This window comes from Asterias amurensis, chromosome 5, assembly GCF_032118995.1.
Source record: "Asterias amurensis chromosome 5, ASM3211899v1".
NCBI lineage: Eukaryota > Metazoa > Echinodermata > Asteroidea > Forcipulatida > Asteriidae > Asterias > Asterias amurensis.
Genome location: NC_092652.1, coordinates 16,267,351 through 16,555,708, shown reverse-complemented (window position 1 = coordinate 16,555,708; position 288,358 = coordinate 16,267,351). Strand labels below are relative to the sequence as shown.

General features: G+C 39.6%; 7 protein-coding genes across 13 annotated transcripts; 4 read left to right on the top strand and 3 right to left on the bottom strand.

Annotated features, from left to right (window-relative positions):
* Positions 1-76,889: 76,889 nt before the first annotated feature.
* On the bottom strand, positions 76,890-119,140 carry LOC139937609 (ATP-dependent RNA helicase DHX29-like). 2 transcript variants are annotated; one of them, XM_071932830.1, is made up of 30 exons: positions 118,939-119,140; positions 116,953-117,149; positions 115,019-115,148; positions 113,341-113,486; positions 111,725-111,850; positions 111,186-111,312; positions 109,797-110,006; positions 108,737-108,911; positions 107,935-108,058; positions 106,525-106,626; positions 105,193-105,330; positions 104,444-104,554; positions 100,314-100,475; positions 99,952-100,077; positions 98,780-98,923; positions 97,607-97,783; positions 97,029-97,175; positions 96,456-96,494; positions 95,924-96,013; positions 94,389-94,525; positions 92,731-92,904; positions 91,166-91,294; positions 88,614-88,689; positions 86,866-87,090; positions 86,056-86,192; positions 83,692-83,782; positions 82,363-82,725; positions 81,736-81,867; positions 80,172-80,268; positions 76,890-78,808 (listed from the first exon to the last, which is right to left on the bottom strand). In XM_071932830.1, exons 1-30 carry the CDS (start codon positions 119,030-119,032, stop codon positions 78,759-78,761), a joined length of 4,176 nt encoding a protein of 1,391 aa, XP_071788931.1. In that variant the 5' UTR covers positions 119,033-119,140; the 3' UTR covers positions 76,890-78,758. The 2 variants fall into 2 exon arrangements, with proteins under 2 accessions (XP_071788931.1, XP_071788932.1); XM_071932831.1 differs by having other exon boundaries at positions 108,737-108,908.
* Positions 119,141-122,881: 3,741 nt separating this feature from the next.
* Positions 122,882-133,997, top strand: LOC139937377 (solute carrier family 49 member 4 homolog). Its single transcript, XM_071932499.1, has 11 exons — positions 122,882-123,225; positions 124,445-124,555; positions 125,560-125,650; positions 126,297-126,497; positions 127,261-127,328; positions 127,995-128,124; positions 129,278-129,389; positions 129,994-130,061; positions 131,242-131,360; positions 131,813-131,998; positions 132,729-133,997. The coding sequence occupies exons 1-11, from the start codon at positions 122,976-122,978 to the stop codon at positions 132,863-132,865; spliced, it is 1,473 nt and encodes a 490-aa protein (XP_071788600.1). The 5' UTR covers positions 122,882-122,975; the 3' UTR covers positions 132,866-133,997.
* A 1,220-nt stretch (positions 133,998-135,217) lies between these two features.
* On the top strand, positions 135,218-148,550 carry LOC139937686 (solute carrier family 49 member 4-like). The gene is made up of 11 exons (XM_071932954.1): positions 135,218-135,637; positions 137,517-137,627; positions 138,969-139,059; positions 140,884-141,084; positions 141,679-141,746; positions 142,299-142,428; positions 143,395-143,506; positions 144,223-144,290; positions 145,683-145,801; positions 146,568-146,750; positions 147,316-148,550. Exons 1-11 carry the CDS (start codon positions 135,382-135,384, stop codon positions 147,444-147,446), a joined length of 1,470 nt encoding a protein of 489 aa, XP_071789055.1. The 5' UTR covers positions 135,218-135,381; the 3' UTR covers positions 147,447-148,550.
* A 128-nt stretch (positions 148,551-148,678) lies between these two features.
* On the bottom strand, positions 148,679-154,632 carry LOC139937687 (large ribosomal subunit protein uL14). The gene is made up of 5 exons (XM_071932955.1): positions 154,578-154,632; positions 152,754-152,837; positions 151,633-151,761; positions 150,482-150,595; positions 148,679-148,859 (listed from the first exon to the last, which is right to left on the bottom strand). Exons 1-5 carry the CDS (start codon positions 154,588-154,590, stop codon positions 148,777-148,779), a joined length of 423 nt encoding a protein of 140 aa, XP_071789056.1. The 5' UTR covers positions 154,591-154,632; the 3' UTR covers positions 148,679-148,776.
* Positions 154,633-158,722: 4,090 nt separating this feature from the next.
* Positions 158,723-170,982, top strand: LOC139937592 (deoxyribonuclease-1-like). Its single transcript, XM_071932800.1, has 10 exons — positions 158,723-158,890; positions 161,894-162,181; positions 162,429-162,517; positions 162,776-162,859; positions 164,342-164,445; positions 165,784-165,896; positions 166,459-166,616; positions 167,390-167,486; positions 168,823-168,878; positions 170,327-170,982. The coding sequence occupies exons 2-10, from the start codon at positions 161,960-161,962 to the stop codon at positions 170,538-170,540; spliced, it is 1,137 nt and encodes a 378-aa protein (XP_071788901.1). The 5' UTR covers positions 158,723-158,890; positions 161,894-161,959; the 3' UTR covers positions 170,541-170,982.
* A 1,033-nt stretch (positions 170,983-172,015) lies between these two features.
* On the bottom strand, positions 172,016-176,468 carry LOC139937593 (GLIPR1-like protein 1). Of its 2 annotated transcripts, none has more exons than XM_071932801.1 (7): positions 176,448-176,468; positions 175,995-176,092; positions 175,626-175,789; positions 174,652-174,894; positions 173,941-174,047; positions 173,684-173,766; positions 172,016-172,155 (listed from the first exon to the last, which is right to left on the bottom strand). In XM_071932801.1, exons 2-7 carry the CDS (start codon positions 176,035-176,037, stop codon positions 172,151-172,153), a joined length of 645 nt encoding a protein of 214 aa, XP_071788902.1. In that variant the 5' UTR covers positions 176,038-176,092; positions 176,448-176,468; the 3' UTR covers positions 172,016-172,150. The 2 variants fall into 2 exon arrangements, with proteins under 2 accessions (XP_071788902.1, XP_071788903.1); XM_071932802.1 differs by lacking the exon at positions 176,448-176,468 and adding an exon at positions 176,426-176,446.
* A 6,677-nt stretch (positions 176,469-183,145) lies between these two features.
* LOC139937620 (neuromedin-U receptor 2-like) lies at positions 183,146-284,061 on the top strand. Of its 5 annotated transcripts, none has more exons than XM_071932851.1 (4): positions 183,146-183,256; positions 225,208-225,316; positions 233,882-234,039; positions 278,454-284,061. In XM_071932851.1, exon 4 carries the CDS (start codon positions 278,458-278,460, stop codon positions 279,676-279,678), a length of 1,221 nt encoding a protein of 406 aa, XP_071788952.1. In that variant the 5' UTR covers positions 183,146-183,256; positions 225,208-225,316; positions 233,882-234,039; positions 278,454-278,457; the 3' UTR covers positions 279,679-284,061. The 5 variants fall into 5 exon arrangements, with proteins under 5 accessions (XP_071788952.1, XP_071788954.1, XP_071788953.1 ...); XM_071932852.1 differs by lacking the exons at positions 183,146-183,256; positions 225,208-225,316 and adding exons at positions 198,622-199,284; positions 244,484-244,893; XM_071932853.1 differs by lacking the exon at positions 225,208-225,316 and having other exon boundaries at positions 183,153-183,256.
* Positions 284,062-288,358: the final 4,297 nt, after the last annotated feature.

Sequence of the window (288,358 nt, the reverse complement as noted above, 5' to 3'; positions counted from 1 at the left end):
GCTGATTTCGGTCAGACTTTGAGTCCCCTGAAAGCCTGGTCTTCACTCCGACTAACTTTCTGCACAAATTTGCTTCATTTTAATTCATTTTAATTAATTTTAACATATTATAGTAGCCTTTAACATAATTGCAAGCGTTTGTATTCACTTGAGCGGGCTTGCAATGGTGGTTGATACAAAAAAGAAAACAACAATTAAAACAGCCTAATTTACCTCTTGTGAATTATTTATATTTCTGTCGGCCGCGGTTATCCTTATTTCTTACACATGTGGAGCGGGGGAGGAATGCTATGGGCAGCTTTGAAGTTGTTATTTTTGTATTTATTTGCAACTACAGATTAAATATTAAAAAAACCCATAAACTTACCCCGTGTCTTTTTTTTCTTTTTTTTTTTTGGGGGGGGGGGTGGTATGAAAATTTAATGCAAATGCAGGATTTTACCTGAAAAAAATGTACAAGTCGTAAGCCTTGTGTGCTTAAGAGATTTTTTCAAAAGAGTGTTTAAGGCTTAAGCCTCAGCAGAATTTGCCTGAAAGGTTGCAAGGCTATAGCCTTGTGTGCTTAGCAGAATTTGCCTATAAAAGTTGCAAAATAGCCTTGTGTGCTTAGCAGAATTTGCCTATAAAAGTTGCAAGGCTATAGCTTTGTGTGCTTAGCAGAATTTGCCTATAAAAGTTGCAAGGCTACAGCCTTGTGTGCTTAACAGAATTTGCCTATAGAAGTTGCAAGGCTATAGCCTTGTGTGCTTAGCAGTATTTGCCTGAAAATGCTGCAAGGCTATAGCCTTGTGTGCTTAGCAGAATTTGGCTATAAAAGTTGCAAGGCTATAGCCTTGTGTGCTTAGCAGAATTTGCCTATAAAAGTTGCAAGGCTATATAGCCTTGTGTGCTCTTAGCAGAATTTGCCTGAAAAGGTTGCAAGGCTATAGCCTTGTTTGCTTAGCATAAATTGCCTATAAAAGTTGCAAGGCTATAGCTTTGTATGCTTAACAGAGTTTGCCTGAAAATGTTGCAAGGCTATAGCCTTGTGTGCTTAGCAGAATTTGCCTATAACGGATACAAGGCTATAGCCTTGTGTGCTTAGCAGAATGTGCCTGAAAATGTTGCAAGGCTATAGCCTTGTGTGCTTAGCAGAATTTAGCTATAAAAGTTGCAAGTTGCCTTGCGTGCTTAGCAGAATTTGCCTGAAAAGGTTGCAAGCAGAATTTGCCTATAAAAGTTGCAAGGCTATAGCCTTGTGTGCTTAGCAGAATTTGCCTATAAAAGTTGACAGGCTATAGCATTGTGTGCTTAGCAGAATTCGCCTATAACGGATGCAAGGCTATAGCCTTATGTGCTTAGCAGAATTTGCCAATAAATGTTGCAAGGCTATAGCCTTGTGTGCTTAGCAGAATTTAGCTATAAAAGTTGCAAGGCTGTAGCCTTGTGTGCTTAGCAGAATTTGCCTATAAAAGTTGCAAGGCTGTAGCCTTGTGTGCTTAGCAGAATTTGCCTATAAAAGTTGCAAGGCTATAGCCTTGTGTGCTTAGCAGAATTTGCCTGTAAAAGATGCAAGGCTATAGCCATGTGTGCTTAGCAGAATTCGCCTGAAAAAGTGTACAATTGGCTTAAGCCTTGTGTGCTTAGCAGAATTTGCCTATAAAAGGTTGTAAAACTATAACCTTTTGTGCTTAGCAGAATTTGCCTATAAAAGTTGCAAGGCTATAGCCTTGTGTGCTTACCAGAAATTGACTATAAATTTTGCAAGGCTATAGCCTTGTGTGCTTAACAGAATTTGCCTATAGAAGTTGCAAGGCTATAGCCTTGTGTGCTTAGCAGAATTTGCCTGAAAATGTTGCAAGGCTATAGCCTTGTGTGCTTAGCAGAATTTGCCTGAAAATGTTGCAAGGCTATAGCCTTGTGTGCTTAGCAGAATTTGCCTATAAAAGTTGCAAGGCTATAGCCCTGTGTGCTTAGCAGAATTTGCCTATAAAAGTTGCAAGGCTATATAGCCTTGTGTGCTCTTAGCAGAATTTGCCTGAAAAGGTTGCAAGGCTATAGCCTTGTTTGCTTAGCATAAATTGCCTATAAAAGTTGCAAGGCTATAGCTTTGTATGCTTAACAGAATTTGCCTATAAAAGTTGCAAGGCCATAGCCTTGTGTGCATAGCAGAATTTGCCTATAAAAGTTGCAAGGCTATAGCCTTTTGTGCTTAGCAGAATTTGCCTGAAAATGTTGCAAGGCTATAGCCTTGTGTGCTTGGCAGAATTTGCCTATAAAAGTTGCAAGGCTATAGCCTTGTGTGCATAGCAGAACTTGCCTATAAAAGTTGCAAGGCTATAGCCTTTTGTGCTGAGCAGAATTTGCCTATAAAAGTTGCAAGGCTATAGCCTTGTGTGCTTAGCAGAATTTACCTATAAAAGTTGCAAGGCTAGAGCCTTGTGTGCTTGGCAGAATTTGCCTATAAAAGTTGCAAGGCTATAGCCTTGTGTGCTTAGCAGAATTTGCCTATAAAAGTTGCAAGGCTATAGGTTTGTGTGCTTAGCAGAATTTGCCTATAAAAGTTGCAAGGCTATAAATTGCCTGAAAATGTTGCAAGGCTATAGCCTTGTGTGCTTAGCAGAATTTGCCTATAAAAGTTGCAAGGCTATATAGCCTTGTGTGCTCTTAGCAGAATTTGCCTGAAAAGGTTGCAAGGCTATAGCCTTGTTTGCTTAGCATAAATTGCCTATAAAAGTTGCAAGGCTATAGCTTTGTATGCTTAACAGAATTTGCCTATAAAAGTTGCAAGGCTATAGCCTTGTGTGCATAGCAGAACTTGCCTATAAAAGTTGCAAGGCTATAGCCTTTTGTGCTGAGCAGAATTTGCCTGAAAATGTTGCAAGGCTATAGCCTTGTGTGCTTGGCAGAATTTGCCTATAAAAGCTGCAAGGCTATAGCCTTGTGTGCTTAGCAGAATTTGCCTATAAAAGTTGCAAGGCTATAGCCTTGTGTGCTTAGCAGAATTTGCCTGTAAAAGATGCAAGGCTATAGCCATGTGTGCTTAGCAGAATTCGCCTGAAAAAGTGTACAATTGGCTTAAGCCTTGTGTGCATAGCAGAATTCGCCTGAAAAGGTTGTAAGGCTATAGCCTTAGCAGAATTTGCCTATAAAAGGTGGTAAAACTATAGCCTTGTGTGCTTAGCAGAGTTTGCCTATAAAAGTTGCAAGGCTATAAAGCCTTGTGTGCTTAGCAGAATTTGCCTATAAAAGTTGCAAGGCTATAGCCTTGTGTGCTTACGAGAAATTGACTATAAATGTTGCAAGGCTACAGCCTTGTGTGCTTAACAGAATTTGCCTACAGAAGTTGCAAGGCTATAGCCTTGTGTGCTTAGCAGAATTTGCCTGAAAATGTTGCAAGGCTATAGCCTTGTGTGCTTAGCAGAATTTGCCTATAAAAGTTGCAAGGCTATATAGCCTTGTGTGCTCTTAGCAGAATTTGCCTGAAAAGGTTGCAAGGCTATAGCCTTGTTTGCTTAGCATAAATTGCCTATAAAAGTTGCAAGGCTATAGCTTTGTATGCTTAACAGAATTTGCCTATAAAAGTTGCAAGGCTATAGCCTTGTGTGCATAGCAGAATTTGCCTATAAAAGTTGGAATGCTATAGCCTTGTGTGCTTGGCAGAATTTGCCTATAAAAGTTGCAAGGCTATAGCCTTGTGTGCTTAACAGAATTTGCCTATAAAAGTTGCAAGGCTATAGCCTTGTGTGCATAGCAGAATTTGCCTATAAAAGTTGCAAGGCTATAGCCTTTTGTGCTGAGCAGAATTTGCCTGAAAAGGTTGCAAGGCTATAGCCTTGTGTGCTTGGCAGAATTTGCCTATAAAAGTTGCAAGGCTAGAGCCTTGTGTGCTTGGCAGAATTTGCGTATAAAAGCTGCAAGGCTATAGGTTTGTGTGCTAAGCAGAATTTGCCTGAAAAGGTTGCAAGGCTATAGCCTTGTATGCTTGGCAGAATTTGCCTATAAAAGTTGCAAGGCTAGAGCCTTTTGTGCTTGGCAGAATTTGCCTATAAAAGTTGCATGGCTTTATAGCCTTGTGTGCTTAGCAGAATTTGCCTATAAAAGTTGCAAGGCTATAGCCTTGTGTGCTTGGCAGAATTTGCCTATCAAAGTTGAAAGGCTATAGCCTTGTGTGCATAGCAGAATTTGCCTATAAAAGTTGCAAGGCTATAGCCTTTTGTGCTGAGCAGAATTTGCCTGAAAAGGTTGCAAGGCTATAGCCTTGTGTGCTTGGCAGAATTTGCCTATAAAAGTTGCAAGGCTATAGGTTTGTGTGCTAAGCAGAATTTGCCTATAAAAGTTGCAAGGCTATAGCCTTGTGTGCTTGGCAGAATTTGCCTATAAAAGTTGCAAGGCTATATAGCCTTGTGTGCTTAGCAGAATGTGCCTGAAAAGGTTGCAAGGCTATAGCTTTGTGTGCTTGGCAGAATTTGCCTATAAAAGTTGCAAGGCTATATAGCCTTGTGTGCTTAGCAGAATGTGCCTGAAAAGGTTGCAAGGCTATAGCTTTGTGTGCTTGGCAGAATTTGCCTATAAAAGTTGCAAGGCTATATAGCCTTGTGTGCTTAGCAGAATGTGCCTGAAAAGGTTGCAAGGCTATAGCTTTGTGTGCTTGGCAGAATTTGCCTATAAAAGTTGCAAGGCTATATAGCCTTGTGTGCTTAGCAGAATTTGCCTATAAAAGTTGCAAGGCTATAGCCTTGTGTGCTTGGCAGAATTTGCTTATAAAAGTTGCAAGGCTAGAGCCTTGTGTGCTTAGCAGAATTTGCCTGAAAAGGTTGCAAGGCCTTGTGTGCTTAGCAGAATTAGGCTATGAAAGTTGCATGGCTATAGCCTTGTGTGCTTAGCAGAATTTTCCTATAAAAGGTTGTAAGGCTAAAGCCTTGTGTGCTTAGCAGAATTTGGCCAGAAAAGTTGCAAGGCTATAGCCTTGTGTGCTTAGCAGAATTTGCCTATACAAGTTGCAAGGCTATAGTCTTGAGTGCTAAGTAGAATTTGCCTAAAAAAGTTGCAAGGCTATAGCCTTGTGTGCTTAGCAGAATTTGCCTATAAAAGTTGCAGGCTTATAGCCTTGTGTGCATAGCAGAATTTGCCTATACACAAGGCTATAATTTTAACATAACCAGGTACCCCGCCTTTAAACCGAAATATTGAAGAGATTTGAAATAAAATGACAGTAAGAACACAAAAACAAAAACAAAACATTCGTTCGTCTTTCCTTTGAAGTTCGTTTTTTTTTTCTGACGGATAAAGACAGTGCCAATCCGATGCATTAGATTGCATTACTTCTCAATAAATCATAAATGGAACCGTAGCCCATGGGGTTAGAGTTGGTCTTCAATGGTACTGACCCGGGTTCGAATCCAGCAGCTACCAATTGTTTTTTTTTCCTTTTCACGTCGTTGATGTTAATCGCAGTACATATAAGTAGTGTTTAAAATCACCTCCAAACACCAACGGGCACTGTGGCGACACGGTGCACTGGATCGTTCAATTGCGTGCGTTCCAGAGCTGGGAGACCCGGTTCGAATCCCGCCCCGTACCAAAGGGACATGACTTTTACTGCTAGCACCAGTAAGTGATTGGGGTCCGTCATGTCTCTCCCCAAATTAGGGTAGGATGATTATTCCGGGTCGGAAAGTAAAGGAGGGGCCGGGACTAGCCATCCCTGAAGGGTTCTAATGGGTGATCACCACGCTGATTTCGGTCAGACTTTGAGTCCCCTGAAAGCCTGGTCTTCACTCCGACTAACTTTCTGCACAAATTTGCTTCATTTTAATTCCTTTGAATTCATTTTAACATATTCTAGTAGCCTTTAACATAATTGCACGTGTTTGCATTCACTAGAGCGGGCTTGCAATGGTGGTTGATAAAAAAAAGAAAACAACAATTAAAACAGCCTAATTTACCTCTTGTGAATTATTTATATTTCTGTCGGCCGCGGTTAGCCTCATTTCTTACACATGTGGAGCGGGGGAGGAATGCTATGGGCAGCTTTGAAGTTGTTATTTTTGTATTTATTTGCAACTACAGATTAAATATTTAAAAAACCCATAAACTTACCCCGTGTCTTTTTTTTTTTTTTTTTTTTTTGGGGGGGGGGTATGAAAATTTAATGCAAATGCAGGATTTTGCCTGAAAAAATGTACAAGTCGTAAGCCTTGTGTGCTTAAGAGATTTTTTCAAACGAGTGTTTAAGGCTAAGGCCTCAGCAGAATTTGCCTAAAAAGTTGCAAGGCTATAGCCTTGTGTGCTAAGCAGAAAATGGCTATAAAAGTTGCAAGGCTATAGCCTTGTGTGCTGATCAGAATTTTCCTATAAAAGTTGCAAGGCTATATAGCCTTGTGTGCTCTTAGCAGAATTTGCCTGAAAAGGTTGCAAGGCTATAGCCTTGTTTGCTTAGCATAAATTGCCTATAAAAGTTGCAAGGCTATAGCTTTGTATGCTTAAAAGAATTTGCCTATAAAAGTTGCAAGGCTAGAGCCTTGTGTGCTTGGCAGAATTTGCCTATAAAAGTTGCAAGGCTATAGCCTTGTGTGCTTGGCAGAATTTGCCTATCAAAGTTGCAAGGCTATAGCCTTGTGTGCATAGCAGAATTTGCCTATAAAAGTTGCAAGGCTATAGCCTTGTGTGCTTAGCAGAATTTGCCTGAAAATGTTGCAAGGCTATAGCCTTGTGTGCTTGGCAGAATTTGCCTATAAAAGTTGCAAGACTAGAGCCTTGTGTGCTTGGCAGAATTTGCGTATAAAAGCTGCAAGGCTATAGGTTTGTGTGCTAAGCAGAATTTGCCTGAAAAGGTTGCAAGGCTATAGCCTTGTATGCTTGGCAGAATTTGCCTATAAAAGTTGCAAGGCTAGAGCCTTTTGTGCTTGGCAGAATTTGCCTATAAAAGTTGCAAGACTAGAGCCTTGTGTGCTTGGCAGAATTTGCGTATAAAAGCTGCAAGGCTATAGGTTTGTGTGCTAAGCAGAATTTGCCTGAAAAGGTTGCAAGGCTATAGCCTTGTATGCTTGGCAGAATTTGCCTATAAAAGTTGCAAGGCTATAGCCTTTTGTGCTTGGCAGAATTTGCCTATCAAAGTTGCAAGGCTATAGCCTTGTGTGCTTGGCAGAATTTGCCTATCAAAGTTGCAAGGCTATAGCCTTTTGTGCTGAGCAGAATTTGCCTGAAAAGGTTGCAAGGCTATAGCCTTGTGTGCTTGGCAGAATTTGCCTATAAAAGTTGCAAGGCTAGAGCCTTGTGTGCTTGGCAGAATTTGCCTATAAAAGCTGCAAGGCTATAGCCTTGTGTGCTTAGCAGAATTTGCCTATAAAAGTTGCAAGGCTTATAGCCTTGTGTGCTTGGCAGAATTTGCCTATAAAAGTTGCAAGGTTTATAGCCTTGTGTGCTTAGCAGAATTTGCCTATAAAAGTTGCAAGGCTATAGCCTTGTGTGCATAGCAGAATTTGCCTATAAAAGTTGCAAGGCTCTAGCCTTTTGTGCTTAGCAGAATTTGCCTGAAAATGTTGCAAGGCTATAGCCTTGTGTGCTTGGCAGAATTTGCCTATAAAAGTTGCAAGGCTAGAGCCTTGTGTGCTTGGCAGAATTTGCCTATAAAAGTTGCAAGGCTATAGCCTTGTGTGCTTAGCAGAATTTGCCTATAAAAGTTGCAAGGCTATAGGTTTGTGTGCTTAGCAGAATTTGCCTATAAAAGTTGCAAGGCTATAGCCTTGTGTGCTTGGCAGAATTTGCCTATCAAAGTTGCAAGGCTATAGCCTTGTGTGCTTAGCAGAATTTGCCTATAAAAGTTGCAAGGCTATAGGCTTGTGTGCTTAGCAGAATTTGCCTATAAAAGTTGCAAGGCTATAGGCTTGTGTGCTTAGCAGAATTTGCCTGAAAAGGTTGCAAGGCTATATAGCCTTGTGTGCTTAGCAGAATGTGCCTGAAAAGGTTGCAAGGCTATAGCTTTGTGTGCTTGGCAGAATTTGCCTATAAAAGTTGCAAGGCTATATAGCCTTGTGTGCTTAGCAGAATTTGCCTATAAAAGTTGCAAGGCTATAGCCTTGTGTGCTTGGCAGAATTTGCCTGAAAATGTTGCAAGGCTATAGCCTTGTGTGCTTGGCAGAATTTGCTTATAAAAGTTGCAAGGCTAGAGCCTTGTGTGCTTAGCAGAATTTGCCTATAAAAGTTGCAAGGCTATATAGCCTTGTGTGCTTAGCAGAATTTGCCTGAAAAGGTTGCAAGGCTATAGCCTTGTGTGCTTAGCAGAATTAGGCTATGAAAGTTGCATGGCTATAGCCTTGTGTGCTTAGCAGAATTTTCCTATAAAAGGTTGTAAGGCTAAAGCCTTGTGTGCTTAGCAGAATTTGGCCAGAAAAGTTGCAAGGCTATAGCCTTGTGTGCTTAGCAGAATTTGCCTGAAAAGGTTGCAAGGCTATAGCCTTGTGTGCTTAGCAGAATTTGACTATAAAAAGTGCAAGGCTATAGCCTTGTGTGCTTAGCAGAATTTGCCTATAAAAGTTGCAAGGCTATAGCCTTGTTTGCTTAGCATAAATTGCCTATAAAAGTTGCAAGGCTATAGCTTTGTATGCTTCACAGAATTTGCCTGAAAATGTTGCAAGGCTATAGCCTTGTGTGCTTAGCAGAATTTAGTTATAAAAGTTGCAAGTTGCCTTGTGTGCTTAGCAGAATTTGCCTGAAAAGGTTACAAGGCTATAACCTTGTGTGCTTAGCAGAATTTGCCTGTAAAAGTTGCAAGGCTATAGCCTTGTGTGCTTGGCAGAATTTGCCTATAAAAGTTGCAAGGCTAGAGCCTTGTATGCTTGGCAGAATTTGCCTATAAAAGTTGCAAGGCTATAGCCTTTTGTGCTTAGCAGAATTTGCCTGAAAAGGTGCCTTGTGTGCTTTGCAGAATTTGCCTATAAAAGTTGCAAGGCTTTATAGCCTAGTGTGCTTAGCAGAATTTGCCTATAAAAGTTGCAAGGCTATAGCCTTGTGTGCTTAGCAGAATTTGCCCATAAAAGTTGCAAGGCTATATAGCCTTGTGTGCTTAGCAGATTTTCCTTGAAAAGGTTGCAAGGCTATAGCCTTGTGTGCTTAGCAGAATTAGGCTATAAAAGTTGCATGGCTATATAGCCTTGTGTGCTTGGCAGAATTTGCCTTTAAAAGTTTCAAGGCTATAGCCTTGTGTGCTTAACAGAATTTGCCTATAAAAGTTGCAATGCTATAGCCTTGTGTGCATAGCAGAATTTGCATATAAAAGTTGCAAGGCTATAGCCTTTTGTGCTTAGCAGAATTTGCCTGAAAATGTTGCAAGGCTATAGCCTTGTGTGCTTAGCAGAATTTGCCTATAAAAGTTGCAAGTTGTGCTTAGCAGAATTTGCCTGAAAATGTTGCAAGGCTATAGCATTGTGTGCTTGGCAGAATTTGCCTATAAAAGTTGCAAGGCTAGAGCCTTGTGTGCTTAGCAGAATTTGCCTATAAAAGTTGCAAGGCTTTAGCTTTGTGTGCATAGCAGAATTTGCCTATAAAAGTTGCAAGGCTATAGCCTTTTGTGCTTAGCAGAATTTGCCTGAAAAGGTTGCAAGGCTATAGCCTTGTGTGCTTGGCAGAATTTGCCTGAAAATGTTGCAAGGCTATAGCCTTGTGTGCTTGGCAGAATTTGCTTATAAAAGTTGCAAGGCTAGAGCCTTGTGTGCTTAGCAGAATTTGCCTATAAAAGTTGCAAGGCTATATAGCCTTGTGTGCTTAGCAGAATTTGCCTGAAAAGGTTGCAAGGCTATAGCCTTGTGTGCTTAGCAGAATTAGGCTATGAAAGTTGCATGGCTATAGCCTTGTGTGCTTAGCAGAATTTTCCTATAAAAGGTTGTAAGGCTAAAGCCTTGTGTGCTTAGCAGAATTTGGCCAGAAAAGTTGCAAGGCTATAGCCTTGTGTGCTTAGCAGAATTTGCCTGAAAAGGTTGCAAGGCTATAGCCTTGTGTGCTTAGCAGAATTTGACTATAAAAAGTGCAAGGCTATAGCCTTGTGTGCTTAGCAGAATTTGCCTATAAAAGTTGCAAGGCTATAGCCTTGTTTGCTTAGCATAAATTGCCTATAAAAGTTGCAAGGCTATAGCTTTGTATGCTTCACAGAATTTGCCTGAAAATGTTGCAAGGCTATAGCCTTGTGTGCTTAGCAGAATTTAGTTATAAAAGTTGCAAGTTGCCTTGTGTGCTTAGCAGAATTTGCCTGAAAAGGTTACAAGGCTATAACCTTGTGTGCTTAGCAGAATTTGCCTGTAAAAGTTGCAAGGCTATAGCCTTGTGTGCTTGGCAGAATTTGCCTATAAAAGTTGCAAGGCTAGAGCCTTGTATGCTTGGCAGAATTTGCCTATAAAAGTTGCAAGGCTATAGCCTTTTGTGCTTAGCAGAATTTGCCTGAAAAGGTGCCTTGTGTGCTTTGCAGAATTTGCCTATAAAAGTTGCAAGGCTTTATAGCCTAGTGTGCTTAGCAGAATTTGCCTATAAAAGTTGCAAGGCTATAGCCTTGTGTGCTTAGCAGAATTTGCCCATAAAAGTTGCAAGGCTATATAGCCTTGTGTGCTTAGCAGATTTTCCTTGAAAAGGTTGCAAGGCTATAGCCTTGTGTGCTTAGCAGAATTAGGCTATAAAAGTTGCATGGCTATATAGCCTTGTGTGCTTGGCAGAATTTGCCTTTAAAAGTTTCAAGGCTATAGCCTTGTGTGCTTAACAGAATTTGCCTATAAAAGTTGCAATGCTATAGCCTTGTGTGCATAGCAGAATTTGCATATAAAAGTTGCAAGGCTATAGCCTTTTGTGCTTAGCAGAATTTGCCTGAAAATGTTGCAAGGCTATAGCCTTGTGTGCTTAGCAGAATTTGCCTATAAAAGTTGCAAGTTGTGCTTAGCAGAATTTGCCTGAAAATGTTGCAAGGCTATAGCATTGTGTGCTTGGCAGAATTTGCCTATAAAAGTTGCAAGGCTAGAGCCTTGTGTGCTTAGCAGAATTTGCCTATAAAAGTTGCAAGGCTTTAGCTTTGTGTGCATAGCAGAATTTGCCTATAAAAGTTGCAAGGCTATAGCCTTTTGTGCTTAGCAGAATTTGCCTGAAAAGGTTGCAAGGCTATAGCCTTGTGTGCTTAGCAGAATTTGCCTATAAAAGTTGCAAGTTGTGCTTAGCGGAATTTGCCTGAAAATGTTGCAAGGCTATAGCCTTGTGTGCTTGGCAGAATTTGCCTATAAAAGTTGCAAGGCTATAGCCTTGTGTGCATAGCAGAATTTGCCTATAAAAGTTGCAAGGCTATAGCCTTTTGTGCTTAGCAGAATTTGCCTGAAAATGTTGCAAGGCTATAGCCTTGTGTGCTTGGCAGATATTGCCTATAAAAGTTGCAAGGCTTTAGCCTTGTGTGCTTAGCAGAATTTGCCTATAAAAGTTGCAAGGCCTTGTGTGCTCTTAGCAGATTTTGCCTGAAAAGGTTGCAAGGCTATAGCCTTGTTTGCTTAGCATAAATTGCCTATAAAAGTTGCAAGGCTATAGCTTTGTATGCTTAACAGAATTTGTCTGAAAATGTTGCAAGGCTATAGCCTTGTGTGCTTAGCAGAATTTAGGTATAAAAGTTGCAAGTTGCCTTGTGTGCTTAGCAGAATTTGCCTGAAAAGGTTGCAAGGCTATAACCTTGTGTGCTTAGCAGAATTTGCCTATAAAAGTTGCAAGGCTATAGCCTTGTGTACTTAGCAGAATTTGCCTATAAAAGTTGCAAAGCAGAATTTGCCTATAAAAGTTGCAAGGCTATAGCCTTTTGTGCTTAGCAGAATTTGCCTGAAAGTGTTGCAAGGCTATAGCCTTGTGTGCTTGGCAGAATTTGCCTATAAAAGTTGCAAGGCTATATAGCCTTGTGTGCTTAGCAGAATTTGCCTATAAAAGTTGCAAGGCTATAGCCTTGTGTGCTTAGCAGAATGTGCCTATAAAAGTTGCAAGGCTATATAGCCTTGTGTGCTTAGCAGAATTAACCTGAAAAGGTTGCAAGGCTATAGCCTTGTGTGCTTAGCAGAATTAGGCTATAAAAGTTGCATGGCTATATAGCCTTGTGCGCTTAGGAGAATTTGCCTATAAAAGTTGCAAGGCTATATAGCCTTGTGTGCTTAGCAGAATTTGACTATAAAAGTTGCCTTGTGTGCTTAGCAGAATTTGCCTATAAAAGTTGCAAGGCTAGAGCCTTGTGTGCTTAGCAGAATTTGCCTGAAAATGTTGCAAGGCTATAGCCTTGTGTGCTTGGCAGAATTTGCCTATAAATGTTGCAAGGCTAGAGCCTTGTGTGCTTAGCAGAATGTGCCTATAAAAGTTGCAAGGCTATATAGCCTTGTGTGCTTAGCAGAATTAACCTGAAAAGGTTGCAAGGCTATAGCCTTGTGTGCTTAGCAGAATGTGCCTATAAAAGTTGCAAGGCTATATAGCCTTGTGTGCTTAGCAGAATTTGACTATAAAAGTTGCCTTGTGTGCTTAGCAGAATTTGCCTATAAAAGTTGCAAGGCTAGAGCCTTGTGTGCTTAGCAGAATTTGCCTGAAAATGTTGCAAGGCTATAGCCTTGTGTGCTTGGCAGAATTTGCCTATAAATGTTGCAAGGCTAGAGCCTTGTGTGCTTAGCAGAATTTGCCTGAAAAGGTTGCAAGGCTATAGTCTTGTGTGCATAGCAGAATTTGCCTATAAAAGTTGCAAGGCTATAGCCTTGTGTGCTTAGCAGAATTTGCCTATAAAAGTTGCAAGGCTATAGCCTTGTGTGCATGGCAGAATTTGCCTATAAAGGTTGCAAGGCTATAGCTTTTTGTGCTGAGCAGAATTTGCCTATAAAAGTTGCAAGGCTATAGCCTTGTGTGCTTAGCAGAATTTGCCTATAAAAGATGCAAGGCTATAGCCATGTGTGCTTAGCAGAATTCGCCTGAAAAAGTGTACAATTGGCTTAAGCCTTGTGTGCTTAGCAGAATTTGCCTATAAAAGATGCAAGGCTATAGCCTTGTGTGCATAGCAGAATTCGCCTGAAAAGGTTGTAAGGCTATAGCCTTGTGTGCTTAGCAGAATTTGCCTATAAAAGGTTGTAAGGCTATAGCCTTGTGTGCTTAGCAGAATTTGCCTATAAAAGGTTGTAAGGCTTTAGCCTTGTGTGCTTAGCAGAATTTGCCTATAAAAGTTGCAAGGCTATAGCCTTGTGTGCTTGGCAGAATTTGGCTGAAAGGGTTGCAAGCCTTGTGCGCTCAGCAAAATTTGCCTATAAAAGTTGCAAGGCTATAGCCTTGTGTGCTTAGCAGAATTTGCCTATAAAAGTTGCAAGGCTATAGCCTTGTGTGCTTAGCAGAATTTGCCTATAAAAGTTGCAATGCTATAGCCTTTTGTGCTTAGCAGAATTTGCCTTTAAAATGTGCATAGGAGAGTTCGCTTGAAATAGTTGCAAGGCTATAGCCTTGTGTGCTTAGCAGAATTTGCCTATAAAAGTTGCAAGGCTTTAGGCTTGTGTGCTTAGCAAAATTCGCTTGAAATAGTTGCAAGGCTAAAGCCTTGTGTGCTTAGCAGAATTCGCCAATAAAAGATGCAAGGCTATAGCCTTGTGTGCTTAGCAGAATTTGCCTGAAAATGTTGCAAGGCTGTAGCCTTGTGTGCTTAGCAGAATTTAGCTATAAAAGTTGCAAGGCTATAGCCTTGTGTGCTTAGCAGAATTTGCCTGAAAAGGTTGCAAGGCTATAGCCTTGAATGCTTAGCAGAACTTGGCTATAAAAGTTGCAAGGCTTGTGTGCTCAGCAGAATTTGCCTATAAATGTTGCAAGGCTATAGCCTTGTGTGCTTAGCAGAATTTAGCTATAAAAGGTGCAAGGCTATAGCCTTGTGTTCTCAGCAGAATTTGCCTATAAAAGTTGCAAGGCTATAGCCTTGAGTGGTTAGCAGAATTTGCTAAAAAGTTTGCAAGGTCATAGCCTTGTGTGCTTAGCAGAATTTGCCTATAAAAGTTGAAAGGCTAAAGGTGCAAGGCTATAGCCTTGTGTTCTCAGCAGAATTTGCCTATAAAAGTTGCAAGGCTATAGCCTTGAGTGGTTAGCAGAATTTGCTAAAAAATTTGCAAGGTCATAGCCTTGGGTGCTTAGCAGAATTTGCCTATTAAAGTTGAAAGGCTATAGCATTGTGTGCTCAGCAGAATTTGCCTATAAATGTTGCAAGGCTATAGCCTTGTGCGCTTAGCAGAATTTGCCTATAAAAGTTGCAAGGCTATATAGCCTTCGGTGCTCTTAGCAGAATTTGCCTGAAAAGATTGCAAGGCTATAGCCTTGTGTGCTTGGCAGAATTTGCCTATAAAAGTTGCAAGGCTAGAGCCTTGTGTGCTTGGAAGAATTTGCCTATAAAAGTTGCAAGGCTTTATAGCCTTCTGTGCTTAGCAGAATTTGCCTGAAAAGGTTGCAAGGCTAAAGCCTTGTGTGCTTAGCAGAATTTGCCTATAAAAGTTGCAAGGCTATAGCCTTTTGTGCTCAGCAGAATTTGCCTGAAAATGTTGCAAGGCTATAGCCTTGTGTGCTTGGCAGAATTTGCCTATAAAAGTTGCAAGGCTAGAGCCTTGTGTGCTTAGCAGAATTTGCCTGAAAAGGTTGCAAGGCTATAGCCTTGTGTGCTTAGCAGAATTTGCCTATAAAAGTTGCAAGGCTATATAGCCTTGTGTGCTTAGCAGAGTTTGCCTGAAAAGGTTGCAAGGCTATAGCCTTGTGTGCTTAGCAGAATTAGGCTATAAAAGTTGCATGGCTACAGCCTTGTGTGCTTAGCAGAATTTGCCTATAAAAGGTTGTAAGGCTAAAGCCTTGTGTGCTTAGCAGAATTTGGCCAGAAAAGTTGCAAGGCTATAGCCTTGTGTGCTTAGCAGAATTTGCCTATACAAGTTGCAAGGCTATAGTCTTGTGTGCTAAGTAGAATTTGCCTATAAAAGTTGCAAGGCTTTAGCCTTGTGTGCTTAGCAGAATTTGCCTATAAAAGTTGCAAGGCTATAGCCTTGTGTGCTTGGCAGAATTTGGCTGAAAGGGTTGCAAGCCTTGTGTGCTTAGCAAAATTTGCCTATAAAAGTTGCAAGGCTATAGCCTTGTGTGCTTAGCAGAATTTGCCTGAAAAGGTTGCAAGGCTATAGCCTTGTGTGCTTAGCAGAATTAGGCTATAAAAGTTGCATGGCTATAGCCTTGTGTGCTTAACAGAATTTGCCTATAAAAGGTTGTAAGGCTAAAGCCTTGTGTGCTTAGCAGAATTTGGCCAGAAAAGTTGCAAGGCTATAGCCTTGTGTGCTTAGCAAAATTTGCCTATACAAGTTGCAAGGCTATAGTCTTGTGTGCTAAGTAGAATTTGCCTATAAAAGTTGCAAGGCTTTAGCCTTGTGTGCTTAGCAGAATTTGCCTATAAAAGTTGCAAGGCTATAGCCTTGTGTACTTGGCAGAATTTGGCTGAAAGGGTTGCAAGCCTTGTGTGCTTAGCAAAATTTGCCTATAAAAGTTGCAAGGCTATAGCCTTGTGTGCTTAGCAGAATTTGCCTATAAAAGTTGCAAGGCTATAGCCTTGTGTGCTTAGCAGAATTTGCCTATAAAAGTTGCAATGCTATAGCCTTTTCTGCTTAGCAGAATTTGCCTTTAAAATGTGCATAGCAGAGTTCGCTTGAAATAGTTGCAAGGCTATAGCCTTGTGTGCTTAGCAGAATTTGCCTATAAAAGTTGCAAGGCTTTAGCCTTGTGTGCTTAGCAGAATTTGCCTATAAAAGTTGCAAGGCTATAGCCTTGTGTACTTGGCAGAATTTGGCTGAAAGGGTTGCAAGCCTTGTGTGCTTAGCAAAATTTGCCTATAAAAGTTGCAAGGCTATAGCCTTGTGTGCTTAGCAGAATTTGCCTGAAAATGTTGCAAGGCTATAGCCTTGTGTGCTTGGCAGAATTTGCCTATAAAAGCTGCAAGGCTATAGCCTTGTGTGCTTGGCAGAATTTGCCTGAAAATGTTGCAAGGCTAGAGCCTTGTGTGCTTAGCAGAATTTGCCTATAAAAGTTGCAAGGCTATATAGCCTTGTGTGCTTAGCAGAATTTGCCTGAAAAGGTTGCAAGGCTATAGCCTTGTGTGCTTAGCAGAATTTGCCTTTAAAAGTTGCAAGGCTATATAGCCTTGTGTGCTTAGCAGAATTTGCCTGAAAAGGTTGCAAGGCTATAGCCTTGTGTGCTTGGCAGAATTTGCCTATAAAAGTTGCAAGGCTATATAGCCTTTTGTGCTCAGCAGAATTAGCCTATAAAAGTTGCAAGGCTATAGCCTTGTGTGCTTAGCAGAATTTGCCTATAAAAGTTGCAAGGCTATAGCCTTTTGTGCTCAGCAAAATTTGCCTGAAAATGTTGCAAGGCTAGAGCCTTGTGTGCGTGGCAGAATTTGCCTATAAAAGTTGCAAGGTTATATAGCCTTGTGTGCTTAGCAGAATTTGCCTATAAAAGTTGCAAGTCTATAGCCTTGTTTGCTTAGCAGAATTTGCCTATAAAAGTTGCAAGGCTATAGCCTTTTGTGCTTAGCAGAATTAGGCTATAAAAGTTGCATGGCTATAGCCTTGTGTGCTTAGCAGAATTTGCCTATAAAAGTTGCAAGGCTATAGCCTTTTGTGCTCAGCAAAATTTGCCTGAAAATGTTGCAAGGCTAGAGCCTTGGGTGCGTGGCAGAATTTGCCTATAAAAGTTGCAAGGCTATAGCCTTTTGTGCTTAGCAGAATTTGCCTGAAAATGTTGCAAGGCTATAGCCTTGTGTGCTTGGCAGAATTTGCCTGAAAATGTTGCAAGGCTATATAGCCTTGTGTGCTTGGCAGAATTTGCCTATAAAAGTTGCAAGGCTAGAGCCTTGTGTGCTTAGCAGAATTTGCCTATAAAGTTGCAAGGCTATATAGCCTTGTGTGCTTAGCAGAATTTGCCTGAAAAGGTTGCAAGGCTATAGCCTTGTGTGCTAAGCAGAATTAGGCTATAAAAGTTGCATGGCTATAGCCTTGTGTCCTTGGCAGAATTTGCCTATAAAAGTTGCAAGGCTATAGCCTTGTGTGCATAGCAGAATTTGCCTATAAAAGTTGCAAGGTTATAGCTTTTTGTGCTTAGCAGAATTTGCCTGAAAATGTTGCAAGGCTATAGCCTTGTGTGCTTGGCAGAATTTGCCTATAAAAGTTGCCAGGCTAGAGCCTTGTTTGCTTGGCAGAATTTGCCTATAAAAGTTGCAAGGCTATAGCCTTGTGTGCTTAGCAGAATTTGCCTTTACAAGTTGCAAGGGTATAGCCTTGTGTGCTTAGCAGAAATTGCCTATAAAAGTTGAAAGGCTATAGCCTTGTGTGCTCAGCAGAATTTGCCTATAAATGTTGCAAGGCTTGTGTGCTTAGCAGAATTTAGCTATAAAAGGTGCAAGGCAATAGCCTTGTGTTCTCAGCAGAATTTGCCTATAAAAGTTGCAAGGCTATAGCCTTGTGTGCTTAGCAGAATTTGCCTATAAAAGTTGAAAGGCTATAGCCTTGTGTGCTCAGCAGAAATTGCCTGAAAAGGTTGCAAGGCTATAGCCTTGTGTGCTTGGCAGAATTTGCCTATAAAAGTTGCATGGCTATAGCCTTGTGTGCTTAGCAGAATTTGCCTATAAAAGTTGCAAGGCTATAGCCTTGTGTGCTTAGCAGAATTTGCCTATAAAAGTTCAAGGCTAGAGCCTTGTGTGCTTGGCAGAATTTGCCTGAAAAGGTTGCAAGGCTATAGCCTTGTGTGCTTGGCAGAATTTGCCTATAAAAGTTGCAAGGCTATAGCCTTGTGTGCTTAGCAGAATTTGCCTATAAAAGTTGCAAGGCTATAGCCTTGTGTGCTAAGCAGAATTTGCCTGAAAAGGTTGCAAGGCTATAGCCTTGTGTGCATAGCAGAATTTGCCTATAAAAGTTGCAAGGCTATAGCCTTGTGTGCTTAGCAGAATTTGCCTATAAAAGTTGCAAGGCTATAGCCTTGTGTGCTTGGCAGAATTTGCCTATAAAAGTTGCAAGGCTATAGCCTTGTGTGCTTAGCAGAATTTGCCTATAAAAGTTGCAAGGCTATAGCCTTGTGTGCATAGCAGAATTTGCCTATAAAAGTTGCAAGGCTATAGCCTTTTGTGCTTAGCAGAATTTGCCTGAAAATGTTGTAAGGCTTATAGCCTTGTGTGCTTGGCAAAATTTGCCTATAAAATTTGCAAGGCTATAGCCTTGTGTGCTTAGCAGAATTTGCCTATAAAAGTTACAAGGCTATAGCCTTGTGTGCATAGCAGAATTTGCCTATAAAAGTTGCAAGGCTATAGCCTTTTGTGCTTAGCAGAATTTGCCTCAAAATGTTGCAAGGCTATAGCCTTGTGTGCTTGGCAGAATTTGCCTATAAAAGTTGCAAGGCTAGAGCCTTGTTTGCTTGGCAGAATTTGCCTATAAAAGTTGCAAGGCTATAGCCTTTTGTGCTTAGCAGAATTTGCCTATAAAAGTTGCAAGGCTATAGCCTTTTGTGCTTAACAGAATTTGCCTATAAAAGTTGTTAGGCTATAGCCTTGTGTGCTTAGCAGAATTAGGCTATAAAAGTTGCATGGCTATAGCCTTGTGTGCTTAGCAGAATTTGCCTATAAAAGGTTGTAAGGCTAAAGCCTTGTGTGCTTAGCAGAATTTTGCCAGAAAAGTTGCAAGGCTATAGCCTTGTGTGCTTAGCATAAGTTGCCTATACAAGTTGCAAGGCTATAGTCTTGTGTGCTAAGTAGAATTTGCCTAAAAAAGTTGCAGGCTTATAGCCTTGTGTGCATAGCAGAATTTGCCTATACACAAGGCTATAATTTTAACGTAACCAGGTACCCCGCCTTTAAACCGAAATATTGAAGAGATTTGAAATAAAATGACAGTATGATTTCTGAACACAAAACATGCGTTCGTCTTTCCTTTGAAGTTCCTCTTTTTTTCTGACGTTTAAAGACAGTGCCAATCCGATGCATTAGACTGCATTACATCTCAATAAATCATAAATGGAACCGTAGCCCATGGGGTTAGAGTTGGTCTTCAATGGTACTGACCCGGGTTCGAATCCAGCAGCTACCAATTGTTTTTTTTTCTTTTTCACGTCGTTGCCGTTAATCGCAGTACATATAAGTAGTGTTTAAAATCACCTCCAAACACCAACGGGCACTGTGGCGACACGGTGCACTGGATCGTTCAATTGCGTGCGTTCCAGAGCTGGGAGACCCGGTTCGAATCCCGCCCCGTACCAAAGGGACATGACTTTTACTGCTAGCACCAGTAAGTGATTGGGGTCCGTCATGTCTCTCCCCAAATTAGGGTAGGATGATTATTCCGGGTCGGAAAGTAAAGGAGGGGCCGGGACTAGCCATCCCTGAAGGGTTCTAATGGGTGATCACCACGCTGATTTCGGTCAGACTTTGAGTCCCCTGAAAGCCTGGTCTTCACTCCGACTAACTTTCTGCACAAATTTGCTTCATTTTAATTCATTTGAATTCATTTTAACATATTATAGTAGCCTTTAACATAATTGCACGAGTTTGTATTCACTAGAGCGGGCTTGCAATGGTGGTTGATAAAAAAAAGAAAACAACAATTAAAACAGCCTAATTTACCTCTTGTGAATTATATATATTTCTGTCGGCCGCGGTTATCCTTATTTCTTACACATGTGGAGCGGGGGAGGAATGCTATGGGCAGCTCTGAAGTTGTTATTTTTGTATTTATTTGCAACTACAGATTAAATATTAAAAAAACCCATAAACTTACCCCGTGTCGTTTTTTTTTTTTTTTGGGGGGGGGGGGGGTGGTATGAAAATTTAATGCAAATGCAGGATTTTGCCTGAAAACATGTACAAGTCGTAAGCCTTGTGTGCTTAAATGATTTTTTCAAAAGAGTGTTTAAGGCTAAAGCCTCAGCAGAATTTGCCTAAAAAGTTGCAAGGCTATAGCCTTGTGTGCTGATCAGAATTTGCCTATAAATGTTGCAAGGCTGTAGCCTTGTGTGCTTAGCAGAATTTAGCTATAAAAGGTGCAAGGCTATAGCCTTGTGTTCTCAGCAGAATTTGCCTAAAAAAGTTGCAAGGCTATAGCCTTGTGTGCATAACAGAATTCGCCTGAAAATGTTGCAAGGCTATAGCCTTGTATGCTTAGCAGAATTTGCCTTTACAAGTTGCAAGGGTATAGCCTTGTGTGCTTAGCAGAAATTGCCTATAAAAGTTGAAAGGCTATAGCCTTGTGTGCTTAGCAGAATTTGCCTATAAATGTTGCAAGGCTATAGCCTTGTGTGCTTAGCAGAATTTAGCTATAAAAGGTGCAAGGCAATAGCCTTGTGTTCTCAGCAGAATTTGCCTATAAAAGTTGCAAGGCTATAGCCTTGTGTGCTTATCAGAATTTGCTTATAAAAGTTGAAAGGCTATAGCCTTGTGTGCTCAGCAGAATTTGCCTATAAATGTTGCAAGGCTATAGCCTTGTGTGCTTAGCAGAATTTAGCTATAAAAGGTGCAAGGCTATAGCCTTGTTTTCTCAGCAGAATTTGCCTATAAAAGTTGCAAGGCTATAGCCTTGTGTGCTCAGCAGAATTTGCCTATAAATGTTGCAAGGCTGTAGCCTTGTGTGCTTAGCAGAATTTAGCTATAAAAGGTGCAAGGCTATAGCCTTGTGTGCTTAGCAGAATTTGCCTATAAAATTTGAAAGGCTATAGCCTTGTGTGCTCAGCAGAATTTGCCTATAAATGTTGCAAGGCTGTAGCCTTGTGTGCTTAGCAGAATTTAGCTATAAAAGGTGCAAGGCTATAGCCTTGTGTTCTCAGCAGAATGTGCCTGTAAAAGCTGCAAGGCTATAGCCTTGTGTGCTTAGCAGAATTTGCCTATAAAAGTTGCAAGGCTATAGCCTTGTGTGCATAACAGAATTCGCCTGAAAATGTTGCAAGGCTATAGCCTTGTGTGCTTAGCAGAATTTGCCTTTACAAGTTGCAAGGGTATAGCCTTGTGTGCTCAGCAGAATTTGCCTTTAAAAGTTGCAAGGCTTATAGCCTTGTGTGCTAAGCAGAATTTGCCTATAAAAGTTGCAAGGCTATAGCCTTGTGAGCTAAGCAGTATTTGCCTATAAAAGTTGCAAGGCTTTAGCCTCGTGTGCTTAGCAGAATTTGCCTATAAAAGTTGCAAGGCTTTAGCCTTGTGTGCTTGGCAGAATTTGGCTGAAAGTGTTGCAAGCCTTGTGTGCTAAGCAGAATTTGCCTATAAAAGTTGCAAGGATATAGCCTTGTGAGCTAAGCAGTATTTGCCTATAAAAGTTGCAAGGCTTTAGCCTTGTGTGCTTAGCAGAATTTGCCTATAAAAGTTGCAAGGCTTTAGCTTTGTGTGCTTGGCAGAATTTGGCTGAAAGTGTTGCAAGCCTTGTGTGCTTAGCAGAATTTGCCTATAAAAGTTGCAAGGCTTCAGCCTTGTGTGCTTAGCAGAATTTGCCTATAAAAGTTGAACGGCTATAGCCTTGTGTGCTCAGCAGAATTTGCCTATAAATGTTGTAAGGCTGTAGCCTTGTGTGCTTAGCAGAATTTAGCTATAAAAGGTGCAAGGCTATAGCCTTGTGTTCTCAGCAGAATTTGCCTATAAAAGTTGCAAGGCTATAGCCTTGTGTGCTTAGCAGAATTTGCCTATAAAAGTTGCAAGGCTATAGCCTTGTGTGCATAACAGAATTCGCCTCAAAATGTTGCAAGGCTATAGCCTTGTGTGCTTAGCAGAATTTGCCTTTACAAGTTGCAAGGGTAAAGCCTTGTGTGCTTAGCAGAATTTGCCTTTAAAAGTTGCAAGGCTTAAAGCCTTGTGTGCTAAGCAGAATTTGCCTATAAAAGTTGCAAGGCTATAGCCTTGTGAGCTAAGCAGTATTTGCCTATAAAAGTTGCAAGGCTATAGCCTTGTGTGTATAGCAGAATTCGCCTGAAAATGTTGCAATGCTATAGCCTTGTGTGCTTGGCAGAATTTGGCTATAAAAGTTGCAAGGCTATATAGCCTTGTGTGCTTTTAGCAGAATTTGCCTGAAAAGGTTGCAAGGCTATAGCCTTGTGTGCTTAGCAGAAATTGCCTATAAAAGTTGCAAGGCTATAGCCTTGTGCGCTTAGCAGAATTTGCCTATAAAAGTTGCAAGGCTATATAGCCTTGTGTGCTTTTAGCAGAATTTGCCTGAAAAGGTTGCAAGGCTATAGCCTTGTGTGCTTAGCAGAAATTGCCTATAAAAGTTGCAAGGCTATAGCCTTGTGTGCTTAGCAGAATTTGCCTATTAAAGTTGCAAGGCTATAGCCTTATGTGCTTAGCAGAATTTGCCTAGAAAAGTTGCAAGGCTATAGCCTTGTGAGCTTAGCAGAATTTGCCTATAACGGATGCAAGGCTATAGCCTTGTGTGCTTAGCAGAATTTGCCTATAAAAGTTGCAAGGCTATAGCCTTGTGCGCTTAGCAGAATTTGCCTCTAAAAGTTGCAAGGCTATATAGCCTTGTGTTCCCTTAGCAGAATTTGCCTGAAAAGGTTGCAAGGCTATAGCCTTGTGTGCTTAGCAGAAATTGCCTATAAAAGTTGAAAGGCTATAGCCTTGTGTGCTCAGCAGAATTTGCCTATAAATGTTGCAAGGCTAAAGCTTTGTATGCTTAACAGAATTTGCCTGAAAATGTTGCAAGGCTATAGCCTTGTGAGCTAAGCAGTATTTGCCTATAAAAGTTGCAAGGCTTTAGCCTTGTGTGCTAAGCAGAATTTGCCTATAAAAGTTGCAAGGCTATAGCCTTGTGAGCTAAGCAGTATTTGCCTATAAAAGTTGCAAGGCTTTAGCCTTGTGTGCTTAGCAGCATTTGCCTAAAAAAGTTGCAAGGCTTTAGCCTTGTGTGCTTGGCAGAATTTGGCTGAAAGTGTTGCAAGCCTTGTGTGCTCAGCAGAATTTGCCTATAAAAGTTGCAAGGCTATAGCCTTGTGAGCTAAGCAGTATTTGCCTATAAAAGTTGCAAGGCTTTAGCCTTGTGTGCTTAGCAGAATTTGCCTATAAAAGTTGCAAGGCTTTAGCCTTGTGTGCTTGGCAGAATTTGGCTGAAAGTGTTGCAAGCCTTGTGTGCTTAGCAGAATTTGCCTATAAAAGTTGCAAGGCTTCAGCCTTGTGTGCTTAGCAGAATTTGCTTATAAAAGTTGAACGGCTATAGCCTTGTGTGCTCAGCAGAATTTGCCTATAAATGTTGCAAGGCTGTAGCCTTGTGTGCTTAGCAGAATTTGCCTATAAATGTTGCAAGGCTGTAGCCTTGTGTGCTTAGCAGAATTTAGCTATAAAAGGTGCAAGGCTATAGCCTTGTGTTCTCAGCAGAATGTGCCTGTAAAAGCTGCAAGGCTATAGCCTTGTGTGCTTAGCAGAATTTGCCTATAAAAGTTGCAAGGCTATAGCCTTATGTGCTTAGCAGAATTTGCCTATAAAAGTTGCAAGGCTATAGCCTTGTGAGCTTAGCAGAATTTGCCTATAACGGATGCAAGTCTATAGCCTTGTGTGCTGAGCAGAATTTGCCTGAAAATGTTGCAAGGCTATAGCCTTGTGTGCTTAGCAGAGTTTGCCTATAAAAGTTGCAAGGCTATAGCCTTGTGCGCTTAGCAGAATTTGGCTATAAAAGTTGCAAGGCTATATAGCCTTGTGTTCCCTTAGCAGAATTTGCCTGAAAAGGTTGCAAGGCTTTAGCCTTGTGTGCTTAGCAGAAATTGCCTATAAAAGTTGCAAGGCTAAAGCTTTGTATGCTTAAACGAATTTGCCTGAAAATGTTGCTAGGCTATAGCCTTGTGTGCTTAGCAGAATTTGCCTGTAAAAGTTGCAAGGCTATAGCCTCATGTGCTTAGCAGAATTTGCCTATAGAGGTTGCAAGGCTGTAGCCCTGTGTGCTTAGCAGAATATAGCTATAAAAGGTGCAAGGCTATAGCCTTGTGTTCTCAGCAGAATTTGACTATAAAAGTTGCAAGGCTATAGCCTTGAGTGCTTAGCAGAATTTGCCTTTACAAGTTGCAAGGGTATAGCCTTGTGTGCTTAGCAGAATTTGCCTTTAAAAGTTGCAAGGCTTATAGCCTTGTGTGCTAAGCAGAATTTGCCTATAAAAATTGCAAGGCTATAGCCTTGTGAGCTAAGCAGAATTTGCCTATAAAAGTTGCAAGGCTATAGCCTTGTGTGCATAGCAGAATTCGCCTGAAAATGTTGCAAGGCTATAGCCTTGTGTGCTTGGCAGATTTTGCCTATAAAAGTTGCAAGGCTATAGCCTTGTATGCTTAGCAGAATTTGCCTATAAAAGTTGCAAGGCTATAGCCTTGTGCGCTTAGCAGAATTTGCCTATAAAAGTTGCAAGGCTATATAGCCTTGTGTGCTTTTAGCAGAATTTGCCTGAAAAGGTTGCAAGGCTATAGCCTTGTGTGCTTAGCAGAAATTGCCTATAAAAGTTGCAAGGCTATAGCCTTGTGTGCTTAGCAGAATTTGCCTATTAAAGTTGCAAGGCTATAGCCTCATGTGCTTAGCAGAATTTGCCTGAAAAGGTTGCAAGGCTATAGCCTTGTGAGCTTAGCAGAAATTGCCTATAACGGATGCAAGGCTATAGCCTTGTGTGCTTAGCAGAATTTGCCTATTAAAGTTGCAAGGCTATAGCCTCATGTGCTTAGCAGAATTGGCTATAAAAGTTGCAAGGCTATAGCCTTGTGCGCTTAGCAGAATTTGCCTGAAAAGGTTGCAAGGCTATAGCCTTGTGTGCTTAGCAGAAATTGCCTATAAAAGTTGAAAGGCTATAGCCTTGTGTGCTCAGCAGAATTTGCCTATAAATGTTGCAAGGCTAAAGCTTTGTATGCTTAACAGAATTTGCCTGAAAATGTTGCAAGGCTATAGCCTTGTGTGCTTAGCAGAATTTGTCTATAAAAGTTGCAAGGCTATAGCCTCATGTGCTTAACAGAATTTGCCTATAAAAGTTGCAAGGCTATAGCCTTGTGAGCTCAGCAGAATTTGCCTATAAATGTTGCAAGGCTGTAGCCTTGTGTGCATAACAGAATTCGCCTGAAAATGTTGCAAGGCTATAGCCTTGTGTGCTTAGCAGAATTTGCCTTTACAAGTTGCAAGGGTATAGCCTTGTGTGCTTAGCAGAATTTGCCTTTAAAAGTTGCAAGGCTCATAGCCTTGTGTGCTAAGCAGAATTTGCCTATAAAAATTGCAAGGCTATAGCCTTGTGAGCTAAGCAGAATTTGCCTATAAAAGTTGCAAGGCTATAGCCTTGTGTGCATAGCAGAATTCGCCTGAAAATGTTGCAAGGCTATAGCCTTGTGTGCTTGGCAGATTTTGCCTATAAAAGTTGCAAGGCTATAGCCTTGTATGCTTAGCAGAATTTGCCTATAAAAGTTGCAAGGCTATAGCCTTGTGCGCTTAGCAGAATTTGCCTATAAAAGTTGCAAGGCTATATAGCCTTGTGTGCTTTTAGCAGAATTTGCCTGAAAAGGTTGCAAGGCTATAGCCTTGTGTGCTTAGCAGAAATTGCCTATAAAAGTTGCAAGGCTATAGCCTTGTGTGCTTAGCAGAATTTGCCTATTAAAGTTGCAAGGCTATAGCCTTATGTGCTTAGCAGAATTTGCCTAGAAAAGTTGCAAGGCTATAGCCTTGTGAGCTTAGCAGAATTTGCCTATAACGGATGCAAGGCTATAGCCTTGTGTGCTTAGCAGAATTTGCCTATAAAAGTTGCAAGGCTATAGCCTTGTGCGCTTAGCAGAATTTGCCTCTAAAAGTTGCAAGGCTATATAGCCTTGTGTTCCCTTAGCAGAATTTGCCTGAAAAGGTTGCAAGGCTATAGCCTTGTGTGCTTAGCAGAAATTGCCTATAAAAGTTGAAAGGCTATAGCCTTGTGTGCTCAGCAGAATTTGCCTATAAATGTTGCAAGGCTAAAGCTTTGTATGCTTAACAGAATTTGCCTGAAAATGTTGCAAGGCTATAGCCTTGTGAGCTAAGCAGTATTTGCCTATAAAAGTTGCAAGGCTTTAGCCTTGTGTGCTAAGCAGAATTTGCCTATAAAAGTTGCAAGGCTATAGCCTTGTGAGCTAAGCAGTATTTGCCTATAAAAGTTGCAAGGCTTTAGCCTTGTGTGCTTTGCAGCATTTGCCTAAAAAAGTTGCAAGGCTTTAGCCTTGTGTGCTTGGCAGAATTTGGCTGAAAGTGTTGCAAGCCTTGTGTGCTCAGCAGAATTTGCCTATAAAAGTTGCAAGGCTATAGCCTTGTGAGCTAAGCAGTATTTGCCTATAAAAGTTGCAAGGCTTTAGCCTTGTGTGCTTAGCAGAATTTGCCTATAAAAGTTGCAAGGCTTTAGCCTTGTGTGCTTGGCAGAATTTGGCTGAAAGTGTTGCAAGCCTTGTGTGCTTAGCAGAATTTGCCTATAAAAGTTGCAAGGCTTCAGCCTTGTGTGCTTAGCAGAATTTGCCTATAAAAGTTGAACGGCTATAGCCTTGTGTGCTCAGCAGAATTTGCCTATAAATGTTGCAAGGCTGTAGCCTTGTGTGCTTAGCAGAATTTAGCTATAAAAGGTGCAAGGCTATAGCCTTGTGTTCTCAGCAGAATTTGCCTATAAAAGTTGCAAGGCTATAGCCTTGAGTGCTTAGCAGAATTTGCCTATAAAAGTTGCAAGGCTATAGCCTTGTGTGCATAACAGAATTCGCCTGAAAATGTTGCAAGGCTATAGCCTTGTGTGCTTAGCAGAATTTGCCTTTACAAGTTGCAAGGGTAAAGCCTTGTGTGCTGAGCAGAATTTGCCTTTAAAAGTTGCAAGGCTTAAAGCCTTGTGTGCTAAGCAGAATTTGCCTATAAAAGTTGCAAGGCTATAGCCTTGTGAGCTAAGCAGTATTTGCCTATAAAAGTTGCAAGGCTATAGCCTTGTGTGCATAGCAGAATTCGCCTGAAAATGTTGCAATGCTATAGCCTTGTGTGCTTGGCAGAATTTGCCTATAAAAGTTGCAAGGCTATAGCCTTGTATGCTTAGCAGAATTTGCCTATAAAAGTTGCAAGGCTATAGCCTTGTGCGCTTAGCAGAATTTGCCTATAAAAGGTTGCTAGGCTATAGCCTTGTGTGCTTAGCAGAATTTGCCTATAAAAGTTGCAAGGCTATAGCCTTATGTGCTTAGCAGAATTTGCCTATAAAAGTTGCAAGGCTATAGCCTTGTGAGCTTAGCAGAATTTGCCTATAACGGATGCAAGTCTATAGCCTTGTGTGCTGAGCAGAATTTGCCTGAAAATGTTGCAAGGCTATAGCCTTGTGTGCTTAGCAGAGTTTGCCTATAAAAGTTGCAAGGCTATAGCCTTGTGCGCTTAGCAGAATTTGGCTATAAAAGTTGCAAGGCTATATAGCCTTGTGTTCCCTTAGCAGAATTTGCCTGAAAAGGTTGCAAGGCTTTAGCCTTGTGTGCTTAGCAGAAATTGCCTATAAAAGTTGCAAGGCTAAAGCTTTGTATGCTTAAACGAATTTGCCTGAAAATGTTGCAAGGCTATAGCCTTGTGTGCTTAGCAGAATTTGCCTGTAAAAGTTGCAAGGCTATAGCCTCATGTGCTTAGCAGAATTTGCCTATAAAGGTTGCAAGGCTGTAGCCCTGTGTGCTTAGCAGAATATAGCTATAAAAGGTGCAAGGCTATAGCCTTGTGTTCTCAGCAGAATTTGACTATAAAAGTTGCAAGGCTATAGCCTTGAGTGCTTAGCAGAATTTGCCTTTACAAGTTGCAAGGGTATAGCCTTGTGTGCTTAGCAGAATTTGCCTTTAAAAGTTGCAAGGCTTATAGCCTTGTGTGCTAAGCAGAATTTGCCTATAAAAATTGCAAGGCTATAGCCTTGTGAGCTAAGCAGAATTTGCCTATAAAAGTTGCAAGGCTATAGCCTTGTGTGCATAGCAAAATTCGCCTGAAAATGTTGCAAGGCTATAGCCTTGTGTGCTTGGCAGATTTTGCCTATAAAAGTTGCAAGGCTATAGCCTTGTATGCTTAGCAGAATTTGCCTATAAAAGTTGCAAGGCTATAGCCTTGTGCGCTTAGCAGAATTTGCCTATAAAAGTTGCAAGGCTATATAGCCTTGTGTGCTTTTAGCAGAATTTGCCTGAAAAGGTTGCAAGGCTATAGCCTTGTGTGCTTAGCAGAAATTGCCTATAAAAGTTGCAAGGCTATAGCCTTGTGTGCTTAGCAGAATTTGCCTATTAAAGTTGCAAGGCTATAGCCTCATGTGCTTAGCAGAATTTGCCTGAAAAGGTTGCAAGGCTATAGCCTTGTGAGCTTAGCAGAAATTGCCTATAACGGATGCAAGGCTATAGCCTTGTGTGCTTAGCAGAATTTGCCTATTAAAGTTGCAAGGCTATAGCCTCATGTGCTTAGCAGAATTGGCTATAAAAGTTGCAAGGCTATAGCCTTGTGCGCTTAGCAGAATTTGCCTCTAAAAGTTGCAAGGCTATATAGCCTTGTGTTCCCTTAGCAGAATTTGCCTAAAAAGGTTGCAAGGCTATAGCCTTGTGTGCTTAGCAGAAATTGCCTATAAAAGTTGAAAGGCTATAGCCTTGTGTGCTCAGCAGAATTTGCCTATAAATGTTGCAAGGCTAAAGCTTTGTATGCTTAACAGAATTTGCCTGAAAATGTTGCAAGGCTATAGCCTTGTGTGCTTAGCAGAATTTGTCTATAAAAGTTGCAAGGCTATAGCCTCATGTGCTTAACAGAATTTGCCTATAAAAGTTGCAAGGCTATAGCCTTGTGAGCTCAGCAGAATTTGCCTATAAATGTTGCAAGGCTGTAGCCTTGTGTGCATAACAGAATTCGCCTGAAAATGTTGCAAGGCTATAGCCTTGTGTGCTTAGCAGAATTTGCCTTTACAAGTTGCAAGGGTATAGCCTTGTGTGCTTAGCAGAATTGCCTTTAAAAGTTGCAAGGCTTATAGCCTTGTGTGCCAAGCAGAATTTGCCTATAAAAATTGCAAGGCTATAGCCTTGTGAGCTAAGCAGAATTTGCCTATAAAAGTTGCAAGGCTATAGCCTTGTGTGCATAGCAGAATTCGCCTGAAAATGTTGCAAGGCTATAGCCTTGTGTGCTTGGCAGAATTTGCCTATAAAAGTTGCAAGGCTATAGCCTTGTGCGCTTAGCAGAATTTGCCTATAAAAGTTGCAAGGCTATATAGCCTTGTGTGTTTTTAGCAGAATTTGCCTGAAAAGGTTGCAAGGCTATAGCCTTGTGTGCTTAGCAGAAATTGCCTATAAAAGTTGCAAGGCTATAGCCTTGTGTGCTTAGCAGAATTTGCCTATTAAAGTTGCAAGGCTATAGCCTGATGTGCTTAGCAGAATTTGCCTAGAAAAGTTGCAAGGCTATAGCCTTGTGAGCTTAGCAGAATTTGCCTATAACGGATGCAAGGCTATAGCCTTGTGTGCTTAGCAGAATTTGCCTATAAAAGTTGCAAGGCTATAGCCTTGTGCGCTTAGCAGAATTTGCCTCTAAAAGTTGCAAGGCTATATAGCCTTGTGTTCCCTTAGCAGAATTTGCCTGAAAAGGTTGCAAGGCTATAGCCTTGTGTGCTCAGCAGAATTTGCCTATAAATGTTGCAAGGCTAAAGCTTTGTATGCTTAACAGAATTTGCCTGAAAATGTTGCAAGGCTATAGCCTTGTGAGCTAAGCAGTATTTGCCTATAAAAGTTGCAAGGCTTTAGCCTTGTGTGCTAAGCAGAATTTGCCTATAAAAGTTGCAAGGCTATAGCCTTGTGAGCTAAGCAGTATTTGCCTATAAAAGTTGCAAGGCTTTAGCCTTGTGTGCTTAGCAGAATTTGCCTAAAAAAGTTGCAAGGCTTTAGCCTTGTGTGCTTGGCAGAATTTGGCTGAAAGTGTTGCAAGCCTTGTGTGCTCAGCAGAATTTGCCTATAAAAGTTGCAAGGCTATAGCCTTGTGAGCTAAGCAGTATTTGCCTATAAAAGTTGCAAGGCTTTAGCCTTGTGTGCTTAGCAGAATTTGCCTATAAAAGTTGCAAGGCTATAGCCTTGTGCGCTTAGCAGAATTTGCCTATAAAAGGTTGCTAGGCTATAGCCTTGTGTGCTTAGCAGAATTTGCCTATAAAAGTTGCAAGGCTATAGCCTTATGTGCTTAGCAGAATTTGCCTATAAAAGTTGCAAGGCTATAGCCTTGTGAGCTTAGCAGAATTTGCCTATAACGGATGCAAGTCTATAGCCTTGTGTGCTGAGCAGAATTTGCCTGAAAATGTTGCAAGGCTATAGCCTTGTGTGCTTAGCAGAGTTTGCCTATAAAAGTTGCAAGGCTATAGCCTTGTGCGCTTAGCAGAATTTGGCTATAAAAGTTGCAAGGCTATATAGCCTTGTGTTCCCTTAGCAGAATTTGCCTGAAAAGGTTGCAAGGCTTTAGCCTTGTGTGCTTAGCAGAAATTGCCTATAAAAGTTGCAAGGCTAAAGCTTTGTATGCTTAAACGAATTTGCCTGAAAATGTTGCAAGGCTATAGCCTTGTGTGCTTAGCAGAATTTGCCTGTAAAAGTTGCAAGGCTATAGCCTCATGTGCTTAGCAGAATTTGCCTATAGAGGTTGCAAGGCTGTAGCCCTGTGTGCTTAGCAGAATATAGCTATAAAAGGTGCAAGGCTATAGCCTTGTGTTCTCAGCAGAATTTGACTATAAAAGTTGCAAGGCTATAGCCTTGAGTGCTTAGCAGAATTTGCCTTTACAAGTTGCAAGGGTATAGCCTTGTGTGCTTAGCAGAATTTGCCTTTAAAAGTTGCAAGGCTTATAGCCTTGTGTGCTAAGCAGAATTTGCCTATAAAAATTGCAAGGCTATAGCCTTGTGAGCTAAGCAGAATTTGCCTATAAAAGTTGCAAGGCTATAGCCTTGTGTGCATAGCAGAATTCGCCTGAAAATGTTGCAAGGCTATAGCCTTGTGTGCTTGGCAGATTTTGCCTATAAAAGTTGCAAGGCTATAGCCTTGTATGCTTAGCAGAATTTGCCTATAAAAGTTGCAAGGCTATAGCCTTGTGCGCTTAGCAGAATTTGCCTATAAAAGTTGCAAGGCTATATAGCCTTGTGTGCTTTTAGCAGAATTTGCCTGAAAAGGTTGCAAGGCTATAGCCTTGTGTGCTTAGCAGAAATTGCCTATAAAAGTTGCAAGGCTATAGCCTTGTGTGCTTAGCAGAATTTGCCTATTAAAGTTGCAAGGCTATAGCCTCATGTGCTTAGCAGAATTTGCCTGAAAAGGTTGCAAGGCTATAGCCTTGTGAGCTTAGCAGAAATTGCCTATAACGGATGCAAGGCTTATGTGCTTAGCAGAATTTGCCTGAAAAGGTTGCAAGGCTATAGCCTTGTGTGCTTAGCAGAATTTGCCTATTAAAGTTGCAAGGCTATAGCCTCATGTGCTTAGCAGAATTGGCTATAAAAGTTGCAAGGCTATAGCCTTGTGCGCTTAGCAGAATTTGCCTGAAAAGGTTGCAAGGCTATAGCCTTGTGTGCTTAGCAGAAATTGCCTATAAAAGTTGAAAGGCTATAGCCTTGTGTGCTCAGCAGAATTTGCCTATAAATGTTGCAAGGCTAAAGCTTTGTATGCTTAACAGAATTTGCCTGAAAATGTTGCAAGGCTATAGCCTTGTGTGCTTAGCAGAATTTGTCTATAAAAGTTGCAAGGCTATAGCCTCATGTGCTTAACAGAATTTGCCTATAAAAGTTGCAAGGCTATAGCCTTGTGAGCTCAGCAGAATTTGCCTATAAATGTTGCAAGGCTGTAGCCTTGTGTGCATAACAGAATTCGCCTGAAAATGTTGCAAGGCTATAGCCTTGTGTGCTTAGCAGAATTTGCCTTTACAAGTTGCAAGGGTATAGCCTTGTGTGCTTAGCAGAATTTGCCTTTAAAAGTTGCAAGGCTTATAGCCTTGTGTGCTAAGCAGAATTTGCCTATAAAAATTGCAAGGCTAGAGCCTTGTGAGCTAAGCAGAATTTGCCTATAAAAGTTGCAAGGCTATAGCCTTGTGTGCATAGCAGAATTCGCCTGAAAATGTTGCAAGGCTATAGCTTTGTGTGCTTGGCAGAATTTGCCTATAAAAGTTGCAAGGCTATAGCCTTGTGCGCTTAGCAGAATTTGCCTATAAAAGTTGCAAGGCTATATAGCCTTGTGTGCTTTTAGCAGAATTTGCCTGAAAAGGTTGCAAGGCTATAGCCTTGTGTGCTTAGCAGAAATTGCCTATAAAAGTTGCAAGGCTATAGCCTTGTGTGCTTAGCAGAATTTGCCTATTAAAGTTGCAAGGCTATAGCCTTATGTGCTTAGCAGAATTTGCCTAGAAAAGTTGCAAGGCTATAGCCTTGTGAGCTTAGCAGAATTTGCCTATAACGGATGCAAGGCTATAGCCTTGTGTGCTTAGCAGAATTTGCCTATAAAGGTTGCAAGGCTATAGCCTTGTGCGCTTAGCAGAATTTGCCTCTAAAAGTTGCAAGGCTATATAGCCTTGTGTTCCCTTAGCAGAATTTGCCTGAAAAGGTTGCAAGGCTGTAGCCTTGTGTGCATAACAGAATTCGCCTGAAAATGTTGCAAGGCTATAGCCTTGTGTGCTTAGCAGAATTTGCCTTTACAAGTTGCAAGGGTATAGCCTTGTGTGCTTAGCAGAATTTGCCTTTAAAAGTTGCAAGGCTTATAGCCTTGTGTGCTAAGCAGAATTTGCCTATAAAAATTGCAAGGCTATAGCCTTGTGAGCTAAGCAGAATTTGCCTATAAAAGTTGCAAGGCTATAGCCTTGTGTGCATAGCAGAATTCGCCTGAAAATGTTGCAAGGCTATAGCTTTGTGTGCTTGGCAGAATTTGCCTATAAAAGTTGCAAGGCTATAGCCTTGTGCGCTTAGCAGAATTTGCCTATAAAAGTTGCAAGGCTATATAGCCTTGTGTGCTTTTAGCAGAATTTGCCTGAAAAGGTTGCAAGGCTATAGCCTTGTGTGCTTAGCAGAAATTGCCTATAAAAGTTGCAAGGCTATAGCCTTGTGTGCTTAGCAGAATTTGCCTATTAAAGTTGCAAGGCTATAGCCTTATGTGCTTAGCAGAATTTGCCTAGAAAAGTTGCAAGGCTATAGCCTTGTGAGCTTAGCAGAATTTGCCTATAACGGATGCAAGGCTATAGCCTTGTGTGCTTAGCAGAATTTGCCTATAAAAGTTGCAAGGCTATAGCCTTGTGCGCTTAGCAGAATTTGCCTCTAAAAGTTGCAAGGCTATATAGCCTTGTGTTCCCTTAGCAGAATTTGCCTGAAAAGGTTGCAAGGCTATAGCCTTGTGTGCTCAGCAGAATTTGCCTATAAATGTTGCAAGGCTAAAGCTTTGTATGCTTAACAGAATTTGCCTGAAAATGTTGCAAGGCTATAGCCTTGTGAGCTAAGCAGTATTTGCCTATAAAAGTTGCAAGGCTTTAGCCTTGTGTGCTAAGCAGAATTTGCCTATAAAAGTTGCAAGGCTATAGCCTTGTGAGCTAAGCAGTATTTGCCTATAAAAGTTGCAAGGCTTTAGCCTTGTGTGCTTAGCAGAATTTGCCTAAAAAAGTTGCAAGGCTTTAGCCTTGTGTGCTTGGCAGAATTTGGCTGAAAGTGTTGCAAGCCTTGTGTGCTCAGCAGAATTTGCCTATAAAAGTTGCAAGGCTATAGCCTTGTGAGCTAAGCAGTATTTGCCTATAAAAGTTGCAAGGCTTTAGCCTTGTGTGCTTAGCAGAATTTGCCTATAAAAGTTGCAAGGCTTTAGCCTTGTGTGCTTGGCAGAATTTGGCTGAAAGTGTTGCAAGCCTTGTGTGCTTAGCAGAATTTGCCTATAAAAGTTGCAAGGCTTCAGCCTTGTGTGCTTAGCAGAATTTGCCTATAAAAGTTGAACGGCTATAGCCTTGTGTGCTCAGCAGAATTTGCCTATAAATGTTGCAAGGCTGTAGCCTTGTGTGCTTAGCAGAATTTAGCTATAAAAGGTGCAAGGCTATAGCCTTGTGTTCTCAGCAGAATTTGCCTATAAAAGTTGCAAGGCTATAGCCTTGAGTGCTTAGCAGAATTTGCCTATAAAAGTTGCAAGGCTATAGCCTTGTGTGCATAACAGAATTCGCCTGAAAATGTTGCAAGGCTATAGCCTTGTGTGCTTAGCAGAATTTGCCTTTACAAGTTGCAAGGGTAAAGCCTTGTGTGCTTAGCAGAATTTGCCTTTAAAAGTTGCAAGGCTTAAAGCCTTGTGTGCTAAGCAGAATTTGCCTATAAAAGTTGCAAGGCTATAGCCTTGTGAGCTAAGCAGTATTTGCCTGAAAATGTTGCAATGCTATAGCCTTGTGTGCTTGGCAGAATTTGCCTATAAAAGTTGCAAGGCCATAGCCTTGTATGCTTAGCAGAATTTGCCTATAAAAGTTGCAAGGCTATAGCCTTGTGCGCTTAGCAGAATTTGCCTATAAAAGGTTGCTAGGCTATAGCCTTGTGTGCTTAGCAGAATTTGCCTATAAAAGTTGCAAGGCTATAGCCTTGTGTGCTTAGCAGAATTTGCCTATAAAAGTTGCAAGGCTAGAGCCTTGTTTGCTTGGCAGAATTTGCCTATAACGGATGCAAGGCTATAGCCTTTTGTGCTTAGCAGAATTTGCCTATAAAAGTTGCAAGGCTATAGCCTTTTGTGCTTAGCAGAATTTGCCTATAAAAGTTGCAAGGCTAAAGCCTTGTGTGCTTAGCAGAATTAGGCTATAAAAGTTGCATGGCTATAGCCTTGTGTGCTTAGCAGAATTTGCCTATAAAAGGTTGTAAGGCTAAAGCCTTGTGTGCTTAGCAGAATTTGGCCAGAAAAGTTGCAAGGCTATAGCCTTGTGTGCTTAGCATAAGTTGCCTATACACAAGGCTATAATTTTAACGTAACCAGGTACCCCGCCTTTAAACCGAAATATTGAAGAGATTTGAAACAAAATGACAGTATGATTTCTGAACACAAAACATGCGTTCGTCTTTCCTTTGAAGTTCCTTTTTTTCTGACGGATAAAGACAGTGCCAATCCGATTCATTAGACTGCATTACATCTCAATAAATCATAAATGGAACCGTAGCCCATGGGGTTAGAGTTGGTCTTCAATGGTACTGACCCGGGTTCGAATCCAGCAGCTACCAATTGGTTTTTTTTCTTTTACACGTCGTTGCCTTTAATCGCAGTACATATAAGTAGTGTTTAAAATCACCTCCAAACACCAACGGGCACTGTGGCGACACGGTGCACTGGATCGTTCAATTGCGTGCGTTCCAGAGCTGGGAGACCCGGTTCGAATCCCGCCCCGTACCAAAGGGACATGACTTTTACTGCTAGCACCAGTAAGTGATTGGGGTCCGTCATGTCTCTCCCCAAATTAGGGTAGGATGATTATTCCGGGTCGGAAAGTAAAGGAGGGGCCGGGACTAGCCATCCCTGAAGGGTTCTAATGGGTGATCACCACGCTGATTTCGGTCAGACTTTGAGTCCCCTGAAAGCCTGGTCTTCACTCCGACTAACTTTCTGCACAAATTTGCTTCATTTTAATTCATTTGAATTCATTTTAACATATTATAGTAGCCTTTAACATAATTGCACGAGTTTGTATTCACTAGAGCGGGCTTGCAATGGTGGTTGATAAAAAAAAGAAAACAACAATTAAAACAGCCTAATTTACCTCTTGTGAATTATATATATTTCTGTCGGCCGCGGTTATCCTTATTTCTTACACATGTGGAGCGGGGGAGGAATGCTATGGGCAGCTTTGAAGTTGTTATTTTTGTATTTATTTGCAACTACAGATTAAGTATTAAAAAACCCCATAAACTTACCCCGTGTCGTTTTTTTTTTTTTTTTTTTTTTTTTTTGGGGGGGGGGGGTGGTATGAAAATTTAATGCAAATGCAGGATTTTGCCTGAAAAAATGTACAAGTCGTAAGCCTTGTGTGCTTAAATGATTTTTTCAAAAGAGTGTTTAAGGCTAAAGCCTCAGCAGAATTTGCCTAAAAAGTTGCAAGGCTATAGCCTTGTGTGCTGATCAGAATTTGCCTATAAATGTTGCAAGGCTATAGCCTTGTGTGCTTAGCAGAATTTGCCTATAAAAGTTGAAAGGCTAAAGCCTTGTGTGCTCAGCAGAATGTGCCTATAAATGTTGCAAGGCTATAGCCTTGTGTGCTTAGCAGAATTAAGCTATAAAAGGTGCAAGGCTATAGCCTTGTGTTCTCAGCAGAATTTGCCTATAAAAGTTGCAAGGCTATAGCCTTGTGAGCTTAGCAGAATTTGCCTATAACGGATGCAAGTCTATAGCCTTGTGTGCTGAGCAGAATTTGCCTGAAAATGTTGCAAGGCTATAGCCTTGTGTGCTTCGCAGAGTTTGCCTATAAAAGTTGCAAGGCTATAGCCTTGTGCGCTTAGCAGAATTTGGCTATAAAAGTTGCAAGGCTATATAGCCTTGTGTTCCCTTAGCAGAATTTGCCTGAAAAGGTTGCAAGGCTTTAGCCTTGTGTGCTTAGCAGAAATTGCCTATAAAAGTTGCAAGGCTAAAGCTTTGTATGCTTAAACGAATTTGCCTGAAAATGTTGCAAGGCTATAGCCTTGTGTGCTTAGCAGAATTTGCCTGTAAAAGTTGCAAGGCTATAGCCTCATGTGCTTAGCAGAATTTGCCTATAAAGGTTGCAAGGCTGTAGCCTTGTGTGCTTAGCAGAATATAGCTATAAAAGGTGCAAGGCTATAGCCTTGTGTTCTCAGCAGAATTTGACTATAAAAGTTGCAAGGCTATAGCCTTGAGTGCTTAGCAGAATTTGCCTATAAAAGTTGCAAGGCTATAGCCTTGTGTGCATAACAGAATTCGCCTGAAAATGTTGCAAGGCTATAGAATTGTGTGCTTGGCAGATTTTGCCTATAAAAGTTGCAAGGCTATAGCCTTGTGTGCTTAGCAGAATTTGCCTCTAAAAGTTGCAAGTCTATAGCCTTGTGTGCTGAGCAGAATTTGCTACAAAAGTTGCAAGGCTGTAGCCTTGTATGCTTAGCAGAATTTGCCTGAAAATGTTGCAAGGCTATAGCCTTGTGTGCTTGGCAGAATTTGCCTATAAAAGTTGCAAGGCTATAGCCTTGTGTGCTTAGCAGAATTTGCCTGAAAATAAATGTTGCAAGGCCTTGTGTGCTTGGCAGAATTTGCCTAGAAAAGTTGCAAGGCTATAGCCTTTTGTGCTTAGCAGAATTTGCCTGAAAATGTTGCAAGGCTAGAGCCTTGTGTGCTTGGCAGAATTTGCCTATAAAAGTTGCAAGGCTATAGCCTTGTGTTGTTAGCAGAATTTGCCTATAAAAGTTACAAGGCTATAGCCTTGTGTGCATAGCAGAATTTGCCTATAAAAGTTGCAAGGCTATAGCCTTTTGTGGTGAGCAGAATTTGCCTCAAAATGTTGCAAGGCTATAGCCTTGTGTGCTTAGCAGAATTAGGCTATAAAAGTTGCATGGCTATAGCCTTGTGTGCTTAGCAGAATTTGCCTATAAAAGGTTGTAAGGCTAAAGCCTTGTGTGCTTAGCAGAATTTGGCCAGAAAAGTTGCAAGGCTATAGCCTTGTGTGCTTAGCATAAGTTGCCTATACACAAGGCTATAATTTTAACGTAACCAGGTACCCCGCCTTTAAACCGAAATATTGAAGAGATTTGAAACAAAATGACAGTATGATTTCTGAACACAAAACATGCGTTCGTCTTTCCTTTGAAGTTCCTTTTTTTCTGACGGATAAAGACAGTGCCAATCCGATGCATTAGACTGCATTACATCTCAATAAATCATAAATGGAACCGTAGCCCATGGGGTTAGAGTTGGTCTTCAATGGTACTGACCCGGGTTCGAATCCAGCAGCTACCAATTGGTTTTTTTTCTTTTACACGTCGTTGCCTTTAATCGCAGTACATATAAGTAGTGTTTAAAATCACCTCCAAACACCAACGGGCACTGTGGCGACACGGTGCACTGGATCGTTCAATTGCGTGCGTTCCAGAGCTGGGAGACCCGGTTCGAATCCCGCCCCGTACCAAAGGGACATGACTTTTACTGCTAGCACCAGTAAGTGATTGGGGTCCGTCATGTCTCTCCCCAAATTAGGGTAGGATGATTATTCCGGGTCGGAAAGTAAAGGAGGGGCCGGGACTAGCCATCCCTGAAGGGTTCTAATGGGTGATCACCACGCTGATTTCGGTCAGACTTTGAGTCCCCTGAAAGCCTGGTCTTCACTCCGACTAACTTTCTGCACAAATTTGCTTCATTTTAATTCATTTGAATTCATTTTAACATATTATAGTAGCCTTTAACATAATTGCACGAGTTTGTATTCACTAGAGCGGGCTTGCAATGGTGGTTGATAAAAAAAAGAAAACAACAATTAAAACAGCCTAATTTACCTCTTGTGAATTATATATATTTCTGTCGGCCGCGGTTATCCTTATTTCTTACACATGTGGAGCGGGGGAGGAATGCTATGGGCAGCTTTGAAGTTGTTATTTTTGTATTTATTTGCAACTACAGATTAAGTATTAAAAAACCCCATAAACTTACCCCGTGTCGTTTTTTTTTTTTTTTTTTTTTTTTTTGGGGGGGGGGTGGTATGAAAATTTAATGCAAATGCAGGATTTTGCCTGAAAAAATGTACAAGTCGTAAGCCTTGTGTGCTTAAATGATTTTTTCAAAAGAGTGTTTAAGGCTAAAGCCTCAGCAGAATTTGCCTAAAAAGTTGCAAGGCTATAGCCTTGTGTGCTGATCAGAATTTGCCTATAAATGTTGCAAGGCTATAGCCTTGTGTGCTTAGCAGAATTTGCCTATAAAAGTTGAAAGGCTAAAGCCTTGTGTGCTCAGCAGAATGTGCCTATAAATGTTGCAAGGCTATAGCCTTGTGTGCTTAGCAGAATTAAGCTATAAAAGGTGCAAGGCTATAGCCTTGTGTTCTCAGCAGAATTTGCCTATAAAAGTTGCAAGGCTATAGCCTTGTGTGCTTAGCAGAATTTGCCTATAAAAGTTGCAAGGCTATAGCCTCATGTGCTTAGCAGAATTTGCCCATAAAAGTTGCAAGGCTGTAGCCTTGTGTGCTTAACAGAATTTAGCTATAAAAGGTGCAAGGCTATAGCCTTGTGTTCTCAGCAGAATTTGCCTATAAAAGTTGCAAGGCCTTGAGTGCTTAGCAGAATTTGCCTATAAAAGTTGCAAGGCTATAGCCTTGTGTGCATAACAGAATTCGCCTGAAAATGTTGCAAGGCTATAGCCTTGTGTGCTTAGCAGAATTTGCCTTTACAAGTTGCAAGGGTATAGCCTTGTGTGCTTAGCAGAATTTGCCTTTAAAAGTTGCAAGGCTTATAGCCTTGTGTGCTAAGCAGAATTTGCCTATAAAAATTGCAAGGCTATAGCCTTGTGAGCTAAGCAGAATTTGCCTATAAAAGTTGCAAGGCTATAGCCTTGTGTGCATAGCAGAATTCGCCTGAAAATGTTGCAAGGCTATAGCCTTGTGTGCTTGGCAGATTTTGCCTATAAAAGTTGCAAGGCTATAGCCTTGTATGCTTAGCAGAATTTGCCTATAAAAGTTGCAAGGCTATATAGCCTTGTGTGCTTTTAGCAGAATTTGCCTATAAAAGTTGAAAGGCTAAAGCCTTGTGTGCTCAGCAGAATGTGCCTATAAATGTTGCAAGGCTATAGCCTTGTGTGCTTAGCAGAATTTAGCTATAAAAGGTGCAAGGCTATAGCCTTGTGTTCTCAGCAGAATTTGCCTATAAAAGTTGCAAGGCTATAGCCTTGTGTGCTTAGCAGAATTTGCCTATAAAAGTTGCAAGGCTATAGCCTCATGTGCTTAGCAGAATTTGCCTATAAAAGTTGCAAGGCTGTAGCCTTGTGTGCTTAACAGAATTTAGCTATAAAAGGTGCACGGCTATAGCCTTGTGTTCTCAGCAGAATTTGCCTATAAAAGTTGCAAGGCTATAGCCTTGAGTGCTTAGCAGAATTTGCCTATAAAAGTTGCAAGGCTATAGCCTTGTGTGCATAACAGAATTCGCCTGAAAATGTTGCAAGGCTATAGCCTTGTGTGCTTAGCAGAATTTGCCTTTACAAGTTGCAAGGGTATAGCCTTGTGTGCTTAGCAGAATTTGCCTTTAAAAGTTGCAAGGCTTATAGCCTTGTGTGCTAAGCAGAATTTGCCTATAAAAATTGCAAGGCTATAGCCTTGTGAGCTAAGCAGAATTTGCCTATAAAAGTTGCAAGGCTATATATAGCCTTGTGTGCATAGCAGAATTCGCCTGAAAATGTTGCAAGGCTATAGCCTTGTGTGCTTGGCAGATTTTGCCTATAAAAGTTGCAAGGCTATAGCCTTGTATGCTTAGCAGAATTTGCCTATAAAAGTTGCAAGGCTATAGCCTTGTGCGCTTAGCAGAATTTGCCTATAAAAGTTGCAAGGCTATATAGCCTTGTGTGCTTTTAGCAGAATTTGCCTGAAAAGGTTGCAAGGCTATAGCCTTGTGTGCTTAGCAGAAATTGCCTATAAAAGTTGCAAGGCTATAGCCTTGTGTGCTTAGCAGAATTTGCCTATAAAAGTTGAAAGGCTATAGCCTTGTGTGCTCAGCAGAATTTGCCTATAAATGTTGCAAGGCTAAAGCTTTGTATGCTTAACAGAATTTGCCTGAAAATGTTGCAAGGCTATAGCCTTGTGTGCTTAGCAGAATTTGCCTATAAAAGTTGCAAGGCTATAGCCTCATGTGCTTAACAGAATTTGCCTATAAAAGTTGCAAGGCTATAGCCTTGTGAGCTCAGCAGAATTTGCCTATAAATGTTGCAAGGCCTTGTGTGCTTGGAGAATTTAGCTATAAAAGGTGCAAGGCTATAGCCTTGTGTTCTCAGCAGAATTTGCCTATAAAAGTCGCAAGGCTATAGCCTTGAGTGCTTAGCAGAATTTGCTAAAAAAGTTGCAAGGCTATAGCCTTGTGTGCTTAGCAGAATTTGCCTCTAAAAGTTGCAAGGCTGTAGCCTTGTATGCTTAGCAGAATTTGCCTGAAAATGTTGCAAGGCTATAGCCTTGTGTGCTTGGCAGAATTTGCCTATAAAAGTTGCAAGGCTATAGCCTTGTGTGCTTAGCAGAATTTGCCTGAAAATGTTGCAAGGCCTTGTGTGCTTAGCAGAATTTGCCTATAAAAGTTGCAAGGCTATAGCCTTGTGTGCTTGGCAGAAATTGCCTATAAAAATTGCAAGGCTATAGCCTTGTGAGCTAAGCAGAATTTGCCTATAAAAGTTGCAAGGCTATAGCCTTGTGTGCATAGCAGAATTCGCCTGAAAATGTTGCAAGGCTATTATAACCTTGTGTGCTTGGCAGATTTTGCCTATAAAAGTTGCAAGGCTATAGCCTTGTATGCTTTGCAGAATTTGCCTATAAAAGTTGCAAGGCTATAGCCTTGTGCGCTTAGCAGAATTTGCCTATAAAAGTTGCAAGGCTATATGGCCTTGTGTGCTTTTAGCAGAATTTGCCTTTAAAAGGTTGCAAGGCTATAGCCTTGTGTGCTTAGCAGAAATTGCCTATAAAAGTTGCAAGGCTATAGCCTTGTGTGCTTAGCAGAATTTGCCTATTAAAGTTGCAAGGCTATAGCCTTGTGTGCATAGCAGAATTCGCCTGAAAATGTTGCAAGGCTATTATAGCCTTGTGTGCTTGGCAGATTTTGCCTATAAAAGTTGCAAGGCTATAGCCTTGTATGCTTTGCAGAATTTGCCTATAAAAGTTGCAAGGCTATAGCCTTGTGCGCTTAGCAGAATTTGCCTATAAAAGTTGCAAGGCTATATGGCCTTGTGTGCTTTTAGCAGAATTTGCCTTTAAAAGGTTGCAAGGCTATAGCCTTGTGTGCTTAGCAGAAATTGCCTATAAAAGTTGCAAGGCTATAGCCTTGTGTGCTTAGCAGAATTTGCCTATAAAAGTTGCAAGGCTATAGCCTTGTGTGCTTAGCAGAAATTGCCTATAAAAGTTGCAAGGCTATAGCCTTGTGTGCTTAGCAGAATTTGCCTATAAAAGTTGCAAGGCTATAGCCTTGTGTGCTTGGCAGAATTTGCCTATAAAAGTTGCAAGTCTATAGCCTTGTTTGCTTAGCAGAATTTGCCTATAAAAGTTGCAAGGCTATAGCCTTTTGTGCTTAGCAGAATTAGGCTATAAAAGTTGCATGGCTATAGCCTTGTGTGCTTAGCAGAATTTGCCTATAAAAGTTGCAAGGCTATAGCCTTTTGTGCTCAGCAAAATTTGCCTGAAAATGTTGCAAGGCTAGAGCCTTGGGTGCGTGGCAGAATTTGCCTATAAAAGTTGCAAGGCTATAGCCTTTTGTGCTTAGCAGAATTTGCCTGAAAATGTTGCAAGGCTATAGCCTTGTGTGCTTGGCAGAATTTGCCTGAAAATGTTGCAAGGCTATATAGCCTTGTGTGCTTGGCAGAATTTGCCTATAAAAGTTGCAAGGCTAGAGCCTTGTGTGCTTAGCAGAATTTGCCTATAAAGTTGCAAGGCTATATAGCCTTGTGTGCTTAGCAGAATTTGCCTGAAAAGGTTGCAAGGCTATAGCCTTGTGTGCTAAGCAGAATTAGGCTATAAAAGTTGCATGGCTATAGCCTTGTGTGCTTGGCAGAATTTGCCTATAAAAGTTGCAAGGCTATAGCCTTGTGTGCATAGCAGAATTTGCCTATAAAAGTTGCAAGGTTATAGCTTTTTGTGCTTAGCAGAATTTGCCTGAAAATGTTGCAAGGCTATAGCCTTGTGTGCTTGGCAGAATTTGCCTATAAAAGTTGCCAGGCTAGAGCCTTGTTTGCTTGGCAGAATTTGCCTATAAAAGTTGCAAGGCTATAGCCTTGTGTGCTTAGCAGAATTTGCCTTTACAAGTTGCAAGGGTATAGCCTTGTGTGCTTAGCAGAAATTGCCTATGAAAGTTGAAAGGCTATAGCCTTGTGTGCTCAGCAGAATTTGCCTATAAATGTTGCAAGGCTTGTGTGCTTAGCAGAATTTAGCTATAAAAGGTGCAAGGCAATAGCCTTGTGTTCTCAGCAGAATTTGCCTATAAAAGTTGCAAGGCTATAGCCTTGTGTGCTTAGCAGAATTTGCCTATAAAAGTTGAAAGGCTATAGCCTTGTGTGCTCAGCAGAAATTGCCTGAAAAGGTTGCAAGGCTATAGCCTTGTGTGCTTGGCAGAATTTGCCTATAAAAGTTGCATGGCTATAGCCTTGTGTGCTTAGCAGAATTTGCCTATAAAAGTTGCAAGGCTATAGCCTTGTGTGCTTAGCAGAATTTGCCTATAAAAGTTCAAGGCTAGAGCCTTGTGTGCTTGGCAGAATTTGCCTGAAAAGGTTGCAAGGCTATAGCCTTGTGTGCTTGGCAGAATTTGCCTATAAAAGTTGCAAGGCTATAGCCTTGTGTGCTTAGCAGAATTTGCCTATAAAAGTTGCAAGGCTATAGCCTTGTGTGCTAAGCAGAATTTGCCTGAAAAGGTTGCAAGGCTATAGCCTTGTGTGCATAGCAGAATTTGCCTATAAAAGTTGCAAGGCTATAGCCTTGTGTGCTTAGCAGAATTTGCCTATAAAAGTTGCAAGGCTATAGCCTTGTGTGCTTGGCAGAATTTGCCTATAAAAGTTGCAAGGCTATAGCCTTGTGTGCTTAGCAGAATTTGCCTATAAAAGTTGCAAGGCTATAGCCTTGTGTGCATAGCAGAATTTGCCTATAAAAGTTGCAAGGCTATAGCCTTTTGTGCTTAGCAGAATTTGCCTGAAAATGTTGTAAGGCTTATAGCCTTGTGTGCTTGGCAGAATTTGCCTATAAAATTTGCAAGGCTATAGCCTTGTGTGCTTAGCAGAATTTGCCTATAAAAGTTACAAGGCTATAGCCTTGTGTGCATAGCAGAATTTGCCTATAAAAGTTGCAAGGCTATAGCCTTTTGTGCTTAGCAGAATTTGCCTCAAAATGTTGCAAGGCTATAGCCTTGTGTGCTTGGCAGAATTTGCCTATAAAAGTTGCAAGGCTAGAGCCTTGTTTGCTTGGCAGAATTTGCCTATAAAAGTTGCAAGGCTATAGCCTTTTGTGCTTAGCAGAATTTGCCTATAAAAGTTGCAAGGCTATAGCCTTTTGTGCTTAACAGAATTTGCCTATAAAAGTTGTTAGGCTATAGCCTTGTGTGCTTAGCAGAATTAGGCTATAAAAGTTGCATGGCTATAGCCTTGTGTGCTTAGCAGAATTTGCCTATAAAAGGTTGTAAGGCTAAAGCCTTGTGTGCTTAGCAGAATTTTGCCAGAAAAGTTGCAAGGCTATAGCCTTGTGTGCTTAGCATAAGTTGCCTATACAAGTTGCAAGGCTATAGTCTTGTGTGCTAAGTAGAATTTGCCTAAAAAAGTTGCAGGCTTATAGCCTTGTGTGCATAGCAGAATTTGCCTATACACAAGGCTATAATTTTAACGTAACCAGGTACCCCGCCTTTAAACCGAAATATTGAAGAGATTTGAAATAAAATGACAGTATGATTTCTGAACACAAAACATGCGTTCGTCTTTCCTTTGAAGTTCCTCTTTTTTTCTGACGTTTAAAGACAGTGCCAATCCGATGCATTAGACTGCATTACATCTCAATAAATCATAAATGGAACCGTAGCCCATGGGGTTAGAGTTGGTCTTCAATGGTACTGACCCGGGTTCGAATCCAGCAGCTACCAATTGTTTTTTTTTCTTTTTCACGTCGTTGCCGTTAATCGCAGTACATATAAGTAGTGTTTAAAATCACCTCCAAACACCAACGGGCACTGTGGCGACACGGTGCACTGGATCGTTCAATTGCGTGCGTTCCAGAGCTGGGAGACCCGGTTCGAATCCCGCCCCGTACCAAAGGGACATGACTTTTACTGCTAGCACCAGTAAGTGATTGGGGTCCGTCATGTCTCTCCCCAAATTAGGGTAGGATGATTATTCCGGGTCGGAAAGTAAAGGAGGGGCCGGGACTAGCCATCCCTGAAGGGTTCTAATGGGTGATCACCACGCTGATTTCGGTCAGACTTTGAGTCCCCTGAAAGCCTGGTCTTCACTCCGACTAACTTTCTGCACAAATTTGCTTCATTTTAATTCATTTGAATTCATTTTAACATATTATAGTAGCCTTTAACATAATTGCACGAGTTTGTATTCACTAGAGCGGGCTTGCAATGGTGGTTGATAAAAAAAAGAAAACAACAATTAAAACAGCCTAATTTACCTCTTGTGAATTATATATATTTCTGTCGGCCGCGGTTATCCTTATTTCTTACACATGTGGAGCGGGGGAGGAATGCTATGGGCAGCTCTGAAGTTGTTATTTTTGTATTTATTTGCAACTACAGATTAAATATTAAAAAAACCCATAAACTTACCCCGTGTCGTTTTTTTTTTTTTTTTTTTGGGGGGGGGGTGGTATGAAAATTTAATGCAAATGCAGGATTTTGCCTGAAAACATGTACAAGTCGTAAGCCTTGTGTGCTTAAATGATTTTTTCAAAAGAGTGTTTAAGGCTAAAGCCTCAGCAGAATTTGCCTAAAAAGTTGCAAGGCTATAGCCTTGTGTGCTGATCAGAATTTGCCTATAAATGTTGCAAGGCTGTAGCCTTGTGTGCTTAGCAGAATTTAGCTATAAAAGGTGCAAGGCTATAGCCTTGTGTTCTCAGCAGAATTTGCCTAAAAAAGTTGCAAGGCTATAGCCTTGTGTGCATAACAGAATTCGCCTGAAAATGTTGCAAGGCTATAGCCTTGTATGCTTAGCAGAATTTGCCTTTACAAGTTGCAAGGGTATAGCCTTGTGTGCTTAGCAGAAATTGCCTATAAAAGTTGAAAGGCTATAGCCTTGTGTGCTTAGCAGAATTTGCCTATAAATGTTGCAAGGCTATAGCCTTGTGTGCTTAGCAGAATTTAGCTATAAAAGGTGCAAGGCAATAGCCTTGTGTTCTCAGCAGAATTTGCCTATAAAAGTTGCAAGGCTATAGCCTTGTGTGCTTATCAGAATTTGCTTATAAAAGTTGAAAGGCTATAGCCTTGTGTGCTCAGCAGAATTTGCCTATAAATGTTGCAAGGCTATAGCCTTGTGTGCTTAGCAGAATTTAGCTATAAAAGGTGCAAGGCTATAGCATTGTTTTCTCAGCAGAATTTGCCTATAAAAGTTGCAAGGCTATAGCCTTGTGTGCTCAGCAGAATTTGCCTATAAATGTTGCAAGGCTGTAGCCTTGTGTGCTTAGCAGAATTTAGCTATAAAAGGTGCAAGGCTATAGCCTTGTGTGCTTAGCAGAATTTGCCTATAAAATTTGAAAGGCTATAGCCTTGTGTGCTCAGCAGAATTTGCCTATAAATGTTGCAAGGCTGTAGCCTTGTGTGCTTAGCAGAATTTAGCTATAAAAGGTGCAAGGCTATAGCCTTGTGTTCTCAGCAGAATGTGCCTGTAAAAGCTGCAAGGCTATAGCCTTGTGTGCTTAGCAGAATTTGCCTATAAAAGTTGCAAGGCTATAGCCTTGTGTGCATAACAGAATTCGCCTGAAAATGTTGCAAGGCTATAGCCTTGTGTGCTTAGCAGAATTTGCCTTTACAAGTTGCAAGGGTATAGCCTTGTGTGCTCAGCAGAATTTGCCTTTAAAAGTTGCAAGGCTTATAGCCTTGTGTGCTAAGCAGAATTTGCCTATAAAAGTTGCAAGGCTATAGCCTTGTGAGCTAAGCAGTATTTGCCTATAAAAGTTGCAAGGCTTTAGCCTCGTGTGCTTAGCAGAATTTGCCTATAAAAGTTGCAAGGCTTTAGCCTTGAGTGCTTGGCAGAATTTGGCTGAAAGTGTTGCAAGCCTTGTGTGCTAAGCAGAATTTGCCTATAAAAGTTGCAAGGATATAGCCTTGTGAGCTAAGCAGTATTTGCCTATAAAAGTTGCAAGGCTTTAGCCTTGTGTGCTTAGCAGAATTTGCCTATAAAAGTTGCAAGGCTTTAGCCTTGTGTGCTTGGCAGAATTTGGCTGAAAGTGTTGCAAGCCTTGTGTGCTTAGCAGAATTTGCCTATAAAAGTTGCAAGGCTTCAGCCTTGTGTGCTTAGCAGAATTTGCCTATAAAAGTTGAACGGCTATAGCCTTGTGTGCTCAGCAGAATTTGCCTATAAATGTTGTAAGGCTGTAGCCTTGTGTGCTTAGCAGAATTTAGCTATAAAAGGTGCAAGGCTATAGCCTTGTGTTCTCAGCAGAATTTGCCTATAAAAGTTGCAAGGCTATAGCCTTGAGTGCTTAGCAGAATTTGCCTATAAAAGTTGCAAGGCTATAGCCTTGTGTGCATAACAGAATTCGCCTCAAAATGTTGCAAGGCTATAGCCTTGTGTGCTTAGCAGAATTTGCCTTTAAAAGTTGCAAGGCTTAAAGCCTTGTGTGCTAAGCAGAATTTGCCTATAAAAGTTGCAAGGCTATAGCCTTGTGAGCTAAGCAGTATTTGCCTATAAAAGTTGCAAGGCTATAGCCTTGTGTGCATAGCAGAATTCGCCTGAAAATGTTGCAATGCTATAGCCTTGTGTGCTTGGCAGAATTTGGCTATAAAAGTTGCAAGGCTATATAGCCTTGTGTTCCCTTAGCAGAATTTGCCTAAAAAGGTTGCAAGGCTTTAGCCTTGTGTGCTTAGCAGAAATTGCCTATAAAAGTTGCAAGGCTAAAGCTTTGTATGCTTAAACGAATTTGCCTGAAAATGTTGCAAGGCTATAGCCTTGTGTGCTTAGCAGAATTTGCCTGTAAAAGTTGCAAGGCTATAGCCTCATGTGCTTAGCAGAATTTGCCTATAAAGGTTGCAAGGCTGTAGCCTTGTGTGCTTAGCAGAATTTAGCTATAAAAGGTGCGAGGCTATAGCCTTGTGTTCTCAGCAGAATTTGCCTATAAAAGTTGCAAGGCTATAGCCTTGAGTGCTTAGCAGAATTTGCCTATAAAAGTTGCAAGGCTATAGCCTTGTGTGCATAACAGAATTCGCCTGAAAATGTTGCAGGCTATAGCCTTGTGTGCTTAGCAGAATTTGCCTTTACAAGTTGCAAGGGTATAGCCTTGTGTGCTTAGCAGAATTTGCCTTTAAAAGTTGCAAGGCTCATAGCCTTGTGTGCTAAGCAGAATTTGCCTATAAAAATTGCAAGGCTATAGCCTTGTGAGCTAAGCAGAATTTGCCTATAAAAGTTGCAAGGCTATAGCCTTGTGTGCATAGCAGAATTCGCCTGAAAATGTTGCAAGGCTATAGCCTTGTGTGCTTGGCAGATTTTGCCTATAAAAGTTGCAAGGCTATAGCCTTGTATGCTTAGCAGAATTTGCCTATAAAAGTTGCAAGGCTATATAGCCTTGTGTGCTTTTAGCAGAATTTGCCTGAAAAGGTTGCAAGGCTATAGCCTTGTGTGCTTAGCAGAAATTGCCTATAAAAGTTGCAAGGCTATAGCCTTGTGTGCTTAGCAGAATTTGCCTATTAAAGTTGCAAGGCTATAGCCTTATGTGCTTAGCAGAATTTGCCTAGAAAAGTTGCAAGGCTATAGCCTTGTGAGCTTAGCAGAATTTGCCTATAACGGATGCAAGGCTATAGCCTTGTGTGCTTAGCAGAATTTGCCTATAAAAGTTGCAAGGCTATAGCCTTGTGCGCTTAGCAGAATTTGCCTCTAAAAGTTGCAAGGCTATATAGCCTTGTGTTCCCTTAGCAGAATTTGCCTGAAAAGGTTGCAAGGCTATAGCCTTGTGTGCTTAGCAGAAATTGCCTATAAAAGTTGAAAGGCTATAGCCTTGTGTGCTCAGCAGAATTTGCCTATAAATGTTGCAAGGCTAAAGCTTTGTATGCTTAACAGAATTTGCCTGAAAATGTTGCAAGGCTATAGCCTTGTGAGCTAAGCAGTATTTGCCTATAAAAGTTGCAAGGCTTTAGCCTTGTGTGCTAAGCAGAATTTGCCTATAAAAGTTGCAAGGCTATAGCCTTGTGAGCTAAGCAGTATTTGCCTATAAAAGTTGCAAGGCTTTAGCCTTGTGTGCTTAGCAGCATTTGCCTAAAAAAGTTGCAAGGCTTTAGCCTTGTGTGCTTGGCAGAATTTGGCTGAAAGTGTTGCAAGCCTTGTGTGCTCAGCAGAATTTGCCTATAAAAGTTGCAAGGCTATAGCCTTGTGAGCTAAGCAGTATTTGCCTATAAAAGTTGCAAGGCTTTAGCCTTGTGTGCTTAGCAGAATTTGCCTATAAAAGTTGCAAGGCTTTAGCCTTGTGTGCTTGGCAGAATTTGGCTGAAAGTGTTGCAAGCCTTGTGTGCTTAGCAGAATTTGCCTATAAAAGTTGCAAGGCTTCAGCCTTGTGTGCTTAGCAGAATTTGCCTATAAAAGTTGAACGGCTATAGCCTTGTGTGCTCAGCAGAATTTGCCTATAAATGTTGCAAGGCTGTAGCCTTGTGTGCTTAGCAGAATTTGCCTATAAATGTTGCAAGGCTGTAGCCTTGTGTGCTTAGCAGAATTTAGCTATAAAAGGTGCAAGGCTATAGCCTTGTGTTCTCAGCAGAATGTGCCTGTAAAAGCTGCAAGGCTATAGACTTGTGTGCTTAGCAGAATTTGCCTATAAAAGTTGCAAGGCTATAGCCTTATGTGCTTAGCAGAATTTGCCTATAAAAGTTGCAAGGCTATAGCCTTGTGAGCTTAGCAGAATTTGCCTATAACGGATGCAAGTCTATAGCCTTGTGTGCTGAGCAGAATTTGCCTGAAAATGTTGCAAGGCTATAGCCTTGTGTGCTTAGCAGAGTTTGCCTATAAAAGTTGCAAGGCTATAGCCTTGTGCGCTTAGCAGAATTTGGCTATAAAAGTTGCAAGGCTATATAGCCTTGTGTTCCCTTAGCAGAATTTGCCTGAAAAGGTTGCAAGGCTTTAGCCTTGTGTGCTTAGCAGAAATTGCCTATAAAAGTTGCAAGGCTAAAGCTTTGTATGCTTAAACGAATTTGCCTGAAAATGTTGCAAGGCTATAGCCTTGTGTGCTTAGCAGAATTTGCCTGTAAAAGTTGCAAGGCTATAGCCTCATGTGCTTAGCAGAATTTGCCTATAGAGGTTGCAAGGCTGTAGCCCTGTGTGCTTAGCAGAATATAGCTATAAAAGGTGCAAGGCTATAGCCTTGTGTTCTCAGCAGAATTTGACTATAAAAGTTGCAAGGCTATAGCCTAGAGTGCTTAGCAGAATTTGCCTTTACAAGTTGCAAGGGTATAGCCTTGTGTGCTTAGCAGAATTTGCCTTTAAAAGTTGCAAGGCTTATAGCCTTGTGTGCTAAGCAGAATTTGCCTATAAAAATTGCAAGGCTATAGCCTTGTGAGCTAAGCAGAATTTGCCTATAAAAGTTGCAAGGCTATAGCCTTGTGTGCATAGCAGAATTCGCCTGAAAATGTTGCAAGGCTATAGCCTTGTGTGCTTGGCAGATTTTGCCTATAAAAGTTGCAAGGCTATAGCCTTGTATGCTTAGCAGAATTTGCCTATAAAAGTTGCAAGGCTATAGCCTTGTGCGCTTAGCAGAATTTGCCTATAAAAGTTGCAAGGCTATATAGCCTTGTGTGCTTTTAGCAGAATTTGCCTGAAAAGGTTGCAAGGCTATAGCCTTGTGTGCTTAGCAGAAATTGCCTATAAAAGTTGCAAGGCTATAGCCTTGTGTGCTTAGCAGAATTTGCCTATTAAAGTTGCAAGGCTATAGCCTCATGTGCTTAGCAGAATTTGCCTGAAAAGGTTGCAAGGCTATAGCCTTGTGAGCTTAGCAGAAATTGCCTATAACGGATGCAAGGCTATAGCCTTGTGTGCTTAGCAGAATTTGCCTATTAAAGTTGCAAGGCTATAGCCTCATGTGCTTAGCAGAATTGGCTATAAAAGTTGCAAGGCTATAGCCTTGTGCGCTTAGCAGAATTTGCCTGAAAAGGTTGCAAGGCTATAGCCTTGTGTGCTTAGCAGAAATTGCCTATAAAAGTTGAAAGGCTATAGCCTTGTGTGCTCAGCAGAATTTGCCTATAAATGTTGCAAGGCTAAAGCTTTGTATGCTTAACAGAATTTGCCTGAAAATGTTGCAAGGCTATAGCCTTGTGTGCTTAGCAGAATTTGTCTATAAAAGTTGCAAGGCTATAGCCTCATGTGCTTAACAGAATTTGCCTATAAAAGTTGCAAGGCTATAGCCTTGTGAGCTCAGCAGAATTTGCCTATAAATGTTGCAAGGCTGTAGCCTTGTGTGCATAACAGAATTCGCCTGAAAATGTTGCAAGGCTATAGCCTTGTGTGCTTAGCAGAATTTGCCTTTACAAGTTGCAAGGGTATAGCCTTGTGTGCTTAGCAGAATTTGCCTTTAAAAGTTGCAAGGCTCATAGCCTTGTGTGCTAAGCAGAATTTGCCTATAAAAATTGCAAGGCTATAGCCTTGTGAGCTAAGCAGAATTTGCCTATAAAAGTTGCAAGGCTATAGCCTTGTGTGCATAGCAGAATTCGCCTGAAAATGTTGCAAGGCTATAGCCTTGTGTGCTTGGCAGATTTTGCCTATAAATGTGGGAAGGCTATAGCCTTGTATGCTTAGCAGAATTTGCCTATAAAAGTTGCAAGGCTATAGCCTTGTGCGCTTAGCAGAATTTGCCTATAAAAGTTGCAAGGCTATATAGCCTTGTGTGCTTCTAGCAGAATTTGCCTGAAAAGGTTGCAAGGCTATAGCCTTGTGTGCTTAGCAGAAATTGCCTATAAAAGTTGCAAGGCTATAGCCTTGTGTGCTTAGCAGAATTTGCCTATTAAAGTTGCAAGGCTATAGCCTTATGTGCTTAGCAGAATTTGCCTAGAAAAGTTGCAAGGCTATAGCCTTGTGAGCTTAGCAGAATTTGCCTATAACGGATGCAAGGCTATAGCCTTGTGTGCTTAGCAGAATTTGCCTATAAAAGTTGCAAGGCTCATAGCCTTGTGTGCTAAGCAGAATTTGCCTATAAAAATTGCAAGGCTATAGCCTTGTGAGCTAAGCAGAATTTGCCTATAAAAGTTGCAAGGCTATAGCCTTGTGTGCATAGCAGAATTCGCCTGAAAATGTTGCAAGGCTATAGCCTTGTGTGCTTGGCAGATTTTGACTATAAAAGTTGCAAGGCTATAGCCTTGTATGCTTAGCAGAATTTGCCTATAAAAGTTGCAAGGCTATAGCCTTGTGCGCTTAGCAGAATTTGCCTATAAAAGTTGCAAGGCTATATAGCCTTGTGTGCTTTTAGCAGAATTTGCCTGAAAAGGTTGCAAGGCTATAGCCTTGTGTGCTTAGCAGAAATTGCCTATAAAAGTTGCAAGGCTATAGCCTTGTGTGCTTAGCAGAATTTGCCTATTAAAGTTGCAAGGCTATAGCCTTATGTGCTTAGCAGAATTTGCCTAGAAAAGTTGCAAGGCTATAGCCTTGTGAGCTTAGCAGAATTTGCCTATAACGGATGCAAGGCTATAGCCTTGTGTGCTTAGCAGAATTTGCCTATAAAAGTTGCAAGGCTATAGCCTTGTGCGCTTAGCAGAATTTGCCTCTAAAAGTTGCAAGGCTATATAGCCTTGTGTTCCCTTAGCAGAATTTGCCTGAAAAGGTTGCAAGGCTATAGCCTTGTGTGCTTAGCAGAAATTGCCTATAAAAGTTGAAAGGCTATAGCCTTGTGTGCTCAGCAGAATTTGCCTATAAATGTTGCAAGGCTAAAGCTTTGTATGCTTAACAGAATTTGCCTGAAAATGTTGCAAGGCTATAGCCTTGTGAGCTAAGCAGTATTTGCCTATAAAAGTTGCAAGGCTTTAGCCTTGTGTGCTAAGCAGAATTTGCCTATAAAAGTTGCAAGGCTATAGCCTTGTGAGCTAAGCAGTATTTGCCTATAAAAGTTGCAAGGCTTTAGCCTTGTGTGCTTAGCAGCATTTGCCTAAAAAAGTTGCAAGGCTTTAGCCTTGTGTGCTTGGCAGAATTTGGCTGAAAGTGTTGCAAGCCTTGTGTGCTCAGCAGAATTTGCCTATAAAAGTTGCAAGGCTATAGCCTTGTGAGCTAAGCAGTATTTGCCTATAAAAGTTGCAAGGCTTTAGCCTTGTGTGCTTAGCAGAATTTGCCTATAAAAGTTGCAAGGCTTTAGCCTTGTGTGCTTGGCAGAATTTGGCTGAAAGTGTTGCAAGCCTTGTGTGCTTAGCAGAATTTGCCTATAAAAGTTGCAAGGCTTCAGCCTTGTGTGCTTAGCAGAATTTGCCTATAAAAGTTGAACGGCTATAGCCTTGTGTGCTCAGCAGAATTTGCCTATAAATGTTGCAAGGCTGTAGCCTTGTGTGCGTAGCAGAATTTAGCTATAAAAGGTGCAAGGCTATAGCCTTGTGTTCTCAGCAGAATTTGCCTATAAAAGTTGCAAGGCTATAGCCTTGAGTGCTTAGCAGAATTTGCCTATAAAAGTTGCAAGGCTATAGCCTTGTGTGCATAACAGAATTCGCCTGAAAATGTTGCAAGGCTATAGCCTTGTGTGCTTAGCAGAATTTGCCTTTACAAGTTGCAAGGGTAAAGCCTTGTGTGCTGAGCAGAATTTGCCTTTAAAAGTTGCAAGGCTTAAAGCCTTGTGTGCTAAGCAGAATTTGCCTATAAAAGTTGCAAGGCTATAGCCTTGTGAGCTAAGCAGTATTTGCCTATAAAAGTTGCAAGGCTATAGCCTTGTGTGCATAGCAGAATTCGCCTGAAAATGTTGCAATGCTATAGCCTTGTGTGCTTGGCAGAATTTGCCTATAAAAGTTGCAAGGCTATAGCCTTGTATGCTTAGCAGAATTTGCCTATAAAAGTTGCAAGGCTATAGCCTTGTGCGCTTAGCAGAATTTGCCTATAAAAGGTTGCTAGGCTATAGCCTTGTGTGCTTAGCAGAATTTGCCTATAAAAGTTGCAAGGCTATAGCCTTATGTGCTTAGCAGAATTTGCCTATAAAAGTTGCAAGGCTATAGCCTTGTGAGCTTAGCAGAATTTGCCTATAACGGATGCAAGTCTATAGCCTTGTGTGCTGAGCAGAATTTGCCTGAAAATGTTGCAAGGCTATAGCCTTGTGTGCTTAGCAGAGTTTGCCTATAAAAGTTGCAAGGCTATAGCCTTGTGCGCTTAGCATAATTTGGCTATAAAAGTTGCAAGGCTATATAGCCTTGTGTTCCCTTAGCAGAATTTGCCTGAAAAGGTTGCAAGGCTTTAGCCTTGTGTGCTTAGCAGAAATTGCCTATAAAAGTTGCAAGGCTAAAGCTTTGTATGCTTAAACGAATTTGCCTGAAAATGTTGCAAGGCTATAGCCTTGTGTGCTTAGCAGAATTTGCCTGTAAAAGTTGCAAGGCTATAGCCTCATGTGCTTAGCAGAATTTGCCTATAAAGGTTGCAAGGCTGTAGCCCTGTGTGCTTAGCAGAATATAGCTATAAAAGGTGCAAGGCTATAGCCTTGTGTTCTCAGCAGAATTTGACTATAAAAGTTGCAAGGCTATAGCCTTGAGTGCTTAGCAGAATTTGCCTTTACAAGTTGCAAGGGTATAGCCTTGTGTGCTTAGCAGAATTTGCCTTTAAAAGTTGCAAGGCTTATAGCCTTGTGTGCTAAGCAGAATTTGCCTATAAAAATTGCAAGGCTATAGCCTTGTGAGCTAAGCAGAATTTGCCTAAAAAAGTTGCAAGGCTATAGCCTTGTGTGCATAGCAAAATTCGCCTGAAAATGTTGCAAGGCTATAGCCTTGTGTGCTTGGCAGATTTTGCCTATAAAAGTTGCAAGGCTATAGCCTTGTATGCTTAGCAGAATTTGCCTATAAAAGTTGCAAGGCTATAGCCTTGTGCGCTTAGCAGAATTTGCCTATAAAAGTTGCAAGGCTATATAGCCTTGTGTGCTTTTAGCAGAATTTGCCTGAAAAGGTTGCAAGGCTATAGCCTTGTGTGCTTAGCAGAAATTGCCTATAAAAGTTGCAAGGCTATAGCCTTGTGTGCTTAGCAGAATTTGCCTATTAAAGTTGCAAGGCTATAGCCTCATGTGCTTAGCAGAATTTGCCTGAAAAGGTTGCAAGGCTATAGCCTTGTGAGCTTAGCAGAAATTGCCTATAACGGATGCAAGGCTATAGCCTTGTGTGCTTAGCAGAATTTGCCTATTAAAGTTGCAAGGCTATAGCCTCATGTGCTTAGCAGAATTGGCTATAAAAGTTGCAAGGCTATAGCCTTGTGCGCTTAGCAGAATTTGCCTGAAAAGGTTGCAAGGCTATAGCCTTGTGTGCTTAGCAGAAATTGCCTATAAAAGTTGAAAGGCTATAGCCTTGTGTGCTCAGCAGAATTTGCCTATAAATGTTGCAAGGCTAAAGCTTTGTATGCTTAACAGAATTTGCCTGAAAATGTTGCAAGGCTATAGCCTTGTGTGCTTAGCAGAATTTGTCTATAAAAGTTGCAAGGCTATAGCCTCATGTGCTTAACAGAATTTGCCTATAAAAGTTGCAAGGCTATAGCCTTGTGAGCTCAGCAGAATTTGCCTATAAATGTTGCAAGGCTGTAGCCTTGTGTGCATAACAGAATTCGCCTGAAAATGTTGCAAGGCTAAAGCCTTGTGTGCTTAGCAGAATTTGCCTTTACAAGTTGCAAGGGTATAGCCTTGTGTGCTTAGCAGAATTTGCCTTTAAAAGTTGCAAGGCTCATAGCCTTGTGTGCTAAGCAGAATTTGCCTATAAAAATTGCAAGGCTATAGCCTTGTGAGCTAAGCAGAATTTGCCTATAAAAGTTGCAAGGCTATAGCCTTGTGTGCATAGCAGAATTCGCCTGAAAATGTTGCAAGGCTATAGCCTTGTGTGCTTGGCAGATTTTGCCTATAAAAGTTGCAAGGCTATAGCCTTGTATGCTTAGCAGAATTTGCCTATAAAAGTTGCAAGGCTATAGCCTTGTGCGCTTAGCAGAATTTGCCTATAAAAGTTGCAAGGCTATATAGCCTTGTGTGCTTTTAGCAGAATTTGCCTGAAAAGGTTGCAAGGCTATAGCCTTGTGTGCTTAGCAGAAATTGCCTATAAAAGTTGCAAGGCTATAGCCTTGTGTGCTTAGCAGAATTTGCCTATTAAAGTTGCAAGGCTATAGCCTTATGTGCTTAGCAGAATTTGCCTAGAAAAGTTGCAAGGCTATAGCCTTGTGAGCTTAGCAGAATTTGCCTATAACGGATGCAAGGCTATAGCCTTGTGTGCTTAGCAGAATTTGCCTATAAAAGTTGCAAGGCTCATAGCCTTGTGTGCTAAGCAGAATTTGCCTATAAAAGTTGCAAGGCTATAGCCTCATGTGCTTAACAGAATTTGCCTATAAAAGTTGCAAGGCTATAGCCTTGTGAGCTCAGCAGAATTTGCCTATAAATGTTGCAAGGCTGTAGCCTTGTGTGCATAACAGAATTCGCCTGAAAATGTTGCAAGGCTATAGCCTTGTGTGCTTAGCAGAATTTGCCTTTACAAGTTGCAAGGGTATAGCCTTGTGTGCTTAGCAGAATTTGCCTTTAAAAGTTGCAAGGCTCATAGCCTTGTGTGCTAAGCAGAATTTGCCTATAAAAATTGCAAGGCTATAGCCTTGTGAGCTAAGCAGAATTTGCCTATAAAAGTTGCAAGGCTATAGCCTTGTGTGCATAGCAGAATTCGCCTGAAAATGTTGCAAGGCTATAGCCTTGTGTGCTTGGCAGATTTTGCCTATAAATGTGGGAAGGCTATAGCCTTGTATGCTTAGCAGAATTTGCCTATAAAAGTTGCAAGGCTATAGCCTTGTGCGCTTAGCAGAATTTGCCTATAAAAGTTGCAAGGCTATATAGCCTTGTGTGCTTCTAGCAGAATTTGCCTGAAAAGGTTGCAAGGCTATAGCCTTGTGTGCTTAGCAGAAATTGCCTATAAAAGTTGCAAGGCTATAGCCTTGTGTGCTTAGCAGAATTTGCCTATTAAAGTTGCAAGGCTATAGCCTTATGTGCTTAGCAGAATTTGCCTAGAAAAGTTGCAAGGCTATAGCCTTGTGAGCTTAGCAGAATTTGCCTATAACGGATGCAAGGCTATAGCCTTGTGTGCTTAGCAGAATTTGCCTATAAAAGTTGCAAGGCTCATAGCCTTGTGTGCTAAGCAGAATTTGCCTATAAAAATTGCAAGGCTATAGCCTTGTGAGCTAAGCAGAATTTGCCTATAAAAGTTGCAAGGCTATAGCCTTGTGTGCATAGCAGAATTCGCCTGAAAATGTTGCAAGGCTATAGCCTTGTGTGCTTGGCAGATTTTGACTATAAAAGTTGCAAGGCTATAGCCTTGTATGCTTAGCAGAATTTGCCTATAAAAGTTGCAAGGCTATAGCCTTGTGCGCTTAGCAGAATTTGCCTATAAAAGTTGCAAGGCTATATAGCCTTGTGTGCTTTTAGCAGAATTTGCCTGAAAAGGTTGCAAGGCTATAGCCTTGTGTGCTTAGCAGAAATTGCCTATAAAAGTTGCAAGGCTATAGCCTTGTGTGCTTAGCAGAATTTGCCTATTAAAGTTGCAAGGCTATAGCCTTATGTGCTTAGCAGAATTTGCCTAGAAAAGTTGCAAGGCTATAGCCTTGTGAGCTTAGCAGAATTTGCCTATAACGGATGCAAGGCTATAGCCTTGTGTGCTTAGCAGAATTTGCCTATAAAAGTTGCAAGGCTATAGCCTTGTGCGCTTAGCAGAATTTGCCTCTAAAAGTTGCAAGGCTATATAGCCTTGTGTTCCCTTAGCAGAATTTGCCTGAAAAGGTTGCAAGGCTATAGCCTTGTGTGCTTAGCAGAAATTGCCTATAAAAGTTGAAAGGCTATAGCCTTGTGTGCTCAGCAGAATTTGCCTATAAATGTTGCAAGGCTAAAGCTTTGTATGCTTAACAGAATTTGCCTGAAAATGTTGCAAGGCTATAGCCTTGTGAGCTAAGCAGTATTTGCCTATAAAAGTTGCAAGGCTTTAGCCTTGTGTGCTAAGCAGAATTTGCCTATAAAAGTTGCAAGGCTATAGCCTTGTGAGCTAAGCAGTATTTGCCTATAAAAGTTGCAAGGCTTTAGCCTTGTGTGCTTAGCAGCATTTGCCTAAAAAAGTTGCAAGGCTTTAGCCTTGTGTGCTTGGCAGAATTTGGCTGAAAGTGTTGCAAGCCTTGTGTGCTCAGCAGAATTTGCCTATAAAAGTTGCAAGGCTATAGCCTTGTGAGCTAAGCAGTATTTGCCTATAAAAGTTGCAAGGCTTTAGCCTTGTGTGCTTAGCAGAATTTGCCTATAAAAGTTGCAAGGCTTTAGCCTTGTGTGCTTGGCAGAATTTGGCTGAAAGTGTTGCAAGCCTTGTGTGCTTAGCAGAATTTGCCTATAAAAGTTGCAAGGCTTCAGCCTTGTGTGCTTAGCAGAATTTGCCTATAAAAGTTGAACGGCTATAGCCTTGTGTGCTCAGCAGAATTTGCCTATAAATGTTGCAAGGCTGTAGCCTTGTGTGCGTAGCAGAATTTAGCTATAAAAGGTGCAAGGCTATAGCCTTGTGTTCTCAGCAGAATTTGCCTATAAAAGTTGCAAGGCTATAGCCTTGAGTGCTTAGCAGAATTTGCCTATAAAAGTTGCAAGGCTATAGCCTTGTGTGCATAACAGAATTCGCCTGAAAATGTTGCAAGGCTATAGCCTTGTGTGCTTAGCAGAATTTGCCTTTACAAGTTGCAAGGGTAAAGCCTTGTGTGCTGAGCAGAATTTGCCTTTAAAAGTTGCAAGGCTTAAAGCCTTGTGTGCTAAGCAGAATTTGCCTATAAAAGTTGCAAGGCTATAGCCTTGTGAGCTAAGCAGTATTTGCCTATAAAAGTTGCAAGGCTATAGCCTTGTGTGCATAGCAGAATTCGCCTGAAAATGTTGCAATGCTATAGCCTTGTGTGCTTGGCAGAATTTGCCTATAAAAGTTGCAAGGCTATAGCCTTGTATGCTTAGCAGAATTTGCCTATAAAAGTTGCAAGGCTATAGCCTTGTGCGCTTAGCAGAATTTGCCTATAAAAGGTTGCTAGGCTATAGCCTTGTGTGCTTAGCAGAATTTGCCTATAAAAGTTGCAAGGCTATAGCCTTATGTGCTTAGCAGAATTTGCCTATAAAAGTTGCAAGGCTATAGCCTTGTGAGCTTAGCAGAATTTGCCTATAACGGATGCAAGTCTATAGCCTTGTGTGCTGAGCAGAATTTGCCTGAAAATGTTGCAAGGCTATAGCCTTGTGTGCTTAGCAGAGTTTGCCTATAAAAGTTGCAAGGCTATAGCCTTGTGCGCTTAGCATAATTTGGCTATAAAAGTTGCAAGGCTATATAGCCTTGTGTTCCCTTAGCAGAATTTGCCTGAAAAGGTTGCAAGGCTTTAGCCTTGTGTGCTTAGCAGAAATTGCCTATAAAAGTTGCAAGGCTAAAGCTTTGTATGCTTAAACGAATTTGCCTGAAAATGTTGCAAGGCTATAGCCTTGTGTGCTTAGCAGAATTTGCCTGTAAAAGTTGCAAGGCTATAGCCTCATGTGCTTAGCAGAATTTGCCTATAAAGGTTGCAAGGCTGTAGCCCTGTGTGCTTAGCAGAATATAGCTATAAAAGGTGCAAGGCTATAGCCTTGTGTTCTCAGCAGAATTTGACTATAAAAGTTGCAAGGCTATAGCCTTGAGTGCTTAGCAGAATTTGCCTTTACAAGTTGCAAGGGTATAGCCTTGTGTGCTTAGCAGAATTTGCCTTTAAAAGTTGCAAGGCTTATAGCCTTGTGTGCTAAGCAGAATTTGCCTATAAAAATTGCAAGGCTATAGCCTTGTGAGCTAAGCAGAATTTGCCTAAAAAAGTTGCAAGGCTATAGCCTTGTGTGCATAGCAAAATTCGCCTGAAAATGTTGCAAGGCTATAGCCTTGTGTGCTTGGCAGATTTTGCCTATAAAAGTTGCAAGGCTATAGCCTTGTATGCTTAGCAGAATTTGCCTATAAAAGTTGCAAGGCTATAGCCTTGTGCGCTTAGCAGAATTTGCCTATAAAAGTTGCAAGGCTATATAGCCTTGTGTGCTTTTAGCAGAATTTGCCTGAAAAGGTTGCAAGGCTATAGCCTTGTGTGCTTAGCAGAAATTGCCTATAAAAGTTGCAAGGCTATAGCCTTGTGTGCTTAGCAGAATTTGCCTATTAAAGTTGCAAGGCTATAGCCTCATGTGCTGAGCAGAATTTGCCTGAAAAGGTTGCAAGGCTATAGCCTTGTGTGCTTAGCAGAAATTGCCTATAAAAGTTGCAAGGCTAAAGCTTTGTATGCTTAAACGAATTTGCCTGAAAATGTTGCAAGGCTATAGCCTTGTGTGCTTAGCAGAATTTGCCTGTAAAAGTTGCAAGGCTATAGCCTCATGTGCTTAGCAGAATTTGCCTATAGAGGTTGCAAGGCTGTAGCCCTGTGTGCTTAGCAGAATATAGCTATAAAAGGTGCAAGGCTATAGCCTTGTGTTCTCAGCAGAATTTGACTATAAAAGTTGCAAGGCTATAGCCTTGAGTGCTTAGCAGAATTTGCCTTTACAAGTTGCAAGGGTATAGCCTTGTGTGCTTAGCAGAATTTGCCTTTAAAAGTTGCAAGGCTTATAGCCTTGTGTGCTAAGCAGAATTTGCCTATAAAAATTGCAAGGCTATAGCCTTGTGAGCTAAGCAGAATTTGCCTATAAAAGTTGCAAGGCTATAGCCTTGTGTGCATAGCAGAATTCGCCTGAAAATGTTGCAAGGCTATAGCCTTGTGTGCTTGGCAGATTTTGCCTATAAAAGTTGCAAGGCTATAGCCTTGTATGCTTAGCAGAATTTGCCTATAAAAGTTGCAAGGCTATAGCCTTGTGCGCTTAGCAGAATTTGCCTATAAAAGTTGCAAGGCTATATAGCCTTGTGTGCTTTTAGCAGAATTTGCCTGAAAAGGTTGCAAGGCTATAGCCTTGTGTGCTTAGCAGAAATTGCCTATAAAAGTTGCAAGGCTATAGCCTTGTGTGCTTAGCAGAATTTGCCTATTAAAGTTGCAAGGCTATAGCCTCATGTGCTTAGCAGAATTTGCCTGAAAAGGTTGCAAGGCTATAGCCTTGTGAGCTTAGCAGAAATTGCCTATAACGGATGCAAGGCTATAGCCTTGTGTGCTTAGCAGAATTTGCCTATTAAAGTTGCAAGGCTATAGCCTCATGTGCTTAGCAGAATTGGCTATAAAAGTTGCAAGGCTATAGCCTTGTGCGCTTAGCAGAATTTGCCTGAAAAGGTTGCAAGGCTATAGCCTTGTGTGCTTAGCAGAAATTGCCTATAAAAGTTGAAAGGCTATAGCCTTGTGTGCTCAGCAGAATTTGCCTATAAATGTTGCAAGGCTAAAGCTTTGTATGCTTAACAGAATTTGCCTGAAAATGTTGCAAGGCTATAGCCTTGTGTGCTTAGCAGAATTTGTCTATAAAAGTTGCAAGGCTATAGCCTCATGTGCTTAACAGAATTTGCCTATAAAAGTTGCAAGGCTATAGCCTTGTGAGCTCAGCAGAATTTGCCTATAAATGTTGCAAGGCTGTAGCCTTGTGTGCATAACAGAATTCGCCTGAAAATGTTGCAAGGCTAAAGCCTTGTGTGCTTAGCAGAATTTGCCTTTACAAGTTGCAAGGGTATAGCCTTGTGTGCTTAGCAGAATTTGCCTTTAAAAGTTGCAAGGCTCATAGCCTTGTGTGCTAAGCAGAATTTGCCTATAAAAATTGCAAGGCTATAGCCTTGTGAGCTAAGCAGAATTTGCCTATAAAAGTTGCAAGGCTATAGCCTTGTGTGCATAGCAGAATTCGCCTGAAAATGTTGCAAGGCTATAGCCTTGTGTGCTTGGCAGATTTTGCCTATAAAAGTTGCAAGGCTATAGCCTTGTATGCTTAGCAGAATTTGCCTATAAAAGTTGCAAGGCTATAGCCTTGTGCGCTTAGCAGAATTTGCCTATAAAAGTTGCAAGGCTATATAGCCTTGTGTGCTTTTAGCAGAATTTGCCTGAAAAGGTTGCAAGGCTATAGCCTTGTGTGCTTAGCAGAAATTGCCTATAAAAGTTGCAAGGCTATAGCCTTGTGTGCTTAGCAGAATTTGCCTATTAAAGTTGCAAGGCTATAGCCTTATGTGCTTAGCAGAATTTGCCTAGAAAAGTTGCAAGGCTATAGCCTTGTGAGCTTAGCAGAATTTGCCTATAACGGATGCAAGGCTATAGCCTTGTGTGCTTAGCAGAATTTGCCTATAAAAGTTGCAAGGCTCATAGCCTTGTGTGCTAAGCAGAATTTGCCTATAAAAATTGCAAGGCTATAGCCTTGTGAGCTAAGCAGAATTTGCCTATAAAAGTTGCAAGGCTATAGCCTTGTGTGCATAGCAGAATTCGCCTGAAAATGTTGCAAGGCTATAGCCTTGTGTGCTTGGCAGATTTTGACTATAAAAGTTGCAAGGCTATAGCCTTGTATGCTTAGCAGAATTTGCCTATAAAAGTTGCAAGGCTATAGCCTTGTGCGCTTAGCAGAATTTGCCTATAAAAGTTGCAAGGCTATATAGCCTTGTGTGCTTTTAGCAGAATTTGCCTGAAAAGGTTGCAAGGCTATAGCCTTGTGTGCTTAGCAGAAATTGCCTATAAAAGTTGCAAGGCTATAGCCTTGTGTGCTTAGCAGAATTTGCCTATTAAAGTTGCAAGGCTATAGCCTTATGTGCTTAGCAGAATTTGCCTAGAAAAGTTGCAAGGCTATAGCCTTGTGAGCTTAGCAGAATTTGCCTATAACGGATGCAAGGCTATAGCCTTGTGTGCTTAGCAGAATTTGCCTATAAAAGTTGCAAGGCTATATAGCCTTGTGTTCCCTTAGCAGAATTTGCCTGAAAAGGTTGCAAGGCTATAGCCTTGTGTGCTTAGCAGAAATTGCCTATAAAAGTTGAAAGGCTATAGCCTTGTGTGCTCAGCAGAATTTGCCTATAAATGTTGCAAGGCTAAAGCTTTGTATGCTTAACAGAATTTGCCTGAAAATGTTGCAAGGCTATAGCCTTGTGAGCTAAGCAGTATTTGCCTATAAAAGTTGCAAGGCTTTAGCCTTGTGTGCTAAGCAGAATTTGCCTATAAAAGTTGCAAGGCTATAGCCTTGTGAGCTAAGCAGTATTTGCCTATAAAAGTTGCAAGGCTTTAGCCTTGTGTGCTTAGCAGCATTTGCCTAAAAAAGTTGCAAGGCTTTAGCCTTGTGTGCTTGGCAGAATTTGGCTGAAAGTGTTGCAAGCCTTGTGTGCTCAGCAGAATTTGCCTATAAAAGTTGCAAGGCTATAGCCTTGTGAGCTAAGCAGTATTTGCCTATAAAAGTTGCAAGGCTTTAGCCTTGTGTGCTTAGCAGAATTTGCCTATAAAAGTTGCAAGGCTTTAGCCTTGTGTGCTTGGCAGAATTTGGCTGAAAGTGTTGCAAGCCTTGTGTGCTTAGCAGAATTTGCCTATAAAAGTTGCAAGGCTTCAGCCTTGTGTGCTTAGCAGAATTTGCCTATAAAAGTTGAACGGCTATAGCCTTGTGTGCTCAGCAGAATTTGCCTATAAATGTTGCAAGGCTGTAGCCTTGTGTGCTTAGCAGAATTTAGCTATAAAAGGTGCAAGGCTATAGCCTTGTGTTCTCAGCAGAATTTGCCTATAAAAGTTGCAAGGCTATAGCCTTGAGTGCTTCGCAGAATTTGCCTATAAAAGTTGCAAGGCTATAGCCTTGTGTGCATAACAGAATTCGCCTGAAAATGTTGCAAGGCTATAGCCTTGTGTGCTTAGCAGAATTTGCCTTTACAAGTTGCAAGGGTAAAGCCTTGTGTGCTGAGCAGAATTTGCCTTTAAAAGTTGCAAGGCTTAAAGCCTTGTGTGCTAAGCAGAATTTGCCTATAAAAGTTGCAAGGCTATAGCCTTGTGAGCTAAGCAGTATTTGCCTATAAAAGTTGCAAGGCTATAGCCTTGTGTGCATAGCAGAATTCGCCTGAAAATGTTGCAATGCTATAGCCTTGTGTGCTTGGCAGAATTTGCCTATAAAAGTTGCAAGGCTATAGCCTTGTATGCTTAGCAGAATTTGCCTATAAAAGTTGCAAGGCTATAGCCTTGTGCGCTTAGCAGAATTTGCCTATAAAAGGTTGCTAGGCTATAGCCTTGTGTGCTTAGCAGAATTTGCCTATAAAAGTTGCAAGGCTATAGCCTTATGTGCTTAGCAGAATTTGCCTATAAAAGTTGCAAGGCTATAGCCTTGTGAGCTTAGCAGAATTTGCCTATAACGGATGCAAGTCTATAGCCTTGTGTTCCCTTAGCAGAATTTGCCTGAAAAGGTTGCAAGGCTATAGCCTTGTGTGCTCAGCAGAATTTGCCTATAAATGTTGCAAGGCTAAAGCTTTGTATGCTTAACAGAATTTGCCTGAAAATGTTGCAAGGCTATAGCCTTGTGAGCTAAGCAGTATTTGCCTATAAAAGTTGCAAGGCTTTAGCCTTGTGTGCTAAGCAGAATTTGCCTATAAAAGTTGCAAGGCTATAGCCTTGTGAGCTAAGCAGTATTTGCCTATAAAAGTTGCAAGGCTTTAGCCTTGTGTGCTTAGCAGAATTTGCCTAAAAAAGTTGCAAGGCTTTAGCCTTGTGTGCTTGGCAGAATTTGGCTGAAAGTGTTGCAAGCCTTGTGTGCTCAGCAGAATTTGCCTATAAAAGTTGCAAGGCTATAGCCTTGTGAGCTAAGCAGTATTTGCCTATAAAAGTTGCAAGGCTTTAGCCTTGTGTGCTTAGCAGAATTTGCCTATAAAAGTTGCAAGGCTATAGCCTTGTGCGCTTAGCAGAATTTGCCTATAAAAGGTTGCTAGGCTATAGCCTTGTGTGCTTAGCAGAATTTGCCTATAAAAGTTGCAAGGCTATAGCCTTATGTGCTTAGCAGAATTTGCCTATAAAAGTTGCAAGGCTATAGCCTTGTGAGCTTAGCAGAATTTGCCTATAACGGATGCAAGTCTATAGCCTTGTGTGCTGAGCAGAATTTGCCTGAAAATGTTGCAAGGCTATAGCCTTGTGTGCTTAGCAGAGTTTGCCTATAAAAGTTGCAAGGCTATAGCCTTGTGCGCTTAGCAGAATTTGGCTATAAAAGTTGCAAGGCTATATAGCCTTGTGTTCCCTTAGCAGAATTTGCCTGAAAAGGTTGCAAGGCTTTAGCCTTGTGTGCTTAGCAGAAATTGCCTATAAAAGTTGCAAGGCTAAAGCTTTGTATGCTTAAACGAATTTGCCTGAAAATGTTGCAAGGCTATAGCCTTGTGTGCTTAGCAGAATTTGCCTGTAAAAGTTGCAAGGCTATAGCCTCATGTGCTTAGCAGAATTTGCCTATAGAGGTTGCAAGGCTGTAGCCCTGTGTGCTTAGCAGAATATAGCTATAAAAGTTGCAAGGCTATAGCCTTGTGTTCTCAGCAGAATTTGACTATAAAAGTTGCAAGGCTATAGCCTTGAGTGCTTAGCAGAATTTGCCTTTACAAGTTGCAAGGGTATAGCCTTGTGTGCTTAGCAGAATTTGCCTTTAAAAGTTGCAAGGCTTATAGCCTTGTGTGCTAAGCAGAATTTGCCTATAAAAATTGCAAGGCTATAGCCTTGTGAGCTAAGCAGAATTTGCCTATAAAAGTTGCAAGGCTATAGCCTTGTGTGCATAGCAGAATTCGCCTGAAAATGTTGCAAGGCTATAGCCTTGTGTGCTTGGCAGATTTTGCCTATAAAAGTTGCAAGGCTATAGCCTTGTATGCTTAGCAGAATTTGCCTATAAAAGTTGCAAGGCTATAGCCTTGTGCGCTTAGCAGAATTTGCCTATAAAAGTTGCAAGGCTATATAGCCTTGTGTGCTTTTAGCAGAATTTGCCTGAAAAGGTTGCAAGGCTATAGCCTTGTGTGCTTAGCAGAAATTGCCTATAAAAGTTGCAAGGCTATAGCCTTGTGTGCTTAGCAGAATTTGCCTATTAAAGTTGCAAGGCTATAGCCTTATGTGCTTAGCAGAATTTGCCTAGAAAAGTTGCAAGGCTATAGCCTTGTGAGCTTAGCAGAATTTGCCTATAACGGATGCAAGGCTATAGCCTTGTGTGCTTAGCAGAATTTGCCTATAAAAGTTGCAAGGCTATAGCCTTGTGCGCTTAGCAGAATTTGCCTCTAAAAGTTGCAAGGCTATATAGCCTTGTGTTCCCTTAGCAGAATTTGCCTGAAAAGGTTGCAAGGCTATAGCCTTGTGTGCTCAGCAGAATTTGCCTATAAATGTTGCAAGGCTAAAGCTTTGTATGCTTAACAGAATTTGCCTGAAAATGTTGCAAGGCTATAGCCTTGTGAGCTAAGCAGTATTTGCCTATAAAAGTTGCAAGGCTTTAGCCTTGTGTGCTAAGCAGAATTTGCCTATAAAAGTTGCAAGGCTATAGCCTTGTGAGCTAAGCAGTATTTGCCTATAAAAGTTGCAAGGCTTTAGCCTTGTGTGCTTAGCAGAATTTGCCTAAAAAAGTTGCAAGGCTTTAGCCTTGTGTGCTTGGCAGAATTTGGCTGAAAGTGTTGCAAGCCTTGTGTGCTCAGCAGAATTTGCCTATAAAAGTTGCAAGGCTATAGCCTTGTGAGCTAAGCAGAATTTGCCTATAAAAGTTGCAAGGCTATAGCCTTGTGTGCATAGCAGAATTCGCCTGAAAATGTTGCAAGGCTATAGCCTTGTGTGCTTGGCAGATTTTGCCTATAAAAGTTGCAAGGCTATAGCCTTGTATGCTTAGCAGAATTTGCCTATAAAAGTTGCAAGGCTATAGCCTTGTGCGCTTAGCAGAATTTGCCTATAAAAGTTGCAAGGCTATATAGCCTTGTGTGCTTTTAGCAGAATTTGCCTGAAAAGGTTGCAAGGCTATAGCCTTGTGTGCTTAGCAGAAATTGCCTATAAAAGTTGCAAGGCTATAGCCTTGTGTGCTTAGCAGAATTTGCCTATTAAAGTTGCAAGGCTATAGCCTTATGTGCTTAGCAGAATTTGCCTAGAAAAGTTGCAAGGCTATAGCCTTGTGAGCTTAGCAGAATTTGCCTATAACGGATGCAAGGCTATAGCCTTGTGTGCTTAGCAGAATTTGCCTATAAAAGTTGCAAGGCTATAGCCTTGTGCGCTTAGCAGAATTTGCCTCTAAAAGTTGCAAGGCTATATAGCCTTGTGTTCCCTTAGCAGAATTTGCCTGAAAAGGTTGCAAGGCTATAGCCTTGTGTGCTCAGCAGAATTTGCCTATAAATGTTGCAAGGCTAAAGCTTTGTATGCTTAACAGAATTTGCCTGAAAATGTTGCAAGGCTATAGCCTTGTGAGCTAAGCAGTATTTGCCTATAAAAGTTGCAAGGCTTTAGCCTTGTGTGCTAAGCAGAATTTGCCTATAAAAGTTGCAAGGCTATAGCCTTGTGAGCTAAGCAGTATTTGCCTATAAAAGTTGCAAGGCTTTAGCCTTGTGTGCTTAGCAGAATTTGCCTAAAAAAGTTGCAAGGCTTTAGCCTTGTGAGCTAAGCAGTATTTGCCTATAAAAGTTGCAAGGCTTTAGCCTTGTGTGCTTAGCAGAATTTGCCTATAAAAGTTGCAAGGCTTTAGCCTTGTGTGCTTGGCAGAATTTGGCTGAAAGTGTTGCAAGCCTTGTGTGCTTAGCAGAATTTGCCTATAAAAGTTGCAAGGCTATAGCCTTGTGAGCTAAGCAGTATTTGCCTATAAAAGTTGCAAGGCTTTAGCCTTGTGTGCTTAGCAGAATTTGCCTATAAAAGTTGCAAGGCTTTAGCCTTGTGTGCTTGGCAGAATTTGGCTGAAAGTGTTGCAAGCCTTGTGTGCTTAGCAGAATTTGCCTATAAAAGTTGCAAGGCTTCAGCCTTGTGTGCTTAGCAGAATTTGCCTATAAAAGTTGAACGGCTATAGCCTTGTGTGCTCAGCAGAATTTGCCTATAAATGTTGCAAGGCTGTAGCCTTGTGTGCTTAGCAGAATTTAGCTATAAAAGGTGCAAGGCTATAGCCTTGTGTTCTCAGCAGAATTTGCCTATAAAAGTTGCAAGGCTATAGCCTTGAGTGCTTAGCAGAATTTGCCTATAAAAGTTGCAAGGCTATAGCCTTGTGTGCATAACAGAATTCGCCTGAAAATGTTGCAAGGCTATAGCCTTGTGTGCTTAGCAGAATTTGCCTTTACAAGTTGCAAGGGTAAAGCCTTGTGTGCTTAGCAGAATTTGCCTTTAAAAGTTGCAAGGCTTAAAGCCTTGTGTGCTAAGCAGAATTTGCCTATAAAAGTTGCAAGGCTATAGCCTTGTGAGCTAAGCAGTATTTGCCTGAAAATGTTGCAATGCTATAGCCTTGTGTGCTTGGCAGAATTTGCCTATAAAAGTTGCAAGGCCATAGCCTTGTATGCTTAGCAGAATTTGCCTATAAAAGTTGCAAGGCTATAGCCTTGTGCGCTTAGCAGAATTTGCCTATAAAAGGTTGCTAGGCTATAGCCTTGTGTGCTTAGCAGAATTTGCCTATAAAAGTTGCAAGGCTATAGCCTTATGTGCTTAGCAGAATTTGCCTATAAAAGTTGCAAGGCTATAGCCTTGTGAGCTTAGCAGAATTTGCCTATAACGGATGCAAGTCTATAGCCTTGTGTGCTGAGCAGAATTTGCCTGAAAATGTTGCAAGGCTATAGCCTTGTGTGCTTCGCAGAGTTTGCCTATAAAAGTTGCAAGGCTATAGCCTTGTGCGCTTAGCAGAATTTGGCTATAAAAGTTGCAAGGCTATATAGCCTTGTGTTCCCTTAGCAGAATTTGCCTGAAAAGGTTGCAAGGCTTTAGCCTTGTGTGCTTAGCAGAAATTGCCTATAAAAGTTGCAAGGCTAAAGCTTTGTATGCTTAAACGAATTTGCCTGAAAATGTTGCAAGGCTATAGCCTTGTGTGCTTAGCAGAATTTGCCTGTAAAAGTTGCAAGGCTATAGCCTCATGTGCTTAGCAGAATTTGCCTATAAAGGTTGCAAGGCTGTAGCCTTGTGTGCTTAGCAGAATATAGCTATAAAAGGTGCAAGGCTATAGCCTTGTGTTCTCAGCAGAATTTGACTATAAAAGTTGCAAGGCTATAGCCTTGAGTGCTTAGCAGAATTTGCCTATAAAAGTTGCAAGGCTATAGCCTTGTGTGCATAACAGAATTCGCCTGAAAATGTTGCAAGGCTATAGCCTTGTGTGCTTGGCAGATTTTGCCTATAAAAGTTGCAAGGCTATAGCCTTGTGTGCTTAGCAGAATTTGCCTCTTAAAGTTGCAAGTCTATAGCCTTGTGTGCTGAGCAGAATTTGCTACAAAAGTTGCAAGGCTGTAGCCTTGTATGCTTAGCAGAATTTGCCTGAAAATGTTGCAAGGCTATAGCCTTGTGTGCTTGGCAGAATTTGCCTATAAAAGTTGCAAGGCTATAGCCTTGTGTGCTTAGCAGAATTTGCCTGAAAATAAATGTTTCAAGGCCTTGTGTGCTTAGCAGAATTTGCCTATAAAAGTTGCAAGGCTATAGCCTTGTGTGCTTGGCAGAATTTGCCTAGAAAAGTTGCAAGGCTATAGCCTTTTGTGCTTAGCAGAATTTGCCTGAAAATGTTGCAAGGCTAGAGCCTTGTGTGCTTGGCAGAATTTGCCTATAAAAGTTGCAAGGCTATAGCCTTGTGTGCTTAGCAGAATTTGCCTATAAAAGTTACAAGGCTATAGCCTTGTGTGCATAGCAGAATTTGCCTATAAAAGTTGCAAGGCTATAGCCTTTTGTGGTGAGCAGAATTTGCCTCAAAATGTTGCAAGGCTATAGCCTTGTGTGCTTGGCAGAATTTGCCTATAAAAGTTGCAAGGCTAGAGCCTTGTTTGCTTGGCAGAATTTGCCTATAATATTTGCAAGGCTATAGCCTTTTGTGCTTAGCAGAATTTGCCTATAAAAGTTGCAAGGCTATAGCCTTTTGTGCTTAGCAGAATTTGCCTATAAAAGTTGCAAGGCTAAAGCCTTGTGTGCTTAGCAGAATTAGGCTATAAAAGTTGCATGGCTATAGCCTTGTGTGCTTAGCAGAATTTGCCTATAAAAGGTTGTAAGGCTAAAGCCTTGTGTGCTTAGCAGAATTTGGCCAGAAAAGTTGCAAGGCTATAGCCTTGTGTGCTTAGCATAAGTTGCCTATACACAAGGCTATAATTTTAACGTAACCAGGTACCCCGCCTTTAAACCGAAATATTGAAGAGATTTGAAACAAAATGACAGTATGATTTCTGAACACAAAACATGCGTTCGTCTTTCCTTTGAAGTTCCTTTTTTTCTGACGGATAAAGACAGTGCCAATCCGATGCATTAGACTGCATTACATCTCAATAAATCATAAATGGAACCGTAGCCCATGGGGTTAGAGTTGGTCTTCAATGGTACTGACCCGGGTTCGAATCCAGCAGCTACCAATTGGTTTTTTTTCTTTTACACGTCGTTGCCTTTAATCGCAGTACATATAAGTAGTGTTTAAAATCACCTCCAAACACCAACGGGCACTGTGGCGACACGGTGCACTGGATCGTTCAATTGCGTGCGTTCCAGAGCTGGGAGACCCGGTTCGAATCCCGCCCCGTACCAAAGGGACATGACTTTTACTGCTAGCACCAGTAAGTGATTGGGGTCCGTCATGTCTCTCCCCAAATTAGGGTAGGATGATTATTCCGGGTCGGAAAGTAAAGGAGGGGCCGGGACTAGCCATCCCTGAAGGGTTCTAATGGGTGATCACCACGCTGATTTCGGTCAGACTTTGAGTCCCCTGAAAGCCTGGTCTTCACTCCGACTAACTTTCTGCACAAATTTGCTTCATTTTAATTCATTTGAATTCATTTTAACATATTATAGTAGCCTTTAACATAATTGCACGAGTTTGTATTCACTAGAGCGGGCTTGCAATGGTGGTTGATAAAAAAAAGAAAACAACAATTAAAACAGCCTAATTTACCTCTTGTGAATTATATATATTTCTGTCGGCCGCGGTTATCCTTATTTCTTACACATGTGGAGCGGGGGAGGAATGCTATGGGCAGCTTTGAAGTTGTTATTTTTGTATTTATTTGCAACTACAGATTAAGTATTAAAAAACCCCATAAACTTACCCCGTGTCGTTTTTTTTTTTTTTTTTTTTTTTTTTTTGGGGGGGGGGGGGTGGTATGAAAATTTAATGCAAATGCAGGATTTTGCCTGAAAAAATGTACAAGTCGTAAGCCTTGTGTGCTTAAATGATTTTTTCAAAAGAGTGTTTAAGGCTAAAGCCTCAGCAGAATTTGCCTAAAAAGTTGCAAGGCTATAGCCTTGTGTGCTGATCAGAATTTGCCTATAAATGTTGCAAGGCTATAGCCTTGTGTGCTTAGCAGAATTTGCCTATAAAAGTTGAAAGGCTAAAGCCTTGTGTGCTCAGCAGAATGTGCCTATAAATGTTGCAAGGCTATAGCCTTGTGTGCTTAGCAGAATTAAGCTATAAAAGGTGCAAGGCTATAGCCTTGTGTTCTCAGCAGAATTTGCCTATAAAAGTTGCAAGGCTATAGCCTTGTGTGCTTAGCAGAATTTGCCTATAAAAGTTGCAAGGCTATAGCCTCATGTGCTTAGCAGAATTTGCCTATAAAAGTTGCAAGGCTGTAGCCTTGTGTGCTTAACAGAATTTAGCTATAAAAGGTGCAAGGCTATAGCCTTGTGTTCTCAGCAGAATTTGCCTATAAAAGTTGCAAGGCCTTGAGTGCTTAGCAGAATTTGCCTATAAAAGTTGCAAGGCTATAGCCTTGTGTGCATAACAGAATTCGCCTGAAAATGTTGCAAGGCTATAGCCTTGTGTGCTTAGCAGAATTTGCCTTTACAAGTTGCAAGGGTATAGCCTTGTGTGCTTAGCAGAATTTGCCTTTAAAAGTTGCAAGGCTTATAGCCTTGTGTGCTAAGCAGAATTTGCCTATAAAAATTGCAAGGCTATAGCCTTGTGAGCTAAGCAGAATTTGCCTATAAAAGTTGCAAGGCTATAGCCTTGTGTGCATAGCAGAATTCGCCTGAAAATGTTGCAAGGCTATAGCCTTGTGTGCTTGGCAGATTTTGCCTATAAAAGTTGCAAGGCTATAGCCTTGTATGCTTAGCAGAATTTGCCTATAAAAGTTGCAAGGCTATATAGCCTTGTGTGCTTTTAGCAGAATTTGCCTATAAAAGTTGAAAGGCTAAAGCCTTGTGTGCTCAGCAGAATGTGCCTATAAATGTTGCAAGGCTATAGCCTTGTGTGCTTAGCAGAATTTAGCTATAAAAGGTGCAAGGCTATAGCCTTGTGTTCTCAGCAGAATTTGCCTATAAAAGTTGCAAGGCTATAGCCTTGTGTGCTTAGCAGAATTTGCCTATAAAAGTTGCAAGGCTATAGCCTCATGTGCTTAGCAGAATTTGCCTATAAAAGTTGCAAGGCTGTAGCCTTGTGTGCTTAACAGAATTTAGCTATAAAAGGTGCAAGGCTATAGCCTTGTGTTCTCAGCAGAATTTGCCTATAAAAGTTGCAAGGCTATAGCCTTGAGTGCTTAGCAGAATTTGCCTATAAAAGTTGCAAGGCTATAGCCTTGTGTGCATAACAGAATTCGCCTGAAAATGTTGCAAGGCTATAGCCTTGTGTGCTTAGCAGAATTTGCCTTTACAAGTTGCAAGGGTATAGCCTTGTGTGCTTAGCAGAATTTGCCTTTAAAAGTTGCAAGGCTTATAGCCTTGTGTGCTAAGCAGAATTTGCCTATAAAAATTGCAAGGCTATAGCCTTGTGAGCTAAGCAGAATTTGCCTATAAAAGTTGCAAGGCTATATATAGCCTTGTGTGCATAGCAGAATTCGCCTGAAAATGTTGCAAGGCTATAGCCTTGTGTGCTTGGCAGATTTTGCCTATACAAGTTGCAAGGCTATAGCCTTGTATGCTTAGCAGAATTTGCCTATAAAAGTTGCAAGGCTATAGCCTTGTGCGCTTAGCAGAATTTGCCTATAAAAGTTGCAAGGCTATATAGCCTTGTGTGCTTTTAGCAGAATTTGCCTGAAAAGGTTGCAAGGCTATAGCCTTGTGTGCTTAGCAGAAATTGCCTATAAAAGTTGCAAGGCTATAGCCTTGTGTGCTTAGCAGAATTTGCCTATAAAAGTTGAAAGGCTATAGCCTTGTGTGCTCAGCAGAATTTGCCTATAAATGTTGCAAGGCTAAAGCTTTGTATGCTTAACAGAATTTGCCTGAAAATGTTGCAAGGCTATAGCCTTGTGTGCTTAGCAGAATTTGCCTATAAAAGTTGCAAGGCTATAGCCTCATGTGCTTAACAGAATTTGCCTATAAAAGTTGCAAGGCTATAGCCTTGTGAGCTCAGCAGAATTTGCCTATAAATGTTGCAAGGCCTTGTGTGCTTGGAGAATTTAGCTATAAAAGGTGCAAGGCTATAGCCTTGTGTTCTCAGCAGAATTTGCCTATAAAAGTCGCAAGGCTATAGCCTTGAGTGCTTAGCAGAATTTGCTAAAAAAGTTGCAAGGCTATAGCCTTGTGTGCTTAGCAGAATTTGCCTCTAAAAGTTGCAAGGCTGTAGCCTTGTATGCTTAGCAGAATTTGCCTGAAAATGTTGCAAGGCTATAGCCTTGTGTGCTTGGCAGAATTTGCCTATAAAAGTTGCAAGGCTATAGCCTTGTGTGCTTAGCAGAATTTGCCTGAAAATGTTGCAAGGCCTTGTGTGCTTAGCAGAATTTGCCTATAAAAGTTGCAAGGCTATAGCCTTGTGTGCTTGGCAGAAATTGCCTATAAAAATTGCAAGGCTATAGCCTTGTGAGCTAAGCAGAATTTGCCTATAAAAGTTGCAAGGCTATAGCCTTGTGTGCATAGCAGAATTCGCCTGAAAATGTTGCAAGGCTATTATAGCCTTGTGTGCTTGGCAGATTTTGCCTATAAAAGTTGCAAGGCTATAGCCTTGTATGCTTTGCAGAATTTGCCTATAAAAGTTGCAAGGCTATAGCCTTGTGCGCTTAGCAGAATTTGCCTATAAAAGTTGCAAGGCTATATGGCCTTGTGTGCTTTTAGCAGAATTTGCCTTTAAAAGGTTGCAAGGCTATAGCCTTGTGTGCTTAGCAGAAATTGCCTATAAAAGTTGCAAGGCTATAGCCTTGTGTGCTTAGCAGAATTTGCCTATTAAAGTTGCAAGGCTATAGCCTTGTGTGCATAGCAGAATTCGCCTGAAAATGTTGCAAGGCTATTATAGCCTTGTGTGCTTGGCAGATTTTGCCTATAAAAGTTGCAAGGCTATAGCCTTGTATGCTTTGCAGAATTTGCCTATAAAAGTTGCAAGGCTATAGCCTTGTGCGCTTAGCAGAATTTGCCTATAAAAGTTGCAAGGCTATATGGCCTTGTGTGCTTTTAGCAGAATTTGCCTTTAAAAGGTTGCAAGGCTATAGCCTTGTGTGCTTAGCAGAAATTGCCTATAAAAGTTGCAAGGCTATAGCCTTGTGTGCTTAGCAGAATTTGCCTATAAAAGTTGCAAGGCTATAGCCTTGTGTGCTTAGCAGAAATTGCCTATAAAAGTTGCAAGGCTATAGCCTTGTGTGCTTAGCAGAATTTGCCTATAAAAGTTGCAAGGCTATAGCCTTGTGTGCTTGGCAGAATTTGCCTATAAAAGTTGCAAGGCTATAGCCTTGTGTGCGTAGCAGAATTCGCCTGAAAATGTTGCAAGGCTATAGCCTTGTGTGCTTGGCAGAATTTGCGTATAAAAGTTGCAAGGCTAGAGCCTTGTGTGCTTAGCAGAATTTGCCTAAAAAAGTTGCAAGGCTATAGCCTTGTGTGCTTAGCAGAATTTGTCTTTAAAAGTTGCAAGGCTATAGCCTTGTGTGCTTAGCAGAATTTGCCTGAAAAGGTTGCAAGGCTATAGCCTTGTGTGCTTAGCAGAATTTGTCTTTAAAAGTTGCAAGGCTATAGCCTTGTGTGCTTAGCAGAGTTTGCCTATAAAACTTGCAGGCTTATAGCCTCGTGCCCTTAGCAGAATTTGCCTATAAAAGTTGCAAGGCTATAGCCTTTTGTGCTGAGCAGAATTTGTCTTTAAAAGTTGCAAGGCTATAGCCTTGTGTGCTTAGCAGAATTTGCCTGAAAAGGTTGCAAGGCTATAGCCTTGTGTGCTTAGCAGAATTTGTCTTTAAAAGTTGCAAGGCTATAGCCTTGTGTGCTTAGCAGAGTTTGCCTATAAAAGTTGCAGGCTTATAGCCTTGTGCCCTTAGCAGAATTTGCCTATAAAAGTTGCAAGGCTATAGCCTTGTGTGTTTAGCAGAATTCGCCTGAAAATGTTGCAAGGCTATAGCCTTGTGTGCTTCGCAGATTTAAAACTGAAAAGTGTACATGGCTATAATCTTGTGTTCTAAGCAGATTTTGCCTGAAGTAGTGTACAAGGCTTACAGCCTTGTGTGCTAAGCACATTTGGCGAGGAATGTGTACAAGGCTTAGGCTTGTGTGCTTAGCTGATTTTACCTCAAAAAGTGTACAAGGATATAATCTTGTGTGCTCAGCAGATTTTGCCTCAAAGTGTACAAGGATATAGCCTTGTGTGCGTAACAGATTTTGCCTGAAAAGGTGTACAAGGCTAAAGCCTCCTGTTCTTAGGGATATATTGCCTGACAAACATGACAGAGTTCCTGTCTGACATTTGAGAGCCCTTTATTTATAATTGACAAGTCCAATAAAGCAAACCCATGCAACAAGCTAGGCATATTATTGTATCCTCCCCCGAAAAGAAAAAAAAAAAAAGAAAAGAAAACGAACATTCATTGAATATTTTAGTATGTTTACGTGAAATTGAATGGTTAATGCTGACCTCTTTTGATGTTTAAAGACACTGGACACTATTGGTAATTGTCAAAAACTAGTCTTCTCACTTGGTGTATCTCAACATAACTAACAAACCTGTGAAAATTTGAGCTCAATCGGTCGTCCAAGTTGCAAGATAACAATGAACGAAAAAACATCCTTGTCACACATGCTTATAGATGCTTCCTTTCAGGACCTTAATTTTTAAATTCTCTTTCTCGAAAACTGCTTTATTTCAGAGGGAGGTTTCTCACAATGTTTACTATATCAACAAATCTCCAATGCTAGTTAGCAAGTAAGGTTTTATGCAAATAATTGTTTTGAGTCATTACCAGTAGTGTCCAGTGGCTTTTAACACAACAGACACATCTAAAATAACCAATAAGTATACAGTTACATATTTGGTTTGCGGTAACGTCATGTGTCTCCTGACGATGACTAGAGCAAGCTAGCTGAAACGTTGAGACCAAATCTGTGGTAGTACAGTTAATTACGATCCTATAAGCTAAAGTAATAGTTAATAAGCAGGACAATTCTTTTCAGAACTGAGAAGTCTCCCGAACACCCGAACAATCTACTCCGCAGTCATAGAATTAGGCAAGACACTTCTCTTAGAACAAACTCCACCTGGTAAGTAGATACACACATGGTGTTACCGCAAACCAAATATATATTGATACCTCACCATGCAATGCCTCAAATCCTACTGTATATTATATGTTTAAGTATATAATTGACAAACTTTGACAAGATACTTTTGAGATATGCTGTTGAAAAGGCTGATGCTAGATAGGCTTTTTGACAAGTAATTGGATAGATGTTGATGTAAATGTCTCAAGTTTTGCTAATTAAAGGAACACGTTGCCTTGGATCAGACGAGTTGGTCTATTAAAAGCGTTTGAAACCGTTTGTTATGAAATGCATATGGTTAGAAAGATGTTTTAAAAGTAGAATATAATGATCCACACAAGTATCACTCGAAATTGCACGGTTTTCCTTTTACGTCGCGAACTATCACGGTCGGCCATTTATGGGAGTCAAAATTTTGACTCCCATAAATGGACGACTGTGTTAGTCGACAGGGTAAAAAGAAAACCGTGCAATTTCGAGGCATATTTGTGTAGATCATTGTATTCTACTTTTACAATATCTTTCTAACCATATACATTTTACAACAAACGGTTGCAGAACGATTTTCAAAGACCAACTCGACAGATCCAAAGCAACGTGTTCCTTTAAATATATTCAAGTCACTATAACAGGTCAATATATTAACTATGTTTAGCTTTTTATGTTTTTTTATGTTTTAGGATGTAAGACCTAAAACCCTTGTTAAACAAATAAGTATGCTTTCAGATGCCTGCAAACATCTTCAGGCCCAAAGTCTTTCTCGGTTCAACTAAGTGTTTTTAGATTACCTCTTTCTCAAAATCTACATGTATATTACTTCAGAGGGACTCGTTTCTCAAAATGTTTTGTACTATCAACTGCTCTCCGTCGCTTGTGATCAAGTAATTATTAATATATGCTGATATGTATTTTGAGTAACCACAAATAGTGTCCAGTGTATGTAATATTGATTTAAGTTATAAATCTAAACAAACAATTTACAAGATTTTTCTCCACTTTCATGGCACAAATACAATGTCCATACATAACTCTTTATACGATTTGTTGTAAAGTATGGATGCAAAATGCAAAAATTACTTCAAGAATAACTTTTGTGTATTTTTAAATACACAAAAACAATACTTGAAATAAAACTGCCTTTTCCAATGAATAACATAGTACACCATTATCATATTCTGTGTTTTTGACTACATCCATGACCAAGTTGGATTTCTGTTTGAATTAGGTTTTTAAACAAAAGAAATTTCTTTAACAAAAATAGATTGTAGATTAAATTAGTTTTAGTGTCTATGCTGTTTGCACACAATCAATGGACACTGGTTGCTTTTCTATTTGTCAAAAGTACATGATTAAAAAATCATTTTATTTGGGAGTAACTTGGAAGTTGAAGGACCAGTTTTAATGCCAAGCCCGAAAGAACCAGTTCTGTGTCTTGCTTAAGGACACAAGTGTCACAACTGGGACTTTAAAGACACTGGACAACTTTGGAAATTGTCAAAGACCAGTAAATCTCAACATATGCATAAAATAACAAACCTGTGAAAACTTGAGCTCAATTGGTCTTCAAAGTTGCAAGAGTAAACGGAAAAAAAACCCACCCTTGTTGCACAAAGTTGTGTGGTTTCAGACGCTTCAAAGCTGGCTGTTTCTCACAATGTATATACTACAAACAGCTCCCCATTAATCATTACCAAATAAGTTTTTATGCTAGCAAGTATTTTGCGTAATTGCAAATAGTGTCCATTGCCTTTAACCCACTCTGATCAGAAATACCAGAGCTTGAGTCCGGTGTTCGGCGACGACTTGCCATAATGATGATTACAAGAGAAACTTCATCCCTTGGTGGATTCCGGATAAAATAAATTTCTGTTTACTCAAGTCTCAATTTCATTGACGGTTCCTCCAAGGGTGGCCAGACTTGCAAAGTGGAAGAAGAGGTGCGTTGATGGTAACCGTCACGAGAAGCTGCTCCTTTAAGGACGGGAGAACATGAAAGTCCCTCAAAAGACAATGTAAGGAGGTTGCATGATGCAAGACAAACATGAAGAAATGGGATATATCGACGATGATGACACCAAATGCGACTGTGGCATATCACCCCAATCTATGCCACACCTTCTCAATGCCCAGCCTTTGAGGAGCAGTGCTGTCTTGAAGACCTGATGGCAGTATAAAATGAGAAGGCTGTGAGATGCGCCCAATTCTGGCCAAACATTCGGCAGCACACGAGCATACATCACCTCAATCTATGCCACACCTTCTACAATGCCCAGCCCTTGAGGAGCAGTGCTGTCTTGAAGACCTGATGGCAGTAAACGAGAAGGCTGTGAGATGCACCCAATTCTGGCCAAACAGTTGAAGAGTAGACGATGAATTGGAAGTCTCCAAGCTTTTACTGTTGATCACTCATTGTCCGTCGATGCCTCAATCACCTCTCTGATTGGATCAGCTCCATTAGAATCTGGATGATCTTTTCATCTAAACGTTAAGACAAAATTAAGGACATGTCATGGTTGCATTTCGTTGTGGTATTTTGACATGGAAGATACGTGCCTTCAAGAAAGACTGTGCTTGTCCCCTGCACTTTGCACCTACTTGAGGTACGGGCAAAGAGCAATCACAGTCAGTGCACAGACATTGTGGAACAGTTAACCTCTTCATATTGGCCAGGCATCATCACCAAGTGATACTCTTTACCCCCCTCCCCACAGAAATTTGCAAGTTGAAAGGTTAATGTTGCCTTAGATCGGTCGAGTTGGTCTTTGAAAAGCGTTTGTAACCGTTTGTTATAAAATGCATATGATATAGAAAGGTTTGCGGTAACACCATGTAATGACTATCTCTAATGAATTGGGGTGGTTCTGAAAAGAACCGTCGATTTAAACTCAACGTTTCGATCAGTATGCTCTGATCGTCTTCTGGAGAAAAATGCATATGGACAGTTGTTGTGAAAGTAGAATACAATGATCCACACAAACATGCCTTGAAATTCCACGGTTTTCTTTTTACTTCGTCGACTATAGACACGTTCGGCCGTCGCCATCCGTGTTAGTTCGCAAAGTGAAAGGAAAACATCGCCATTTCGAGGCAAATTTGTGTGGATCATTCTTTTCTACTTTTAAAACATCTTTCCAATCATATGCATTTTATTATAACAAATGGTTACAGAACGCTTTTTATAGACCAACTCCTCTGATCCAAGGCAACGTGTTCCTTTAAAGCCATTATACACTTTCGGTAAACAGTATTGTCCAAGTCCCACACTTCGTGTATCACAACTTATATATAAAATAACAAACCTGTGAAAATTTAAGCTCAATCGGTCATCGGAGTCGGGAGAAAATAACAGGAAAACCCACTCTTGTTTCTGCGCGTTGCGCCGTGTCATGGCATGTGTTTAAAATAAATCTGTAATTCTCACTATCGAGAATTGATATTGTTTTAATGTTTTCTCAAAAAGTAAAGCATTTCATGGAACAATATTTCAAGAGAAGTCTTTCACCATTACCTTCTGTAAATCCTGTAAATTATTTGTAAATCTGTGAACTTTTTTCTGTACCGAAAGTGTATAATGGCTTTAACACGTTATTACATTGTTGTGGTACCTGCTTCTAACATATGATTCAAACTGCCTCTAGCTACTGGTTAACCTTGGTGGTCTATTGGTTTGACATCTGCTCTAGAACGGCAAACTGATGGGTTCAAATCCCACTCAAGTAATACGAGTGTGGACTTTCTTTTCACAGGACCCGGGAAAGTAATGAACATAAAATGCTGTACACACATTGGTGTTAGTGTAAAACCAAACAATACTTTGATTGTTCTCTTAATCAATTCTTACCTTGAATATGTAAACTAGGTTGAGACAGCTTCTTTATTAACATCAAATTGAGTAGATTGCGTAATTCTTTAAATATTACAGCCGTCTTGGCCGGTGCCTGTAAATGAGCACGAAAAGGCAATGTTATATTAGTCATCAATTTTTAAAAATACATACATGTAATCAGTATGAATCTAATCTTTTTTAAGGGGAATATATACCTTTGGACTTTTGAATCATTTGGTCAAGTTTTTGAGATATTGCCAAAACCCAGAGCTATTATGCCCACCAAGGAAGAATAATCCGTAATTATGTTTTAAAGCAAGCATAAGCAGGATTTCTAGCACATAACCACTGCGTATCATAAGCAAAGCAAGAACCTCGCTAACTCACTTGGGTCAAGGCAATAGACCGATCCATTAAGCTCCGCCCCATTGCGTATTGACCAATCACAACGCAACGAAGGTCCGACAAATAAGGTTCGACATGCATGCGCGTATCTTGGCGCGCGCAGCAGAGTTGTGCAGAAAAGCATTGGAGAGCCCCACGTGTTCTTGCTCACACGTGCGCCGTGGGCGGAGCCTACTGGATCGGTCTGATAACCATAATGCTGCGTAAAAGTTGGGAAGGTACACGTAGTGCATTCTCTTCAGCTTTACCCACTCTGCTCCTAGTGGATGACACCCATGCCAACATCCTTGTAGACTGTGAAGGGGGTAACCCTGTTTCAGGCCCAGGAGTAGGTGGCATTGTGTCCCAGGTGGCAGTTTTTTTGGACGGACAGCCCAAATCAGTTGAGCTGTAGCCCTCACCTTGTAGTGGTCGGCAGGCCTTATGAGTGTTAGGCCAGTTCTAATTAAACAAATTCAAAGGCAGTGGACACTATCGGTAATTACTCAAAAAAATTATTGCCACAAAACCTTTCTTGGCGACGAGTAATGGGGAGAGGTTGATGGTATAAAACATTGTCAGAAACGGCTCCCTTTGAAGTGCCATAGTTTTCAAGAAAGAGGTCTCGAAATCAACCGTCTAAACGCACACAACTTTGTGTGACAAGGGTTATTATTCTTGCATTATTATCTTGCAACTTCGAGGACCGATTGAGCTCAAATTTTCACAGGTTTGTTGTTTTATGCATATGTTGAGATACACCATCTGTGAAGGCTAGTCTTTGACAGTTACCAATAGTGTCCACTGCCTTTAAAATGTTGGCTAAATGGGTAGTATAATAATAATAATAATAATAGTAAGCATTTATATAGCACCATCTATCTAGAAAACTAATCCGAGGCGCTGGAGAGGAAAATAAACCGAAACAAAGAAGTTTATACAAAGAAAAGGATCAAAAGAGTTCCTCTCTAGCAGTTGATTTTGGAATTGAAAAAGCCTTTATAGCACCCTGGCAGGTCAGGGTTGTACATGTATACTCCACAGGGAGCGGACAAAGATATAAAGGACTGTTATTGGCCCAATGACCAAGGTGCTGATGTATAAGGCGCATGGATACAGTTATTGTACAATGCGCTTTACAAGAACTTGCTATTATTATCAAATGCCTGTACTTTACTGCCCATAACAATTGTACCTGAAATTTGATCCAGTCGTCTACACTGATGACTTTCTCCCTGTGTTGTACAGCCAGAGCGCCACCAAATAACAAGAGTGGATATGGTGAGACTAAAGAACTATCTCGTATGAATACACGAGACAACTTCACCTGCAAGGAGAAACAGTATGATTAAAGGCTTTGGGAACTTTTGGTATGGACAGAAAAACACAAACATTCACAGATTTACACTAAACTTACACGGTTTGAAGATAATGATGGTAGAAACCTTCCCTGGAAATACTAATTGCCAGTGTGCTGTTGTTTTGAGAACCGAGTAAAACAATTTCATGAAATTTATTTTTAGCATGTACGTTTTAAGCCACTCTCCTGAAAACATTGCTCTGTGATTTTAATCTGAGTGTTTTCAAACAGAAGATTCTGAGTCCATTATGAATCAAAGACCATGTCAGTTGGACCTTTCTGTATACATGATTAGAACCCAAGTATTTCGCGCAAATGTTACACCTGGTCTTTTATTGATTACCTACTCTTTTATGGCTGCCTACCTCATGCTTTAATATGAATAAACCAGAGTAATAATTCTTTTCTTCTTAACTTTTTGTCTCCACTTTTAAAACAAGGACAAGAAAGCCCCACACTTGCCTTCTCAAGGAACAGTAGCCAACCATTAGTAAGTAGACCTTTGTTAACAGAAGCTGGATGCACAGCCACCGGACCCTTGGTCGTCTCAGCCACGCAGAGTTTCTTAGTCTCCCGTGCACCCTCCAGTGGCTTCTCGTAAGACGTCTTGGCAACATTTGGGTACAGGCCAGCAGTGAGTACAGCCTTGAGGAGTGCAAGGTTTCCCTGGGTGAGAGGGAATTTGGGTCCCTTGACTCGAGCCTTACTTATTTCTAGGACGCCGTCCGAGGTGACTGGGGACTTGATCCCTGCTTCGTCAGGGCGCCTTAAGCCGTCTTCAAATCCTATGGATTGGATTAATCGGATCAGATCATTCTTCACATCCTGGAATTGAAAAAAAATGTACAATTCTGACAGAAAACTTGGTACAAATCCCACCTTTTCCTGGTGTACATGCACATCTGATGGTGGCATTCCAAAGGCCTGGAATTTCATCTTTTAAAGACAGTGGACACTATTGGTAATTGTCAAAGACCAGTCTTCTCACTTGGTGTATGTCAACATATGCCTGGAATATCAAACCTGTGAAAATTTGAGCTTGATTGGTTGTCTGAGTTGCGAGATAACTATGAACGAAAATACACCCTTGTCACACGAAGTTGTGTGCTTTTCTATGCTTGATTTCAAGACCTCAAATTTGAAACTTGAGGTCTTGAAATCAAATTCGTTGAAAATCACCTCTTTCTCGAAAACTACGTCACTTCAGAGGGAACCGTTTCTCACAATGTTTTATACTATCAACCTCTCCCCATTACTCGTTACCAATTGAGGTTTTATGCTGGTAATTATTTTGAGTAATTACCAATAGTGTCCACTGCCTTTAAAGAGCAGGCCCATTTTCATTTTGCAAAGGGCACTTCCGTTAGAAAATCTTGAAAAGGTAATGAGAAAGATTTGAACGGGCACCAAGACAAAAACCAGGGGCAACAGAGTCCGTGGCCTTCGTGTGATCCAGGGTACAACTTTCAAATGGAATCATCAGGCTTCCATTGTGCGTCTGTCAGCGTTAACAACCAGCTAAAGAACCAGAGTCAGTTAGAGTTCCTATGAAGAACCGATGTGATAAATCACACAGAAAGATTGTGAGATTTTTTTAAGGAAGTAGGGTAAAAAGCAAGACCTATAATAGATATACACGTAGTGTTACCGCAAACCGAATATACTTTGAAACCTCACCATTCAATACCTCAAAAAACTATATTCATGCATGGTGTATTACAATTTGTAACCCATGTCAATCCAACACCACGCAACGCCTCAAATCTTACAAGCGGCTGAATCAAAACTCACCTTGATTGAGAGAAGTGTAGTTCTACTCAAGAAATTCTGATGACAGTAAGACATCTCTGAGACCTTCCCCCTGGCAATAGCCTCTTCCCAACTACAACGTAAAAAAAAGTTGAGGTTGAATCCTCATCAAATATTACAAACAATTCCAATTGCGAATTTTATGGTGAAGAGCTGAAGTGCACGATAAATATTCTGGGTAAATTTTCAAACAGATTGAATGAATTTGTAATGAAACTTTACTGGAATTGAACTTGAACCTAGGACGTCTAGATTAACCTTCATCAGAATCTGTACAATGTAAACAAAAACTTTGGATCTCTGGTATACAAACAACTGTTTTATCACTAAAACTCAATCTTGGGCCTAAAGAACATCCATTTTGTTACTAAGACATTTCATTTGTTTATGTATTTGTTTTATCAGTTGTAAAAGTCCTTGAAAGTTCTCAATGCAAGCTTAGAATCCACACTGTGCTGATAAAAAACCCCACAAATTTCCTACTTTCATTGAACCCAAAACCATTGAGTCATTCCAGTTACTTTTTGGGGGCATTTTAAAGGCAGTGGACACTATTGGTAATTGTCCAAGACTAGCCTTCACAGTTGGTTTATCTCAACATATGCATAAGTTAACAAACCTGTGAAAATTTTAGCTCAATCACTCTTGTCACACAAAGTTGTGTGTGTTAAGATGGTTGATTTCGAAACCTCAACATGCTCAAGTTCTAAATCTGAGGTCTCGAAATCAAATTCGTGGAAAATGACTTCTTTCTCCAAAACTATGGCACTTCAGGGGGAGCTGTTTCTCACAATGTTTTGTACTATCGAGTCCTCCACATTACTCGTTACCAAGAAAGGTTTTATGCTAATAATTATTTTGATTAATTACCAATAGTGTCCACTGCCTTTAAGTGTGTGTTTTTTCTTGGTAAAGTTCCTGGAACCCAAACCTGACCAGGAACCTGACCTATGTGTACTTGCTTGAAACCTAACAGAACCATTAATTCTCACAATGGTCCTGAAGTGGTGGCAAGTAAATTTACTGTCTGGTGTTGCTTAAACAGTCATGTTACGAATCTCAAACACAACCAATCTGATCAACACCATGTTAAATTTGTTGTTAATAAGGAAACCCTGAAAAGTGCAACCTGCAGGCCAGTACATTACATTGGTACTTGTTTTGTAGTGTGGTGTATTATTATTATTATTACTCACGGTTTATTAAAATACTGCAATACAGTGGCTAAAAGCCGAAATGTACGGTTTACAAAAACAGTCCTTACAAATATTAAATATAATACATAAAAAGAATCAAATAGTTGTTATTAAAAACATATAAATACACAGGCAACAAACTTACCGTTCAACAGAATGAAAATAAATTGCCTTATAGAGTCTCTAAAGTCAGGTGTGTCGTGTCCAAGCTGCCCAATTCACTGAATCCAAGCTCTGGTGCTGTCAGCAGCAGAGTGTGGGTTCGAATCCTGGTCATGACACTTGTGCCCTTAAGCAAAGCACTTAACCAAAGGTGCTTCATACAAAGTTGGAACGGCAGTGCACTCTGCTCTACCAGCCAGGCACCTATAGTGGATGATACCCATGCCTACATCCTTATGGACTACGAAGTGGTAACCCTGTTTCAGCCCCAGGAGTAGGTGGCAGCGTGCCACTGGTAGCAGTTGATTTTATTTGATTGCCCAATTTAGTTTACGCGTAGCCCTCACCTTGACGTAAGGCGAACTCTCATAAAAAAAAAAAAAAAAAATTCCTGAGGCCTCTCACCCAAAATCTATTGGACTGCTGGAACATTTGTGTCAAGGTAAGATAATTATCCTACATGAGTACTGCTCGGCTTGGCCTGCACGTTCTTGTCATAGAGAGACCGGCTTCGGAGGTGCTTTCTTTGGCTCAATGCTGCAGGTCTGGTTGTGGTTTCCCTCCTCTGATTTCTTCCCATTGGTTTGGTTTTAAATGGTGTTATTATTATTGTTTGTTTAGCATTCACTGGATATGTACATGTATTGTTGTGTTTACATTGTCTCGGCTGCGCCTTGAACATCTGTAGAGATTGATTTGGCGCATTACAAATACCTACTATTATTATTATTATTATGAGTGAATATGCACATTAGTATTTTGAAGGATTTAAGCGATTGTTCTGGCAGTCCAATGGAACAGTAGGCCTGGAATTTTATCTTTAATAGGGCAAGGCATTTTAATTTTGCAAAGGGCACTTCCATTTGAAAATCTTAAAGTCAATGGGAAACAGTCCTTGAGGACACGCTGGGATACCTATCCGATCCAAATAGATCGTTCTCACCATTCCCACTTTGGAAACGTGTTCCCCAATTGTTATAAATCTTACCCAGCGAAGACCTTGTAGACTGTGATGTGATCTGAGTCAGCTATAGCCAAGGCCTTCTTCGCTAGATCAGCTTGTTGTCGTTTACCCATGGGAACAACAAAGGGTTGTTTATCAGTCATTGCAGCTGCCATCACAGCCTGTCGTCAACAAAAACGCCACAAATAAGAAATACAAAATTCTGTTAAAAGTGTTTGGATACTTTTTGCAGGACGCAAAACATAATGTCCACATATTTACATTAAACTTTACATGGTTTAAAGATAATGACAGTTGAAAGCTTCGCTTTAAATAGTATAATAGAATTTACATTTGCATCGGGGATAAAGAATATTAATTTTTGGTTTTTACCCATACACCCATGTGTGTTAGCACTGTATACTCAGTACTTTCCCCGAGTCTTGTGAAAAAAAACCCAGGCATGTTACTCGGGTGGGATTCGAACCCACGACCCTTGCAATTCTAGAGCAATGAGGGAATGCTGAGCGCGTCGCGCGTATCATGTGATGTGGCACAACTGTCTCGGCCGTTGCTCTCGACCATTAGGAATGAAGAAACTGTCTTATAAGCACAGGTGCAAACTCGCGTGTCTTGCCATGTTTTAACACTCTTTACTGGTCATAAACAAAGGTTTATACACACCCACGTGACGCGCTCTCCACCAATAGGAATAGCGAAACTGTCTGAGGTATTTATGAATTAAGGACAAGCATCTGCTCCAAAGAGATGCCAGTTTAGTTAAAAACAACAATCACCTCAGGTTCATGTCTTTGTTCAGGTTGTTCAAACCCAAATTAAATAAATAATACTCACAACTGGCTCCAAGCATCCAAACATGGCAGCAAAGAGCAGCATCTTACCGACGCGGACGTTGACAGGCAGGGCTGCTAGGTGCTGGCCGAGAGGGGTCAATGTGGGGTCATCGACCTTACATGCCCCAACCTCCCTCAGAAGGCTCATGGCAGCCCGGATTGTGTTGAGCTGAGGCGGGTCCAGGGATTGCTGCAAGAAAGCCTCGGGTGAACCAAGGTCACATTTCTGAAATATGAGATCAAATGGAGAATTTTTAAATGGTTGGTCCCAGCAGACAGGGTAGATATTAAAGGAACATTACAGAATTGGTAAGAAACAAAAATCATGAAGATCACAGATTAACATAAAACTTACACGGTCTAATGATGATGATATATGTAGAAGAAAACGTCCCTTCGAAATATTTCTGTCTGAAATGTCATATTTGATGAGAAACAAATAATCTAATTTCGCATTTGGAGTCTATCGCTCAGTGAGCGTTTTATTCATTTTTGCTTTGGCATCGATGCAATGCAAAAATTGTAATCGTTTTTTCACTATTCTCTAGTCACCCAGATCGCCGATCAATCTCAGTTTATGTATATGATGGATTTCATAAAGCGCTTACACTGCCAGCAACTGTTTTGTTAGCAAAAACCAATTCTGTAGTGTTCCTTTAACAACTGTCATGACCACCGTCTACACAATTCTGGACATGCAGCATATAGTAAGGGAGTAAAAAGGATGCATTTCACCCAGTAATGTCTGCCACCTACGATCCTGGCCATATCACGTTGGGCCCCTGTGCCCCCTTTCAATGTTGGCTCTCATTGTGCGGTCGTCTGCTTTCCAGTAAACATTGAGAGGGGTGGCGGGGGACGGGGGGAGAGAATGTTTATTTTCAGGGGGAAGTGGACAGGAAATGTTTATTGTAACATTGCGAATGGGTGGCCCCAGCACTTTTGTCGGGATAGTAGCATTTAAAAGAGCTCTCACTCAGACTGCGTAAAGAGTCAATTAGACACTGTGCCATCGTGCACTGCGTTGCACCACAGTTGCTTAGGTGCTGGCAGTGTGAGGTTTTCTTTATAAGTCACCGGAAATTATTCTTAATAACTTAGTTCTTATAATGCATTTTACGCTTTACACTAGCGCCATGGTCATCGAGCCAATAACATTCTTTTAATCTTCCTCAGCTCCCATGGGAATATACATGTACAGCCCAGAGCTGCCTTGGCACCCAGTTATTTTTTCATACACAATATCAACCTCTACCCTTGCAGGTACACATTCACCAAAGCCCGGTTCAAACACTTCCTGCGAATCCGAATGCGAATACGTCCACGGCTGTTTTTGCGAATTTTTTGTTGCGATTTAGGTACTATATCTAAACTTTTCCCGGATAACTTGCGGAAACATTTTTCCCGGAGCTAAATTTGTTATCCCTCAACAAAATATTGTGCATTCTGTATAAACTCCAGGAAAAGCTTTCAGGAAAGTTCTATGGGCCATTTGTTTAATGTTGGTAAAACCACACACACTTAGATTTGCTATCTACTGAGAGCCAGCAGTTGTTCGCAAATGGTTTCGGGGAAAACCCTTCTACAAGTTGTCTGGGGAAAGTTTTGATAAGGTGCCTAGTAACGTAACAATTTGTATCGCATTTGCATTCGCAGGAAGTTTGACCGGCTTCAGCACACAGTTTCTCTAAGAGGAAATCATGTATGATGTGTTTTCCTGTAAGTGACTCTAACATTGGTAGAACCTACCATGATGTGCAAGCAAAGATCTTCCAGTGGAACTCGTAGAATCTCAGGCGGAGAAAATGATTTGAAAGACTCGTACCTGGTCAAAAGTTAACAACATTTTATAACAAAGTTACCAAATTGATTTTTTCCTGTCACAGGTGTTTCGGTTTAACAACAAGTGTTTTATTGGCCCCAACAAACAGTTCCCTATGAAGGCCTCTGACTCTGCCATGCTCCGGGAAGACTGTCCTTGCACCAAGTCCAGGGCATATCCAAATCCCCAAACCCAGGCGGGCAGGGGCCCCACCCGCCCTCTCGGTCGTGCTGTAATAACGGAACATCGTCTTCAGTGCAGGCTCATGGGGGACGGAGCTCCACTGGCCCCATGTGCAGTCCCTACCAAGGCCTCCGGCTCAAAGAACATGCCTAGTGCATCAAACTAATCACCTAAACGTTAACTTTACCCTCAGGAGTTGCCCAAACTCTTCCTGACTCTGACCAATATCACTTTTCAGTAAATATCATTTTCTAATAAACCCATTCAGGAAACATGTCCCATAATTCTCTATTTATTCCGCGTATATATATGTACAGTGTATGCTCCTTTTCAGTCTATCTCATTTATTAATTAATTAGTTTTCCTCCCTCTTCCCACCTTTGTTTTTGTCCTTTGTGATTCCAACTTCTTGTGGTTAAAGTCTCTTCCCTCCAATGCCCCCCCCCCCAATTCCATAAACCATATCAGCTCCAGCTTGTGCTGCCAAATATGTAGCGCACTAAGCTAAATCAATCACAAGAACCATCTGTGCCGTTACAGGTACCCCTTTCTAAGGAATCGTAATCAAGAACAAAAATGCTATGACTAGGATTTGAACCTACAACCTGATGACTTAAACATGTTAAAGGCTCTGGCGGCCACTATTGGTAATTACTCAAAAAAGATGCTAGCAAAAAAACATACTTGGAAACAAGCAATAGGGAGCTGTTTACAGTATAAAACATTGTGAGAAAAAGCTCCCTCTGAAAGTAACATAGTTTTTGAGAAAGAGGCAATTTCTCACTCACATAATAAAATGCTTCATACATGTATGCATCTGAAAGTTGTGCAACAAGGGTGTTTTTTTCATTCATTATTTTCTTGCAACTTCGATGACCAGTTGAGCCAAAGTTTTCACAGGTTTGCTATATTATGCAAATTATGTTGGGATACACCAAGTCAGAAACTGGTCTTTGACAATTACCAAACGTGTCTAGTGTCTTTAAAGGAACACATTGCCTTGGAGGGGTCGAGTTGGTTTATTAAAAGCGTTCTGTAACCGTTTGTTATAAAATGGATATAGTTAGAAAGATATTGTAAAAGTAGAATACAATGATCTACATAAATATGCCTCAAAATTGCGTGGTTTTCTTTTTACCCTGTCAACTAACACGGTCTGCCATTTATGGGAGTAAAAATTTGGACTCCCATAAATGGCCGACCGTGATAGTTCGCGACGTAAAAGGAAAACCGTGCGATTTCGAGTGATACTTGTGTGGATCATTATATTCTACTTTTACAACATCTTTCTAACCATATGCATTTCATAACAAACTGTTTCAAACGCTTTTAATAGACCAACTCGTCCGATCCAAGGCAATGTCATTGGACACTTTCGGTACAGAAAAAAAAAAAAAGGTCACAGATTTACAAATAACTTACAGGGTTTACAGAAGGTAATGGTGAAAGACTTCTCTTGAAATATTGTTCCATGAAATGCTTTACTTTTTTGGAAAACATTAAATCAGTATAAATTCTCGTGTGAGAATTACGGACTTATTTTTAACACATGTCATGACACGGCGAAACGCGCGGAAACAAGAATGGGTTTTCCCGTTATTTTCTCCCGACTCCGATGTTCGATTGAGCCAAAATTTTCACAGGTTTGTTATTTTATATATAAACTGTGATACACGATGTGTGGGACTTGGACAATACTGTTTACTGAAAGTGTCCAATGGCTTTAATATAGCCACCAAACTGATGCATGAAGCCGCATGGCCACAAATTGAACACACATGAATAGTCTTGTAAGTAACATTTGTTGCCTCCTATCATTTCACGTATTTCAATTAGTACAAATAAAACAAACACCCTGTCAACATATAAGAAATGCAATAAACCATTAAGGCCGATTCACACTGCAGCGATAACGAAAACTTAAACGATAATGACGCAAAGAGAACGCATTCTATTGGTTGTATTGCTCCACGCACAATATGCCCACGCTAAGGGAGCGTCTCAAAAGTCGGGCACGTTCCTAGCGCAAAAGAACGTTCCTGCGGGCACATGCCCGCAGGATCGCAACATCATGACAAAGTATACGCGGAGCATTCCAAAAGACCGGTCCTGTGGAACGGACAAAAGCGGCGGGGATACTCTTGCGATCCAAAAAGAACGTTCCTACCGTTCCGACTTTTGAGACGCTCCCTAATTCAAACAATCGAGGGCGTGCATTTTAAAAATTATCGTTTTCGTTCTCATTATCGAGGCCTGTATGACTGGCCCCCAAAACTAAGAAAGAGTTTTTACTGACTGCTGTTTGGTGTAGAGCCTGAAGCAGAAGCCTTCTCTAACCCTACCAGCTCGGCCTTGTCTTTGCTTAGCACTGGCCTTGCTGATGTAAGTCTCGACCAGGGCACTCAGTTGACTCATCTCATTGTACCTAAACACAGTCCAAAACAACATTCTTAAAGATTACTTGTTCAAAGGAACACCGGGTTTCCTAGGGGCAGTCCCCTCTCTAACCCTACCAGCTCGGCCTTGTCTTTGCTTAGCACTGGCCTTGCTGATGTTAGTCTCGACCAAGGCACTCAGTTGACTCATCTCATTGTACCTAAACACAGTCCAAAACAACATTTTTAAAGATTACTTGTGCAAAGGAACACCGGGTTTCCTAAGGGCAGTTCACAGTTATCAACATTTTATCAAGCCTACAAACCGCACAATGTTTCAATATCCCTCCATCCCCCCTAAAACGGTACATTATTCTACAAAGGGTGCGCGCTTGATTACCTTCCCCAGGTCGACTCGGTATGCCCCCAGTACACTCGAATAGCTTTGACGTCAATCAAGAGGCTCACCCAGGTCAGTCCCAAGTGCCCTCCTTGTGGAGCATGACGTCACTACGAGAGGGTGAGTGATGGTTCGATTAGCTCTTGTCAGGGGCTCAACCAAATGAGCAACGCGTGGTCCACACGGGGAAGCTAACCGAACGCACCCATAGAGATACTTGAATGTGCATGACATGTAAGCCTTGTTTATTGTTAACCGAATTCTGATTAAAGAAAGATTGCATGTGTGTCAAACAGATATGCAATGCAAAGGTAAAGAAAATGGTCTTATTTTACATGTTTTATGGGCAAAAAGGGCCATGAACGTATGCTTTCAAAGATCCATATTATTTCAGAAAATGGATTTAATACAGCGGGCATTAACCCCCTCTCTCCCAGCATGTGGTTTGTATGATGTGAACAGCCCCTTATATTACCAACAAATTAAAGATCAACGTAACAAAAACATTTTTAGTACTGCTCTTTTATTATAGACAGGTAAACGGGTACGCAATGATTACATGTACAACCATCACCATTATTTAAAGCACTGGACACTATTGGTAATTGTCAAAGACCAGTCTTCTCACTTGGTGTATCTCAACATAGACATAAAATAACACACCTGTGAAAATTTGAGCTCAATAGGTGGTCGAAGTTGCGATATAATAATGAAAAAAAAAAAAACTTTGTCACATGAAGTGTGCTTTTAGACATGTTAGATGGTTGATTTCGAGACCTCAAATTCTAAACTTGAGGTCTCGAAATTAAATTCGTGGAAAAATACTTCTTTCTCGAAAACTAAGTCACTTCAGAGGGAGCTGTTTCTCACAATGTTTTATACCATCAACCTCTCCCCATTACTCATTATCCAAGTAAGGTTTTATGCTAATAATTATTTTGAGTAATTACCAATAGTGTCCACTGCCTTGAAACTAGCTCTAGTCATCATCAGGAGACTGTTCCATTCTTGTTGTACATTACTTTATCTTCTGAGCATGTTGTGTCTGCAGAAGAAAGCTTTAGTTTCCATTCAAACAATACTTACCTTGTTTCTTTGACTTTCCCGGCGTCGATCACAAACACAACATCAGGAATAGTGATCCCCGTCTCTGCTATGTTTGTTGCTATGACAACCTTACGCACCCCCGAGGGCGGTATTCCAAACGCTGAGCTCTGATCTTCAGAGGACAGCACAGAATGTAAGGCTAGAATTTGGTATCTGTGAGTACAAAGATAAAGAGATGTTTAAGAAGGCAGTTAAGCCCAGTCCATACTGTGAATGCGAAGGAAATGTTGACGTTACAAACTCGCAGCGAATAATTCGCGGCAGTTGAGCTGTGCTCAACTCTCTTGCGAATATCACTGCAAAAACAGAGTTGTGACGTCAAATTCTAGTCAAATTTGCTTCGCATTTGCATTTGCAGGAAGTATGAACCGGGCTTAAAGGCAGTGGACACTATTAGTAATTACTCAATTAATTGTTAGCATAAAACCTTACTTAGTAACGAGTAATGGGGAGAGGTTGATAGTATAAAACATTGTGAGAAACGGCTCCCTCTAAAGTGGAGTAGTTTTCGAGAAAGAAGTAATTTTCCACGAATTTGAATTCGAGACCTCAAGTTTAGAATTTGAGGTCCCGAAATCAACCATCTAAACGCACACAACTTCGTGTGACAAGGGTGTTTTTGTCTTTCATAGTTATCTCGGAACTCCGACGACCAATCAAGCTTAAATTTTCACAGGTTTGTTATTTTATGCATATGTTGAGATACAGCAGGTGAGAAGACTGGTTTTCGACAATAACCAAAAGTGTCCACTGGCTTTAAGACAGGAATGTTTGCAGGAATGCAAAAGGAAAGGGCCAAGTCTTTGTCTGTCTGTCTTAATGATCTTCCCGTTGAGAGAGCTCTGCAAACTCCCACAAGGGGATAGAAACACTAAGCTGGCAACAGCCAATCTCTCTCATACAATCATTGGTTTAACGTCTATGATTATGAATTGCACAAATCAAGAAACTGTGATTCAATTACTAGACGACAACACTTATTCTAGTCATTGTGAAATCAGCAATTAGCTTGGTAGGAATCAAACCCACAACCTTGTGATTTGCCAACTCGGGTGTAAAAAACACCATGGATCCCGTCACAGCATGCAACAATTGTATATGGTCTCTTAAAGGGTTAATACACATCAGTAAATACAAATAATCAAATAATGTTATATTCCCTTCTCATTTGAGAAGGGTAAACTACAACATTAAAGTGAGGTAGGAAAAATAAACCTGACTGATTGTTTATCCTCAAAGACACTGGACACCTTTGGTAATTGTCAAAGACCAGTCTTCTCACTTGGTGAATCTCATGCATAAAATAACAAACCTGTGAAAATTTGAGCTCAATTGGCCGTCAAAGTTGCAAGATAATATGTAATAATAAAAGAAAAAACACACTTGTCACACAAAGTTGTGTGCTTTCAGATGCTTGATTTCGAGACCTTGATCAAAATCTAATTTGTGGAAAATTAATTCTTTCTTGAAAACTACATCACTTCAGAGGGAGCCGTTTCTCACAATGTTTTAAACTATCAATCTCTCCCCATTACTCATTACCAAGTAAGTTTTTATGCTAATAATTACTTTGAGTAATTACAAATAGTGTCCACTGTCTTTAAGCTACAGTCTGATTATTTGAAGGGTCAGCTTACTTTTTCTCTGGGAATCTGGAATCAGTCTGAAGGAGTTCGTAAAGTTCTTGAATGTTAGCGAGTCCAGGCATGAATATAAGAATGGCACCGTCTATGCCTCCATACAGGGGGTCTTGATCTAAGAAGCTGATCAGTTCCTGTGGTGAGAAGCAGACAACAAAAGCTAGTACAAAGTGTTGTGGCCGAGCGGTTAAAAGCACCGAATTCAAACTCTGGTGTTTCTGATCAGCAGAGTGTGGGTTGGAATCCCCAACCATTACACTTGTGTACTTAAGCAAGACACTTAACTATTGCTTCGTCCTTCTGATGGGACGTAAAGCCGTTGGTCCCATGTGTTGTGTAATTCATGTAAAAGAACCCAGTGCACTTTAATATGGAAAAGAGAAGAGGTTTGCCCCGGTGTTGCTGGCAATGGCTGCTGAATGCACCAGAGCACCTTGTAAACCCTTATAAGGTGCTACATACATGTATTTGGGTCTCATTATTCATCACTGCAATTTTACCTATCTTTCTGAAAGTTTGTATACACTAAGCGCCTTGAGTACCTTGTTAGTTAGATACATGTACGTGCGCTAAATAAGACTTATTACAAACAGGGGATCAGGTTGGCTCAGTGGTTTCTTTCTCTGCCTTTCACTTCTACGGACCCTGGTTCAAAACCCTACACAAACCAGAACCGAGCATGTAGATTGGTTTTTCACACCCCACTTCTACTGACCCGGGTTCATAACCCATCACCATGGTGCATGGTGATTGGCTTTTCAGACCCATACCTGGGCCCAATTTCAAGGCTCTACTTACTGCTGAATTCTGTGCTTACAATCACCGTGGCGCCGACTTTCTGCGCTTGTTGTGTAACCTGGACTACGCACAAGCCAAAATTCCCTGCTAACTTTGAAATACGCTTGAAGTAAGCAAATAATTCCCTGCTTCCGCAAGCGCTGTTTCTTTGAATATGGTTTTAGCAGAGCCATAAAAAAGGGCCCAGATTGCAAGTGATGCTCAGAACTGTGAGAATGATGACAAAATGATATTAAATAAGCTGAAAATCTCCTGTTAAAGGCACTGTACATGTTTGGTAAAATGTCAAAGACCAGTGTTCTCAATTGGTGTATCTCAACCATATGCATAAAATAGCAAACCTGTGAAAACTTGGGCTCAATTGGTCTTCTAAGTTGCGAGATAATAATGACAGAAATAAAAACACCCTTGTCACACGAAGTTGTATGCTTTCAGACAGGAATAAAAGACTTCTAGCTAGAAGTCTTTTAATATTAGTGAGAAATTACCTCTTTCTCAAAAACTACGTTACTTCAGAGGGAGTCGTTTCCCACAATGTTTCATACTATCAACAGCTCTCCCAGGCTCGTTACCCAGTCAGTTTATAAGTTAATATTTGTTTTGAGTAATTACCAAACGTGTACCTTCCCTTTAAGAGCGGACAGGCATTTATCATTTCAGGCATGTTCTTTAAACACAAACTAAACACAACGAAGCTTGAATGTTTATATTCTATTCCCCTCAAGGCAACTTACCACAATTAAGTCCATGTTAATTCTGTCTTGGTTTAGTCTGGTAACAACCTGCCTTGTACGCTTACTGTAGAGGTCTGGGTCCAAACCACTCTGTTTAATGTGAAAGCGAAATATATCAAACATGAATGAGGAATAAATAGTGGCTTGGCAGACACTTGCCAGTCAAATATTTCATACAAATATTTGCTGAAAAGTTATCTTATTCAAAATACATCAAAAATAATAACAGTTTGTTAAAAGGGAACATATACCTTTGGTTTTTTGAACCATTTGACTGTTTTTACACTAAATAAATGTACATTTTCAAAAACTTGTAAACTGTTATGTTTTGTGTACGTTGAGTTGTGTGTGGTGCTAATACATGCAGCTAGAAATTGTGTTCCGCGTAAGTAAATTGGTTTGCATGAGGTTGTGCGCCCATAATGCGAAGACAGCTGATTTTAAAGAGCTCCAGCTATGTTCTTATCAGCCGTTAAAACACCCCCACGTGACATTTCTGGGGTAAATATTGAAATGGATTATACTTTCTTACCTCATCCATGACTGAGATGTCTTGTGTTTCCCAGCTTACCTGGAAAAAGAAAGAAAACAAAAATAAACCATATGACTTGTTAAATTCGCAGACAGTAACAAACTTTACGCGATACTTAATCACCACCCACAACTCCGAGAGATGTCTTTCTCATCAAGTCATAACGTTTTATTGGGTTTGGGTAATGATGGTAGACAGCTTGAATGCTTTTGATCTCTGGCTGTGGTCAGTGGTTTATTTGGGTTGGTGTGGCTGGCTGCCAAAGACGCCCTAGTATGCCTGCGGCTCAAATTGTTGTAGCCCAACCCTTCCCATTTCGGCTTCTCAGCTGTGAGTAAGGATGATTAGCCTCCTAAATTATTATCACTTTTAAATATAAATATCGCGCTTAGTACTCAATTTCATTCAGCAGCTATGCATACAACTTTGTTTAGCACAGTAGACTATTGTAAGCCAAAATAGTTACCAGCCAAAATACTATGCATTGAAACACTAGACAATAAAAGATCTGTTCTCGTATACTAGTTCTAAGAATTCAGTTTAGATCTTTGGGTAATCATGAACTACACTTACATGGACATCTCTAGACTGGCCAGCCTTGCCTGTTATAGACACAGTGGTGTGTTCTTCTTGTGTCAGGGACTCGTATCGTACTGCGTATGGAGAGTCACCATCCAACACGTAGTTGGTGTTCTCAATAACATCTTCTACATGAAACACCTGTTAGAAAAATCAAAGCAAACAGTCACAGGTATATAAAAATAATATAATAATAATATATCATTTGCAGTACCCGCTGCTAAATATAGGATTCAAACTGCCTCTAGCCACCGGGCAATCTCGGTGGTCAAGTTGGAATGACACTGCTCTAGAACTGCAAAGGTCATGGGTGCAAATCCCACCTGAATAATATGCCTGTGATTTTTTTTCACAGAAATTGGGTAAGTACTGAGTATACAGTGCTAACAGACATCAGTGTATATAGGTAAAAAACCAAAATGAGTTTCTTTATCCCGGATGCAAATTTTACATCTATTACAGTAACAATAAGAACTTTGGTTAAAAAAACAAAACAAACACAACGGCTTTGCAGGTCTGTTAGTTAAGTACCGACCGAATATGGGCCCATGTCTAGAACCCTGACTGCATACCTGTACTGGGAATGTCCTGCCCGGTATATTAACCACCGGGCAATGATGGAAGTAAGCAGATAGCTTAGCACTCTCTATGGTGGCACTCATCAGGATCACACGAAGGTCTCTCCGAACCTTGAGTAGGGTCTTCAGGATAATCAGTAAGAAGTCTGACTGCACACTGCGCTCATGTACCTAAAAAACAAAATCCACAGAAATCTAGTATTAAAAAGGTGTAACTTTTGCCTTGTGGTTCCAATATTCATTTCTCTGCTTCATGTGCATGGTTTGCCCTTATTTTCAACGACTAGCCAGCATGCGAATGTTGACGTCACAAATTCGCAACGAATTATTCGCAGCAGTTCAACTTTGCTCAACTCACTTGCGAATATCGCTGCGAAAGGAGGGTTGTGACGTCACATTCACGTCAAATTCGCTTCGCATTAGAATTCGCAGGAAGTATGAACCGGGCTTAACTCATTGTTTCCCTAAACCCCAGTTTTCTCAGTGGTCTATGTATAAGTTGAAGGTAGGGTCATACTATAAAAACACACTCGAGAACCACTGCAGCTGTTGATACATATATAGCTATAGCTAAGGCACTGTCCAACTGTCTGAATCCCTAAACCTGCATGTGAATAAGATGCGAACTTGACGTCACAACTCTGTTTTCCGCTGGGATATTGTCAAGAGAGTTGAGCAAAACTCAACTGCTGTGAATTATTTGTTGCGAACTTGTGACGTCAACATTCCTATTGCATTCGCATTTGCAGGAAGTATGAACCGAGCTTAAAGGCAGTGGACACTATTGGTAATTGTCAAAGACTAGCCTTCACAATTGGTGTATCTCAATATATGCATAAAATAACAAACCAGTGAAAATTTGAGCTCAATCGGTCATCGAACTGGCGAGATAATAATGAAAGAAAAAACACCCTAGTCACACGAAGTTATGTGCGTTAAAATGGTTGATTTCGAGACCTCAAGTTCTAAATCTGAGGTCTCGAAAAATATGGCACTTCAGAGGGAGCCGTTTCTCACAATGTTTTATACCGTCAACCTCTCCCCATAACTTGTCACCAAGAAAGGTTTTATGCTAATTATTATTTTGAGTAATTACCAATAGTGTCCACTGCCTTTTAAAAGATGCCATAATGGTTATGTTGTTATTACCGACTACAAATTGCTCACCTCATCCACTATGATGTGGCTGATATCCTGCAGTTTGGGATCCAGTTGTAATTTACGTAGGAGCACCCCCGTGGTACAGTAAAGTAAACGAGTTGTATGGCATTGCTGGGACTCCATACGTATCTGATAACCACACATGGAATCCTGGAAGGGAGACAAATGTATTAAGGTTAAAACAACACAATTTTTTATGATCTAAACTTTTTCTTATCATTTATTTTTATTTATTGTTTTCTTTGTTAGAGTATTGAATTGTCTGTTAATTGTTGTCTTTAATCAAATGGTTCTTATTGCAACTTGTTTGCAATTAGAAATCTGTGTCAATTTGGTTGATGGTGCTGCATACTCCAAAGGAGTTGCGATTGGTACAGGAATGCTTAAGGCCCAAAGAACACTTCAAAAGAACAAGGGATACTTGTTATTTGGGCCATGTTACCCGAACTGTATCAGGCAATCCCAAAGAAGCAGTTTTTACTATTTGCATTTCAAATTTTACATCACTTGTTTTCCAGGACAATAAGAAAGTGTAAGTAAAATGCCTCTTGGATGCAGTGGAGTTGGTTTCCCCCAAGTTGCCTGTAAAGATTGACTCATTGGGCTAGGCCCTTGTGTGGCAGCGCTTCACCATCCCAGCAAACGTATGTGTAAATTGCACAGCAAATGTCTTCCGAGAGATTGGATGGAAAAGCTTGCCTGGGCCAAATTTCATAAAGCTGTACTGCAGAAAATACTGCTTGGCAAATTTCTTTGCTAAGCAAAAACAGATTGTGACACCAGTCACTACAATGTAAAATTAATGTAATTGTGGCTGGTAACCTTTTGTTGTTGTTGAGCAATACTTTTCTATGCTCAGCAAGTTTGTTTGTGCTTACAGGGGGTGCATTCATTTAGCTTCCCTGGGTCTACCCCCGTCTATCCCGGTACGTTCGAATAGATTTGACGTCATTCCAAGGGCTCACCAGGGTCAGCCCCCAGTGCCCTGCTTGTGGAGTGGGTCTCTTTGGGGTGAGCCGATGTGGATGGCGTCACCAAGAGAGGGCAAGTGGTGTTTGATTAGCTCTTGTCAGGGGCTCACCTGAGTGAGCGCCGCGGGGTCGACCCAGGGAAGCTGATCAAACGCACCCAGGCTTTCTGAAATTGGGTCCCGGTGTAAATTGGCTGATAAAGCTTACCTTGGTGCCGGGACCTCTCTCAGCCATTTCTTGAGAGACCCTTCTAGCTAAGCTTGTTGCTGATATCCTCCTTGGCTCTGTGCATACAATACTACTATGACCTCCGGCTCCGGACATTATTAAATCCTGCACAATAAAAAAAAATATAAACATAATTCAAGTGTCTGCTGCTGACCACATGACCCATCCAGATGCATGTTCGATAAACAACTGAACTTTAAACTCTTTTTTTTAAAGTAATATTCCTTCATATATCTTAGTGTTTCTACTATGTTTTTATACTGACAATTATTTTTGAGTAATTACCAATAGTGACGAGTGCCTTTAATGAACTGGTCTATTCAAGGGTAATTTTACTTTACCTCAAGTAAAAACTGCGGAACCTGTGTGCTCTTCCCGCTTCCAGTTTCCCCTGCCACAATGACCACCGGACTGGTCTTGAGTTGATTGACGATGGCGTCACGATGCTGGTATACCGGTAGGGTTTGGCGAGATACCAACATCTTATGGTACGCTGCTGATTTCTGTCAGATGGATTCAAAGTGATTTAACACGTCTCTACAAATATAATTAACTCTGTCGGTTATCATGGACAGTTTGCATAGGACTTCTTAACTTGGTTTTTGGAACCATTTGATATATTAAATATGCGATCAAACTAACTTGTGCAAATTTCATTTCAAAAGGAAGGTGCTCTAAAATTTGTAGTAAGTAATGTGGAGCGATTATGTCCCTGCAGGAGGAGTAATCTGAAATTGGAATTACATCATCTGAGAAACCTCAGATTGATAATTTATTTATTTTTATTTTTATTTATTTTCTTTCTTGTTAATCCTGGGAAATCTATTCAGTAAGAAAAACTCACTGATCTCCAATGGATCCCAGCTAATATAGTCAGGCAGCTTAGCGAATGGATGTGGACGTTCCGGACAAAAGCACCAAATTTTGTCCACGTGGTCCTTATTACCTAAGCTTTGCATTTTTGATAGGAACCACCTCACCAAGACGTATTATGGCGGCCATCTTGGATTTCCAAGATGGCCGCCATTTAAAAACCTGTTTTTGCCAGTATCTCACCTCCTGAGTCACCTAGGATCACAATTATGGTGTCTAGATATACATTTCCATGGTCAAGGAATACATCTTCACCACTTAGAAAAGCAACAGTGCTTTATTTCCTTTGTATGGCGGCCATCTTGGATTTTTAAGATGGTAACCATATGAAAAACCCATATTTGCCGGTATCTCGCCTCCAAAGTCACATAGAATCACAAATAGTGTATCCAAATATATATTTCCATGGTCAATGGATCCAACTGTACCACTCAGAAGAGCAGCAGTGCCTTCTTTCTTTTATATAGCGGCCATCTTGGGTTTTCAAGATGGCCGCCATACGAAGAAAGCACATATTTTATCAATATCTCACCTTCTAAATCACCTATAACCACAATTATGGTGACCACATATACATTATCATGGTCAATGAATCTAATTGTACCACTCAGAAGAGCAGCAGTACCTTCTTTGTTATATATAGTGGCTATCTTGGGTTTTCAAGATCTACATGTAACCTATAAGTCACGTCAAATACATACATTTGTATGGCTAACGCATACAAATAGAACAGCAGCAATGTTTTCTTTTTTATGGTGGCCATCTGGGAGTTTTAAGGTTTAATGAAGGCCTTGAAAGCACCAGGTAAAAAAAGTCCACACAGGAACCAATAATTGGCTGTCATCATCGAGACTAACTCACTCACTCACTCACTCAGTCGACCCAAGTTGTCGCGTTGCAGCATGTTTGAGTCAGGCTCTATGTCTGACACGCCACACAACTCTATCCTGCATACAGCTGATTAGCTCCTCCTTGTTGATTACTTCTGCGTCTTCAAGCAGGGTCTTTAGCATAGTCTTGGTGGGTCTTCTAGGGCCGCACCTGCCGTGAGTGGGCTCCCACACGATGACTTTATTGGCTGGTAGCTCTGGGTGCCGTAGACAGTGACCAGCTCAAGGTTGGTGATGTGATCCCTCCAGGAGACATTCTGTGCCATCTGTAGCATCCTGGTGTAGCATCCTGGTGTAGCAACCACTGATAGATTTGGTCATCGCCTTGTTGAGAGTCCAAGACTCACACACATACAGCAGGATGGTTTCTATTACCGCATGAAAGAATCTCAGCTTTAAACCATTTGGGAGCTGAGATGTCCAGATCTTCTTCATGTCATGGAGGACTTTCCATGCAAGCGCCTTATGGACTTTGATGTCTTTCTCTGTTCTCTGCATCGTGGAGCCGAGGTACTTGAAGTCGTCCACCTCCTTTAGTGATGAACCTCCTAAGGTCTTTTAGCGGAGCATGATCCCCAATGTTGTATACCATACTCCGTCTTCTTGGCAATGAGATGGAGACCAACCTTCTCACACTCCGACTCAACTCTGCTGAGTAGCTCTTGCGCCTCTATGATGTTGTCAGACAGTAGGGCTATATCATCTGCGAAGTCTAGGTCGGAGAGGGTCACTAGGCCGATTCTTCTAAACTTTCTTGGGGTGATGGTGAAGCCTAGATCCTCGTGTTCTTTGAGGGCTCGTCTCAGGGCGTAGTCAAGTGCAATGAAATGGAGCCAGCGTGTCGCCTTGCAGAACTCCAGCCAATATTTCGAACGAGAGTCCATCCTCAGTCACTGGAATGTGTGGGTTTTTTCACTCTGCTGTCACTCCAATCTTTTAGGCAACTCGTGTTGCATGCTGCAACAACTTATAATCTGGGGATCTCCTTTGCCTCTCTTCTGGCTCAACCCCTCTTTTGTTTCATTTACATGTTTAAGGTCACTAGACGTATCATAGTTTAAGAGTAAGGAGAGTCTTGGCATGGAAGGCACTTCATGGCATGAGGCGAGTGAGGTCTCCACGGTGACATCAACAGTTGCCACAGTTGAGTCTGTACTTCTGTAAGGAGCCGAGACATGGACTCTCGACAGCCAATCAAGAATGTGCACTAGATGCTCACCTGGTGTAACCAGACCTGGCTCAGATCTAACAACATCTCACCTTGTGTTGCCAGACCTAGCTCAGATCTAACATCATACCTGGCCCATATCTACTATTATCTGGCCAAGACAATGCCATCAAATCACCTGCCACGTCTGGACCAGTGTGCTATGAAATTTAACCTTTTGCAGTTGTACTAGGTGGGGTATGACCCAAGTTGTCAAATATCAAATTTGTGATCCAGATCAACGAACGAAGGAGGTGAGATATTGAATGGGTTTATACTTGGCAGCAATATTGAAAGTGATCGATGGCCTGCTTTGCCAAGTGGTACAGTTGCACTCCTTGACCATAACAATATATATTAAGAAGCCATTGTTGTGACTCTAAGTGACTTAAAGGTGATATATTGGCAAATACGTTTTTGTCTTCTTATGACGGCCATCTTGAAAACCCAAGATGGCCACTACATAAAAGAAAGAAAGCACTGCTCTTCTAAATGGTACAGTTGGATTCCTTGACCATGAAAATGTATATTATTTGGTCACCATAATTATAATTGTAATTGTGATTATAAGTGATTTAGGTGTGATATGGATAAAAAATATGGGTTTTCTTCACATGACGTTAATCTTGAAAACCCAAGATGGCCGCCATCCAGAACAAAGAAGGCACTGCTGCTCTTCTGAGTGGTACAGTTAGATTCCTTGACCATGAAAATGTATATTTGGTCACCATAATTGTGATTATAAGTGATTTAAAAGGTGAGATATTGATAAAATATGTGTTTTCTTCATATGGCGGCCATCTTGAAAACCCAAGATGGCCGCTATATAAAAGAAAGAAGGCACTGCTGCTCTTCTGAGTGGTACAGTTGGATCCATTGACCATGGAAATATATATTTGGACACACTATTTGTGATTCTATGTGACTTTGGAGGCGAGATACCGGCAAATATGGGTTTTTCATATGGTTACCATCTTAAAATTCCAAGATGGCCGCCATACAAAGGAAATAAAGCACTGTTGCTTTGCTAAGTGGTGAAGATGTATTCCTTGACCATGGAAATGTATATCTAGACACCATAATTGTGATCCTAGGTGACTCAGGAGGTGAGATACTGGCAAAAACAGGTTTTTAAATGGCGGCCATCTTGGAAATCCAAGATGGCCGCCATAATACGTCTTGGTGAGGTGGTTCCTATCAAAAATGCAAAGCTTAGGTATTAAGGAACACATGGACAAAATTTGGTGCTTTTGTCCGGAACGTCCACATCCATCTCAAATATGGTCATAAGCTGCCTGACTAATAACAATCAACAGAAGTGCTAATATTTTGGGGATACATAAAACTGATGTAATTTTCCATAGCCAGTGAAATGACTCTAATTAAACAGCGTCATAACCAGTCACATAATGGACTCTAAATCCATATTGGATTGCTAGATCCCAAGATGAATTACATACATGTACATGTATATGAAAAGTTCTGACTTAACGGTACTTACTTGTCTTGTCTGCATAATGGTGCGCAGAGTGTCTCCACCAACCATGTGTTTCGTACCTAACATCGAGGGCCCTTTTGATCGTTTCTGTTGGTGAGTGTTTTCCTTTACAGTCTGTAAGGGCAAAGAAAAAAATTAATTTTAGAAAATCTTCTCCAAAATAAACACATCAGGGAAATATTTGATTTTTTTTCCCTGCCAGATTGACTTATTTTTAGCCAGGCAGCTTTCGAAAATATTTGAGCTTTTTGAACTCCGGACAAAAGCACAAAATGTTTCCCATATGCCAGTTGTTTCCATTTAAGCTTTGCACTTTTGACAGGAACCCACTTCCCTAAAGACATATCATGGCGGCCAACTTGCTCTGGGGCTCAAAACAGGGTAACCCTCTTCACAGTCCGTAAGTGCGTAGGCATGGGTATTGTAATATATTTGGGAGACACAAATAAGTCCTACACAAACATGGCTACCTGGAACCAACGACGCTCACACAAGGTCTTTTATTTATATAGAACACAATATGAACAGTAGAGGCCGCTATATAATGGCTATGGACTCACAGTTTAGAATACTACAGGTATCATCTGCAGGGAGCCTGGCTGGTTGGGCAGAATGCAATACCTTCCTAACTTGTTTACAAAGCAATTCTGGTTATGTGCCTTGCTCAATGGCACAAGTGTCATGACCAGGATTCCAACCCAGACTGCTGACAACACCAACAGCCACGGCCACCCCTTACAAACTTCACTTACCACATTCCCAGCATGATCTTCCCATGAGTCTTCAATGTCATCATCACTGTCGCCTTTACCCTGGTCAGTGAAGGCCCCCTCTGTCTGTGACTGCAACTTGAGTTTCTTAAGGAGCTGTGAGACAAACTGGTCTCTTGGCTTTGGGCATAAAAATAAGGGACATCATTTTACGGTGAAACAGATACAATTGACTGTGAAAGAACTAGTGACTGTGTGGGTTATAATGATTGCATCATACAGTTGTTGACTTCAAAACTGTACCCATAGCACATACATGTAGCAAGCACACTTGTTAATAGGTTTCTTTAGGCTTGGGAGATAATAATTTATAAAAATAATAATAAAGAGAAACTTATAAAGCGCAAAAAAAATAGCAGAAAAAATCCACCTCAAGGCGCTGGAAAGAACGACAATAAAAGTCTGGACCAGACACAATTTATACAAATCAAAGTAATACACAGTAAAATAATTTAAGGAATCTAGAAACATAAAGCTGACAAAAAGTTAAAAAGTTAAACAACCATTTTAAAAAGATGAAATTCACAAAACATACAATGATTAAGTTCCTTTATGATGCAGCCATTCTGTTACCAAAAATATTTCAAATAATAAAAATAATTGTTTTGACTACCATATCTTTCTAGGAATGAAACAAATCAAATGGCTTCTGATAAGTGCCTTGCATTGTTTATGGAAACTTATTGAGTTGAAACAAACTGAACTGATATGAACTGAACTTTGAAATTTGTATGCATGAAGATACCTGTGGAGAGAAGAAGATGATGAAGAACTTTCATTCTTAGGTGTGGAAAAAACCCCTAATGGGGGTAAAACCCAAACAAACAGGTAGGGACTAAAAACCCAATCCACATAAAAGCTCCAACCGGAAGCGGCATTCAGACTGGGGTCTGACAGAGGTCAAATAAGGCAGGGAAGAAACCGCTAGGCCAACCAGTGAGTCAAGAATGCCACAAAAGCTTTACAATGTCTTAAAAAAACAGGGATGTGATAGGCTGTCGAATAAAAACACGAACTGTGTCAGCGCAAAGTGTGAAAGCTTGCGAGCGTGAAAGCTTCAGAGCACGAAGCCTGCTCTACACACATTTATCTTTAAAAGCCCTACTTTGCAGTCTGGGGCATTTGATAATATGGTCTTCTCTTCATGTTCATGAAGTTGATCTTATAAAAAAGTAAAAATAATATTTAAAATGTTTTTTTTTTTTTTTTTTTTGGGGGGGGGGTTCTTGCTGGTTAAAAAAAAAGAAAATCCAGTTAGAAATGGAGAAATCACATTCCTGAAAATAATACCCGCCTTATACTCATTGTATGTACCTTATTTTCTTCAATCTTGACTTCCTCCTTGGCTTTGTTTTCTGCATCTCTCCACTCAAGCCACACATCCCTGTAAGGAGGAGGTAGTAGTTGATGGATGGACTGTGCAGAAAAACATAGAAAGATCAGTAAAGGTAAAGTATACCTTTGATATTCACAACAGTTCAATTGTTTGAAACCTATATACTGTAAATGTAGATGTATCTCGCAACTTTGATGACCGATTGAGCTCAAATTTTTACAGGTTTGTTATTTTATGCATATGTTGAGACACACCAAGTGAGAAAACTTGTCTTTGGTAATTACCAAAAGTGCCCAGTGTCTTTAAACTAACATCTGAAAATCGAATTTATAAAGGTGGTCGTGTCTTTGAGATATTGTCGAAAATTCCGAAGCATTTCATTATGCCCATGCAGGAGGAATAATCCCCAATAGGAATACACAATCTGAGAAACGTTTTGCATTGATGCTTCTCAGATTCAAATTTTGGGGCATAGAGACTGATATCTGTTAAGGTAACCACATTACATTGAAGTGAAATGTTTTTCAAAATCCTGTATCCTATCAAACAGCTTCAGGCTTCTCACCAATAGTTTTTAATGCCATTCATTTAACTGTTATCAAAACATACACCTGCCCTTTAATGCAATAGGACAACGCTACAAGCGTCGTCAAGTTGGGGGTTATTATCAGAAACCACTGCAATGGCAGCATCTCTTGGCTCTATGATCTTTTTGTTATGTGAAGTCCCTGTTGTGAAAGCACATAGGTCTAGTCCTCCTACACTTGGTAACAATTTCCTGTCATTTTAAAGAGTAGTTTAAAGGTAGTGGACACTATTGGTTATTACTCAAAATAATTATTATCGTAAAACCTTTCTTGATTACAAGTAATGGGGAGAGGCTGATAGTAAAAAACATTGTGATAAACAGCTCCCTCTGAAGTGACGTAGTTTTCGAGAAAGAAGTAATTTTCCATGAATTTGATTTCGAGACCTCATATTAAGAATTTGAGGTCTTGAAATCATGCATCTGAAAGCACACAACTTCGTGTGACCATGGTGCGACAAGGGTGTCTTTTTCTTTCATTAATATCTCGCAACTTCGGCGACCGATTGAGCTCAAAGTTTTACAGGTTTGTTATTTTATGCATAAAAATTATGTTGCGATACACCAACTGTGAAGACTAGTCTTTGACAGTTACCATTAGTGTCCAGTGTCTTTAAGAGTTGTGTGTTATCTTTATAGCTTTTGCACTTGTCCATAACTAAAAAATAGGAATGCTTTTCAATAAGGAACAAGCAAGGCAGATTAATCGGAGTGAACTTTGACTGGATCTCAAGTGTTTTAACTGGCATTTGGCCAGGGGACTAATGTAAAAGGAGAACACCCGAAAAACATGTAGTCTTACCGCTGTTTTAGCAAGGTTCCAGAGCGCTAAGACACTAGCTAGATGCTGAGCTTCCATTGAGTTCTCTGTTAAAATCTCTGGACATACAACCAATGGAGGATCCTTCTTACGGTCGACGGTTAACCTGAGGAGGGAATTAAAAAAACAATGAAATTTGAAGGATACGCACACTTATAGATATTTCTTGAATCGCCCATTGAAGCAAACCCTAGTTTGAGAAAAAAGGTGAACACCACAGAGCAATGTTTGCAGGAGATTCGCGTAATACATTGTACATGCAAAATTGGTTTTTGTTTCACCAAGACGAAAAATATTTTTGTGAAATTGAACACTTCATCATTAACTTCATCATTTTGTAAGTTTAAAGGCAGTGGACACTATTGGTAATTACTCAAAATAATTTTTAGCATAAAACCTTACTTGGTAACAAGTAATGGGGAGAGGTTGATAGTATAAAACATTATGAAAAACGGCTCCCTCTGAAGTAACGTAGTTTTTGAGAAAGAAGTAATTTTCCACGAATTTGATTTCGAGACCTCAAGTTTAAAATTTGAGGTCTCGAAATCAATCATTTGAAAGCACACAACTTCGTGTGACAATGGTGTTTTTTTCTTTTATTATTATCTCGCAACTTCGGCCGAATGAGCTCAAATTTTCACAGGTTTGTTATTTTATGCATATGTTGATATCCACCAAGTGAGAAGACTAGTCTTTGACAATTACCAATAGTGTCTACTATCTTTAACGTAAATCTGTGGCATTTGTGTCGTACAAAAAGTTCCCAAACCCCTTGAATCCTTACTTGCATTTCCAGTTTCCCCTGACCTCTTTCTTGTGATACTTTGGAGCAGCAGAGTTTGGAATATTTTTTCGGCACCAGTCGATCAGGAACTGCTTGGGTGACTTCGCTGTCCAGTTTTTCTGACTGTAGGCGAAGCTTCGTACGTCATCCTGAGGGACAGTGGTGTTTGATGCTGCTGAAAAATACACAGAGACAAATAATTAACATTTAGTATAGTGCCTGTGTTAGAATTAAACTAATAATACTAATAATAGTGGCTTCTTAAAGCACTCGGAGACTATCATGGAAAGAACACAAGACCAATGTTTTTGTTAGGAACCTGATAGGAGAAGATAGACCCACCTTGTCCTCAAAAATTAACAAAAACAAGCTTCAATACTTTTGTCACATATCCAGAAGAGAGGGGGACAACCTCGAGAATATCTTTATGCAATGATGTGTTGCAGGTAGTAGCCGACGTGGCCTTCAAAAACTTTATTGGACAGACGGAATCAAAGAACTCATGGACTTATCAATAAACGATGCATATCGTTCTGCACTGGATAGACAGAAGTGGAACTCCATCATAACCAGGGTCACAAAGGGTCAGCCATGACTCATAGGACCACGACGAACAAAGAAATATTGACTAGATATTATTGACTATTTGCACATGCAAATCATCCACAATTTTTTTTCTTTCTCCAAATTTTAATCAGAAAGACCGCACTTATTGACAAGCATCTAGTCTGGAACCCAGATTCTGCTGGAGCACTCTGCCTCGACACTTCACAATAAAACACAATGATACATTTTCTCTCTTTTTTTAGGAACATTACAGAATTGGTTTTTGTTAACACAACAGTTGCCGGCAGTGTAAGTACCAAATGTAATCCACCATTAGTTTTATTAATACTCATCAAATATGACATTTTATACATAATTATTTCAAGGGATGTTTTCTACTATCATCATCATTGACCGTATAAGTTTTATGTTAATCTGTGATGTTAGACAAGTTTTTTCTTATATATTCTGTAATTATCCTACAAGTGTTCAAAATCATATATTTCAGTCTCACCTGTCTTCTTGGAAGAATCCACTTCCTCGGCAAATAGATTAAACATCCCTTCATCTTCGAGCTCCTCCACCTTCTTCTTCCTTGGTTTCTTCTTCTTGACTGGAGCGAAGACAACTCCTCCATCTGCACCGTCTTGTGACTGGTCCCTCTCTAGACTTTCTATCTTGACTCTTGGGTCAAAGTCAGGGTGCTTCTCCACCTTTGTAAGGTCTGGAGAAATGTGAAATGATTAAATGTGTCAAGTTGGTTTTGTTAAGTAAAGTTTGTCTAAAAGTGGGACAAAAGATGGAGCTATTTAACCATGTTAAACATAGCAACTACATGTACCTTGTATCGGTGCTTTTGAATATGTGCATTAACCCCCTTTCCCATAGTCTTTAAGACTTTCCAATAGCAGTGCCCTTTACAAAAATTAAAATGGCCTTGCCCTCTTGAAGATGAAATTCCAAGTACGTAAGACTGTGGAATATCATTGTAGTTGTATGTCTTGAGGAACATCAGTGTCTTTATGGATCTCAACATCTTCTCTAAGGCGACCAGTTCAAGCTTATTAATTTTGGTTTTTACCCATACACCCATGTGTGTTAGCATTGTATACTCAGTACTTTCCAGAGTCCTGTGAAAAAATATCACAGGCATATTAATTGGGTGGGATTCGAACCCTTGACCCTTGAAATTCTAGAGCAGTGTCTTTCCAACTAGACTACCGAGATTGCTCTAGAAGACACTGCTCTAGAATTGCAAGGGTCGTGGGTTCGAATCCCACCCGAGTAACATGCCTGTGATATTTTTTCACATCGAATCCTGTGTTTTGGCGGCGGGTACTGCAACGGTATAAGAGATGTTAAATTATAATAACTTTGACTTTTACCCATACACCGATGTGTGTTAGCACTTAATACAATGTACTCAGTACTTTCCCTGAGTCTTGTGAACACTGCGTAAACTTGGGTTCAAGCTTGTTCCCAATCAATGACATGGTCTAGAGAGAGTGTTCGGCAAAGGCAGACTTGTCATATTCCTCTCCGCAGCCATAGGCTTTGTCTCAGGGTACTTGTCGTTATTAAATGGATAGGGCCATTAGGGAAGGGTGGGGGCGGTTGCTGATGATCGGTTAACATTCCAGGAACCAACGAAGCACAACTTACACCCATTTCAGACAGCACGCCAGAGTTGCGCCAAACCAAACGGGTAAGGAGGCTGTAGGCTTTGTATCAAGGTACCTTTCATATGAAACGGATAGGTCCGTTGGGGGAAAGAGGTGGGGGTGGAGGGGGTTACTGGTGACTAGCAGGAACCAACAAAGCAAAACCTTTCTTGATACTCAAACATTTTTGCATCATTTTAAGGACACCCAATGAGGCCGAAACAGCTTAGATTGAAACTAACCTCTTGCTAGTCTGGCAATCTCCTTGCCAGCCTGAGTCTGCATGACCTTGTTGCCTTCTTCCTTTGCTTGACCGGCTGCCATCTTAGCATCCATGAGTTTGGCCATCAGAGCCAGGTATCGCTCCGTCTAGACAAATAGGAGGAAAAGCTTACACAGTGTACACAAAATTACATAAAGTTTACATTGTTGCAAATGCAACTGGTGCCCCACTAATTTGTAGCTAATCAAAAATATTTGCTAAGCATTACTTTCAACTTAACAGCTTTATGAAATGGGAGACTTTTGGACGGTCCTTTTTCACAGGATTTGCCTGTAGTGCATGTGCTCAGACACAAGCAAGCTTTACCGAGCATGTGCACGCGCGCTTAGAGCAAAAAAAAGGACCATTATGTCTGCTGACGCCAGCGTCTCAAAAGTTTGCCATTGGTCCCAGGCTAGGGCTTGAGTCTGATGTTCTTATCCACTTGGCCACTACGAGCCATTGAGGATTAATACATAATGTATTTCTACCTCAGGGCAATGACCTCTATGAACTTACTGGGTCAACCTCCTCCTGTTGGATGGATTCTGGTGTCTTATCCTCTTCCTCATCCTCACTGTATGCCTCAGCGTATTGCAAGATCCAGTTCTTTACATTCACCTGCGGGTCTTTCTGGCTTTCCTCCTTCACAAATCAAAGTGAGAACAAGCATTTTATATAGCATAGATATGTCTTTACTGTTAAGCCCGCATAATGCTTGGAGGTGCCCTCCGTATTACTGCGCATACCGTCCGCACGCGCTTGCACTGTTTGTACTTTGAGTTATAAACATGCTATTATATAACGCAGCAAACAGCCATTAATAGAGCGAGATCTCAAGATGACAACAGTAAAATAGCATACGATTAGAATGATTACTTACAAAATTCTTCCTAATCTAGCACCTCAGTATTTAATTCAGCTTGTTCTGATCAAACCCCAGTCTCGCTTTGGCCTTGCAGTTCTGGTAATGGTATTTTTCTAAATCACCCTGTTGGTTGTAGTAAGGCTGATCTTGGGGACTGGGCCTTTGAAAATAGTGCACCGCACCTCTGGAATAAACTCCCCCTTAATATTAGGAGCGCTGGTAGCCTTGATGTTTTCAAATCTGTCCTTAAGACTTATCTTTTTAAAGAAGCTTTTTATTGATTGTGCATATATTATTGAATGATTTTTCTCTGAAATGGATTGCATATTGTTCCTTCCTGTGCATATATTGTTCCTTTACTAATTTATTTGGGTTTACTGTCTTAATGTTTTGCAATTTTTACTCTACGGATTGTTCTGTAAGGTCCTTGTATTTTCCTTTGTTTGGATTGCTGTATATTTTCCTGTTGTAAAACTTTTAATATTTTTATAAGTATTTTGTTATGCGCTTATGGAATGGGCGCAATATAAATGAATAAATTATTATTATTATAATATGGTCCACATAAGAAAAAATGACAAAAGAATGACAAAATATTTATCACACATACCACTTTCACAACTACCCACACAAAACTTCTGTAGAACAGTTTTGTTGACAATAATTTTTCCATGGCAATATTATATTTGAAAGAACAACAGTACGTCAGGCACTTCAACTGAAAAATCTTGAAGTCTATGAACATTTTTTAAGGGGCCAGCAGCAGCAGCAAGGCCAATACCAGGATAATACATGTATGTGAAAATGTTGTGGCCGAGCGGTTAAGAGCACCAAATTCAAACTCTGGTGTTTCTGATCAGCAAAGTGTGGGTTCCAATCCCCAGCCATGACACTTGTGTCCTTAAGCAAGACCTTTAACCATTGCTTCGTCCTTCGGATGGGACATAAAGCCGTTGGTACCATGTGTTGTGTAAACGCATGTAAAAGAACCCAGTGCACCTATCAAAAAGAGAAGGGGTTTGTCCCGATGTTCCTGGCTGGATTGGCAGCATATTGCGCCACAGCACCTTGTAAACCATTGCATGGTGCTAAGGATTAGGTCTAATATCTCAAACTTTGTCCCACTCCTTGTAGTAATAATACCTAGCGCTTTCCTTTGGCAAAAGGCGCATTATGAATACGGTTATTTTTCTTCTTATTATTATAACATGGCCTTCGTGCAACTCTAGGCCAAAAACAAGCTCTTTGCTCTAAAAACTCAACGTACCTGCACTGGTTTCTTTTCCTTTTTCCTTTGTTTTCCACCTTCCCTTTTTCCAGCCTGGTCTTCCATAAATGTTTTCCTGACCTTATCCTTCATTTCCTGTCTATCTTCCTCGAGGAAAGTACCGGCAAACCCCGCTGGGAGCTCGTCTGACAGGAGTGAAGAATGCACAGTGTTTTAGGCATTGTTTTAGAAAAGGGGTAACCCTTAAAGACAGTGGACACTATTGGTAATTGTCAAAGACCAGTCTTCTCACTCGGTATATTTCAACATGTGCATCAAGTAACAAACCTATGAAAATTTGAGCTCAATCAGTCGTCGAAGTAGCAAGATAATTATGGGAGAAAATAGACCTTAATCACACATTGTTGTCACCCTAGTCTCACAAAGTTGTGCGCTTTAAGACATGTACGTAATAATGCTTGATTTTGAGACTTCAAAATCTAATTCTGAGGTCTTGAAATCAAATTCAAATATTTTAGTGAGAAATTTCTTCTTTCTCGAAAACTACGTTACTTCAGAGGGAGCCGTTTCTCACAAAGTCTCATCAACAGCTCTGCATTGCTTGTTACCAAGTAACTTTTTATGCTAACACTTATTTTGAGTAATTTACCAATAGTGGTCCAGTGCCTTTAACCACAAGAGGCACAAGTGCACAATCTATACAAGGGAAGTTGACAGTTTTGCACTGACACACAATAAAATAACATAACATAACATAACAATTAAAATTTATAAGGCGCTATTCCATCAAGATCATAGCGCACTAGAAAGAAATTAACTTGGAAAAAGGCGAGTCTTAAGGACTTTACAAAAAGCAGATAGAGTATTAGATTCCCTAATGGCAGTTGGGAGATTGTTCCCAATCATGGGCCCAGCCACACTGAAAGCCTTCTGACCTAGAACTTTGTTTGCTCGGGGAACATTCAAGCAAGTGATGTCAAGTGTGGACCAAAGAAATCGTGGAGGAGTGTAATGTGACAGTAAAGTGGTAATATAATGAGGTGTAGTTTTGTTAAAGCATTTAAAAACGAGAAGAGCAATCTTTAAATGGATTCTTTCTCTAATTGGTAGCCAATGAATGTCCCTAAGCGATGGGGTAATAAACAAATATAACATGGTTTGAGGGTGACTAGTCGATATTAGCTCCCCGAGGTATTGAAAGTTGACAAACTAGTTCCCTCGACTTCGCCTCGGGAACTAGTTTGTCAACTTCCAATACCGAGTGGAGCTCATCGACTAGTCACCCGAAATAAACCATGTTGTATTTGTTTTACTATCCTTTATACATATTCAGTTACCGGAACATGAGTTTTGAGCAAGAGAAAATGATTACTGTGAAACAAAATGCACATGATAAGTTTGTTCATGTGTTGGATGTCGCTTAGAGAGCGCTGTTCGTGTGTGTATACGAAACGGTGCCACAATCAATAGCGCCCGGGGATGACGTCGCGCAATGGTAGTGCGCATGACAAGTAAAATAGCTCCCGGGAAACTACATGTATTACTTGTCGTGCACATTTACCACTTGCCTGAATACTCACGTGCGCGCTTGGCAAAATTAACACCTGGCACGTGATGATGAGTGGACCAATGAGAACTTGACTCTCTGTCATGAATATGTATGAGGTGTAGTAATATGTAATATAAATATACAACCAATAAATCAACCAATACATACTGTCTGGTAGGTTGAGGCACAACCAATCGAGAGCCGAGTGTAGGTCTCCTCCTTGGACGAGGTTATTACTCATCGCCGCAGTGATCTGGTCATGCGTGAAACCCACAACAGCCAAAGCCATGTAAAGATCCTACAGATGAAAAAAACAACTTATTGCATCATAATTAACTAGTTCTTATATAGGCCTAGAGGGCATTTTACAATAACCGTATCAATGCGCTTTGCGTTATTGCCCTGGTCATTGGGGCAATAACATCCCTGCAATCTTTCTCAGCTCCCTAGGGGTATACAGCCCGAGCTGCCGTCAGTCTGGGGCTCAGAGGGCTTTTTCAAACACAATATCAACCTCGACATTCTTAGCAGGTACCCATTGATTCTCATTGCTTCCTTTCTTTTCTTTTCATTGCTTCCCTTCTTTACACTAACCGCATCAATGCGCTTTGCATTATTGCCCTGGTCATTGGGCCAATAACATCCCTGCCATCTTTCTCAGCTCCCTAGGGGTATACAGCCCGAGCTGCCGTCAGTCAGGTGCTCAGAGGGCTTTTTCAAACACAATATCAACCTCGACATTCATAGCAGGTACCCATTGATTCTCATTGCTTCCTTTCTTTTCTTTTCATTGCTTCCCTTCTTTACACTAACCGCATCAATGCGCTTTGCATTATTGCCCTGGTCATTGGGCCAATAATATCCCTGCAATCTTTCTCAGCTCCCTAGGGGTATACAGCCCGAGCTGCCGTCAGTCTGGGGCTCAGAGGGCTTTTTCAAACACAATATCAACCTCCACATTCTTAGCAGGTACCCATTGATTCTCATTGGTTCCTTTCTTTTCTTTACATTCCTTGTCTTTCCCTTGGTGAAGAGAAGTGATTGTAGTAAAGCATCTTGATCATCAAGGACACATGTGTCACGACCAAGATTCAAACGGAAACCCACCCTCTGATGAATTAACCACCAGAACTTAAAATTGATGCTCTTAACTGCTTGGCCACTACACCCTAAACATCAAATGTATCAAGGTTACAAATGACTTAGTTCGGAAAAAAATTTATCACATCTTGTGCTGTTGAAAACACCAAATTGGTTTAATGCAAAAACAGAATGCGGCGTGTTGTGGCCGAGTGGTCAAGTTCACCGGACCCAAGTCTGGTGTTGTCAGCAGCAGAGTGTGGGTTGGGTTCCATACCTGGTAATGACACTTGTACTTTCCAGCAGTCGTGTGATTTTCAATTCCATGGGTTCTGACTGGGACCCCGTACAACGATATTGAAAAAATATGAGACCGCCAACATAGATAGAGATAGATTGCTCAGTTGGTAGAGTATCGGCACATATTCAAGAGGGTGGAGCAAACCTGGAATTACATGCAGGTCATGAAGGCTATTGCCCCCTTGCCCCTGGTGTTGCCTTGGTGTCCTTCAAAAGTTTCTCATTGACTTTAAGATTTTCCAATGAAAGTGCCCTGTGCAAAATTAAAATAGCATTGCCTTTTTGAAGATGAAATTCTAGGCGTGGTCGAGGTTCAAATCCACTCTATATTTTTTTGCATCAATCCAAACTTAAAGGATTTGGGTACTTTTTCAAAATGTCCATAGATTTACATTAAACTTACAGGGTTTGAAGATAATGATAGTGGAAAGCTTCCCTTCAAATATTAATTACTGAGGTGCTATAGTTTTTGAGAAATGAGTAAAACAATGTCATGAAAATACGTTTGTAAATGATAAAAATAATTTTTGTCTCATGAGACAAAAATTATTTTCATGACATTGTTTTACTCATTTCCCAAAAACTACAGCACCTCAGCACGTAATATTTTCAGGGGAGCTTTCTACTATCATTATCTTCAAACTGTGTAAGTTTAGTTTAAATCTGTGGACATTGTGTTTTTTCTCCTACAAAAGTTACATAGACCCTTTAAGGAAACTTACTGTCAGCTTCTTGGCAGACATCTTCTTGGAGACAATTCCTTGCTGTTTGGAGGTCTTCTGTTGTTTAAGAATCTCCTCCAATATTGCTTTCTCTAAATCGGCTGGTAAGGAAACCTTAATAACCTTCTTGTCGTTGGGTTTAACTGCATCCGCACAGCCATCAGGCTCTTGAAATCTGTAGTTCTTTTGAACTGTAGCTAAACAAAGTAAAAGATTGGAAATCATCAAAAGTCAATTGAGTAAGATTCGTCAGAAAGATAATTGAGAGTTATGCGACAAATAATAGCAATAATAGTATTAGTCTGATACATTAATATGGTGCATAAATAATGCAGGAAATAAATATGAATATACATGTAAACCTGGAAATAGGCTCCGGGATCTGGTAAGTTTTTGTCCTTTTTCTTCAAAAATATTTTCTCAATGGTGTTTTGTTGAGTGTTCATTGGACATCAGGATTAAGTTAGAATTTGTGTCATGATTTTTCAAAGTGGTAAAATTGGGGCAAATCTGGTGACTAGCTGTAATGTAAAAGTTTTACGTGTTGGACCAGATTGTCATTTGCCTCTCAAAAGAATCTCGTAACCCTCCAGCCTGGCGGTCGTCGGGAGGAGGGTTTTGTTATCGCAACTATCAGTACAGTGATGCTGATGTCGCTTCAACATTCAGTATTAATTACAGAACACAGGGTTTAAATGGAGATACTCAATTTATCAAGTCTGTTAACCTATGGGAATCACACAAAACATATAATTCGAGTCATAGCTTTGACAAAGAAATTGCTGGCATATGGAAATCTCCCCCACTCAATCAGCAATCTCCACCACCCCCACGACATCAATGTCTGTCCAATTCCATTTTTGTTGGAACAACAACAGAGATTAGGGATTAGTTGAGAAAAGAGTAAACCATGGAATTGAATGATGGAACTAGAACATGATCATGAAGATGACTTTTTATGGCTCCCTCCATCATGTCCATCCAATCCATCCATAGACCATTATTATGGTTTATCGTAGGAGGTCCTGTTTTCGAGGTGTCCCTAAAATCGTGGCAAATCTTTTACCTCTCTGTGCGCGATGTAAACAGCCCCAAGATAAAATTGTGTGGTTTTATTTGCCAAGCAAAGAGTCTCCTCTCCCTTGACCAAAACTTAGAAAGGCGTAAGGCTCCACTGGATATTTGCACTTGTAAATGCAAAAAGTTTGGTATTTTTGGCATTTCTACAAGGTACCAAAATATGTCATAATATTGAGGCCATATATACAAATATTTACCCACCGAAAAAGTTTCATCAAACACTATTTCAATTCACAATTCATGATGATCAAATCATGTGACTGAATATATTATGGATAATCTTCCGCATGTCGCCACCAATTTATCAGCTTGTTAATCCAATTATCACTATTTATCAGCTTGTTGATTCAATTATCGCTTTATTATAAATTTTAAGAGAAAAAAAAGGGGGGAAAAAATTAATAAAAATCTGATTTGAAAGCCAATGATTATTCACACTTTTTATTAAATTATTTATTTTTGTTATTTTTTGCAAATTACCATGGTACATGTAGTTTTAAAATTTCATTAAAAAATATTTTGAATAAAACGAAGACAACTGATGGCTATAGAGTCATACACAGAGTCTTAAAGAACACTTGTAGTCACTGCAGATGTTTCTTACATGTTTGGCTTCACCGGGAAACCATGCTTTCTTGTTTGCCGTGAAAACAGGAAAAACTCAAAACAAATGGGGCCAGTTGAAGTCTTCGAAGATCGGTGTGTAGTATGAACATTTCAATGTCCGTCAAGTTTTAATATATGTTTGCATACTTCAAAAGAAGGTAATTAGGGCATCGGTTGATATAAGGCATAATTTTTTTCCCCCAATTCAAAAAAAAAAGGCATAATACTTTAATAGCGTGCAAACTGGTAAGGGGAAGATATTATTGTATTGTATGGACGTATGTTAGTTTTTGTACGAACCTGTTTTTGCATCACTCCCGCCTTCCACATTCTTCTTGCTGGGAACACTTACGGATGCAATTGGTTTGGGGGCTTTATTCTTCTTTTTCCCCATGTTGATCAAATTCTGAATGTCAACAAAGTAAACAAGATCTCATTACAAAACCGTCATTAGTCCTATTTATTATGTGCAAAAGCCTACACGTCGGTTCACTCAATGGAGGCTGCCATCTTATGTCTAGGTTTTTGGTGACACTAGGTGGCAGCAGACTTACCAGGTAAATCCATTGTTCTTGGAATAAACTATAAGCCGTCGCATGGCGAGTCTAGCTCTGGGAGAAATCATCACGTGGAGCGACTGGAACTTTCGCTCCTCCAGAAAGTTCTACCAACAACTACTGAAATTGTATTAAAATTATGCGGTACAAAATAAGTTTAACATAATAAGAAGAAGTGTCTCGGCCGAGCGGTTAAACGCACCAAATTCAAACTCTGTGTCTGATCAGCAGAGTGTGGGTTCGAATCGGCAGCCGTGACACTTGTGTCCTTAAGCAAGACATTTTAACCATTGCTCTGTCCTTCGGATGGGACGTAAAGCCGTTGGTCCCATGTGTTGCGTAATGCATGTAAAAGAACCCAGTGCACTTATGAAAAAGAGAAGGGGTTCGCCCCGGTGTTCCTGGCTGTGGCTGCTGTATGCGCCGAAGCACATTGTAAACCCTTATACGGTGCTAGATTAGGTCGCAGAATCTCTGCACTAACCTTTCTTTCTGAAAGTGTGTATTATATACACTCAGCGCCTTGAGTACATTGTTTGGTAGATACGTGCGCTATATAAGACTTTGGTATTATTATTATTTACAACAATGATTGTGCCTACGCAAAAATAATAGCACAGTAAGATAGACAGGGAGTGTTGAAACAATCTTGGAAACAAATCCCAATACCGACGTGTACCTGCCGACATACAGGAACATTTTACAGGGCCTAATACAGGTAATCTAAAACACCTCAAGTTGTAAGTCGGGGATAATTAATGTCATACCACCCGATCTGGGTTCGAATACCGTACGTTCGAAAATGTAAACACAGGGAGCTCGCGCGGTGGCTGGAGACAGGTCGGATGCTATGCTGCTAGTAACGCCTCGTTCTAGAACTTTGTCTGCTTTCAACCTCTCGTGCATAATCTGTCTCATTAAAGGCAGTGTGCACTTTTGGTAAATTACTCAAAATAATTGTTAGCATAAAAACTTTCGTAACCCCAAGCAATGGAGAGATGTTGATAGTAAGGATGACCATGAACGTGGAGGGACATTTGACATTAGTCCCCTCAAATAGTGGGGGACTTGCCCGCCCCTTACTATAGATTGATGCCCATGACGGGACACAGGCTTTGTCTTACACAGTGACTTGATTGTCATGATACAGATGGTCAAACACACGGTACGGGGGGACAGTTAAATCGTGTCCCACATCACACCCTTCAAAAGTTGGCCCCCTACCCCCCCCCCCCTCCCCCACTGCTGTTTGAGAGCTTTAGCAGCATAGAGCTATATTTATAGCTCCATGGTATAAGCATCGGAGGATGTAGTCTTGGCCACGTCAGGTGAAATTTCTATCTTCAAAGCAGATGACATTGTGTTTATTGAGAATCACGAGTTCAGACCCAGAGTCACGCGTTTATTACCAATAACTCAATAGATTTTGCATTGTTGGAACTACAGTAGCTCAGTATATCTAGACTTGGTTCCAAGTTGGCGATCGTGGCTTTTATGTCATTTTATTTTGAAACCACGGCTTCGGATTTGGCTTCAGGCTCCGTCCTCTCGTCTGAAGCCCTGATCGCCTGAAGCCAAAGCATGCGCAAACTGTCAAAACAACCGCGGGGCCAATCTAGCCTGAGCCAAATCCAAAGCCAAAGCCGTGGTTTCGAAAAGGTCCAAACCCGATTATTGCCTGAAATAGCGCCCTCTTGATAGATTAACCTCCGTCGAGGTACTGGCGTGTTAGGTGTGGCGCGTGATAGCTTATCCGTGGGGATGTTTTTTTCTAGGCTGATACAAACGAATAAATAATCTCAGACTTGAGATCAAGCCTATCCCATATTGCAAATACTAATGCTGGAAAGTGAAACCGGACGGAGTGAAATACACTGCCCGGAGGCTACCGGCTATACCGGCTCTGTGTATCAGTTTCCTGTTGATTCGAAGAGGTTGTTGGGTGAGTCCTGTATTGATAGCTCTAATTAAAGCTAAAACTCGTCTAATAATGGCTGATATTGATATAATAATACTAATAATGATGGCTTCTTATTATAACGCACGTTATCCGTCACTCATCAGTGACGCAATTCGACCCTGCGGAACCCTCTCGTGTGCAAATTATTTTCTAAGTGCAATTAAACGGTCGTGCACAAACTCGTGCGGTTCCCCTTTTGTTCCCTTAGTAGCATGTTTAAATTCCTCATCACTCGGTGACGCTTATGGTATGGGGCTAACGTTTTAAAAGCAATAGGACCTTTTTCGAATGTTCCCAAGTGTAGACGTAAATACAAAGTACGATTTGCAACATAAGGAAGCGTTGCCTTAAAACAAATTGTAAGCTTATTATAGGCGACAATGGCCTATAACCAATGTGTGGAGGTCATGGAAACGGATACAGCTGCAGCTTATAGTTTCGCACTGTTTGCCTACAAACAATCAAACCGAGGGACCAGTGTACGATTCCGGCCAAAATGCTTGAGCCACCCATTCACAACGTGGCAATAAACATCTCTCCCAACCCCAACCCCACCCCGCCCCCAAAATGTTGATGGGAGCTCAGACCGCCAAATGAACGCCAACATTCAATTTTTGGGGTGCGTTTGATTAAGCGAACGTGTGGGCAAATAATTACCCTACGTTCGTCCAGGAAAAAGTCGCCTACTTTTGTTTCCAGGTCGAACGTGTGCAGATAATTACACACGTTCTTTCTGGAAAAAATACGCGTCATCACGTGACCCTTCTCGTGGTGACGTCGGTGCACCTCCGGCCAACCCCAAGTGCCCCGTTTGTGGTGTATCTGCAAACGTCCGTCCTGCGAGTTAGTTTAAAGTCACCTGGAAATAGAATTTGTTTTCTTTCAAACATAAGAGTATAATTATGCTTGCGAACAATAAAACAATTTTTTTAGTAATTGTTTGTCACGATTTATATGTTTAAAAATATATAAAGTTGTTTGGGGCTGACTCCGCCTACCCCTTTTGTGACGTCAATCGAGGCAGACTTTGCCTGCAATGCGTATATATAGTAAACACACGTGCAAAGTACATGTACGTCCAAGTCGTGAGTTGGTACGTTTCAAAAAGTGTTTTTCTGCATTCAGCAGCAATACACCTGGTCGGCATTGCCGGAAGAAAAAAAAACCAAAAATCTTTTTCCAAATGTACAAACTCACAACTCGGTCCGTACATGTACTTTGCAATTGTGTTTACTCTACGCATTACAGGCAAAGTCTGCCTCGATTGACGTCACGAACAGCGCCCTCTCGGGTCAGGGTCTACTCTTAAATTTGTAAATAACATAACAACTGATTTTTTAAAACCTTAGTTAACTGTTTATTCACATTCCACTCATCAAAACACATAATTATTAGTGACCAAAGCTTTATTTTGAAAAAATACCACTTCCAGGTGACTTTAACTTGTGAGCTGCAATGCACAATGCGTTAGAGAACTGAATGGAAGAAAGACAAAAATCGGCCGGGATTGTAGACCTAAAATAAATTCCATAAAGTCCTGCTTCAATGACTTTTGTTGAGGATAAACTATCTCATTATTTGCGGGTCTATAAATGCACCCCCCCCCCCTGTTGAAGGTCACCGCGTTTCAATTGACATGTTTCACTTCTGTGCTTTGCGACAAAAGGTATTTTTTTAACCTCCATGGTCTATGATACTTTGTTGTACAGTAGTTATACTCCTTCTGTTGGCTACCACTCATTGGGTCTGTCACCCACCATCGGTTGTTGATGTGACTCTTTGGCTATAACGTGATTTCTCGCAGTGTGTAGAAGTGCGACATGGAAGAGGGCAGTTCAGAAACAAATGTAACCCAACCACTGCTGAGCAATAAAGAGCAGGATAAGACACCTTCATGTAAAGAGAACAGACATGACCAGGAGCACAGCAACGGTTCCAGTGGGCATCATGACATTCACAGTGAAACCTACGTAGCATACAAAACACGGTGGTATATACTGGCAATATTTTCACTGCTGTATGCGTTCCAGGCTAACGCATGGAACGCATGGGGACCCATCGCTGGCACAGGTAACATTTATGTGAACACTGCAAAAACTGGGGTGTTAAATTAAATCCATGGGTGTTGTTACCAAATTTAACCATATAAAGGTGTTAAAATAACACAAATTTCTATAAAAACAACTAAATTGACCTTGTTAAAGTTGGTTCTCTGTTCGGTATCTTTATAATGTGACAACACCCATGATGACAATTTAAACACCACAGTTTTTGCAGGTACACCCAACCAATAACATGCTATGTTTTGTCTTATGCCCTTTTCGAAGGGTTCCGGCTCCAGATTCGGCTCTGAATAGCTTGGCCCCACGGTTGTTTTGACACATTGCGCGTGCTTTGCGTACGTGCTCAGGGCTCCAGACGAGAGAACGAAGCCTGAAGCCGAATCCCACGCCGAGGTCGTGGTTTCGAAAAGGGCCATCTACATCTACGCTGGTATTCAGCAAAGTCCACTTCTGGATGTAAAAGCTGAGGTGAACACTAAGTGTGCTCGAAAAAGGTGGAAAGTTGTGCTTCGAGAAAAAAAAGTGCAATTAAATAACAACACTAGTTAAAATTAGATGTGTGACCTGAAGACAGTCACCGATGGAGCGGTGATTACGTCTGCAGGGAGTGCGTTCCATAGTCTGACTGCTGTTGGCATGAAGGAGAACTTGTAGATATCTTTAGAGGAATGAGTTGTGAGGAGCTGGTATTTTGCTGGGTGGTAGTTTCTTAGTCTAGTATCCAGTCCGAAGACAAGATGTAGGCCTATGTAAGAAGTCCTCGTGGATTCAAATGTATTTAAATTCGTACCGGATCCCAGTAGATGGCAGACCTGATATGGAGGCAATGAAGGCGATGGCCTTCATGCCCCCCTGCCTTTCTTGGTGCCCTTGAAATGCTCCAGTAGAAATTTACTCTTTTCTCATACAGTGCCATATACCAAGGACACCAAATTTACACAAATGTGTGCGCTTTCAGATACCCAAAATGGCTTCAGACCTGAAGTCTTTTAATATTTAAGTGAGAAATTACCTTTTTCTAAAAAAATACGTTACTTAATTAGAAGGAGCCGTTTCTCATAATGTTTTATACCAATAGTAGCTCTCACATTGCTCGTTACTAAAACATTTTTTTAAAGTAATTACCAATAGTGCCCACACAGTTCTTTTGTAAATTTTATAAACGCGAGAGAAGAAGAATAAATTAGCATTTTCATAACCAATTTTGTTTAACACTATTTGTTCAGTTCAAGTTGTTCTGCAGTGGTCCCAAGCGGAAATCGACCTCTGTATCAATTGGGGACCAGTCAGCTACGTCACCGCTGGCTTATTTTTCTCCTACATACTGACTATCAAAGGTAAGCCCCTGACAATTATGGGTACAACATTCTTGGGGAAATGATTTTGGAATTTATTTGGTACAATTATCCTGGGGTTAACAAATTCAGGAACTCCTTTCAGTGATGTTGGATTAGTAAGCTTCCCACTCGTCTAGATTTCACGAATGCACACAGTCCCCAATAGGTGGCACCATGGTGTGTCTTGTACAAGAGGGGATAAGTGTTCTCACCAGGGCCCAATTTCATGGCTCTGCTTACCGCCGAATTCTGCGCTAACGCGATCACGATTCCCCGCTTACGTGCAAGCGCCGAATTTCTGCGTTAGCCTTGTAAGCGTAGAATGCCTAATAAAGTGGAGTACGCACGCGCAGAAGCCAAAGTTCGCCGCTAGCCCGTGAAACACGCTTGCCGTAAGCACATAATTCTCTGCTTCCGTAAGCGTCGATTCTGTGCTTACGGTAAGAAGAGCCATCAATTCGGCCCAGACTGTTTAAATAATGTACCCTCCCGTTATGGGGCAGATGGTACCCCCAATGTTCCCAAACTTAACACTATGATACAGAAGTACATTCAACAAAGATTGACTGGCGACGTTCATTCTGTTAACGTTAGAGTCGCCGATATCGATATCGCAACACGAATTATACTAAACCCATTGCTTCTGATGGGAAACCCATTGCTGATGGGAAACCATTTGCTGCATATCTAGCCTTTTGTCAAGGCCGTCATGGCTTGGACAGTTTTGTATTAAAGCCTAGCGACTGGAAAGGGAGACCACGCACCGAGTGGCGAAGCGAAGCAACGAGATTCGCCACTCGACTTGCACAAGTTGGTCTCCCCTTCCAGTCGATTGGGATTGCGGCTCTACGAAGCTGTCCAATCTACGAATGCCTTGACAAAAGGCTACCGTATATTGGGCTTGGTATCAAGCTCCGATGAATCAAAATGATATTTAGCCATCTACTTATTTAATGTGGACCTTCGTACGCGTAATCTTAAGACATGTTTGTTTGCCTCCTCAGGTTTTCGGTTTGCCTTGATTGCCAGTGCACTATTTCTACTCTCAGGCACTGCAATCCGTTGCCTACCGGTTGGAATTGAAAACATAAAATGGTACGTCTGATTTGTAATATTCATCCCCGCTATGACATAGACCTTAAAAGCAAGATGATACCACGTTGTCTCCATTCTAAACACAGCTAGAACGGAAGAATAGTTTGGTCACCGTTTATGAGAGTCTGCAACCAACCCTCCAATAATTATAATATACGGTTAACTTGACAAAGTGGTGGACCCATAAATATTTGCACGGATTGTGGTCAGGTCTGTCAAATCATGATTATTTAATTTAGTACACGACTGACTTTGAATCGTTTGTGTTACGAGTCAATGGGGAAATTTCCTGCATTGAGACAGTGGACCAGTCTATGTTGTATTAAGTTCAGCGGGTGAACGACCTTGCACTGGCCGGTCAAACTTTAAATTGTATTTCTCAAGCGTAGTCTTTTAGAAGTCAAAATGGATTCAACTAAATTCAAACGCAAAATAATATAACGAATGCTTCAACAGTTAGCTTGGTAAGTTGCTTATAGCAGCGTAACACACTAGAGTAAGAAGGCAAAACAAAACACGGGACTTTGGGGGTCACAAGTTGTGAGCAATATTTAGTCATACTCCACCCTTCGTTACTTCACATATGGCCACTTTAAAAGAAACTCCGCCGTCACAAAATTTCAATTTGTTTTCAATTGATGAACAGGACAGCCAACATTGGTCAAGTGTTCATCGGACTGTCTGCCCCTATACTCCAATCAGCTCCAACACATTTGTCAGCGATCTGGTTCCCGCCTCATCAACGAACCACGTCAACTGCCATAGCAGGATCAGCAGGATGCCTCGGCTTAGCCTTATCCTTCGTCCTTGGTTCGAATGTCGTCCCCACCTTGCCAAAATCTATCACGTAAAAAATCTATATTGTTTTGAATGTTTTCAAAGCCGTTTCTGAAACGGCGACTTCGGCTAACGGCTAGATTACAAGCTGCCTGTTCGTTAACACGGGCAGACTCGCTGATCTAGCCGTAGCTGTAGCCAAACTCGCCGTTTCGGACACGGCCTTAGGCTTTCTAAAGGAGTTGCTGATACTGAGGTAGACATGCGAACAAGACATTTTAAAATATTATTATTACATTGCAACCAGTACAAAAATAAACTTCCAACTTGTATTTATTTCCCGATAATATGTGGCAGAGGGCGTCCCACACAAAAAATGTCTTATGTCTTAATCAACAAAGATTTGGCCAGGTATTACTTGTACAGAAAAAGTGATGTCATTGGATACAATGTACTTACTTGAAACAATTATTTCATTGGTGGAACGCGCAGTGACGTAGGCTTCCCGTACTGCGTTTTGATTGGTCCGATGTGATGTGGGTGCACCTGACAAACATCACCTCGGACCAATCAAAACACAGAATATGGAAAGTATCCCTTCGATCGGACGTCTGCATGTAGTTTTCACTTTGTAATGTACAGGACTTGCATACTACGTTGATTGATGTAATATAGGATTTGACTCGATTCGCCGTAAGAAATGAGTGATGGCGAAATGTGATTATGGACGGGGATTGAAGAAGGCTCACTGGCAGATATTTGGCAAAATCACCTCACGTAAAAACCCCAACAATCAGCTACCTATAAGTATTTTTTCATTTTATATTTTGAAGCGCTGATAACATCACTGCGGTTCAACGAGAGACTTATTTCAACTCCATCATGAATTTATTGTACATCCGTAAGTAATATTACTGAGTTTGTATTGACCATGTACAACAAAACGCTATGAGGTCCACAAGACATTCTGACATTGCAACCAGTGCAAAATAAACCTTTTACTTATATTCCATTCCCGATAATAATGTGGCAGAGGGCGTCCCACAAAATAAATGTGACTTTTGTAAAGAAGGAAAAGCACCCCTTAATAACATCCTCTAAAGATTTGATGATATTCCAACAACAAAATCAGAACACAATAATTATGGGTGGGGGAAGAGACACACTGTGCCACAAATAATTGAGCCGCGAAGGCCCAATAGGAGGGGCGGTGCTATCTTTTGGGCATCGACGTGTTCGTCTAAATCGATTAAGAAACAAGAGTCCTGGCAATTCTATAGCACAACAAAAAAATACGGGCGGGTAAAGGGGTACACCACGCCAATCAAGCACCAAATGATATTTTTGAGCGCCAAATTAGTGTCATGGAATGATTTCATTTTCCCCTTTTTATTTTGTTTTCATCATCTCTCCCTCTCTCTGTATATCGTTTTATGGGAATCACACGAAGGTAAATTTATTTGGTCCGGAAGAATCTTAATTTTAAGTAGCACAATTTGTTTTGCCAACAGACCACTGCTCTTACTTAATATTGCCATTAAACATCACTTTCAATTTACTTTTCTAGAGTGTGCCATGATTGCAGTCATTGTGATAGTAGCCCTGTTATACTTGCCCGACAACCCACCAACGCCACCAAGCGTCTCAGCCACTGAAAAGCGAGAAGGTTTCGTAGCCGGAACCAAAGCACTTATCAAGTAATTGGCACTAAAATTGATTTACCTTTTGTATTTGATTTCTCGGGTAGATAAAAAGTACTATAATAATATAACTATAATAACCTTACTTATATAGCGCTTTTACAAAAGCGATACAAAGCGCTAACGAAATACAATAGCAACCAAACAAAAGATAAACTACATGTTTTACAGACAAAACAATGCAATTAACAATGATACAATCTAGAGTAACTTAGGATAGAGGTGGGTTTTTAATTTGGATTTGAAGGAACTCAGGGAATTGGCTAAACGAACAGATTGAGGAAGACGATTCCAGCATTTTGGCCCAGTTGCAGCAAAAGCTTTAGATCATACAATGGTACGTTATCGTGGGGCATTCAAAACAACAGCTGAAGTGGATCTTAATTAATGATACAAAGACTATGCACATTAATTTAGTTAAAAACATAAAACAAATACAGCAACGAGCAATCTAAATACAGATGAAGGAAAAGAAACAGCTGGAGCCCGAAGGATTGTCTAAGGAAACACAGTTCCCGCCTATAGAGGTTCGCTCCTCCGGCTGGTTCTAAAGAGCACAATACTTATTGGTTAAAGTTTAAAAGTTATCGCTGAAATGGGCCGGGAAAACCTATAGTAAACCACGAGGGAAACTGAAGGATAAATTGATCAATTATTTGGGGTTGAAAAAAATAAACCATCACTAGACAGGATTTGAAACAATGACCTCCGGATTAACATGCTGGCGCTCTACCAACTGAGAACATGTAAAACCCTATAAAATTACCATATTTTGACTTTGTTTGTGAATATTGTTGGAACAACCATATTTAAAAATATTGTTAGCAGGAAGTATAAAAATAATTAGTTGGTTTGTCTCGGCGTTTCAACAAGGTCGCTCTAGTCAACTGACAGGAGACAGTGCAGGCCTGAAATTTAGTTTGCAAACGCAACCTCTGAAAAAATCTTCGAGAACGTTGAAATGGTCACTAGGCCAAGACCAGAGCAATGGCCTTTGTTGAATTACAGACCTGCAATAAACGGTCTTACATACGGTGAAAAGAAAAACCAAAATCTCAACTTGAATAATATCAGTTTGAAAACTTGCAAAAGCCATCAACTAACTTGCAAAAGCCATCAACTATAAATCGACTATTTTTCATTTTTTAAGGAGTGCATCTTTCTGGATACCTGCTCTTTCCTATAGTGTCAGTACAGGCATTTACGTTGGTTGGGACACTCAGCTAGTTCTTATATTTGACAGCGCACTGGGCGTGACACAGGTGAGTATACTTTATAGGAATGGTCCGATTCATCAGCGCATTTGCAGCCTCTATAGTTTTGAAGAATTAACACTCTCATTGACCTTTCATTACATGTAATGGTGTCGACTTGGTCACTAGGAATATCAACAACATACATCTCAAAAATAGATTTTGGGTACGAAGTTTTCACAGGTTAATTTTGTGGTGTACAGTATATCTACAATCATTATACGATTGAAACGGACCACAGTTCAAAATAACAGACGTTATCCAGAGTCTTTAAATCGTTCTTGTTTTGGTTTGTTGCAATTAAATTGCGCAACAATGCGCAACAATGTGATTTTTTCTTTTCTTTTTGAGATACTGATTACAGTAAAGTTAGTTTTATATTGGATATTGGACATTCACATTATATTTGTACAGCGAACATCAACGTTGCTTTTTTGATATCGGGAGGTTTATTGTACAGTGGAATATCCTCATTGCATGTACTTTCAAAATATCAAACCAGCTTGACTGTTGTCAAAAAAGCATATGGGTTGAAAAATGTTTCCTTTGAGATTACAAGTGGTAACTGTACGTCATTTCTGAACCCCTCAAAAACACATTTCCTCCACTGCAGACTACAGTAGGATGGATCGGTTTCTACACCAACATTGCGGCAACAATAGGAACATTAGTTCTTGGAATGTAAGTCACACTTTAACAAATCCAGGTCTGGATTTACCCGGAATCTCGTTTCACGGGCAATGATTTCTGGGTCACTATGACCCGGAAACTGTGTCAAAATAATAAATACCCTGTTGTTGGTCAAAGTGACTCATAATCTGAGTTTAAGATCTCATTTTAGCCTCCTTCTTGGTCAGGCTGACGCGGTATTGAGTCAGGCCTCGGGACCCACAATGGGGGGGGGGGGGGGTAATAACAATAACAATACTTTTATGTTTCACTTAAAAGGAAACTAAACTAACGGAAGACTAAAATGAACCTCTATGAATTATAGTTTCAACTCATTTTAAGCGAAAGGTTTATTACCATAGTAAATCAATGAATACGCAATAAATACATTATGTGGTGCGACCAACGCCCTCAGTCATCTGCACCAGTTCAATGGGCACGTGGTGTTTTATATGGGGACTAAACAATGAGGTCGTGGTGGGTTTCCCGAGCTACAGAAAAGGGCTCCGCAACAATACCAACACTTATATAGCGCCCCATGTTGACATGCTCTGGGCGCAGAATAGGGCACTAGTAAAAAAAACTAAAAAAACAAAACAAGCAAGTACAATTGTAAGGACAAATAAGGGAATCAATGTGTGGTGAAGAGTTTTTCAACTAGTGGTTAAATCCTAACGAGGCCAGGGGTCGATTTCACAAAGAGTTAGGACTAGTATTAACTAGGACCAGTCCTATGAGATATACAAATTGCATGGATAGTCATAAGTTAGGACGAGTAACTGGTCCTAACTCGAGATAAGACTAGTCCTAACTCTTTGTGAAATCCACCCTTGGTTCTTGACCAATAGGAATGAAGAAACTGTCTTATAAGCTCGCGTGTCACTCATTGTTGTTAACACTTTTTACTGGTCATAAACAAAGGTTTATACACACCCAAGTGACGCGCTCTCCACTATTAGGAATAGCGAAACTGTCTGAGGTATTTATGAATGAAAAAATAAGAAACATCATTATGAATGATCTTTGTGATAAGTGAACTTTAATGTTGAAACTACTAAAAAAAAAGTATGACATCTGCAAGCTTTATGCATCTCTGTCCAAAGAGAAGTTACATCGATTGTTAAGACTGCAATTTAATTTCTATCAATAAACATTCTACCAAGTTCACAGTTGTTGTTTGTTTCCGAAACAGATTTGTAGATTTCCTTGGAGGGCACATGAAGTTAGTTCTCTTGGTAGCAATGCTGGGATTGGTGGGCAACTGTGTGTGGTGTGTTCTACTGTCGATGCACTACATCCAGTTTAGTAAGGGTAAGTAAATTTCCACTTCTGATGTCCTTCATCAAAGCCGTTTTGCAACAAGCTCAGTATACAGGAGGATATAAAACTTTGTTTTAATAAAGGCACTGGACACGTGTGGTAATTTTGTCAAAGACCAGTATTCTCACTTGGTGTATTACATCCCAACATGACAGGAAAAACACGCCTGTTGCACAAGTTTGTGTGCTTTCAGATAATAAAAGGCTTCAGGTCTGAAATGATAAATTATACCTCTTTCTAAAAAGAGAGAGCCGTTTTTCACAAAGTACTGCACCATTGCTCGTTACCAGGTAAATTTGTATGCTAGCAATTACTTATTAATTTCTCGTGGTCTCTTACCTAGTGGCTTTAGATATTGTTTATAGGACGAATTTGCATTACAAAATAATACAAAAAATAACAATACTTAAATTATTTTATGAATTTTTCACTTTCTAAAATAGCGAGTCTGTACATCTCGTGCATCGCCATTGGTTTCTTTGCGAATGCCCCAATTCCACTGTATTTCGAGGTCACCGTTGAGGGCATGTATCCAATAGCCGAAGGAACCGTTAATATATGGATGGGGTGGCTGAATAACGCTTTTATGCTGATATTTGTGCTACTGCCGCAAATTCTTCCAGGAATAGGTAAGGACTTAAGGAATCACACAGCCTTTTCGAAACTCCTGATTTTCTGGTTCAGTCACCGGTAAGAAGTCAAAGGAATCACACAGCCTTTTCGAAACTCCTGATTTTCTGGTTCAGTCACCGGTAAGAAGTCAAAGGAATCACACAGCCTTTTCGAAACGCCTGATTTTTCTGGCTCAGTCACCGGTATGCAGTCATGCCCTTTCAATGCGAAATGCATTGTGAAGTAGGGGCTGGAATTGAATAAAGTCTTGGTTTGGAAAAGGTATGTTCCAAAATTGTGACTCCTGTCTAAGTTAGTGACAAGAGCTATATATTGAGCCAATTTTATTTTTAAAGAAATGTTTATGAACCATAAGGGAAACTGACAGAGTAAATATAATTCAAGTTTGTGGTGGATAGAGTATAGTACATCAGGTTTTAAACTATAACCTCCGGACTTACGTGCCGTATAGAAAAGACACCCCTGTTGAACAATTGTGTATTTCCAGATGCCAAAAAGGGCTTCAGGCCTGCAGTCTTGAAATAATTGAGTCAGAAATTACCTCTTTCTCAGAACTATACAATACTTCAGAGGGAGCAGTTTCTCACAATGTTTTATGCTGTCCATTGCTCGTTACCATGTAAGTTTTTATGCCTACAATTATAGTTTGAGTAAAGTTATACCAATAGCATCCAGCGCCTTTTACAATATATAAATATTTTGTTTTTGTTCTTTTCTTCAATCTAGGTGTCCAGTGGTTGAACTGGGTATTTCTAGTCGCCGTCATCCTCTGTCTTCCATTACTTCTGGCGTACAAAGAGAAATACAAACGATTTGATCTTGACACTCGTGACGAAATAAATGCAGCATCAGACAAAGAGTAACATAATGGAGAGACAAATGATACATAATCTCAATTAGAAAAAGGAGTACATGCACAGAAATATGAAAAACTGAGTTAAAAGACATCACAAGAGACAATAAAACAAGCTAAAATGGAGATGGGCTGGACACACTGCCCGAAGAAAAGACAATATGTTGACAACAAGAATAGGATTGGCAACCAAGGACTGGGAAAGGGAAAATAGGTGGACAGAGAAGAAGATGGCGAGATGAAATCAGGGTATATATGCAGGAAAAACATGGACCAGAACTGCAAGAAATAGAAATGAATATCATGTACAAGAAGAGGGCTACATCTTACACTGCATGAACACGGGTATGGTGGTGATTATGATGATGATGTTGATCATAAGCTTCTTTGCAATTAACTAAAATAATTGAGAAAAAAAAACATTCAAACAAAGTTGAACAATTCCATGTTAAACTTATATGCGGCAATTCATTAACGAAAAACGAAAACCCTCCCACAATAGAGCAGTAACAACATCTTTTTATGACAGTTTTTTAAACAATTAATTTTTTTTAAATTGGTCTTAGGTTGTTTGGTCGATTAGTCACACTGAGTGACGTCATATTTGATTATTTAAAACATAGTTGTGCAGTAAGCACAACAAGTAGCTTAGCACAACAAAAATGCTTACCAGAATAATGGTCACCATCAGAAAAAAATACTATAGCTGTCACATCATGAACGTAACAATCTGTGACTTATAATTTTCTGGCTTGTTTCATGCTTAGCAGAAACTGTTTAAGCATAACAAGTAGCTAAACAAAACAACATTATGCTACCAAAAATGGCTACCAAACAAATTACTATGTCACATCAAGTACAACCTGTAACTGGTATCTGCCTTTGTTTGCCAATCATAAAATGTTTAAGCTCTATGAAATTGGGCCAAGGGTGAGGGTACGTCATAATTAAGCACACAATTATATTAAATACTATTCGGTGTGCTTTGTGGAGTTAATGTTAATAACGTTCATTTTGAAAAATTAATGATGGTTTATTCATTAAAACAGGTTTTCTTTTAGTGGTGATTTACAAACGGTGTGAAATTTCCATGTACTCGTTAATGGAAGCTACATTGGTTTGTTTTGGGCATTTAATATAATACGCACAATATTTATTGGTGTAATAAGTTAATAGTAATACGTATACTGCAATAAAAGATGTATTTTTTAATTGAAATAGATTTTAATAAGTTTTGAATTATTGCTTAGTGCATTCTGTTCTATTTATAAGGGAATACAAGGGTATATAGCGACGAGTTCTTAAACCGCCGTTTGAAAACCGGCAGGGTCATTGAAGGCGAAGGCCTCGCACGGCAACGACCCTGCAAAGTTTTAAACGACAATTTAAGAACGAATTTCTTAAAGACTTTTTATTCAACTAAGAAGATGACTTCCAAATCTCAATTCATGTAAACAAATAAATAAATCAATCAATGAATGTTGCTATTTTGACCATCGAACCATACAATTAAAGACACTGGACACACTATTGGTAATTGTCAAAGACCAGTCTTCTCACTTGGTGTATCGCAACATATGTATGAAATAACAAACCTGTATGTGAAAAATTTGAACATACGGGGGGGGGGAATCTCCGTCGGACAGTTTTTTTTTTTTTTTTTTAAAGGAGTGCCCCGTGAAAAAAAAAAAAAAAAAAATATCCCAAGGGGATAGTTTAGTGCCTATTTCCCGGTTACACCAGCAGCGTTGCCCTGATATCCCCTAGTCACAGATAGTGGGCGCAACATCTATATAAGAAGCCACCTATTATTATTATTATTATTAGGTGTTCGGGGCAACGGCCCGGAACACGTGTGTTTTTAAAAACTTGTGTAAGCAGTGCTATTTCTTCTTTTGAAGATCAATAAAGTTTTCTTATGTTTTATGTCTAAAGACTATTACCTCCGTCCCTCCGAATACCACCCTCACCCGACATTACATTTCGCAATATTTGTAAACACTAAACTATACTAGGGGGTGCCGTGCGAAACGCGGCATCCCGCTCGTTGTGTTACAATTATTTTACTGTGACTGCCAACAATGGTGCTATTCATCAATATTATTGTCTTCTGTTAAGTAATGTATAATTTGAGCGTCCCCGCCCCCTGCCAAAAACGTTTAAACGAATCCAAGGGGGATGATTGTTGTTTTCCCATCTGGGAGGGTGCATATATTATTATTTGACCTGCTGACCTGCTGACCCTCGTTGCTTCTGGTTGGTTTGGACTTTTGCTACCGGTATCAAAAGTCGAGATTTATGAAAAACCGTATTAAACAAAACGCAGTCGGGTGTAAAAGGCACTATTGCTGCGCTACTTGATGCGTGATCTCACCAGTTGCTTGGGATATCTCTACGCAGCTGGCCAAGTCACATAGGGCCTTGACAACAGCCCCCAAGAGGCATGGCTATAGGAATCCGAAGCAGCTCTAAGCCAGATATTTTTTAGAGTGTAGCTTTGCCCACACGTCGGCATAACCCGAGAACATGGCCGACAGGGACTCACTGTTGCCGCAGGCTCCACCAATAAAGTCAGTGCAAAGAAGCACACTCCATCCAGGTGAGGCCGACCACAGCCAGCCAAACATCAACTACAGTGTCAACGAAGACCACTCCGAGGACACGGTTAAGCAAACTGAATACAAAACTTACAAGGGACGATGGTATATACTGGCGGTCTTTTCTCTACTGGGTTGTCTGCAGGCTTGTTCATGGAATACATGGGGCCCTATTGCAGACACAGGTAAAAGTGCTTCTTCTGTTTCAAATAGTGTCCTCGGTCAATAATATTTTAAAATAGTATATAAATACCAACACTTATATTATAGCGCCTTGTTGACCTAGGGCACTGAACAAGGCATATGCCGGTACAACTGTAGTGGACAAGTTAAACAATAGGGAACAGAATTATAACAATAGGAGTAAACGTTCCTAAATCCATGATATTTAATACGGATAAGTTGTCCCCGGAGTTCCTGGAAGTCCTCACATCCAACATCCAGCTGTCATAAACCGTGTCCCTTGTAATAGATCAAATTCAAGACCACGATCTCTTTGGACTTGACCATGGGGACAAGCTTGAAGGCTGGAAGCTCAGGGTGGCGATAGATAGCAGTGCCATGCATGCAAACTCACTCTAAATACATTAGTCGGACTATTCTAAAAGGTTGTTTTGTTGAACCTCCATTGATTCTATCCGTTATGGTGTGGTGTCTGGTCTCCCTATACACCCTAAACACCCTGCTGACAACCAAACTACCATAAACGTCCCATTAATCATAATATCAACCAGTCTTGAGAGCATTTTTTACAAACTATGCTCGATATTTGGCAGAGGGTTAATATTAAAAGGGACACGTTCGGTTCAAGGAAAAGTGCCCGTTTATAACGAGTATCACAGAACAGTCACGAGGACCGGGGACCGCGGCGGGTATGTCACTTACGTATCGACCACAAAATAAACCAAATACGACCTTTGAAAAAGTCTGATTCTCAATTGTTTTGTACAATATTGGTTTAATAGTCAATGTCAAGTCCCTTATCGTTGCCACTAATAATGGCATACACGTCTATAATAACATTCTTTTTACATTGTGAACGCAATGGCTCAAGATAAAGAGAAGAAAAAATGGGGTGGGGGTGATTATAGAACAACTTTACCGGTATAAACGGTTTCTAATAGCTGTATTGTGTTTTGTTGGTGCGAATTGTACACGCTTGGAACCCATGTTTCGGTCAGAATATGGTTGAAACTATAAACTGTGTGAACATTTCTATCCAAAAAGTTTATCGCATGTTTGAGTTTGCATAAAATCCGGATCGGTTCGTGTATGTCCACGCAGGAAGAATAATCAGCAAGTAGAATTCACAATCTGAGAAACACAATTTATGTCATCAGTAATGCTTCTCAGATTTAAATTGTGGGGATACAAACTGTCTCATTTTCCCATCACATTACTTGTGAAATGATTCTCAAAATGCGTTTTTACTTTAGAAAGCTGATAATATATAGGCCTACTTCTAAGCAGAAGAGTGATTACCGAAAGTGTAACTTCCCTTCATTACCCAAACAGGGGGAGTAAATGCCAACCTAGTTTCTGAGATTTGTTCAAGTGCAAACAATAACTGACTTAATGGTTTGCTAATTTCTTTTCTCAATTGATTAGTGGTGAGTTGACTATAAGTGAGTGATGTTTCTTTACCAGCTAAAGTTGTTCTTATTCAGGCCTACTTCTAACCAGAAGAGTGAAAGTGTAACTTCCCTTTAGCACCCATAGAGGGAGGGCGGGAGAAAAATGCCTAACTAGTTACTTAGAGTTATTAAGTGCAAACAATAACTGACTGGTTTGCCGTTTTTTCTTTCTTCAACAAACGATGAGTGGTGTTGGTTGACTATAGTGAGTGAATTTGTTTTCCGGCTAAAGTTGTTCTTACTTAGGCCTACTTCTAACCAGAAAAGTGAAAGTGTAACTTCCCTATAACACCCAAGGAGGGAGATATAAGTGCCTTTACTAGTTTCTTAGAGTTGTTAAGTGCATACATAACTGACCGGGTGCCGTTTTTTTCTTCAACAAACGATGAGTGGTGTTGGTTGACTATTAGTGAGTGAATTTGTTTTCCAGCTAAAGTTGTTCTCGATTGGGACAACGGTGACATCGCACTGCTGAGCAACTGGGGCCCAATCGCCTTCGTCTTGGCGGGTTTTTATGTTTCCTATCTGCTTCTAGTCAAAGGTAAGAAAGAACTTTTAGTACATCAAATCTGTTTCTACCGTAACCTGCTGAGTAGTAAGGGAATAACAACGGCAATTCGACCCTGCAAGGTTTTAAACGGCCGTGAAAGAACTAGTAGCTTCCCTTTCATCCCCATTCGTAAATACCTTTTTGGTTATTAGGCGTAACAAAGTAAGAAACTATGCAAAACGTATCCGTCTCCGATGTGCTTGAGCTCTGTATAATGCTTCTACTTCCATGGTATGTACATGTTTCATGATGTAAACGACGTCCGTGTGTTGCATGCCTATTTCCGACCGGTTCCGTTCGTGCGCATGCGCGTATAGTCTAGGCGGGTTTTCCTTTCACACACAGCGCGGCCAACTCACCGACAGCGCCTGCATCACCCGTAACAAGAAACGTCTTGCAACAAGACTAGCGCGGAGTATCCGCTCACAACCGGTTATAAACAATGGTCATTATCTAAGGTTTAAACACCCCACGTGACGCGCTCTCCACCAATAGGAAAAGCGAAACTGTCTAAGGTATATTTATGAATATCCGCTCACAACCGGTTATAAACAATGGTCATTATCTAAGGTTTAAACACCCCACGTGACGCGCTCTCCACCAATAGGAAAAGCGAAACTGTCTAAGGTATATTTATGAATATTTAATATAGGTTGTCCTGGTCAATTTAAACAAAACAATCCATTCATTTCGTTAGAGAATGAATGTTCCTTGGGGCATGACTGGATTGTGCGTAAAGCGCTCACCTCTCAAGGTGACCCTGGTTCGATACCCGGCCAGGGCAATAATCTGAATTGAGTTTTGCGTTGGTTCTCTGCTGTGGCACGAGGGTTTTCCAAACCATCCAAACACTTTCGATCTCTGGTTGTGCTCCGTAATCATTATTGGTTGATGTGGCTGCTGGCTGCCAAAGGAGCCCTTGTATGTGCCTGCCTGTCTGTCGAACACAATGTAGCCGCGTCCTCTTCGCAATCAGCTCTTAGCTGCGTTTATAAGGGTGATAAGCCGCCCAAATTATTGTACATTAGTCAGTCTTCAACAGTGAAAAGGAGTAATTAACATTTTATCAATCACTGGTCAAAAAGAGTATTCAATTTCACTTGGCCGGAATATTCATTGAATTTTAAAATATAAAAGGCCGCAAGCTGGCCAATACTTTGCATGGACGATTAGCTAAGATGGAGTAATGCGTGAATTTTATTGCGTTTCAATGCAATTAATTAATTTTTTGATGCTGAAATTGGCCGGGGGAAACATATGATTTTCAATGTTACTATCTCTTGGGTATGATTAGATTTTGTTCGTAACAGTTTATTTTACTCCACATGATAGGTCTTCGCTTTACTGTCTTGGGGAGCTCCTTGATTCTTCTACTCGGAGTGTGTATAAGATGCCTTCCGGTCGGTATCGACAACATCAAATGGTAAAAGCGGCACGGGTTTAGTTTCGTTTGGATCAAAGTGAAAGTTTGGAACGCTAGGTGGCAGCAGACTTGCGAACTTATAATTAGCTGTTCTGACCTCCATTTTGAACTATACTTCCGGGTTTACCGGAAGTGGGACCATATCTCAAGAACCATTCAACCGATTTTCAAACTTGTTTTCAGTTAATACAGACTCATTAGGCATTAAGTAATAACTGTGACAAGTTGTGGCCCCTTGTTGACGTCTACTTCAGGGTCAACCAGAAGTGGGACCACACCTTAAGAACTACACATTTAGTTTTCAAATCCTTTTTCACTTAGAGACTTTTTGAGCACTAACCTTAACCCCATATCAACCTCTTCTTCCGAGTTAACCGGAAGTGGGACCATATCCCAATATTGGTTTTGTAGCGGTGTACCATTTTGGCACTGAAAAGAAGAAAATATTTTCTAAATACTAGAACGACTTGATAATTAAAAAAAAAAAAAAATTACATGCACGTTATTAAACCCAATGGTACCGGCATTTTGAGAAACCGAATACTATTAATTTATTTTTTTAATTTGTGCTAAGATATATACCTTCTTTGTTATATTACATTTTTTACATTAGCGTTTCTAAATTAATTTATTTATTACTGCAATAATTTTCTTTTCCTTTATATCGTGGAAAACTATACCCTCTATTGTCATGTACTTTCTTTTACTGCAAAGTAATTTCATTTAAATTAAATTTTATTGGTATGTTTTGTGTTGTTTATTTTATAAATCAAAACCTTCGAGTTAAAGTGCTGGTTGAATTTTCACCCGTTAATGAAAGTTTTACTTTCTGACATTTTGTCTACTGGCTTTTTGACGGCACACCATTTTAGAATAATGTTCGAAAACTTCGATTGGGCCAAAACTGGTTTTGTAGCTGCGCTACTTAGAAAATCTTTTCTGGCCCATCCTTGCTTTTGTTTTTTTGCACAAACACCTATTGTCTAGTTTCCATTGTTTTCTTCGTTCTGAGTGTGCGCACATTGTTTAGTACAGTGGCTCTGGTAAAGTCTACTGCCAACGAGTCCCACAAAGTATCCAATTGATGTTTGATTTTCGTCGGGTTTTTTTAAAGGATATTTTCTCTGACGGGCTATTTCAAGCAGTTTTGAAATTTAAAATAAATTATTATAAAATCATACGTGCCAATGGGATCGTCCTATAGTCAATAACTTGCTTGCCTCTATGATGGCAATTTTTAAAAAAAAAATTTATGCAAGTCGCCTGACACACAAGGCCTGAAGGCCACTTCAAGGTGTGGGCTACAATTATTTTTTCCAGAGGCCGTTGCCACCTACTCCTAGGGCTGAAACAGGGTTAACCCGTTTACAGTCCATACGGATGTAGGCTTGGGTATCATCAATTCGAAGCCTGGCCGGTAGAGCAGAAAGCACTACCCCACCAATTTTATGTAGCAAGTGTCACGACCGAGATCACATGGTCAGTCGCATTACATTTTTCTTTGTCATTTCTTGCTCTTGGTTCTAGTGGTTTCTATGTGACATATTCTTCCCACTTACATGTAGTTATAGACTGGTTTGTACTTGACACCCAAGGCTTCGCAATGATCAAATGTTGTGGGCTTTGTGATGTTATTCCAAGCGGTTAGTCGCATTACATAACGGACATGGTAAAAACACACTAGTCACAATTCAAAAGTTCCTCTAACTAAAATACTTGCGAAAGTTTTACAACATGTAGCACGCACCTAATTACACTTGACACTTAACACTTGTTATTTTTTTAAATTATTTTCCCAACCACTTATGTTCCGATTCTAATCAGGACAATGAACATCGGTCATGTTGGTATTGGTCTGGCTGGACCAGTCTTAATGGCTGCACCGACCGCTGTATCATCTGTCTGGTTCCCGCCTCATCAGAGGACAACATCCACGGCTATATCGGTGTCAGCAGTAGCCTTTGGTATTGGCGCATCGTTTCTGATCGGTCCGTATTTCGTCACAAGTTTGCCAGAAAATACAAGGTAGCCTGTTATGTGCATCACTTTAAAATTACTCTGAACTGGGAGAAACAGAAGCAATATTGTTCTATTTGAAAAGCGCAGAGTTAAAACGGACAGGTATACAATAGTTGAAAGGGTATTAAAAGAAACTGGTACGTTCCCTCGAAATTTATTTCACTACGCAAAAAAAAAACCAAACCAATATGTCGTTCCCACATAATTAATGAATTGTTTTGTTCCCTCGAAATGTTTTTTCGTCTCATTTTGAAGGGAAACATAATATTTTGAGTTAACGAAATGGTTTCAAGGGACGAAATAGTATAGTTGTATATGTTATTCATTGCTATAGTGTTTAATACACAGTGCCAAAGTATGGTGGAAATTATAGTTAATATAAAAGTGACAAAAAGGTGAACTTTGTTATTATAATTTTGTTTGATTTCTATCAGTGTTTTGGTGGGGTTTTTTGCGAACGTGGTCTTACTTGCAAACTGTCTCAGAAACAGTAACTTGATAAAGAATGTCAGCCGGTGTTTTTATTCACCTCGCCAGTTAACCACTATTTACTCAAAATATTTGACGTTTTGTTTTTGTTGTTCTTGCCTCAATCAATAGCTCTGCCAATCTGGATCCTGTCAAGCGTAAACAATATTTTAGTGAGATTATGACACTTATGTATGTAGGTATGTATTATGCAAACTCCATTTCATTGTATCTTATAACATTCTGGTTTTCCTAGTTCGGATGGGCCTAACCCCTTTATGGGTCATGATGACCCGGAACATGTGTCCAGCTCACCAAAAACTGCATGTGAAAAACTGACACAGAAATAATCTTTACACTTTTTGTTTAAATAGTTACCTGTTAGTGTTTGGTGTGTTGTCATTCAGCCTTCGAGACAGACTCTACTAGGGTCGACACGTCAGGCCATTGACTATTTTTTGTACGGATAGTTATGGTCGGAATCTCAACTTTTTTTTAAACTGTGTCAGTCTTGACCCAGATTTGGATTGACTCCTATCTGGGTCAGGTTGGACCGGAAACTGTTTAACAAATGTGACAGTTTGAAACAGTTACTGTCACTTTTTGACACAAATTCCGGGTCATCCTTGACTAGAAACGGGTCAAGCCCCCATGTGACTCAAATCTGGGTCAGTTTTTGTGTGTACACTGCTAAACAGGTTTAGTGAGTGATACCTTCTTGTTTTAACAACATTTTATTCTTTTATGTGTAGAATGTGGGGCTACTGCCATTGTAGTTATTGCTGCCCTGTTATATTTTCCAAATAAACCACCAACATCGCCGAGCGTTACGGCCTCCAAACCCCGGGAGAGTTTTAAGGAAGGAGCAATCAAGATGATCAAGTAAGTTTTAAGAATACTGCAAAATTGTGTACACATGAGAACACATGCATTGTGTACACATGCTAAGAGATAGGACTGGTCCTCAGTTAGGACCAGTAAAAAAGGTAGTCCTAACTTAAGACTAGTCCTAGGCGATGCTAAGAGATAGGACTGGTCCTCAGTTAGGACCAGTAACAAAGGTAGTCCTAACTTAAGACTAGTCCTAGGCAATGCTAAGAGATAGTACTGGTCCTAAGTTAGGACCAGTAACTCATCCTAACTTAGGACTGGTCCTATCTCTTAGCATTGCCTATGATTAGTCCTGAGTTAAGACTACCTTTGTGAAATCCACCCCTGGTCAATTTATATATACATTCCAGTATTATTTGTATTGATAAAATAATGGTTTAGTTTATCTTTGCGTAGTTGTTATTCATGTCCCTTTAGGGCAATCGTAAACTTGATTCAAGTCCCATTCTCGTGTAAGGGTCCCTAAAGAAGGATTCAGTTCGTATGGTGTCACCTTCAGGGCCACTATATAGCATCTGTTTAATGGCTAATTCTTACTTCCCCCTTTTTTCTAAGACGACGTCATAAATATAGCATACTTCTCAGACTGCAAAAATATAACATCATTGAAATCACCCGTACTTTTGAGAACGATTAAATCTGTAGTTTTGTAAAAAGAACAATCGTTACTTAAAATCATGTTTAACATGCGGGTGATTGCCTAAACATCTTCGTCAAAATAGACCAACTTAAGAGTTATCATTACTCTATTTTTTGGGTGACTACGAAAACACAAACAAGCTTTGGTTTCACCAATAACGTTGGGATTTAAACAATAATAATTGGTTCTTCGTTGTTGTCGCGATCAAGGATTGACTTCATGACAAACTGTTCAGCACAAACAGTGTTTTGTTGACTAAAGACGAAGGGTATAATGGTGAACATTTATTGCTGAAATTGTTTCGCTGTTATCTGTAGAAGTGGGAATTTCTGGATACCAGCGTTTGCATATAGTTTGACGACGGGGGTATACAGCGGCTGGACAACGCAAATGCCCATCATATTGAGCCAGACGCTTGATGTTGGACAGGTACATTCAATTTACACTTTAAAAATTATCCGTAAATTTAAGGAACTTTACTTGGCAGCTAGGGCCGCTTTGAGGGTGCCAGGTAGGGTGCCATTTCAAGGTGGAACTTTCAAGGCACAACTTACATATCTTCCACACTGTGAAATTTACGGCACTTTACCTGGCACCCTAGCTGCCAGGTAAAGTGCCGTAACTTTTACGGATATTTGTTTACAGTGTAGACTGTTCCCCTGTCTTTATTCGCAAGGATAAAGACCGGTTTTTAGAACCACTGATAAGCTTTCCATATCTGTTTTGATTGCCTGAGGTGATGTGGGTTCAGCTGTCAAACGTCACTTCGGACCAATCAAAACACAGATGTGGAAAACTAACTTGACTTGACTGCGAATCTCAATGTGAAATGAATATAGGTCAAAGGTGATTTTGGACGAGTATTGACTCTCTGGCATAACTCACGAGCCTCGAAGTATGACGTCAGCCCAGATATTCACGCTATATTATTGAATAACCCTACTTATTTTAGTGTCAAATGGCAGCAGACTGACAACGTATTCAGTGCGACTGTAGTGAAAATTGAAAAAACTTCAAAATGAATGAATATATTAGGCCTTTATCAGGCTGCACCATGTTGGCCATCTTCCTTTTGTCATATGATCGTTTACTCCTCGCATAAGTATGTTAAACTTTCTTTTAATGTTGTTCTTTCGAATCTGCAGAATGTTGCTGGCTGGATTGGATTTATCTCGAATGTCGCTATTATAATAACAAGCCCGATGGCCGCCAGGTAGGCCCTATTAGCAAAACATACATTCATAAATACCTCAGACAGTTTCGCTATTCCTATTGGTGGAGAACGCGTCACGTGGGTGTGTATAAACCTTTGTTTATGACCGGTAAAAAGTGTTAATTCATGGGCGTGACACACGACCTTGCACGTCTTATAAGACAGTTTCTTCATTCATATTGGTCGAGAGAGCAACGGCTAAAAAAGTTGTGCCACATCACGCGATACGCGCGACGCGCACAGCATTCCCTTGTTTACACTGAGGGCGGCGGAGGGCTTACAATTTCATGGCTGGAGGGGTGTTGTGTTGAAAGAAATCATTTAACAATTATAATTTTGCATTTATTTTACTTTTTGACCCAAAAGTGATGATGTTTTTGACCAAAAAGGTATTTATGAATGGGAATCAAAGTGTGTTGAATCGGTTTTCAACTAGTGGTTTATCCCAACGAGGCCTGGTTCTTGATAATTTACCTCGACTTCGTCTCGGTAAAAATAATTATCAAGAACCAGGCCTCGTTGGGATTAAACCACTAGTTGAAAACCTCTTCACCACACATTGATTCCCTTATTCAAACTAATATATAAACCTCAAACCATTGTGTATAATGCTGTGAAACAAATGAGCTATATAGGCCTACAATCATTATGATGGACATCTTGTAGCATTAACAAACCTGTGAAAATTTGGACTCAACTGGTCATCGAAGATGCAAGAGAATAATGAAAAAAGAAACCACGGTGACCCTTTTTGCAATAAAACTTTGTGTGCTTTCAGATGCATAAAAGGCTTCAGCTGAAGTCGTTTATTATTTGAGTGAGAAGTTACCTCTTTCCCAAAAAAAACTTTACGTTAATACTTAATTCAGAGGAAACCTTTTCTCACGTTTTATACTATAAACAGCTGTCAAATGCTTGTTACCAAGTAAGTTGTTATTGCTAGCAACTATTTTGGGCAATAGCCAATGTTATAACACACCTCTTGCTTGTTCTGTATTCTGGTTGGTTGAAACACGGTCACGTGGGATAAACTATTATAGGCTAGTGATCGCGCGCCCGTGTTTTGCGGGAATAGTACCAGAGCGGGCACTAGTCTTTGCAAATAGTGCCCGCGGTAACAGCGCCCCAGCTTGACTTGAACCGTGAACAACAACTACTAAACTCTTTTTTCTGTTTTTATTTTGACATTTAAGACCGAATAAAACACATATTGACTGGCATAATTCGGTAACTAGTGTACGTCTATTCCCCCTCGGGCCAGTGAGTGGCCAGAAGAGGGGCCTATTTCCCTCTTAGGAATAGACGTATACTAGTTACCTCGTTGTCAGTCAATATGTGTATAATAGTAGGCAGACGTGATCAATGGAATTATTGTCATCTGGTTTTGTCAAGGTTTGTGGACCTAATAGGAGGCAGGATGAAAGCTGTGCTCATTGTGTTTCTCGTTGGATCGTGTTTGAGCTGTGTGTGGGTTGCGCTCCTAACAATGAAGTACATCACTTACAATGTCGGTGAGTTTTATTTCAGGGTTTTGAAACCTTTTGCAGATCAAGGTTTAGGCCATGACGTGAATCCTTAGTCACTGTCAATGAAGATGTATGTAAAATAATGTCCAAGTGGGTTTCGGTTTCATAAGTCTTCAAATTTTTGAGAAAAGGGAAAAACAAGGAGAGTCGCGTACAAATAATACGGAACCTGCTTAAAATAATCTATTGTTCGGGATTTTTGTTAGGCATTTCTAAAAAAAAAAAAAAAAAAAAAAAAAAAAAAAACATCAGCAAGCACTAAAGGAAGCTGTCCACCATCGTTTCCTTTACACCGAAGTTAAATGTAATTCTGTGGCCATCTGTGTTTTGTGTTGTACAAAAAAACACCAAAACCGCTGTTCAAAAGGGCTCCCGGGTCAGGGGGGGGGGAGGGGACTTTGAAAAGTGACTGTGTTTGATACCCTTCGATGCAATGTTTGTCAACATTTTGTCATCAACCGCAAATGTTCAAATGACGTCACATTGAGAAACTTTACTTTCTCAATGTTATTCATTCAAAACGGTTTAAAAGTTTTTGACCTTAAGAATGTGGCAACAAAATCCTATTTGAAATGCTGAGACCATTGAATATTATGTGTGATGTCCGATGATGTCAAGTTTCCAGCTCTGAAAATGTATCGAATAGTGGTATTTTACACCTAAATCAAATAGTCATGAGCATTGATTTCGTGTTGCACATAATCAAAATATTTACACAAATGTTTTCCTTCCTTGTGTTTTCCGATCTCAGTGAGTCTATACATTGCCTGTATAGCAACCGGACTTTGTGTGAATTCACCGGTACCAATCTACTTCGAGCTGACGGCAGAGGGCGTGTACCCGGTATCAGAGGCTAACAGCACTATGGTGATGGCGTTTATGAATAACGTTGCATGCCTCATCTTTCTGCTGATTTTTATGGTTCCAAATATAGGTGAACAGAGTGGATGTAATTAGAAAAAAACACAGTTATGTGTTACGGGCGATACATTTTGCGCCTTGATCAAGGCTATGCTAGCCCCAGCCCTAGTGCTCGCAGTCGCCCCAGACTTGCTTATAAGCCCATAGCCCCAGCACCTGCCCTAAACCTTGCCTACTAGCCCTAGCCCCTAACAAAGCCCCTTTTCCAGCCTAGTCCTAGTGCCAGACCTTGTGTATCCCCAGCCCTGTACACCTAAACCTAACCCAATCCTAGTATGTATGGGGTGAACAAATGGTTGTCGAAACACACGCGCGAGACGGATCCTGTATGTGGGATCCCGTATGTTCTTCAGTTCTTCCCTTTTGATTCTGAAGAAATTCTGTGGGATTCCATAACAAAGAAAATCTTGTGAGAGCATTGTTCAAAGTACCCCACAGGTTGGCGTGTGTAGAGCATGGTGCTTGGACCTAGATCAGTCACTCTTCTGGCATGCTGCTGCTGCCCAAACTTAAACCCGAAACCCAACAATATTTTTGAACATGCTGTTTCTTGACTGTCACATTTCATCTGTCCATAGGTGTGACGTGGATGACATGGTGTCTACTGGGCTCAGTTGCTATCTGTATACCATTACTTCTCATGTACAAGGAACGCTATAATCGCCTGGATTTGGACACGACAAAAGATACTCGTCAAGTCGACGCCTAGTAAAAACCTTTACTTGCAGCCCGCCTTGTAACATGAACATCTTACGTCACCTTCAAGGCTTATGAGTTAAGCTTAGCCCGCGGAGAGTGGCCTCAAGCCAACTGCCGAGGCATCTCCGTCCACGACCGCCTTTCACCTACATCCTACGTTCATATGCAGACAATCGAAAGAACAGCTGCCAACTGCACTTTGGACTTATTAAATCTACCGGTCTAGCTGCTTTTGGCAACGGCCTGGATTTGCAGAGTTCATTTGGTTTTACCGTAGTCAGCGATATTATCCCAACACGATGTGTCCGCAACACAAATTACTGGAGTAGAGATGTATTAGCACTTTAACAACACTGTTTTGAATCAGATATGTACCCGGTAGACTTGCAATTGCCAAGTCCCTCTGAGTCGGCTTCCCAATCAGTCAATGTTGCGCCCTCTACTGGCAACGTTGTCTACTGGTGACTGATATAAAAAACAGCATCGCCAATCAAGGCTCTAGCAGCCATAGCCTGAACATCTGACGTCACATTTTGAGGCTCGTGAATAACGCCAGAGACCGGAATCAAAAACTGGCGTGTTTTAACCTTTGACCTCATTAATTTCACATAGAGGTACACAATATCGCTGAAATCCGGAGCGAATAATGTCCACAATTAAGTAATGTTTAAAAAATTATGTACATGTACATGTAGTTTTTGTTTATTGTTTTAATCTCCTCGCATTATGTGAAATGAAATCTGATGTCCACCTAATAAATTATTTTCCGAAACACTATTTTTTTCTCCAGTAATTGTGTGACAGTGTGCTGTTTAGCATATCTGACTACATGTACATGTATTTTTATATTTACAAATTTTTTGGAACATTTCATCTACTCCTCAAAATTAAAATCAATAAAAAAATTGATTTGAAATGAACAACACAATTGTTTTAGTGAAAGCTACAATAAATTTTTGAGTTCTTGTTTGGGTAGTAAAATTCTTTTTGAGAATGTGTATCTTCAATTTAACTCGAATCCTTGGTTCTGATTGTTCAATCCATACTGCAACAAGGGTGAAATAGCACACATTGGTGGTTCTGTATTCTGGTTATTAAAGAGGGGGGTGGGGTGGGGTGGGTTGGGGTGGGGTGGGGGCACTTCAGAACTAACAAGTCCCTACAGACTTAACATTTGATCAATTTGAGCGGTGTGAAAAACATTTTGTCAACACAAAATAAACTCACAAATAAACACTGATATTCCTTATTTCTTTATAATACCTGGTTTATTGGATCATGCGCCATTGCCAGAAATAAAACTATACACTTGAACTGCCCCGTGCCACCGCCGGTTTTAACTATGCGATACTTCCAGAGTTGCTGGCAATACGGGGCCACAAGTCGGCACATTCCTTGGCCACGGGTCCTGTGATGGCAGAGCCTGTCAAACCACAAGAAAGAAAGAAGGGCAATTAGTATGGTTAGCTTAGAGCAATTCCACTGCAGTTTAGTCACTAAAACTACAAACTGGTCAACTAGACTTTAGTCTCCACTTCTTTGGGGCAATCTTAATTGGCAATGTTATTTTTAAACAAATAATAATACATGAAATAGTAATAATTTAATGAATTCATATTGTGCTCTCTACAGGACCATCCTATTTAAGGGTGGTAACAAGAAAAATACCACAAGAAAAATACCCACAAAAAGTTTAAGAAGTACACCAGTAAAAGAAAAAGCAAAATAGAATCAAACAACTATTGAGAAAAAGTACATTAACACCATAAAACAGTGAAAAAAAATCACAATCCCATTCCATAACATAAAATTCATATTGTGCTCTCTACAGGACCATCCTGTTTGAGGCTGATAACAATAATAATACCATAAGACAACTACCCACAAAAAGTTTAAGAAGTACACCAGTAAAAAAAAAAGCAAAATAGAAATCAAAGACATTTTGAGAGAAAAAAGGACATGAACACCATAAAACTGTAAAAAACAGTCACAATCCCATTCCACAACAAGAACAGGCCGTCTATAGACTGAAAACGTTCCCTTGTACTTTTCTTTAACGGTAAAGGCATGTTTCCTGGTCCTTGGAAAAAGTAGGAACATTTTAATTTGACAAATTTTGACAGAAATAATGCCTGATGTTGCAAGGTCACAATTTTTGGCCGATTTTTAACGACTCACAAAGGTTACAAGCTTTCATTGAAGGTATTGCACAAAAAAGTAAATCACAATAAAAGACATTATTTCACAAATCAGTTCTAACAGAAACTAAACTTTTTGTTTATAAAATATGAATATTAATAAGGTCGGTAACGGAAGGACGCCAAAATACTCATATCGTATAAACTAAAAGTTTTTCAGCCAAAAAGAGGAGGCCATTTTGAAGGCAGTCATTAATAAAAGAAACTGACATTTTCTTGATGAAACTAATTAAACTGTTAAAGATATCCATGATTTAAATGTTGCTTTATGAGTCAAAACGTCCTTCCGTTACCGTGGATTTGCCCATTGTTTTTATAATTAAATTATTTGTCATTTAATTATTAACCCCTTGAAAGCGGAAGGAGGCTATAGCCGCTAATTTAGTCCGGAATGCTGTGGACTGTGTATGTGGAATGCAGTCTGTGGCCGGTACAGCTGTGGGGAAACATAGGCTGCTATGCAGTCATGCGTGTAAGCCGGGCATTGAGGCCTGATAATACCAGCGTTAAGGGGTTAAAAAAAAAACAGAAAAAAAAAACACAAACAGGCAGCACTATTATGTGGCCTTACAATGGGGATTAAAGAATTTAGTTGTTTTTCTACCTTAATCCCTTGTTTAATAAGCCCTGTATACTCAATACTTTCCAGAGTTTCGAGAACAAACAAAAAATCACAGGCAAATCCAAGGGTGGGACTCGAACCCAGAAACACAAAGGTCATGGGTTCAAACCCCAAGTGATTTGCCTATGGTGGGTTTTATTGTCCACTGAACTCGAGAGAGAACCAAGATACAGGGCTTAATACATATCAGTGTAAGGATAATTTGTTATTTATCAGTTCTTGTACCTTTCATTTCTCCTTTGACGTTGACTATGACCCCTGCATTGTCTTCAAAGTACAGCACCACGCCCTCCTTCCTCCTGAACGCTTTTCTCTGCCGTATAATGACCGCAGGCATGACTAGAAGAAAATTGAAGGAAAGAAAATGAAAAAGTTGCAATTTGAAAATAAAAATAAAGATTGTATGTGGCTGGAAAAGGAAGTGAAATTTGGACTTGGTCATGTCAGAGAACCAACACATAATATGAACAAGAAAAATTGCACAAAAGTGTGATAACAATAATGAAACAACAGTGCCCATGATAGCTCATAGGTGATCCACTGGACTGGTCAAACATACATGTAGCTCTTAGGTGGCAAAGTAGGTTGGTCACACTTAAAGAAACGATACAGAACTGAAAGAAACATAAACCTTGAAGATCACAGATTTACATCAAGCTTACAAACCTAATGATGATGATAGTAGAAAACATCCCTTGAAATATTTCTTTTGAACTGTCATATTTGATAAGAAATAAATAATCTAATTTTGGAGTTTATCGCTCAGTGAGCGTTTTATTCATTTTTGTTTGGGCATCAATGCAATGCAAAATTTGTTATAGGTTTTTCACTAAATACTCGCCAGTTTAGGTATGATTGATTACATGAAGTGCTTACACTGCCATCAACTGTTGTGTAAGCAACAACCAAATTTGTAATGTTCCTTTGAATTAGGATTCAAAGTATCATCTTCAATATAGATTTAATTAAAGGTTTGGCCGACAAGCCTAAAGGACTCATAGAAAAAAAAAATTTGTGTGAGGCCCGAATGCCACATGATAGTAATTACAATGACATTAGTGGCTTCTGTTATAGCGGACATATCCGTCTCCCAGATACATTAAAGGCGCTTCTTTTAACCTACATTTTGTTCCTGCAAGGTATTTTGGACTACGCTTAAATTATGAGACCTACTCCTTTTACATAGCACAATGTAAAGGTTTACAAGGTTTGTGGTGCAAAATGCTGACAATCAAACCAAGTGAACCAAGTTGAACCCCTTCACTTCCTAATAAGTGCACTGGGTGACTGGGTTCCTTTACATGCGTTACACAACACACAGGATCAACGGCCTAACAGCCAATCAATTGGAAGAAACGTGGCTCATTCAGACATACCCTTTTTCCGAAGTTCTGGCTTTCCCTTCTTCACCGTAGATACGAACATGTCACCACATCCTGCAGCTGGAAGTCGGTTCAGACGACCTTTGACACCTTTGACGGCAATGACGAACAGGTTCTTACCACCTATCAACAAATTTGAACATAATAAAAGTTGATCCATCAATGCAATGTGAACTAAGTTTGTGTACAAACAAAACAAATACATTTCTTTGTTATTTTTATTATTTATGGTGTTATGCTAATTTTTGAAGGCCTGAAAGGGTATATTTACTGGCTGTGCAACACCAACATTACTTCCCTACAGCAGGCTTGGACACTTTGTTTTTTATTTATTTCTCACTTTGGAAACTGGTCTTTGAAAACTTGAAAGCTCCAAGAGATTTTGAGACAATCTCTAAGAAATCACATGCCTGCTGTACTCAGTGGGCCTGCAATACTCATCACTGCACGGCTACAAAATGCTGGTTTGATTTGTGCAACAAATATGCTCTACCAAGCTAAATTGTTCTCAAGAACTATCTCTGCCCTCACACGTACCCATTGACTAACTTACCATTGACCACTGGCAGGCCTGGCAATTCATCTTTGAACATGTTGAAAGGGTAAGGCCATTTCAATTTTCAACGGGCACTTACATTGGAAAATCCTTGAAGCCATTGGACACTTTCGTTTAACAGTATTTTCCAAAGGCCCACATTTTGTGTATCACAATTTATATAAAATAACAAACCTGTGAAAAGTTAGGCTCAATCGATCATCGGAGTCGGGAGAAAATAACGGGGAAAACCCACCGTTGTTTCTCAGACATGTATTTACAGTAAATCCGTAATTCTCGTTATCGAGAATTGATAATTGTTTTAACGTTTTCCCAAAAAGTAAAGCATTTCACGGAATAATATTTCAAGAGAAGTCTTTCACTATTACCTTCTGTAAGCCCTGTAAGTTATTTGTAAATCTGTGAGCGTTTATATTTTGTCCTGTTCCGAAAGTGTATAATGGCTTCAAGTCAATGGGAAACCTTTGAAGGGCACGAAGGCCAAGATCTTGGGCTACAGAGGCCTGCCCTGAGTGCAGAAAAGAAATTATAGTTTAAAAGTGTCACAATCAGGACTTACCTGTGTTGTCAGCGCAGTTGACCACAGCGCCCACTGGGAGACCCAGCGAGATGCGGAATTTGGAACCAGATGCACCACCACGTCCTGAGTGGAAAACAAACACAATCATAATTTACTTAATCATCAAAAACATCTCAAAAAAAAAAAAAAAAAAAAACATGGCATACTGTCTTTGAAGTCCAGATTTAACAGACAATTTTCAGCCATGAAACTTGAAATATTTTAGCCCTGCTGTAACCATTTAATAAATTATCTTAGTATTTTATTATAGCCCTGTTGTGAGGACACGTTACATTGCACTATAATCTATTCTGTGTATAATTTTCCATCGATGCCAATCATTAATAAAATTTCAACTAATATTTGTTTGCTATTTATAACAGACTTTAAAATCTAAAATTCGTTCATAGTTCTTCATTTCCATAACTCTACTTTTGATGTGCTCACAAAAAAACAAATAATTATAAGTAATATTAATCAGACAATCAATAAACGTCATAAAAAACAGAGTTCTATTTTTGTTGTACACAACATCTTGTATTGTAATGATTGCGTGAGCACATGTGCCCATGCCAGAAAAGTAAGGCAACTCCGAACTTACACAAAAAAACTGAAGCAAATAAATTAGCGATAAACACAACTCTAGCTAGTTCACTAAGTGACTATCGAGTAGGCTATGGTATGGTATGGATGGATGGACTCTCGCCTCAGACTATGACATACCGGAGTCTGTTCCTACGAGTTCAGGAAATTAGCGTTAGATGTCGGTGAGTAACAATAACATGAAGCTGTCTGTGTTTTTAATTTGTTTATTAAAAAATGTCACATGTCAGGGGTCGAAATTAAGTGTATTTCCATGGTAGTCAGCAGGGCTAGTGACCAATAATTTTTAGTAGCCCTGATTAGATTTTGGTAGCCCGAAAGACACATTATGTCTCGCGTCACGGCTCAAACTTTACAATACACCAATAACATAGTTCTTTATTGTTTGTGATAATGATTTTTGCATTATTTTTCCACTAGCCCGTCGGGCTATCAAACTGGAAAAATGAGTAGCCCGGCTGTAAATCTGGTAGTCCCGGGCTAGCGGGCTAGTGGCAATTTCGACCCCTGCATGTGGTGGCAGGATATGGAAATAGAGTTCACTTTGTTGGGATTTTGCTTTTCAATTCATGTTAGTTGTTTAATGTTACTTATTTTAGTTAGTTAGGCATGTATGTTTAGTAATTTTATTTGTGGCTGGGTGTTCAGAAAATCATCATAGCAAAGAAATTGTAGGAGATTGTTTGGCCATGGTTTGACTGGCCTGTGGCTGGCGTGTTGCTGGCCTGGCTGTCACATGCATGTGCTGTGGTGGTTGGCAAGTTAAGTTTACAATTACTGGAGTCAGGACGTAAAATAAAACCCTGGATTGTATGATTATTAATTCTCAGTTTACTCCAACTATTACCTAAGAAATCATAAGTCTCCTAGACATATGTCTTTTTAAATTACATTGTTAATGGAGTAGACGATACGAACACACACTTTCTAACATGTATGCAAATGCATATAGTCGCAATGGTCGTACAACCCGAGTGCAATGTACGCAGCGCTGCTGTGTGTAATGCCGATTACTGTAGGCTTCTAAACGGCATAATAGAAAGAAAAAAAGCTTTTTAAAAGGGCGTTACACAAGTTAACCAATAAACATTTATTTACGGTTTTGAAATAAGTAGAATCTTCAGATATCATAGTTTCCCCATATATTTGAAAATTTCACATATTAAGCCACATAAACTGGATGATCACAGATTAGTAAAACCAAAGTAATTTGCCACAAACCTCTCTTCGACATGTTGGAGTAAAGAGAGCGAGTGTACGGTTGGTTGCCGCTTGAGGGCGCTATACAGAATGTTCCTATTTTTATTGGCTGCATTTTTTTTTGCGCTGCGCTGCATGACCGATTGACCGTGGTTAGGTCGCTTTGACAACCCCCTTCACAAAACTATAATTATAATAACATTAATTATACAACTAATAACAACATTAACCATGATAATAAGAAGAAATTAATTAATAATATAAGTTCATTAGTAAAGATAAAAACAGAAACAAAATCATAAAAAAATCACTCAGTCCATACCACTGGTCCGTGCAACTTTAGAATCTGTTTTTTTTTTCAACACCAACTTAGTAATAATTTTTAAAAATACTAATAAATTATCAAATTATTTTCACTGACTCACCATTATAAAAATACTAATAAATTATCATAATATTTTCACTGACAATTTACGTGTCACTAGGGACACTGGGTATACTCATTTCTCGGGGCACTATATTATTAATAAGGCCTACAGACAGACTGATAGTAAAGATCTTGTCTCCGGCCTTTTCAGCGCTTATACAAATTATAGACTTACCGTCTTATTGGTATTTTTTCAGTGAACAATCTGAGGGGGTGTAAAAACAGTTTTGTGTGTGCAATTTATATATATTAAACATTGAATTACGAGAAAGGCTATGTTACTCTGGTTATTAATTAAAATCTCAAAAGTCCATAATATATAGGGGGAAGATGAACATCTCCGCCTCCCTGTCACCCCGGCGCCCAGTAACGCCATTGATGAATAACATAATAATTATTATTGTTAACGATGTGACTTTTTGACTGTGGTGTGAGCATCGGAGGCAGGAAGTGTGTATGCATGAGCCGGTGTGACAGGAACGGTGCACAAACTACTTGCCATCTTGTCTTCTTCCTCCAGCCCATGTGAACTTCCCATCAATAGGGAAGAATTTCAGACAGACGGATTTCCCTGGGACACTGGCCAAAACAATGTTCTTAATTTATTATACATGCCCCGCAGTAAAGGAACACGTTGCCTTGGATCGGTCGAGTTGGTCTTTGAAAAGCGTTTGTAACCGGTTTTTTTTTAAATATAAAATGCATATGCGTAGAAAGATGTAGTAAAAGCAGAATACAATGATCCACACAAACATGCCTCGAAATTGCACGGTTTTCCTTTTACCTCGTCGACTAAACACGGTCGGACATTATGGGAGTAAAATTTTTGACTAAAATGGCCGACCGTGTTAGTTCGCAAAGTAAAAGGAAACCACGCAATTTCGAGGCAAACTTGTGTGGATCATTGCATTCTACTTTTAAAACATCTTTCCAACCATAATTAAATTATGCATTAAAAGAAAGGGTTACAGACGCTGTTTATAGACCAACTCATCCTATCCAAGGCAAAGTGTTCCTTTTATTTCTTTGTTCAACCCCAAAAATCTTTTATTTCACATGACAGACATATGCGAGAGACTTACTCCACTGTGATGCCTTTCTCGGAAATCGCTCATTAATTGACAACTTCACTGGGAATCACCAAAAGCGTCTGAAGAAAAATATAAGATAAGCTTTGTATAGGCATATAAAAGGGACCAACGGATGGGATTAGGAAGCCTGAATCGTCTTCTCCTTCTTATCCTGTCGTTTGTGTGCATCGCCGGATGACTGGATTCAGAAAGTTTCTTTAAGCGGATTACTCTTTCCCCGACCGCCCACTCATCACCCACAGTCTTTTTTTCAAGTGGCCAAGGGACATTGGATGCAATTGAGGTTGCAGTTTTTGAAATCCTTGGTTTTAATAGTAAGTTTCACAATGATCCTGCAACCAAATAGCGAATGTTTAAGGACCTTCACTGTGACATTATCGTTTACCACTTTGCAACAGAATTGAAAACGATTCTGAACACTTTGATGGAAATTATGTACTCATTTACAGCACTTGAAATAAACATACCGTGACGTCATCACAAAATGGGTTCTGTTGTTTTTTCTTCTTAACAAGTCATGTATAATAATTATTATCTAATGATCGACCCAAACATTGCATTGTACGAAATAGGGCGCCCTCCCTCATCCATATAGAGGTGAAACAACCGCTATTCGTTGAAGCCAACCAGTTCTAAGCAACAAATAAGATAATTAACCAGTCACATAATGGTTCACTTATAGTTTCTTGTGGATCGTATAAAAGACAATCAAAAAATGCCTCAGTGTGTACCAAAGTTTACCCTGTATATAGGACACGCTGCAATGGGAGACTTTGGAACGCTAGGTGGCAGCAGACCTACCATGTAAATTTCCATTGTTTACGTAGTTTTGAACATGCGCACATTACCGAGAACAATGGAATTTACCTGGTATAGTCTGCTGCCATCAAGCGTCCCAAAAGTCTCCTATTGGTTGCCTCCAAGTTGCCGCCGTGTGAATGAAACAATGTCAAATCTATTTCCTCACGTAATCGGCAGATAATTGATAACACCGGAGGAGCGATTTCAGGAATAAGGACAGCCTAACAATGCTATCTCCACAAGGTCTATAACACACTAGAAAAATCATGGGATTATAATCTTTGGAGGACAAGATAGAGTTGCAGTACCGCCATCTCACTGATCCTGTTGATTACATACACACTATTGGTAGTAAATTATTACTCAAAATAATTATTGGAATATCAAATTTACTCGAACGAGCAACGGAGAGCTATTGTATTTTAATATTCTTGGGTGGAAAATTACTTGTTTCTTAAAAACTACGTTTACTTCAGAGGGAGCCGTTTCTCACAATGTTTAATATACTATCAACAGCTCTCCATTGCTCTTTACCAAAATTACCAATAGTGTCCTACCTTGTTCAGGAAAGGGTCCATGAACTTTTTGTAGGACATACAAAACACCATGTCCACAGATTTACATTCAACTTATACAGTTTATATGATAGTAGAAAGCTTTCCTGAAAGTATTAAGTCCTGAGGTGCTGTAGTTTTTGAGAAATGAGTAAAACAATGTCTTGAAAGTAATTTTCGTCTCAGTGATCATGAGACGAAAACTTTTTTAGCATGTAAAAACGCATTTTCATGAAATTGTTTTACTTATTATCTAAAACTACAGCACCTCAGCAACTAATATTTTTAGGTACGCTTAATTCTACTTTCATTATCTTCAAACGGTGTAAGTTTAATGTAAATCTGTGTAAGTTTAATGTGAAACTAAAGCCATTGGACACTTTCGGTAAACAGTGTTGTCCAAGGCCCACACTTCGTGTACCACAACTTATATATAAAATAACAAACCTGTGAAAATTTAGGCTCAATCATATGAGTCGGGAGAAAATAACGGGAAAACCCACCCTTGTTTCCCCACACGTTTCGCCGTGTCATGACATGTGTTTAAAATACATCCGTAATTCTCGCTATCGAGAATTGATACTGTTTTATTGTTTTCTCAAAAAGTAAAGCATTTTATGGAATAATATTTCAAGATAAGTCTTTCACCATTACCTTGTGTAAACGCTGTAAATTATTTGTAAATCTGTGAACTTTTATTTTTTTCTCTGTACCGAAAGTGTATAAAAACCAGTCCTATGAAATTGAAAACGAACTTGTTTGTGTTGTTTCTCGAGGAAATAAAACAAAAACCAGTTTCAGTGTTAAGTCATTGTCTTCACCGCATAAAGTGATACAGCAATCTTCATGGTGGTATAATGAGACAAATGCTTTTTTTTTTGGCAAGTCGCGATTGATGGTTTGTGTCCCAAGTCGTAATATTAAATAAAGGATATTATAACCATGTGTATGTTCGATGTCCCATCCACCCAAAAGATGATGCGCCACTCTGCAGTGGTGTGGGGTTTAATGACCCCAAACTTTCACCCACCTAGTAGTCTTGGTTCCCAGACCTTCGCATGGTTTAATTCACAGCGATTGCTCCCGGGCAGCGCGCCGAACCGCCCGCTAGCTCTGCGTACGTCTATCGTTGGTTCGATTTCCAGTTCCGCAAAAATTAATTCTAGTTCAACCGGAATGAATTCAAGAAGGTGCACCATCTGTCGGGTAATAATATCGTTCCGAGTATGACATAGTGACGTCTTGTACAAAGACTAACCACATAGTATAGCTGCACCAAATACACTAAACGGAAACTAGTGTTATCGGAAAGCTATCTGAAAGTAACGATGCGTTACAACAGTTCAAGCCTTTTCTATTTACTGGAAAGAAGTGCTATAAATAACAAGCATTAGCAGCAGGTTCAAAGAACCAGTGTGAATCGGTGCAGCAGAGTGGATAACATCACTGGAAAGTTGTACGGTATGTATTAACCATGTGTATCTTCGACAGCATTAACAAAACTATGGTGTGTGTACAGTGTGTATATATACCGTGCGTCTATTATTTGCAAAGAGTTGCTTTTTATAGACATCTAGGGGTCTTCATTCAAAAATATTTATCAAGGAGCTTGATTCAAAATAAACGTGTACACAGTTCGCCATGGTGGACATTCTCGTTTCCCAGGGCCTATAGTAATTTGAAGTGCTGAACTGTGTTAGTTATTTTTTTGACAGATGTCGTTAGGACACAGACAATGATTATTATCTAAATCGGAATTCTATGTGCCAATACATTTTCTATAAAAAACATACCAACAAGTTTGTTGTCGGATACATTTTGTGCAAGTTCATGGAGCGCTAAAATGATGTGAAAGTACACTTGTGATAGATATCGTCAGGACTTGGACAATCATTAATCAGAATCCTTAGCCTATAACTCATTTTCTATAAAAACAAACCAAGTAGCCCAACTGTACTATGGTTTCATTTGTTGTCAGATATTTTGTGCAAGTTCATGATATGATTTGAAAATCGATACTTAAAAGGCAGTGGACACTATTGGTAATTACTCAAAATAATTATCATCATAAAACCTTACTTGGTAACGAGTAATGGAGAATAGGTTGAGAGTATAAAACATTGTGAGAAACGGCTCTCTCTGAAGTGACATAGTTTTCGAGAAAGAAGTCATTTTCCACGAATTTGATTTCGAGACCGAAGATTAAGAACTTGAGGTCTTGAAATCAACCATCTAAACGCACACAACTTCGTGTGACAAGGGACGGTTTTTTCTTTCATTATTATCTCGCAACTACGACGATCGATTGAGCTCAAATTTTCACAGGTTTGTTATTTTATGCATATTTGAGATACGCTAACTGTCAAGGCTTGTCTTTGACAATTACCAATAGGTCCACTGTCTTTAACGGAAACTGGAAAACGCTAGCGTACATTTTTTTATAAAGGAAATTGAGAGTATGCTTGACTTTTTCAGAACATTGTATTCTACGTATTGTCAACTTAATAATAAAAGCACGCAGTGGAAGTTTTAAGACAAAAGTGGAAAGGACGGTCAATCGGTCAAGGCACTTTTGATAAATAATCAAAATAATAATTGTTATCATACAAACTTTCTTGGTAATGAGCAGCGGAGAGTTATTGAAAGTATAAAACATTGTGAAAAACAGCTCCCTCTGAAGTAACGTAGTTTTTGAGAGAAAACGTAATTAATCTCATTTAAATATTTGAATTGAACTCGAGACCCCCCCCCCCCCCCACTCATCAACTGAGGTCTCAAGCATAAAACAAAACTAGTGCGACAAGGGCCCATTATTCTCCCGCAACTTCGACACCAATTGAGCAAACAATTTCACAGGTTTTCCATTTGAGGAAATGTTGAGCACACAGAAGACTGATCTTCGACGTACCAAAATGTGTCCTGTGCCTTTATAAACTATTGGATCATTTAAAGAAGGGCCCCCTCAATAGCAACACCGTCATTGCAGCACCCGGTAGTAGTATGGTTGTTTAGTTATTGGGAGGTACGTCCCCCCCCCCCCCCCCCCCCAAACCCCGGCCGTGCGCCCCTATATGAAATCTGGACTGTTTGGACATTTCCTGAAAGTTTCAATGTGATAAGTGATGTTTTTAAAATTATTTTTTTCTACTTACACGCAGAAAATTAATTGTTTTTTCAATAATACCGGATTATCTGATAAATTTTGTTTCTAACATTATTGAAAAGTAAAAATAAAACATTGTTAAAGCCATTGGACACTTTCGGTAAGCAGTATTGTCCAAAAGAATGAGGCCCACACTTCGTGTATCACAACTTATATATAAACTAACAAACCTGTGAAAATTTAGACTCAATCGGTCATCGGAGTCGGGAGAAAATAACGGGAAAACCCAACCTTGTTTCAGCACGTTTCGCTGTGTCACGACATGTGTTTAAAATAAATCTGTATTGATAATTGTTTTAATGTTTCCTCAAAAAGTAAAGCATTTCATGGAATAATATTTCAAGAGAAGTCTTTCACTACCTTCTGTAAACCCTGTAAGTTATTTGTAAATCTGTGAACTTTTTTTCCTTTTTTTCCATCTTTTTTTCTGTTCCGAAACTGTCCAATGGCTTTAAAGACACACTATTGGTAATTGTCAAAGACTATTTATCACAGTTGGTGTATCTCAACATATGCACAAAATAACAAACCTGTGAAATTCTGTCGTCGAAGTTGCGATATATTAATGAAAGAAAAAAAACACCCTTGTCGCACGAAGTTGTGTGCTTTCAGATGGTTGATTTCGAGACCTCAAATTCAAAATCTGAGGTCTCGAAATCAAATTCGTGGAAAATTACTCTCCCCATTACACGTAATCAAGTAAGGTTTTATGATAATACTTATTTTGAGTAATACCAATAGTGTACACTGCCTTTAAAAGGCAAAAGGACACCTGGCCTGAACCTCCCTCCTTTTTAGCAGTATTGTACCAGTGCCCATGATTTTTACCGTGGTTATGAAAACAGCTAGTGCCACGGATCTCACATTGGGCCCCCTGTATGCCTCGCCAATGTCCATTTATACAAAAAACTTCTTCGAATAACGTAACAATCGTGAATCCTGTGGTAGTTCTTTAGCGGGCCCATTCGATGGCATTAAACCTGGGACAATAACCCCTCAACAAATATTCAAGATCACGCATGGCTGACCAAGCCTCATTCCGTATTATCGGGCTACCTAAATTATTCACGAATACCGCCTATTGTTACCTTGTTGTGACGTCATTTATTTTGTTCTTTAGAGTTCACCGCCCACACAGAGTTTACCCAACTTGGTATCGCCACCACGTCGTACATTTTATTATACGTATAGTATCGTACGTGTGCTAAACTGTAATACGCTTTATACATGCTATCATAGTGTGCGGTGTATGAATGACACGGATTCACTCATAACTGTTTGTCTGCATCTAACTCACTCAGAAATAATACAACTTTGCTGAGGATCTACCATTGCAACTGCCAGTTTATATTCTGGACGAAATCAACATGAACACACGTCAACTTCCGCTCGGTTCTTTCCTGTGTGCTGTGTTTATCCAACAAATTCTGCTTCTAATGATAGCGCCCTCAACGCTGACTACTGTTTCGGCGGCAACAACAAGCAGGAACGCCGACGACGATGGTTCGTTGTTGATTGGAGCGTTCAACATCCAAGTACTGGGGCAAGCCAAATTTAAGAAGGTGGAAGTTGTCGAAACACTGGTGAAGGTAAATTGGTCAACAACTTTTGACAAAATTTTACTATTTTGAATTGAATTGGGAATGGAGGGCAATATTTTGCTCCCCTGGAATAACATCCAATAGGTAACGACGAACGGTTTCTAAACCGTTTTTCGAAACGAAACTCATCCACCCCAAACTTCTTTATGGCGCGACTAGTTATAGCAGACAAATATGAATATCATAAAAATAATTTCCATTCTGTGACTGATAAGAGAATGATTTTCCCCTGAAGATTCTGAGGCGATATGATTTGGTGCTGATCCAGGAGATACGTGACAGTGCACAGACGGTTATTGGACAAATTCTGGATGCCGTCAATTCGTAAGTAACTTGATTTGTTGTAACTTAACACCACGGGGAAAAAAAATGTTTAAATAAATAGTAAACTTGCGGGTACAACCATGTATATAAAATCTCTTTTGAAGGAGTGTTTGCACTGAAAAGAACCGGTTTGGTCTGGACTTTCCGAACAGAATACTCTGCTCGTCTTCAGGAGGGAAAAAGGTGCGATTTGGAGCTAAATCCATGTTCATATAATTTCACGTTATTACAATTAAAAAATTGCATTTGTATTTGCAGGGGTCTAAGTGACAAGTACGAAATGGTGGTGAGTGAAAGACTGGGACGTACCAATAGCAAGGAGCAGTATGCGTATTTCTACAAGTTAGTAAGACATTATAATAATAAAACCCACCCATTAAAGCCATTATACACTTTCGGTACAGATTTACAAATAATTTACAGGGTTTACAGAAGGTAATGGTAAAAGACTTATCTTGAAATATTATTCCATGAAATGCTTTATTTGTTTAGAAAACATTAAAACAACATACATTCTCGATAGCGAGAAATACGAATTTAGTTTAAACACATGACCATGACACGGCGAAACGTGCGGATACAAGGGTGGGTTTTCCCGTTATTTTCTCCCGACTCCGATGACCGATTGAGCCTAAATTTTTACAGGTTTGTTATTTTATATATAAGTTGCGGTGCACAAGGTGGGGGCCTTGGACAACTCTGTTTACCGACAGTGTCCAATGGCTGGAATGTACAGGCATAGTCGTTTTGGGGAAACTATTTATTATCACGTAATGTCATTGTAAACTACGCCTATTTCTCAGATGATTAGTAACAGCACGAAGTTGGGGGGGGGGGGTAAGGACAACATTATTTTACAAGTACAATACAGGATACGGTGACGTTTGAATGTTTGACAACGTTTAATCTGGAAAAGGGTTGCGTGTGTAAAGGCATCCAAAACAATGGCGGTACTAATGAACAAAACCCATAGATGAGTACCAACTATAGACGTCTTCATCTTGGTGTTGTTCCTTGTATTGAATAACAAAAATGAATGCTATTAATCATTTTACAAATAGGAACCAGACTGTTTTGTTCTAGCCTCGCTTTGCCAACATTGATATCAATGGGAGAAATTCAAGATGGCTGCACCATGATAAAGGTCTATAGCAGTAGATTCTTTATGGTACAGTTTATGTAGCAACTATATAGGGAAACTTTCAGTGAGTCTTAAAGGCAGTGGACACTATTGGTAGTATTACTCAAAATATTGATTAGCATAAAGCCTTACTTGGTAACGAGTAATGGGGAGAGGTTGATAATATAAAACATTGTGAGAAACGGCTCCCTCTGAAGTAACGTAGTTTTCGAGAATGAAGTAATTTTCCACAAATTTGATTTCGAGACCTCAGAGTTTGAGGTCTCGAAATCAAGCATTATTATAAAGGCACACAACATCGTGTGTCAAGGGTGTTTTTTCTTTCATTATTATCTCGCAACCTCGACGACCAATTGAGCTCAAATTTTCACAGGCTTGTTATTTTATGCATATATGTCGAGATACACCAAGTGAGAATACTGGTCTTTGACAATTACCAATAGTGTCCATTGTCTTTAAACCTTTTTTCTCAGAAATAATTCTTTCTATTGTTACTTTATTTTTCAGATCAAGTAGGTTTGGAAAAGGGTATTAAATGTCTAAGGGAATTATAATAAAGTACGGCAGTTGAGTAATAAAGACCTATATGTATTTTGGGTTCAGTTTCTGATTGGTTAGCTATATAGCGGCTGTATTATTGGAAAACATTAAGTCTTAAACAATCTTTCTCATTTTATTTTCAGATCAAGTAAATTGACTCTGATTACAAGTTACGTGTACAATGATGAGAGGGGCGATGTGTTTGAGCGGGAACCATTTATCGCATATTTCGAGTCTCCAACAACAGGTAAAGTCATTGGTACACACTGAACGATCCAAAAATATGTCAGACTGAAAATGCTGTCATATAAAAAATGCATTCATCGTGCTTAGTTATTTTCTGTACCTTAAGACAATGACACCTTTGTTAAAGACAGTTGACACTATTGGTAATTGTCAAAGACTAGCCTTCACAATTGGTATATCTCAACATATGCATAAAATAACAAACCTGAGAAAATTTGAGCGCAATTGGTCATCGAAGTTGCGAGATAATAATGAAAGAAAAAACACCCTTGTCACACGAAGTTGTGCGCGTTTAGATGGTTGATTTCGAGACCTCAAGTTCTAAACTTGAGGTCTCGAAATCAAATTCGTGGAAAATTACTTCTTTCTCCAAAACTATGGCACTTCAGAGGGAGCTGTTTCTCACAATGTTTTATACCACCAACCTCTCCCCATTACTTGTCGACAAGAAAGGTTTTATGCTAATAACTATTTTGAGTAATTATCAATAGTGTCCACTGCCTTTAAAGGCAGTGGATACTTTTGGTAATTACTCAAAATAATTATTAGAATAAAACCTTTCTTGGTGACGAGTAATAGGGAGAGGTTGTGAGAAACGGCACCCTCTGAAGTGCAATAGTTTTCGAGAAAGAAGTAATTTTCCACAAATTTGATTTCGAAACCTCAGATTTAGAACTTGAGGTCTCGAAATCAACCATCTAAACGCACATACCTTCGCAAGTTCGATGACCGATTGAGTTCAAATTTTCACAGTTTCGTTATTTTATGCATATGTTTTTAAACACCAACTGTGAAGGCTATAGTCTTTGACAATTACAAAATAGTGTCCACTGGCTTTAACTGTCAGAGACAGTCTTCTCACTTGGTGTAGCTCAAAATAATAAAATGCACAAAATAACAAACCTGTGAAAACATGAACTCATTTTGGTCGTTACGTAACTTCAGATGGAGCCGTTTCTCATTGTTTTATAATTATCAAAAGCTCTCCATTGCTTGGTACCAAGTAATTGTTTATGCTAACAATCATTTGAGTATTAACCAATACATGTAATAAAGAGTAATTATAGGGCGCCAAATCCATCAAAATGAGGTGTTCAAGGCGCACAGGAGGGGAACCACACACAGCAAGGAAAAGACAAAATAGACCAATCACGCGTATAGGCGAGATTAAACAGTATGGTTTTCAACTTAACCTTGAAAGTATTAATATTAGAAATATTGCGGATCTGAAGAGTGTCCACTGCCTTTGGGCAGCTCTATGAAATTGGGCCCCAGGTTGTTAATTAAAGAATACCTAAATTTTCTTTAACCATCTTTTTTTATCCTATTATTTTGTCAGCTGTGGACAGATTTGCGATGTTTGGTATTCATATCAAGCCAACCGAAGCTGTCGAAGAAATCAACCGACTGGTTGAAGTTTACGATGACTTCGTAAACAGATATAGACAGAAGGTAATGGACCTTTATCACGGTGCAGCCATCTTGAATTTCTCCCGTTGATATCAATGCTACCAAACCGAGGTTATGGAAGAACAAACTAGTCTGGTTCCTAATTGGAAAATAATTGTTAGCATTCATTATTGTTATTCGATACCAGGAACATGACCAAGATGAGGGCAGCATGATAAAAGTCTAAATAAGGGGAAGATAGTTTGTTACTTTGGGTGAGGGTGTGTGTGTGTGGGGGGGGGGGGGGGGGGCGTGTTGTTGATTAGCGTGCGAGTTGTGTACAAGGATAAGGGCATGTGTTGGCTTTATACGTATACATGTACTCGTCTTCGTCGGATTTAACTGCGAATCTCAAGAACCATGACAGCCATGTGAAATGATGCGAGGTCAGAGGTGATTATGTTCGTGGGCTCAACAGCAGATGCATCTCGCGATTTCTTTTGAGTTCTCTTCCCTGAATGTTTTAATGAATATATGATTTAATATGATTTACAACTTGGATTTTAACAATTTAAGGAGATTTTTGTGGAGGAAGTTTTTATCACTTTGTTTTCTGTCTTTTAAGAACGTCATCATCGGTGGCGATTTTAATGCAGATTGCGGCTACGTGTCAAAGGGCATCCTCAACGACGGCTTAATACTGCGTACAGACACTCGATTCAACTGGATTATTCCCGATGACTTAGATACCACAGTGGCAGCTTCAGACTGTTCATACGACCGGTGAGATACTAGACTTGCAAAATACTAAAAATTGAAATTAGAGTTTATACTTGGAGAATGGGTCTTTATCAAGACGAGTTCGAGTGTCAGTGGCAATAAAAAGAAAGTACTTGAGTTCCAATGAAACGTTTCTCGAATAGTGTTCGAATTTGAGTACCAATGTAATCGAATAGTACTCGAGTATGAATACCAATCAAAACGGTACTCAAGTAGTACTGGAATACGAGTGCATAAACACAACTGAGTACTTCAGTACTCGGGTACAAGTACCAACGAAACGGCAAGTAGTACTCGGGAGTACCATTAACGAGTACGCAGGCAATGTTCATCAAGTTTTCGTCAAGTATAACTAAAACTGCACTGTAAGAAATATCCGTACAATTTACGGCACTTTACCTGGCAGAGTGGCAGCTATAGAGTGTCAGGTAAAGTGCCGTAAGTTACACGGTGGAAGTGTTGTAAACTATCACTTCAAGTCACAATTTACAAAACTTCCATCGTGAAATTAACGGCACTTTACCTGGCACCCTAGCTGCCATGTAAAGTGCCGTAAATTTAACGGATATTTTTTACAGTGTGGTAAATTAATGATTGTTAAACTTAAGATTGAAAATGCTTTTTTGATAATCATTCGTATTTGCTCATTATGGAATACAAACAATGGTAATTTTAATATAGGCCTACCTTGAAGTTTTATACATAATCAACCGAATTCATAAAAAGGAAACAATGAATGCAACCCATTTTGACGGATTTTGCTCCTCCCCTTATAGATTTGTAATTGCTGGAGACGAACTCAACGACAACATTGTACCGGGACGAACGGGTGCTTTTTACTTTGATGAGATATATGGTTTGGATTCAGGCGAGGTATGTACCCATCAGACACAAGTCATTTCCCCATTTGTAAAGCTTGCTAAGAAAACACAAAAAGTTTAATGAATTATGTCCATAGTGTTTGGTGTTTTATATTGTCGCATATGGCCCTACTTTGTTTACTTTCTGCTTAGATGTTTTTTTCAGTACGATTCCATTGTGGTTGAATATTATGTAGTCTTCTGATTAATTAATATTATGTACTTCCAGTAGTTTATTTATGATTGTGCTTTTTTTAATTTTGTTTGTATTGCATGTATTCAAAATGAATTTCATCCATGGTAGGACCAATAAAAATTGAATTGAATTGAACTGAATTGAAGTCCCGTTCTAATGGTGAGAGGTCCCTGAGCTTATCGCGCCAACTACACTACTAGCAAACGCACTCGCCGTTACAAATGTGGTCCTGAGAATCGTACAGGTTGGGGAATGCAGAGCATCACAAACCGATAGTTTTATGGTAAAGCACAACACGGGATTGGGACTTGAGTCAAGTCTAGATATAGACTTGTCCATTGTTGATAAACACACCGCGGTGGTTTGTATGGACGGCCGATTGATAGTAAAATCTGTTATCGTAGTAACATAAAGCTTTAACCAAATTCAACATTTTCGGCGGGCTCTCAATAACTAAAAGAAATATCTACCATGATTGGCTGCTTTGCTTTGCTTTGAAACAAATTTAACACTACTGTATTGAATATCTGTTACTTTGGTACAAATTATATAGTGATCTGGTTTTTGTTTTGGCATTTAACGAGCTGTGACGTTGAAAAAGAAAAGGTTTAGTTTTGTAAATAATGGTGCCAAAGTTAACGATACCGGGTTTATTTATGACAAATCTTACAATTTAGTTTTAAATGTAACATAGCAATTTGTTAAGATTTTTTGGAAAGTTACACGCTTATAATTGATTGTTTATTGCATGGAAAAAATCCGCCAATGATAAACGGTAGTTGATTAAATCCAAACAAATGAACTTGTAATACTTTACAAAAATATCCGTATAATTTACGGCATTTTACCTGGCAGCTAGAGTGTCGGGTAAAGTGCCGTTAATTTCACTGTGGAACTTTTGTAAACTACCCCTTCAGGGCACGTTTTACAAAACACCCACCAGAAATTTACGGCACTTAACCTGGCTGCCAGGTAAAGTGCCGTAAATTTTACGGATATTTTTTACAGTGTGTGCACAATGCGAGAATATGACTGTAGTAGGCCTACATTTGTTATCCTAAGGAAAGACGTCGATTTGATAATAGCGTTGTACCATGACCGAGGATTAACAGTAATTAAACTATTTTCTGTGTTTTGTTTTGTTCGTTTTCAGACCCGACTCGTGAGTGACCACTACCCTATCGAGATGGTTATTCAAGGAAATCTGACGTAAGTATGACAACATTAATATTAACGAGGTTCAGCTACACGTTACGCGAGTAAACACGTGAACATCGGAAAGTTATGTTGTTTCTTGGTGACGGCACCACGTGGGGCTTATTTCATGCTCACCTGCACGCGCGTACCCGACGCACGAGATGGTAGCATTTACGTAGTATTCTAAAAGACATGTTGAGGTGTGGTTTAAATTGCCACTTTCATCTTACGTGTTTATTATTAATAATGTTAAACAGATTTTTACTCATTCATATATATTTCGTATTATATTGCATTTGTTTATTGCTGTATTACTTTGTTAAATACTTTGTGAATGAACATTGTTTGTGTGTGTGTTTTTGACGCATTTTGAATAATTATTTTGATTTCATATTGCATATACAGGCATATTTTTGTGTAGCCGGAGGTATTTGAATTGAAGGCATTCGGGCCAGGCAGAATAACTTGTTTACATCCTTGCATTTGTTTATTGCTTTAATACTTTGTGAGTGTTCAATGTTTGTATATGTATTTTTTTATGCATTATGAATAACAATACTGATTTTGAGACCGACTTATTGAGCTGGAACATACAGTTACAGTAACACGTTGCCTTTGATCGGACGAGTTGGTCAACAAACGGTTTCAAACGCTTTTCAAAGAACAACTCGTCCGATGTAACACAATGCAATGTAAAGTTTCCTCCATAGCTGCTGACTCGAATGTCACTGATCGAAGGTGTGTCGTTCAAGCCGATATATTTACTGTAGGCCTACATAACCAATTAACCATAATACAAACACCTAGGAATGTTTGTCTGGCTGAGTTTAGAAATAATCATTTATCATGTCTGAGTTGAGTGTACAGTGTAGTTACTGGTAGTTATATTTGTTTCTTTATTCTTGTAAAGTAAATAAAGCTATGGATATAAAGGATTGTGTGCGTAGGTTGATATGCACCTGAAGATGAAACACGCATCTAAATTTCTGCCAAATAATATCTCTTTCTTTATAATTGTCTAAACTAATTGTTTATAAGGCATTGGACATCTTTGGTAGTTACTCAAAATGTATATTGGCTGAACGAGTAAAGGAGAGCTGTTAATTGTAAAACATTGTGAGAAGCGACTCCCTCTGAAGTAACGTAGTTTTTTAGAAAGGGATAATTCATCTCTAAAATATTTTAATCTTAAAAAAATGTTTAGGCCTGAAGCCCATTTTCAGGCATATGAAAGCACACACATTACTATTGTGCAACAAGTGTGCACGTGTTGTAACTTGTAACTCCAACGACTAATATTGAGCAAAACATTTGACATAATTAATTGTTAGTTTATTTTTTTATATTGTGTTAGGCTGGTTGGGATACAGCAAGTGAGAATACCGGTCGTTAACAATAGTATTACCAGTTGTGTCCAGCCCATTCATCTGCTAACACGGCAATTTTTCATCTTTTTGCAGACCTGTGTTGCCATTATCGCACACCACCTCTGGCACTGTTAGTTGTTCCGGCAGTTTCCGTGCCTTGGTGTGGCTGTGCCTCCTGGTCGTCGCGGAGGAGACCGACCCGTCGGTGTGCATCGGCCGACTGGTCGAATCGCTCACCGGCGAGGGTTCCGGCGTGACGGACCGCTGCACCGAGGACTGGATCAAACGTTATCTGGAGTTATCATAAACTGAACAAGGAGGGGCGGGGGATTGGGTGTTGGGGTTGGGATCATTTCGGTTGCTCACGGGTGGACCAGGTATGATGGTGACTGAGGGTAGTTGATATATATAGGGGTTCACTGGTCCATATAGACTTGATGACAAGTCGTTAGCGCTGCCCCAAACACACATTCTGCCGTTCATATAGTACTAATAATATCGAAGTCTTATATAGCGCACGTATCTACCAAACAAGGTACTCAAGGCGCTGAGTATATACAAACTTTCAGAAAGATAGTTTATTGCAGTGACGAATTCTAAGACCCAATTATTCAGCACCCAAAGTGCTACGGCGCATACAGCAGCCATCGTATGATAATGATGGAGGTTATTCCACAATGAGGGCGCTGTTTCATGCAACAATGAATCGGCTATTGGATAGATTAAAAGCAACGACTAAAGATTTTGAACCAAGTCTTAGGGTTCTGTTATTCAAATTGGGGGAAATCGTACACCCCAACCCCCTCCCCCACCGGGAAAACCGCCCAAAATAACATGCACACAAAATACCCATTCTACAAAATATTGATATTTCTGTGTGCTAATGTGGTATTGCTGTTGGTTTAAAATTTACAATTTTTTAAGGACATCTTGTATATCAAATGTGTAAAACATGAGTTTAAATTTGCGGACTCATTGTTGTTTTACAGTTGTTTTGAATACCTATTCAAATTTATGGTGGTTGTTTTGTTGTTGACAACATTGCGTACCCCGTCTAATTCTATAATTGATCAACATTACAACATAATTAAACAGTCTGAAACAACATTATTTAGTTATTTGATTATTTATTTTCATTTGGAAACTAAAATATGTAGTGGTACATTACAGTAACATCAAGCGATGAGCGAGTGGACTTTCACAGATAGATACCAGCTTTGTCTGGTGTGCCATGATGCGGTATTGTTCCGCTGGAATGTGTTTTGAAAAAATGCTGCGAAGTTTCGCAGCGAAGAGTGTTAAGCGCCCTATAATTATAACTCCCATTTAAACATGTTGGAGTGTTACAGTAAATACATGGCAAAATAAAGTGTGACATATGTATCGTGTTCCACAGCAAGCGAAGTTTTGACGCGGTGAAGTGTACCAGGCGTCCTATCATTATTACTATAGGACTGTCATAAAAAAAAATGAGTGACCCAATAAATGGGGAAATTAAGTAATGACACATGCCTCTTTCATAACAGTAGGGGACTTTCGGTACGCTTGGTGGCAGCATACTTGTCAGGTAAGCTCAATTGTTCTCGGTAATTAGCACGTGCTCAAAACTAGGTAAACAATGGTGTAAGTCTGCTGCCACCTCGCGTTCCAAAGTCTCCTATTCATAATGGAAACGGGAAGGAATTAAAAAGTGTTTTTTTTTATTAACTAATGGAATGCCCAAATGGGTCGTAACACTACTTTGTGTGTATACCGTCGTGTAACGAAGGACAGCAAAGTTTTCTTTTTGTTAATAAACTTCAACTGTTTTCTTTCATTAAATGAAAGAAAACAGTTGAAGAGTTGAAGTCCACCTCGCTGCCATGACTGTTGCACACGCGTCTCCAATGACAATAGCCAATGGTAGAATGCTCATCTTTAAACTGCAATACAATCATACATAACAATAATTTATAACTAATATATACACAGCCTTTTTAACACGCCTAATACGCTTATGCAAGTGCACATTCAGTATTTTCCTGCAAGTATATGTGGGACTACATTTGAATTATGAGACCAACTCCTTCTTTAAGAACATGTACAGATTTTGAACATGCCGTAGCGCAATATGCAGCCAATCAAACAAGGAACACCGGTGTGAACCCCTCGCTTTTCGATATGTGCACTGGGTTCTGTAACGTGCGTTACACAACAAACGGGGACAACGGGTTTACGTACCATCCGAATGACAAAGCATCATGGTTAAGTGTCTTGCTTAACAGGCGTTTCGACTGAGATTTGAACCCACACTCTGCTGTTCAAAAACACTAGAGCTTGAGTCCGGTGCTCTTAACCACTAGACCACAATTTGTACTTGTAAATGTACTTTTTGGCTTGCTTGGCTGCCAGTGCAGTGAATAAGTAAACCAGAATATAAATGCTGAAATTAATCTCAATTCAAGGTATAAATAGATGACAAATCTATCTCGTTAATAAACATTGACACAAAATGTCTGAAAATAATGTGGATGTACAACTGTGGGTCCAGTTAAGTAAATTACAAATTAAAAATTTGTCTTCTTTTTATGACTTCGTTTTTCTGTGGTTTTGTTCTTTGTATCGAACTTGACCTCTAGTCGTGGGACCATATCTTAAAGGAACACGTTGCCTTGGATCGGTCGAGTTGGTCTTTGAAAAGCGTTTGTAACCGTTTTTTATAAAATACATATGGGTAAAAAGATGTTGTAAAAGTAGAATACAATGATCCACACAAACATGCCTCGAAATTGCGTGGTTTTCCTTTTACCTCGTCGACTAACACGTCGGCCATTTATGGGGGTCAAAATTTTGACTCCCATAAATGGCCGACCATGTTAGTTCGCACAGTAGAAGGAAAACCACGCAATTTCGAGGCAAACTTGTGTGGAGCATTGTATTCTACTTTTAAAACATCTTTCCAACCATATGCATTTTATAAAAAACGGTTACAAACGCTTTTGTTTTGACCAACTCGTCCGATCCAAGGCAACGTGTTCCTTTAACAACTATATAACCGATTTTCAACTTTTTCAGGTAGAGACTCCTTAGGCATTAAAAATAAACCTTGAAAAACCGTGACCCCAAGTTGACCTCTTTTTCCGGGTTAACCGGAAGTGGGACCATTTCTCAAGGACTACACATCCGATTTTAAAACTTTTTTCAGTTATAGACTACTTATAGGCATTCAATATTGAACTTGGGTTAAATTTATTCAACATAATGACCATAACGCCATGTTGACCTTTACTTTTTGTGTTCAAGCTCATTTTGATTTAGTATCAGGTACAAGACCAGGTAATCACATGTCATTGGGTTGTAATGTGTGTGTTTTATTGTAGCATATAAAACTTTTATTAACAAAACATTCGGGAACAGCTGTGTGATTGTTTATCTCTAGTTATTATTATTATTATCAGTCTAAAGTCTTACCGCACTCGTTGTCGACACACTGACCGGGACAAGCGGAGCAAGCTTCACCTGCCTTATATGGCTTCTCTCCTTCATAATTCCCCCTGAAACACAGCAACAAGCAAACAAACAAACACATGAAGAAATTTGGTCATCAATCGTCATACATGTCTTTCTAAGAGTGTTATGACTTGATATATGTTTCCTTGGCAAATTTCAGTAATAAATCATTCAATTTCATAACCACGCCTTCAAATTCACAGAGTTAACCGACTCACCCTGGTCCATAGTTGCACGTAACTACCCAACCATTGTCAAATGCGTTCTCGACTGTAGGGCAAAATGCCCATCCACATCCAAGATCAGTAGTGTCAGACCATACTTCCTGTATTAAAACAATTTGTTTTTAAGATACAAATAAATACAAATGTTATAATTATTAATGGGTCTTGTTCTGCCGTCTTGATAGCTTCAACATCACCAGAGAGTGGCCTCACTGCAGCCTGCGTCAATCATCGCACATAATTGCCTTTCACCTATCATTCATTTTACTACGTAGTCATATCCTGCGTAGTACAAAGCATCATTACTTGCAAGAACATCTGTACGTAAAACACAGTGCACACAACATGCAGCCGACCGAAAGTAACATTTTACATAATCTGTGTTTTGATTGGTCCGAGGTAATGTTTGTCAGCTGCACTCACACCATCTCAGACCAATCAAAACACAGGTATGTAAAACTACGCCTCTACACGTTTATCCAATGAAATCACTAGTATGAAAACAACCCATTCAAGGTACAACAGAACTTCAAACGTGGAACTAGCACCCTCTAGCTGCCAGGTAAAGTGCCGTAAATTTTAAGGACTTTTTTACAGTGTATACAGTGCTGCCACACATCGGTGTTTGGGTATAAAGCCATATTCTTTATTGAAAGTATTGCAAAATGTCCATCTATTCAAGCTATTAGTACGGATTAATCTTACCTGTGTGTAGTGTCCGCATACTCCTGAGCATTCGTTATCATCGAAGTCGAAGAATGCAACCTCGTCGTGCCAATATTTAGAAACCACTTGGCCATCGGGCGGAGCTACCACCGTGCCTGACGCGACATACAAGTTTTGGCCAACGTGAGGAAATGGACTAGTGATACCGTCTGGTTGGCCGTGAGCAAAGACACACTTCTCAGACCAGGCCTGAGCCATTTTGGCTAGGTCGTCGTTCCAGACCTGTGAAGGGGTTGGGGAATAAAATCACTTTTAACTTTGTACCTGGGTGTTGTCATTAGTTGCTTCAAAAGGGTTAGGTTAGGGTAGGTTTAAAAGGTTAGGCAGCCTTAGGGTTAGGTTAGGGAACAAAAGCCCCTCGCTTACCCTTGTATCTAACTGTTGTCATTAAATTGCTACAAAGGGTCAGATTTTAGGCCCAAATTGTGTGTGCTTTCAGATGCCTAAGCTTCACACCTGAATTATTTTTATATTAAGTTGAGTGAGAAACTGTCTCTCTCTTTCTCAAAAACTACGCTACTTTTTTGTAAAGGTCCTAGGTAGCTGTTTCTCCACCATTTTGGGCTTAAAGGCAGTATACACTATTGGTTATTACTCAAAATAATTAAAGCATAATAACGAGTAATGGGGAGCTGTTGATAGTATAAAACATCGTAAGAAACGGCTCCCTCTGAAGTAACATAGTTTTCGAGAAAGAAGTATTTTTTCACAAAATTTGATTTCGAGACCTCAGATTTAGAACTTGAGGTCTCGAAATCAATCATCTGAAAGCACACAACATCGTGTGACGAGGATGTTTTTTCTTTAATTCATTATTATCTCGCAACTTCGATGACCGATTGAGCTCAAATTTTCACAGGTTTGTTATTTTATACATATGCTGAGATACAAGAACTGAGAAGACTGGTCTTTGACAAGTACCAACAGTGTCCAGTGTCTTTTAATTTGTTTACCATTTTGTGCATATCGGCAGCTGGCGGTGAGGTGTCTCCGCGGTAGGAGTTATGTGTGTCCAGGAAGGCATCTCTTTGGGCGGAAGTGAGAGCCGCCCTCTTCGTCCTCAAGAACTTCTTAGGGAGGCTGTTGGTATCCTCTGCTTGGATCCTCAGGACCGCAACTAGCCAATCAAACAAAAAACAAAGGATACAATATATATATTCCTTAAAGATACACATTAATTTTTTCAGTGGTGTTTTGATGCGTGTGCATTTCAGTGAATAATATTTTGATGCTTTCACATTTTCAACTGTCTGCAACTGCCAGGTTTTCATCTGCCAGACTTATGACTTCAAATTACTTGGAAACAAATGACAGTAACTTACCAAAGACCACTGCAAACAAGACGGTGATGAGTAGACGAGCCATTGTTGCCTCCACTTAATAGCCCAGAGACACTGCACACGGACTATCAAAGATGATTCTGAAAAAGAACCACAATATTTCAACACAAGTATTAGTAAAAGATACACGTAACGTAGTCTTTGTGTTTGTAACGGATTAATCCAATGAAATTTAGAGAGTACATCGTACTTTTAAAACGTCATAAAAATTTGCGATCGATTTTAATTTAAAGTTTGTACACATTTCATTTAAAATGAGCAAATGCCGTCAGTTTATTGTGAAAAATAGTCTCAATTGTGCGAGGTGAAGTCTTTATTATAAAGTATGTTGATAACCAGAATGGGTTTCATGAACCGAAAATAACACGACTAAAGAATACGATAGATTAACAAGAAAATAAACAATGTTATACCAATCGAGAGGCGGTACTATACCTTGTGACGACGTAGATAGTCTGGAGCAGACAACCTCAAAAATGTAGAATAAATACCTCTGGACTATGTTTTCTCTGATCACCACTTAGGCGAAATCCTTATCACATCGGTTTGCCTTGTTGGGATTCCTGCATACGGAACTACTTTTTATTTCGTTTGTCTCACATTCGATGACAGTTGCTTCCGGTCATTGGTCGAGTTGCCTCAGTAATTTATGAGAACCGCCCCTTTCAGGGGTTAGTTTTTCCTAAAAGGGTCGAGTGTATTGTTTCAGGGACTGGGGGTGTACCATATCTAATGTCTAATTGTTTACAAGAAGAACATTTACACAAAAGCCCCTTCTACATGAATTAAACCTCATAAAAAAACTTCAAACAAAAGAGAGGACTGTGAAAAAAGTTGATTTTCCTTTCTACAAAAACACTTTGTTTTGTTTTCATTTTTTTAATTAATCGAAGTTGTATTTTTAATGAGACAAATGGCATACGAGCTGTTGGCAACCTCCTTATTGGTTTTGCTAATTGATAATTAAAAATTCTCTTGTTAACGAGAGACAAATCATTATTGAACCATTATTTTAACAATGCAATACAAGCTTGATGGAGAGGTTGTATTGCGCTATCCACTCGTCTGTCTAAAAGTCTGCGCACGGAGTCTGAAAATAATAGTGCCAGGGGTCGATTTCACAAAGAGTTAGGACTCGTCTTATCTCGAGTTAGGACGAGTAACTCGTCCTAAGTTAGGATTAATCTTAAGGTCTGCATGCTACAGTGCAGGGTTGGGACTCGTCCTAAGTCCTAAGATTAGTCTTCAGGTAGGAAGAGTTTTGTGAAATCGACGCCAGGTACTACACAAACTTGGGTGTTAAAATTGACACCATGGGTGTTGTCGGACTTTAATTAATAACGTGCTATTTAAAAAAATTCGTATTTCGCCTGTATTTTGTAATACTTTTCATAATGTTAATAGATTTGCTGGCTGTATTTTTGAATAAATTTTTAATTTGTAGTGTTTTTTTTATAACCTATTTTTAGACACGCAAACCAAAAATGCATTTCACTGTGCATTTATTTTTTAAACATTATTCTATTATATTCAACACCCCCAAAAAGAATAAGTATTTACACCACACCATATATCACTAATTTATACACAGAAAAATACATTGGTATTAGTTACTTCAACACCATACGATGCTATTGTTGACTCTCTCTTCGGTAGGCCTACCTACAAGTGACAACACCCGTACTACATCAAAAACCAAAGTTTTTGCAATTTATCACAATCAAGGCCATGACAAGGCCAGGGTGGTACTTGTTGGTTAAAATGTCGAAGACCACTATCCTCACTTGTTGTATCCAAATACTAGGCCTATATATTATGCATTAAATAACAGACCTGTGACAATTTGAGCCCTTCGTCATCGAATGTGGAAAAAAAGTAGTAGCCAAAACGTGTTGCAAAACTTGTGTGCTTTCAGATGCACGAACAGGTTTCGAACTTACGGGTTAAAAATTACCTCCGTCTATAATTGTTTTGTTTGATTGTTGAAGAAAAATTTCTCCCTCGAACATTAAATAGCCCATCACGTGCGATGATAAAGCGCGAAAGTCATTGACACTTTTGGTAATTACTCATAATAATTGTTAACATAAAAACTAGGTAACGAGCAATGGAGAGCGGTTGATGCCATTGTGGGAAACGCAGCTCCCAACAGAGTAATAGAGATAGAAGTGATTTCTCACTAGAATAATTTGAATTCAAGCATCTGAAAACAAACAACTTCGTGTGACGTGTTTTGTTCTTCCGTTTTTTTTCTCGCTACTTTGACGAACCATTGAGTTCAAAATTTCACAGTTTTGTTTTGTTTTCATGTTGGGACACACCAAGTGAGATGACTGGTCTTTGACAATTACCAAAAGTGTTCAGTGCACTTTAGGTTTTTGTTTGTTTGCAGATAGAAACCGCAAGATACGAACGTACACAAACACAACATACAACTCGTTCACCTAAACATCAAGTTTGACAAGTTCTTAGGTTCAAGTTCTTAGGTTTGTTGATTGAAAACAAGATGATCGAAATTTATTCAGTTTCTCTTAAAGAAATTATTAATTAATATTCAGGTTTCCAATTAAAAGCTACGTTTTCAGCCGAGCAAGGTTAACAGTGACAAACAAGTTTAATTAAACATGAGCGATATTAACAATGACTTTAATATTGATAATAAAACAAATCCTACAAACTTTGCTAGTAGGGACAGATAAAACAATTGAATTGATGTTTCACTAATGGTAAATAAATGGGCTTAATATGTTTTTAGCGCAGTTTCTTTACTGTAAATTCTTAGAACAACGGCTATACATTGTGTATAACCAAACCGATACAATAGGTGTTCCAGTTTTAAGCCTTACTATGCAAGGTAAAGCGAGAGAGTAATCAACAATTTAGTTCATTTTAGTTGCACATGAGCGATACTTTGGGGCCTACAATATTTTTATTAATTAAATGATAATGTGATCTGGCGTGCTTTGTATGTTAGCAAGGACAGCGATTACAATGGCACTATTGTCTTAAAGGCAGTGGACACTATTGGTAATTACTCAAAATAATTATTAACATAAAACCTTACTTGGTTCCGAGTAATGGGGAGAGGTTGGTAGTATAAAACTTTGTGAATAACGGCTCCCTCTGAAGTGACGTAGTTTTTGAGAAAGAAGTAATTTTCCACTAATTTGATTTCGAGACCTCAAGTTTAGAACTTGAGGTATCGAAATCAACCATCTAAACGCACACAACTTCGTGTGACAAGGTTTTTTTTTCTTATATTATTATCTCGCAAGTTCGATGACCGATTGAGCTCAAATTTTTACAGGTTTGTTATTTTATGCTTATGTTGAGATACACCAAGTGAGAAGACTGGTCTTTGACAATTACCAATAGTGTCCACTGCCTTTAAGAAGTGGTGGATAAAGGCACTGGACACAATGGTAATTACTCAAAATGTATGTTAGCATACAAGCTTACTTGGTATAGCGAGCACGGGAGAGCTGTTGATAATATAAAACATGGTGAGAAACGGCTCCCTGTGAAGTTACGTAGCTTTTAGGAAAGAAGTAGTTTCTCACTAAAATATTTAAATTTGAATTCGAGACCTCAGCTGAGGTCTCGAATTCAAGCATCTCAAATCACACAACTTGTGCGAAAATGTTCTTCCATTATTCTCTCGCAACTTCGACGACAAATGAGTTAAATATTTCCACATGTTTGTAATTGTATGCTTAAGATAAGATACCCGAAGTGAGACGACTGGTCTTTGAAAATTACCAAAGGTGTGCAAAGGCTTATAACCTCAGAATGTATCTTGACAAATCGCTTTGCTGAGAAAAACAAATCTGATCAAAACCCCAGTGGGATACAAAAATACTGCATACTGACATGCAACCTTTTTCTGACCTTCCTAATAGCAGGATTTATATCTGCTTTATAAATTTAATTGGATTCAGCAATTAGATGTCTTCTCTCCCATTCAGTTGTAATGAACCACAAGGTCATGTAAACACAATACCGTTATCAGCGCTGTTTTGTATAATTTTAATTAATCGTATAAAGCATTGATGGTTGTAAATATTTTTAATTAATGCATTCTTTGAACATGTTGTTGGACCTCCAGTGAAATGAGAAGGATAATGTTTTTAAAAACTGTGGGTTTTGGGGTTATTTTTGCGGTATAAATTATGGAAAAGGTTTTGTTCGACCATCATGTCCAACATGATGTTCGGAACGCTAAGCTTCCATTTCCGTGTTTTGTGTTTTTCTTTTTTTAATTCAGTTCAATTTAAAAAAAAAACTTGAATCATCTTCAGTCGGCAATTGCACCAGTTGGCCATCTTCATATAAAAACAGTGGGTTTTATCTGCCAATTTTGTTTTGCTTTGTATTGCACACTTTTTTTATTTATTTATCACAATGTATATTTATTTTCTTCCATTGTACGTTGGCAAGTGGAACGCACCCGGGGAGGATATATTTTGTTTGGAATAATAAGTTATTAACTATCTGATGCATTCAGCAAGAACGCTACCGAGAGAGGGGGTACTTTGTGATAATAACAGTATCAAACACTAACACAAATAATGTGTTGGTGACGTCAGGGGCTTCAAAAGACTATGGCTATACCTCAGGCACATTACTCTGTGACGTCATCGATATATAATATAAGATGTCATCGATTACACTGATAAAGATAATCAGTATTGGAAATTAAAAATAGCACTTTACTTAAATTCCTGTTTTTTTTTTTGTGTTAACGTTCGCATGAACTGTTCCGAGAACTTACGACGATACAGCACCTCAAAGAAACGGTCATCACTCGTCGCGGTGAAACTATAGGGAAAGTATACCCTTGGGTTTTGTCACCGTTCGGTTCTTTTTATTCCTATTAGATATTAATTATATAAGAAAACGAGTGTGAAAACGTCTTATCAAAAGGTTGTCGCGTGTTTTAGATAACGCCGAAAATCTGGAGCAGGAAGAATAGTCCATATTTGAAATACACAATTTTGAAGAACACTGTCAGTAGGCCCTATAATGCCATTCAGATTTTAAATTTTGTGGGATAGCAACTGAATATTATTTTTTCCATAATCTCATTCCCTTAAAGTAAAATGATTCTCAAAAACAATGCATTATACTTTGAAGAGCTGATGTACTTCTATAACCACTTGTAAAGTTTTTATGGTCAGCAATAGGAAAGTTTAGCTTTACGTTACGTGAGCAAATACGTGAACGTCAACGTCAACGTCAACAAATTGTGTCGTAAAAATCTCAAGCGTGCAGACGTCACACGTGAACCGGAAATAAGTCCAACGTGGTGACGTCACGTGGTGACGTGAGAAATTTTCTGACGTTCACGTTCACGTGTTTGCTCGCGTATTACGTGCAGCTAAACCTCCCTCAATGTTGAGAGTGATTATACCAAAAGTACACCATCACTTGTAGCCATAAATTAATCATTGCCTCATTTTTAGTATCGTTTTGATGAAACAGTCACTACTGTCACGTCCGCAATATAACTCGACTGCGTATCTCTATGTGAAATGAGGGTAGGTCAAAGGTGAATATACACGCCGGTCTCTAGGCAGGTCCCTGGCGTTCTTCACCAGCCTCGAAGTGTAACGTCAGATATTCTGGCTTGGGCGTTTGATCTGGGACAGTTTTGCATGACTGACGCAACTAATATATAACCGCGACTTCAGACTTGAAATGAAGTCTTTTAAACTGTTTGTGTGACGTCACTCTATTGTTGAAAGTGTACCTTATTTTAAGGAATCTATACTTAGCTGTAGATTCGCACGAATCTATACTAAATGTAGATTCGGACGAATCTACAGTCGAGTGTACAAACTGAAGTGATAGTTCAGCTTATAAATAAATGGTTTTCCAAAAAATAACATTCAAAATAGTATCAAGTAAAAACACTCAGCGAGATACATGTTGTATTTCAATGTCCCCAAACCATTTTATTTTTCCAGTTAAACAATTTACTCTAGTTAAATAACATGTTTTAATGAAAACCTTGTAATCGATAATTTCAAAGAGACTATACGATATGCTCAAACACTTTGCAAAGTACGTTAGTGAGCGACACAATAATTGGTTTAGCAAGCAGGAAGTCGTAACTTTGTTTGTAGCTGTTGAAGCGGCTAGATTTATTACCGAGTATGTGAATAATGTCAGCCGCAACTCCACTAAGTAATCAATACTCGCAACTTCGACACAAGTAGCAGTATGCACCACTACTCGCCCATCGCGGGCAGGCTGCGAGAATAACACTCATCGTGCTATTATCGTCGAAGACTAGCATGGCATTCCCAGCAGGGTAGAACAAAAGGTGCAAACTGCATCTCTCTCATTTTTAGTTCCAAAGTTGTTTCAGAGCATGGCTGAAAGATTTATTTCTCCAAATAGAACGGGACAGTAAATTGACCTTTCAGCGTGCACCGTTATACCTTATCGAAAACACTCGGTACAAACGCGTTAAGACCGAGTCGATAACGAAAATGATAACGATCACCGTTATCGCTGCAGTGGGACCGGGCCTTTAGTCGTGGAATGAGGTGCATGCTCAAAAAGGTTACAGTAGTCGAAAAAAATAAACCCCCAAAATCATAGTGTAACACAAAATGGTGGGGTCTGGATGAGTATTGTAGACACCACCACTAAAAATCAACCATAATCACCTTTCACCTACATTCATATCAGAAGGAGGTTCAGTCAAAAGAGGGCGCTATCAGTCGATACTTCTACATAATCCGCAACATTGGAGGGTGGGGGTACACAAAATCCACTTTGCTCTAATATTATATCCTGCCGCCGATGTGCGAAAAAAGCGTGCAAGACTTGCTAACTAATCTTTGTGTGCAACAATTGTGACGTCATAAACTCAAACAGTGAACTTGCTGGGGTCAGTGAATCGCCTGTGATTGGCTGATAGTTGTTCACGACGCGCACATACACATCACAGTGACCTCTCAGAACGACGGCGGCTAGTTCCCGCCAATGTGACGTCACAAACAACTTTACAGGTCGTCTGTGACGTCACTTTGGCGGGATTGTTGACTACTGTTGCTCTGTGGACGCGCAGTTTTAATGTTTGCGACCATCTGACGTTACAAAGAAATACAAACAAACCACCCAAAGGGTTACGTGAAAACACATGCTTTATTGGAGCATTCCCAGTGATTTAAAGTGAGATCACAAATCAAAGGGGGGGATTTTGGAAGAACCAGACGTTTTGGACCATTTTCCAAGTGAGTATTCCGTGTTTTATTATTGTTCCCCTGCCTAATGCACACATTGGCAGAGCAAACCAAAGAGAGTATACATGTTAATGGTTAGAATTTAACCTATGACACCCAGCACATCAAAATATGCGCCAAACATCCTTGCAGTAGTATTTTCATTTCATTTAAAAAACAAAAATTGGGCCAGCAAACCTGAAAAATCACATTAAAAAATCGCAAATTACAGATTTAAGAACAAGCAACACAATATTTTTAAGAAAAACATAATTGTAAAAACATAAAGTAAGGTACCGAGGAACCCGGCATTAGGACTAGTCTTATCTCGAGTTAGGACCAGTTACTCGTCCTAACTTAGGACTATCCATGCAATCTGTTTATCTCCTAGGACTAGTCCAAAGTTAGGACTAGTCCTACTCCCAACTCTTTGTGAAATCGACCCCTAGGCCTCGGGCAAATACATGTACTGTAGGAAACCACCAGTGGGGTGGTTGTAACTTCCAATGGCTGAAAGCTCATGTGTATTGTTAAAGGCATAACATGGGAGGGGCAATAATTGTTTGATTGTTTGAATCACGATGGTTGGAATGTCCCGTCAGGCATTGTGCTTTAAGCCTTTGTAATGAAAGGAATGTTAAATTGTGGGTGTGATTTGCGTCGTGGGGTGCTGAGAAGGGTACTGTTTGGGTGTGAACCAGCGGACAGCTAGGCCAGCATTGAGGCTGTGTCGTGTCGCCCCGTCTATAGCACGGGTATAGGGGTCCGGCTGGTGTTTTAAGGAACATCTGCAACGCAAATCCTCCTGGGAATCTCAGACCCAAGGATAAGCGTTGTCGAAGCAAGACATTGTGAGTAACTTTAAAGTATAAAAGATGCAGGAATGGCTCGATACATTAAATAAGCCCTAGCCCTGGTAGGACGTTAGTCAGTGCCACTGCATGCAACGGAGGAGTCCAATCTGGGCTAGCCTTGCTCAAGGCAGTCGCATTATTCGCTCCGAAAAGACGCAGCTGTAAACCCACCCGCCCGTGTGTGCGATCACACCGAATGACCCACCCGTATACACACTGTCACATCGCACGAATACTGTTCACACAAGTCATCGCACTCGTACACCACTAACCGCATGCGGAGGCCGTCAGGCCGACAGCCTTGTCGGGTCTGTATCTTCCCGTTTTAATGTGTTGTATTGAAAAAATTCCAATAGTGGACGAAATTGGGGGGGGGGGGGGCTCTAGGATATGCTAGTATGCAGCTCATGAATATGTATATCGTTCGTCAGACCTATCAGACAACACAGGATGTGAGGCAAATGAAATATTCATTTTGACGTCCAATCACACACGCCTATCATATCGTCCGTGGTGGTGGTGTGTGATGATGTAGACATGTCTCATCTTTCGCGGGCATTATGGTAATGAGCTGACCGTGGGAACTCTTCGCTTATTATAGTAATGAGGTCAGTGGCTTCAACACAGACCCTACAAGGCTGTCGGCCTTACGGCCTCCGCATGCGGATAGTGTACGGGGGCATCGTGTCGTGCGATGTTACGCACAGTGAATACGGGTGGGTTTTACGCACAGTGAATACGGGTGGGTTTTTATACAGCGGCGGTCTTTTTTCGGAGTGAATAATTCGACTGCCTTGAGCAAGGCTAAATCTGGGCTAAATAAGCCCCTAATAGACGCTGGACACTATTGGTAAGTGTCAAAGACCAGTCTTCTCACTTGGTGTATCTTAACATAATATGCATAATAATAACAAACCTGTGAAAATTTGAGCTCAATCGGTCGTCGAAGTTGCGAGATTATAATGAAAGAAAAAACACTCTTGTCGCACCAGATCACACGAAGTTGTGTGCTTTCAGATGCTTGATTTCGAGACCTCAAATTCTAAATCTGGGGTCTCGAAATCAAATTTAGTGGAAAATTTCTTCATTCTTGAATACTATTCCAACGTTTCTCACAATGTTTTACTCTCCCCATTACTCGTTACCAGGTAAGGTTTTATGCTAACAATATTTTCAGTAATTAGCAATAGTGTCCACTGCCTTTAAATCATGGAAACTCATTTTGAGTGTCGAAGCTTCATTCACACAATGATTGGGCCCGTCGATTTCGACTAGAAACAATCGTTTTATTGTTGAGGGCGCTGTTCCGTAATACCGTAAACATTTCGCTGAAAGAGAACCACTTTTGTATTAAATAAGTTCATTCTCACACTCTCAAACGCATTTGAATTGAAGTAATAAAAATTGTTGTTTTCGCAGAAAGATTGTGAGTATACCTGGTAACATGTGCCTCCCCTCGTCTCTGACATCACACATTCAGAAAATATACATGAATTTGACATCAAATCTAACTGAACATGTTTCTAAAAAAAAAATGTTGAAACCATCTACTAATTTACTCAACACCTGCGTTTAAAGGCAGTGGACACTATTGGTGATTACTGAAAATATTGTTAGCATAAAACCTTACCTGGTAACGAGTAATGGGGAGAGTAAAACATTGTGAGAAACGTTGGAATAGTATTCAAGCTTTTGTCACTAATATATGTGTTTTGATGAGTGGAATGTGAATAAACAGTTAACTAAGGTTTTAAAAAATCAGTTCTTATGTTATTTACAAATTTAAGAGTAGACCCCGACCCGAGAGGGCGCTGTTCGTGACGTCATTCGAGGCAGACTTTGCCTGTAATGCGTAGAGTAAACACAATTGCAAAGTTCATGTACGGACCAAGTCGTGAGTTTGTACGTTTCAAAAAAATGCCGACCAGGTGTATTGCTGCTGAATGCAGAAAACACTTTTTGAAACGTACCAACCCACGACTTGGACGTACATGTACTTTGCACGTGTGTTTACTATACGCATTGCAGGCAAAGTCTGCCTCGATTGACGTCACAAAAGGGGTAGGCGGAGTCAGCCCCCCAAACAACTCTATATAATTTTTAAACATATAAATCGTGACAAACAATTACTAAAAAAATTGTTTTATTGTTCGTAAGCATATACTTTTATGTTTGAAAGAAAAAAAGATTATATTTCCAGGTGACTTTAAATATAATTTCGTTACCGGTTTCCCGCGCCACATTTTTATTGCCACATCTTCAATGGTATGACAACATTTTCAAATAGTTTATATGAGTTGAAATATGTGCTTCCGTCTCATACATCACATAGAAGGTTTTTGGTTAGCTCATCTGTCAACATTTCATATGAAGTTCCGAAAGCCTTTCATCCTATGAAGAACAAAAAAAATGTGTTTTTATCCCCAGCTTGGTGAAGAAGGAAGATACATCCTGTCTTTATATAGACCAGTGTATCTGTTTCATGAGGTCAATTCTAGTAGCAAATGAACCACATTAAAGGCAGTGGACACTATTGGTAATTACTCAAAATATTTACTAGCATAAAACCTTTCTTGGTGACGAGTAATGGGGAGAGGTTGATGGTATAAAACATTGTGAGAAACGGCTCCCTCTGAAGTGCCATAGTTTTCGAGAAAGAAGTAATTTTCCACGAATTTGATTTCGAGACCTCAGATTTAGAACTTGAGGTCTCGAAATCAACCTTCTAAACGCACACAACTTCGTGTGACAAGGGTGTTTTTTCTTTCATGTTTATCTCGCAACTTCAACGACCAAATGAGCTCAAATTTTCACAGGTCTGTTATTTTATGTATATGTTGAGATACACCAAGTGAGAAGACTGGTCTTTGACAATTACCTATAGTGTCCACTGTCTTTAAGGGTACCACATTCTGCTCTATGAGTAAAAGTCATAGGGGAACTAAACAAAGACATATCGGATGTGTCTAAAATAGCGGCCACAGTGCAAAAGACATTCAAATAACTTCTTCAGCCCCACCCTACCCTCACCCTAATCCAACTTCACCTTTTATCAGAAAATCTTGTGCCTTCTGTCAAATAAGTACAAGCCTAGATTTGGTTACATTAAATATAATTTCGTTACCGGTTTCCCGCGCCACATTTTTATTGCCACATCTTCAATGGCATGACAACATAACCAATAGTTTATATGAGTTGAAATATGTGCTTCCGTCTGGTACATCACATATAGAAGGTTTTTGGTTAGCTCATCTTTCAACATTTCATATGAAGTTTCGAAAGCCTTTCATCCTATCGCTGAAATGAAGAGAAAAAAAAGTGTTTTTATCCCCAGCTTGGTGAAGAAGGAAGATACATCCTGTCTTTATATAGACCAGTGTATCTGTTTCATGAGGTCAATTCTAGTAGCAAATGAACCACATTAAAGGCAGTGGGCACTATTGGTAATTACTCAAAATATTTACTAGCATAAAACCTTTCTTGGTGACGAGTAATGGGGAGAGGTTGATGGTATAAAACATTGTGAGAAACGGCTCCCTCTGAAGTGTCATAGTTTTCGAGAAAGAAGTAATTTTCCACGAATTTGATTTCGAGACCTCAGATTTAGAACTTGAGGTCTCGAAATCAACCATCTAAACGCACACAACTTCGTGTGACAAGGGTGGGTTTTTTTCATTATTATCTCGCAAGTACGACGACCAATGGGGCTCAAATTTTCACAGGTTTGTTATTTTATGCATATGTTGAGATACACCAACTGTGAAGGCTAGTCTTTGACAATTACCAATAGTGTCCACTGCCTTTAAAATTTGCTGTTTGGATGTCTCAAGCTACGAGCATTCCGCCCAATTGTTGCAATTCAATGCCAGCGATCACCTGTGCAAATATAGCGAGGTGGATCAAGTCAACATGTGGCCTGCAGTCTTGACAGTAGAGCTTCCGTGTATAAGATGTCCATAGATTCAGAAACGGTAAAGAAATCCAATTTCAGCAATTTGGCTGCCCAAAAAATAAACTGATTGCTTGAGTGAGGGGCCGACCATGCTACCGCCGTTTCCCCTAGATAGGTGCAATGTAAAAAATGTGCATAAACATAATGCACCTACACAACCTAATACCATATACTTGACACCTGGTAATTTCTACTCAAAACAATTGTTAGCATAAAGACATACTTGGGAACGAGCAGTGAAGAGCTGTTGATGGTGTAAAACATTGTGAGAAACGGCTTTCTATAATACATTTCTTTCCATTAATTGCCGACAACTGTAAAAATGTGAGACCATGTTTATACACTGAAGTGTGAAACACAATTTTAATTTGATTACACACATCAGTGAAGGTGCCTCAGGCCCTGTAGTATATTTTGAGATGATGAAATTATCGAAATAAAATATCTGTCTAAGTTTCAAAAAAAAAATCCTACATTCGCAGGACTCTTGCAGAAATAGTGATCAGAGCTGCGAAACGATATTTTCTAATGAAATAACAAGATTTGTTTTTTAATGGATAACATAGTTATACAGAAAAAAGTCACTCACTAAAAGTATACGTTAAACAATTTCACACACACCCGGATCATTATTATTGGTTCCACAAACTAATGTGAGACATAGTTGTGTGTGTTAGTTTATGTTAACGTTAAAGCCATTGGACACTTTCGGTAAACAGTATTGTCAAAGGCCCACACTTCGTGTATCACAACTTCTAAATAAAATAACAAACCTGTGAAAATTTAGGCTCAATTGGTCATCGGAGTCGGGAGAAAATTACGGGGAAAACCCACCCTTGTTTCCCCACGTTTCGCCGTGTCATGACACGTGTTTAAAATAAATTCGTAATTCTCGATATCGAGAATTGGTATTGTTTTAATTTTGTTTTTCAAAAAGTAAAGCATTTCATGGAATAATATTTCAAGAGAAGTCTCTCACCATTACCTTCTGTGAACCCTGTAAGTTATTTGTTAATATGTGGAATTATTTTCTTTTTTCTTTTCCGAAAGTGTCCAATGGCTTTAACGAATCAAATTGCGTATGTTATTCCATCTTAATTTACCCACTTCAACATCTTCAACATGTCTGTTGATCTCCCCTGTGCTTCGCTTTTTCGGTGAAGGATTTCGTGTAGACAGTAAAAAAGGGATGAGACACGATGGGCGCTGGGGCACGATATGGGCACGCGGGGCACCGTGTCACAATGGGTAATAGGATATCAGCGTGTCTATGGAAACTATGCAGTTTTGATGTAATACTATTCTCACTTAAATACAACACTGGTTAGACATTAATTACGCCCAACATTTAAATAATATTATAAAACAATTGTTCAAAAGTCTAATTTGAATAACATTTATACAGAAATCAGAAGTAGGCCTACTCGAATGTGACCAACAATTTGTAATGTATTTGTACACTTAATTAATCAATGGCGGCGCACTGCAATCCCTTGCGTCATCACATACGTAGTCTTGTCCACAAGTCGTTCAATGTTTTTGGCGGGAACGGCTCTCAGAATGCTATACTCTCGTGAGACTGCTGATATACTGGGACCAATTTCATGGCTCTGCTTACCGCCGAATTCTTGGCTTACGATCACGATTCCCCGCTTACTTGCAAGCGCCGAATTTCTGCGCTAGCCTTGTACGCGGAGAATACATGTAGCAGGGGTACGCACGCGCAGAAGCCAAAATTCGTCGCTAAACCGTGAAATACACTTGCCGGAAGCACAGAATTCCCTGCTTCCGTAAGCGCCGATTGTGTGCTTACGGTAAGCAGAGCAATGAAATTGGGCCCTATTCGCACGAAACTGCTACTCCTGCGACTATGGCCCTTTTCAAAACCAGGTTTCCGCTTTTGATTCGGCTTTTTTTTTTTTTTTTTTTTTTTGGGGGGGGGGGGGGGGGGTCTCCATAGCCAACAGACTTGTGAGAGCTCCAATACTTCACACAAGGAAACCGTGACCTTATCACCGCGAGTCAAATCGCGTGGTGAGTGCAGTTGGCTTAGGGGATTCGTCACCGGTTAATCCTAACTAATGTGGGGTAAAAAACAAATATCCGAAACCATATGGGAATTATTTCCTAAAATTCATACTATCAACAGCTGCAGTGCTGGTCATTAAATATTTTAGAGTATCTACCCATCCTTGACCAGCGATCAACACACCTTTAAGATGTAAACTGCATAGTAAATAAGGGAGGACATGAGTGACGAGTGATGTTTTACTTTGTCTTGAATCCTCTGGGATCTACGAGAGTCTATGGGCATAGCCTTCCAGATTTATCGTGTTGACAACCGAAGGTATACAGCAGGGTTTGAGCGACTCAATAAAAAAAAACCCAGTGATTTAGGTTTTAACGTGACATGTGACCTAATTTGGAAACAAAATTATTGTTCTAAGCGTCGGCAAACCATCATAAATTTGATCTTTTATTGGGTGTTTGTGGTGTAGTTCTCGAAAAAAAAAACACTCACGTTTTTACTGAATTCAATCTTTGATTAAAGTTGTTAGTAAGTCTGAGTGATCCCATACAATGTTCAAGTAATACAACTAGGGCATCGACCCATAGGGAACGTGTTTACCAGCGAACAGCCACAAACTTGCCCTGCCCAATAGAGGGCGCACTCTACATGCAATTAAAACAAGTTACTTATTACGGTGACCTTTTTTTAAAGATAACAATACATTGTTTGGAAAGCAAAAGTGGAATCGGGTCAAACAATATTATATATATATATATATATATTTTTTTTTTCAGGTAAAATCTCAACGTACAGTTATTGTTTTGAAATACTAACAACATTCCTAAGAGTAAAATAATGGCTTGTCAATAACATTCTTGACAAGTTTGAACTTCTAAATGAATAACAAAATCGTCAACAATTTCAGATTTCCAAAAATAACCAGTAAATAGAAGTAAAGGTGGAACGGGATATTTGTTCTAAGATAATTCCAAAAGCTTTACCATTTTTTAAACTGGTCATAGCTAAATCAGGTAGCTTTCTAGAGATATCGACTTTAATGTCAGAATCGTGTCTCACCATCTTTCAGAAATGGCCTCCATTATATTTTTTCAATCATTTCCGGACTGGCAGGCCTTGCACGAACGGGAAGGCTACTCCGTTTTTCTGCCGAACATACGATAAACTAGCCTTCACAATTTCCCTTAATACAGATTGTTTTCTTTCTTTATGTCTTTCTTCTAAGGCGCTGGACACGTTTGGTTAATTGTCAAAGACCAGTAATCTCACTTGTGAAAATGTTGACTCAAGTTGCTAATGAATAATGAAAGAAATATACCCTTTTTACACAAACGTGTGTGCTTTTAATTCCCAGATGCATAAGATATAACTTTAACTGAAGTCTTAAGTCGTTTATTATTTTAGTGAGAAATTACCTCTTCCTCAAATAAATACGTTACTTTAAATTAAAGGGAGCCGTTTCTCACAATTTTGTATACTATCAACAGCTCTCCATTGCTCGTAACCAAGTAAGTTTTTATACTAGCGATTTGTTTGAGTAAATACCAATATTGTCCAGTGCCTTTAATGTAAAAAATATTAGATAATAAAAAATGTGGAGCCTTTACACGCGATACGTGACCGTGGTTCCTCCTGTTGCAGAGCAGAGCCACACGCCGCGATGACGGCCCAGAGGTCGGTCTGACATCTCAACGACATCGTTTGTTCCCTCGGGCCAACCATTATCTTAGGCAGGCATCCCACACATACACACACAACGAAGAAATAATCACGTCTATCACAGAGATTATTATTTCATCTTTCAAAACGATGGCGCTTCTTTGCCGCCAAAAAGTAACAAGAAAATATATGCCTTCAGTCTTTCCTCATTTGGTATAATTATTTCCTCTGATGTACATACAAACTCAAAGGGGTGACAACTAAAGCCTCCACTATCTCCAACCCACTGTCGGTATTGATGTACAAAACAACATTTCACAATGATGTATTAATGAGTGATTATTTTGTAAATGTCAGTGGTCGTTAGTTTTGTTATGAACAACTACGTTGTCTAATTAGAAGATATTATTTTGCAATTAGTCGTTTTGCAATCAGCGTACCGTTTGTTACTGGTAGATTTTCTCAAATAATATCAGCCTGTGTACCTGTTTGTTAAAGACAGTAGACACTATTGGTAATTGTCAAAGACCAGTCTTCTCACTATGTGTATCTCAACATATGCATAAAGTAACAAACCTGTGAAAGTTTGAGCTCAATTGGTCGTCGAAGTTGCAAGATAATAATGAAAGAAAAACACGCTTGTCACACAATGTTTAGCCAAAACAGGTGAAACCCTTGAAGTTCAACATCTGGGAATATTATAGCTGCAGTACCCCCATGGCATTCGTGTAAATCTGACATGGTTAAAAGGATACCTTTTTTAATTACTCCCAAAATCAATGACCATGAGTTTTACTTGGAAATATGCCTGCTTGGAAAGAAACACTGCAGCGGCTGACAATTTTGTGCAAACAATTTTGAGAAGCGATTCAATCGATTAGTTTTTAGAGAAAACAAGTTCAATGTCAGACTTGTTTCTTCAACGTTTTCATGTACACTCTTTGCACGCAACTTTCAAAATCAACCCCTCATTATGGTTCCCGTGGGATGTGTCAATTCGCAAGTGTTTATTAATAATAGGGGTACCGGGTTTCTTTGGTCCCGTGTTTGTGACTGATCTCCGAGATCAGTGGTGGTTGTTGGACGACATGTCCTAAATGTAGCACAAACGTGCAGACTGCATTCCACACTGGCACATGCGTTTTTACATGTTTTCAATTTATACTTCAATAATCAGCAACTTTCTCAATGCACAGCTCATGAGTTTCCCCGCCAGTTACTTGACGTTGTTTCTACCGCCGTAAAGGACCCGATTTCATAGAGCTGCTTAAGCATGAAAAGTAACACAACAAAATTATGCTTAGTGGTATAATGTCACCAGCCAAACTGCATGTGTAACATAAAGAATTTGTGACTGGTATCCTGGTAATTTTTTTTTCAGCAGACACTTCTGAAGCAAGATTATCTGCTTATTTAAGCAGCTCAAAGCAATTGGGCTGTGATGTAAAATCATGGTGCCATGGGCTTTAAGTTATGCCGCCCCTTGTCTCAGAAACGTCATCACATTGCAGCATGGATATAGAAGTAAAGACTATTGATTCCTTCATGATGAAATGCTATCATTAAAGGAACACGTTGCCTTGGATCGGTCGAGTTGGTCTTTGAAAAGCGTCCTGTAACCGTTTGTTATAAAATCGATATGGTTAGAAAGATGTTGTAAAAGTAGAATACAATGATCTACATAAATATGCCTCGAAATTGCGTGGTTTTCGTTTTACCTCGTCGACAAACACGGTCGGCCATTTATGGGAGTCAAAACTTTGACTCCCACAATGGTCGACCGTGTTAGTTCGCGACGTAAAATGAAAACCGTGCAATTTAGAGTGATACTTGTGTGGATCATTATATTCTATTTTTAAAACATCTTTCTAACCATATGCATTTCATAACAAACGGTTTCATACGCCTTTCATAGACCAACTCGTCCGATCCGAGGCAACGTGTTCCTTTAAACACTAACTGGGTTCTTCTTTGGAGTGGAAACATGGCAGTTAAGTGGCTCCGTTCAGCGTACATAAATCAGACGGGTGTTTTAAGGTTCGGTAGATTACCCTCCATACGGTTATTAGTTCGATTCCACATTCCACCAGGAATAGTAACTGTAATACAAAAATGTTTTCTTTGTGTTTCATGCTAGGATGAACTTCTTAGCTTCTCTATTGAGCCTTCTCTTTTGGGCGGTTAAAAGGGAATCCATCCAATCAACATTTGTGAAGCTTCGATAGCTCTATGGTTGAAGTGATTTGCGACTTGGGATGACCCTCAGATAGTTTCTGAGTGCATTAAGGGCACTGGGGTGGATTTCACAAAAGAGTTAAAGGTCCGGTCACACAGGCCTTGATAACGAGAACGAAAACGTGAGCGTTAAAAAAGCACGCCCTCGATTGGTTGAATAAGCGTGGACGTATTCTGCGAAGAGCATTTCAACCAATAGAATGCGTTCTCTCTGCGTCGTTATCGTTATCATTATTGCGGTTGTGTGACTTGCCCTTTATGACTCGTCTTATCTCGAGTTAGGACGAGTTGCTCGTCCTATTACTTAGGACTACTTTGGACTAGCCTAAGTTTGTATATCTTCTAGGACTAGTCCTAACTTAGGACTAGTCCTTAGTCTTTGTGAACTCGTCCCCTGATGGACACTATTGGTAATTGTCAAAGACCAGTTTTATCACTTGTGTGTAGGCCTACACATATGCATACAATAACAAATCTGTGTAAATTTTGACTCAATTGCAAGAAAACAATAAAGAAAACAAACATTCCTGTTGCACACAAAATTGTGTGCGGGTGTTCGGAAAAGGCTTCAGTCCTGAAGTATTTTAAAATTTGAGTGAGAAATTACCTCTTTCTCAAATACTTCACTTCAGTGGGAGCCGTTTCACTTCAGCTCAGCTCCATTTCCCAATGCAAAGTAAGTTTTTATGCTTAACATTATTGTGAGTTATTACCAATAGTGTCAGTGCGTTTAAAGTCTCAATCTAATGGGTGAGCCAAAAACAAATATTTGAGTAAGAATAAGACTACGTTATCTCAGGGGGAGCCGCTTTTCACAATGTTTTGTACTAGTATCAAAAGCTCTCCATTGCTCGCCCAACTAAGATGTTGTGCTCAGTAACACATATTTTGAGTAATAGCGTATAGTGCCTCTAAAGGCAGTGGACACTTTTTGTAATTACTCAAAATAATTATTAGCATAAAACCTTACTTGGTAACGAGTAATGGGGAGCTGTTGTTAGTAAAACTTGGCGAGAAACGGCTCACTCTGAAGTAACGTAATTTTCGAGAAAGAAGTAACTTTCAACGAATTTGATTTCAGGACCTCAGATTTAAAACTTGAGGTCTCGAAATCAAGCATCTGAAAGCACACAACTTTGTGTAACAAGGTTGTTTTTTTCTTTCATTATTATCTCGCAACTTTGCCGACCAATTGAGTTCAAATCTCAACAGGTTTATTATTTTATGCATATGTTGAGATACACCAAGTGAAAAGACTGGTCTTTGACAATTACCAATAGTGTTTATTCCTTTAAGTCCCAAGCTTGGACAAACGAGGCAGTGAGGTAACATTAGGGGTTCGTATAAACGTTTTCCCCCAAAAACAGTTCATGAAGTTCGATTGACAGTGAAGAGTCACAATATATTTATTGTACGCTAGATTAACCTCTCTCTGAAGTTTTTATCTGCTGGCCTTCAAGAAATAAATAAAAGAAGTATTGAAATACTCCCACAAACGTAGAGATTTGTTGTATGTTCTGAATAATAATAGGCCTGCAGCTGGTTTGGACATTTTGTTTGTGTCGGTTTGCCTTCAAATAAAAGTGTGACAAAGATTAACTACAAACGTATAATGCACAACAAGGTTCCTCAACGTTGACTTGTATGTATCTATTTGTACTTGTGTATAGAGCTGTTTATCTTGTTATAGAAGTAAGAATAGAACTACACTTTTACTTGTTTGTCAGCTTACCGGTATACTTTTATAAAAGGATTTCGCGCAGGATGCAATCTGTGCAACGGCAATTTAACAATACGAGAAATTATGGTTTTGTTTAGTGTGTGAATTGTTTTGGAAGATTTACTGACAGTAAGATTTACTTACAGTAACTTCCAAAACAAGACTTACTTGAAACAAAAAATAATAATAAATGACACTAATGACAAAGTATGACCCAACATTTAAACAATTATAGTTCAACCAGAAGGCGCACCTGGAAACATTTGCAGAAACCTAGTTGCAAATTCATTTACCCTTTTTAAAAATTGCTAAAAAATTATTGTTAATTGCATGGCGTTTGTAACCTTAAGCAGAGTTTTAATTCTACTTCGAGAAAAAAAATTGAGCCAAGCAACATACAGCCACAGACATAGAACCGTTATCTTCTAACATTATTACTTCATAACACCATGACGTCATTTTTGATTAAAATATCAGTGCACGGAAGCATTGACAGTATGCAATCACCGGCTAATGACTTCCCCCGAAGCATTTACAATCCAAAACAGTCAAAGTCACACAATATTCCCATACTTCATGAATACTTTCAAAAAATACAGAACATTAAAATTTTGAAATAAAAGAGTAGCTAAAAGATTCTTTTGTTACATGTACCTAGGCAGAAAATAATAAACATTATGATAGCATATCGCTGCCAGAAGCCATGGCTTGTGGTGACATACAGAATGTAAACCAGGAACAAGAAACTACGGTCATGATAGATTGAACAAAGACAAACATTAAGACGATAGAGCATGTCAACCACCATTTTTCCAGAACCAACAATCCTCAAAAAGGGTATACACATGGTGCTACTTCACACCTCACGTGACTTAAGTCAATAATATTTCGGAACAAAAACTCAACTCAAGTAAACCAAACAAACAAAATAAATAAAGACACAACTAATTTTACCTTGTTTATTTGTTCGTTTATTTATTTATTTTTTTATTAGCCATAATAAACACGAGGAAAGGGGCTGTCAAGGCTATACAAAAGTGTCATATTTCTTTTACTTTTCTTTTATCGTTACTGGATTTTCTAAACAAAATTTGTTGCTCTGTGTAAATAAAATTGCGCCATCTTGCGATCAATTTCCGTTCCCAGGTAATTATTGCGCAAAACGCTTTAACTGTAAACTCTAAACCCTTAACAGCATATTTGTAAAAGTTGGACTTTAACTGTTCTTGTTTTGTTTCTGTATGCTGATGAAGAAGCTGCTTTGTTTGTTTGGTCCGGCAGTTACTATACCCACGGACATTCGTTATACGTGCGGTTCCGTCTATCGTATCGTTTGTTCCCGGAACGTTCGGATTTCTGCTCCTCCTATGTACACTAATACATAATGAACATGACAACGTGCGGATTTCTGCGCATAGGGACATGACAACCTTAACAACATGACAACGTGCAGATTTACACTAAAGCTTAAAGGAACACGTTGCCTTGGATCGGTCGAGTTGGTCTTTGAAAAACGTTTGTAACCGTTTTTTATAAAATGCATATGGGTAGAAAGATGTTGTAAAAGTAGAATACAATGATCCACACAAACATGCCTCGAAATTGCGTGGTTTTCCTTTTACCTCGTCGACTAACACGTCGGCCATTTATGGGGGTCAAAATTTTGACTCCCATAAATGGCCGACGGTGATAGTTCGCACAGTAGAAGGAAAACCACGCAATTTCGAGGCAAACTTGTGTGGATCATTGTATGCTACTTTTAAAACATCTTTTCAACCATATGCATTATATAAAAAACGGTTAAAAACGCTTTTGTTTTGACCAACTCGTCCAATCCAAGGCAACGTGTTCCTTTAATAGACTTGTGTTTTACTTAAAGACACTGGACACCAGTCAAAGACCGGGCGTCTCACTTCGTGTTTCTCAGCATATTTATGCATAAATAACAAACCTGTGGAAATTTGAGCTCAATTGGTCGTCGAAGTTGCAAGAGTGGGGGGAAAAAAAAACCTTGTCACACAAAGTTGTGAGCTTTTAGAAGCTTGATTTTGAGACCTCAAAATCTAGTTTTCGGGTCTCGAAATCAAATTCGTGGAAAGTTACTTCTTTCTCGAAAACAACGTTATTTCAGAGGGAGCCGTTTCTTTACCCATTACTCGTTACCAAGTAAGGTTTTATGCTAAACATTATTTTGAGTATTACCAATAGTGTCCACTGCCTTTAATGAGCGGGCGTGAAACTTAACTAAGTTTTGTAAGAAACATGGATATATAATCATCGAGACAAATTATCTTCTGGATTTTGAAGGTTAAGTTGCTTAGCACTAGACACCCCCTACACACCCCGGGGGCTCTGTTTGCGAGAAGAGGTGCTCCGTAAACAAAACTCCCTTTAAAAAAAAAGTCCGGGTGAAAGTCTTCCTCACTTTATTAAGTGACGTCTACATCCTTGTCAGGTTTCTATGGGACTGACAACCGAGCCGTATTTATTTTCCAACCAGGGAGTGTTTAATGTGTTTGATGGGTAAACATCTTAGCGGCTTGCAGACCTGTAGGCGTGTTTCTCTTTATTCTTGGTTTTGTTGGTTGGATTGGCCGTAGACAACGGGGGGAAGTTGATGGGTTGTTGGACTCCAACTCCGCCACGGATTAGTTTTTTGAACAGTCATATTTTTTGTTTTTTTATTTATGTAAACCATCTTCAACATATACCGTGGATAATTGAAACATACCTCTGAATAAACGTATTTGAAGCTCAAGTTTCCTAAAAAATAAACATATTTTCCTTCAGCCGATAGGCGGCACCCGATGGACGGACGGGCTGAAGTTTACCACGCTAGTCTAAATCCTCGCCTCAATCTGAGTGACACACAATAGTTGTCGAGGTCACTTTCAATCTATTCACAAGGCCCATTGGCTTCATATACAGTCCCGAGTGAGAGAGCAGCCAGCACGGAGTCGGGGATCGTGCCGCGCCGTCCAAACTTGTGTAATACTTCACGGCGAGCATTTCTCTAGATTATGGGATTCATTTCTGCCCTCAGCTACATGCAGAAGAGATGCTAAAAGGTAAATGTTGAGAGTCTGATACAGGGGGAATCGTTTTCGAATGTCGGTAAAAAGCTTCTGCAGCCAGCCGTGAGGTCTTTTATACGTGGAGACAACGAGGCGTAAATGCAGAGCATTAACAGCAGACGCCCTATGGTACATACAGCTAATGCCTTGGAGTTGGCCCACCGCCGCTAAAGTGTGACACACGACATTGATAAAACGCGTGTGTGCAGCAACGGTGATGGTATTTTAGTCACCTTTTTGTTGTGAATTACACACACGTATTTTAGATGTCCTTGAAATTATATTGATCGTGAATTTAAAAACCCTGACAAGGTACTGTAGGAACGAGCGGTGCATGGAATTATTTGCAAACATCTTCCACGTGTAATTGGTGTTGAAAGGTTCACTTTTGCTCCGTGGTTTACCTGCGTAAATCCTGGTCTGTCCACATGTCTCATTAAGAGAGGAATTGGACCAATTTGAGAGACTTGGTTTTGGAGGAGTTTGGTGACTTAACGAGTTTCTTCAGTCCGCAAGGGTAAGTCTTGTTTGTTTGCTTTCTATTCTATAATCACTAAAGGATTACATTCTTTTTATGGATTCTTCCATGTTGCAATTCCACCATTGTGTGGAGTGACGAAGCCATGAAATGCACAGTCCATGCCCGTCAATGCTGATTCATGTAAGTCAACAATTGACATCTTTACTTTTGCGTATAACTGAAGGTCCTTTTATGACATGGTATGTCGTACCATAGAGCAAAGAATGGTTGCACAATTGAGAGTTGAAAGGTGTGGTTTTGCTTTTAGATCCATACTGTTTTTTCCCTTCGGGATGGGTGATGAGAGGCATACATTTTGTCTATAGTTTATAATTGATGTCCAATATTGTATTATGTGCATCGGACACCTTTGGTAATTATCAAAGACCAGTATTCTCTCTTGGTGAATCCCAATATATGCTAGAAAGAAACAAAAATCTGTCAAGATTTTGACTCAATGGTCATCGAAGTTGCAAGAGAAAAATGAAAGAAAAAACATTCTGTTGCAAAAATCTGCTTTCACATCAGACATGCCTAAAAAGGGCTTCAGGCATGAAGTCTTTTAAATATTTGAGAGAAAAACTCAAAAACTAAGTTACTTTAGAGGGAGCCTAATCTCACAATGTTGTGTATAATATCAACAGCTCTCCATTGTTCATTACCAAGTAAGTTTTTATGTCAATAAGTATTTTGAATAATTACCAATAGTGTACAGTGCCTTTTGAGCATTGGAAACTATATGTTTATATAAAATGTGATTTAAAGCCCCCAACGAAAAGCCGCGGCAAAGGTATGTTAATTTAGACATATCTGTACTTACAAAATACATGACATTGTTTTGTAAAAAGATCCACTTCTTTCTTCAGTTTGTTGTTGGCGAAAACATACCCCTGATAAAATAAAATGACTGTATTCGTTTCCGGTTTCTTGGTGAGTGACAATGACATGAATTATATATATGTGTCTCGAGGTCATCTTCATTCCCAGTCCCATGACACTGTCAATGGGGCGAATTCGTCAAAACACTCGAAACATAAAAAATAACAAGATGATTTGCTAAAAATAACACCGAGAGCGGGCTTCGATTCGAGACGCTGAAACGGCATTCTACTTATGTCTAATTTTCTCAATAATAAAGGCACTGGACACTGTTGGTAATTACTGCAAATAATTGTTAGCATACAAACTTACGTGGTAAACGAGCAATGGAGAGCTGTTGATTTAGTGGGAAACGGCGCCATCTGAAGTTAATGTAGTTATTGAGAAAAAATTTAAAAAAAACTCACTCAAATACCAAAATACTTTAAGGCAATGTACACTATAGGTAATTACTCAAACATTTTTCAGCATAAAACCTTACTTGGTAACGAGTAATGGGGAGATGTTGATAGTATAAAACATTGTGAGAAACGGCTCCCTCTGAAGTTTCGAGAGAGAAGTTTTTTCCACGAATTGATTTCGAGACAGAATTAGATTTTTTAGGTCTCCAAATCAAGCATAATTATGACGCATACAACTTCGTGTGACAAGGTGTGGACCAGCATAGGGAAGACCTGTTTATACGTTTGATAATCACTCTGAAAAAAAAAATGGCAATAAACACTTATACTAAGAAGTAAATCAGCTTGCGATAGTGTACTTTGGAGAATCATTGCACTTTGTGGGGAGAAAAGCTTTGGCTCAGACCTTTGTGTGTGAGTCAGAAAAAAAAACCCCAAAAAACATGTACAATTTTCAACATGCAAACGTTCTCTTTACAAGTTTAAGTTTACGATCTACAGTTTCTCTCTCGAAAATGACTTCATTTCAAAGGGAAATATAACACAGAAAACGTCTTTAATTTCAACTTAAAGGCAGTGGACACTATTGGTAATTGTCAAAGACTGGCCTTCACAGTTGGTGTATCTCAACATATGCATAAAATAACAAACCTGTGAAAGTTTGAGCTCAATCGGTCATCGAAGTTGCGAGATAATAATGAAGAAAAAACGATACCCTTGTCACACGAAGTTGTGTGCGTTTAGATGGTTGATTTCGAGACCTCAAGTTCTAAATCTGAGGTCTCGAAATCAAATTCATGGAAAATTACTTCTTTCTCGAAAACTATGGCACTTCAGAGGGAGCCGTTTCCCACAATGTTTTATACTATCAACCTCTCCCCATTACTCGTTACCAAGAAAGGTTTTATGCTAATAATTATTTTGAGTAATTACCAATAGTGTCCACTACCTTTAAAAACCAGTATCCCCCCCAAAAAAAAAAAAAAAAAAATTAATAATAATAATAAATCAATCAATAAAATAAAATAAAAATCGTAAATCCGTAGGTCATGTGAGTGTAATGCATATAAAAACCGAATTACACTAAACGCTATGGAAAGGGAGTTGCTGAGCTCCGATAGTTTTTAAGTAAAATGCTCAATTTGCCGCAGGACATGTAAAACCCTTACAAGATGTTATTACGTGCGATACATGCTGTATATATGTGCCAGTATGAAGCGCAAAAAATGTTACTATTGGTATTATTATTAAATAAACCATATTGTAATTGAATCAATTGAACAACTTGAAAATCTTGCCTGGCAATAAATATTGAGAAGCGCTTTGAGACGCCTGTAGTTTTCACAAACACACGCACGCAAATTATTGAAATAATTTGACTATAGTTTTCAAAGGTTGTTTGTATGCTTGGATGTGCTTATTGAAAATTATAACATTTTGTTTTAAAGGAACACGTTGCCTTGGATCGGTCGAGTTGATCTTTGAAAAGCGTTTGTAACCGTTTGTTATAAAATGCATATGGTTAGAAAGATGTTTAAAAAGTAGAATACAATGATCCACACACATTTGCCTCGAAATTGCGTGGTTTTCCTGTTACTTTGCGAACTAACACAGTCGGCCATTTATGGGAGTCAAATTTGACTCCCATAAATGGCCAACCCTGTTTGTCGACGAGGTAAAAGGTAAACCATGCAATTTCGAGTGATACTTGTGTGGATCAATATATTCTACTTTTAAAATATCTTTCTAACCATATGCTTTTTATAACAAGCGGTTAGGCCTACAAACGCTTTTCAAAGACCAACTCGACCGATCCAAGGCAACGTGTTCCTTTAAGCTGTTTGTGTGCAAAGAGGCTCCTGCATTATGAACTTTATAATTGACTACTACTAGTAGCTTAAGTATTACTATTAATTGGCATTAACTTAAAAAAAACCATTGATGTATTGTTCAGAATGCGTAACCTACGTTCCAAGAGCACAAAATTACACTTCTAACCCACGTTCTTAAAACCCCTTTCACACGAGAGCAATTTAGCTAGGGTCCCTTGCTAAGTCGTAGCATGGTTGTAAGAGAATGTACTTTGACCTTGCTTAAATTAAGCAAGGGACCCCAATTAAATCGCTGTCGTGTGAATAGCACTTTAGAGATCACAGTTTTTTAGGAAGAAGGAAGTGACGTCATTTGATTTCCACTGAGAGCAGTGGGTGGATGTTAATAATGCCCCAATACAACAAAAATAGCTGCTGGAAGTGAAGTGTGTTCCTTCTGCGCACAAAAATGAACACCCGCTTCAGATTGGTGGTGTCAGCGCATAATCTAAACTTCAGGGAGTCATTGTGTAACGGTAAAACAAATAACCAAGTTCAACTTTGATGAATTTTGGGCGGGAAAATAAAAGCTTGCCGTCTGCTGCCCGAACGTATCACTCTGCGCACAAATGAACGCCCGCGTCACAATAGAGATATCAGGGCATTATCTACACTTCAGGGGTTAACGTGTAACGGTAAAATAATAAACCATATTTATCTTTGATGAATTTTTGGGCGGGAAAGGATAAGCTTGCCGTCTGCTGCCCGAATGTGTTCATCTGCGCACAATGCCCGCGTCACAATATTGATATCAGGTTATCATCTTCACCTCAGGGGGTCATCGTGTAAAGGTAAAACAATGAATTTTGGGCGGGATAAAAACAAAATTAGCTTGCCGTCTGCTGCCCAAACGTGTCCTTCATGGTTCTGCGGGTGTTCTGCGCCTTTATGCAGATACAGTCGAGTGTAATGACTTGCCCTGACGCCCAAAGCCCTCAATTCTGATAACAAGATTATGGTATATCTAGAGTGTGGTTGAATCGCGGGGGTGGGGACGGGGGGGGGGCTTTATTCTCTGCTCGCTCGATGAAAAGAAAGGCACCGTAAGTTGTTTAGTTGAAGTACTTTTTGCATGTTGCTTTCGGTGGCGGCATTCTTTCACGCTTTGGTTGTCGTTACATGAAGAGCACGAACAGATAATAGCCTTAGGTGAATATCGGTTGAATGCTGTACTTTTGAAGGCAATTCTATCTATCTTGTGTGTTGATGATTTGAACCTACTTGTTGTAGGCCTGCTGCATGTGCATATCTTTTACATATTTATTTAGCAAATGGCCCGTGTTCAACGTTCCCCTCCCCATAACTGTTAGAGCCTATAACGAATGTTCAAAAGCGCAAAGTCAAAATAAACTCTGTTGAACTTGTATTGTCAACTGTACACTGATTGATGAGATTTTTCTGAACCGAAAATCAATCAATACAACAACAATAAATGGCAAGTCAACAAATACCGAACCACATGTAATGCTCATTGCAGTCACTTCGTTGACATTATTTCAATTACAAAACTGTAAGGAATACGAAAGCTTCAGTCCGTGCCGGCTTTTCAAATATTAACCGTAGGCTCGTTTGGTTTACATTACTTGCGGTGCTGAAAAGCTTAGTGCTGTAATCACTTTTAAACATGGCGCCAGCGACAATTGGCAAAAGAAACGAGCTTCGTTCTGGAAGCAGCATGTTTTGAGCACGACAAGATTGAACGCTGAACTGGCTAATGCCCGAACAAATGTGGAGTTAAAGGGGAGCTGCATACGATTGGTAATCAATCTTGAAATTATTAACAATGAAAACGTTTGGTTAAGGAGCCAACAGCTTTCGATTATAATTCATTTTGAGAAATGTTTTAATTCGTAGAAGACGGAACGGCTGGCTTATTCACAAAAGGTTTTTAAAAAAACAATAGAAAAATCTTTATACGGTGGGAAGAGGGAGACAAATTAATTAACTAATGATTGAGATAGCCTGAGAATAAAAAAATGTTAGGCCTATTTCCCTTTTCTATCTTTTATTAATTGTGCTTCCACTTGACTGTTTCTGTTACACATCAGTTTACCTCTGTATGTGTTGCAGCGGCAGCAGTGTACAGCAATAAGAGCAGAAGGCTTCTGATGGATGATACCCAAGCCTACATCCGTATGGACTTGAAAGGGGGTAACCCTGTTTCAGTACAGGGAGTAGATAGGCAACGGCCCCAGGAAAATTGGTTGATTGTAGCCCACCCCTTGAAGTGGCCTTCTGGGATATTAGTTGTTACCGCCCCCCCCCCCCCCCCCAAACAAAAAGTTTGAGAAACTGTCAGAAATGTTTCTCAGATTGTATACAATTCCAATTACGGTTTTTCCTTCGTGCGTTTTGGGCAGAAATGGAAGTTGGTTTGAAGGTTAATCATCTGTCATCACAAGCACTAACCGCTTGCAGTTTGCTTTTCCTAGCCAGGCAAATCATCTGCGTTCTATAAATGGTACTCGTCGTTGTTATAGGTTAATAAAGTAATGTCGCCGCACACTTCTCTGTACACAGGGACACCAACGGACTTGCGTGTCCCAATTTACAATTGGGTAAATTTGCCGCCAACATAGAACAGAATCAACACAATTATCAGTGTTTATGTTGTCTTTATCAAAACCCGACCGAATATGTCACGTAGTATGATCCGTTTGAATTTGCAAAACATGGCCATGGGCCTAGACAAAATGTCGGTCTAGTGTAGATAAACGTAGGTTTTTAACTCGAGCCTAGATTTCGTGTACCGTTTTAATAACACAATTTCTCTATAGTAAACATACCCAAGCGGCTTGAGTCAATTTGACTCGGATATGGAAGGACTTGTTTCATCGTAGGTGATGTAGAGCACCAGTCTACATTTTCTCGGTCAATTAACACGAGCCTATATTTCTTCGACCGTTTGTGTAGGGCCTATAGGTAAACATAAGTTTAGCAATGTTTTCTGACTCGATTTGAGTCAATTTCACCCTTGATATGGAATGACATGTTTCATCGTTTAGGTGATGTATAGCACAAGTCTACATTTCCCGGCCAACAAACACGAACCTAGATTTCTTAGTCAATGTTTGCTGACTCGGTTTCAGTCAGTTTGACCCGAATATCGAAAGGCATGTTTCATCGTTGGTAACTTAGAGCACCACTCTACATTTCTCGGCCAATTACCACGAGCCTATATTTCTTCCACCGCTTGAGTAACATGGTTTCTGTATACATACCCCAGCGGCAAGGCCATGTATGCTGACTCGGCTTGAATCATTTAGACCCTAATTTGGAATAACATGTTTCATCGTGGGTATTTTAGAGCACCTGTCTATATTTCTTGGTCAAAATGTATGGTCAGGCTGACAAATAGTACCATACTCACAAACAATTTCACTGTATGTTGATTTCCTGGTGGTGGTTTTTCTCTGAAAAAGGGTCTGAATACGTTTGGTATGACTCAAAACTACCTTGGCAAGAAGTACAACAGCTTTGGATACTAAAACGCATTTCGGGATTTGTTTCACTGCGGTTAAAGATGCTATTTCAGATTTTTGGCCAATTTGACCCCAGAAATTTGATTTAAAATTCAATACGTATTTTGATAGGGGTCGAGAAAGTTACAAGCTTTCATTTGAGCCATTGCTCGAAAAAGTCCGCCAAGTATTAGTAGCAGTGAAATAAAGTGCTCAAAATTATTTTTTGTCGGGATCCCGACAATATATCACGTGACCAATTCTTATGTGTTTTATGAGAAACGTTTAAAAAAAAATTCATGGTTCCTGACCATTAAAAGTAAAAGTTAACCTTTTTTTTCGTTAGAGCGGGTGATACACTTTGAAATACCATTCACTCAAAAAAAAAAATCACTTCTTATCCCCCATCAAAATTACATGTGAGAAGCGTGACTGACAGTAACGTTTCTCACATTGTGTATTCCAATTGCGAGTATCAGAGCGCCATAAGCGCTGATTTGTGTTGGGGGTACCGTCACTTTGTGAGTTGACAGTTCAATATTAACCCTGGTCTGGGTCCGCGTCCTCACTCTGTCTCATTGCCTAGCGCCGTCTTCCAAGATGTTCAAGTGCTGCATTTATTACCAGGGAATATACAAACACAATTACACGTCAAGTAATCACCCTGATGTTGTAGTTTCTCCACCTTAATTTCCGTCCACGGTCGTGTAGGATTAGATTGTCTTTCGAGATTTGATTTGGGCTTGCCAACATCTTGAAGACTAGTCCAACAGACGTGGACTTGACGCGTTTATGACGCCACTTTTTTCTCTACGACTCATCTCTACGATCTAACTAGCTTAACTATATTTGAACTAGTAGTTGTACAAAGTGAGACTGTTATAAGATGTTGATGCATGACCTCTATATTCTAATTACAAACCGTCTTCTTAAGATGCCAGATGTTTTGGAAACAGATCAAGCTAAATTGAATTGGTAAGCTTGCTCTTAAATGGATTTTAGGCTTCGTAAACACCGAGAAAAACACTCTGTAAACATTTTGTTGAAGGCAGTTTACCTCGGGTTGCTTCGTCATAAACAAAACACAGTATCTCAATGTCCTTTCAAATAATATTTACAAACACCCATTGGACAATCCCCAAAACAATACAGGGTGAACATATTTTGTTGTCGGGAGTAAGTTGGTATATTTGCGGTGAAAATAAACAACTACTCAGTATTTGATAAATATTTAAAATTCAATTGTCAAAGTATTCCCCTGATCTTTTATTGTCTTGTTGGTAGCCTCCTTATAGATATAGGGTACATTGGTGTTGGTGTTGGTGATGGTGTTGCTGTGCTGATGTTGCTGCTGTTGATGTTGCTGTTGTTATTGGTGTTGCTATTGTTGTTGCTGTTGCTGTTGCTGTTGTTGCTGTTGATGTTGCTGTTGTTATTGGTGTTGCTATTGTTGTTACTGTTGCTGTTGCTGTTGCTGTTGCTGTTGTTGCTGTTGATGTTGCTGTTGCTGTTGCTGTTGCTGTTGCTGTTGCTGCTGCTGCTGCTGCTGTTGCTGCTACTGCTGTTGCTGCTGATGCTTGTGTCATCGCTGTTTTTGTTTGAATATATGTATTCATTTCCTCTTGTTTTTCATTCACCCTACCCATTGGCCTGGATCCTGGTCCCGTGGGTCGGTGTGACACGTTTCTCACCCCTTTCCGGGTCAGTCTGACCAAGATGAGGTCAGGACACGGACCCGGATTCCGGGCTAATTCTTACCCAGAAGTTCTTGAGAGTGTAACCAGTTCTATTATTAATTGTACTTAACACCACGCTTACACCTGTCTCTGTTGGTAGTGTCGAAGGCTTTCGTGGCTTTACCTTGAGTATTCATTCAATGTTATATCCAATGATACTGCAAATGGGACCAGTCAAACAGACTGTAAAATAATAAGGACAACCAGGGGGTGACGGGCGACAGTTGATGTATAAACTCAATAAGGAAACAACGACCTCGAAGACGTCTTTATACAACTACAAAGTATTTGCTGACCGATTACATCAGACCAGACGTGGGGGATGTCATTGTAGACGGTATACCATTGGGTACTGATGAGGGATTGTTTGGTGGTGTTCTACTGGAACATCTTTGTTTAAGGTATGACAGTTTGAACATCTCCCTTCCAAACAGGGCCAAGTTTCATGGCTCAGGTCACCGCCGAATTCTGCGCTTGCGATCACGATTCCCCGCTTGACGTGCTAGCGCCGAATTTCTGCGATAGCCTTTTTGTATTGTAACCGTGGAATGCCTAGTAACGTGGGGTACGCACGCTCAGAAGCCAAAATTTGCCGCTAACCCGTGAAATACGCTCGCAGTATAAGCACATGATTCCCTGCTTCCGTAAGCGCCGATTCTGTGCTTACGGTTAGCAGAGCCATGAATTTGGGCCCTCAACTTGAACCTAATCCAAACTCAAAGAAAGTCCTATATAGACAAGGAACACACACATCTTGGACTATCTTATACATGAGTCGTGATGAATGGTTAGTTTACACAAGGAAAACTACAATAACTTTTTCAAATTTTTAACAAACACACAGTCCAGTCAGCGGAAAACTTATCGATTAGAGTTGATTTTGTCATGGATTTAAACCACGTTTTGGGGTTATTCAATTACGGAAGGCTAAATAGACAGTTGATACTTAATAGAGGTTAAATTTGCATCGGGATAACGAATACTTGTTTTGGTTTTACTCCGTATATACCGATGTGTGTAAAGCACTGTATACTGTGTGTGCGTTTGGTTGGCTTCCCAGGGTCGACCCGGGTCTGGCCCGGTACGTTCGAGTAGCTTTGACGTTATTTCAGGGGCTAACCCTGGTCATCCCCAAGGCCCCTGCTTGTTGGATGGGTCACTTGTGGCTGGCCCGGGTGCAAGACGTCACCACGAGAGAGGGTGAGTGTTCGTTCGACTTGCTCTGGTCAGGGGCTCACCCAAGTGAGTAATGCTGAGTCGTCCCAGGGAAGCTAATCGAACGCACCCTCAATTCATTCTTGTGAGTTTCTGGGCCCAATTTCATAGCGCTGCTTAACGGTAAGCAAATTTGCGCGCTTACTGTAGCAGATAAATTTGCTTAAGCCTTAGCGTATTTCACAGGTAAGCAGAACAAGTTGGGCGGCTATATTGCGTGTTTACCGTGGATTTGCATTGTGACGTCATGCCTTTTCGTGTGCTTACGGTAAGCAGCGCTGTGAAATAGAAATTGCACAGTCAGCACAAAATCAGCCGCCAAGCAGCGCTATGAAATTGGGCACTGGTGCAAACTTTCCTGATTTGGATGTGGTATTTTTTTCACTTGCTCTAATGTAAACTTTGCATCAGTGGAAAGGCGGACCGACACTTGTCAATTTGTTTTGGCGATACTCTAAAATACCAAGGAGTAGAGTTGACCAGGATCCCAGCTACTTTTGGACCTGACCAGCCTGAACTTGTTTTTTTAATTGGTTTAAAGGCAGTGGACACTATTGGCAATTACTTAAAATTGTTAGCATAAAACTTTACGTGGTGACGAGTAATGGGGAGAGGTTGGTGGTATAAAACATTGTGAGAAACTTCTCCCTCTGAAGTGACATGGTTTTCGAGAAAGAAGTAACTTTCCACGAATTGATTTCGAGACCTCGAAATCAAGCATCAGAAAGCACACAACTTCGTGTGACAAGGGTGTTTTTTCTTTCATTATTATCTCGCAACTTCGATGACCAATTGTGCTCAAAAATTTCACAGGTTTGTTATTTTATGCATATATTGAGAATTTGAGATACACCAAGTGAGAAGACTGGTCTTTGACAACTACCAATAGTGTCCAGTGTCTTTAAGCTCGTGATCTACCTCAGTTTGAACATTTCTTGGATCATGTTGACACAGAGACCAAGAAATAGTTCATGCCCCACGGGATCCCGAACTGTTTCAATTATGACCTGGGTGTCTTCAGAGTTCCCATATGCTCACCTAAAATATACACTTTCTGAAAGATATCTCAATTAGACCTAAACTTATTCCGTTTTGATAGCAAGTCGGTTTTTAGTATCTGTATCCATGAGATTCCGTTTAATGGATCGATAACACAATCTGTCATCTGCACCAACTTACACTGTGCGAGTTGCAAAGATCAAAACAATCGGGTTACGGCCCTGTCGGCGGTTGACCAAAATTATTCACGGGCAAAGTGTTCTGTTTTGCTTCATGATGCTACAAGATAGTTCAAACATTTTGAAATGTTGCAGGAGAAGACTTCCTGAAGTTGCGATTGCTTTAGGTGATCGTGTCTCTTCGAATGTATTTCAATCTCTTCAGGTTTTTTAATATTAATAATCACTTTAGAGGAGTCCTCATTATATTTCAGAAATATTTGGTTTCAAAAGTTGATGTTACATTTTGGGAAATCTTGTATGTGCTTTCAAAACTTTGGATTTTCCAAACAAGAGGACACAAACTCTTTAAACACTGGGCTAGTTACAAACTTTGGTAGCAATACTCGCCCCGTTTACATTCATTGGTAGATGTATTTACAAACCGACAACCCTCAGTATTTAATCACAAACAAAATCTCAATCCACTTATCAACATTCTGAAGGAGGTGTTTCAAGGACCCTAGCTCTTGTATCACCAAAGCATTTGCATTGAGCTAACCGCTCCTCAAACTACGATAAAACTTTGTACACTGATAGACTGAATTAAAGTACTATACTTTGTGTTCCCTCCACAACAAAAGTAGCCATTCAGTCCAAGATAGTTAAGAAATCAGTTATACGGCAAGTGGGAAATGAAGCTAGTTAAAGTCTTTTAAAACCGTTGAATGTCGAAGCCTATATGGTTGCGGCTACAACAAGCAATTGCTACCGCTGTGTTAGTATGAAAATAACCAATGCAGTGTCAGTAATTCGAGACGTCAAACTGTTTCATCGTCAGCTCTGAAACAACACAACTGGTCGACACAAATTATGACTTATGTGCTACCGCAATTCTAACGATCACATTATAAAGTTTCTATCGAATGCCAGGTTAAAAATACTACGAGCCATACAAAGTCGGACACAGTGGGTCGGACATAATGGTGTGGTCGGACATTATGTTCGACATAATGGTCTGTCGGACTTAATGGGTTGGGATGGGATATGGTATTTTTTTAACATAATAGTGTATATTTGTCGAACAAGTCGGATACAGTGGGTCGGACAAAATGGTTTGTCGGACATTATGTCCGACATAATGGTCTGTCGAACTCATTTGGTGGGGATGTGATAATCTATTCTTAAGACGTAATAGTGTGTCTTTGTCGGACTTATTGGTCACATGTCGGACCTAATGGTCTGTTTGACTCAATTGGTTGAACAACATAATGGTATGTCGGACTAATAAAATGGGTAGGACACAATATTCATTTAGACTAAATTGGTTTGGCGTAGTATTTGGTTTGACGTAATGGTGTGTCTTTTCCGACATAATGATTTGTCGGTCATAAAAGTCGGTCGGACTTAAATTTCTGTTACACACAACAAAAAATATGAGCGTTCGATTGGTCGATTTTTATAATTGTTATAAAATATTCGACTATATAGTAAGCGTTTTATTGAGCCCTCGCAGCTGTCTCATCCCTTGTGATTAATACAATTACGAGTATCAAGTACGTCAGTGATGAAGAGGACACCAAGCAATATGCGAAGGGTTGCTAAATTAAGTGGACAAAATTACATTTCAGACGGTTTTTTTTGTTCACGAAATTGGCAAATGCAAGGTCGCAAACGCACACTTCACGAAAGGACAAACTGAATTGTTATACGTTTCGATGTTCGTAAACAAAACTGGTGAGAGTGTGTTCCTGAATGGCTTGAGTTACCTAAGGCAACCTTTTCGCTGACAGGTATAGATACAAGTCGTGAACCGATTTCTGATTTTCCCTTTGGATATGCTGACTTGACAATCGAAGAGGTTTTGGGTTTTTTGGCGAGCGCGTTCCATTTAGGCTACCCAAAATTAAATCATTAAAGGGATGTCACGTTTCTTAGTGAAAAAGCAGAATAATTTTGTTTTCTCTGGGACTACAAATAGTATCCACTCGATGAGGCATAGGAGAAAAAACAGGGTGTATGTAGCAAATATTTTTACCGTTTACTCTAAAACCTTGTCGGTCAGAATTGACCCAAATCTGGGCTCCAGGGCCTTACTCATTTCAGGGTCAGACTGACTATGTATTTATCCAACTGACCTGCAGAATTCGGGTCAAACTGACGCGGAATTCGAGTTAAAATCCTACTCTATTTAAACTTTCTGGGCCAGTCTGACTCTAAATTTGCTGGCCCTCTTAAATCAGGATCAAAAGTTATGACTTGGGATTTCGTATAGAGTGCACTGCAGTAATTCTGGAGCCTAACATGACATTTCGAAGTACCATAGGGTGCATAAACTATGGCTAAAAAAATTGTTTCATAAATTTGTTCTAGCAACTGTCACATATCATGAATTTGTCTATGCGCTTTGTAAACTTAATGGCAGTCAGTAGAATTTAGTATAAATTTAATTTAATGGTAACTTGAAAAGTAGGATTATGGATTGGTTTATGTCAGAGTAATAATTATTTATAGGCAGAATTACAAAACATTGAACATAATACAATATAAGTAACTTGCGAAAGTACAAGTTGAAGACAATGTTTCTGGGGAAAAAATGGAAACAAACTGTTTTGATATTTTTAAAAGAATTTTGAATCCATCTGCCAGCACCATCATGGCAGCAGCATTCCACAAACCCACATAAATCTGAGAAGCAATCCATGCGTGAAATGTTTCTCAGATTGGTTTTTGAGTGGCAAATTATCAAGACCAGACTTGAAGGGAACTCCTTTCCTCAAAAAAGTGTGTAATATCAACAGCTGCTGTGCCTCTCATCAAGTAGGCTTTATTAGGTTTGTAATAAATAAATCTATGACCTACCCTGTATTATCACCTTTTCAGTTATTAATATTAGCCGCTGTTTTCTGAAGCGAGCCAATTACACCTGAAACCTGGTTTATCCCATAGAGCTATGCAGATTGACACCTCATCCATGTTTTCTGAAAATGCTCTATTCTTGTTTTCGCTGTTTGGTACCACGGGGAACTGAACCGCCACATGTTCACATGACTGGTACATTTCCAGGCGGTATTCTATATTGCTTGCCATTTCTCTCTCATTATGCTCTTAAACTCCATTGAGAGCTCTTCATGTCGAGTACGCCTTGCGGATTTCGGAGAATAAGAGGCGATGCGAGCAGCCGAAAACACATGACAATTAAATATTAATGCTTGTCATTTGCAGGCTGTGTTGTACGTTCTTATGTAGTTCCTTAGTATTGAATTTGGTTTAGTTTTTAATTGTTATAAGAGACCATAAATGAATATGAGAACTCGTTCACGGCATGTGGTTTTTATTTATGTAAACATTGGGTTGGTGCAGCCATTTTATTCACTCCTTGTTCAGTTCAAATCAATATACCCTAACCGAGCAACGTCAAAGTATACCGTGATCCCATTTTAGTGCATTATTAAGAATCACCATTTATTGTCGCGTTAAAGCCATTGGACCCTTTCGGTACAGAAAAAAAAAAATCACAGATTTGCAAATAACTTACAGGGTTAACAGAAGGTAGTGGTGAAAAACTTCTCTTGAAATATTATTCCATGAAATGCTTTACTTTTTGAGAAAACAGTAAAACAATATCAATTCTCGTTACCGAGAATTACGGATTTATTTTAAACACATGTCATGACACGGCGAAACGCGCGGATACAATGGTGGGTTTTCCCGTTATTTTCTCCCGACTCCGATGACCGATTAAGCCCAAATTTTCACAGGTTTGTTATTTGATATAGAAGTTGTGATATGGGGCTTGGACAATACTGTTTACCGATAGGGTCCAATGGCTTTAAAGGCAGTGGACACTATTGGTAATAACTCGAAATAATTATTAGCATAAAACCTCACTTAAAACGAGTAATGGGGAGAGGTTGATAGTATAAAACACTGTGCGAAATGGCTCCCTCTGAAGTGATGTAGTTTTCGAGAAAGAAGTAATTTTCCACGAATTTGATTCCGAGCCCTCAAGTTTAGACTTTTTAAAGTCTAAACTTGAGGTCTCGGAATCAAGCGTCTCAGAATCAAGGGTTTTTTTTCTTTCATTATTATCTCGCAACTTCGACGACCAATTGAGCTCAAATTTTCACAGGTTTGTTATTTTATGCATATGTTGATTTCGAGACCTCAGATTTAGAATTTGAGGTCTCGAAATCTGAAAGCGCACAACTCCGTGTGACAAGAGTGTTTTTTCTTTCATTATTATCTCCCAACTTTGATGACCGATTCAGCTCAAGTTTTCACAGGTTTGTTATTTTATGCATAGGGGGCTATGTTGAGTTGCAGCAAGTGAGAAGACTGCTTTTTGACAATTACCAATAGTGTCCAGTGTCTTTATAACACTGATTGTAAATTCGAAATAAATGGTTTTGAATCCATCAAATGGATTGTGAATTCATAATAGCTGTTTGTAACTCCCAAACAGCGAATTGTAAAACCATTTTGACAGATTGTTTTAAAAAGGGACCCTGAACTTATTTTACGTGGACCTCATACGAACTTATCATGAGAAATTATTGTAATGGACCTGAGAATAACGTCAAAGCTGATTGAAAATGTTCAGTATTTTTGTCAGTGTTTTTAGTACCCCATTAGCAGGGAGGGAAGGGTTAATTACCCGTACATCTTGAGTCCCAGTAATTACATTCGGGGAAAATTACGACTTCACGGGTCATTCATCTGGGACCTGACAAACTCTTTAAGTCCGTTTGGTTCTCTCTGATTATCATCACGATTGGTGACATAACTACATTACAAGAATGTGTTGGGAATGTTAAAGTGCTGCTAATGACACATTTGTAATACCTTATTACTGAATGGTTAAGTGGACCTTGCTGGATGTGTCAAATCCCCCAAATGCATTAGAACACTTCCGTCTTGTTTGTTGTCAAAGTAGCAGTGACCTTACATGCACGATATTCTTCCTACTTAAAAGCGATGGACACTTTTGGTAATTCCTCAAAAAAAACTTGGTAACAACCAGTGGAGAGCTGTTGATTGTATGAAACAATGTGAGAAACGGCTCCCTCTGAAGTAACGTAGTCTTCGAGAGAAAAAAAGTAAATTTCCACAAATTTGATTTCGTGACCTCAGAATTAGATTTTGAGGTCTCGAAATCAAGCATCTGAAAGCACACAACTTCATGTGACAATGGTGTTTTTTCTTCTATTAGTGTCTCGCAACTTCGACGACCAATTGAGTTCAAATTTTCACAGGTTTGTTATTTTGTGCATATGTTGAGATACACCAAGTGAGATAATTGGTATTTGACTATTACCAAAGGTGTTCAGTGTCTTTATGCCTGATTTTCGAGAAACAAACTCTCCCACTGAAAATATCAGAAAAATTGTGATGAACAAGCCTGAAAAGTCTTCTAAGCTTTCATCGTACATGTACCCGGTTGGTCGGTCCTTGTAATCGGTGAACATGTTACTACTTTTTACCAAGCATTGAAGGACACGTTGTGTGTGGTTTATTTTTCATGTATCAACAGTTGATGAAAAATCGTCCACTGCAATCTTTGGATGTTAAGCTTTTGTGTTTACCTTCGTTGATGTTGTGAACACTTTTGCCTGCGGGATGGTCACGCTCTGTATGGCTATGTCTATCGGTTTTTTTTTTCATGAGTAAGAAATACTGATTTGTCCACGCGTATTCTGCACCGTAATAATAAGACTGAGTATAACTATTTTTTTTTTTTCAAAGACAAACCAAACCCGCCCCGGCTATTGTTATAATCCCGTTGTTATTTTTCGAGTCCAATCCTATGTCCGACAATCTATTGTGTTCGGCCCATTGTGTCCGACAAACTATCTTATCGAACCCATTATGTTCACATTGCATCAGGTCCATCACCCACTGTTCCTTACCATTTTGTCCTTACCCAAATTGTGTCCTATCAACCATTGTGTTTGACCCGTTATGTCTGACAAACCATTAATTCCGACCTATCTGACAAACCATTGTCCGACCCATTGTTTTAGGAACCATCATGTTCGCCTACAAACCATTTTGTCTAATTAACTCATGTCATGTTTATCCCACCTCTGATGTCTGAAAAACCCTTATATCTGACCCACTGTGTCCGAATAACGATCATGTCATACCAAATGTGTCGTACAAACATTTTGCTCGACCCATTATATCAGGACAAACCGTTACGTCTGACAACAAAATTATCCGACCATTATTGTCTGACAAACCAACACGTCGGACTCAATGTGTCCGAGTAAAGATCATATTGTACACCCAATATGTCGAACGTACATGATGGTCCCATGATGTCCGACAAGCCGTTATGTCCGACAAACAAAAAATCCGCCAAATTATGTCTGACAAACCATTATGTCCAAATAACGATCATGTCTTACACAGATTGTTGTACTAACATTATGTTCGACAAACGAGTTTGTTCGACAAACCATTATCTCCGACAAATTGTGTCCGAAGAACCAATATGTCCGACCAAATGTGGCCCATTTATGAAGTAAGAACAGGTACTTCTAAAAAATGTTTCGGGGCGGTGTTGCCAAAACACGTCCATGTTTCCCCATTATGGCTGTACTTTCTTTTCATTTCGTGTTTAGAAATTGTTTGTCACTCTTCTCAGTTTCTCGAGCAGAAACGAAATTCTACAGAGGCCGAACCCCGAGCTATTTACAACACAATTTAGCCAAATCAGTAAAATCTTACATCATGACTGAAATGTTATCAGGGACAATGGCTTATGTAGCCCTCGAGATAACAAAATAAATAATAAACGACTAAGTAAAAGTTGTTCACAATAATGCGTTTAAGTTGAACATTTTCTTTTCTCCAGCAGGAATGAATTTATTTAGAAGCCGAACCCCGAGCCATTTACAACACAATTTAAAGACACTGGACACTATTGGTAATTGTCAAAGACCAGTCTTCTCACTTGGTGTATCTCAACATATGCATAAAATAACAAACCTGTGAAAATTTGAGCTCAATCGGTCATCGAAGTTGCGAGATAATAATGAAAGAAAAAACAACCTTGTCACACGAAGTTGTGTGCTTTTAGATGGTTGATTTCGAGACCTCAAATTCTAAACTTGAGGTCTCGAAATTAAAATCGTTGAAAAATACTTCTTTCTCGAAAACTATGTCACTTCAGAGGGAGCCGTTTCTCACAATGTTTTATACCACCAACCTCTCCCCATTACTCATTACCGAATAAGGTTTTACGCTAACAATTATTTCGAGTAATTACCAATAGTGTCCACTGCCTTTAACCAACTTGGTAATATCTTACACCGTGACTGAAAGTTTACGGGGTCAATATTATGTAGCCCTCGGGATAAAAAAATAAGTAAATAATCAACAACAAAATGAAAGTTGTTCACAACAATGCGATTTACCTGATGACTGCCACTGTAGTACATTTTCGTTTGGAGTCGCTCAAAATTTCCTGTGCAATTATCCGTGAACGTCGCATTAGGCAAAGTGAGTTTGACATTACGTTTAGGCAAGTCATAAACCGGCAGTCATGAAAGGCCTAGTCGCATTCTGCTTCAATGGGCAAACAGAATTTTTTGTGAAAGAATTTTTTTACAAATAAAGTACAGCGACATTTTAAAGGAAGTTGCCATAAAATAATTCATACTGAGCGTCTGACGACGACAGTACAAACACATTTTTTTTTAGAATTTTTTTTATAATTGCAATGGACACCTTTTATCACGTAGACAATTTCACTATTCTAAATTAAAGTAACACATTGTCTTGGATCGGTCAAGTTGGTCTTTAAAAAACATTTGAAACCGTTTGTTATGATATGCAAATGGTTAGATAGGTAATTTAAAAGTATAATACAATAACCCACACAAACATACTTTGACACTGCACGGTTGTCCTGTTACGTTGCGAAGTCAAAATTCTGACTCCATAAAATGATCGACCGTGTTAGTTTGCGACGTAACAGAACAACCGGGCAATGTCGAAGTATGTTTGTGTGGATTATCCTATACTACTTTAAAACAATTTCTTCCTAAACCGTATCTCACCAAGGCAATGTGTCCCTTTAAGTATTCCAAACTCCTCAAAACGGGTAAATTTATTTGCAGGGTGACCTTTTTTGTTTCATAATATAGAACACAATGCGAGTAAATAAGGTATAAACACAGCAAATGTGAGATTGTCGTTTGATTCACATAAGTCTACATTAATAGCCAGATATTTTTTATTTACAAAACAACGTATTTCTTCTCTCTTCTTCCCAATTGTGTTGGTTGCAAACAACAACAGCAGTTGAATTTCTGTTAGTAACATTATTTATTGTTTCCTCTTTCCAAATTCCCTTCAAGTGTCATAACAACTTCTCGAAAATCTACTTTGTTTTTGTTGACATGCTACTGTCCTTGTTTGCTGGCCGTATTCTTCTTGTTTTTCCCCCATGTCCCTCCTTCACTTTCTCGTCTTAAAATATATACACATCGACCAAACAGCACCAACTCCCTTCTGTGACTCGAAGAAAGAATCGCTGATGATGAATAAACGAAGGACATGCCGTGTACCTCGACGTCTCATTACCCATAGGTATACTAATTAATGCCCTTGTATTTGTGTTATTTTGACCTCGCATTGTTGGCAAGTCACAATGGCATAACACCCTGTTGATATCTGATTCGTTAATGACGTGTATTCGAAGTGACACGTCGCGCCCTGAAGGAGGCTGGCACCTCTCGGTGGAATCTCTGTCTGATAATGGTCGGTATTTAGGCACTGCCTTTGGGTTGGGAACAGGCATTTGAGAAAGTTCAAGCTTGCTGCTTCACAAAAGTTACAATGGGTTGAACATACTTGTCCCAGATCTATAGGCGTTGTAAAACATCAACAACCCGGCACAGGAATCTTTTAAAAATTCCTCAGACCAACTTGGGGAGCATCAACCAGACCTCAAACTGCATTTTATGAGCGTTGATGGATTAAATCCAGCGCAAATCTCAGCCCTACCATGTTCCCATTATTAAAGGCAGTGGACACTATTGGTAGTTACTCAAGATAATTATCATCATAAAACCTTTTTTGATTACGAGTAATGGGGAGAGGTTGATGGTATAAGACATTGCGAGAAACAGCTCCCTCTGAAGTGACGTAGTTTTCGAGAAAGAAGTAATTTTCCACAAATTTGATTTCGACACCTCATGTTTAGACAAGGGTGTTTTTTCTTTCATTATTATCTCGCAACTTCGACGACCGATTGAGCTCAAATTTTCACAGGTTTGTTATTTTATGCATATGTTGAGATGCCCCAACTGTGAAGACTAGTCTTTGTCAATTACCAATAGTGTCAACTGTCTTTAAACCACCTGGGTTAAGGGGAGCAATTTATATGTCTTCCCTCAAGGGTATCTTGTCAGTACAGACCGGGATTCGAACACACGACCCTGATACATTATTGTGTGGTGTCTGTTGAATGCCAAGAGTTGCGGTTGTGCGGTAGTTTTTTGTTTGTTCTCAATAATATTCTTTCAAAATGTGACCTTTATTGTACATTTCTTGATAACCACTCAAGAAGCATTCATTTGACAAAAACCAAACGATGACTGCAATGTTGATTTGTAACAAGTTAGAATTTGCTGCATGACCTGACCTCTCCAAAATTTGTTATGAACGAATTGAAAATTCACAAAGTTTATGCAAATTTCTTGCTTTCTGTTTGTTCAGTATTAGCTCACACCAATCGTTTTGAAAACGAATGATGTATTGTTCTTGCTCGTGCTACTTATAATATTTAGGACAAACGTTATAACAACAGTCTATACACTTAAAGTCTATACACTTAAAGTCTAAACACTTGATCCATTGTGGGTCAGGATGACCTAGAAATTAGCTGCAAACTTGTAGTTTGACTCTGATTCTGTGTCAGTTTTACAAAGTTTTTGGTAAGCTTGACCCAGATTCCTTTGCCTTACAGAACCAATAATAGGGTGTGGCCCATATGACCCGAAATCAACGGCAATTCTTACCAGGAACTTTTTAGAGAGTATATTATTCAAGCCAATTGGAAAACATCATGTATGTGATATATATATACTGAAGTATTTTCTGACCGCTTATTATTTTGGTATAGATAGGGCTAATATCATTTTTATTTTTTATTTTATATATACTTAATGTATAAAGAAGATTCATATTGGTTCGTTACCTTATTTATTTGTAATGTGTTTAGAGTCTGTGCCATCTATTCAATAAACTAAACTTCCAATGTTCAGTGTACAGCTACAAGTACAAGTCAACGAAAGATTACGCATTAAAAGGACTGTGCTGCCCCTTTAAAGTAATAAAATAATAGCTGGAAGTTTTTCCATGGTAAACTTCATCTATAACTTAACGTTCTCAGCCGTTTTATTCTTCCCTTAAAGGCATTGAATACTATTGGTAATTACTCAAAATAACTTTCATCATAAAACCTTTCTTGATTATGAGTAATGGGGAGAGGTTGATAGTGTAAAACAGTGTGAGAAACAGCTCCCTCTGAAGTAATTAATTTTTGAGAAAGAAGTAATTTTCCACGAATTTGATTTCGAGACCTCAGATTTAGATTTTCCACGAATTTGATTTCGAGACCTCAGATTTAGAATTTTCCACGAATTTGATTTCGAGACCTCAGATTTAGAATTTGTGGTCTCGAAATCAAGCATCAGAAAGCACACAACTTCGTGTGACAAGGGTGTTTTATTCTTTCATTATTATCTCGCAAGTTCGATGACCGATTGAGCTCAAGTTTTCACATGTTTGTTATTTTATGCATATGTTGAGATACACCAACTGCGAACAATAGTGTCTAGTGTCTTTAACTCAGTAATTCTTCCACATCATTTTAAGAACTGCATTGCTCCTTTAAAGTTAGGTACGAATAAGTGATATATTAATCTGCACATTAACTCATCTGTCTGACCTTGATTTATTTCTGCCTGTAACCGACGAAGTTAACGAAAGATTTATTCGTTGAGCTTAATAAGACTGCTCCTTTAAAGGCACTGGGCACCTTTGGATACTGTCAAAGACCACTAGTCTTACGTGTTATATCCCAACATATGCATAAAATAACAAACCTGTGGAAATTTTGACTCAGTTGGTCATCGATGTTGCATGAGAATTATGAAGAAAAACACCATTGTTGCACAAATTTTGTTTGCTTTCAGCTGCCTAAAAAGGGTTTCAGGTCTGAAGTCTTTTAATATTTGAGTGAGAAATTGCCTCTTTCTCAAATGCATGACATTACTTCAGAAAGAGCCGTGTCCCACAATATGTTAAACTATCTTTTTTACTAAAGCTCTCCATTGCTCGTTACCAAAGGTAATTTTTATGCGAACGGCTAAATGTTAATGTATCCATCTATTCATGAAACGCTAGGATTAATCCTATTTTAAGTAAGAACGAGTTGGATCGGTCGAGTTGGTCTATTTAAAGCGTTTGAAACCGTTTGTTATGAAATGCATATGGTTAGAAAGATGTTTTAAAAGTAGAATATGATGATCCACACAAGTATCACTCAAAATTGCACGGTTTTCCTTTTACGTCGCGAACTATCACGGTCGGCCATTTATGGGAGTCAAAATGTTGATTCCCATAAATGGCCGACCCTGTTAGTCGACGAGGTAAAAAGAAAACCACGCAGTTTCAATTTTTTAAAACATCTTTCAAACCATATGCATTTCATAACAAACGGTTTCAAACGCTTTAAATAGACCAACTCGTCCGATCCAAGGCAACGTGTTCCTTTAAGATGGGTTCAATGCGTCCTACGTCTACGGATACGGAACTTATCTTTTCCTAAGTTCTAAGATTCGGAAGAGTGTGGTGAAATCGACGGAAGTGCCTTTAAATTTGGTACGTTTAAAGCCGCCCTGAAGGTTTTCGATTCACGGATGCATTCAGAGGACAATGTTTTATTTAAACAGGCATGCGATACTTCCTCTTTCAGCTGATTTCCTCTTTTTTGGCTTTGACTTTCCTCTTTTTTTCTTCACTTTCTGTGTACAAAATGATAGGAATAGAATCTTTTCCCTCTTTTTTCTAGTCCAGTTTTCTCTTTTCCTCCCTTTTCGTGGATAGAAAACTCACATGCTATCTTAACCATACATGCTCTCCGTTGTATGTTACCAAAGGAAGTTTTCATTCTAACAACTATTTTGAGTAATTACCAATAGTGCCCCGTGCCTTTAAACTTGGAATGTTTAGGGCTGAAGGTTTTCGATTGATGGATGCATTCCAAGCTGAGTGGAATCTTCCAATTATCTGCTCCAGTAACCGATCTTTAATGAGCGAAGGATGCGCACATAGTCTGCTATGAATTCCTTCATTGTTGTGATCGACACGCACATCAGACTATGATGGCTCTGTGTGTATTTCGTAAACCTGGCCTTCGGATGGAAGCTTGGTTCATTTTACTGCTGGTAATGATATTATATGGCAGCGGCAAAATTGCTATGAGTTATTGTACTTTGCAGTATATTATGTGTGACTTTCTGTCTGCGTGTTTGAATTTATTTGTTAATAAATCACGAAACCCTGAATGACTGGCACTGTCGAGACAGAGGTACATATACTGAAACACACCGGGTCGGAAATGACCAGAAATCAGCCATTGATTTCACCGGACTCTTCCTAAACTTAGGAAATCTTAGGACTTAGAACGAGTCAAGCTCCGTAACCATAGACGTTAGGACTCATTGAACCCGACATGTTACAATGATGCATTTTGAGATTACGTGGACTCGCGAAAAATAAGTTAAATAATTCAAACCGATTTTGTATATCACCTCTGGTTTCAGACCCACAATTCCAACACGATTAAAATGTCACCCAAGAGCCTAGTTATTAGGTCTATCTAGCACACAATCTGCACAATAATAGGTAAAGCGACAAATCTCCCTAAACATGAATACAATCGATTATCCAAACCATTTGCTGAACTAAGACTAATAATAAGATACCATCCTTGAAGCAGGGCAATGAAATTCCACCCCTTACCTGCCGTGAGATATTGCTTTGTGATGTTTCTTTAGAGCAACACGCCCTAGACGAGTCTTGCAATGGATTTATGTTTGGAGTGATGGCATAAACTAGGACACGTTCTTACTATACAATAATAGCCTTGAAGAGTTTTAAATTGATGGTGAGTGGCATCTTAGCTTTGGCAAATGCTTGTGTTTTTTTTCCTTTCATAAGAACGCATCCCGTCAGTTTGACGAGGAAAGTTGATAACTTGACTCGCCGAAGGCAGCCTAGGCAGCCTAATAATGGACCTTCTGTGTGGCGTGTCATTTTCGAGAGGTTAAGAGCACCGGACTGCAGTTTGGTGTGTCTGATCAGCAGAGTGTGGGTTCGAATCTCAGCCGAGACACCTTACAATGCTTTGTACTTCGGATGGGACGTAAAGCCATTGGTCCCGTGTAATGTGTAACTTACGTATAAGAACGCTGTGCTCTTCCTATCATCAAAAAGATGGCTTTTGCCCCAGTGTTCCTGATTTCTAAAACAAATAGTACTGGCCTGATGTACGTTTCTATTGCTTTGTTTAGTCATGAATACCACTTTAAAAAAAAATGAAATAACTGTCAGTAAAGGTAGTGTAACAAGTGTCAATGGCCCCATTTTGGATAAACGTGTTCTTCATCCAACCCAGACTATTCGGTACACCACCCCCCCCCCCCCCCGTAAATAATTCACGTCTCATATTTATTTTCATGTTCGGCGAAACGGACCGTTTAAACCCTCGTCCATCAATCAACAGTATCGCTGTAAAAGGCGTAACGACAGCAGTGTATCAATATTACATCCACATCCGAGCGTTGTGTTGTTTGATCTCTATTTCATCCGACTAAGACCTTCTCTTTTCTAGAATAAACACTAGAAGACGTAACAACGAAGGGCACCTCGTCCTGAAGAAACGCGACTCGAAGATTGATCGAACCGCTACATCATGATGACTTGTCATACGTATCGAAGTGCCCTCCGTAAATGGTGTTGTTACTTCATTTCTTAAATAAACTTCAGCCCGTCTCCAATGTTTTCCCTGGCTGAAGCTGATTAGCCCCCGTCAGAGATTGTATAAATAGTTGATCATTCAGTTTCACAGTGGAACGTCCTTGTGGACGTTGACTTCTGTCGAAACAGGTGCGTCCGTTTAGGCTCTGACGCAGTGCAACTTAAAGGCACAGGACACCTTTGGTAATTGTCAAAGACCTGCAGCCGATTTCACGAAACGCTTGGATTAATCATAATATCGAGTTAGGACGAGTTACCCGTCCCTATAACTTAGGATGGGTTCAATGCATCCTATCGCCTTTGCACACGGAATTTAACTCGTCCCAAGTCCTAAGATTAATCCTAAGTTAGGAACAATTTGGTGAAATCGACCACTGGACACCTTTGTGTCAAAGACCAGTCTTCTCACTTGGTGTAACCAAACATATGCATAACATAACAAACCTGTGAAAATGTTGGGCTCAATTACTCGTCGAAGTTGCAAGAGAAGAGTGAAAGAGAAAAACACCCTTGTTGCATAAATCTGGTTGCTTCCAGATGCCTATTATAGAAGGCTTCAGGCATGACGTATATGAATATTAAAGTCACCTGGAAGTGGTATTTTTTCAAAATAAAGCTTTTGTCACTAATATATGTGTTTTGATGAGTGGAATGTGAATAAACAGTTAACTAAGGTTTTAAAAAATCAGTTCTTATGTTATTTACAAATTTAAGAGTAGACCCCGACCCGAGAGGGCGCTGTTCGTGACGTCAATCGAGGCAGACTTTGCCTGTAATGCGTAGAGTAAACACAATTGCAAAGTACATGTACGGACCAAGTCGTGAGTTTGTACGTTTCAAAAAAAGATTTTTTTTCCGGCAATGCCGACCAGGTGTATTGCTGCTGAATGCAGAAAAACACTTTTTGAAATGTACCAACTCACGACTTGGACGTACATGTACTTTGCACGTGTGTTTACTATACGCATTGCAGGCAAAGTCTGCCTCGATTGACGTCACAAAAGGGGTGGGCGGAGTCAGCCCCCAAACAACTTTATATATTTTTTAAACATATAAATCGTGACAAACAATTCTAAAAAAAATTGTTTTATTGTTCGTAAGCATATACTCTTATGTTTGAAAGAAAACAATTCTATTTCCAGGTGCCTTTAAGTGAGAAGTTACTTCTTTTTCAAAAACTACGTAACTTCAGAGGGAACCGTTTCTCACAAAGTTGTTTACTATCAACAGCTCTCCATTGCTCGTTACCAAGTAAGTTCTGTTGCTAACATTTATTATTGAGTAGTTCCCCAATATATTCAGTCCCTTTAATACTCATGATCCCCTTTTTCAAAAGAACTGTCTACAAGTATTTGCATCAAACCTAGTAGGTTGTGCCCTCAACCAGCGAGGGGTTTCCGGCTATGGTACAATCTGTCTCAAGTGGTTAGGTTCCTAAGGCAACCAGGTGGGATGATTGGTAGTTTGTATTTGATGGACAAGCCCGTTCCAACCTCCCGTATAGATTTGGACACCAACCTTTTCTTCAGAATAAAGGAAGACTTTATACAAGAAAAAGATAAATCAATATCGTCACCATTTAGTAAAGTTTCTGTTACTCATACACAAGCTTGCACCAAGTACTTATCCGTCAAAGTGTCCATGTGTAAGCGTGGTTTGTAATTAACGTGGATTATTGACCAGGCAGGGTAGAAACTATGTACCGATCGGTGTAAAACACTTTAGTGTTCGGTTTCGTATATCACATCATCAATGTGTTTCTATGTCCACAAGTCGTATTGATTGTAACAAGCTGACGATAGTGTTTCGTTGTGAAGATTTCTCCCATTGAGAAAACTTTCCTTCTAAAATAAAGAACAATAAAACAGGCAACGCAATATCCAGTTGTTCTTTAAGTACTACAATTAACTAACTCAACGCTACTGTTAAGAACAATTTTGGGTGAAACAGTGTATCAGCAGGCTGGATACCACAGCTGTGGAATCGAGTGGCATAGTTTATAAAGAAGAAAAGCTAGACACGATGGTGCAATATTGTTGCAAAAGAAAGTTTTCTAAAACCGCTAATAACACACTGCATGGTGTGACTGAAGGCCAGCCATTGACTTTCAAACAGTATAGGATGTCAATCCCTGGCTCAAACGGCATTTCGGAGGTTGGGACACCTTTTCTGGATTTTTCTCCGACGTGCAGTGGTCAGGAATCAGGACGTGACTTAAAAGAACACGTTGCCTTGGATCGGGTGAGTTGGTCTATAAAAAGCTTTGTAAACGTTTTGTATAAAATGCATATTGTTGGAAAGATGTTTTAAAAGTAGAATACAATGATCCACACAAATGGGCCTCGAAATTGCGTGTTTTTCCTTTTACTGTGCGAACTAACACGGTCGGCCATTTATGGGAGTCAAAAATTTGACTCCCATAAATGGCCGACCGTGTCAGTCGACGAGGTAAAAGGAAAACCGTGCAATTTCGAGGCACGTTTGTGTGGATCATTGTATTCTACTTTTAAAACATCTTTCCAACAATATGCATTTTATACAAAACATTTACAAAACGCTTTTCTAAATACCAACTCGACCGATCCAAGGCAACGTGTTCCTTTAAAGACAATTAATGGACACCTTTGGTAATTGTCAAAGACCAGTATTCTCAGTTGGTGCATCTCAAGATATGCATAAAATAGCAAACCTGTGTGCAAGCATGTGGCAGGGGATTCTGCCCCTCCCCCACCGGAGATACTGTCCCCCTTATGGCAAACGGTGTACAAACTTCTTCAGTTAGCGCCCTCTTTTGAGTCCTTAAAAAAAGTTGGCTCACCCGAACCCCAAAATCCAATTTTACGCGACCCGTTTCTGGGTCAGCTTGACCCATATACATACATCTCCTGGTGCATACAGACCTGGGCTAGTTTTGAACCCGGGAATTTTAAGAGTTCAGTCAAACATGACGGACTTATTTGGACCAGGTTCCGGAGCAAAGTGACCCAGAACTCTGGCCGGCTTTCCATAAAGTAATGATGAATAGAAACATATAATTTGAAGGGAAGGTACACAGCTACACGCTTGGTAATTACTCTGAAAGTTAATAGCAATAACAGCTTTTGGTAAGGAGCCTATATGGAACACCTTTCAATATCCAATTGATGTGTCACTGGTACCGCTCCCAAAGCCCGCATTTCTATACTTTAACAATGTGTAATTTGAAAAACAGATGTCCCCTCATGCTGGAAACGAATTAAGAAGTTTGCAGAAGGATGTTCAAACGCTCTCATCTTCAGCAAATTTAACAGCAATCCCCGTGAAAGGGGAGCTGGTGCGTTAAAGAGAACGCTTGGGTGAATTTGCACCTTAACAAGAAGCCGAGGTGCCGGTTTACCTTGACACAGCTTTTTGACTGTATTTGACTCAATGACTTTGACTTCGGGTTATTTGTAGTCAGAGAAACAATTGTTAACATGAAAGAGAGTATGCTCGAACTAGGTCATGCTTAATACAGCGAGCATATACCATCTGGGCCCAATTTCATTATACTTATGCATGACGTCATAATTCTTACTAAAAATGAGGCTATGGGCGCACCCCCACCTCCCCCCCCCCCCATCACTTGCAGTGGCTGCGCCCATCGCCTCGTTTTGGATTAGCATTGTGACGTACCTAATGCATAAATATTAAGAGAGGCGTGTACACGTCAATCTAGTTTCACGGGTTAGCGGCAATTTTGGCTTCTGCGCGCGTGCGTATCAACGTTGCTAGACATTCCACGCTTACAAGGCTAGCGCTGAATTTCGGCGCTTGCACGTAAGCGGGGAATCGTGATCGTAAGCGCGGAATTCGGCGGTAAGCAGAATACCCCTATTACCACCACGACTGTTTCAGATTATTGTAAGAGATACCAACACATGGTATATTATTTTCTCGGTTTGTATTACCTTAGATTTAGCCTTACCCTTTAAAACATGTGATGCACCGAAATTCATAAAATAAAACGGGTAATAAAAAAGACCTTCAACTCGAAACGGCCGATTTGGGTTGTTTTACGGTCGGTCGGAGACGGTCTCTCAAAGAGCGTTCAAACAAAATACAAGGGCTAGAGAGCTAGCTGCTTAAGCCTACAAAGTTGCCAAGCACAAAATTATGTTTACTAGAATAGGGTTACCAGATAAAATACCATTTTACATGTATATAACTGTATCCTGCTTAGTTTTGCTGAGCATAAAAACGTTGAGCAATATTTTCTGCTTGTAAAGCAGCTCTTAATATGAAATTGGGCCCGGCCTGGTGTACCGATACAAGGGACCTTCTCGCAAGCTTACATTACAACAGAGCCACATGGCCAGGGCTTCCTGCATGATTTGTACTCGTCCCAACGGAAGAAAATATTCAATCTTATGTTATATGGAGATTTTTAACTCTTCAATTTATTTAAGAAAACAAAATAACTAGGACATAGTTTTTAAATTTGTCCATTATGACCACGGTAATATAGGTTTTCTCGGTCAATTTCGGCAAATGAGCAGCCAATTTAACCACCAAGCTATTCTATTTCGCGCGAAATTGAATGCTACTGAAGAGGGTCATTCGATTTCGGTTTATGATTAGTCAAATGTAATGTTGTGTCATTCGATTGAACAAAATAATCATTCAATTTAACAATTCATCAAAGCAGCATTCAAATTCGCAGACGCTTCTTGAGGCGTGTGTGTCTTGAAAAAGAATGACGATACGCTAAATTGAACAGAGCGCTAACGCAATTTGAATCGACTTAAAACGAAATTGAATTGCCGAATTCTGAATTTGAAACGCAGTAACAACTGGAGAGGCAAAACAGCTTTAACTCGAACGCATGAAAATGAAATTGGCTGCTCATTTTCTGAATTTGACCGAGAAAACCTAAATAGCCTATAGTATAGGTTTTTCGATGCCATACTGGAATGTAATGAGGTAAATCTATTTTTAAATAAAGGTTAAATGGTTTCTTATCGATTGAAGATTAAAATCTATCCAGTAGCTTAACAGCTCCAAAGTGCATCTCTGGTACCATTCCTCGAGAAAAGTCATGGACTCTAACAGTCTAGATGAAAAAGCATATTTGAAGACGCCCCCTCCCCACACCCCACCACTACATCGCTGTTTACTCAGATTCTCCAACCGAAACATGACCGATGAGATTTTCACAGACTATTGTTTGTATAGTTTGTTTATTGAAAACTGAAAAGTGGCGATAATTTTGTCCAATGGGCACTCTTAGCACGTGTAAGTCGACAGTTTTTGTATTATATGGATAGTACATGACGACATCTTCTTAAGCGTTACTGTCAGAACGTATCTCAGATTGTGAATTTCAATAACAGGATACTTTTTCTTGCGTGGACATAACCGCCCCGGATGTTCGCCCCTAAAAAATATCTCAAAATTACGACCATTTATTGAAGTGAAATTTCTACAAGTTATGTTTTATTGCATATCTACATTTTGTATTTAATTAAAGGCAGTGGACACTATTTCTAGTTACTCAAAATAGTTATTAGCTTATAACTTTTACTATAAGTAACGAGTAATGGGAAGAGGTTGTTTTCGAGAAAGAAGTACATTTTCACGAATTTGATTTCGAGACTTCGCAATTAGATTTTTAGGTCTCGAAATCCAAGCATCTGAATCCACACATCTTCGTGTGACGAGGGTGTTTTTTCATTCATTATTATCTTGCAACTTCGACGACCAATTGAGTTTAAATTTTAAAGGCAGTGGGCACTAATGGTAATTACTAAAAATAATTATTAGCATTAAACCTTTTTTTAGTGACGAGTAATGGGGAGAGGTTGATGGTATAAAACATTGTGAGAAACGGCTCCCTCTGAAGTGCCATAGTTTCCGAGAAAGAAGAAATTTTCTACGAATTTGATTTCGAGATCTCAGGTTTAGAACTTGAGGTCTCGAAATCAACCATCTAAACGCACACAACTTCGTGTGACAAGGGTGTTTTTTTCTTTAAAGTCACCTGGAAATAGAATTTGTTTCCTTTCAAACATAAGAGTATATGCTTACGAACAATAAAACAATTTTTTTAGTAATTGTTTGTCACGATTTATATGTTTAAAAAATATATAAAGTTGTTTGGGGGCTGACTCCGCCTACCCCTTTTGTGACGTCAATCGAGGCAGACTTTGCCTGCAATGCGTATAGTAAACACGCGTGCAAAGTACATGTACGTCCAAGTCGTGAGTTGATACGTTTCAAAAAGTGTTTTTCTGCATTCAGCAGCAATACACCTGGTCGGCATTGCCGGAAAAAAACAAAAAAACAATTTTTTGAAACGTACAAACTCACGACTTTGTCCGTACATGTACTTTGCAATTGTGTTTACTCTACGCATTACAGGCAAAGTCTGCCTCGATTGACGTCACGAACAGCGCCTACTCGGGTCGGGTCTACTCTTAAATTTGTAAATAACATAAGAACTGATTTCTTAAAACCTTAGTTAACTGTTTATTCACATTCCACTCATCAAAACACATATATTAGTGACAAAAGCTTTATTTTGAAAAAATACCACTTCCAGGTGACCTTAATTATTATCTCGCAAGTTCGATTACCGACTGAGCTCAAATTTTCACAGGATTGTTATTTTATGCATATGTTTAGATACACCAACTGTGAAGGCTAGTCTTTGACAATTACCAATGGTGTCCACTGCCTTTAACAGGCTTGTTATTTTGTGCATAATATGTTGAGATACTCCAAGTGAGAAAACTGGTCTTCGACAATTACCAATAGTGGCCAGTGCCGTTAAAACAATCGAACAAATCCACAAAAAGGTGTACTTTATTCGCCTCTATAAAGAGTAAGTGTACACGGTTAGCAAAAGCCTAGCTTTTTACGTTGCAAAAGTTAATGTGTCCCCGGAGAAGCACTCTTGCACTGGGCTTCAAAGTGTCTAACAAATCAATACAAAGGGGGACCCAACCTGCTAACCTATAAACATAATATAAAGGATTCATATTTTTTTGTGGGAGGAAATAAACCAGTTTTTAAAACGAGTATTTATCATTCTACAAGAATACTTCATTGACGTTTTGTCACTGCGTGCCACTTGGGCTGTCACTATTGTTCACTTTGTCTAGACCATGCTACTGGATTGCATCGGGGTTGCTCGGGAAATTGTAGTCTGTTCTGTCGCCATGGTGATGAAAAATTTCCGTAAGTCATGGTTACTGATAAACGGAAGAGTTCCTGGAATAAAACCCGATGCTGACTTAGTGAAGTATCTTCGTTGAAGGCAGTGGACACTATTGGTAATTACTCAAAATAATTATAAGCATAAAACTGTACTTGGTGACAAGTAATAGGGAGAGGTTGATGGTACAAAACATTGTGAGAAACGGCACCCTCTGAAGTACCATAGTTTCCGAGAAATAAGTAATTTTCGACGAATTTGATTTCGAGACCTCTGATTTAGAACTTTAGGTCTCGAAATCAACCATCTAAACGCACACACCTTCGTGTGACAAGGGTGTTTTTTTCTTTCATTCATATCTCGCAAATTCGATGACCGATTGAGCTCAAATTTTCACAGGTTTGTTATTGTATGTATATGTTGAGATACACCAACTATGAAGGCTAGTCTTTGACAATTACCAATAGTGTCCACTGCCTTTAACTGATATCAGGGGATATTTGTGTTTTAAATTTGATTAAATGTTTATTAAAATCAAAAATTACATTAAAAGAGGGTGCCTTTAAGGTCAAAGTATTGAAAGGCTTTGAAAAATGTTCGGTTTGATGTCTCGGCCAGAGTCAGGATGTTGTCAAGATTGTAATTTTATTCTAGATTGTACAAGACTGCCATTTTTAAACATTTTAAGCACTTAGTTTACCAGCCATAATGACCGTCTGCATCGGCCTATTTGTACTGATGTATTATTTGCCGCGCTCAATTACATTCTTGTCACATAATTACCGTTTTCCCTCTATAACCTCAATCGGTTATACATATTTCGAACGAATACATGTACTGCCGGCCTGAGACATCTTTTACTGGGTGGAATTGATCAACCAGATTGGGGAACGAAGCAAGCCGACGATCCGAAAGCCTTCTCGATCTGAAGCTTAGTTCTGTCAGAGGTTGAGTGGACTTAAAAATGCCCGATTTTGCCTTTACTGAACCAGAGAGCTTCGTTCCACTGGTGTATCGGACGGAAATTTTCGAGTGCTAAAACAAGTGCAACCAATTATTAGGTAGCTAGGCCTATTAGCAGCAGCTTTGGAACACAACACTTTTTAAATTGTTCCCGACAAGTTTTGTCTTGCTGTGCGTGGAATATCTAGCCCTTCAGAAACTTTAAGTCGATATAACCACTGTCTGTCTCGTGTGAAGATAATGTTTTTATATTGTACATATTTTTAGCATTTGTTTACGGATTTCTAGATGCCATTCCCCAGCACACGTCGCAATCTCGGTGGTCATGTTTTAATGAAAACAGCTCACAACCCTAATGAATTGTTTTTATGTTTGAGATTTGTGCAGGCGTTTTGGCTGTATTCTTTGATATGAATTGTCTACAAATACTACTTTATATCTTGCTGACAATTAAACAAAACAAATTAAGGGATCCTCAAATACGATCCTGCACTTTAAAATTTCTGGGTCAAACTTTACCCGTATTCCGGGTTCCCGTTGTGGTTGGTCTTGACCCATTGCTGGGTCAGTGTGCTTCCATGCTTTCTGAAAATGTATAAATATTTAATTCCGTATTTTACCTTCAAAATTGTAGACATGCGAAAGTACCTATCTTTGGCGTTTCACTGATTTGACATTTCATTGGTGTATTCGTCACATCAAGGTAAAGCTTCCACGACTGAATACAATTTAAATTCCGTCTTCAACCCAGAATTGTCATGTATTATTGAGAAAACGAAATAGGTCAACTGATTGTCAAGTTATTCAACTGACAATATTTTATTATAGTCGTCCAGATTTAGTTTTTTTTTTTTCAGATTAGAAAGGTTTTTATACATAATATATATTTTATTCTCTTCAATGATGAGACTGACTGTGTTAAACGTCAATATTTCGAGTTCCTTTGTTAACGTTTTGTATAGCTTGTCCGCATCTTGTCAGAAATTGCCGGTTGAAGTCGGCCAAGTGTGTAAAGATCGAAAGTGCTTTATTTTCAAGGGGAGGGCGGGGTTTGGGAGAATTGTTAATTGCCGTCTTTCTTCTTTGATATCCTGACTCGAACTCGATAGGATTTAGACCAACACAAACCGCACCGGACACTTCTCTCAAAATAATGTTTCCCGGAGGGGTTCAGCTGACTTCATTATACAATTGTTGCACGCTGTGACGGGTTCCATGGCGTTTTGTACACTCGAGGGGGGAAATGGAACCCGAGGCGAAGCCGAGGGTGCCATTTCCCCTCGAGGGTGTACAAAACCCATGGACCCCAGTCACAGCGTGCAACAATTGTTTTGTTATACCTTTGTAAAATTGTTATTCCTCTTCTCGAAGTTCTGTTGTCATCTTCAAACATTGTTACGACGGACTATTCATTGTTTAATAGGCAGACGAACGAGAAACAATTCCCTCGAACCCGCGGTTGTTTCGCACACAGTGCTGGAAATCGACCAACGCTGTGAACGATCAAGGTGATGTACACCGGTGTACATCACCTTCATGTTACCCGGCCCGTCGAGCCATGTAACATGCGTTTTTGTTGCGCGTCACATGATTGGTACTCGACCAATCAAACTTCACAGTTTGTTACCGAGGTATAACAATACATAATGGCAGTATTTTCTTCTTCTGTTAATTTTCAGAAAAGTTGGAGGTATCGTTACTGAAATGTTGCTATCTTGAGCTCTGTGCTGCAACTGCATTGGCGCTGTCTAAAACAGAGACTATACAGGCTCTCACTTTGAAGCAGCAAATCGAGGACATCTGAGGAACAGCGTTCGCACAAGTTTGAACTTGAGAGGTGAGTAAAATTCAAAGTTCTATAACCTTTTTAGATATGGAAAGCACCACAGAATTGCATCGTTTGGTTTGGGTATACTGACCGATTTACCTCAGCAAAACAGTGAAATGTATCTACCTTGTTGCTAACACCATTGGATTGCACCGTTTGGGTTTGGGTGTAGAAACAGACAGATTTACTCAAACCAACCAATGCAAATATAATAAAATCCACCTTGTTTCGAATTGTCTGTTGTTGTGTTAATCCTGAATTTCTTAACTTGTCATAAAAGGTATGGCCAATACCATAGAATAGCACCGTTTGGGTTGGATGTATACACTCAGAAAGACTTGCCCAAACCAAACAGTGCAGTTATAATAAACCCACAATGTTTCAAGATGTCTCATTTTGGTGTCCATGATGAACTTCTAAACAGTTTTAAAACGTGTTTGGTGAGAGTGGGCGCCCACGGTTGCGTAAAGCTTTACAAAAAAATGCCTTTTCATTGTTGATAAACAAACCGCGCTGGTTGGCATGGGCGGCCGAATGTAAAAAAAAAAAATAAACCCGTTAATAGATGTTGTGTCAAAATTTAACCTTTTCTGCCAACCTTCAATAAACAAAATTTACATATATTGCTTGGTTACTGTTTTTTCTGAATATGTGTGTTTCATTGACACAAACTCTGGCTGTCTGTTTTTGCTTTGTATATATGGCTTCTCATGGATTTCAAACCTTGGGTGGCAAAATGCGGGCAGTGATGATGCATTAGAAAGGTTTACAAGGTAAAGGAAGAAGTGGCGTGGCCGAGCAGTTAAGAGCACAGAATTCGAATTCCGGTGTTTCAGAGTGTGGGTTTAAAGGAACACGTTGCCTTGGATCGGACGAGTTGGTCTTTGAAAAGGGTTTGAAACCGTTTGTTATGAAATGTATATGGTTAGAAAGATATTTTAAAAGTAGAATATAATGATCCACACAAGTATCACTCAAAATTGCACAGTTTTCATTGTACGTCGCGAACTAACACGGTCGGCCATTTAAGGGAGTCAAATAAATGGCCGACCGTGTTTGTCAACGAGGTAAAACGAAAACCACGCAATTTCGAGGCATGTTTGTGTAGATCATTGTATTCTACTTTTACAACATCTTTCTAACCATACCAATTTTATAAATAATGGTTACAGATCGCTTTTCAAAGACCAACTCGACCGATCCAAGGCAACGTGTTCCTTTATTAAGTCACAGTCGTGACACTTGTGTCCCTAAGTAAGACACTTTCAGCCGTTGCTTCGTTCTTCGGATCGGACGTAAAGCCGTCGATCCCGTGTGACGCGCGTAAAATAACCCAGTGCACTTATCGAAAAGTGAATGGGTACGCCCGGTGTTTATGGTTTGTTTGGCTGCATATTGCGCCACAGCACCTTGTTAACCATGACGTGGTGCTATGTAAAAGAAGTAGGTCACATAATTCAGACGTAGTCCCACATCTTGCAAGAAATTCTTTATATTGAAGCGCCTTGAGCCTCACTGAGTGACGGATATGCGCGCTATATAAGGAACCACTATTATTACTTTTCTTATAAACATATATTCCAACGTCACGTTAGCCCAGATCTATAGAGACGACTTATTTTTAATATGCAATGCTGATTGGGTCTTTCATCGGCACATGTTTCAGAAGCGTGTTCCCATGTGGCTGTACATTGACATCTTTGGTTTATGTTCAAAGACACGCAATGGAGGAATTGTGTCCTATGGGCAGCGCCATTTTAAAAGGCATGTCATCAAATAGGTGTGAAGTGAGTGATGTTTACGCACTGGGCAACCCTGTACTTTTCGTAAAGCTCTTCGGTTTGTGTTGTACTTTTAATAAATTGTGGTTGGTAGATTGGATTTATCTTTGCGCCTCATAATACAGCGGGCTAATACTATCTTCCGATTCCGGATCCCGTTATAATTGTGCCTGATATGGCGACGATTCGGAGTGTGCGTGGACAAAATCAAAGAGGCAGCGAGGAATTCGAGAAATATCTAATGTCAAATGTGACCCGCTCTGTGAAAATGAGTCCCATGTAGGCAATTTCAAGAATTGAGTTATATGCATGGCTGGAAAGAACACATCAGCAGCAGTAATTTGGTATGTGTCTAAGCTTGAGGGTGTATCGCGTTGCTGAGTTACTCCCGTTTGAAATTAGCCACTACACCATTTTTGTGAAAAACACAAAAATGTCCATAACTTAATATTGCATTGGGCAACATCTGACTCACTTTCACAGAGTGGGTCCACAATGTACACTTGTTTGTCGGTTTATATGTATTCACTTATAAGTTGAACACAGAAGACACTCTTTAACAAAATGCTGTGCTCGACTTCATCAGACACTGACATACTTTGCCTAATCAAAAAAGATTGCTGCATACCCAGACAATCTTATCTTTTTGAACTTGGGGCGGGATGGGTGGCATATTAAAACGCTCGTCTCTCACCATTATGGACCTGGTTCGATTCCTGGCTAGTAGGACCGCGAGTGTGAGTAGAGTTCTTTGGATTTAATAGAAGCAAAGTGAGTCAAAAATTACTTTTAAAAGATGCAGTAAATGTTTCGTAATATCCTAGAGAATTTTTATAACCGCAAGACTCTTGAAATCGTAATTATTTTAGATGGCACGTCATGATAGTCCATATTATACTAACTTTCAGTGGTATATATGCCAAGGCGTATATTAATTGTGTTTTAGACTTTAACAGCTTTTTATGGTTAAATAAATTTAGTGAACAGTGTCACTGCTTAACTGTTTTCATAAGCTGATTTAAATTTACTTGTGATAGTGTGAAAAGTAAACCGGTGAATACATTATTTCGTGTGAAATATATACTTGTTGCAAAGTGGATAGACTGATGTAAAGTCACCGCAATACTGAAAAATTCGCGTCAGAAATGGCGTAACGTTTGAACTTCCAACAAACCGTTTGGCAGGTACTCAAATTGAGGAAAATATTACAAATATTGTTTTTAAAGAAAACAGTTATTTCCACCCTATATTTTGGCAAAAAAAACACAGTGGTCAAACACAGCATGGTAACATCCCGTTCTTGTGGTCACCTTTTACTGCTCACTTTTGAATGGTCACAATTGAATTGTCACGTTTCAATGGTCACGGTTCAACGGTCATGTTTCAATGGTCACGATCTTATGGTCATTCAATGGTCGTGTTTCAACTGTCACAGTTTACTGGTCGTGGTTCATTGGTCACGTTTCAATAGTCAAGTTTCAGTGGTCACGATTCAAAGGTCACGTTTCAGTCGTCACGTTTTAAAAGCCACATTTCAATGGTCACGTTTCAATGATCACCTTGACCATGGTCACGTTTTAATGATCACGCTCCAAAAGCCACACTTTGTGGTCACGTTTCAATGGTCACGTTCAAAAGGTCACGCTTGTGGTCACGTTTTTAAACAGCGATTAATGTTTAATAAGGATGTTAACACATTATTTTGCTATTCCATTTTCGATTAAACCAATGAGGCAAAGGTTTTGGCACTGGTATTAGTGAACTCAACTTTACCTGAGTCTTTGGTTGTATTGTTTTGCTTTACATTGACTTTTGTGATGCACTGCTCTCTCTCTCTTTATCATCACCATTCCGTACTCTATCTTTAACCAACTTACCCCGTGGAGCAGAAACCAGATCTTGAATCCGTTACCAGACTATGTAGCCTGGATCATCAGTCAGTTCTATTGGATTTTGCCAGCATGGACGGCCTGCCAATGCGCGTTACGGGCTGACGCACTTCAGGGCCCCACTAGTCACTTCCGTTTGAGATTGGTGCTCTTGAGAATAAACGTGTGCTTGAGCAAATCGTTCAGACAAATTTGACTTTCATTCTATTCGGAGAAGTAAGTCAACTATTCTAAAGGAATTACAGCTGCATGGCTTCTAAAGCTGTACACTGCAATTCGGTTATCAGTCAACATGTTCTAAGGTCGTTGTTGTTGATGATGATTTTGTTGTTGTTTGTTGTAGTTGTTGTTGTCGTTGTTGTTGTTGTTGTTGTTGTTGTTGTCGTCGTCGTCGTCGTCGTCGTCGTCGTCGTCGTCGTCGTTGTTTACGCAACAATGTTGGTTTGTTATTATTTTATTGTTGGTGTTATTATTTATTTAATCATTTATTTGTACTGACTCCATGTTTATACCCATAAATGGTAAACAAATGATGGCACTTTATTGTATGTTGCATGCGGATTGGGCCTCTGTATTTTTTATGATGTCTAAAAGTTTGTAACTTTGACTGAATGATGTACGTTTGGTGAATTAATATTATTTCGAAAGTGAATTTTGAAACGAAAAAAACGGAGTTTAAAAAACAACAGAAATTTTGACCGGGTGGATTGTTGTAATGCTCTACTTTAGAAAAAAACAACTTAAATTGAGACATACTAATTTAGCCAACAGTTGACCACACAAAAAAACACCAAAAAGATCCGAAGCTTTGGTTGAACAACATGTTTTCAACATTACAAAATCGTAGAATTCGTTACACTCTCATCCCATGAAAGCAATGAAGCCAACCGTTAGGAAGAAACTTTTCTCTCAGTGAGCGTCTAGAATAATATAGGTTGGAGCAAGGTTTCTTTATGCCACCAGAGAATTGTTGATAAAAGCTTTAGCCACGTCACTAAGTTACTTACCGGCTCGTTCTGAGACTACTTGCGTCATACCATCCGGGATGTCATTTCCTATAATCGAGCTAACTTTCGACGACTCTCACCGGCTAGAACACAACATGAATATTTTTTTTAGGAACTGACGTAAAACTTGATTTTGCCTTAAGTTAACTTATTGGCATTTAACGCAATGTTTAAAGACAGTGTACACTATTGGTAATTGTCAAAGACCAGTGTACTCACTTGGTGTATCTTAACATTATGGATAAATAATAACAACCCTGTGAAAATTTGAGCTCAATTGGTCCTCGAAGTTGCGAGATAATAATGGAAGAAAAAACACCCTTGTCACACGAAGCTGTGTGCTTTCAGATGCTTGATTTTGAAGCCTCAAATTCTAAATTTGAGGTCTCGAAATCAAATTCGTGGAAAATAACTTCTTTCTCAAAAACTACATCACTTCAGAGGGAGCCGTTTTTCACAAGATTTTATACTATCAACCTCTCCCTATTACTAGTTACCAAGTAAGGTTTTATGCTAATAATTGTTTTGAGTAATTATCAATAGTGTCCACTGCCTTTGAAATAATTTTATGGAAAATAATGGTATTGTGTACTACTTAAAGGTTCCGTTAACGTTTGGTTATGACTCTGCAAATTAACGACAATTAAAACTAACCAGGAAGAACATAAACTTTGAAATGCATGTTGAGAACCTGTTCACGTCGAGGTACTGCGGTTATGGAAAAAGATACATTATTTTATAATAAAAAAAAATTGAATCTGATGAGAAGTAACTTTTCTCAGATTGTGTATTCAAGATTTTTGGCATTACCTAAAAATTAAAAAAAAATTAAACACGGCCTACCACCTTTATATGAAAAAAACCATTGGTTTCAATTAACGGGAATCTCTTTGAAGGCAATCGGAAAAAGACTGTTAAAAAACTTGTGTGGTCTTCAAGGACCATATTAAAATAAAATAAAACCCAAGAAGTCTTGTTACCTCTGAGCCCTAGCCTACATTTCTCGTCTAATCATTTTAATGCATTCCCGCTACACACTCTACACGAAACAAGTTCAATCCATGTTAAGTTGACAAGAAATGAAGTAAATGGATGTTTTCTTATCTCCAGCATTATCCGGAAAGGGTTCCTGACGAATGAGATATACTACCCTCGTGTAATTTAACGCCGCTTGTAGCGGCATCAAAAAACAAATGCGACAACCTTACAAGTCCGAGGTCTTTATGTTTTAGGAACAGGCTCTGCATGTCTTACAACGTGATGAACAATTACATTCACCAGAGTAATTGCTTGCAAAAGACACGTAATACAAACCCGGTAAAGCAAATATTCACGTCTGACGGATTGGCATGGCAAACACAACCTGGTTGTTCTACGTGCTTAGCCGACTTGAAATAATTGTGTTCATGAGATTTCCTGGAAATTGTTACTCTCTGGAAACAACTGTCTGTATATATCGAATTTACCCGGTTTCCTGATCGTATCGTGCCTGAGCCATTTCATGGTCAATATGACCCATTTCTGGGTCAATATGACTCATTTCTGGGTCAATAAGACCCATTTCTGGGCCAAGAAGACCCATTTATGACACGTTTTGGCCCATTCTGATATACAATGACCTAGAAAAAGGCTGAGCTGATGCAGAATTTAAGCTGAAATCTACTTTTTCTTACCTGTTTCCGGAGTAGCCTGATTTAGAAATGGGTCACGCCCCTGTCACCATTGCTTCGGGTTTTTAGAGCTTATGTCTACACCATTCAAAGCAACAACTATCACTCAAATATTACAGGGTATCCTTAATAACATTGTTGATTACAATGTTGTTATATTTTCTCTTTCTGTCATGCAAAGGCAGAAATGAGTGGGGCTTCAATTGGCATAATATAAACCAAGAGTAAGGCTTACTTTTCTTGCTAGTATTGATTTGTTTCTTGTTTTAATTCAAAAGGAGCATATCCCTAAAACCATGAAGAAGGGTTACATCAACATTTAAGCTATACAAAGCAGTTTGCATCATGACAGCAAAAGTGTCAAATGTTAAACCATAAAAACATTATTTTGAGCATTGAATTGTTTTAACTTAGCAAACATTCACATATTCGTCCTTCGGATGGGACGTAAATCCGTTGGTACCGTGTGCTATGTAACGCACGTAAAAGAACAAAGTGCACTTATCGAAAAGAGAAGGGATTCGCCCGGTGTTCCTGGATGTGGCTGTTGAATGCGCCGTAGCACCTTGTAAACCCTTATAATGTGCTACATAGTTTGGTCTCAGAGATCATAACTTAAATAAACCTATTTTTCTGTGTATAACCTAAGCGCCTTGAGTACCTTGTTGGTAGATACGTGCGCTACATAAGACTTAGATATTATTGTTTAACATACTTGGCTTTAAGCCATGTACAATACCTTTTTCTTTGTGAGGTCATCAACTAACAGTATAGGTTACTTTAATCAAACTTTGTTTATGTTGACTGTCACATCATGTTCTATGTATGTTCCTAATACCAACGTGTTTAGAGACACTGGACACTATCGGTAATTGTCAAAGATCAGTCTCTTACTTCATATGCATAAAATAATAAACCTGTGAAAGTTTGAGCTCAATCGGTGGTCGAAGTTGCGGGATAATAATTTACAAAAACGCCTCTCACTGTCGCACAAGTGTGTGCTTTCAGATGCTTGCCTTCGAGACCTCAAATTCTAAATCTAAGGTCTCGAAATCAAATTCTTTAAAATTACTTCTTTTTCGAATACTACGTTACTTCAGAGGGATCCGTTTCTCACGTTGTTTTATACTATCAACAGCTCCCAATTACTCGTTACCAAATAAGGATTACTCGTTACCAAATAAGGATTTGTGCTAATAATTACTTTAAGAATTTACCATAAGGGTGTCCACTACCTTTAAAAGTCCAACCCCTAAAGTTAACTGCAATGTTGTGTAAGCTTATCATTATCATTAAACTCTTTTAGAGGTAAATGTCGATGCGCATCAATCAGCCGTCATTACTAAGGATGTGTAACTAAGTGTTAGATTTTTAAAGTTAATGGTGCATGATACTTTATTTAGTGATTAGAAATGATCGGCTGAGGGGGTGGCACTAAGTCATGCCTTCAGCAACCAAAGGACTTGACATCCCAATATAGTTCTAACATCAGTGATGCATAACCAGTGACAGTGTGTGTTTTCGCGCGTACAAAGTGCAAACAATCTGCTCTTGAAAAACCCATTTGCCAAGTTTACTTTCTGCGAGAGCGGAAGCACCCTCGATTGCAGGCGGAAGGGTCGCACACGCGAGCTGCCTGGGCCATGCTATCGGCCCAACCATCTGAAGGTGATCGGAGGGTAAAGTCGTTGGGTGTGTGTGATTAGTTACTCAAGGACAACACCATTTGGAATGAAAACAAATGGGAAAACTAATACTCTCTCGCCTTACGTTAACATTGTCCTAAACTTAAGAGTAGGCCTGCCACTTTCCAGACGTATACGTTACAATTACAAGGTGTTATTTTGTTTGCCAGTGGTACACAATTTTTTTTTCTCTGTCAGTTTGTGACTCGACTAGTCAGAGTTGTGGTACCTGTACTGAACATTTAATCAAAGGGGCACATTTTCTGGTGAAATGTACGATGACTCTTGTAAGACAGCTCCTCTCGGAGCTCTTATTCTTATCAGATAGTAACTTATCGTAAGAAGAGCTTATCTTTACTTTTTGGAAATAGAAATGTAGATGTATATAAAGAAACTGACTTGTAAAAATGTTACTTTTTAAATGTGGTCGAGTTTTTGAGATATTGCCGACAATCCAGAGCGAATACTGCTAATTTGTTTCCTCTTCTTTCTTTTCTGTTGAACTAAGTAATGTATAATGTCTCCTACTGCCTCTTAAAATTAGAATTCCTAGTTATATCACAGTTGTTTTTCTTCGTCATCTTCTTCTTCTTTTTCTTCTTCTTCTTCTTCCCTCTCTTCTTTTAAACCAAATGTCTCCCACTGCCCCTTCAAAGGATGAGTTCTAATTATACCACTGCTAATTTGTTTCTTCTTCTTTCTCTTCTGTTGAACCAATTAATGTATAATGTCTCCTACTGCCTCTTTAAATTAGAATTCCTGGTTATGCCACTGGTTGTTTTTCTTCGTCTTCTTCTTCTTCTTCTTCTTCTTCTTCTTCTTCTTCTTCTTCTTCTTCTTCTTCTTCTTCTTCTTCTTCTCTCTCTTCTTTTAAACCAAATGTCTCCCACTGCCTCTTTAAGGGAGAAGTTCTAATTATACCACTGCTAATTTGTTTCTCATTCTTTCTCTTCTGTTGAACCAATTAATGTATTATGTCTCCTACTGCCTCTTAAAATTAGAATTCCTGGTTATGCCACAGTTGTTTTTCTTCGTCTTCTTCTTCTTCTTCTTCTTCTTCTCTCTCTTCTTTTAAACCAAATGTTTCCCACTGCCCCTTTAAAGGAGAACTTCTAATAATACCACTGCTAATTTGTTTCTCTCTCTTTCTCTACTGTTGAACCAATTAATGTATTATGTCTCCCACTGCCCCTTAAAATAAGAAGTTCTAGTTATGCCACTGTTGTTGTTGTTCTTCTTTTTTGGTTAAAAGGCGTAATAAAGTAAGAAACTTTGTAAAACTTATCCAATCCATTTCCGAGTGCTTGAGCTCTGTATGTTTCCACATCCATGGTATGATCCCACATCCATGGTATGTACATGCACGATGTCCGTGTGCGTGTGTTTTCTGATTCCGTTCCTGCGAATGCGCGTATAGTCTTGGTGCATATTCGCTAGTTTTCCGTTCACACACAGCGCGGCCAACTCACCGACAGCGCCTGCATCGCCCGTAACAACGTCTTGCATCCAGACTAGAGCGGACAACCGGTTATAAACACTGGTCATTATCAACGGTTTAAAAAAAAACACGTTACGCGCTCCTACCAAAAGGAATAGCGAAACTGTCTGAGGTATTTATGAATGTATTATGTCTCCCACTGCCCCTTCAAATGAGAAGTCTAGTTATGCAACTGGTTTTTCTTCTTCTTCTTCTTTCTCTTTCTGTTCTGTTAAACAATTTAATGTATTGTGTCTCCCACTGCCCCTTCAAATGAGAAGTGTAGTTATGCAACTGGTTTTTCTTCTTCTTCTTTCTCTTTCTATTCTGTTAAACCAATTAATGTTTTATGTCTCCCACTGCCCCTTCAAATGAGAAGTGTAGTTATGCCACTGTTGTTTTTCTTCCTTTTCTTTTGCGTTTTTTCTTTCTTGATGATTTGTATTGACATGGCCTTTCAGTATTCAGACCTGCCTAAAGAGCCCGTGAATCGACATACGAAAAAAAAAAAAAACATCGGCTCAACAAAACGATCGTGCGTGCCGTTTATGAGTGGCTGCCACGCTAAATCCAACTCGGGCGTCAATGCACTTTACTTCAGTGATAGACAGTGGCCTTAAAATATCCCATAAAAATCACAGTGCATTATGTAATAGCCTAATAAATAGCTTGCGTAGATAATGGCTACAAACAGGTTGGCCGATTTGCTGGCTGCAGAGAGGGACACCAACAAACTCGCCATTTGCTTTATTGAACTGCAGTCGCTCCCCTCTGCTCTCTCAAGGATGTTTTAACTTTCAACGCACAATCAGTCAATGGTCTTTGATGGTGAATCGTTTTTCCTTTGCTGGTTTGATTGCAACGTTCATCTCAGTTACAATTTCTAACTCGTATACGTTTTGAGGGTAAAGCAATCCAGACCCTTTTGTTTGCTTTTCTCGCAGCCAGCCAGCACGCTCTATCGCGGCAGCGAGTTCGTTCGACCGACAGTGATTTTGAAAGACCCGGGAACATAGTGTGCCAACGATCTCCCACTTGTGCAAGTATATCATGTAGTTCAAAAGCATCACCACAAGCCACGGCACATCAGGCTCTCAACACAGAGCAAGGATCGCTGAATAAGTTAAGTACTCCGTGAAGGGAGCTAGCTGCTTTCAAGCATTTCTTGTGAGACGACCTTTACCCAAAAGCAAGGAGAGCTTTTCTAGTCTTGAGGCTTTCAAAAGAGTTATAGGCAGTCCTTGATTCTGTGTGTGTTGTTCGTGCATGTATCCTACTGCAAAGATTGCGCAGCCGTTGTATTCAAGTGTTTGTTCATGATATCTACGATGAAATTCTGTACGTGAACAGTGTGGTGAGTTAACTTTAATTATCTACTAATTCAAATCGTACTTTGTGATCTCAGATTACATTTTGTTTGCATTGTCTCTGTGCCGGTATGAAATTATATGAAACAGCATTTGAACACCATTAAAATAACATGAGCTATTGGTTACCACATTGGTGCACATATATTCATTTTGAACTTGGCTATACTCTTTGAGTATGTTGGGAAATTGGGCGTGTTTTTTAAGTATTCCAAAATTGGTTTTAGCAGTGGTGCACAGTCAAAGACTCAAAGTCGTTTACAATGTGTGCAACAAACCGATGACATTGGTAATAATTCTACTGTTAATGTTATAGGTTGCAATGAGATACGAAGGGTATGCGTGGTGGTGCTGTGTCTTTGAAGGGGAGGTATACGGTTGGTAATCACTCTTAAAGGCATTGGACACTTTCGGAAAACAGTATTGTCCAAGGCCCACTATTCGTGTATCACAACTTATATATATAAAAAAAAACTGTGAAAATTTAGGCTCAATCCGAGTCGGGAGAAAGTAACGGGAAACCCCAACCTTGTTTCCGCACGTTTCGCCGTGTCGTGACATGTGTTTAAAATAAATCCGTAATTCTCGCTATCGAGAATTTATATTGTTTTAATGTTTTCTCAAAAAGTAAAGCATTTCATGGAATAATATTTCAAGAGAAGTCTTTCACCGTTTCCATCTGTTAACCCTGTAAATAATTTGTAAATCTGTTTTGTTTGTTTTTTCTGTACCGAAAGTGTCCAATGGCTTTTAAGTTAATGGTATTACATTGTTAGAAGCCTTCAGTATGTAGCAGCTTCCGGAATAGAACACAGAGCATTTTGAGAAATATTTCGGTTCGAAGTAGGCTAATCTGGTCATGTAAATAACATATTAGTTTTTGTGCCCCTAATTTGAACCAGATGAGCGTTACCGCAGTAACGCTTTTCAGACTGTGTTTTCCCATTAGTGATTATTCTTCCTGTATGATGGACTTTAATTTCGCTCGAGATTTTCGGCAATATCTTAAAATTGCGACCAATATGAATTCTTTACATTTCAGTTTTATTGTATGCATACATTTATAATTCCAAATAGCATTCGTTTACTTTACCTTTAAGTAAATGGGCTAGTTTTTCATCTGTTAAATTTTATTGTTCAAGAATGAGTGATGTTATGTAGAGTTACCAAACTCTGACTAATCTAGTCACAACCTGAGGTTTTAAATGAAATGTTCACTTGGTATTTTTGTTAATATACGTCTACATTGGATTAACACAATCGATCGGTTCAAAAACTTAAAACGTATACTTTGCCTTAAAGCCATTATACACTTTCGGTAAACAGTATTGTCCAAGTCCCACACTTCGTGTATCACAACTTCTATATAACATAACAAACCTGTGAAAATTTAGGCTCTATCGGTCATCGGAGTCGGGAGAAAATAACGGGAAAACCCACTCTTGTTTCCGCGCGTTTCGCCGTGTCATGACATGTGTTTAAAATAAATCCGTAATTCTCGTTAGCGAGAGTTTATATTGTTTTAATGTTTTCTCAAAAAGTAAAGCATTTCATGGAACAATATTTCAAGAGCAGTCTTTCACCATTACCTTCTGTAAACCCTGTAAATAATTATTTGTACATCTGTGAATTTTTTTTTCTCTACCGAAAGTGTATAATGGCTTTAAAGTAAGCGTAATCTGTAATTACTACGACAAAACAACTACTGCTTATGCATGGACGTTCTGGTTCAACCCTTCATTATTTGGTACACAAAAACGTATAACTTGCCTTTAATACACTTGGATTTCCCTGATTTCGCGTTTTCCATGATAATTGGAAATTCTGGGGGCCCGGAAGGGACAATTATAGGACACCGATCCTGGGTACACTCAGCGTCCCTGTATTTTACTCCCGTGCCTAATTACTAAAACCAGTTGCCAGTGACCCCCTTTCCAAGTTTAGTAGGTACAGAATTGCCTTTTTCACGGTAAATAGAACTCGCTTCACAATGTAAATATGCCTTTGGTAACGATCTGTTTGATTTCATTTACTTTAATCGATAGTTAATCAATATTGGCACTCAATTTGGAGAGCGTGCCATTTTGCAAAACTAAACTGTGAGAATTCCCCAAACAAGCGGTTGGCAAAATGTCATCATCTGCTCACTTAAATTTCGTAGAATTCTAAGAGTGCGTTTTTTTTTGTTCAACATGTTTACTTCCTTTTTATTTTTATACAATGAGGAAAGAGGGCGTGATGTATGCGCAATGTAAATAGAGTCCAGGTGATAACCACTGAAACAAGGGATGCCCTAGAAACGTGCACAGAAAACCAATTTGACTTGATTCGTAGAGCCGTTTTAATTTGATTGTGTATTATTATTAACGGGCACAGCCGGAGAACACGCATTATTGACAACCCTAAACACACAACTCGTCATAGTTTATGCATAGGCCTGCACAAACCCCACCCCTCCTCATAGAATACGTGCAAACTGTGCTAAGTATTTTCCCACGTTTTCATCCGTGTATGAGTCACTTTGTGTGACTTTTTATCTTATGTAAGTAAAGATTTTTTTTGCTGTATTTATTATCATGTTTTGTTATGGTAATGTCATTGTATTTCGGTTGTTTTGCTGCGATTTTAATCAAACATAAAACCATACCGGTGGTCTTGGATGGACGTTTCGTTAATAGACCGCTGAGCATGTTTTAAATGGCCTCAGTCTTTATCTCTTTTTCATAAATATAGTTATTTTTAAAGCTTTGCACAAAAAAAGACTCCATGGTGACTAGGAGAACTAAAATAAAGGATGTGTTTTAACAATTCATTTAAAGTTGGCGACAGTGTAATAAATTATGCAAAATTGAATAATGCCAAATATTAATTAATTAATAGGAGGTCAATTGGAAAGTGTAAATGGAAAACTCAGGTGTTCGGATAATTTGTGGTGAAGTGCCATCTTCATGGCCCAATTTCAAGCACATAAATTTGCTTAGCACGAAAAAGTATTGCTTAACAGAAACAGCTTCCCAGTCAAATATTGTAGTGTTGTGACTGGTGCTCCGCTCAATGTTTGCCTCTCAAAGCAAATTTGTTAAGCTTATAACTTCTGCTGAACACCTCTATAAAATAGGGTCCAGGAAACGAAAAGCACAATATTAATTTGTTAAAAACACCTACCTGTGGGTGATAACAATTTCTGATCAATAATACAATCAAAAACAGAATGGATTTTTTAAGGATGAATACTAGTGCATGGTCTTGGAACAACCGAGTCTGTTGAAACGAAGTTAAAATCAATTAAACACTTTTTTCCAGACTTGAGGAACATTCATTGATATCATTTCTCGGTAAAGCAACAACAAAATAAAGAACGCGCAAAAGCCCCAGGCTTTTTTGTCAGATATTTCTATTTTTGGTATTAGAGAACACTGAAAGCTGAACGGATGTCTCCCTTTGAAATTGCCCTGACCTTTTGCTGATGCTTCGCTTTAAACCCTACCTATATCTATATGCTTTAAAGGCATGGATACTATTGGTAATTATTCAAAATAATTGTTAGCGAGAAAACTTACTTGGTAACGAGCATTGGAGAGTTGTTGAGAGAATAAAACATTATAAGAAACAGCTCCCTCTGAAGTGTCAAACTTTTGAAAACGAGGTAATTTAACCCCAAAAGACTTCACAGCTGAAGTATTTTTATTATAGTCATCTGAAAGCTCACACACTGTGCAACAAGTAAGTTGCAATTTGAAGACCAATTGAGTCCAAATTTTCACAGATTTTGTATTTTATGCATGTGTTAGGATACACCAAGTGAGAATACTGGTCTTTGACACTATTACCAAGAATGTCCAGGAGCCCATTTCACAAAGAGCTCAAGATTGATCTTAAAGGCAGTGGACAATATTGGTAATTGTCAAAGACTAGCCCTCACAGTTAGTGTATCTCAACATATGCATAAAATAACAAACCTGTCAAAATTTGAGCTCAACTGGTCGTCGAACTTGCGAGATAATAATGAAAGAAAAAAACACCCTTGTCACACGAAGTTGTGTGCGTTTAGATGGTTGATTTCGCGACCTCAAGTTCTAAACTTGAGGTCTTGAAATCAAATTCGTGGAAAATTACTTCTTTCTCGAAAACTATGGCACTTCAGAGGGAGCCGTTTCTCACAATGTTTTATACCATCAACCTCTCCCCATTACTCGTTACCAAAAGGAAGGTTTTATGCTAATAATTATTTTGAGTAGTTACCAATAGTGTCCACTGCCTTTAAGTGCATATCAATCGTAGTTTCTTAGTAAAGTGTGCTGTCACAACACAAATAACTATGGTGATTTTTGTCATCCGTCTTCTCCGATGGACTTCATTTCTTGCTTTGTGAAATCTAGTCATGTGCCTTTAACCGCAGCTCTCGCTCAAGCCTTCAAACATCATACATGTCTTATGGGACTTGGTACACATGGGGCCTTCATACTTCATTCTGTCAAGACAATGAATGCAACTTCGACCATCAACCACTGTTCATTCCTTTGAGAACGATTCTCATACATTTATGCACAGTTGACTTTCAGTCTTTTTCAATGCACAGTTTCCACGCTTATTGTACGCAATACGTAATCGTATACCCTGTTCATATTTTATACAAACTTCAACCTTATCAAAGCTTGAGCTACATGAACATTGGAAATGTCGATATAATTATTTATTACTTATTTGCTTAAGGGCTCTGGACACTATTGGTAATAACTCAAAATATTTGTTTGCATAAAAACTTACTTGGTAACGAAGCAATTGAGAGCTTTTGGGAGTATAAAACATTGTGAAAAACGGCTCCCTCTGAAGTAACGTAGTTTTTGAGAAAGAAGAAATTTTTAACTTACAAATTTGAATTGAATTCGAGACCTCATCTAAGCTACCGAATTCAAGCAAAGCACATGCGACAAGGGTGTTTTTTTCTTCTTCCATTATTCTCTAGCAACTTCGACGACTGTGCGGCACCATAATGTAGCCCGAGCCCTAAATGTAGCCCCAAACATGTACCATCGTTTGAATTTCACTCAAAAAGAATGACACAGATTGACTTTCACTCACAAAAGAGCGAAACAGACACCACTCGGACAAGAAAGTGAAATGTTCAGATGAGATGACGGGCTATACAAAATTTTCCCCAAAAGTGTTTGCCACTGCCAATCGAAATCTTTCTTTTCATGAAGATAACTATTCCTCCACTCAGGCACTTTAAACCCCATTGATAGCAATAGGTTATTTTTTTTACAACTGGGGGTCAACGTTGGACCCGTTTGTTCCTCAACAACGATTCTAACCCGTTAAGATAATAGAAATCGAGATTTTAGCGACGACATGAAACCCGAACCACACAACAGTTTGCCAAAGATGTTAATTTTGAAATGCTATACCGGAGTCAGGTTTCTTTGGAAAACCCGAACTCTTTAAACGCGCTGGACACCTTTGGTAATTGTAACCAATAACATTCAATAACAAACCCGTGAAAATTTAGTCTCAAGTTAATAAAGCTGCAAGAGAATAATGAAGGGAAAACAAAGTTGAACAAAGTTGAACAAAGTTGTGTGCTTTTAGATGCTTTAAAAATGCTTCAGGCGTTAAGTCTTTTAATATTTGAGTTAAAAATCAAACTACGTGACTTCAGAGGGAGCCGTTTGTCACAATGTTTTAGACTACCAACAGCTCTCCATTGCTCGTGAACAAGTCAGTGTTTATGTTAACAATTATTTTGAATAGTAATCAACAATAGTGTCCAGTGCTTTTAAACATCACACTGATGTATTTACGCTTTTGGTATAATTATAGGCCTGTACTGACACTGATGGAGTTGAGTTGCGTTCCGAGTTCACACATTGCAGCGAGCTTGTCCGCCTATGGGTGTGTTTTTTAATCAAACAATACGCCGGCAAGATTAATAGAGAACTATTGAATTCAAGATTAATAGAGAACTATTCAACAATATAACATGGTTTAGTAACGCATGATCAGATTGTGTATAGCCCTATATATGTAACATTTACACCAGTGGAATCCTCAAACCTTAGTTTCGCTGATTAAATCTATACGAGTTGTTTGTGTTTTTTACACGAGTAATTTTGTCATACTCAAGTTTCAAGTTTCGTGTTACTGCTTAGTGAACATGTTGTAAGCAATCTTACGGAGTAACATTTAATCACGACTCTTCGTTCTAAGTTACAGGTGTAATTTCCGTTTACTGTATATATATTCCACACATGTTTTAGTTTTTCGAGTTCTATTAAAACTTATTTTATACGAAGCCTTTTCCAAACCTAGACTGGTGCTTTCAATGTCAAACGGATCCAAAGGCAGGCAGAGCTTAGTCTAAGCTAAGGTTTAGAAGAAAAAAAGACTCAATGATAAATTATTATAGCTGTAGGGAGAACAATGGTTGACAAATTTGTACGCTTAGTAGAACAAATGCCGAGAACCATGCAGTCACCAGTACAATCAAAGGTACAATCCCTCTAGGCTTTAGAGTCACCTCTGAGCTAGACATAATCTAGGCTTAGCAGCTGTTTTAACAGTTGGTTACAATACACATGTACAAAAACGCCATCCAACTTATTGAGATCTCGATGCACTACAGGGTGGCTACATCCTGACGCTCGAATCTCGTCTAAAACCAGTTGACTGTCACCCCGACGACGACATTTTGAAATTCTTACCGTTGCCGACTGTGCATCAATTCCTTGGCTTAACTGTGACATAGACTGAGCTTAACTTACTGTATGACAGGGTTATCTTTACAGAGCAACCCTTTATAAGATCAGGTACAATACACCCACCTCTCAACCACCTACACTACAATCTCTCTTCAGTTCAAACGCAACACAGTTGCAATTTGTTTAAACCAAGCAATGTTCACTTCCTCTTTCTACTCAGTACCTATGCCTCTCCATTGCTTCATCTTTGACAGGCATATACTTATGCCTGGTGGAGAAAAACAGATGTTATCTTTATCAGATTTTCATGCGATTTTATCTACTACTGCTCAAGCGCCGAGGATACTGTTCCTGTCCCGTAGTATAAGGCAAATAGGATTCTTCCCTTGAAATCTATAAATCAAGTCAAGTGAGTAGTAACCAACAAGTCGAAATGACATGTCAAAATGCTCCCTGAATTTGGGTGATAGGTTCAGACGTTATGCCAGACTCTAACTATGACCAAAATACTGTGGCCTCTTAAGAACGTTGTTACCGGTGACTTCTTTGAAACAAAATTAGAAGGATTTAACTGCGCCCTGTTAAGGTTCACAATTAATGGAACCAAATAGCTTTCGCATCCTTGTGTACATACTGCGGCCGCGCTTGCATGTTAAACTTGATTCCCCCTTTTTCAACAACGCAAATCCTGGCTAAGTCAAACATAGGCTAGAGTTGCCTTTATGATGATTTATGTTGAGTTTCTGTGTTTTTTGCTTGTTTTATAAGCTTGTCTCGGCATTGACAGGGCTTGCTGGATGCCGATGTATTTCAACCACTCAAAAAGAGAGGTTTTCTCTGATGATCGTCAAGATTTGTGAGAGATATCAAATTACAGTAAGCATGATTTATTTAACGATTCACGCTGAAGAGAGTGCCCAAAAACTAGGCCAAGGAACTACCGCAGTTGTCCTCATTCGTACTTACATCCGATTGCCGCTTCCAGAATTAATTACTTTCTTAAATTGGCTGCCGTCTGCTCCAAATACTGATTATACGCTGTGCTTGCGGTGAAACAATAGAAATTTGCACATGGCGTCATTTGAAAATAGCGCCCTCGGCTATAAAGGGGTCAAGAGATAGCTCATTGGCTCACGCTCTGCGCCGCGCGTTCAAGATGAATGTTTTCCATTGTTTTTTCATCGTTTTACCTCTGAGATGGCGGCGTTATGGACTTCAACGCATAAGGGCCACTGATCTCTAAAATAAAAGAGATCAATTAAACATGCTTTTAGACCATACCTAAATGACGTCACTGCAGTTGGCGTCATAACGTAGAGTTCAAAGGGGGTGCTTACCTGCCGGTTTCTAACTCCTAAAGTGTGACGTAACTCCACTGTAAGCCACGTCCACTTCGTCACGCAAACTGGCACCAACGGTTAGTAGAAGCCAGTTTGTTGCATTGATCTATAGTTTTCGTTTGACAATGTGTGTAAAAAAAAAAATTACTGGACTTCGTGTTTTCATACGCTTGTCAGATAAGTGCTTCTCAATGGGATACTTTTAGGACGCTTGGTGGCAGCAGACTTACCAGGTAAAATCCATTGTTCTCGGACACGTGCGCACGCTCAGAACTACGTAAACAATGGAAATTTACCTTGTAAGTCTGCTGCCACCTAGCGTCCCAAAGTCTCTCAATGACAAGATTGTTTCATCGGCGTTTTACGTCTAGTATTATACGATGGTGACGGACTGACGTACAAAGGTATGTAGACTGTGCAAGTCTAATGCGTAAGTGTGCCACCCTGTGTGCTAACCATTGATCTTCATTATAGAAGTAATAATTGCGATCAATGCTGGGAACCAAATGTTCCCCAAAACATCCAGATACTCGTGGGACTTGGCAGTAATTTTTGCCGATAGTCCACTGGAACAAGTCGATAATCTCATCACTCCACCTCCCCTTGCTCACTGCGCCAAATAAGACTTAGTTAAAGGTATGACGCGGATAGTCATAAGTCTCGCTTTTAAATAAACCAGCATTACACCTTGTTTGTAAAATTTATCAAATGTTGGTGACTACGGTATTGTTGTGGCGCATAATATCATAATGTACATTTCATGGTGATTGTGTCTGGTGTCGAATAGAGAAACCGTACTGAAGGGCCTTTGTTGTGGTACAATACTTCTTAATATCATGTGTTTTTGGTATGGATATTTAAAAATTGTCAGGTAATGGCACTGGACATCTTTGGTGATAATTGTCAAAGACTAGTATTCTCACTTGGTGTATCCCATCATATACATAACCAATTAAATCTGTGAATATGTTGACTCAATTGGTCATCGGACGAAAGAAAAACACTTTTATTGCACAAATGTGTGTACTTTCAGATGTCCAGAAGATACGTCAGGCCTGAAACTCCTTAATCTGTTGAATGAGACATTACCTCTTTCTCAAAAAGTTCGTTACCTCAGAGGGGAGCCGTTTTCGCAATGTTTTATACTATCCACAGCTCTCCACTGCTTGTTACAAAGATAAGTTTTATGGCTAACAATTATTTTGAAAATAAATTACCGAAGGTGTCCAGTGCTTTTGAAACGTAATACTTGTGGGCAGGTCTTTCTTGTGACCCCTCTTGAAGTCATCGACCCCCCATAACTTGTCAAATAGACCTCCAAGTTCTAAGATGTTGGTCGATGGCGATTTTTAATAACAAAGCCCAAAGCGAACAAAAATGGGGACATCTGCTCGCTCATTGAGAAGTGGGAAAACTGATCTTCGTGCACAAATACCGGTGTTTTTTCATATTATAACAATAATGGAAAGATTGTTATGATTACATATTGCCTATAGTGTGTTTGTGTATGACTGCAAAGGCGTGGGATTTAAGCCTGGCCTATTATTTATATTCATGGTTGATTAAAAAACAATCAAATCGGGAGTGAATCGAATGGAAAAAAAACAAAAAGCAATAATAAACCTTGGAGAGAAATGGTGCTTGTGATCAAAACGTGTGGCCGTTAACAATCTGTGCGTGTAAAAACAAAGGTACGTTTTAAGTGAAGATTTGTATTTCCTTGTTTTCCCTGGAGGAGGTATTTTTTTTCAATCTTCAATAATATGCAAAAACTAAACAAACTAAATGTAAAATCAACTGCTTGACGGGAATACGATAATACGGGATTTGAGGCAATGCATGGAGAGGCATCAATGGTTTGCGGTAACACCATGTGTGTGTAGAGTAGCCTACTTTGTTTTGAGAGAACTGTCTTCCTATTTATTCTACTACCGCGGAGAAGATTTTAATTTTATTTTACGAGAGACTTCTCAATTCTGAAAAGAACTGTCCTGCTTTTTAACTACTACCTGCGCGGAAGGACAATCAGCTTGGACTTCTACTTCTAGCCTATAGAGGATCGTTTATTAACTTCACTACCGCGGGGTGAGTTCTTAAATTGGTCAGAACGTTTCGACTAGCTTGCTCTAGTCATCGTCAGGAAATTGAACATGATTCAATAGTTCAAGGAGTGTGCATTTTAAATTTAACGTTTTAAAGACACTGGACACTGTTGGTAACTTTCGAAGACCAGTCTTCTCACTTTATGTATCTCAACATATGCATAAAATGACAAACCTGTGAAAATTTGAGCACAATTGGTCGTCAAAGTTGCGAGATAATAATGAAAGAAAAAACACCCTTGTCACATGAAGTTGTGTGCTTTCCGATGCTTGATTTCGAATTCTAAAACTGAGGTCTCGAAATCTAATTCGTGGAAAATTACTTCTTTCTCGAAAACTACTCCACTTCAGAGGGAGCCGTTTCTAGCAATGTTTTATACTATCAACCTCTCCCCATTACTCGTAATCAAGAAAGGTTTTATGATGCATATTATTTTGAGTAGTTACCAATGGTGTCCACTGCCTTTAAAGACCTAAATAAACATATTATGCCAATACAAAAACTGAACCATTTAATGATTCAAATATAGCAGAAAGGGGGTATTCTGTTTGGTAAATCGTGAGGCATAGATCTTGTAATTGATTTAAAACGGAAAACATATAGAATGTGATAGGACACTCTTTCATGTTGCTTCACTGTTCATCATGTCACACTGCTCGCTGTTCACACACAGCTGTGTGTATACAAGTCTGCCTCGTCCTACATAATGTTGACAGCTTACAAATCATCGTTTGAAACAAGTATTGCTTTGAGGAAATTTGATGTAACAGTATTTTTCTTTCAGCATTGCTGCATCCACATTGTGTACCCCCAGATTACGTGTGTTCCTAGTGGCGTTTGGTTGGCACGCGCCGGGATGACAAGGGGTTAGGGGTGTGCCCTCCCCTCCCCGATTGATTGGACATTTTCCAGAGTTTGTGATAAGCACGTGACACATAATTTCGTTATTTGTACATGCAGACACTTCTTTTACACTGACGCCAGATAATCCCATGAAAGACAACAAATTGCATATAAATAGAGTTCTGAAGCTGATTTTTTAAAGGCAAACAAAAACTTTGCAAAGGTGCTCCCCTACCCCCCCCCCCCCCGGAAAATATTAATTGTGAAAATTGTACTCCTTGTGCCCGCCTCTTTTATTTGTGTTACGGTGTTGGTGTGTTGTCACAATGCTTTCGATGTTCCATGTGTGAACAACCAATACAGTCTACGACTCTAAAATATATAGGTCAGGCTAATCTGCCTTTTGGCCTCGATTTGGTTTATAACTTTAGTAGGACCCAAACAGGCAACAGCTGTCCCATAATAAATGCTAATTCAAGGACATTTGTGTGTGGACTTTTGCTTTGACGTACGTGTTCGGGAAAATCAGTGCATTTTGTTGGATTTTAGTCAATAGATCACGAACCCACCACTCGAGTAGCTTGTTTTAAGACTGTACAGATCCCGCTCGTATTTGAACATATACGCCTCTCTTAATATTTATGCAGTACGTCACAACTCTAACCCAAAACGAGGTCATCGGCGTAGCCACTGCAAGTGGTGGCGGACGTGCACATATCCTCAATTTGGGTCAGAATTGAGACCTCGTGCATGAATATTAAAGGAACACGTTGCCTTGGATCGGTCGAGTTGGTCTTTGAAAAACGTTTATAACCGTTTGTTATAAAATGCATTAGAAAGACGGTTTTCCTTTTACCTCGTGAAATAACACGGTCGACCATTTTTGGGAGTCAATTGTTTGACTCCCATAATTGTCCGACCGTGTTAGTTCGCAAAGTACAATAAAAACCTTGCATTTTATAACAAACGGTTACAAACGCTTTTCAGAGAACTTGACCGATCCAATGCAACGTGTTCCTTTAAGAGAGACGTACATAGTGAACCGTGCTTCACATAATCATTGTGTGTGCACAGCAGAACACGTGGGAACCAAATATTCAAATAACCGAGAACGCGCGGGATTTGAACCTGTTTATTCACGGATTATATAGCCATACCTTTGCGGGTACAACAAACAAATGTATTAACCTTTCATGTGGAGTGTTGGCCTCGACGTTTCGACCTGCATGCTCTCGTCTTCAAAAGCATCGGTTGAAAACATCTCCAGACAAAGTGTCTTATTTGAAACGTCACACCTGCTCTTTTACCTTTGCTTTTACGCAGTATCCCATATTGAAACAAAAATATGACAATCATACATAAACTTCATTCTATATTGGTTTCCTCGCAAATAGAGGTTTGTAATAGTTGTTTGGAATTAAAGGCAGTGGACACAATTGGTAATTGCTCAAAATAATTATTAACATAACTTCACTTGTTGACGAGTAATTGGGAGCTGTTGATGGTTTATAAAACATTGTGAGAAACGGCTCCCTCTGAAGTAACGTATAGTTTTCGAGAAAAAAAGTAATTATCCACTAATTTAATTTCGAGACCTCTGACTTAGAATTTGAGGTGACGAGTAATGGGGAGCTGTTGATGGTTTATAAAACATTGTAAGAAACGGCTCCCTCTGAAGTAACGTAGTTTTCGAGAAAAAAGTAATTTTCCACTAATTTAATTTCGAGACCTCTGATTTAGAATTTGAGCTCTCGAAATCAAGCACCAGCCCTAAAAGCACACAACTTCATGTGACTTGGGTGTTTTCCTGTCATTATAATCTCGCAACTTTGACGACCAGTTGAGCCAAAATTTTCACAGATTTGTTATTTTATGCATTATGTTGAGATACAGAAGACTGGTGTTTGACAATGACCAATAGTGTCCAGTGTCTTTAACTTTGCAATCCCTTGAGATTTAATTACATGGGAAGAATGACCCGAACAACCACTCTAGTTATATAGCAGCATCACCTTGCGCTTTCTAGACCATGATTTCCGCTTTGGTCGTACTGTTGGAGGCTTAGTGTAATACAAATGTATCATTTTACCAATTACTGCAATTCGCTTGGCTGTACGTTACAATCTGAGGCAGTTCTCTCCATCCATTTTACGTCTTGTGTACAGATTTTGTGATATCAGGCTCGCCGAATTCTATGAGATGTAAAATTTGTTAACACAAAAGTTCAATACAAATTCACTTTACCTGTATCAAATGAATGTGATAAAGTTCTTTGATCTGTTCTTATTTCGTGACTTCGGATAAGAATCAATTGGACTTTTCCTCGCAGCACAATAACTCCGTAAACAATCCACGCAACACGAAGCCATACAATTATATTCGCATTGCCCTAGTTTGAGTCACGCTGTTATTACCGTTGCAAGGCCGGGAGTGTGCCCCCCTGGACGAGACATCTGTAATGCTCGCAAACCGATGTGTTCTAGATACAGTCAAGTGCCGTTTTCTTCCCACTCCTCCGCAAATCACATGGGGTTTTGGGAGCGGTTGTATCTTACCCGCGTGTGGCGCACGGCACTTAAGTCAGTACGAACCAGATGAAATTGATTTGTCCGAGTCGATATAGGTTATGTCAATTTTAACAATTTTTAAAAGGAAACTTTAAAGATTTAATTCCCGTTGGTGTGCTTAACCCTCTAACAGCACTTGCACAACCGACGTAACTAATATTATCGCAAGTGCATTTCGTGTGCCTAAGAACAGATATGTTTCTTTAGAGTGGTTGCCACGGTAATGGCAAAAGGGTACCTTGTGTTTTAAGAGAATGAGCAAACCTCGCCTGAAAGACTGGTGCAAAACGAGAAAACATCTTTCTAATACTACAGTGTTTTTTCTTCTTTTTAAATTGTGTTTTACAAATGGTGTTATATAACAGCAATTTCAATGTATAAACATAATCAAATAAGCGAGCAACCTCCTTTTGACTTATACATGTACGTGAGGGCGCCCTTCTCCAGTGACGTCACTAACTGAATTTCATAGCTCAGAAGCCTTTACTTGATGATTTTCTCATAATTGTTTTTGCTCTCTGGTTATTCGTTCAATGTTTTATGTAATTCGAAAAATGTTATCATAGACTGTTGAGTGTATCGCAAGACATACATGTAGCTCTTTAATAAGGGAATAAAAGAATATGCGACGAGTTCATTCACGACCGTTGCCGTGTGATCTTTATCACACGGCAACAAACCATGTTTTAAACGGCCGTTAAAGAACGAGTCACTACAATTTTATTCCCATTCATAAATGCCTTTTTGGTCAAAAGACATAATAAAGTAAGAAACTCTGTTAAACTTATCCTATTCCGACGTGCTTTATCTCTGTATGTACATGTCCGACGTCCGTGTGTTGCATTGTTATGACTGAGGCGTCTATTTCCGACAGTTTCCAGTTCCGTTCGTGCGCGTATAGTCTTGGTGTAACACGTTCTCGTTTTCCTTTCACACACAGCGCGGCCAATTCACCGACAGTGCCCGCATCGCCCGTAACAAGAAACATTTTGCACTAAGACTAGCACGGAGTATCCGCTCACAACCGGTTATAAACACTGGACATTATCAAAGGTTTAAACACCCCTATGTGACGCGCTCTCCACCAATAGACATAGCGAAACTGGGTTTTTGTTAACCTCGGTTGGCAAAAACTCGGGCAAGGTCTATACTCTTTATAATGATAGAGGCTTCAGGGTGTTGTGAAGTTTAAGTTGGGTTGCACGCCCTCACATCAGGCCGGTTCTTACCCGAGGTCCAATGTTACCCACTTACATAAACCCAAGTAGCGGCGAGGCATGTAGATATCATCAATATTCCCAACAGCGAAAACATTTAAAGGAACCAAAATCGTGAAGATCACAGATTTACATAAAACTTACACGGTCTTATAATGATGATAGTAGAAAACATCCCTTGAAGATATTTCTGTCAGAAATTTCAAACTTAACTATAGAAATAAATAATTTAATTTCGCATTTGGAGTTTATCGCTCAGGGAAAGTTTTATTCATTTGTGTTTTGGCATCAATGTAATTCAGAATTTGTAATCGGTTTTTAACGTTCTCTCGTGACCCAGATAGCCAATCGATCTCAAACTTCTACAGGTTTGTCAGTTTAAGTATATGATGGATTACATAATGTGTTTACACTGCCAGCAACGTTTTTGCTAGCAAAATCAATTATGTAATGTTCCTTTAACATAAAGGACCGTGATTGGCATTTTGCCTGGAAAATAATATCATTTTGTTTCAATTCTGAGTCACTTCAGATAAAGCTCGGCTGACGTGACGATTGTTCCGTTCATATTATTGCATTTTAAAAGAGTGTCGAAAACCTAACCCCCGGCTTTCATCACGGAAATAATAAAGAGTTTTGTGGTGGATAGAAAAACGACAACTCACCCTCAAGACATGGTGCGAAGTCTCTACGTTTCTCCTCTTGGTTATCTGTTATGGTGGCGTGGACAGGATGAAACGAAACGGAAATCGGCGACACTGTTTCAATCAAAGGCTCCGCATCGCAAGAGGTTATCAATCGCCCTGAACTCAGATATATCAATAAATAGGTCAAACGGTAGTTTATCAACGATCTTTCTCAAATGGGTCTTTTGTTTCTTTTCTTTCTCGGGTTTTATTTTTCATTTGCACTTTCAAGAGCGTATTTAGTTCGAAGTTAATTGGTGGCAGAAGTGGGATCAAGTTGCTTGATATACCGAAATGCAAGCTCGTGCGGTGTCCATTCCAAGTCTGGCAGAGAGATCAATGGGTCACTATGGGAACAAATCATTACACTTCCAGCATCTAAAGAGCTTGGATTTTGCCCCTGGGCATGTAGAAGGTTTTATTGCCTTACAGTGTAATACGATTACTTAGATGGAATCTTTGGCCTAGAATACCGTAAGCAGATCCCACGAAGATTCGATTCAGCTGATTAAAAACATTTGAAACATTTAAAAATATTGATACTGTTGAAAGTAAATATGGATTGGTGGAAACACCATTAGACGCTTACGCCTAATTATATTATATCAAAATTATCGCAAACAGAAGTTGGAGAAAGTTTTTAACGAATCAGGTCGATCGTTAAGTGATTTATGAGGATGACGTCATGGAAGGTTTCATTGTTAAATAGAATTTACTTATAATACATTTCTTTTTACTACTTGTAATAAGAACGCATGCGCTGACTACATTACATTTTTAGAGGACCGGTTGCTCTACTGTTGTTCCTGTTTTGAAATGTATAGTTATACAGTATCCTGTACTGGTCTTTCGGGTCTCCAAGCACTGGCCCTTAGTCCCTACTACTAATAGTGGTAGTCTCAGCCTATTTTCTATACCATCCGCGCCCGGGTAATAGTTAAAAAGCAGGATAGTTCTTTTCAGAACTGAGAAGTCTCCCGAGCCCCCATCATCTACTCCGCGGTAGTAGAATAAAGAAAGACAGTTCTCTAAGAACAAACTCTACATGGTAAGTAGATACACACATGGTGTTACCGCAAACCAAATATACATTGATACCTCACCATGCAATGCCTCAAATTCTATATAGGTTTTCCTGGACAATTTCAGCAAAAATCTTCCGAGTTTATTAACACACAATTAAATCCACGCATTATTCTCCTAATCCACTTATAAACTTTTGAGATTTTGTTTAGCTAATAATGCATTCAATCACGTTTTCACTAGCTGTTATTAATCCCATCTCGAGTTAGGATGTCGGGTAACTCTTCCTACACTAAAAGGATGGGTTCGATGCACCCTAACGTTTATGGTTACGGAACTTTACTATTCGTAAATCCTAAGATTAATAAATAATCTTAGGAAGAGTTTGGTGAAATCGACGGCTGCTCTTGCTGCTGGCTTTCATGAAATTGAATTAGTCTTTCGACCTCGTGAAATTGAATGATCTTATTTGACCGTTGATTCAACGAAGCATTCATTTCAAACGAAATCGAATGAACCTAGTGTTAAAATTTGTAGTTTGTTCTAATTTGACCGAGAAAACCTATTTTTAAGTCTGCTTCATTTTGTTCGTGGATATAGTTTGTCCAGACCGCCAGGGATGCATTGTCGGCGCTGAAAGCGTTTTGTAATCCAAAACCTGTGGATGGAGTTGCGTTTCCGCTAAATGTTTTCAGAGCGGTGCTTTGATTCGTATTCATTACTGACTTCAAAAACCCGGGAATTGTCAAGTTCAACTATAATTGGTTGTTGTGGTTAGCAGGTTTGTAAACACTGCGATTCTCTCTGAATCTAATTTAGGTTAGGCCTATCACTTAGTTCTTCTTAATAGTCTTGCTAATAAATATGGTAGGTTAGGGTACAAAAGCCAAGGATTCACCCAATCCCAAGTTTTTCCCCTCTGACTTGTTGACTTGTTGACAATTGTGGCTGCGGTTTATAAACTGTCACTGTAACTGTCGCTATTAGAAACACAAATGTTGTATGTGAGGGCAACACCAAAATAAGTGTTTATTAAATTGAATTTATTGAATATTGTCTTGTAGCATTTACACAGTGTCTCCATATTTTAGAATATAAATATGAATAATTATGTAGTAATTCCGATATTTGAACCAACTCGTCCTGAAAGTGTCTTGTATTTGATTTCTGATGTTGTTTAGAATGTCTAGTTTACTTGATTGGAGACGCTAGTTTTTATATTATAGAGAGCGCAACATCGACTTGCTCGGAGGGACTTGGCAAGTTTACGAATTTGGTTCCAAACGGATTCGCATGTAATTCGTGTTGTGATATCGTCGCTGATCAATACTACAAGGTGTCTAGTAGTACCCTTATGAAGGTTGAAGCCATGTTTGTGATGTCACGAGGTCAAAAAGAGCCACACTGCGGTCAAAAAGCGCCCTCACTGGGGTCTAAGGAGGCATTGATTGGACGATGTGTGTAACACGTGCGCGTGAGCTCAGCGTGCGGAGCGTTTCACCTTATGCGAAGTGTCTACTGGGGGAAAAGGGAGCTGTTTTAAAATTTCTGAACAGCGTTGGACTATTTTCCTTCAGGTTTAGATGTTGGTGGAAAAACTCCGCAGGTGAACATGGAAAACATGATTCTCTGTAATATTTTTCCCTGGGAGTTGAAGAGTGCAAAGCGTGAACATGAAATGCTGATACAACCTGCAAGATTTGCTCTTCATTTTGATATGAATCTATATCTCCGAGCAAGATCTTCCTGATATGAAATAATTCTAGTTGAAGTCAAGGCAGCCCGGCCGAGCGTGCAATAGATCTGCAGCGGAGCTTATCGGCTATCTGACCAGCTTTGAGCAGTAGCCTTATCGGATCAGATAGTATGTGGATGGCAGAATCCCTTTACCTCTGCCATCCTCAAAAATGTTCCTACTGTTTTTGTGTTTTTAAGGATTCCTTTTTTATTCGATTGAGAAAACAATATTTCCCCAACTACGACAATACATGTACTACGACAACATGTCGTAGCAATTCTATTGTGCAGAAAAAAATTGCCGCCCGTGCAGATCCATAGATTTGCCTTCAGAAAATGAATCGAGATTTCCGCTGTAGATATGGGTTTTATTTCCACACGACGACCAAAGTGTATTTTGCACATTGCGTGTCTGCGTCTCCCCATCAACGACGCTGCTGCTACAATTCTATTGTGCAGAAAAAAATTGCCGCCCGTGCAGATCCATAGATTTGCCTTCAGAAAATGAATCGAGATTTCCGCTGTAGATATGGGTTTTATTTCCATACGACGACCAAAGTGTATTTTGCACATTGCGTGTCTGCGTCTCCCCATCAACGACGCTGCTGCTATAATCTGATGAAGAAATTTGCTAAAAAATAACAGAGTATTGGCCTATTGTAACACGAGACACGCCGTAACACCCAGATATCTATGCCGTCATTTCAGCTGAAAGCACGGCATCGAGCGTTTTGATTTTTGCCTCTGTGGTCGGGGTGTGATTTATTTCTCTATTATGATTGATTTTTGTTCCTATGCATCGCAAGGCTGAGATAACCTGAAACAATGGAGCACTTTGTGAATCGAGGAATGGTATGAAAGACCAAATGAAAATCTCTCGAACATGATGCATGAAGACTTCATTCATTTAGTTTAGTTTAATGCCTTTATTGCAGACGCGTATAAAACAAATTGTTGTGCAAAAGAACTTAGTTCCTAATAAAAACGCAGGTCCACTAAATAGGGGCATTTTGGGTAATCACTCTTAAAAAGTAATGCCAATAATATAAGCACACTTAATAATAATAATAATAATAATAATAATAACAATAAGACTTGTAATGCGCACATATCCACCCTGCTGGGTGTTCAAGGCGCAGTAAAAGAAAAAAAAAAAAAAAACACAACACAAAGAAAAACAGACACAACAAAATTAGTCATTGAAAATCTGTGACATAAGATAAGTTTTGAGAAGAGACTTGAATTTTGCGGTACAAAGACAAGATCGAAGATTAAGTGGTAGAGAGTTCCAGATGCGTGGCGCGGCTGAAGGAAAAGACCTGTCACCCCATGAGTGTCGAGACTTGGGTTCAATGAGGAGAAGCATGGAACTTGATCGAAGGTTCCTTGATGGAGTGTAAACTTGAAGCAGTTCAGAAATATAGTGGGGAGCCTTGCCATTTAGAGCTTTGTGGACAATGAGCATCAGCTTGAAGATGATTCGTTGAGAGATAGCTGGGAGCCAGTGTAGTTGTTTCAGAATGGGGGTGATAGAACAGGATTTTCTAGACAGTGTCACAATGCGGGCAGCAGTATTTTGGAGCCGTTGGAGTTGGGAACCTGGTTGTTAGGAAGACTGTAGAGAAGAGCATTGCCGTTGTCAAGACGAGAAGTAACAAATGCGTGAATGACCTTTTCAGTGGCACTTTTGTCCAAGTACTTGCGAATCTTACCTATATTCCTGATGTGATATGATGATAAACGAACAATGTTGTTGATGTGTGGCTGAAGTGTCATCGATGAATCAAAAATAACCCCTAAGTTCCGAGCTTTCAGCGAGGGAGCTATCCGAGCATCACCGTTGGAGATGTATGGCACTGAAACCTTAGTTAACTGTTGACTTGACCCAAATAAAAGGAACTCTGTCTTATCATCGTTTAACTCTGTCTTATCATCGTTTAACTTCAGGAAGTTTTGTTGTGTCCAATGTCGAATCTCTTGGATGCATTTCTCAAGTCTTGCAATAGATGCATTGGGGTTTATCTTTGCATGTGCACTGCAATTTGCTGTTAAGTCCCTGGTTTTTACGAGCCATTACGTTCCTGCTTATTTGGAGGTGAAGTTCGAGGCCCTGGGAGACAATTTCTTTTCATGCAAACTTGCAGTGTCAAGGGAAACAGTTGTTCATCAATTGAGAGATTTCTGTATCTCTAACGGTGGGGAATATTCGGTTACATCGAGTGTTTACTTAAGGACAATCCTACCCGCTTGAAATACAATGCGATACTGCCCCATAGAATCAGAATGTTTACATCTCCGCGGTGTATTTTGTCAATGTACGTATTTCTCAGGTGGGCTTCGGCCACACCGACAAGCTTCAACGATATCGTGTATGAATACGTTAAGTGATGCCTAGTCCCAAGTTGACAGCTTGAAGAGTCAACGGTCTATTTTGTTCTTGTATATATATCTTTTTTTATTATTTGCATAACTAGATTTTTCCCGGGTCTTACAGTTTGACATCTCTCTCTCTGTCTCTCTCTCTCTCTCTCTCTCAGAGGCGCAGACAGAAGTGTTTATGTCAATGTTTCTTAGGTCCCCCGTGGTCAGACTTACATCAGAGCTTGGGTACTTTTCTCCCGTACGCGTGATGACCCGACCAGGGACCTTCCGGTCGTGCGAATGGAAAAATATAGTCCCGCGGAGAGAAGAGAGGGACCCCGGTCTTATATTAGCAGGGCCTCTTCAAAGTAACTCCAAAATGACAGAAAACACTCAAACGAATTACACAAGTGCTTTTGGCTTATTAGTATAGCACTAGTAGCGGACAAACGCAACCCCAGACCCAATGTATCTTACTGTTGAAACGCATGAATGACAATGACTGTACGTAATAGGCCGTGCCCCCTTTTAAAGGAAATGGCTGATGAGATTGCATCCGGACCTTATTTAAGGTAGGCAATCTCTTCGGACTACCGTCGATTTTTTTTCCCATCGTGGGTGATAATCTCCGTCCATACACCAAAGAGACACGTCAGAAGCTATAGTGGTAGACAGAGTCTTGGGTCCTTGTTTTCAACGAGACGGACTAGTCTTTGAAGGCGAACTCATCCGTTCCACATAGAGTCAGCAACCCTTCGGTTAGGCACGGAGATACTATTTTCTTCCTCCATAGGTTAGGTATGTAAACAGTTATGTGGTTGGTACGAATGTTTTCTTTAAGAGTGTAAGACCATTCTTGCAACTGGACTGGCAATGGCAACTTGACTTTTGTTGATGAAAGAGTAGCTTTCATATGGGCTTCGAGGCGATGCATGGTGAGGTATATTTGATTGGCGGTAACACGCCAGGTTTGTACTGTAGAGAACTGTCTTGCTTTATATTCTACTACCGCGAAGTAGATTTTCGGAATTCGGGAGACATCTCAGTTTGAAAAAGAATGGCCTGCAAAGCAATACAGTTATCGAAAGAGCATGATCTACCTGGAAACAAATCTTTCATTACTGATTTGGAACTGGCCATTCAATGTTATACTCCCAATACAGCTTTACTATTGACAAACTAAATGACTAGTCTGGTCCACATGCGAGGGATTGGTAGGATTTGAGACTTTCAATGGTGGCGATAAAACCCAAGGTTTTTCGTTACACCTCGTACAAATCAGAGCCTTGCTCTATATGGTTTCCTGGTGAAGAAGTGTGGTTGGTCTGAAAAGAACCGGTGGTGCACACAATTCCATACAAATGTCACTGATTTGGGAATACGTGTCCTCGTTTCTGTCTGGCAAATCCAAAGTGTTAAAGCGAGAGTTGACTTAGTTTTACATTTAAAGGCAGTAAACGCTATCCGTAAGCACTCAACATAATTATTAGCATAAAACCTTACTTGGTAACGAGTAATAGGGAGAGGTTGAAAGTATAAAACGTAGTGAGAAACGGCTCCCTCTGTAGTGACGTAGTTTTCGAGAAAGAAGTAATTTTCCACGAATTTGATTTCGAGACCTCATTAGAGTTTGAGGTTTGGAAGTCAAGCATCTGAGAGTACACAACTTCGTGTGCCAAGGGTGTGTTTCTTCCATTATTATCTCGCAACTTCGACGCCCAATTGAGCTCAAATTTTCACAGGTTTGTTATTTTATGCAAAAGTTGGGATACACCGGTGAGAATACTGGTAGCCGAAAACGCCTATTATAATTAGAACACAATCTACATTCAGGTTGACGGTTTTGTTATGAGATAAAATAACACTCTATATACACCTTAAAGCTTAAATAGGTCATGAAGTTTAACAACACAACACGCGAAATATAATTAATCAATTCACTTGTGTTACAATGACATAGAAATAAAAGAATCGAATGGTCGAAAATAACGGGTTACTTTGCCTTGAAAAGAACATTAGATAATTGGTTCATGTATATCTGTGATCTTCTCGGGTTTTTTATTACAAATTCTGTAATGTTCCTTTTAACGAAGCGTGATCTGTAATTACTCCGGTTATTAAAGACAGAACAACTCGTGGTTGTGCCAGGTCGTTCTGGTTCAACCCTTCATTACTGTGTCACAGTACTTTTCCAGCCTGCTCAATTACTGAGGCACATGTGGAACGTGCTATTCCAATAAAAACATATGTGTGTATTACCCAAGCTAATGGGAAAGTAAACCGTGTGGTTTAGATAAGGCTGCGATACATCAATGGTTCCTGAAAATTGTTGCTGTTTCTGTTCAAGTTCAGTTGTTTTCGACAAGCAAATCCATCATCCTTTAAAGACACTGGACACTATTGGTAATTGTCGAAGACCAGTATTCTCACTTGTGTATCTCAACATATACATAAAATAACAAACCTGTGAACATTTGAGCTCGATTGGTCGTCGGAGTTGTGAGATAACTATGAAGGAAAAATCACCATTGTCACTCGAAGTTGAGTGCTTTCAAATGCTTGATTTCGAGACCTCAAATTCTAAATCTGAGGTCTAGAAATCAAATTCATGTAAAATTATTTCTTTCTCAAAAACTATTCCACTTCAGAGGGAGCCGTTTCTCACAATTTGTTATACTATCAACCTCTCCCCATTACTCGTTACCAAGTAAGGTTTTATGCTAATAATTATTTTGAGTAATTACTAATAGTGTCCACTGCCTTTAAGCAACCTCTGAAACTACAATGTGACATGGTTGTGTTTTGTCGTGTGCTTATTCGATCTACCAAATCAAACAAATTGTAAGAGCTGAGTTAATGGTGCAAAGTTTTTCATATATTTCATTTATGGTGTGTCGTAGCTGAGCGGATATTATAGCACCGGACTCGAGTTGCAGTGTTTGTGTTTCTGGTCGACGTTGGGTTCGAGTCCCGGCCGTTGCACATGTTTCCATGAGCAAGATAATTAAAGGCAATGAACACTATTGGTCATTACTCATAATAATTATTATCATAAAACCTTGCTTGATTACGAGTAATGGCGAGAAGTAGATAGTATAAAACATTGTGAGAAATGGCTCCCTCTGAAGTAATGTAGTTTTCAAGAAAGAACTAATTTTCCACTAATTTGATTTCGAGACCTTAGATTTAGAATCTGAGGTCTCGAAATCAAGCATCTGTAAGCACACAACTTCGTGTGACAAGGGTGTTTTTTCTTTCATTATTATCTTGCAACTTTGACGTCCAATTGAGCTCACATTTTTACAGGTTTGTACTGTTATGCATATTATGTTGAGATACACCAAGTGAGAAGACTGGTCTTTGACAAATACTGATAGTGTCCAGTGTCTTAAGCCGTGGTTCCAGGTGTCAAGGGGGTTATCAAGGCCTCTTATGGGGAACACTCTCACACTTATAGGAATGATAGGCTTTTAAAGTTCAATAATAATGTAAGATTTTTAATATATCTCAAGTAAATTACCTAGTTGTTAAATGCATTTTGTAACTATTACTTTTGAGCTAACATTCTTAGTCTAATTCTCAGTCTGACGTATGAATGTGTCAAAATTACGTCACAAGTTACGCAACAGCGATATGTCACATTACATATATGAATGCATTGTATTGCATATATTACTATGTAACATTACGCGCAAGCGAACGATTTTGTCACATTATTACGTATGAATTTATCAAAATTCATCATATCTTACGCACCAGCATAGATAAAGTCATTATTTATACAGGGTAGCCCCATCAGTGTAAAAACACGGTTCTCTCTGGGGGCCCTGTAGAAAAAAGCAATACACAGAACAAGAGATAAACAAATACACATGTATAAAGAACAAACACCACAAAAGCAACAACAGCACTCTATACCACCAGGAACAAAACAGAGAAAAAAGGCAGCAAAAAGCCAATAGTGCAAAATAAATCAATGACTCCGTAAACGCCGGTACCTAGAAGTGAATGAAGTCAAGTTTGGCTCATTACGCAATCTCTCGGGCAAACCGCTCTATAAAAGGGAACCTTCGTAAAAAATGCTTCTTTTGCTTTGCTCATCAGTCCTCACTTTAGGCACACACAACCCATTACTCTCTGCATTTCTGGTGGAATAGGTATGCGTTCGATGAATGCATCAAATTGCATCATATACCTTACACACCAGCTAATGTCACATTGCGTAGGAATATATCAAATTCATAACTTACGCAACAGCTATACCACATTACGTTTGAATTCATCAAATTGCATCATAACTTACGCACCAGCTAATGACACATTACGTATGAATGTATCAAATTGTATCGTAACTAAATTACGCACGAGATAAAGTGACAATACTTATGAATGTATAAAATTGCATACACAATATTACGTATGAATGTATCAAACTGCATCATACCTTACGCACCACAGACAATGCCCAATACGTATAGGCGAATGACCGTTGCGTAAATTGATTTTCTTGCTGTAAAACCCTCAGTCATTCCGGTTAATGTAATTCTCGTCTAGGCTTTTGGTAAAGCCCAACGACCGACTGAATTAATTATTACTGTCCTGACTTTTCCAGTGGTTTGAGAGACAACTGCGGCCTGTCGTGACTCCTGACATTGCCCCGTAGGTACATTCTTGTTAAAGGCAGTGGACACTATTGGTAATTGTCAAAGACTAGCCTTCACAGTTGGTGTATCTCAATATATGCATAAAATAAAATTTGAGCTCAATCGGTCATCGAAGTTGCGAGATAATAATGAAGAAAAAAAACACCCTTGTCACACGAAGTTGTGTGCGTTTAATAGATGGTTGATTTCGAGACCTCAAATTCTAAATCTGAGGTCTCGAAATCAATTTCATGGAAAATTGCTTCTTTCTCGAAAACTATGGCACTTCAGAGGGAGCCATTTCTCACAATGTTTTATACCATCAACCTCTCCCCATTACTCGTCACCAAGTAAGGCTTTATGCTAACAATTGTTTTGAGTAATTACCAATAGTGTCCACTGCCTTTAAAGGAAAGTACCGGCAACTTATTGGGTTTTTTTTAAGTCCAACCTCTAGATAGCAACTGTTGTTTACATAAAATTAATGAAAACATCAATGGGGGACTTTCAGGACGCTTGGTGGCAGCAGACTTACCAGGTAAAATCCATTGTTCTTAGCAATGTGCGCATGCTCAGAACTACGCAAACAATGGACATTTACCTGGTAAGTCTGCTGCCACCTAGCGTTCAAAAGTCTCCTATTGAACGTGACATTGTTTTTGGCCTCGTCACATTGCAAGAAATTGGGGTGCTAAAATTAACATCATTTGTGTTGTCACATGAAGATACCGAACAGCGAATGAACACTAAGTATGTAACATCATGAATACATTCACCCGTGACCTTTACCGTATTATTACCACCCTGGATATGTCAAACTATTTCGGGCAGAAAGTAAACATAAGTTGACGAGGATAACACGAATCCAATCAACATATTGTTAACTTACAGCAATTAAGCTACAAACCAATACCTTCAATTAGGTCGTCATATCATCATCTGGTTTCTACCGAAGCTTATTGCCTTCAAAACAAAAAGAAAGCTAATAAAAAAAATCACTTGCCAAATGCGTATACATTTAGTATGCAGCCTATGTGTCAGCCTCTATCTGTTGTATTTCTTAATGGACACAAATAGCTGCATTTTCACATGGAGATATCCCTAATTCATTCTCTGGCTTTAACAAAAAATGCGCCAAAGTGATATCTCAACCTGGCTATAGATCGAGACGGCATTTTCTAGTCCCAAACGAGAGGGTTTGTTCCCCGCGGCCGAATCGAAGCGATCGCTCGCCAGTCCACGACACCTGTAAAAGAGTATGTCACCCGCGCAAAACCTTCTGCCGACGATGATGAGTTTGTAACATTTTCCTTTCTTTTGATGTTTCTCTCTGTGTGTCTGACCTTATGGCATGAGAAACCCGCGCATTTCTCATGAGGACCCAAAGGCGAAAGAAACAAATTGTTTGATACAATCATCAGCTTCATCAGTATAAACCCGGTGTCTATAGGTAGTTTTTTTCCTTTGCATCCGAAGGCAGAAGATAGAGAGAGAGAAAAAAAACGTGTGTGGGAAAAAAGAACCAAATTGAGTTTGCACCTGGATGAAAAGCAAGCCTGCGACTTGTAATTGGTAAATATATTCCTTTATCGTCTACATTTACGTATGTCACGATCTGTCATTCTGCTAATCAGCCTCTAACGTGAAGTCTCATTGACGGATTATATATAGCTGAATGTTCATTGTGTAGTTTTAGGCGGGATGAATTTAAGGCTTGATACGTGATTGGTTTAGCCAATCAGAGCACATTCTCGTATATAGTTGAAGTTCCTATTAAACACAATCTGTGAAGCTGTCATGATAGTCAAATTGTGACTTCTCAGTTTTCTCCACACACCTTTTTTATGATTAACGACTGTGTGCGCTTAATTTTGTTTCCTACAATAGCAATGTTCAGACACAAAACTTTTTTAGAATACTTATAGTAGCAATCTTTAGTTTCAATCAAAACACCAAATGTTCGGTTTCTTTTTTGTGTATTTTTGTTGTAAATTACATTATTTCAGACACTCAGAAAATTTCTCTTGGGGAATAGTTTAATCGTTATCGTTATATTTTCCCCCTGACAATCTCCAATGCTGTACTTTTTTCTTTAAAACAAAGATTTATTTAAATTGCGTATATATACCGCCAACAAAAGCATCTCTCCCGTTAGTAATACGCAACGGGATATCCCAAGTTAATCCATGTTTGCTTTCAATTTGGTTATAAATTACTCATATTTGATGGATTGTCTCCGGGAACTGTCCTGAAGTCAAGGTATTTGGTTTCAAAAGGTAGCGGTGAAACGTCCCGGCGTCTAGCCTTCTCACATCCATGGTGATAATTTGCTATCTTTAAAGGGAAGGTGTCGTTCAGTAATCACTCCTTAAAGTAGTGGACACTATTGGTTATTATTCAAAATAATTTTTAGCATGTAAAAACTTACTTGGTAATGGGCAATGGGGAGCTGTTGGTAGTATAAAACATTTTGAGAAACGGCTCCCTCGTAGGTTTGGAGATAGAGGTAATTTCTCACTCAAATAATACAAAAACTTCAGCTGAAGCCTTTTATTAGGCATCTGAGAGCACATACAAATTTGTGCAACAATGGTGTTTCTTCTGTCCATGAAGTCTCAAGCAACTTCGATGACCAATTTAGTCAAAATTTAGTCAAGAATACTGGTCTTTGACAATATTACCAAAGATGTCGAATGCCTTTAAAGGGTGTATGTACTTTTTGTAGGACAAAAAACACAATGTCCACAGATTTACACTAAACTTACACAGTTTGAAGATAATGATAGTAGAAAGCTTCCCTGAAAATATTACGTGCTGAGGTGCTGTAGTTTTGGGGAAATAAGTACACCAATGTTATGAAATCAAAATATTAATTAAGCATTTACAAACGTACTTTCATGACACTGTTTTACTCATTTCTCTAAAACTACAGCACCTCATGTAAGTAATATTTGAAAGGAAGCTTTCCACTGTCGTTATCTTCAAACCCTGTAAGTTTAATGTAAATCTATGTACATTTCGAAAAAGTATCCAAATCCTTTAAAATGAATATTGTGTTTGGTAATCACTTTAAAAGTAATGCCAATCAAAACGTATACAATCAATGGATAGAAGTATACAGCAATTTCGATAGTACAATGGATGTTGTGAATAATTTCATATACGAAGTTATGTGATTACGGGGGGAAATATCAGCTTCTATTCCAAAAATTTAGATCTAAGAAACGTTACGGTGAAAGGTTTTTCAGATAGTGTAATTCTAAATACGGATTATTCTGTCCTGATGCGGTGACATAACCGCTCAAGATTTTCGATAATAATCTCAATTCAGTTTTATGTTTTATCTCTGTATTTATATAAAACTAAAACAATCGGACGGTTGCAGTATGTTTACTGGGTGACCGCAATTGACCACATTAGACGTTTTTTTAACGCATAGTTTATAAAAGATTAGTGCTGGTTCATTCTAATTATTTGCATTCATTATTTTGATATAAATATTTCATTATATTTTGCTCTTGTTACAAGGCCTGACTGGGTGTGTATGAATTGTGTTTTTAAATCCTTGTGTGTTGTTTCTTGTGCAATATTTGTAACTGCCTTTTGTAACCTTTAATGTTGTTGTGGTGATTTACAAACTTGTGTGAGCAAAAATAAGTTTTCCTTTTTTTTTTTTTTTTTTTGGGGGGGGGGAGGGAGTAATACAGTTTGTTATGTATTATGTCTAGACTTCGCCCACACTGTAATTCTCCTGTAATGAAAATATCTTGTTGTGCAACTGTTGTCTATAAGGAGTAACTACGTGACCTCAGTGCGGATTCTCAATGGAAAACACTGTAAAAAGTTAATGTTTCCAAGGGTGCTTTGACAATATTTCCGACGGAAACATGTCTCCGTAAGATTTAGTCCTCCTCTGGGGAACTATAATAATCAGTAAACCTCCAGATTGAAATTTTAAACATTTCGACAATTTCTACCGCAGTCCTTGATTTACCCTTTAAAGCTTGATATGTCAGCACTGTACTGACAAAATATAGTCCTGACTTATGACTAGAAGTACGAGTTACTAAAAACTTACAGTTTACAGTTTTTCAGTAAGGACGTGTCACTCGTCCTCAATCGAGATAAGACCATAACTTAAAGGCCAAGTCACACTGCAGCAATAACGAAAACGATCACGATAACGACGCAAAGAGAACGCATTCTATTGGTTGAATGTGTCACGCAGAATACGCCCGCGCCAGTCAACCAATTGAGGGCGTGCATTTTCAACGTTGTCGTTTTCGTTCTCGTTATCGTTCTCGTTATCGATATGTATTTATGCTAACAACCAATCTTATGTTAACAACAATTAATTTAAGTAGGCCTAGGCTTTAAAGGGCCTATGTAACTTTTGTAGGACAAAAAACACAATGTCCACAGATGTACACTAAACTTACACAGTTTGAAGATAATGATGGTAGAAACCTTCCCTGAAAATACTATGTCCTGAGGTGCTGTAGTTTTTGGGAAATGAGTAAAACAATGTCATCAAAATAATGTTCGTCTCATGAGACGAAAACTATTTTAATCATTAACAAACGTATTTTCATGACATTGTTTTACTCATTTCTCAAAAACTTAAGCACCTCAGTTAGTAAGATTTGAAGGGAGCTTTCCACCGTCATTATCTTCTAACCCTGTAAGTTTAATGTAAATCTATGGACATTTTGAAAAAGTACCCAAATCCTTAAAAAAACAGCTCAGGAAAACATAACAACAGCGCAGTGTCTTATACTCAATGCTTAATCACAACAAATACAAGATAACTTGTACTCACGTTTAGCGCACAGTGTGTGACTTATCGACTCGGTAAGAAATTAACCGTGGCTAACACTTTGAGTGGTTCGTGTTTGTTTAATTTGCGGCCATTACGCCGTTAGACACAATTACTTGAACGGGCGCTGTCAATGACACAGCATGCCTGTACCTGGCAGCGCTGTTGGGGCTAAGGGAAAAAGGCACATTACGCTAGATCTTACTGTTGCGTTACAAGATTACATGCTCTTTTTTTAGACAAAACAAAACAAGACCTGTGTTGACTGTATGCTTTGACAATAAACCTTGTAGCTTTGCTAACAAATCAGTCTGTATACACGCTGGAAGGAATGTTGTGCGTCGAGTAGCTCTTCCGAGCAATTTAAAATTGAATATAAATGTAATTCTTTGTGATAGCGTCAGTCACTCATTTGCGCATTGCTATGTACGAATAGGTACGATTTGTTTTTGTCCTTTTGTTTACACATAGAGACCCTTCAAAACATGTCCGCGGGGTCGAGCGAATAGTACGGTGGGTGCAATTTAATTGCTTACGACGTACAACCATAAAGTTCAGGGTAGGTTCAGCGTTCTTCCTTTAAATGCGAGGTTATACCTTTGATTTGGGGAATCGTTTGATTGTTTTGATCATTTTGTAAATGTATACAATAAAACTTTTGCAAATTTCATTTTAAATTGTGGTCGCGTTTCGCCGAAAATCAGGAGCGAGTAATGTCCACGCAGGATAATCATACACACAATCTGAGAAGCGTTATTCCTGGCAGTGACGCAGATTCAAATTTAGGGGCATACAAATTTATATCTTGTTATAAACCACATTACATAAGTGAATGTTTCTCAACATGTTGTATACTATCAAAAGCTGTTGTTTAGACTTCTAACAACGAGGTTGGTTTTACCATTAAGTTTAAGAGTGATAACCAAACGCATACCTTCCCTTTAACGCATTATTGTATGGTCTAGAAAAGTTAGTTTCAAACTATTATGATCTTGGAGTAACACGGCGGTTAAAGAGACACCAATTGATTTCCCCTGATATATTTATTCCTTTTTTTGTTTTCTTCTTTTACAATAGGCCTCTTTACGCCGGTGACATCTGAACAGCTGTTTCAAGCAGCTTTAGTTGCTCTCTAACTTGATGCTTTTAATTATTTACTATTTAGTTTACGTGACTATGGAATGAATGTGTGAAGTTTTGCAGCACGTTTTGCCACAAATTCGATAAGGCAATCACCTAAAACCTTGTTCAATACCTCTTGACTATACCTTCCAGTTCGATAGCGTATTTCTTCCGAAATTCTGCCAAAAGATTTCTTGAGCCTTATTGGCTAAGACTGTGTATAGGCCTATACGTCGCCCCCCCCCCCCCCCCCCATTTTTACCTTATGCCATTTGTCTAGCCTTTATTCAAAGCGCACGCCTCCGTGGCACCCCTCGTTCTGGTTTTATTTTCGTGCGTGACATTTTGGGTCGTGTGATGGTGTCACGTGCGCCTTGACTTAAGGCTGCTATTCGTCCTGGTGTACGGTCATAGAATCACAAATCTTTGTACTATATGTTTTTTGTTTTGTACTGCGGGGTTACTGTTTACTTTACGTGACAATCGTTTGGAACGTGCGTAATTTATAGCTGCAAGTCTTGTGACAACTCCAATGGTCAACATGGGACCTTTTTGGTTGCAACTTTCCCTCTACATTGTCAGCAATTTGCGTCCAGGTTTTTGTCAACGGTTAAAGGCAGTGGACACTAATAGTAATTACTCAAAATAATGTTTTTGCATAAAACATCACTTGGTAAAGAGTAATGGGTAGAGGTAAAACATTCTGAGAAACGGCTCCCTCTGAAGTGACGTAGTTTTCAAAAAATGAGTAATTGTCCAAGAATTTGATTTCGAGACCTCAGATTTAGAATTTGAGGTATTGAAATCAAGCATCTGAAAGCACACAACTTCGTGTGGCAAGGGTGTTTTTTTTTCTTTCTTTCGTAGTTATCTCGCAACTCCGACGACCAATTGAGCTCAATATTCACAGGTTTGTTATTTTTATGCATATGTTGAGATACACACTAAGTGAGAAGACTAGTCTTTAACAATTACCAATAGTGTCCTCTGTCTTTAAGCGCGTGTGTTTTTCACTGTTTCAATGATTTATTTAATCTAATTGTCTTGTTTTTAATTTGGGGAGGCATTCCTATTGCCTTGAAAATTTTGAGCCTGTTTTTGTTCCCTTCTTCAGTTTTGATAGTTTGGTTCATCTGCTATTGTACGACTGATTTATTACACCAAGGTTGCCTGCACAGTTTTGTTTCCTGCCTCTTCTAATCAAAACACTCTTGATTTATAACCCCCCTGTGGTCCCTGGCATGATCCAATGGTTTATGAGCTGACCAGAGTGATCTCGGATTTTTTTTTTTTTTTTTCATTTACCATTGACAATTGGCAACCGATTGGCAGTTTTGTCCTACCCCCCTCCCCTCCCAACCAAATAACTGACATCCACTGATTGACACCCCTATGTGTGAGGTGTAGCATATCATATCATTAGATATGTGTAGCACATTACAACACGAATTGTGGACCCGTATTGAAGAATAGGATGTTCCTTTTGTATGTGTACAAAACGAAGGAATGTCCCAACATTAAATTATCTATGGCCTATTTATTTTATTTTTTTATTTTTTTCGGTTTAAGAGGAAAACGGAATGACTCTCAAATGAGTTTCAAATATTATAGTAAGCAAGCTTGTTCTGTTGTGGCTCTCCGGCGAAACGTCACAACAACATGATGTGCGCTTTCGGCAGGCAAATGTTTCGGTCAAATTGGTGATTTCGTTAGTTTAGTTATGGTGCCGAATGACTCCGGCCGAGTAAACAATATCTACAAAATTGGCTACGATTAAAGAAAGCCCCAAATTTGATACCGAATTAATTGACTAGTTGCTAGCTAAAGAGGTATACGGTGTGTTGCCTTTCTACTTTTACTTATTAGACTTACTTGTCTGAGACAAGTAATTTTAAAGGAACACATTGCCTTGGATCGGACGAGTTGGTCTATAAAAAAAAACGTTTGAAACTGATTGTTATGAAATGCGTGGTTAGAAAGATGTTTTAAAAGTAGAATATAATTATCCACACAAGTATCACTCAAAATTGTACGGTTTTCATTTTACGTCGCGTCGTGTTTTTAGTCGACGAGGTAAAAAGAAAACCACGCAATTTCAAGGCATATTATTGTGTAGATCATTGTATTCTACTTTTACAGCATCTTTCTAACCAGATCGATTTTATAACAAACGGATACAGAACGCTTTTCAAAGACCAACTCGACCGATCCAAGGCAACGTGTTCCTTTAATACAGTAGAAATTGTCTTAGCATGGAGCTATAGTCTTATAGACAGTATTTACGTGGCTAAAAAAAATAGTCTGTCTTCTTTTCCGTGTACAGTGATGTGTACCAACAAAAACATGCTATCCGTGGCGGCTAATTTGCATTTTTTATTTTGTGTTTTCCAGCATCATGTCGAACCTCACGGAGGTCGACCCCACCGCCTCGTCCCCAGGCAGCTGGACCCCGTATTCCACGGAGACCTTCGTGATGAACTCCTCGGACGATGAGACAGCGCCCTCTCTCGGCAATATGATGGAAGTCAATGAGGACACCGCGCCGATGATCGTTTACTCTGTTGTGGATAAGATGCTGATCATCGTTGTCATGCCGATAATCTTCACCATCGGCGTGCTGGGAAATAGTGCAGTGATTATTGCATTCTTCCGCTACTTATACATGAGGACGGTGACCAACCACTATCTTATCAATCTTGCCGTTGCAGACCTGACATTTTTGCTCTTCTCGGTGCCCCAGTTTTGGGTGCAGTACTTAACCACGCCAATCATAGGCGACTACACGTATCTTCCTTTAGAGTTCTGCAAAATCAATATCTTTTTAACTGACAGTGCTGTCATTGCGTCTGCACTGATAGTCATCCTAGTGACGTTCGAGAGGTACATTGCTACTTGCTGGCCGTTTCGTTTTCGACGTTTCAGCACCAAAAAACGGACGATCATTTTGTGCTCATTGGTGTGGCTTTTCTCGCTTACCTACAAAGTCCCGTCGCTGGTGTTCTCCGTGAAAGTCAAGTACGCCCTCATGTGGAACATGCCGCCCACGAATTCATCGTCAGTGCGCCCTCAGTCGATTGAATATTGCGATTACTGCTACCCTCGTTACGCCCTTCAATGTGTCCGCTTTCGAAAATCCATGACATTTGACCAGTTATTGTTACTCTCCGTCATTCCAGTGACGTGTATCTTATACACGTTGACCATGATTCAACTCCACAAGTCGGCGCGTGCAACCTACGTCACGGTCTTGGAGGGAGTGACGTCAAACATCGTCAAGAAGCAAGTTGTGCGCATGCTCATCGTTACCATTGTGGTCTACATCATCTGCATCACCCCGTTTAGGATTCTGAACCTCTTCAACATCTACGAGCACTCGCTGCCGCCTAATCTGATCTGGGTCATGGTCAACATATCGCGGATCATGATTTACACGAACTCGGCCGTTAATCCCTTCATTTACAACGTCATGAGCGAAAGGTACAGGCGAGCTTTTAAGGACTTGTTCGTTATGTGTTGGCCATGCTGTCCGAAGGATCGACGTATGGCTAATAATAATGGCTCGTTAGAAATCGGAATGAAGCTGTGTAGGCTCCCGTCTGACAGGAGATATGTGTAGTGTACTTGTGTCTCGTTATTTTAAAGTAATTGTCATTGGAATGTCTTAAAGTAACAATAATTGTCTGTAGTCTTGATATTTTGGAACGCTCTAGAGTCGGTGGCTGAGTTTAAGGCAGTGTGTTCTTGGCCTGAGTGTGCAGTGTTCGCACGCCCAACCGATGAGAACACCACCTGTGAACAACGCTGAACAGGAGCACCACACCACCCTCCAGCGGGGATCAGTCCAACTTCGTTCCCAGAGTTTGTCGAACAGTACGAGGCTGACGGCTCTCTCACTGTAAACATGGTTGGAAATCAAGTAAAACCATGGGGACGAGATTGGGATCTTTGAGAACAACACACTGTACAAAATGGCACTACATTATCATCGTTCGGGTGGAAGATACATGAACAGTGATTCTACGTGTTCTTGATCATCCAACAACACACCGCGTGAACTCGATCATCGATGCTCGTTTGAACAATGTCGACAGAGGGCGCAATTATAGTATCATGACGTACTTCAATTTTCGATTCATTCATATTGAAGTGAAGAAGACTGTTCCCTGCTGCTTCTGTCCTCCGGGAAGAATGATGTGTCTGCATGAAATGTCGCCATCTTGATTGTTTGTTCTGCATCGCTCAACGGAGACTGTGGTCTTCACAGCTTGCTTCGTATAGACGCAATTAAATTGTTGAAGCAATTAGAAACCCTATTATTGTTAACCCTCGCCCAAAAAAGGGAGAGTCGTTATAGTGTAGTCTGATAACGTTTTAAACGTTCCATGATTTTAATGGCAGCTGGGACTACTCTTGTTGGCGTTATGCTTTATAAAGGCTAAACACGAGTGCAAGATTTGCCGACTATTATAACTCACTCTTTAACAGCTCAAATAAATTCAACAGGGTCTTGGAGCTGGACTCGGTGGATGGAAACGGCTTATGGTTGGACTTTAATTATTGAAATCGTCTATTATGTAGTCTCAGCCATACACGTTTAGTGACACTGTCTGTTTTAGCCCATCGTCAACAGACGGATTGCACATGACGTCATTGACCACCATCTTTGATGTGAAACAATGGAAAATGTCAACGCGGTCAATGCAAGGAATACGTGGCATTCACTGAACTGTTCGTGTAGAGAGTATAGATGAACCTGTTTTCTTCGCCAACGTGGTTGTTAGATGCCATTGTGGTCTTAATGCAGCATGCGCAACCCACTAGTCTTGCACTCAAAGATTGATAAAACTCTCCAAAATGTGATACAGTGACAAATGAATTTTCTTTTAACGGAAATGCGATTCCTCATATTCATAGAAAACGAGTTAGTTTGTAGTTTAATTTGCTCGGTATGTACACAGAAGAGTAATTTGTATTGAAAGGTCATGGTGTTTTTGTCGGGAGAAGGGTTTGTCCTCAGTGTGGGTGTGTGTGTGTGTGTTCGTGTCCCCCGTTACGATACATTGACCCATATCCACTTGACTATATAGGCAAAATTCCATAGAGCTGCGTAAAGCCATTGGACCCTTTCGGTACAGAAAAAAATTAAAAAGTTCACAGATTTACAAATAACTTACAGGGTTTACAGAAGGTAGTGGTGAAATACTTCTCTTGAAATATTATTCCATGAAATGCTTTACTTTTTGAGAAAACAGTAAAACAATATCAATTCTCGTTAACGAGAATTACGGATTTATTTTAAACACATGTCATGACACGGCGAAACGCGCGGATACAAGGGTGGGTTTTCCCGTTATTTTCTCCCGACTCTGATGACCGATTAAGCCCAAATTTTCACAGGTTTGTCATTTGATATAGAAGTTGTGATACACGAAGTGTGGGCCTTGGACAATACTGTTTACCGAAAGGGTCCAATGGCTTTAAGCACAAAACAACCTTTAGCACAACGACATTTTGCTTGCGTGAATAAGCTTACCAGCCAAATACCATGTCACATGTTCAATTTATGATTGGTATACGTTGACTCGTATATAATGAATATAGGGTAGATGGCCTCAGCTTTCGATCCAAACCGGACCTTTTTCAGAGGCATAAAATAAGTACAAACAAATACATATCCATTTATAGAAAAAGGGAGGGGAAATGGGTTAAGGGAATGATCCAGAAAGAAGCGGGAAAGTAACAGCCAATCAAAGTTTTATTTCAGAAACAATTGGTGGCTATGAACCAATAGGATTTGACCCATATCTGTACATATAGATTGGGCCCAATTTCACAAATACAACTTAAGTTAAAACAACTACATGTTTTGCTTACCAGAATAAGGTTGCCAGCCAAAATACCATGTAACGTGTGCAATCTGTGACTGGTGCCCTGCTTATTTCTGCTAAGCAGAAAGTTGCTTAGCATTATTTTCTCTTATAAGCAGCTCTATGAAATCGGGCCTGTTCCACTGTTATAGACACTGTTCCAGTCTAAGCCCATGTAGTGCTCGTGATGGAGTGTCGGTCACGTTTTGGGATGGATTCCCCCTGTCAGTGACGTAAGCTTTCTAACCTGTGGTTTGATTGGTCTGAGGTGATGTGGGTGCAGCTGTCAAACGTCACTTTTCGGACCAATCAAAACACAGATATTGAAAGCTACTTCCGCTCGTCTGCACGGAGTGAGTCCTGTGTATTATGTAATGCAGTATATGTACGAATGATTTGACTGCGTATGTGAAATGAATGTAGATGAATGGTGATTGTACTAGGGGATTGACGTTTAGGCTCAATCGCAGATCTCTGGCTTCGCTCGACCCCATTACCAGCGGCCAAGCTATCCAGGACCGCTGGGAAGGGCGTATCAGTTTGGGCAGATTCTTGACCAGGAAGTACGTCATGCATGCAGTGCATAGAAGTGTGAGCGTGATGCATGATGGGACTGAGCATTTTCGGGAAATTATACCAATGATCGTGCTCGATACGTTTGCCCGTCCCAGCGCGTTTGGTTAAAGGCAGTGGACACTATTGGTAATTACTCAAAATAATTATTAGCATAAAACTTCACTTGTTAACCAGTAATGGGGAGAGGTTGGCAGTATAAAACTTTGGCCTTTGGTTAATTACTGGTCAATGACAGAAACAGTTACTGGTTACGACCGCGAAAACGCACGCTGGATGTTCAGTAGACTGGGCCCCAGCATGTCTTTATCCCTCGAAGAATGACGTCATACGTTCAGGCTAGATGTTCAGGCTCGGGCCGGATGTAAACAAATGGTCACAAGAGGGCGACATTCTCCTTCACAGTAACCCATTTGATGACATGCCTTTCGTATCATGTTTTATTCGAAGATGACATGCCTTTCGTATCATTATTTATTCAAAGAAGCAAAGACGAACTGCCAAATTATTGTTTGGTTGAGAATAGTTAAGAGGGTTTTGCCGGCTTTGCAATAAAAGTATTTAGTTCACTGGTCAAGGTATATTCATGAAGTGTGGACCCATTTTCTGTCTTTGCTGAAATGGACCTGCTCATCTTTTATGGCGGTTTACTCTTTTGATTAAATGTATCTTCATAATTAAGTATGTTTAAAATGTTATGAATGTTCTTTTCCAGTCTCCATTTTCTAATCACTCAAGCATTTGTCTTTCAACTTAAAGTGTTGTCAAATTTAGTAATGAAACTTGTAGGGCTTCTCCCAATTTACAACATGGTTCTTTCATTGTTTTTTGTTAATTCACCACCGCCCTCTCCTGAATGAACAACTCCATTTTAAGGCCAGTTTCCAACTTCGTTCCCAAGTTAAGGTCACTCGACCTCTCCTTAACATTGTTTTCACTGCATGCTTTTGCAGGTCATCGTAAAGAGGGGGAGGGCACGCTTCGTAGTCTTGTTTGACGACCCTTGTAGTATTAGTCTCCGTTAGAGGGCGCAATACACCGACTGCATGAGACCGGTTTCAGTCTCATGCAGTCTCATGCAGTCTCATACACCGGGCCTGCCATACACTGATATTGGTCTTGGGCTCTACTCTGCGTCGTGGTCTTGGTCTTGGTCTTGGTCTTCCCCGTGGTCGACTTCTTGATCAATGTTTCAAACGGGCCAATCACCCGACTATTTGATCATGTTTCAATATAAAGTAACCTGCTAAAAGGGTCAATTAGCCTGACGTTTCGACCCTAGCAGAGTCTTTCTAGAAAGGCTAAAATGACAACACGCAACCAACTTGAGCAGGTAACTAAAGTGTAACGTACCAGTCAGGTACGTAGAGATACATGAATAGAGAGAGAGAGAGCTCACAGAGAGAGACAGGGGAGAGAGTCAGAGAGCAACGGACAAAACTGTGAATTTTGAGACCGTTTGACTAAACCCTGGCGTAGTACACAACTTTTGTTTACAACACCTCGCACCAATGTCCCCGCTCCAGAGGTAGCCCCACCCCCCCCCCCTCGCCACCCATCCCCTCAGTTACATGCAATTTAAACCCTTTTATCGTCAAATTTAATATTTTGTTGTGATGTTAACTTATAAGTAAAAAAGCGTATAAACCTAATAAAAACTAAGGTGTGATTATGATTTTCATTACATGTCGATCTGTATAGGTTTACATTGTTGCCACTGGTACTCCGCTGTTATTTGCGTGTCGTGGCCGAGCGGTTAAGTGCACCGAATTCAAGCTCTGCGTGTTTGATCAGCTGAGTGTGGGTTTGAGTCCCGGTCGTGACACTTGCTATCGTCAAATTGGGGAGGTAGTGCTTTCTGCTCCCGGCCAGGCTTCGGATTGATGATACCCAAGCCTATATTCGTATGGACTGTAAAGAGGGCAGCCCTGTTTCAGCCCTATGAGTAGGTGGCAACGGCCTCTGGGAAAAAAGTGTAGCCCACACCTTGAAGTGGCCTTAAGCAAATTGTTTCGTGGCGACTTGCATAAAAAAAAAAAGATATTTGCTATTAAGCAGATTAGTATTCGTTATTGTTGGTATTTATCGGTATGTCGATTTCCCTAAACAAAAGTATAAAAATAAATGAGCATTCCCTAAGTATATACGGCCTTGTTCTCGATGTATCAACCATAGAGAATCAAGACGGACATCTAAGCCAAAAACTACACTCTAAAAACAAAAATAGTTGAAGCCAATGAGTTCAGTGAGTAACTACACTTTGAAAGTGTCGGATCCAGCGTTTTGTTTGTTAAATCTAGCATTTGAAAATGTTGATCCAACGCAAAAAGGGTTAATTCAACAATATTTAGGTGTTATTTCAACATTTCTCAAAAATGTTCCTGAATTATTGGATCAGCTTTTTAAACGTTAAACTGGCACTCAAATTGTTGACTGGGTAAAATGCTGGATTTAACATATAAAATGCTTCACTTTCAAAGTGTAGTCACTCACCGCACTCATGCATTAGTGTTGGATTCAACTCTTTAGTTTTTAGAGTGTACTCGATGACACAGAATACGTGCTCAGTTTCTTTCACATAAGCTACATCTGATTAAAAAAGGCAAATTGAAAAAGTATACGTCTAAAAAAGTTGTGTTGGTTTCATCACAGTATTTTGAAAGGTTCCACTTTCAATTGTTTGGTTTCACTTTGTGGTTTGTCTCACTTTAAACTATTGAATGCGTTTCTCTTTAAACTATTAAATGACACTTTCGGAACAGGGAAAAAAAGTTCACAGATTTACAAATAACTTACAGGGTTTACAGAAGGTAATGGTGAAAGACTTCTCTTGAGATATTATTCTATGAAATGCTTTACTTTTTGAGAAAACATACGGATTTAGTTTAAACACATGTCATGACACGGCGAAACGTGCGGAAACAAGGGTGGGTTCTCCCGTAATTTTCTCCCGACTCCGATGACCGATTGAGCCTAAATTTTCACATGTTTGTTATTTTATATAGTTGTGATACACGAACTGTGGGCCTATGGACAACACTGTTTACCGAAAATGTCCAATGGCTTTAAAACTACTTTGGTTTTACTTTCATTCAATTTTAAAGTCACCTGGAAATATAATTTTTTTTCTTTCAAACATAAGAGTATATGCTTATACGAACAATAAAACAATTTTTTTAGTAATTGTTTGTCACGATTTATATGTTTAAAAAATATATAAAGTTGTTTGGGGGCTGACTCCGCCTACCCCTTTTGTGACGTCAATCGAGGCAGACTTTGCCTGCAATGCGTATAGTAAACACACGTGCAAAGTACATGTACGTCCAAGTCCTGAGTTGGTACGTTTCAAAAAGTGTTTTTCTGCATTCAGCAGCAATACACCTGGTCGGCATTGCCGAAAAAAAAAAAAAAAAAAAAAATCTTTTTTTGAAACGTACAAACTTACGACTTGGTCCGTACATTTACTTTGCAATTGTGTTTACTCTACGCATTACAGGCAAAGTCTGCCTCGATTGACGGGTCGGGGTCTACTCTTAAATTTGTAAATAACATAAGAACTGATTTTTTCAAACCTTAGTTAACTGTTTATTCACATTCCACTCATCAAAAAACATATATTAGTGACAAAAGCTTTATTTTGAAAAAATACCACTTCCAGGTGACTTTAAAGAAACACGTTGCCTTGGATCGGACGAGCTGGTCTTTGAAAAGCGTTTGAAACCGTTTGCTATAAAATGCATATGATTAGAAAGACATTTTAAAGGTAGAATACAATGAACCACACAAGTATCACTCGAAATTGCATGGTTTTCCTTTTACGTCACGAACTAACACGGTCGGCCATTTTATGGAGTCAAAATTTATATTCGACAAAATGGCCGACCGTGTTTCTTCGCGACAAAAAAGGAAAACCGTGCAATTTCGAGGCATTTTTGTATTGATCATTATATTCTACTTTTAATTTATCTAACTAACCATTTGCATTTCATAATACACGGATGCTTTTCAAAGACCATCATCTTAAATCAGAAAAACCCATTGAGCAATGTATTTTTTCTAAAAAGAGACTTACCTGTAATCATTTGGGATGTCATAGCTCGATATATTATAGACGGTTCCACCTCATCTACCCCCCCCCCCCCCAAGCCTATAAGTTTTGAAATTAACATACATGTAGGCCTACTTTTAAAAACACTTGACATATAGGGCCTACGATAATACAAGATAGACTTACTTAAATTGTCGTGTATAAATCAATGAAGTTGATCTATGTTTCGAAAGAAATCAAACTATTTTGTTTAGTGGACCGACCTTGATTTTTGATTTTGATAAGGTCCACATCAAACCATGGTGTCCTTGGGGTGGTCACCGTGTAATCCAATTACCAGTTTTACGTCACTGATTTCTGGGCTAAAACGTGTGAACACACGTAATCCGAGTGAACTGGGGGTTAAGTTCGAGGTCGTGCACAGTATTGGTTTCACCAACTTTCAAACGGAAATAATTATGATATGAAAATCATAAAAACTATTGAGGGAAGTACCAATTGACTGGTTGTGTTGCATCAGATTATAGCATCCGGGTCAAACTACAGACAGATCTACGGTGCTTTCATACCAGTATAGTCACAATATCCCTATTATATACAAGGTCACTGCCACCATAGCCATACCAGTTTTCACAGCACGTCTAAAATTAATCATGCTCAATAAATTTTAGTTATAACTTTTAATTATAATATTCCACCGAAACAATACTCTAAGATAGCACAAACATTTGAAAGCCATGCCCAAAATACTTATGAATTTGCTTCTAAACAGGGAAAGAGTAAGCACAAAAAATACATGGGTTTGGTTTGAAAATGTAGGAGTTCATGGGCTTGGCAATAATTTGTGACCTTACGAAAAGGTGGTCCTGGAGTGGATTTTACAGTTAGGACTAGCCATACGTTTTTAATAAAATTATGTGATCGTTAAATACTGTCTTAGATAGCGCCATCTTGTGTTTAGTTCTTGGGGGCGTTGGACAGCATGGCTATCATATTCGAATAAAAGATCATTTTGGCTGAGCACATCTAAATTCCATGTTATACTTTTTCATTAGTTGAATGTTGTTTAATCCCTTTGTATCCCAATTATCTAGATCATTGGACCATGGAGAAAGAAAATAAACCAATTCGAGCTCAATTTTGTGGAATTTATTTGAAAAAGAGGTCGTGTTCCAGTGTATCAGGGACCTGCATGCATGGCCCAATTTCATGGCTCGCTGTTTGCAGTCAAATTGCGTTAAAGGCAGTGGACACTATTGGTAATAAATCAAAATAGTTATTGGCATAAAACCGTTCTTGGTGACGAGTAATGGGGAGAGGTTGATAGTATAAAACATTGTGAGAAACGGCTCCCTCTGAAGTGCCATAGTGTTTAAGAAAGAAGTATTTTTCCACGAATTTGATTTCGAGACCTCAGATTTAGAACTTGAGGCCTCGAAATCAACCATCTTAACGCACACAACTTCGTGTGACAAGGGTTATTTTTCTTTCATTATTATCTCGCAACTTCGATGACCGATTGAGCTCAAATTTTCACAGGTTTGTTATTTTATGCATATGTTGAGATACACCAACTGTGAAGGCTAGTCTTTGACAATTATTACTAATAGTGTCCACTGCCTTTAAGAATTAAAACTGCTCCTTATTTTATGAAGAAAACATTACACAAACTACTATCATAGGATAACCATAACGATTTGGTTATAAAACAGAAAACAAGGGTGGCATTATTTATTTACAAATAAATTTCCCCATAAAACAATAAATCATATAGAGCTAGGATTGTGACAAACTGGTTACGGTCCCAC

Excerpts from the sequence above, each read along its gene's own strand:
- LOC139937609 (XM_071932830.1), bottom strand. The coding sequence starts at position 119,032 with ATGGGGAAAAAGAAGAATAAAGCCCCCAAACCAATTGCATCCGTAAGT. Across the intron at positions 94,526-95,923 it reads TTAACATGGACTTAATTGTG|GAACTGATCAGCTTCTTAGA; the intron begins GTAAGTTGCCTT and ends TTCTCACCACAG. Across the intron at positions 82,726-83,691 it reads CTACACTTCTCTCAATCAAG|GATGTGAAGAATGATCTGAT; the intron begins GTGAGTTTTGAT and ends TTTCAATTCCAG.
- LOC139937377 (XM_071932499.1), top strand. The coding sequence starts at position 122,976 with ATGGAAGAGGGCAGTTCAGAAACAAATGTAACCCAACCACTGCTGAGC. Across the intron at positions 125,651-126,296 it reads GGAATTGAAAACATAAAATG|GACAGCCAACATTGGTCAAG; the intron begins GTACGTCTGATT and ends ATTGATGAACAG. Across the intron at positions 130,062-131,241 it reads GGAACATTAGTTCTTGGAAT|ATTTGTAGATTTCCTTGGAG; the intron begins GTAAGTCACACT and ends TTTCCGAAACAG.
- LOC139937686 (XM_071932954.1), top strand. The coding sequence starts at position 135,382 with ATGGCCGACAGGGACTCACTGTTGCCGCAGGCTCCACCAATAAAGTCA. Across the intron at positions 141,747-142,298 it reads TATGACACTTATGTATGTAG|AATGTGGGGCTACTGCCATT; the intron begins GTATGTATTATG and ends TTTTATGTGTAG. Across the intron at positions 144,291-145,682 it reads ACAAGCCCGATGGCCGCCAG|GTTTGTGGACCTAATAGGAG; the intron begins GTAGGCCCTATT and ends GGTTTTGTCAAG.
- LOC139937687 (XM_071932955.1), bottom strand. Across the intron at positions 151,762-152,753 it reads CAACTGCGCTGACAACACAG|GTGGTAAGAACCTGTTCGTC; the intron begins GTAAGTCCTGAT and ends ATTTGTTGATAG. Across the intron at positions 150,596-151,632 it reads GCCAGAACTTCGGAAAAAGG|TCATGCCTGCGGTCATTATA; the intron begins GTATGTCTGAAT and ends ATTTTCTTCTAG.
- LOC139937592 (XM_071932800.1), top strand. The coding sequence starts at position 161,960 with ATGAACACACGTCAACTTCCGCTCGGTTCTTTCCTGTGTGCTGTGTTT. Across the intron at positions 164,446-165,783 it reads TTTCGAGTCTCCAACAACAG|CTGTGGACAGATTTGCGATG; the intron begins GTAAAGTCATTG and ends TTATTTTGTCAG. Across the intron at positions 167,487-168,822 it reads ATGGTTTGGATTCAGGCGAG|ACCCGACTCGTGAGTGACCA; the intron begins GTATGTACCCAT and ends GTTCGTTTTCAG.
- LOC139937593 (XM_071932801.1), bottom strand. The coding sequence starts at position 176,037 with ATGGCTCGTCTACTCATCACCGTCTTGTTTGCAGTGGTCTTTG. Across the intron at positions 174,895-175,625 it reads CTGCCGATATGCACAAAATG|GTCTGGAACGACGACCTAGC; the intron begins GTAAACAAATTA and ends ACCCCTTCACAG. Across the intron at positions 173,767-173,940 it reads ACGTGCAACTATGGACCAGG|GGGGAATTATGAAGGAGAGA; the intron begins GTGAGTCGGTTA and ends GCTGTGTTTCAG.
- LOC139937620 (XM_071932851.1), top strand. The coding sequence starts at position 278,458 with ATGTCGAACCTCACGGAGGTCGACCCCACCGCCTCGTCCCCAGGCAGC.